Source organism: Microcaecilia unicolor, chromosome 3 (genome assembly GCF_901765095.1).
Source record: "Microcaecilia unicolor chromosome 3, aMicUni1.1, whole genome shotgun sequence".
Taxonomy (NCBI): domain Eukaryota; kingdom Metazoa; phylum Chordata; class Amphibia; order Gymnophiona; family Siphonopidae; genus Microcaecilia; species Microcaecilia unicolor.
Window position 1 is genome coordinate 100,151,968 of NC_044033.1, and position 268,804 is coordinate 100,420,771.

The 268,804-nt window shown below is 42.0% G+C and overlaps 1 protein-coding gene across 3 annotated transcripts; it reads left to right on the forward strand.

Moving 5' to 3' along the window:
- The first annotated feature begins 114,200 nt into the window (after positions 1–114,200).
- On the forward strand, positions 114,201–241,997 carry EFEMP1 (EGF containing fibulin extracellular matrix protein 1). 3 transcript variants are annotated; one of them, XM_030196207.1, is made up of 11 exons: positions 114,201–114,307; positions 115,226–115,310; positions 139,079–139,127; positions 139,273–139,542; positions 201,110–201,232; positions 223,175–223,294; positions 227,551–227,667; positions 235,078–235,197; positions 238,114–238,237; positions 238,608–238,803; positions 241,760–241,997. In XM_030196207.1, the coding sequence occupies exons 2-11, from the start codon at positions 115,233–115,235 to the stop codon at positions 241,919–241,921; spliced, it is 1,359 nt and encodes a 452-aa protein (XP_030052067.1). In that variant the 5' UTR covers positions 114,201–114,307; positions 115,226–115,232; the 3' UTR covers positions 241,922–241,997. The 3 variants fall into 3 exon arrangements, with proteins under 3 accessions (XP_030052067.1, XP_030052068.1, XP_030052069.1); XM_030196208.1 differs by having other exon boundaries at positions 115,232–115,310; XM_030196209.1 differs by lacking the exons at positions 201,110–201,232; positions 223,175–223,294.
- The last annotated feature ends 26,807 nt before the right edge of the window (positions 241,998–268,804 follow it).

The window sequence follows — 268,804 nt, forward strand, 5'->3', positions numbered from 1 at the left end:
GGGAACGGATAGGTGCTTCAATCATAGCAAATACTCTTCTTTGCATCCTGTTCATCCCATTGACCAGGGATTGATTTCAGCGGGTTGGCTGCAACAGAGAAATTTGCATTGGAAGTTTCATAACATTTTCTGAAGTCTTTTCCTCCTATTTTCAATATAATGAATGGATATGTGGTCTAAGAAGTCTATATGACTTCCACTATTTTGAAGTAATTTATTTATTTATTTATTTATTTGTTGCATTTGTATCCCACATTTTCCCACCTATTTGCAGGCTCAATGTGGCTTACAATGTTCCGTCATGGCATTCGCCATTCCAGATTAAAGAAACAATTGGTATTACATAAAGAACATGCATAACATAATAGAATTAAGCAATCTGGTATCGAAAGAAAACATTCAGAATATCAGGTAAGTGGTGATGCGTTACAGTTACTATTATTGATCATTGTGGTATGCCTTGTTGAAGAGATAAGTCTTCAGTGATTTACAAAAGTTGATTAGATCGTAAATTGTTTTCAGGTTACGTGGCAGTGCATTCCACAGCTGCTGTGCTCATGTAGGAAAAGCTGGATGCATGTGTTATATTAATACAAGTGATTATAGTGGATTAATCCTAAGGGGCCCTTTTACTAAAGGGTTGGTGCGCGGCAACAGGCTGCTGTGCACCAATCTGGAACTACTTCAGGAGTCTGACGGTAGTTCCCAGCCCCAGCACTACAAAAATATTTTCTATTTTTGTAGCATTGGTACCCAGTGGTAATCGGGCAGTGCTGTGTGCTGCCCATTTACCACTGCATTAATGCAGGAGCCCCTACCGCTACCTCAATGGGTGGCTAAGTGCACCCCCCCCCCCCCCACCAAATGCCTGCTAGGCAAGAGGTTCACATACCACATGGCCATTTCTTTTCCCACAAAATGGCCAGCCTTTTTCTGCTGCAGTAAAAGGAGGCCTCAGCGCTCATCAAAAACACACCGTGATGCTAGTGCAGGCCCCCCTTTTACCGCAGCTTAGTAAAAGGACTCCTAAGTTTGGATATAAGGTCCACCCATAATCTACCCAGACTGTGTACATGTAGGCCTCAGTTTATAGAACAGAGTGTGTACATACCTGTACATATACCCCTGGGTGGGGAGAGGGAGTGTTTAGTTGAGTTTCTCATGGGTAAATTTGTTATTATTGTTTATTACAAGTTTTAGTTTGGTTAGTTTGTACCTCTGGTTTGAGTGTGCCTTCCTATGACCTTTGGCATTCCTTTATTATGATGATAATTTTAGTTTGTACACCACTTTGTTCATATTTGATATTAAGTGGTATAACAAATTGAATAAACTAACTGTAAGTATTCTGGCAATTTACATGCATTCTTGATGCCTAAGAATAGGCATACTGTTAGAGAATTACCCTCTACTGCCTCTAACACGGCAGTTAATATGCACTAACTGTTAATTTGGTGCATTAACTGTTTTTTAGTCCTCCGTATTAATCTCCTTAAAAGTCACCAAAAATTGCATGTGCAAATTTGGACATGTGCAAATTTGCACATGCAATTTAATTAAATAATGAGATAATTAGCGCCAAAAATTTAATTTTTAACAAGCAATTATTGGCACTAATTACTTTTAATTGGAATATATGTGCCTAAATTTTATACACGAGTAAAAAATGAGGCACGAAAATGGGAAGGTCATTGGTGGAATGGGGGCGTTCTTAGCATTTACACGTGTTGTTATAGAATAAGGGGGGATACACACCTAATTTAGGGATTCTTTTACTAAGGTGAGCTAGCATTTTTAGCTCACAATAAAAATCAGCTGGTGCTAAACACTGAGATGCCCATTATATTCCTATGGATGTCTCAGTGTTTAGCGCCAGCTGATTTTTAACACATCTAAAAATGCTACCGCAACTTAGTAAAAGACCCCCTAAGGTGCATACAATGTTTCAGTTGGTGCAAATGGCCACGCCTAAAGTTAGGCATGATTCCTGGGCATAAGCATTATTTTATAAACTGCATGGCTTATAGAATAGCGCTTTTTTGGCGCCATATATGGAATTTACCTCTAACTGTTAAGGCACAAAGGATCAGATTCAGCAAATGGCGCTCAAAATTCAATGCCAGAAAAAATCAGCATTAAGTGCTGTTCTATAAAAGATGTTCCTGGCTGAGTGCTTTATGGAATAGCACATAGCACCAATTTCCGTGGCCAAATTTGGGGGCTGGCATTTATGCCAGCAGAAACCTGGTGTATATGCTGGCACCCAACTCATGGCATTTGGGTGCATAAATGGTACTATTCTATATCACTGCATGCAAACTTTCAGAGTACCTCTGACCCATGCCCCTCCCATGGCCTTGCCCCCTTTTGATTTGTGCTCTATGAGATTTAAGCATCCAGTGTTATAGAATAGCGCACAGTCAGATGCCAGTGCAAATTCAAATTAGTGCCAATTAACTTCAATAATTGATTGTTAACATCAATTAATTTATAGTTAATGGCTTGTTATCCAACTTGTTTGCATGTGCATCTTGGATCTGTGCCCAAATATGTTAGAAAATGACCCAGCACGGTTCAGTAAATGTGCTTTTGTAAGATTTCAATACACTATCACATAATCACAATACTGGATTTACTTAATCATATAGATCAAATTAAGTCATAATTGGAAAGGGTTTCATTCTACCATACATTTTGGGTCATTCAAGTTCAGTAAATTGGAATCAAAACAATATGCTCTGTTTCAGGAAGTATATTATTAAATGAAGTGTATGGGGTTCTATTGTATTTCACTTTATTTTCTCCTGATTTTATTTACTTGAAAGACATATAAGTCACAGTTAAAAGTGTAAGTTTTAGAGCTTTTGACTTTTGTTGTTGTTGTGTTCAGTCTTGTAATGATGGTGTCTGGTTCATGTTACCCAATCCAATTTTTTTTTAAACAGTAGCAATAACAGGAAACCATTAGAACTTCTGACTGATGTCAGACACCTGAAGTCTAGTTACAGATTGGGAAATCTCTGCAGGCAACTGTGATGCCATCATAGGAATCTCATAATTACCCGTAGAGATTCTTTAATCTGGCATCTACATGCACCAAAATGTATGACAAACTTTCTCCATTGGGAAAATGTTTTCCCTTATAAATGAAATGTGAGGGGAAGAAACAGCACATCTGCTGATAAACTGGAATTTTTTTCCAAATTTGCCTTAGGAAGTACTAGCTAAATTTCATCTAAGTGAAAATCTGTGCAACCTGTTTGTAACATGATATCTAGAGTTACTCTGCTCTCACTTTTCCATCTATATTGTGCCACCATTAGTTTCAGGATGAGGGGAAAAAGTCATTAAGCAGGGGGCAGAAAGATAATGGGGCCAATATTCAAACCACAGGAGTTAGACCGGCTAACTCCCGCAGTTAGAACTGAGCCCAGTTATTCAATGCAGGGCCATTTCTGGTGACCAGCATTGAATATCCGGTTTATTTTTGGCCAGTTTAAAGATAACCGGCTATGTCAATATTCATACTTAGCTAGTTATCTTTAAACCAGCCAAAGATATTCCACCTTTTCACACGGCCAAATATGGCCATTAAACTGACTTTAAGTATCAGCAGATAGCTACTAACCAGGGATATTCAGCGGGGAATAGCCGGTTATCCCCCACTGAATATCGTTGAATAGCCAATTAAGTGCTATTTATCTTGTCAGCAGCCATTCTGGCTGGTTAAATAGCACTCAATATTGGGGGGATTGTGTATACTGTATTAATAAAAACTTTAAAATCCTTATTTTGTAAAATCTATCTGGGCAATATTCAGCTTGCGACAAGCAGCATTGCTTTAAACACTGACTCCTTTGGACTGAATTACAGCCGGATATTCAGTTCCAGGCCATATCCAGTCATCAGCACTGAATATCTGGGTCATTGCTGGTCACCAGAAGCCAACTGGGTACTGCAGATTTTCAATACCTGTACCTGGGTAATTAACTAGGAATATGGGGACCGATATTCAGACTGTGGGAGTTAACCGGGCTGCCTCCCATGGTCGGCGGCGAACCCAGAGATTCAATTCTGGCCCGTATCTGGAGACCAGCATTGAATTTCTGCTCTTCTTTTGGCTGCTATGCACATAGTTAAGCCAATATTCATCAGTCAACCGGATAAGTTATAGCGGCCAAAGATAGACCTGCTATTTATGCAGGTCTATCTGGCTGCTAAACTTAGCCAGTTAGCCAATGAATATTGGAACACTGTGTTATCAGGGTACAAATTTTATCACAATGATAGAGTGGAGGGGGGTTGGGCTATATGTTAAAGAGGGATTTGAATCAAACAAAATAAACATTCTAGATGAAATAGCAGCGTGGAATACTTGTGGATAAAAGTTCCATGTGTGAAGGGAAGGAGTATAATAGTAGGGCTGTACTACCGTCTGCCAGGACAAAATGAACAGGCAGATAAAGATATGTTTACAGAAATTAGGAAAGCTGGCAAATTGGGCAACATTATAATAATGGGTGATTTCAGTTACTTAAGTAATCCCTTTTATGTAAAGAATCAGTAGAACTGAATATCAAAATTTATAAACTTAGTTTTCTACTCTTATATTCTGTATCTTTAGGGATGTCATTTAGAGCCCTTATAAACAACAATATCTAGTCAGTGAAGAAAAAAAAGACTTCAGTGAATATCAGAGTCACTCCTATTTGCAAGGACCAAGCCTTCAGGATTGTAGGAGGCTCAGTTCAATCATGAGTCATAAAACAACTTCACTCAGATTTTCATAGAAAAATGACAAACACCTTCTATAGATACAGAATGCATTCCGTGAAGCAAAATACTGATGCCCACCATGTGGTACTTATCTTGGATATATTCACTATTGTAGCATTTAAACCATCAGTTGCCACCAGTGTCCAGTGTTCTTTGCGAACTGCAACTCTGTAAATCTCAACAGGGGATACCCTGTTTCACCTTTCTAGGCTACGTCATGGGAAAATCAAGGTGAATAACACAATCTCCAAGAGTCCAACAATACTCCACTCGAGCCAAACTTCCACCGCTTCACTACTTCAGCACTTCTCAAAAATGGTGGAGGGCTTGAAAGAGACGCCCAGGGAACATATATTAGCTTTAAGGAATGAAGACCCTAAAGATGAAAATGTCTTAACATTTGTAACGCGTTACAATGCCCACACCAACAAAATAATTAAAGCAGCTAAGAAACATATTGTTGTTTATATGGGCTCTAAATGGCATCCCTAAGGATACAGAATATAAGACTAGAAAACTAAGTATATAGATTTTTATTTCAGTTACCCCAATATTGACTGGATAAATGTTACATCAAGGACTACTGGGAGATAACGTTCCTAGATATAATAAATGACTACTTCTTGGACCAACTGGTCCAAGAACTGACAAGAGGGGGAGCTATTTTAGATCTAGCTCTTAGTGGAATGTAGGGCATGGTGCAATGGGAAACAGTAATTATAACATGAAAAAGGATCTGAAAAAGCTAGAAGAATGGTCTAAGGTTTGGCAATTAAAATTCAATGTGAAGAAATGCAAAGTGATGCACTTAGGGAGTAGAAATCCAAGAGAGGCATATGTGTTAGGCGGTGAGAGTCTGCTAGGTACGGATGGGGAGAGGGATCTTGGGGTGATAGTATCTGAGGATCTGAAGGCGATGAAACAGTGTGACAAGGCGGTGGCCGTAGCTAGAAGGTTACTAGGCTGTATAGAGAGAGGTGTGACCAGCAGAAGAAAAGAGGTGTTGATGCCCCTGTACAAGTCATTGGTGAGGCCCCACCTGGAGTATTGTGTTCAGTTTTGGAGGCCATATCTTGCTAAGGATGTAAAAAGAATTGAAGCGGTGCAAAGAAAAGCTACAAGGATGGTATGGGATTTGTGTTACATGATGTATGAGGAGAGACTTGCGGACCTGAACATGTATACCCTGGAGGAAAGGAGGAACAGGGGTGATATGATACAGACGTTCAAATATTTGAAAGGTATTAATCCGCAAACAAACCTTTTCCGGAGATGGGAAGGTGGTAGAATGAGAGGGCATGAATTGAGATTGAAGGGGGGCAGACTCAAGAAGAATGTCACGAAGTATTTTTTCACGGAGAGGGTGGTGGATGCTTGGAATGCCCCCCCCCCCCCCCCCCCCCCCCCCGCGGGAGGTGGTGGAGATGAAAACAGTAACGGAATTCAAACATGCGTGGGATAAACATAAAGGAATCCTGTGCAGAAGGAAGGGATCCTCAGGAGCTTAGCCTAGAATGGGTGGCAGAGCTGATGGTTGGGAGGCGGGACTAGTGCTGGGCAGACTTATATGGTCTGTGCCAGAGCTGGTGGTGGGAGGCGGGACTGGTAGTTGGGAAGCGAGGATAGTGCAGGGCAGACTTATACAGTCTGTGCCAGAGCTGGTGGTGGGAGGCAGGGTTGGGGGTTGGGAGGCGGGGATAGGGCTGGCCAGACTTATACGGTCTGTGCCCTGAAGAGGACAGTACAAATAAAAAAGTAGCACATATGAATTTATCTTCTTGGGCAGACTGGATGGACCGTGCAGGTCTTTTTCTGCCGTCATCATCATCTAATATAACATGATCAAATTTGAGCTGACATCTGGAGTGAAGTCACTAAGGAAATCTATTGTAGCAGCATTTAATTTTTGGAAGGGCAACTACAACAAAATGAGGCAAATGGTTAAAAGAAGGCCACAAAGATAGGACTTTAAAACAGGCATGGACGTTGATTAAAAATGTCATTGTGGAAGCCCAGACCAGATGCATTCCATGTATTAACAAAGGTGGAAAGAAGAGCAAACGACAGTCAGCTTGGTTAAAAGGTGAAGTGAAAGAGGCTATTAGTGCCAAAAGAACATCCTTAAAGAATGGGAAAAGTATCCAAATGAAGAAAATAAGAAGCAACATAAGAACTGTCAAACTAGATGCAAAGCATTGATAAAGAAGGCTAAAAGAGAACATGAAGAGAAACTTGCCACAGAAGCAAAAACTCACAGTAACAACTTTTTCAGGTACATCAGAAGCAGAATGCCTGAAGGGAATCCATGAAACCATTAAATGAAGGAGCAAAAGGGGCACTCAGGGAGGACAAACCCATAGCGGAGAGATTGAATGAATTCTTTGCTTCAGTCTTTATGGAAGAAGATGTAAGAGATCTACCTGTACAGGAAATGGTTTTCAAAAGTGATGATGCAGAGGAACTGAAAGAAATCTCAGTGAACCTGGAAGACGTGGAGGGGCATAATCGAATGGGGCGTCCAAGTTTTCCTGAGGGCGTCCTCGCAGGACGTCCCTGCGAAGGGGCGAGGAAACCCATATTATCAAAACAAGATGGGAGGCCATCTTTCGTTTCGATAATACGGTCGGGGACGCCCAAATCTCAACATTTAGGTCGACCTTAGAGATGGTTGACCTAAATGTTGAGATGGTCGACCTTAGAGATGTTCGTCCCCGGTTTTTGGCGATAATGGAAACCAAGGACGTCCATCTCAAAAATGACCAAATCCAATTAATTTGGTCATGGGAGGAGCCAGCATTCGTAGTGCACTGGTCCCCCTGACATGCCAGGACACCAACCGGACACTTTAGGGGGCACTGCAGTGAACTAACTGATGCACTAACTGAACAGAAAAAGTCCTTCCCTTACCGATCCCTTAGCAATTTGGAAAGGAACGGGCATTCATGAAGGAAATCACAAGCAAATGAGCTGCTCACTGTTAGCTCATTTCCACATGATTTCCTTCCTAAGGAGGGGAAGCCAGTGCAGTGCTGAAATCCTCTGTCCAGTGTGCAGTGGCAGACAAAAAGCAAACAGGATGCTAGGAATTATTAGGAAAGGGATGCAAAATAAGACAAAGAATATTATAAGCCTTTGTATTGCTCCATGGTGTGACCTTAGGGCTCTTCAGCTTGAAAAAGAGATGGCTGAGGGGGGATATGATTGAGATCTATAGAATACTGAGTAGTGTAGAATGGGTAAACATAAATCAATTTTCACTCTTTCAAAAGTACAAAACCAGGGGACACTCAATGAAATTGCATGGAAATACTTTTAAAACAAACAGGAGGAAATATTTTGTAACTCAAAGAATAGTTCTGGAATGCGCTGACGGAGGATATGGTAACAGGGGTTAGTGTATCTGGGTTTAAAAAAGGTTTGGACAAGTTCCTGGAGGAAATAGTCTGCTATTGAGATAGTCATGGGGAAGGCGCTGCTTGCCTTGGGATTGTCCTGTACTGGGCGCTTCTGGATTCGGGGTCCAACCAAGCTGGAGCCTCCTGAAGGCAGCCTCCGTCAATTCTTTACTTGCTTGGCGCTCATTGCCTCCACCTAGGGAAAGGAAGTGTTAGCAGATGGGATTACCTTCTTCTCCCCCCAAGAAACCAAAGAAATACAAATCCAAAGGGAAATTGCTGTGAACAAAGCTGGCCACTGAATCCCACAGATCGGGCTGGGTGGGTGTTCCAGTTTCGGGATGGTGATCTGCAGGTTCAGGAGACACTTACACTCGTTCAGGTCCAAAGATCATGCTCAACTTAATTAAAACGAGTGTGCACAGCAGCTGAAAACAGAACAGGGTGCCAGGCAATGTGAGACCAGAGCAGGACAAATGCTTTAGCTAGCGGGGGTTGGGGACCCCTGCAAGCCAAGGTACCTTTGCAGTGGCGGTGGGGGGGAAGCACTGGCAGGAGGGTAGCGACAGGGAGGTGGTAGCAGCTGCGGAGCTGCAGAAGTGGCGGTGGGAGGATGGCAGTGGGGAGAAGGGCCAAAATGTGCCCCCCCACCTTGGGTTCTGGCCCCCCTCCCATCAAGGTCTGGCTACGCCCCTGCTTCGGGCCCAGGGCATTATCTCTCTGCATTTTATTTCAAACTTCCTCCCACCCAGGGAACTTCCAGACACTCTCCTCAATGATTTTCTTCAGGGAACTAACTCTTCTAGTAATCCCCAACCTAGGGGATTATAGTAACATAGAATGTTGCTACTAATTGGGTTTCTGCCAGGTACTTGTGATCTAGATTGACCACTATTAGAAGGAGGATACTGGGCTAGATGGACCATTGGTCTGACCCAGTATAGCTATTCTTATGTCGTGCGACATAGCCGGTGACCAGACTAGCCACTAAGCACTAATATTCAGCTGAGATAGCTGGCTATCTCGCACTGAATATCAGTACTTAGCCGGCTTAAAGTTGTTTAACCGGATAACTTCCAGATCTGTCCTGATTCTGCCCCTAGACCACCACTAACTGGATAGTGATATGGCAGTTTCCAATTAAGTGCTGCTGATTATTATGTCCCAACTTGGTCAGCTCTCTTTAATCAGGTGGGAATCTCTTCTGCCTATTCAATAGCATTGAATATCTACTCCTATATTTTCTAATACTGCCTGAAACTCTTCAATACAGTCACATATTTAGCCAGTTATGCTGCAATGCTATTTTCAGAATGATAAGGTGTAAATGTACAACGTGTTTGTGGTATTTATAATGTGGAATTCTCTGCATGCCTTCTACATAACTGAAACTGTATCACAAAAATAAAAACTATGCACAGGAGTTTCTCTTAATAGTCCTGAGGGGAAAAAAACAGCTAATGAAGTGAGGCAAACTATTTCCAAAGACTAGCATGTTTTCAGCAGATGCTTATGATACCTTGCAAAGGAATTACACTCTGGTATGTGCCAAAATACCTCAAAGATTAATACACTGTCACATTTCAAAAACTCTTTCTTAGTAAAAATAGATAACACAGCTTGGTCTAAAATCCTACTTTGAACAAATGTGGAAGACTTATTAGATCTGTGATAGATCTACATATTTTGAATTCCTCAAGCAGCATCTTTCTTTTTTTTTTTTCTTGATCTATTAAAGATATTCATGAGAGGAACACAAATCAATCTCAAGCACGAGAAAGTCCTTGAAGGGAAACCTCTAAAGGTTCTGAATGTGATTCAGTTTTATAAATAAACATCTAAAATACTTTCAGCCTAATATTCAGCAGCACTGCATATCAATTACTTTAATCTAGATGCAGAGTATAATATTAATTAACCTGGAGGAAAAAAGCCTCAGAAACACCCTACCTTCACCGTTTTAACAACTTTTTCTGGTAGTAGGATTTTACTGGGGTCCAATCTTTCATCATCTGCATTAAAATCCTCTGGTCATGCATCATAAAAACTTTGCATTATTATGCATCCTTCTGATAAACCTGGGTAAATAACTTTCAGTCAATAGAATATGTGCAAAAACACTTAGCTGTTCAGATTGAATCCCGATAATCCAAACACTGACTTGTGATCAAAGATTTGCCTACTGGCTGTGTCAAGGTGCAAATACTATCATAAATTGATGGAAACTTTGGAATCTACCAATAGTAGCAGGGCTTTTTTGAGGGGGTACTTGGGGGGTACTGAGTACCGGCATCTTTTCCATTGTCTGCTAAAATTGACCCATGGACTCCAAGTTTTAATGGAAGAGCTTAGGCTCTACACACCAGTTCTGCCTTGTCGTAGATTATGTGAATGGTTGTAGAGAGCCTGGCTATTGTGGGGTGGGTCATTCAGTGATCACCCCACCCATGAAGGGTGGCCTAGCACTGGAGCACTGGCACCTTTTTGCTAGAAAAAGCGCACTGAATAGTAGTAATACAAAAAAATAACAGATTCCTATGTAGATATCTGTTTAAGCTTCCATAAGCTTTAACTTATACTATATAAGGGGAAAGACTTCAGTGGCTCTCATGGCTCCTAATAAGGAGCCCATGGAAGAACTTCACAACTATACCACCATCATCGGTCAAAAACCCTTAGGTCCCTGTTTACTAAGCCGCACTGTAGGAATGCTAATGCTAGAGACACCCAAAGGAATATATGGGTGTCTCTAGCATTAATGCATGCTAAAAACACTAGCATGTCTTAGTACACAGGGCCTTTAAATTGTTTTACTGTGTATACTAAACACAGGTCAAATCTCAATGTAAATATACATATCTAAAATAATATTCTCCACTGCATATAATTCTTACATGAGTTTACTAATGGTAATATAGCACTTAACTTATAAAGCTAATTGAATGCTCTCAAGCGCAACGGAGCAGTCCATTTTACCGACTTCATCTTCGTCATGAGCAGAACAGTCCAGGCTTTAACACTGGACTGAAGAGCTGATTTGGCATGATTTTTGTGCTTTTACAAAATCACCTGAAACAAAGAACTTAATGAGCTTAAAACAGAAAATGAACAACAAACGATCTTTCAACGATACTTACTTACATGAGGTCGGACACTAACGCCTCATCCCTATATACGAAGATGGCATCTCTGCTTATAGAGAATGCTAACCTGCTGACCCCAAAGTCCTTAATATAGGACTCTAACTGGAATTTAAAAAAAAATGCCTACCTTTCAACGATGGCATTTAAACCCTGTGGTTCAATCGTGTCAAGGTGCATACATATGATATCTAAAATTGAAAAATCGTACATGTGAAACAAACCAAAATATAGGTGAAAACAAAAAAATCAGTAAAACAATGCATTAATCTAAATCCTTCATCTAAGTATTGCATTCACTAGAAATCAAAATTTAAAAGAACTGTTAAGTCCTTCAGATATACAGAAATTTGGACGACATTCCAATAAATTACAGGGACAATATATAAGGTGTCAAAATTATAAAGTTTGTGACATCATTTTAGAAGTAAAAACTTGTTTTATGGATCCAGTAACAAAAAGAGAATATTCTTTGATGGATCAAACCACTTATAACACAGATTATGTGGCATATATGATTACTTGCCCATGCCCAAAAGTTTACATTGGACTAACACTGCAACCTTTGAAGACTTGCTTTACAGAACATAAAAGTTATCTTACAAGGAGGAGAGAAGAGGCATCGAGAGTCCTCCATTATATTGAAAAGGAACATGTAATTGAACTGCTGTGATGCTGTGCTACTGAGCAGGTTGGTGAAGGGATTCCAAATTGCTCAAAATATTTACTACGAAGACAGCAATATTGGATTTTTTAATTGAAAACAAAGGAAACGGGGTTTGAATACGAAATCTGAATGGAACAATTTGTTGTGAAAATACATATTATATTATAAAGTTGTGATCATATGAATAAAGTTAATTGTCAGTACCAGAAATGATGTCAGATGCCAACAAGGATTAGTAAAAGAAACCTTCAGCCATGGTCTGGGACCTGTTTGAAGCAAAGAAATATACAGCTAAGAAAAAGACAGCAAGTAATTGAATTTCAACCCAAATTTAGATGGATGCATTGTTTTACTGGTTTTAAAGAAGGTTTTTCACCTATGTTTTAGGTTTGTTTCTCACATAAGTTTTTTTCAATTTTAGATATCATATGTATGCATCTTGACACGGCCAGTAGGATGAAACTTTGGTCACAAGTCGGCATTTGGATTATTGAAATTTGATTTCAAAAGCTAAGTGGGCCTTTTACAAAGCCACACTAGCGATTTTAGCTTGCACTAAAAATCAGCTGGTCCTAAATGTGTTAATCAGTAGCACCACTTTGTAAAAGGAACCCTATATCAGGCAACAAGATATATTGGTCTATTATACAGATATAGAACAAATGGACACACATACCTAGTCTTCAGCAGGATTCTAACTGGGTATAATTATTTGGAAAAGGTATCAGGAAAACTTTAACTGAGTAAATCCCACTGCTGAACATAACCAATCCAGGTTATCTGCATAACCTTAACCACCTATTTGTACAACCTGACTTACATGGGAATGGAGGAGTAGCCTAATGGTTAGTGCAGTGGGCTTTGATCCTGGCAACCTGGGTTCAATTCCCACTGCAACTCCTTGTGACCTTGGGCAAGTCACTTAACCCTCCATTGCCCCAGGAACAAAAAACTTAGATTGTGAGCCCCCTAGGGATAAAGAAAGTACCTGTATGTAATGTGTATGGCTCTGCATACATATAGTAACAGTATAAAAATGATTAGTAGTACATGTTAAATGTAACTAGCCAGCATTGATATTTGATGCTCTCCAGGTAAACTCAAACCACATCTCTGTATGCCTCTCATTCTGCCCTTAGATAACCAAATAATGTTTGTCCTGCACAAATGGTTGGCCAAACAAAATGTAGGGAGAGGGAAATAACTAAAATGACAACAAAGTTTTTGTCTGGGTGACAATGGGTGAGATCTACCCCTGCTTGAATTTTCATAGGTTCTTGCAACAAATACCTAAGCGCTATAAAATTTTATTACAAAGCAAGTAATGTTTTATGTGAATCTTTTTCATGCTACAATACAATATGGGGTCAATTTATTCCTAGAGAAGCAAGAAACAGGAAGTTCCTCTACAACCATCCACAGAAAACACCAGAGAAGTACAGGATGACACACAATCTTCAGGCAGGAAGTATAGATCAAAAACCTTTATTGTGGCAACAATAATAGAGACCCAACACGGGTCTGTATTTCAGCAGATGTACTGCCTGCTTCAGGGGTCATGTACACAAACTGTATATAAAACAATAAAATATAAATTAAAAATAAAATCTTTAAAAATATTAAATGATAAAAGACTGTATATATAAAAAGAGGGGCATAATCGAACGCGAATGCCTATCTCCATGGGCGTCTATGTCCGAAAATGGGTACATGAAGAGGCAGGACAGACCGTATTTTCGAAAAAAATGGATGTTTTTCAGCTGGGCGTTTGTTTTTTTTAGCCAAGGGCACCTGGCAAGCTTCCCAAACGTACAAACATTCTATACATGTTATTCCTGAAATTGTGGATTTTTCCCAAGTCCATTTAGTAGTGGTTTATGGACTTGTCCTTTAGGAAACCGTCTAACCCCTTTTTAAACTCTGCCAAGCTAACTGCCTTCACCATGTTCTCCTGCAACGAATTCCAGAATTTTATTATGTGTTGGGTGAAGAAACATTTTCTCAGATTTGTTTTAAATTTACTACACTGTAGTTTCATCGCATGCCCCCTAATCCTAGTATTTTTGGAAAGCGTGAACAGATGCTTCACATCCACCTGTTCCACTCCACTCATTATTTTATATAGCTCTATCATGTCTCCCCTCAGCCATCTCTTCTCCAAGCTGAAAAGCCCTAGCCTCCTTAGTCTTTCTTCATAGGAATAGAATGAGTGGACATGAATCGCTTGTTCACTCTTTCCAGAAATACAAGGTCTAGGAGGTACATAATGAAGCTATTAAGTAGTAAATTTAAATAAATCAGAGAAAATATTTCTTCACTCAAAGTGTAATATAAACTCTGGAATTTGTTGCCAGAGAATATGATGAAAGCTGCTTAACAAGGTTTAAAAATGGTTTGGACAATTTCCTGAAAGAAAATTAGGATGGACTTGGGAAAATCCACTATTTATTTCTAGGATGAGCACCATGAAATCCGTTTTACTGTTTGGGATCTTACCAGGTACTTGGACCTGGATAGGCTACTATTGAAAATAGGATGCTGAGTCTGATTAGCTTTGTTCTGTCCCAGTATGGTAATGCTTATGGGTTTATGTGCTTATGCTGCATGTCACTGGCACATGAATGCCCATTTCAGCATGCACTTTAGAGCAGGCTCTATGTTGGCAGATCCTGTTCAAAGATACTAGCAGAATTTCAAATGTCCTGACTTGGATGTCTAAATTCCAATGTGTACGTGTTTTCTAAAATGCTACTCCATATGATATGGCTTATGATTCCAGGAGATTCTCAATCCTGATCTAGAAAACCAGACAACCATAGAAATGATAGTGTACCAGATTTCATATGTCTCAATTGTCACTGAAAGAACTTTGATGAAAAGATGAGACAGTAAAATAGTTTTCATTGCTAATGTCTGAGATTTTAGAAAGAGAAAACACCCTTACCCAGAAATTCTGATTTAAAAAATAATGTTAGGAATGTGTACAATGAAAAAATGTTGGTTCTTTTTTTGTATTTTGGCTTCTTTTCCCAATATTATACTTTTTTTGTTTCTTTTGCACATTCATGGTAATAATAATTCTTCTGTGCATGTAAGAACTTTTTAATACATGTAAATCAACTTTCAGAGATGGGTAGTAACTAAGTATTTGTACTTTGTTACAGTATTTAAGTACAGTTGGCAGTACATTTACTTATGAGTTTTATTTTTGGGAGGGGGGGTTGCAATACTTTTTACTTGTAATGAGTTACATTTAAGCTATATTTTTGTACTTAGTGACAAAGTACAAGTTTGGGACCCTGTTTACTAAGGCACGTTAGCATTTTTAACGCACCTATAATTAGTGCGTTTAGGGATATTGTAGGCGTGTACACAGTTAATGCACATATATTGCTGCTTAGTAAACAGGGCCCTTGGAAAGTAGTTTAAAAAAAAGTATTTTCCATTCCTCTACAGGCTTTCCAAATGATGTCAGATGCGGCTTGCAGCAAATTGTGCCTGAACTTCTGATCCCAAAAAAACAGCTGAACTGGGACTGGAAATTTGGACTCAATCAGATGCAAGCCAGGGTCTGACATCACCTGAAAATCCTAATCCCCGCCCTCTACACCTACCCAGCACAGCTGTTGATTGGGTATTACTTTGTTGTTGTCAGGCTCATCTGCCTCCCCAGCCTGAACTGCACCTTCACTGCATACAGGGCCTGCTCCCTTTCCCTTCCCAGCCACCATGGTCCTGCAGCACAGTTTGCTCCCTCCCTCCCATTGCACCTCTGCTGGACTCGCTTTAATAAAGTGCCATGGGAGATGCATGGGATCTGGCTCTCTGCAGCACTGCTAGTGCTTCCTGCGCCAGGCCCACCTCCTCTGATGTAAACTTCCATGACTGGCACAGGAAGCACTAGCGGAACTGCAGATATCCGGGCCCCGCATATCTCCCATGGTAGTTTATTAGCGGGGGCCCGGCGGAGGTGCATGGGAGGGAGGGAGACTGCTGCAGGGCCACAGTGGATGAGAGGGGGGAGAGAGAAGTTATGCAATACTGGATGGATGGGGATGGAGAGAGAGTGACAGAGAGAGATGGGGTAATACTGGATAAAAGGGAGGAGAGATAGAGGCTATGGGCTGGGGAGAGAGAAATTGGGATGACCGGATAGGTGAGGAGCAATACAGTAACAAGGCAAGACTGGGAGGGGAGGGAAATGAGAGAGAGATGGATCAATACTGGATAAAGGGGGGGAAGAGAGAGAGGATATGGGCTGGGGAGAGTGAGAGAAATTGGGCAAGGCTGGATAGGAGGGGAGTGAGAAAGAAATGAGGCAAGACTGGATGGGAGGTGGGAGAGTGACAGAGAGAGATGGGGCAATACTGGATAAAAGGGGGGGACAGACAGAGGCTATGGGCTGGGGAGAGAGAGAGAGAGAAACTGGGCATATCTAATGGGGGCATTGGGGTCAACTTTCCAAAATGATTGGGGATGCTAAACCCAATAGAAATTAGCCATCCCTGGATACGGTCAAAGTATTGGGGGTGCTAAAGCACCCACCGAGCTGGAACAGATCAGTGTTGAAGTTGGTTATAGTGGAAGAAGTGAAGAAGAATGGAAAAAAAATGACGCATGGACAGGAAACCCGTAGATAGAGAGTTGGAGGTGATCAAGTAACTACCAAGCTGGAACAGATCAGTGTTGAAGTTGGTTATAGTGGAAGAGGTGAAGAAGAATAGAACAAAATGACAAATGGACAGGAAACCCTTAGATAGAGAGTTAAAAGAAGACAGTAAAGCAGTAGTAACCAGAGACTTGGACCAACACAATTAGAAGGATTAAGAGCCCTGTTTACTAAGCCATACTGTAAGCGCTCTAGTGTTTTTAGCACACACTAAAAATTAGTATGTGCTAACGCTAATGCACCTTAGCAAACAAGGCCCTAAATGGCCAGACTGCAAAGGTAGAAAAAAAATTTTGGGGGGGAAGTGGTAGCCGTGTTAGTCTACTTTAAAAGTTAATAAATATAAAGAAAAATACAAATAAATAAATAATAAGGTGACACCTTTATATTGGACTATATACACTTTTTACTAGCCAAGCCCTAGTTCTTCAGATCAGGACAGTATACTGCTATAATAGTATGTTTGTCCTGACTTAAGGAAGGAAGTTTTGGCCACCAAAAACTAGTCAAAAAATGTAATGTTAGTCCAATAAAAAGGCATCACTTTACTTTCTGCTTTTGTTTTATTTGTTAATTTTTAATGCAGCAATCGAATATGTAAGTTTTTGAAATTAACATCTGCTCTCTTTATATTTTGCATGGTACAAAGGGAGTGTCACTGTTTCTATTTCTTTGGTTTAGCACTGTATGCAGAGTATGGCTTCTTGGGAGTTCAGTTTAATTTTTGTCTACATATTTCTATTTTTAGTTTGTGGTTACTTATTCTACTTTTCATGAGGGACTATCTCTGTTCACGTGTGAAAAAGGCAGGTTATTCTTTTAGCATCAAGTGTCTATGTAGGATTAATCTGTACCAATCCAGGTGTAGTAATGTTTTTCTGCCCATTGCAACATTCAGGGAGTTTTTTTTTTCTAGGAAGGACCTTGTGTGACACCCTGGAAGTTTGGCTGTAAACATACGGATTCTGTGATCCAGCTTGTTAAGAATACTTTTTACTTTGCAGTAAAAAGAAGTCATTTTAAGAGCTATACTTTATTACTTTTACTTGAGTACATTTTTTGGATAGGACTTTCTACTTTTACTTCACTACTTTTGAAGCCAGTACTTCTACTTTTTACTTAAATACTTTTAAAAAGTAACGAACCTATCACTGTCAACTTTTTATTAGTTAACGTGCATTAATTTGATTTCACTTACACTAAAGTTTAAGACATACTATCAGAACAAAGGCACACTAACAAATGCACAAAAAATATAAGTAAATTTTCAACAGAAACTGATCTATAAATGTAGGGCTGGAATGTCAGCCTGCATGGTAAAGACCATGTTCAGGGGGTGGAACACAAAGACACCACCCCTCGATGACTAAAATCATTCACGTAAGATTTCACCAGATGTAGAGGAGAGGGGCTGGTGCTGAAAAAAAAATTTAAAAATTGCAAAATGTAAATATTCTTTGGGATGATGAGAAGTAGGCAATAACCAGAAATAATTGATAATAAAATAAAATTTTATTGGGGTAGGATGGATAAAGAAAAAGCTGGGTTAAGTAACAGAACAGATACAATAGGTGTTGAGCTCAATTTCTACAATAATCAGCCTCACAACTGTTACAACACTGTATGTATATGTATTTTACTATTAATGTAAGTCTTCCCTTTCACAGTTCAAAAAAGATCCTTCTTCACTAATAGGAGATGATTTTAACAGCAACCAAATGTAAACTATAGCCGGGGAGAGAGCCTGGGGGGGGGGGGGGGTGGCAATGCATTACTCCAGGAAAAAAATATTAAATGATCCCAGGTTCCAATCTAATTCATGTTTAATGTGCGATAAAATGCCATAAATAAGTAAATAAATATAAACTTTTAATGTTGAGCACCTGATTCTGAAAGTGAACATATTCCAAACACTATAATGAAAATAAAATGATTTTTTTTTCTACCTTTGTTGTCTGGTGACTGTTTTTCTGATCATGCTGGCCCAGAAGTCTCGCGAGGCCGCCTCTGGAAGTCTCGGCAACCATTTTTAAAGTGCAAACCGGCAGCGGGGGAGAGTCAGCGCTTGCAGCGGGCAGGCAAGACTGCCTGCCCCAAAGAATTCGAAGCACAAGGAGTCGGTGAGGGACCGGATCCGGAGGGAGGGAGGAGGGAGGGAGGAGAGCCAGAGCCGGCTCGCACTTTTTAACAACCGGCTTGCAAGTCAGAAGAAAATTTAACAACTGGTTCTTGTGAGCCGGTGCGAGCCGGCTCCAGCACACCACTGGTTCCAAGCCTTCTACAAAGTGTGGGTACTTCTATAAAGTTGCGTGCCAATTTTGGTGCCCCATTGGCACATACTGACTGTCAATTCAATAACGGGACCTTGGCCCAAAAATTCCATTATAGAAAACTAGTGCCACACCAAAGATTTAACATGCCATCACATAGATATGGTGCAACTGTTGGTGCAGCAAGGACACACATAACCAACTACTACTAATCATTTCTATAGCACTACTAGCTGTCCACATTATATGCAGGCACTTTCTTTGTCCCTAGAGGGCTCACAATCTAAGGGGCCCTTTTACTAAGCCGCGTAAGTGAATACGTGCACCCACTGTACGCCAAAAAGTGTCACGAAAGGAGTTACTGCATGGCTATCACGTGGCTCTTGCAGTAATTTCATTTTTGCCACACGGCCAAAAATAATTTGTATTTTCTGCCGCAAGTATCAGACATGCGCCAAGGGCTTGTGTAGGTCATTACCACTCTGTTACCACATGAGACTTTACCACTAGGTCAACGGCTGGTAGTAAGGTCTCAGACCCAAAATGGACACGTGGCAATTTCCATTTTGCCGCAGGTCCGTTTTCGGCAAAAATTTTTAAAAGGTCTTTTTTACAGATGCGCTGAAAAATTATTCTGCATGCACCCAAAACCTGCACCTACACTACTGCAGGCCATTTTTCAAACACATGTGCATGCCTAACTGCCAATTTTCTCAGCAGTGACACGAATAAGTGGTATGTAACTGTAGATGCCAATTTATAGAAGTGCCTCCAGTATGCCTTCACTGGATGTGTGTGCCTGCTCTGAAACTGGCTAAACTGGAAATAAAAATGAAACACAATTTTTCTATCCAGTTACTGTTACTTACTGCCCTAGCCATTCACTGGTCCTCAGGAGCAGATGCTTTTTGCTCTCTATGGGTTGAGATACTTTCTGCCACAGGTTGCTTTCTTGCATGTGCCTTCAACGCAGCTTTTTTGCACAGGCGGTCTGCTTTTTCTTGCTGCTGGTTAACTGCAGTTTGCAGCACAACTTTCAGCCCCACAGACCTTGGAAGCTTGGCAGCTCAGAACATTCCTCCAGCTGGCCTTTTTACTTCTACAGCTCTTCACTAACCAGGCTGTCTTTCCAGGGATTCCCTATAGCAGTGATGGCAAACCTATGGCACGTGTGCCAGAGAGGGCACGCAGAGCCCTCTCTGTTGGCACGTGCGCCATCGTCAGGGGCATAGCCTCAGGCCCAGCCACTTTCCCTCCAGGCCCACCCACCCAACATCCCCTCGCATGTCCTCCCCGCCGGCACTGATTACCTCCATCGAAGTGGCTGCGTCTTTGAAAGCCCTGCCCGCCTCTAGCCTTCCCTTCGTGAGTTCGTTCCCTCAGAGTCAGTCCCACCTTCTGACATCATTTCCGCAAGGTCGGGACTGACTCTAAGGGAACAAACTCACAAAGGGAAGGCTAGAGATGGGCAGGGCTTTCAAAGACGTGGCCGCTTCGACGGAGGTAATAAAAAAGATTTACATGCAGGGCATGGATGGTAGCGGGAGGGGAGGACAGGGGAGAGAAGAGAATCGCTGGGTATGGATGGATGGATGGAGGGCAGGGGAGAGGAAAGTTGCTGGACATAGGTGGATGGAGGGGAGGGGAGAGGAGGGTTGCTGGACATGAGTGGATGGAGGGGAGGGCAGGAGAGAGGAGGGTTGCTGGACATGGCTGGATGGAGGGGAGGGCAATTGTTGGACAGATGGAGAGGAGGGGAGGAAAGGGAAGACAGGAAGGAGATGCACATGGATGGAGGGGAAGGGAGTTATCAGCATGCATGCAACAGCAAAAATCATATTAATTATTCAAAAGCATGCCAAATGCTTTTAAAGTTCTGTTATTCAGGTTAAATTGCCCTGTTGGCACTTTGTGATAAATAATTAGATTTTGGGTTGCTGTTTCGGCACTCGGTCTCTGAAAGGTTCGCCATGCCATCACTGCCCTATAGTCAAAGCTCCGTCACTGCTTTACTCCAACTGTCTTTAGCTCAGACTTAACTACTTCTTCCAGGCTGGGCAACATAGCTTCCTACTGCAGCTTCCATTCAGAGCTCTCTTCTTCTGGCTTCTGCTCTCCTGTGTTTTCTGTCTGCTAATTCTTCTGCTGCCTTACCTGTTCTTTATGCTGAATTCTGCTGCTTCAGTTCTTCACTCAGATGGTGGTGGGAGAGGGATATTCTTATCCTTTCCACTCAAGCCCTTTTTTTCTCCTCCTGCTTCTTCTGTCTTCATATGGGTTTCCATTGATCTGCTACACACGCTTTTTCTCCTTTGCACGTGCTTCCACCTGCCTTCTATCTTTCCAGGCAACAGGCACTGTGCTCCAGGTGCTTTCTTGTCTTCTCCTTTGTTTTATGTCCCCTTCATCTTCTTCTTAGTGGGGGTGGAGGGGGGAGGTGGCAGTGCTCCTCTACAGTCACTTCCTGCCCAAGCTGGGCATGGGAGAGGGGGAAGTAAGCTCTTTTCTTGAACTTTGGTTCCATGGCCACTTTAAGGTTGCTGGTAGGGACATGCCTTCACTCCAGCTATGTAGCAGGCAAGTCAGAGGGAATAACAACACAAAATATCGTCAGGAAAAAGAGTGTATCAGGCCACAGATGTAACAACCAGGCAGATTCAAAGGTCAAAGAACACAATGTTTTATTCACAGCTCAACATGGCCCGTGTTTCGGCTATTGCCTGCATCAGGGGTCAGTTAAAAGTAAAACATCTGTCTGAAGAATCCTTTTCAGCCACAACAATACAAAAGAATACACTAGATGATCTCTATACAGCATACTCAAGAACAATGGTGGTTGCCAGCATCAAAAGTCATTGTTCTCCAGTATGCTGCTTAGAGAACTTCTACTGTGTTCTTTTCTTTGTTGTGGCTGAAAAGAATTGTTCAGACTGATATTTTACCTTTGACCCCTGATGCAGGCGATAGCCAAAACACAGACTGCGTCGGGTTGTGAATAAAACATTGCTTTCTCTGACCTCTGAATCTGCCTGGTTGTTCCATCTGTGGCCTGAAACACTCTTTTCCTGACTTCACTCCAGCTGTGGCCTTACTTCTTAGCCTCTCTCTCTCTCCAGCCATGGCAGCAGCTTTCGAAGCCATCACTGCCATGGCTGACTTAGCTCTTATATATGCCATGGTCCTCCTACACTCCTCTTCTCTCCTGCAGCAGCTAGCCAGCCCACTTCTGGGTTCAGGCCTGGAATGCTGTAGCAGAAATACTGCTTGAGTGCCTGATGAAGAGGCAACATTGGGACAACCCTCTTCTCCTCCACAAAAGTTACAACTTTTAAAAAAATATTATTTACATATATATAGATTGGCCAGTGACTGTGGAACTGTAATGTTCGTGAGTCCTTGTACCCGGGTGGAGCACAGAGATGAAGACTCGAACCTGCGCTCTGCTGGGCAACCGATCAACCCTGAAGCTTCACCTGTGATGACTGCTGTTCCCCGAGGGTTGAGCCCCCAGGTGCGGGCGGCCGCCAGGACTTCTGGAGGCAGGCAGGGGTCAGAAGGCAGCAGGCAGAGAGTATACTAAGTTCAGGCAGGAGTCAGAGACAGGCAGCAAGCAGAGCGTATCCGGGTTCAGGTAGTAGTCAGAGACAGGCAGCAGGCAGAGAGTAATCCGGGTTTAAGCAGTAGTCAGAGGCAGGCAGCGAGTAATCCAAGTTCAAGCAGTAGTCAGAGGCAGGCAGAGAGTAATCTGGGTTTAAGCAGTAGTCAGAGGCAGGCAGCAGGCAGAGAGTAATCCGGGTTCAGGCAGTAGTCAGCAATGAGAATGTAACAGACAGAAATTGGATGCATGCAAGCAATCACCTACCGGAGTAGAAGACGAAGCAAAGACGTGGAGTGAAGCTGCTCCTAAAATAGTCCCCACCACCAGGGAAAACAGAATCAGCTGGCAAGGAGAGCCTAGCTGCAAGGCTCCAATCCTGTAGAGCAGAAGGCGGGGCCAAGAACTTGGCGTTCCAAAGGGCTAGGGCTAGGCACGCCGCAAACCTGCCCCCCCCCCCCCCTGGACAGAGCAGGCAGAGGAGACTCCTGGAGCTCCGGCCTGCCAAGATGGAGATTTGAGAGGGTTCCCGGAGTGCCAGGCCCGCAAGACTGATTTGAGGGGGTTCCCGGAGCGTGACAGGAACTACTAATCTTTTAGTTTAGGCCTGCTATTCAGCAGGTCTAGCACACAAAAAAGAAGTCCGTTGGCGAGTTTATGCACGCCACCGCTGGTTATTTTCATTTTAAAGGGCGGGTGTTAGCTATTTATATTAAACGGCTTGTGGTATCGTATTTCATATGTTTGGGTCGTGCACACTACTGTTGGTTACGTCTATTGTTCTTGGTTCTTTTTTATAAAATCATATAGACGATGTATATATAATTAATCACTTTTGGTTCTCCTTGTTAGTTACTTTTATGTGTCATTTTTCTAGAGTTTTCCTCGTTATTTTCTTGATGCTTATATTTAAATGGTTAGGAAACTTTGCCTATATTTTTAAGCCATGATATTCTTTTACTATTTTAGGCATATGTGAGTACATTTTTATATTAATTGTTCTGCAGAACAATATAAGTTTAACCATCTATATTGTGTTCCTTTTTGTTCTGCAGTATTTTGGTTTGGTTTCATGAATACCTTGGAGGTGTACCTGTAAACGTCAGATTCAGGGTAGGTCATAATGTTACATCTCTCATTTTTTATATATCTTTTTTTATATCCCTGTTTTTGGTGGCTCAAGTGGTGTTGTCTTTATTGTTAATATTAATATTTTTATTAATATTGTTAATATTAATATTTTTTATCCATATTTCTATTTATATTATTAAATAACGGTTAGGATTTTTATCTCCTCTTTCACATCAGCTCTACACATTTTGTTTCCTCTTTCAGATCAATTCTGTATATGTTACCAACTGTCTGTGTTTGCTGGTTATGTTATTTTGTAATATTCTAAATGATGTTACATAATTACATTGTAGATTTTTGTTAACACATATTAGTACCGCTGTTACTTTCTTCAGTATATAATCTATATTTTATGTGGTATAATTTTCCTATTATAAGGTCCTGATATTTTAACGTTGTCTGTGACGTGTGTCTATGCGCTTTGGTATTTCCTTGACATCTTTGGACTCATTGTTAAATTGTTTTTAACCTTCACTTTTTATGTTTTTAATTTTGGAACAATTGTACTTTATATTTAAGTTGTACATATGTTAATTTATTTGTTTTGTTTTATTTTAGACCCCTGAGGAAGGCCTGTTGGCCGAAACACGGACCGTGTAGGGTCCTATTAAACTTTTCTGGCGCTCTTATTCGCTTGTTTTTGGTCTGTTTTGGTTTATCTTCCGCCTTTTTTGTGTTTTATTCAGCAGGTCTAACTGAACAAACAAATTATCCATTTTTTTTTTTTTTGGGGGGGGGGGGGGGGGATTCATCAAGCGGAGTTAGGGCTTCAAGTCGCATTAATTGACCCTTAACTTGACTTATGCTGCTTTTCTAAAACTACTGCGGTGATATTTAAGTTGCCACGGGTTAGTTAGTACTGAGGAGCATAATATGCAAATGCATGTATTGCATCTCATTACTATGCAACTTGCAGTAATACAAGTAATGTTAGGGCCCAAAAACCACAGTAAATAACCCCAGCTTTTTGCTGGGATTATTTTACCATCCGGGAGCATCGGGCCATAAAAGCAGTGACCTGATGCTCCTGGGCCACTAGTTCAGGGTTCCCCCAGACTTCTGGCTCCCCCCTCCTCACACTGAAGCACCACCCACTGGAGGAAGGCCCCACTCCACCTCCCTCACCTGAATGGTTGTATTGGTGGTCCAGAGTGAGGGTCTTCTGGGGGGTCTTTCGGGTGGTCTCACAGAGACCAGGGGGCTCTTTGGGAAGGAGCAATGCCCAGTCGCTCCTACCCTGTCCAGCGCCACCTTAAGGTTTATATTAATGGAATATGACCGCGGCACCCCTGAGAGTTTGCTTCAGCGCACCAGGTTGCCACGGTGCACAGTTTGGGAACCACTGCATTAAAGTGTTTAGCAATATTTTCCCTGTTTCTGTGCATTAAATCCTACATTAATGGTTTTTTTTTAAATTATTTCTGATGGGGTGTGGCCTCAGCGAGGAATGGGAGTTCCTGCGTTATCCAGGTGTTGCGTTCTGATTAGTGCACAGTAACTGGATAATGCAGAGTTAATGCAGGAGCGTTTAGCACCTCCTAAATAGTAAGCGGTAAGTACTCCCGAATTAATTTATTGCAGATTCCATGCACTAATGAGAACATTAACACACATCCTGCAAAAACAAACAAACGCGTACTGAAAAGTGCAGTGTTAAATCTGGGCTTGCAATAAACCTAGATTTTAGTGCACTTTAGTAAAAAGGCTCCTTAAAAGGTCCAAACTATCCATATAGGGGTCCTTTTACTAAGGTGTGCTGAAAAATGGCCTGTGGTAGTGTAGACATGTGTTTTGGGTGCTCGCAGAATCATTTTTCAGCACACCTGCAAAAAATGCCTTTTTTATATTTTTTACAGAAAATGGACATGCGGCAAAATGAAAATTGTTGCACGTCCATTTTGGGTCTGAGACCTTACCACCAGCCATTGACCTAGCGGTAAAGTCTCACACAGTAACGGGACGGTAATGACCTACGCATGTCAAATGCCACTTGGCGTGCGTCCGATAAACGCATCCAAAAATAAAAATTATTTTTCATCTGCACGTATCAGACGCATACCAAAAATGAAAGATTCAAAGGTCAAAGAGCCACATGGTAGCTGGGTGGTAATTCCATTTTGGCGCGTGTAGACGCTTACAAGGCTTAGTAAAAGGGCCTCATAATTTGTGAAAATCTATGGGTAGACGAGCTCTATTTTGGCCATCTGGTGGTCAGTGCATAGTTCCCTTAGATTAGAATATTGGTCTTTAATGGGGTCTTTTACAAAGCCATGTTAGCATTTTTAGATTGTGCTAAAAATGAGCTTGCACTAAACGCTGAGACACCCATTATAGTACTATGGCCATTTCAGCGTTTAGCACATGCTGATTTTTAGCATAAACTAAAAACGCTAGTGTGGCTTTTTAAAAGACCCCCTATGAGATACCGATGAATTTATCAGACCTTTGGGTTTTCTGTTCTTTTTTAAAAAATTTTCCTCTCAAAAATATGAGAACAAAAATAGTTTTAAAAATCTCTCATTGTTCTGGAATCCTGAAGGCAATTCATGTTTAACAAAATACTTCAATATTTTGAAAGCAGCGTCTCTAGCATCCTACTCTTAACTCTCAACAGTATGCAGAGATGGTATCAGCTTCCCTTGAAACTAGTAAATGTAGGAATGTAAATGAAAGGCATTTTCCCTGCTCTTAATTCACTGGAAATTCTACAGTAAAAATTGATTAAAATGTTTTTCAACTAAATCAGCTAGGTTGCTATGCAGCAATGTGCAATTTTCTCTCTTCTCGTGCATTTTTCTGTGTCTGACTGCTAAGAGAGTATATCTTGCTGATGGACTCAGCAGAAAGTTAAAATATTCTCAGAAAGAACATGAACTCTCTTGGCAATTTCCAAGCCTCTAACCGTGGATAAAATAGCTTATATTTTTCCATTAGCAGATATATAACAATATATTTTACCACATGGAGATTTGGGGTAGCATTTCACTTGAGCTATAATATTATTCTTCATACACATTGTTCACTGCCTGAGTATTTCTTTGGAAATGGGATATACAAATCAAAATGATTAAATATAGAAATAAATCATAATCCACTAGTCTCATTCGTAAAGTCTAAGACAATTAAAACATATTTCCTTGCTAAACCAGATACACCTAACATATCTGTATATTCATTTATTTGACTCATTATTCATGTACATGCTATTACTTTTTTATTTCAGAAAACCACAACTGTCACAATACAGAGAGGCCCTTTTACAAAGGCAAGGTAGGCTCTATGCACGTGCACATGTGCCAAAATGAGACTTCTGCCAGGCTAGCGCACCCCCCTGGTGGTCATTTTGGATTTGGAATACACCCATACTGCAGGGACAAATTATTTTTTTATTTCCTACCACACGCGGTGTTTCCGGCGTTAATCGGCAATTGGCACACACCAACTGGTCACCACTTGTGTAGCGTGTGAGCCATTACCGCTAGATCAATGGGTGGCATTAAGGGCTCAGGCCATAAATAGGTGTACGCTGGTTTCAATTTTACCGCAGGCCCTTTTCCCAACCCATTGAAAAAAAGCCCTTCAGACGTGGCAAAAACTGGCCAGCACATGCCAAAAAACACTTGCCCACACTACCGTAGACTACTTTTGTGCCGTGGCTTAGTAAAAGGACCCTAGAATGCGTATTTTCTCAATTTGCCTAAGGGGCCCTATTGCTAACCTGCGGTTAGCACTAATGCAGGTTAAAAAGCGCTATCACAGGATGCACTCAGGCATCCCATGGTAGGTTTGGAATTGCCACCCAAATTTATTTTTTAGTGCTGGAGACATGTTTGGGGGCAGAAGAGTGGGTGTGGCTATGCTAAGCACGTGAGTATTGCCACATGCTAACTGATCAGCACAGGATTGAGCCCTTACTGCCTACAAAATAAGTGGCAGTATGGGCTCGTGTGCAAATGGCCATGTGCTAATGAGGAAATTAGCACATGAACAACCATAAATATGAGAGCAAAAAATGTCAAAAATTCAATCTACAAAACTAATTTTTACTATAACAGTGTCTAAGCTATTGTATCAACAAGAACAATGGTGGATTTATCAGCTCCAAACGATGGAGGCTCATGGTTTAAATGGCCCCCTTGAATGGGAAGCTTTTTTTTTAATCATTCTGATTGGATTTGTACTAGGGCTGTTCATTTAACACGATTAATTGCGATTAATCACGTTAAGATTTCTTACTTACACAAATAATTTTAACTTGATTAATCGCATCACGCTTCTCTCTCCTATAAGGAGGAAGAAAAATGGCAGAAAGTTGAATGTGAAAGATGTTATAGAGGAAGAAGTGAAAAAGAGAGGAGGAGAGAAAAGAAATAGTGAGGATAGAGGAGGTCCTGAAAATAGAGTTCAGAACACAGACAGAGGAACAGAACTAGAGACAGGGAATAAGATGATTAGAAAAATAAAATCATCGGACAACAAAGGTAAGCAAAATGATTTAATTTTCCATTTAGTAGCTGAAGTACAATATCAGTTTTGAGAATTGAATTGTGTTCAATTCTGGTCGCCGCATCTCAAGAAAGATATAGTAGAATTGGAAAAGGTGCAGCGAAGGGCGACTAAAATGATAGCGGGGATGGGACGACTTCCCTATGAAGAAAGACTAAGGAGGCTAGGGCTATACAGCTTGGAGAAGAGACGGCTGAGGGGAGACATGATAGAGGTATATAAAATAATGAGTGGAGTGGAACAGGTGGATGTGAAGCGTCTGTTCACGCTTTCCAAAAATACTAGGACTAGGGGGCATGCGATGAAACTACAGTGTAGTAAATTTAAAACAAATCTGAGAAAAGTTTTCTTCACTCAACGTGTAATTAAACTCTGGAATTCATTGCCGGAGAAAGTGGTGAAGGCGGTTAGCTTAGCAGAGTTTAAAAAGGGGTTGGACGGTTTCCTAAAGGACAAGTCCATAAACCGCTACTAAATGGACTTGGAAAAATCCAAAATTCCAGGAATAACATGTATAGAATGTTTGTACGTTTGGGAAGCTTGCCAGGTGCCCTTGGCCTGGATTGGCCGCTGTCGTGGACAAGATGCTGGGCTCGATGGACCCTTGGTCTTTTCCCAGTATGGCATTACTTATGTACTTATGTAAACTATACAGTTGAAAATGCTCTCACAATATTCTAATGGGTAGAGGGCTTTCCAAGTGTTGTATTCAATGTAAATAAATGAAAACTCAAGAGTCCAGGGTGCCTTCTATGAGGCAACTGTGATGGGTGGCCAACCTTTTGGGTTGTAAGATTCTAGTCAATGCTCTCCCGGATTCAATTTCAGTTGATTCTGGTCCATCCCTAAGTGACATTTTGTTCTACATTTTTGTGGTGCACCCATATTATTAAGACTTTAGTCATGTAGTTTTTCCAGTTCTTTGGAATCTCTATGGATAGTGGACTTTTCCATTGAATAATATCCTGGTTTTTTGCCATAGTGTTTTTTCTCCATTAGGGAGTTTTTTACACTATGGTTGGTTTCGGAGGTTGGTAAGAAACCTATGATGATGAGTCCGTTAAAGGGTAGGCATCCTGGACTCTTGAGGTTTCATTTATTTACATTGAATACAACACTTGGAAAGCCCTCTACCCATTAGAATATTGTGAGAGCATTTTCAACTGTATAGTTTCTATTATTGTGGCTCTCTATCTCTACAGGTTTAAGCTTTGAGAATTGACACTTCATGCGATTAATCATGTGGGTAAAATGTTTTGCTGTGATTAATCGCGCGATTACAAATTTTGATCTGTCAACAGCCCTAATTTGCACTGATTTGCTGGTTTACTGTGTCTTTAAATTTTAGACAAGTGCTGATTAGTTGTTGAAAGTTGTGTCTTTTTGGCCCGGAAGCCATCTTGTACCTGGTACGAACAGTGTAGAAGTGGAGTTCCTACCTCCTGTTGCAGCATTCTGCAAAACAAGTGGCCCTTGTAGGGGTTTTGGATTACTGTGTAGAATTACTTTGTAGTTTGGACTGTTGGATTCATGTCTATCTGGACCAAAGATAAGTTAAAGTTTTTTTTCTGTGCACAGGTTTTGTTAGGAACATACTTTATGATATTGTACTGTGGGACATTATGGCTGGTCCAATTTATTTCTGAATATAGCACATTGCACTGATTTACTTACTTACTTATTTATTTATTTATTTATTTTGAGCAGTAGGTCTTTCTCTGATTAGAGTTTTTTCTTCTGCTCTTTCATCCATGTGCTGACTATGGAGGAAAAGTCCATAGTCTGCTATTGAGACAGACATCGGGAAGGCACTGTTTGCCATGAGATTAGTAGCATGGAATGCTGCTACCATTTGGGTTTTTGCCAGGTACTTGTGACCTGAATTGGTCATGTTGGAAACAGGATACTGGGCTAAATGGACCATTGGTCTGACCCAGTATGGTTATTATTATGTTCTTATGAGACTAGTGATAAGAATGGATTCCTGACTGGGGCTTTGAAATGTGCCGATAGGCACCCTTTGAAGAGTTGAGGTCTTGTTTGTTTAATTTATAATCTTTTTGTGGGCTGACCATAATTTCCTCAGTGTGTTATAACAAAAATTAGTATTTTAAAATTAGTATTAGTATTTTAAAATTAGCACATAGCCATTATCAGAAAATAGAAAAATCTGCCTTTTACCACAAGCACTAAAAATGGCCGCAGCACGTGGAAAAGACCTACGCTATGGCTACGGCACACCACTTTTTAGTGGTACATGGTGAAAGGGCCTCTAAGACTTTCATGCTGAGTATCATATAACTGTAAATGAGGATTTTATTTGTTTAACTTTCCCAATCATTTATCATTTATTTATTTTGCTATACCGTCACTTATTGCCAAGCAAATCAGAATGGTTTACAAAGCAAATCATACAATAAAATCATAAAACAAATTAAATTAAATTGGGAATGCCTTTAAAAGATAGGAAAGAACAAACAAATCATCTACTCCTGAGAACAACAAAAACAGTCAACTCACAAGCCAACCATAGATAATATAATGCACAAACCTCTTTGCAATAATCTAGGAACCAGTGCAGCCTACCCACTAAGATACAGTAACTTTAGATGATGAAAGCCAGTTGATAATATGTTTTCAGTGCTGTATGAAAAGGGGCATATGATTTTTTTTCTAATCTGATCGACTATGGTAAGGAATTACACAATGCAGGAGATAGAAAATAAAAAGCAGACATGCGGGTTGATTCCCATCTAGCTCTGGATGGCGTGAGTTAAAACCAATCTATTGTCTGTTAACAAGTGAAGAGTAAGAGCAGATGTACAAAGGATAGTCAAAGCTGCAAGATAAGATGGAATAGCATTGTGAAGTGCCTTATGTGTCAGATCCAGTGGAGATGTTGTAGGAGAGGAGTGGCCCTATCATACCTTGAAGCCCAACAGATGACACAGGCCAAAATATTCTGAATAGTTTGAAGTTGTTTCAAATTAACTTTTGTAATACCAGCATAGATAATATTGCAGTAGTCATAGCATGTTGTAATTTAGGCATGTAACATAATCTGCAAGGATTCTTGATCTATTGAGTTTCTGATTGAACGTAGCTATCGAAGATAATAAGCTGATTTTTTCAAAACATCCGAAATGTGACAACTGAAAGAAAGAGTATCTGAAAGAGATTACTGGGGTGATCTGTCTATCAAATCATGTTGGAATGTCTTCTGTAGAGTTTCTTGATCAACAGGAACTAAATAAAATCATTATCTTGTATAACAAATCAAATTGAAATGCACATCAACAGTGTTATCAAAACATTCAATACAAGTATTGAGATTTATTTATTTAGTTAGTTGGTTGCTTGTTTGAACAATTTATATACACATCAGATATTACAAAATATCTCTCCCTCCCCAAGTATCAATCCCTTAAACCCTCTCTTCGATTGCAACACTCCAATCTCAAATCAACTGGCATAATGTTCAAAGACTGGTGGCTAGTGGCTACCAATGAAAAAACTCAGGGACTGCTTTATGAATTACTGTGATAAAAATCCAAGGTGGACTCAAGTTGAGGTGCAAGGTCTGTGTATTTGTGGATGTTTTATCGTTTTAATTTTAATATAAAATCGATCCAAAAACAAAAATAAGTCGCTTGAGGACTGAGGGGAATTGATCCATTTTTTAAATGTAATGTATTGATTAAGGAGACTAATCAAAGAGAAGGAGCACATCTGAACATGCTTACATTTCTCTTATATTTTAACCTTCACTATGGGGCCCTTTTACTAAGATGCAGTAGGCCTAATGCGTGGTAGTGCGGTAAAAGGGCACTACCATGGGATATGTGGAGGCATGTCTGAGGGCAGAGAGTAATTATGCCTGTGCCAATTGGGTAGTGCGGGCACATTACTTATGCTACCCTTAGAATGGGAGCCCTTACCGCCTCCTAAATAAGTGGCAGTAAGGGCTCCTGGCGGTAATGGCGACTTGCTAATGGGGAAATTAGCACATGGTTATTTTAAAAAATGCGGCCATTTTACTGTCATGCTAAAAATGGCCGCAGCGCAAAGGCCAGCCATTTTTTAGCATAACTTAGTAAACGGACCCCTATATGAGAAATATTGGTTCTTTTATCCATGCATAGTGCAGTTCTACTAACTATTGGTTCTGGAGAAAATTTGATTCTTGATAGGGTGTAATAATTTTTACTAGACCAACAAAAATAGATGCTACTGTATATGAGCTTTAAAAAACATACAGGGACCCAGGTATCTGAGGTGGTGGCCTGTGTAGTCCTGCAATTTCATGTGCTTCAACATACAATTTGTTGACCCTTTGAAAGATATCAGAACTTCCTGTTTCTACATTGAATACTGTGTTAAATTTTTACTTTAAGCAATGGATTTATTTTTTTATTTATTTTTCAACTTATCTATTTTTTTTATTATTAAATGTGTATGCCACCTTTCTCCATAAGGTGAATCACAACTGTGAAAATAACTATATAGTAACACAATAAAATCTGTCAAAATAACACATCCTTAATAAAAAAAAATCACCATGAGCAGCCAAGATTTACAATATTTACAAAATAGAGCAGAATCCTCTAGCAAATGCTGCCCAAAGGGAGCAAATTCCAGAGAGAGATGTGCCTTTATAAGAAAAGGCCCTGCGAGACACAGTTTCTAATTGAATTCTTCCTGGTAATTGTCGCAAAGTCTGATCTACACAGTGTAGTCCTTGGATTGGAATGTAGTACTCAATACATGCGCAAATTTGTAATGGAGCTTTACTATGAAAGGGTCATGGACTTGATATACCATACAACCAAAGCGGTTTGCATATTCTACGCAGGTACTTTATGTTATGTTTTTAATCTGCTATGGTTTCTGCAGTTCATATTTAGGAAGTCCAACACATGATGCAAAGGTCATCACATTACTAGATGTTCGCCATGGAAAGCTGCAATTCTTTCTAATTATGGGGCCGTTTTACTAAATCTTGTTAAGCACTAATTCAGGCTTAAAGTGGGAAAAAGGCTTACAGCAAAACATTTGGTGGTAATTTTCCCTTTTGTACACCCTAACCTAACCTTTTTTTTTTTTTTTTATTTCTTTTGTAAGGGGGCATGTCAGAGGTGGAGAACGGGCATGGAAGCACTATTCAGATAGTGTGCTCACTTTAGTGCAAGTTAACTGAAAAATGCAAAGTTATCACAGGAGCCCTTAGTTACCTCCCAAATAGGAGCCAATGCTAATGACAACGTTAGAGCACAAGCTGCAAATAGCAAAATTGAAAATACGCTATTTTATGGCTGCGCAAGAAATTTATTTACTTGGATTTTGCTCACACCTTTTTCAGTAGTAGAACAAGGTGAGTTACATTCAGGTACACTAGTAGTTCCCTGTCCCAGGAAGGCTCACAATCAAAGGGCCCCTTTTACTAAGCTGCGTAGGCGCCTACACGCACCCAACGTGCGCCTAAATGAACTTACCGCCTGACTATCGCGTGGCTCTTGCGGTAATTTCATTTTTGGTGCATGTCCGCTACGTGCGCCTGAAAAATGTTTTTTATTTTCGGGCGCATGTAATGGATGCGCACCAAGTGGCATTTTTTGACGCATATAGACCATTACCGCCCGGTTACCGCATGAGTCTTTACCACTAGGTCAGACCTTTCTCAGAGCCAAAATGGATGTGTGGCAATTTTCATTTTGCCACGTCCATTTTTGGCAAAAAAGGCCTTTTTTACAGGTGCGCTAAATGGATCGGTGCATGCCCAAAACCTGCACCTACACTACCGCAAGCCATTTTTCAGCACACCTTTGTAAAAGGACCCCTAAGTTTGTATCTGAGACAATGGAGGGTTTGTACCTGAGACAATGGGGGGGGGGGGGGGGGTTAAGTGACTTACCCAAGATCATAAGGAGCAGTAGTACGATTTGAACTGCTCACCTCTGGATGTCAAGATAGGTGCCGTAACCACTAGGCCACTCATCCCATTTTAGGAGGTGCTAAATTCATTTCATAGTGCATCTTAGTGAAAGGGCTGCTAAGAGATTTAAGGAAGAAACAGAAGTGACATTAACGCAGTTGAAGACTTAATCTGAATCGCTGTGAAATGACTTAATCTCAGCTGGCAACTGTGAGCAGTAAATAAATTCTCCCACAGTGGTCCCTGGGATTATGTTAAACATAGCAATTTCCTTACTCTAATGGATCAATAGACCTGGACTTCCAGTTAAATTAGGGTATCCAACCTTTCCAATACCATCACAGGAAAACAAAACTTACATTGATTGCAGTTATTGCTCAAGGTTATCTATCCATTCTGTTGACAGAAAAACAGCTTCTTTTAAGAAAGGCTCACAATTTTTGTTTACGTTTCAGATGAAATTCATTTGTGGCTATTTTTTTAGGGCATCCATTAACTATAAATGAGGCAAGCAGAATAAAGAATTTGAAACTATTTATCATTAAAATAAGAGTTTTTGATGTCGCAGATACTGCATCAGGAACTGATTGGATAATAATGAATCACCATCAGTTCCTAATGCATTGCCTTCAGCATCTAAACAAACATCAATCACTCTTGGGAGCTAAAACTAAGGAAGTGAGATGCTTATTGCAAATTGATTTCTTAGGGGTCCTTTTACAAAGGTGCACTAACGTTTTTAGCACGTGCTAAAAATAAAGACATGCTAAATGCTAGAGGTACTCATAGGAATATATGGGTCTCTCTAGCGTTTAGTGTGCGTTAAACTTAACACACACTAAAAACGCTAGCACGTCTTTGTAAAAGACCCCCTTAGTTTCTGGTAGTCAAAACTATAGACGCAGTTTGCTAAGGGCCCTGCTTACTCAGGTGCACTAGAATTTTTAGTGCACACTGCTAATGCTAGAGACAGCCATAGGAATATATGGGTATCTCTAGCATTAGTGCGTGCTACGTTTTAGCACACGCTAAAAACGCTAGCACACCTACAGCACAGCTTAGTAAACGGGGCCCTAAATTTGGCTAGCCATATTTTCAAACTGGAAAGCAAGAGACTTCAAAGGCAAGCCAACAGCACAGTTTGCTGTTAGAGGTATGGTTAATAATGACTGAGGAAACCAATACCTGGAAAGGGATTTTGGATTTAGCTCATGCCTTTAGTAGCTCAAAGTGAGTTACATTCAGGCACAATGTGTATTTGCCTATCCCTGGAGGTTTTATCATCTAAACTTGTACAATTTTCAAAGCAACCCATGCAGGTAAACTGTATCGTAGATACATTAAAATTGTCATCTAAACATTAGCTACTCTGAGTCCTAATTCTAGAAAGCTGCATTTCCAAATAGAAAGAACCCAGCCACCTCCTAAAGGGAGGCTGGGCACAACCGGGCCGATGACCTGCCACGTTAGGGAGGGTGGGGGGAGGGGAGAGGAGAGGAGGGCACAGGGAAGAGGGAGGGGAACCAGGCAGACAAAGGGTTAAGGCAGGGAAAGGGGGGGAGGAAAGAGAATAAAAGGAGAGGAAGAAAGGGGAATCGCTCTTGAAAATCCAGACGGCCAGGTAGGTATCACTGTGGGTTTATTCGGTATGCACCTTTATTTGCTGGTAGAAGTGATTGGGCTAACATCTCATTTTCCACTGTGCGTTGCAGGTCACCAGGGAAAGCCACGGCGGATTTGGATTTGCGGTCATTCTTATGTGCACTGGGCGCAGATAAGGGCGGCAGTAAGGCCCGCTGGACAGAATTTGGGTTTTGACACCGATAAGATAGCAATAACTTGGCTGGGAAAACAGGGAATGTGCTAGGCCCAGCTCGTGCCAACTGTGCTGTGAGCATTACAGTCCATCGGGCAGCCCGACGTGCTCATTGTGCATTTGGGAGGCAACGATTTGACTAGAGTGAATAGCGTGTTGTTATGGAAAAATATGCAGTACGACCTAGCAAGCTTGGCCCATTGGTTTCCACGGTTGCGACTAGTTTGGTCCAGCATCATTCCCCGGAGGGTATGGAGGGACGAAAGGTCCCACAAGGCAGTGGACAGGGTGCGGAAGAAAATTAACACGGGGTTGGCAAAGTTCATGATATCACTTAGGGGGCATACGATAACGCATGAACTGCTCAAGGAATCATGTGCGGGATTGTACAGGGCGGATGGAGTGCACCTATCAAACATAGGGCTCGATATATTTAATACTGACTTGCAGAATTATATCGAGGCCCTTATGTTATGAACGGGTCGCAGTCAGGAACAATGGGGGAACCATGGCGAACGAGGTGTCATTGCCATGGTCAGTGGCGTTAAGAGGGGAGGTTTACGCAATAACGACGGGGGGTACACAGCAACATAGCAGTAACAGTACTAAATGAGATGCTGAGAACGGGGGCAGAAAGACCTCCTCCAAAGTGATAAGCATAAGCAACAGTAAGGCTGCAGAGTGGCAGCAGGAAAATGTGAACAGCGTGTCTCCTGGCTTAGGCGGCCAGGGGCCAGAACGCCGTTTTTTGATATTAGGGCGGGGCATCCTTAAGCGGGATGCACCAGGATTCTACGGGTGCTGGTAATGGGCACAGGGAACCCACAGGCTGCTTGGGCGGCAACCTGGGGGGCCTAAGCATTTGTGAGGTCCAAAACTGTGTACCCCAAGTTATTAATAGATGATAATGTGTAGTTATGTGTGTGTAACGATAATTATGTTATGACGTATGATGTTGTTTTGAATTGTAATCTAAACGTTCCTGGCTGCGGCCAAAATAAATCCAACTTTCTTTAAGATGCTTTCAGTGTGGTGTTTCCGGGAAGGGGAGCAAGTGCCAAGTGCACGAGTTGTGCAAATTTACATATGCAACTTACAGAATAAGATCCATTGTGTGTGTAACTTAGGGGTCTTTTTACAGAGTTGTGGCAAAAGGGGACCTGCGCTGGCGTTGGCATGTGTTTTTGACACGCCGAGGCCCCCTTTTACCACAGTGTGTAAGAGGCAGATCTTTGTTTTTTTATCAAGAAATGGCTGTGCAGCACCCACTGAGGTGATGGTAAAGGCTCCCACGCTAACCCAGTGGTACAAGGGCACTGCCTGATTACTGCCAGATACAAACATTGAAATATTTTTGCAGCACTGGAAATGGCAGGCGCTGGAGGAGGGAACTACTGCCGGGCTGCTACGGTAGCCCAGCGGTTCTTCTTTTTTTAGCGAGCGGTAAGCCCACATTGGGCTTACTGCCGCTTCATAAAAGGGTCCCTTAATGACTTAATTAGCTGCTAATTGGCCTTAACAATTGGCTATAACTGATGTTAATTGGTGCAAATAGGCACTAATTGGCAGTTATGTGCGTAACTACCCTTAGTTGGTATTCTATAAGTTGTGTGCTCAAATTCCAGAATGTGCAACTCCAAGAGGAGCGTGAACCTAGGAGGAGCATATCAGGCAGTTACAAGCATGGGTTATAGAATACTAGCATTTACGCACCTAACTGCCTACAGTTAGGTGCAAGCATTTATGCCAGCCATTAAACTAGTGTAAATGCTCACAGCTAAAGTTAGGTATGTAAATGCGGCTTATGTTAGCATTCTATTTTAATGAAATTACCTGGAGGCCTGATTTTGAGTGTCTCTGGTGGAGTTCCATGGTGAATCATAGATTTTTGCCACTGCCATGGTAGGTTCTTCTGGACCACCTAAAAATCCAGGGGAAGCCTGAAGATGATATGGGGGACCAAGTAAGAGGTCTCATGACCTAGAGGTTTAATTATTTTAATTTTAAAAGGTATTTTTTAGGTCCGTGGTGCTGCCCGTGCCTCGGAGGGGGGGGGGGGCGTCCAGGGGTCTGCCTGAAGTGGGTTAAGGTGGTGAGAATTTTTTAAAAATGTTATTTTAATTGGTTTTGTGGCTGTGTTACATGCGGGCAGGTTTTGTGGCTTTTGGGTGTGCATTTCAGGCTCCCGTAGCTTGTGCTTTTGGCTGAGGTCATGTTTTAATTTTTAAGAGTAACATTGGGGAATTTTTGATGGATTGGAACTTTTTCTTTTTTTGTATTGTCTTGTACAGCGTGCTATTTTAAATTTGGAAACGTTAAATGGAATGTTGGTATAGTTTTTATTAAGATATGTATCTCACTTAAAAAGTTTATTCCCCTTTCATTTCAATGGGATTTTACACTTTCAAAATGGAGATTGAAGTTGCAGAATGAAACTGCTAGCATGAAAATGTTTTAGAACATGTTTGAGTGCATGTTTCTGATTGATGCTCGGACTCATATGTGGACACTCTAATGTCATCAGAGTCACTGTTACCCTGGCAATGGCTTGGGTGGCAGTTGCTCAGAAGAGATGTGATCCTGAGAGAGCGCAGATGTGTGGCTCTGTGAGGTGACAGAGAATTTCCTCAAAAAGTATAATCTTGTGATAGCCATTGTGTTACTGCTGTGAGAGAGTAACTGGCTTAACGGGTTCAGAGCAAAGTTTGGAAAAAATATCTGATTTTCCTTTCAGATTATGACAAAGCTAGACATGCCATGATTGAATCTGCTTGTGAAGTTTGTTTTGGGTCATGAGATGTAAAATAACAACTTACTATGAATCTGACATTTTAGAGAGTAACTGGCTTAACGGGTTCAGAGCAAAGTTTGGAAAAAATATCTGATTTTCCTTTCAGATTATGACAATGCTAGACATGCCATGATTGAATCTGCTTGTGAAGTTTGTTTTGGGTCATGAGATGTAAAATAACAACTTACTATGAATCTGACATTTTAGAGTGAACTGAGAGAAAATTTTTCTTAAAATCTTGTGTTAAGATTTTACCTGGTTTCAGGCCTGTGGTGATTGGGTCTGTATTATTTAACCCAGAGCATGACTAGATGAGCTGAAGCTTGGAAACATTGGTAGCTGTGGTAAATGTAACAGCTTGGTAAGTGAAAAACTAGTTCCAGCTTAAGTAATCAGGGAAGCCTGCATGCCTGTTGTGCTAAGAGGGTTGTTGAGCCTGCTCTAAATTATACATCTCTCTAGTGTAGGACCAGTAATCAGAATATGCTCCAATAGCTAGGGTATTTAATTAACCTTTTCTTTCATGTAGCTAGAAAAGCCATAAAGTTTATTAAATTAAGTCCCTGCTTAAAAAGCTAAACCTGAGACTTGAGGTAATTAGGGTTTTATGTTTTTGAGTTTTAAAGTTAGGGAGGCAGCATCTTCCTGAGACCACTGCTGATGCTGCAGGCCCCACTGTTCAAGCAAGGCTAAAGTCCAGCCAAGAAAGAAGAAGCCAACGCTGCAGAGCTATGTGAAAGAGTAGCTTAAAGGTTAGTGTAGCAAGCTTTGATCCTGGCAACCTGGGTTCAATTTCCACTGCAGCTCCTTGTGACCTTGTGCAAGTCCCTTAACCCTCCATTGCCCCAGGTACAAAAAAACTTAGATTGTGAGCCCCTGAGTGGAGGAGTAGCCTAGTGGTTAGTGCAGTGGACTTTGATCCTAGGGAACCGAGTTCAATTCCCACTGCAGCTCCTTGTGACTCTGGGCAAGTCACTTAACCCTCTTGCCCCTGGTACAAAATAATTACCTGAATATATGTAAACCACTTTGAATGTTCTTGCAAAAACCTCAGAAAGGTGGTTTATCAAGTCCCATTTCCCTTTCCCTAGGGTCAGAGAAGTACCTGCATATAATGTGTACAACATTCCGTACATCTAGTAGCACTATAGAAATGATCAGTAGTAGTACCATAGGCAGGGCCGCCGAGAGACTGGGCCGGGCCCGGGACAAGGCCGCCCCTGGGCCCCCCCACTGCCGGGCCCTTGCACTATATGTAGATCCTTCAAGAGGTAGTGTGTCATGATTTAGGCTCTACACCTTTTCTGATGTTTTGGTGCCACCTCAGTAAAGCCAAAACACAATCTCTCCACTGCAAAACACTATACACAAACTTGTGCAAAAACCCACTCATAACCTTACCAAACCATAACAGCATAACAGCACTAATTCCAAGGACAGGACGAACTACAACCTTATGCGTAGAAAGGCAGCACTATAATTACACCGGGCTCTAAAACACCAGTACACAACCTAATGAAAAACAAAACAAAAAGGGCTGCAAATACTACACACTAGCAGAATACTGTACCTTGATCACACATGAAAAACACATGGCAACAGATATGACACAAGGAACTAGAAATAAAAAAATATGAAGGCAAAATACTGAACTAGAAAGTTATCTCAAGAAGTCAGACTCAGCATGCAGCAATACTAGAAAAATTGAAACTTGCATGAAAAATATCACATACACATTTCCAAAAGCTGACATATTCCAATTAATAAATTCTGAATAAAATACTTTTTTCTACCTTTGTTGTCTGATCATAGTTTTTCTATTCGCTTTGGTCCCATCTTCTGTTTTATGCAGTGTCTTCTTTCCATTTGATATTTTTTCTCTCACCATCCTCCTGTGTCCTTATGCATCCTGTCTACCATCTGTAGCCCTGTCCCTATCCTTCCTCAAGTTTCGGCATCTGTCCTGAAAGTGTTCCGATCCAGCCCTTAAATTGAGCATTTCTCCTCACTCTCCATCCATGTACATATATTTCCTGTCTTCCCTCCCCTCCATCCATATCCAGCATTTCTCCTCTCTTCCTTTTCCCTCCATCCGTGTGCATCTCCTTCCTTTGTCTTTCCTTCCCTTCATCCTTGTCCATCATTTCTTCTCTCTTCCCTGCCCTCCACTCCATCCATCCATGTTTAGCATTTCTCCTCTCTTCCCTTCCCTCCATCCATGTGCATCTCCTTCCTGACTTCCCTCCCCTCCATCTATCCATGTCCAGCAACTCCTCATTCTCTCCTGGCCTCTCCTCCATCCAACCATATCCAGTAAATTTCCTCTCTCCCCTGCCCCCTCCAATCATCCATCCATGTTCAGCAGTTCTCCTCTCCCCTCTGCCCTGTCCAGCAATCTCTTCTCTCTCCCCCCCTGCCCTCTTGTCCAGCGATCTCTTCTCTCTCCCCAATGCCCTCTTGTCCAGCAATCTCTTCTCTCTCTCCCTGCCCTCTTGTCCAGCAATCTCTTCTCTCTCCCCCATGCTCTCTTGTCCAGCAATCTCTTTTCTCTTTTCTCTCCCCCTGCCCTCTTGTCCAGCAATCTCTTCTCTCTCCCCCCTGCCCTGCCCTCTTGTCCAGCAATCTCTTCTTTCTCCCCCCCCCCTCTGAGATCCAAGGCCTGCCCCCCTCTGAGATCCAAGGCCTCCCCCCTCCCTCCAAGATCCAAGGCCCTTCTACTACTGCTTATCATTTCTATAGCGCTACTAAACTCCCTCCCTCCCTCCCAGATCCAAGGCCCCCCTCTCCTTCCGTCCATCCGACTGAATTCCAAGGCCCCCCTCCGTCCCTCCCTCCAAATTGCAAAAGCGATCTTGTTCTTACTTCGTTGCGGGTTGGCGAGAGCAGCATGCAGAAGAGAACGCAGTAAAAAGCGTGCAGGCTCCCGCTTCAGCCTTCCCTCGTTGTCTGTGGTCCCGCCCTCAAAGGCGGGACCAGAGCTGAGAGACAGACAACGAGGGAAGGCTGAAGCGGGAGCCTGCACGCTTTTTACTGCGTCTGCGTGCTGCTCTCGCCGTAACCCCCGCCGAAGAAGTAAGAAGATCGCTTTTGCAATTCGGAGGGAGGGAGGGACGGAGGCGGGCCCTGGGAGTCGGATGGAGGGAGGGAGGGACCTAGGAGTCGGACGGAGGGGCGAGCACCCACGGACTCGGCGCCGGGCCCCCCTGGAGGCCCGGACCCGGGGACTTTTGTCCCCCCTGTCCCCCCCTCTCGGCAGCCCTGACCATAGGGACTTTTGCTAGGGCCCTAACAGGGGAAAAACAAGTACACTAGATTTAAGGTTAAACATTTACCTCAGTATCTTGAAGTTTTCCAGAATCAGGGGTTCCTATAAAACAAGAAAAAACACAAAGAATCAATTCTTTGGGAAGGGAGGTTTAAGAAGGAAACGCAGTTGTTAAAAAGGTGGGAAAGCAAAGGAACTGATTTTGTTGATAGAACATATTTCTGTAGCTTTGTTGTATTATTGGCACTATTAGCCTAAAAGATAAATACAAACATTGGTCAACATTTGGAGTAATTCAGCTGAATTATAATTAACATTTGGTATAAAGTTGGGAAACTTTTGCTGTTTAGAACTGAAATGTGTACAAGTACATCTGAATTTCTAAATAAAAAACTGTTATCCCTACATATGACTGGTCCTTAAAAGACAGTGGAAATCTGCCTAGGTGGAATAACTCTGAAATCACACGTAAGGTACATAGCAAAGAAAGACAGTGGAAAGTTGACCAGAGTGGCGTTCCTAGAGGGGCTGACACCCAGGGCGGATCGCCGATGCGCCCCGCCTCATGGGTGCAGCCCCCCCCCCCCCCGGTGAAGCGCGACCCCCCCCCCGGCAAAAGGACACCCCCCACCCCAGCGAAAGAACCCCCCGGGTGCACGCCGCTGGGGGGGGGGGGTGCAGCGCGCTGGTCAGCGTCGTTCGTTTCCATGCTCCCTCTGCCCCAGAACAGATTACTTCCTGTTCCGGGGCAGAGGGAGCATGGAAACAAATGACGCTGACCGGTGCGCGGCACCCTCCCAGCGGCGTGCACCCAGGGCAGACCGCCCCCACCTTGGTACGCCACTGGTTGACCATGCACTCACAAGAGCCAGGACAAAATGGTTGAATCTTAAGTAGGTTTTATTGATCAGAGTCTTGACACAGTTCTGTGTTTTGGCCACAGGCCTGCTTCAATAGTCTTTTATACTGATCTGAAAGACTTCCAATGTCAAGTGTATCTCGTGTAATGATACTTTGTGAATTGGTCTTGCTGCCGATAGCACTGTATTTTCGTACGTCACACAAGAAGGTGGCTGGGTACTATGTCGAGTCTCTGATCAATAAAACCTACTTAAAACTCAACCGTTTCATCCTGGCTCCTTTGAGTGCATGGATGGTCGACTTCCCCCAGTCTTTTTTTTTTTTGCTGGCCCTTAAAAGAAAAATCCTGAAGTTTAGTTTAATTTCCTGCACTTAATCCAAAATTCTGTGGAAGGGGCTAGTGATCTGTATTGCTCTGCTCAGGGTCAGGGTTAAAATCCTAGGTTGGCCACAACTATAAACATTCTTTCCAAAAGGGTCTAACTCTGCTTGAAGACAGAGCAGTTAAACTATAATGGCAGTTGCACACACAACTGCCGTTACAGAATTCATCCTGGTTCCTAACATTAAGTGATCTTTAGAGAATTACCCCAATACATTTACAAATCCATGCATTCTTCCACACTGTTGGGACAATTCTATAAGTGAGTGCTTCCTTTTTAGGTGCCCCAATGTTGCATGGTGAGAGCCTATTTTATTCTATTCTATCTAGGCACCCAATTCCATTATAGAATACTAGCATAACCTGGCATCAGTGTGTCTTACATTTAGGTGCATGCAGTTAAACTAGCCATAGACTTGGTATAACTGGGCACACCTAAATGTGACAAGGGCGCACATAAATTATAGTATTCTATAAGTGATGTGCATTATCTGGTGTAATTCATCAGTGTATGCCTATCCGGATGCTTAGATCTTCTAATCAAGACTACTGGAAAACCAGCCTTTAGAGCTTTGCCACAGCATGAAATGGAGGAATAAAGCTTTTAGGGCCCCTTTTACCAAGCTGCGGCAAAAGGGGGCCTTGTCCTGACATCAGTGTGTGTTTTTGATGCTCGCTGAGACCCCCCTCTTACCACAGCAGGTAAAAGGTAGGTCTTTCTTTTCTTCTAGAAATGGCCGCATGGCAAGTGAAGCACTTGCCGGGCAGCCATTTCGGGGGGGAGCACTTACTGCCACCCATTCAGGTGGCGATAAGGACCCCCGCGCTATCACAGCAGTAACCAGGCAGTGCATGGCACTGCCCAATTACCGCCAGGTACACACTGGCACTACAAAAATGAATATATTTTTCTAGCGCTGGATATGACAGTGCGCTGGAAGTGGGAAGTACCACTGGGCTGCTTTAGTAGCCCGGGGGTACTTCCTTTTTAGTGAGCGGTAAGCCCATAGGGGCCCTTAGTGTACTCGGACCTCACTTTTGGAACAAACTACCTCAATTTGAGGGATCTGCCAACTCTAATTTCATTTAGGAAAAGTTTTAGAACATATTTTATGCTAAATATGTAGTATTATCTGTAAATTTGGCACTATAATCTCTGGCTGATTTTCTTTTTTCTGTCTTAATTATTTTATTTTGAATGTAAACCACTTTCAATGGATTTATCCATAGAAGTAGTATAAAGCCCAATGATGATAATTATGATGATGATAACTGGAAGACACACCAATGCTCCACTCATGTGTACGCTCCTTTGCATTTGTGAGCTGTGCCACTTACATGTGCCCTTACAGATTAGTGCTTACACATGTAATTGCTAACTTTTATGCATTTACAAGCACCTTTACAGAAAAGCGATTAGACGCCTTGCCAGCACTTTCACAGGTAAGTAAAGTATTCTATACATTTATGCATGTGAGGGGCATGTTAATGTGGAAACCTTGGGCTTTAATCCTCAAGAACTCCTCCAAAGATACTCCTTGGAACTTCAAGTGGACTCTCTCTCCTATAAAATTCTGGGACCATACCATTAGTGGTCACTCTAGGAGGGGAGCACCCAGCTAGTTCTTTAATACAGAACATACTCTCTATTACTCTCTTTATGGCCTTTGCACTACCCTGTGGAGAAGAACAGGTCCTCTTCTTTCCTTATTCTAACCAATAGGGAAACATAGGACACTGGAGTAATTGAAATCTCCTATTATTAAAGTGTTTCCAGCTATAGTAAATGGATTAATTAATATCTGACAGCATTTAACAGTCTGTTGTGCCATCCTGATCAAGTTGTCAGTAGTACACCCCTACTGCTATATTCTTTCCAATCATATATGGAACTTGTTAACTATGGAGCTTACAGGGTGCACTTTGTTTCCTGCAGAACTACTATTCTACTTGACTATCTCCTCAATGTCTAACAGATTAAGTACATTTAAGCTCTATGGGCTACATTCTATATAGCACGCCTAAAAAATTGTCACCCGAAAAAATATGCCTAGGTGTATTCCATAAAGTACGCATAAATTTAAGCGTACTTTATAGAATACACCTAAATTTCTGCCCGGTTTATAGAATATGCTGAGTGCCCATCCATGTGACTAAATGTAGTTGTGGGCACTTACGCCAAGTGAATTCTTTAACAACATGTATAGATTTTAGAAACACCCACAACCTGCCCATTCCACACCCATGGCCATGCCCCAGTAGCGTAGCCAGCGATTAATTTTTGGGTGGGCCTGGAGGTGGACTTGTGTCGAAAGATGGGCGTCCTTCGCTTTCGAAAATAAGCCTGATAGTAACCTATGGAACTTTGTAAGTCTAAGTGCTTTGAAAATGAGTCCCACAGGCACCTCTGTTGGCTGCTTTTTGGCAGACCTAAACTAAACAGAGACACTGGCACAGTAATCACACCACATTCAGCACTACCTTGTTGGTTTTTCTTTTAAATGTAAAGAAGTATAGCAAATCTCAAATAAACTAATACATTAAGGGATCCTTTTACCAAAGGCTGGTAGGGCTACCGCCGGCTTGGCACTTGGCAAATAGACCCTATTACTGGGCTCGCCAAGGAGCCTGGTGCTAGTTCCAGTTTTTCTGTGCGCCATTTCCAGCACTAGAAAATACCTCTGCATTTTCTAGTGCCAAAGGGTGTGCCTGGCGGCAATTGGGCAGTGTGATACCACTGTAGCCCTCACCATCTCCTAATTAGGAGGAGGTAAGGGCTCCAGCAGTAAATGCGGCAATTTTTTAACTACCATAAGGCCATTTACTGGCCCTTTTTTTAAAAAAAGGCCTTTTGGCCTCGGTGTGTGGCAAACCCATGTGCTGATGCCACCGCAGGCCACCTTTTACCTCCATTTGGTAAAAGGGTCCTTAAGTTACACACCAGAGCCAGCGTTTAACTTAGTATGGTCACCGTGCCAACTCAGAATCCAGCCTCATAGTATTTTTCTATGCTGTTTCCCATGCAAAACAAAATCCGTGCTGTATTCTTAATTTGCCTCAAGAGGGCAGGAATAATAGTTTGTTCTTTATGAGCTTGTAGTTAAACGGAACTCTTTATGACTGAAGCTTTCAAAATAATCTGCAAAGGCAATGAAACTCTTCCAGCAGATGTCCCTAAACCACAATACTTAAGCCTTTCATATGGTAACACAAAGAGCTGGGCTTCAAGTGAGGTTGAAGGCCATACCAACTTTAGAAAATATACTTGCTGGCCCAGACATTTATTTTAATGTTCACGGTTTTTTAATTAAATTGTTAATATAGCATAGCAAGACAATTAAGTCATCTGTTACAAGAGAGTATAAAAACTGACTTGAATTTTGAAGAATTATTTTTTATGAGTGTAGAAGTATCATGTGTCAAATTAGATTGTCTCCTGTAACTTCTTTTTGTACATCTACTAGGTGAAAGAACACATCAAAAATGACAGGTGAATGTAGTCTAGGCAGTTGTACACTGAGGCCTGCACTCTGCCTATGTCTCTGCCTATACCTGTTCTGGAGAATGCATGCCCCTGGTGATGTTCCTCACGAAGTTGATGTGCCTGCTTCCTTTTAGGAACCAGGGTTGCCTGCCTCACTGCTGTACTGGCCTACTTTTTCCCTAGCAGACCACAAAGCTTCCTACCTTTCTGATAACACTGTGTGCTGGGACCCTGGCTATCTGCTTTCCTGATAAACTGTCCCATTACAGTAAGTGTCTGTTGGGGCTCAGGGTACCCACTAGCCATATCGCCATCTCATACACTGCTCTTTCTTTCACTGGCAGACCACATGTGGAGAGTAATACATAGTGCTACGTGCAGACTATATGACCAACAGTGAAACAGACATTGGCAGTCATTTTAGAAGGGCACATTTGAGACATGCCTAAACTGGTATTAAAAGTTTAACTTACATATAAGAGTAAGTTCCCATTTTACAAAGCCAGGATATACATATCAAAATCCCAAGTGCATACAAATGGCAAGGGGACGTGGTCTGGGCATGTTTTGGGTGGGATTAGGATGTGCCTACAACATACATGCTTAATTCCTTATTTCAGAAGGGGAAGATCAATGTCCTAACAATTCAACATTAGGATTTACACCAAGCTTGTTTAGGTTTTGGCAAAGCATCAGGAAAATGCATATTTATATTTCTAAACTGGCTAAGATAAATATGTATGTGCCGACACATACACGTTTATGTGTTGGTTTTCAACCTGTTGAGATTTTCAAAGTTTTCTTTCCTAAAATGGATGTTTATGTTTTACACACTTGGTGCATAAACCAGTGGCGTAGCCACAGGTGGGCCTGGGTGGGCTGGGGCCCACCCACTTAGGGCTCAGGCCCACCCAACAGCAGCACACATTTAGTGGTAGCTGGTGGGGATCCCAAGCTCCGCCAGCTGAAGACCTCCTCCTGATGGTGCTGAAAACATTGCTCTCCAGAAGTCTGAGCTTCCTAAGCTGCCGATACTGGCAACTGCGCATGCTCAGTTTTCAGCACATGCCTGCTGCAGGCTGCCAAGGTAGTGAACAGTGTTTTCCTGCCAGCTGAGATATTTTTTTAAGTTGGTGGGGGAGGGGGGAAGAACACGTGCCCACCCACTTCTTGTCTAGGCCCACCCAAAATCTGCTGTCTGGCTACGCCCCTGGCATAAACATCCATTTCTCCTGTATTTTAGAACAGCCTTTACAACAGATTCTGTTCTAAAATACTTGTGAAACTTGAGGCATCCTGACTTGGAAGTCTCATTTCTGACTTCTACGTCCTTTCTAAAATGGGACAAAACAACTGCCTTTTGTAAGTAAAAGAAATCTTTATTTCTTTCTTTCTTTTTCATTCCAGTTAATTCCTCCTTTCTTCTATAAGTAAAAGCTCTCATTTTATCACTCATTACTGTTTTGGCTATTTCCCAAAACAGCAGAAGATTAGCAATCGTGGACCCATTAAATTCTACAAATTCTTTCCATTTAAATATTCCTTAAAAATAAGATCTGAATTTTAAAATATGGGAAATCAACTATTTTCAGTTGTTTCCAAAAATCCCTTCTCAATATATTGAAGCAAATGGACTGATCTCAGCCTTATCAATTCTTGGGAACTGGATTGCAGAAACAAAAGAAAACTTATTTTAGATTACCATCTATACTCGACTATAAGTCAATCTTGTGTATAAGTCGAGGGCAGTTTTAGGACTAAAAATGGCCAAAATTGGTATAACCCATGTATAAGTTAAGGTCACACACACACTTCTTCGTGACTCACTCACACCCCACCACACAAATCCAGCATGCTTTCTCTGCTGCCCCCTCCACACACACGCATAGATCCAGCATGATCTCTCTGCTGCCCCTCCCCACACATACATAGAATACATAGACCCAGCATGATCTCTCTGCTGCCCCCCCCACACATACATAGACTACATAGACCCAGCATGATCTCTCTGCTGCCCCCCTCCACACATACATAGAATACATAGATCCAGCATGATCTCTCTGCTGCCCCCCTCCACACATACATAGAATACATAGATCCAGCATGATCTTTCTGCTGCCCCCCCCCACCGCACACACACATAGACCCAGCATGCCATCTCTGCTGTACCCCTCAAGCATGTCTCTTTTTTAGGGGGTTGGATTCCCCCCTCCCCCATCTACCTCCAAAGCTCACATTTTTCTTCCTTACAGCACCGGCACTGCAGCAGTACACCTAGGCCACCTGAGGTCTGCTCCAGAGCACTCCTTCTGACTCCACTTCCTGTTCCTGCAAGGGCAGGGCAGGTCAGAGGGAACGCTCTGGAACAGACCTCAAGTGGCCATGGGGCTGCCGAGAGGAGGGATGGGAGGCAAAATTCTCCAGGCCTGTTCTCCAAGGGAGGGCCTGGGCTCAGACCTGGTGCCGGCAAGTTTCTTCCTGCCTGCTTCTGTGTCTGTCCTCTCCTGCTCCTGCATACCGCCTAGGACCCAGATGGTTACAGTAACATAATATTGCATTAATGCAATCATCCAGGTTCCGTCTCCCGGCACACAGGAGCACTGGAGCAGGAGGACAAAGCAAGGTAGCAGCACAGCAGTGAGACAGAGAGGTGTGGGGGCAGGCTGTGGTGGCCCAGGGGGAGCACGTGGGGCGTCCAGTCCTGCCCTGGGCTCGGCTGTGTCTCTTGGCACCTACTGCAGTCTTGCTAACCTGTAGGTTATACTTTAGATTTTGTTATACTATATTGGTATTACTATTTTTAGGGGTATACCCTGTCCCTGGCTCTAGTACAGTGCTGATGTATAAATTTATATTCTTCTTATTCTCCCTGTTATCTTCTTCGTATTGTGCATACGAAGCTGAAGCAAGTGTGGTTCCTTACTGTCTTAAATAGCATTAACATGCCTTCTCTTAATGTGAAAGTGTTTCACAATCTGGTCGAAAGCAACAACAAAAAAAATTAACTTATGCCTCTAGATTTAAACCTGACACTGTTTCTGCAAAGCTAGCTACAAACTCATCACTCCAAGTGTTTTAATCCCCAGCTGATGGGGAAAAATGATGTGGCAATACTTATAAAAAATAGACCTGATATTAAAGTTATTTCACATGACACACATGGTCGCTGGATCAAACTACTGATTACTGTCAATGATCAAAATATTGCTGTTTTTAATTTGTATGGTCCTAATGTGGATTTTCCACTATTTTTGAGGATATTGTCAATGTACTATCTTCTAAAGGCTTACTCCCAGGTATAATAGAAAGTGATTTTAACATTATACTCAACCCTGATCTGGACGCTATGGTACCTTATAGAACATCTAAAACTTGGCATCGGTTGCAGGAAATTATTGGTCAATTAAAACTGATAGACCCATGGAGACTGTTACATCAACAGGACAAGGATTATATCTTTTACTCTCCCCCACATTCTTCCTATTCAAGATTGGATTTTTTCCTTATAAGTCATTCTCTGATTAAATTTGTTGACTCAGCGGAGATCTATGGCATAATCACTATCTGTCCCCTGATCAAAAGAAATTGTACGATGTGATACCCACCAGCGAGCCTTCTCAGGAGTAGCCCCCACGCTCTGGAATTTACTACCAGAGGGGTTACATATAACTCGAGAATACCTCTACTTCAGGATGCAGGTAAAAGTCTTGCTCTTCTCCCAAGTCTTTACTACATAGGGTGACTGACTATACACCCATTCTGCACCTGGACTAGCTTGCTTCACACTGTAACTTAGACAAGTTCCTTTTTTCTTGATTAACTGTACAAAGAACTTGCCTTTAGTTTAGCCACCCATTTATTTATCACAACTGACTCTGTACCACACATCTTGTTCCCATCTATATATCTGCATTTGACCCCTCAGCTATGTGATAATCTGTATTATAGAAAAGCATTAGTATCATAGCAATGTTATTTGAATGTTCTAATTTTGTGCTTATTAGATATTCCATCACTATTATGCTTGCATCATATTTTGTCTCTATTATTTGAATTTCAGTGCTGTTAAATGTGTATATTTTTATCCTGTTTCAGGGTAGTCTTATTATTAGGTTTCAATTTGCTGTTTTCAAGTTTTCCTCTTTCATTGATGTTAAACTGTACCTACTGTACACCGCCTTGGGTGAAATCCCAATAAATAAAAAAATATACTTCAGAGTTATCTGGCTTAAATCTTGACTTTACTTTCATGGATAGTTTACCTCATCCAGTCCTTTCAGATTTGGACAATTCTTTAATACAACCTATAGGACTATAGGAACTCGAAGCTGCAGTACTTGATATGGCAAATAAATAAATAAATAAATAAATAAATAAATAAATAAATAGATAAAAAGGTTCCTGGACCCTCCAGTTGAATTCTACTCCAACTTTAAGGAAAGTTTATTACCTCAGTTGTTTACATTTTATGAATACATGTTGGAAGCCAGTAATGTTGAAGGCACCTTTACAGAAGCTACCACTATTATCCTGCTCAAACCTAATAATGATCCTTTGAATGTACAGATCATTGTTTGACTACTGCAATATGCTCAGACCCCATTTGTTATACATTATTTGATAATATTATTAAGAACAAAAAAGAGGCATCAAACTGATATAAGCTACTACAACTGGAAAAGTTTCTAAACCATCTTTTAAATAGCATTTCAAATCAGTACTGGGGGACAAACAATAGCATGAGATATGGTTTTATACTTTCAAATCATTAAGATCAGCATCTGTATCTCAATCTGTGTATTTCTTACTGCATCAAACTTACGAGACTCCTTTCAAGCTTTCAAAGGTTAACAATACAAATAGTAGCATATGTAGGTCATGCAGTACTGCAATTGGTATACTTGACCACATGGTGTATTCCTGCCTGTTTACATATTTTGGGATGAGGTATGGGCTTTGATATGTAAAATCCTGCTGTTTAAAGACTCTTATTTTCCATTATAATATTCGCTGTTACTAGATTACAGAACAGGTTAAATCATCACAGAACTAAGGGGTCCTTTTACAAAGGTGCACTGAAAAATAGCTTGCGGTAGTATAGGTGCGGGTTTTCGGTGCGTGCTGATCCATTTGTTTAGCATGCCTGTAAAAAAGACTTTTTTAAAATTTTTGCCAAAAATGGAAGCGCAGCAAAATGAAAATTGCCACACGTCCATTTTGGGTCTTAGACCTTACCACCAGTCATTGACCTAGTGGTAAAGACTCACGCGGTAACTGGGCAGTAATGACCTACACGTGCCAAATGCCACTTAGCGTGCATCCATTACTTGCGCCCAAATATAAAAATTATTTTTTGGATGCGCGTATCGGACACGTGCCAAAAATGAAATTACCGCAAGAGCCATGCGGTATTTGGGTGGTAACTCCATTTTGGCGTGCGTTAGGCGCGTGTACTCACTTATGTGGCTTAGTAAAAGGGCCCCTAAATTATTGAAAAGTCTACTATTAATAGCACTAAAATTCATACTAGCTATAATTCATGGTGGAATACTTTGTCACTATGCTAAATTTGAAAAAGTCGCTACTGAGAAGTCAGGTTCTCTAGCCTCTTGTAATAAACATTGGTCACCCTTAATTAACTATTGCAAGGTTATGCATATTACATAATTGTATAAAATTTCTATTGGAGCGCAATTTATCACTGTTTCATTATCATTATCAAAGTTGTGTATAACACTCCCATTGCAAGTCATGTACTACTATTCGTGACATAACATTAACTCGAGCCACAGATATAGCTTTTGTTTTGTTTGATGTATGTTATATTGAAATGTAACTGTACCTCTTTTTGGAAATTCAATAAAACTTATTGAAATAATATAGTGGAAATTGGGCATCTAGATGCTATTATAGAACTCTCGCTCAGCGTGCTACATTTTGGCACCTAACTTTTGGCGTCCTTTATAGAATTCCTACCCCCATGTGTCTAGTTTTAAAAATTGCTACATTAAAAGCTATGCTTTGGTAATTATCCAGTGTTCCATCTCAGCTTCTATTGCCTGTTGAATCCTACCACAAAATTAAATTCTCCCTCATCAATCTGGCATATATACTGCTTGTTCTGGTGATATAATAAAAAATATTTTGTTAGCCAAACTGGGTAAGGGCCGGTTATATGCTTCAAACCTGTGATCAAATGTTTGGAGCATAAATACTGCAAAAATCAAAATTTCCCTGAAAATCCTCATAGTTATGAAAATATATACAGTGTCTCCTTAATAGGCATGTGATGTCATTTGTTTCACTTCATTTCATTTAGTGCCTGCTGATGATGTGCACTAACTGATTAGTATAGAAACACCCACTCCCTGCCCAAGATGCATCCCTCAGTCATAAAAATAAAAAATATTTTTTAGCCCACGGGCAGCACATGTCTTATGACCTCAACTCAGTGTTAAATATCGAGTCTATTCAGAGACTTAAACCTGGGGCTGCTTGTTACCAATCCTTAATCCCATTCTTTACTTAATACAGTTGATGACATGATAAAACAAATCAAATCACTTACAGCTACATTGAGGATTAGGGATTCTGTACATAAAGAGTGAGTCTGTGTCTGTGATTAGCCCCTCCCCCAGAGAGCAACTGTCAGTACCTGGTAGTTTGAATACTGAAACACAGAACTAAACAGTTAGTGTAACCGCAGCTGTAACAGTAACCAAAGTAGCAGCCACAACAGGTTAAAAAAAATCACTATGAATTGCCATTCTAAGAGCATGGGCGTAGTTTGACTGTTTCATTTGGGGGGGGGGCAAATGATGGGGCGGGGCATATTAGCATATACATATTCATTATGTATGAGATATCTCATACATATGGGAAAGAAAGCCAGCAGATCAATGTCACAACAAAAAGATTTTATTGAAGATACCGTGTATGAACAAATCGCCCGATACAGGCCATGTTTCGCCCACCTAGGGCTGCGTCAGGGGCTAATTTGAAACCTTCGTAAAAGGGCAAATATGGTGCATAAAAGTCAAGAAAAAACCAGCTAAAACGGGAATCCTGTGGTGTGTCCATTTGTGTATGCTAGAGACCACAGGATTCCCGTTTTAGCTGGTTTTTTCTTGGCTTTTATGCACCATATTTGCCCTTTTACGAAGGTTTCAAATTAGCCCCTGACGCAGCCCTAGGTGGGCGAAACATGGCCTGTGTCGGGCGATTTGTTCATACACGGTATCTTCAATAAAATCTTTTTGTTGTGACATTGATCTGCTGGCTTTCTTTACCATATTGGATTTTGCAGATCGTTTGCCTTGTTGTTTTTTCAGATATCTCATACATTTACATTATATACTCTCATATACTAATTATTGATTCTCAGCAACCTACACCATTACTCTACACCATTACATAGATTTCTCACAATTATATAACTAACATCAATCCATGAAGCGGTAATCACTCCGCATCAACTTAATTTCTTAGTTGTCTACAGTCCCTTGGTGATCACCTTACCAAGGCTTCACACTCCAGTAAATGGTTTATACATCAAAGTTATTATCTCGAGCAAGGAGACTGTCCAATGAAATCCTCTCCACAAACCCACATTACAGGGTCAAATCCCCAGAGGTAAGCAATCAACCCGCTGTTATTTCCATCCTTCGGCGGGTGTTACTTAATTCCAGCTTTTCGTTCATACAGAAACAGCATGTGATCAAACATCACTCGTTCATCCCGGGACCAGGTGCACGCCGCTGGGGGGGTGCCGCGCGTGCCTGTCCTTCGTTTGTTCCATGCTCCCTCTGCCCCGGAACAGGTTACTTCCTGTTCCGGGGCAGAAGGAGCATGCAATGAACAAAGGACAGGTGCGCACGCACCCCCCCAGCGGCGTGCACCCGGGCAGACCGCCCCCACCGTCCCCCCTTGATATGCCACTGCTTAGGGGGAATATTTGAGTCTGGTTTTGGAAATCTATTTTATAAAGATCCATAGATGCTTAAGTTGCCTTTAAAAAATAGATGGGAATTTTTATTGGCTCTTTCCATGAGGGCTGGGTCAAGTTGAGGGTGGCACTCAGTCAATGTTTGCGTTAGAAAAGGATTTATTGCAGGGCTGTCCCAAGGTCTGTGTAAGCAGTACAGCTGCACAGACTGCAAGGGGGCAAGGGAACAAAAATCGCTCCCCCTCCTTTTATTTATTTATTTATTCATTAGGATTTATTTACTGCCTTTTGAAGGAGTTCAGTCAAGGCAGTGTACAGCAAGAATAAGTCAAGCATAAGCAATAGACCATTATAGCAGCAAAATTATTCAAACAACAAACAAAGTATGGGATAATATGCTACATTACAATGTCAACACAATACACAATTAAACATTTTATTTTCATCAATTTTTATTGTTGACTCAAACATAACCAATACAAATACAATTGTTTCATCACAAAGAGTATTTGACCATTCAAATATAGCACAGAAACAGGAAATTGTTAAAACAGGCCACCAACAATTATTTCTCGTTTAACTCCCTTCACCCATGTCCCACCCTGGGCTATATAACTTCAAATCAACAATAATCATAGTAACAAACCCCACCTCCCTTAACACCCCCTAACCCTCCTAACCTTCTCTTTCCCACCTATCCCCAAATACTAGAACAACACAAATCCCCCCTCTAGGTCCCGAAAGATCTGGTTCCTTATGACCCCTCAAGACACCAGAACAGTGAAAGTCATAACTTCATATTCCCTTACCCTCCACACCCCCCCCCCCCCCCCCAGATACCTATGATTAAGGATCCCATATGGAGTCGGAACTCATGTAGCAAGCCACCATCCAGCCAATCCTCTCCACATCTCATTAATCACTAAACTTCTCCCTTTGGGAGACAGCGAAGACAGACAGGATCCCCAAAGCTTCAGAAAGTGAATTTTACACTTATGTGAACCTTTTGTCTCCCTCGCCTCCCATGATACCAATTGATGCAGCTGATTTCGCCAGTGTCAATACTCAGGGGGTGCATCCGAAATCCAAGTCTGTAGAATACATTTACGTGCCAGCAAGTAGGCTTTCCGAAGCATTATCCCTGAGCCCTCAACTGCTGCCCCTCCCAACCCAGGTCGGTCCAGCAGCAAAAAAGACTGAGACCGCACAACCTGGCGTTGCCTAATTGACGATAGGTACACAATAATCCGATCCCAAAAGCGGCTGACTGTTTCACAAGTCCAAAAGGCATGGTAAAAGGTATTATCTGACATTGCATTTGGGACACACTGAAGATGACAGACCCCCCCCCCCCCCCCCCCACATGAACCACTTGGACCCTAGTAAAATAGGCCCTCAGAAGGACTTAAAACTAGCACTCTCTATATGAAGCACCGGTTAGCCTAGGAATATTCCATATAGCGGAGAGCATATCCCATGATCTGATGTTCAATCCTGTGTCAGATTCCCAGCGATTTCTGATATCCTCCAGATCCCTATAAGTGCCCAAATTCCACAAGGCCTTATGGATTCCCGAAATTGAAGTGGAAGACTGAGAGATCTTGTCAAAGAAATTATGCACTTGAGCTCCAGTACCCTTGCTCAAAAACTCCCCCCACAATGCTTGAATGTAATGCTTTAGTTGACTGTGCATAGACATCCCCCCATTGTATATTCCCATGTCCTTTCAATAGCTCTAATGACTTAAGCCCACACGCAATGTCCCAGACATGCTCCAGTCTACTAATTCCCCCCCCGTTTCCAACTTTTAAAGTTTTATTATCCGAAACTGGGGGTAAATGATGGATTACCCATATAGAGAGGAGCTCAGTAGTCCGCGGATCCCCACCAATACATTTTACCAATAACTCCAAGCCTCCCCCAAAAAGGTTTAAAAGCACCGAACCCTTCAAACGCCCAGGTAGCAAATGGCGATCTGCATGTAGCAGAGAGATTAAGTCATGAGGAGCAAAGTAACCTTGTTTCAAAGTAAGTGGCGTTGGTAAAACAGCTTTCTACTACTACTACTAATACTATTTAGCATTTCTATAGCGCTACAAGGCCTATGCAGCGCTGCACAAACATAGAAGGAAAGACAGTCCCTGCTCAAAAAGCTTACAATCTAATAGACAAAAAAAAAAAAAGTAAGCAATCAAATCAATTAGATGTGAACGAGAAGGAAAGAGAGGAGGGTAGGTGGAGGCGAGTGGTTACAAGTCAAAGCAATGTTAAAGAGGTGGGCTTTCAGTCTAGATTTAAGGTGGCCAAGGATGGGGCAAGACGTAGGGGCTCAGGAAGTTTATTCCAGGCGTAGGGTGCAGCGAGACAGAAGGCGCGAAGTCTGGAGTTGGCAGTAGTGGATTTATCCATGGAGTGGAGTGCACGGGAAGGGGTGTAGGGAAGGACGAGTATGGAGAGATACTGGGGAGCAGCAGAGTGAGTACATTTATAGGTTAGTAGAAGAAGTTTGAACAGGATGCGAAAACGAATAGGGAGCCAGTGAAGGGTCTTGAGGAGAGGGGTAGTATGAGTAAAGCGACCCTGGCGGAAGACTGAGACGGGCAGCAGAGTTTTGAACCGACTGGAGAGGTGACTAAGTGGGAGGCCAGCAAGAAGCAGATTGCAGTAGTCTAAATGAAGAGGTGACAAAGGTGTGGATGAGGGTTTTGGTAGAGTGCTCGGAAAGAAAGGGGCGGATTTTACAGGATGTTGTAAAGAAAGAAACGACAGGTCTTGGCAGGTCTGCTGGATATGAGCAGAGAAGGAGAGAGAAGAGTCAAAGATGACCCCAAGGTTTCGAGCTGAGGAGACAGGGAGAATGAGAGAGCCATCAACAGAAATAGAAAACGGGGGGAGCGGGGAGGTGGGTTTGGGGGGGAAAATGAGAAGCTCGGTTTTGGTCATATTTAATTTCAGGTGGCGTTGAGACATCCAGACAGCAATGTCAGACAAGCACGCTGAAACTTTGGTTTGGATGCAAGGTGAGATATCAGGGGTAGAAAGGTAGATTTGGAAGTCATCAGCATAGAGATGGTAGGAAAAGCCATGGGATGAGATTAATGAACCAAGGGAAGAAGTGTAGATAGAAAAGAGGAGGGGACCAAGAACAGAACCCTGAGGTACGCCGACAGGCAGAGGGATAGAAGTAGAAGAGGATCCACCAGAGTGAACACTAAAGGTGTGGAGGGAGAGGTAGTAAGAGAACAGGAAAGGACAGAGCCCTGGAATCCAAGTGAGGACAGGGTATCGAGAAGTATGCTGTGATCGACAGTGTCAAAAGCAGCAGAAAGATCAAGAAGAATGAGGATGGAATATTGACCTCTGGATTTAGCCAGTAATAGGTCATTGGAGACTTTAGTAAGCGCAGTTTCGGTTGAGTGGAGAGAGCGATAACCAGATTGTAGTGGGTCAAGAATAGCATATGAGGAGAGAAAATCAAGGCAGCGGCGGTGAACAGCACGCTCAAGTAATTTGGAGAGAAAAGGAAGGAGGGAGATGGGTCAGTAATTAGAGGGACAAGTAGGGTTGAGTGAAGGCTTCTTAAGGAGAGGTGTGACCACAGCATGTTTAGAGGCAGCAGGGACAGTCGCAATGAAAAGTGAGAGGTTGAGAATGTGACAGATAAAAGGAATAAGAGCAGGAGAGATGGCATTAAGAAGGTGGGTGGGAATGGGATCAGAGGAACAGGTGGTAAATTTTGAGGAAGAAAGGAGAAGTGTAGTTTCCTCAATAGTAACTTCAGGAAAGGAGGAAAGGGAATGAGGGGAAGGAGAGAGAGGAGAACGGACTAGTGGAGGGAGAGGTGGTGAGGTAGAGAAAGCAAGATTTATCTTTTGAACCTTGTTGTGAAAGAATTCAGCAAGGGTCTGAGGAGATAATGAAGGGGGAGTTGGGGGAGGGGCACCTTGAGGAGAGAGTTCAATGTGGTGAAGAGAAGTCGAGGGTTAGAGCCAAGAGAGTTGGTCAGTTGGATATAATAATCCTGTTTGGCACGTAAAAGAGCAGATTGGAAGGAGGTCAGCATGAACTTAAAGTGTAAGAAATCAGCAAGGGCCCAAGATTTCCGCCAGAGGCGTTCGGCGGAGCGGGTACAGGAACGTAGGTAGCGGATATTAGAAGTCAGCCAAGGTTGGGGTTTTGTACGCCTTATAGGGCGGGTCATCAAAGGTGCAAGAGTGTCTAAGGCAGAGGATAGAGTATTGTTGTAAGAAGAAACAGCCTCGTTGACAGACGTGGATGGTGCCACAGTAGAGAGGAGGTTTGAAACATGGGAGGATAGAGATGAAGGGTCAATATCGTGAAGATTCCTAGATAAATTAGATAAGATAGGACAGGACTGGGAGGGAGGAGATTTAAGTGTGAAAGTTATAAGATGGTGATCAGAGAAGGGAAGATCAGAGGCAAGGAAACTAGAGGGTGAACAGTTGGAGGAGAAGATGAGATCAAGACAGTGACCATTTTGATGAGTGGGGGAGGTGGAGCATAGTTGGAGATTAAAGGAGGATGTTAAAGCGAGTAACTTGGAAATATAACAGTTGGAAGGATCATTAGCAGGAATATTAAAGTCACCAAGGATGATAGAGGGGGAGGAAGGATCATGGAAGAAGGCAAGCCAGGCATCAAAGTCACTGAGAAAGGATGAAAGGGACTTATCAGGGGGACGATAAATGACCGCTATTCGAAGAGGCAGAGGAGAGAAAAGGCGGATAGAGTGGACTTCAAAAGAGGAAAAACAGTGAGATTGAGGTGGAAGAAGGGGTTGAAATCTGGAGGAGGGAGAGAGTAGTCCAACACCGCCCCCACGACCAGTATAGCCAATCCCTTACAATGCGCAATAGGCAAGCATAGTTATATAATTGTAAATTAGGCAACCCCATCCCTCCTTGCACCCAATTACCCAGTAACAACTGGTATCGCACCTTGGGCTTCCGCCTGGCCCAGCAAAATCTACTGACTAGCCGATTAAAATGTTGTACATCTTTTAACATCCGGAGGGACAAGGTTTGCAGAAGATACAGCCACCTGGACAATATCACCATGCGAATAAGGCTAACCCGCCCTGCAAGGGAGAGAGGCAAATCTTGCCACTTATCCAACTGCTCTTCCAACCTGTGAAACATCCAGTGCTTATTGAGATTATAAAGCTCATTTACCTGAGGCGCAAGACGGATTCCCAAATTCTTAAAGGAACTCTGAGCCCATCTCAGCGGGAAGTTACCCTTCCATAACAGTGGAATATCTGCCGAGGTCGCCAAGGCCACCAACTTATCAAAATTAAGACAAAAGCCTGCAAAATCTCTATATTCCGAGGACTCCAATAATGCATTCAATGAAACTTGAGGACCTGTCAAGAGTACCAAAAGATCATCTGCAAAGGCTGCTAATTTGAATTGTTCATCTCCAATTACCACTACCCTTATATCAGGATTAGAATGGATCTCTCAAATTAGTGGATCTAATGATAACGCAAATAAAAGGGGTGACAATGGGCAACCCTGCCGGGTCCCCTGACAAATCTCAAATTCAGTAGATATCATCCCATTCACCATGACCCTTGCCCTTGGGTGGGTATAGAGTGCTCTAATCGCAGCCACAAACCAGCCATCAAACCCATAGGCAGCCAAGGTTGAAAAAAGAAAATTCCAAGACACCCGATCGAACGCTTTTTCAGCGTCAAAGCTAATCAGTATTGTTGGCAGTGCCCGCTCAGCCACAACCTCCAAGGATGTCAAAATTTGTCTAATATTTTTAGTTACCGAACGACCTTGCACAAACCCCACCTGCGACTCATGGATGAGCGAGGGTAGTATCCTTCCCAGTCGATTGGCTAAAATTTTGGCAAACATCTTCACCTTATTGTTAATAAGAGAAATGGGTCTATAGGATTAAGGCAACATCGGGTCCCGGCCCAGTTTCAGCTAAGTAGTAGTAGTAGGACAACAATTTGTGCCACATTTAAATGTTCAGATATTCTACCTGCCTCTACCCATGAATTAAATACGGCCGTTAGCGGGTCAACAATGGCCTCCCCTAACAATTTGTAGAACTCGGCCCTTAGACCATCCGGGCCGGGAGTCTTTCCTAACACACTCTTACTAATCGCCCACGTAACTTCATCTGTTTGAATGGGAGCATTGAGGAATGCACAGTCATACTGCGACAGGCATGGGAGGTCCAAGCCTTCCAAATAGAGATGACCTGGCAAATCAATCGACTCTGGGGGGGTATATAAAGTTTGATAAAAGTTTGAAAAACTTAACAAATATCTTTATCAGTATAGGCTGTCTTTCCTTGAGCATTTTTGACAGTGATAATAGACTTTGAGGCCTGCTTTTGAGCGACTAGCTTCGCTAACAGCTTTCCACACTTATTCCCATGTCTGTACAATTGAAATTTATAGTAAAGTTGTGACTTAACTGAGCATTCATGACGGAGCGAATTAATCGCCGTTTGCACCGACAATAGCTCTTGTTTCAAAGTGGCAGTGGGCGATGCGCCATATTTACAGCGCAGGACTAGCAGCCTCTGCTCCAGATGGAGAAGCTCCCTGTCCTTCACTTTTCTAAAATGGCTTACATAACTGATGGTTTCACCCCTCAAGACAGCTTTTACAGCCTCCCAAAATGTGGTCATATTGTGAACACTATCCCTATTAAACTACGTGTATTCAGCCCACCCGTGCAATAAACGCTCCCTAAATTCCGCATTATGATACAAGTAAGCTGGGAAGGTCCAAGATCGGGCCGGCTGTTCAGCCCCTACCGTCGACCACTCCAACCAGACAGTATCATGATCTGAAATAACACATGGCCCTATCTGGGAGTCCTTCACTGAATTCAAAAGGGAACGGGAGATCAGCAAATAATCGATCCGTGATTGTGTACCATGCGCCCGAGATAGGTGTGTGTAATCTTTATCGAGCGGCTGCAGAACCCGCCAAATATCTAAAAGATCCAGCAGCTTACACAACCCAGGTAACCCCTCGTTGACCAAGCTTTTAGATTTGGAGACGGGCGAGATTTGTCCAATTCAGGGTCCCAGGCCATATTAAAGTTGCCCCCCAATATCATGGTGCACAGAGGAAATTTCAAGAAGTGTGTTTGTAAGGCGTTTGTAAAAAGCACGTTCCCATTGGTTGGGGGCACAAATACTGCCCAGCACCACTGGTTGTCGGGCTATCAGATCCTGGCAAAAAATGAAGCGCCCCCCCCCCCCCCCCCGGTATCTTTAACAACCTTATGGACCTGAGTGCCCAATCCTGCTCTAAAGAGAATGGCCACTCCCCCTTTCTTCCCATCAGCAGGTGATAACACACAATCACTCACCCACCAGCGAGCCAATTTTGCATGCTCCTTTTCAGACAAATGTGTTTCCTGAAGAAAAACCACATCAGCTTTGATACGTTTCAGATATTGCAGTATTTTGGAACGCTTAATATGAGAATAAATGCCCCCAACATTCCAAGTTACTACTTTAACCATAGGAGCAAACAATGCAAGGATAAATTCATAGATAAACTTTTTAGTATGAAGTAGAGACTGTCCCAGCACACGGCCTCCCTCCACACACAATGCACCATATACATTAAAAAGTATTACAGTATTATAGTTGGTCAGGATACACTTTAGAGCTTCCCCAGTTCCAACTCCACTACAAGACAAAAATGGTACCTGTTCCCCCCCTCCCCAACCCTTATACTCCACCCCCTTCTATACTGTCCCCTTAGGAACTGGTCACTGATAAACACCTCCCTCTCCATCCAACCCCTTCGCCCGATAATCCCAACCCCAACCATATAACTGACAGTCATACTGATCCATTATATTCTTACACTGCATCAACATGTTGTACATAAAAAAAAAAAAGTGGGAATTCTGAGTCCAGTTACACCACCATCCTTATTGGAAATGTTCAAAGCATTCTGAGGCCTAGCGCAAGGTCCATAGCACCATGAAAGATGGTAACCAGGCCCAAATCAGCAGCGTGATAGTCGGCAACAACAGTCCTCAGCTCCAATGTCAGACAAATTACTTGCCAAAAACCGGAGGATAGCTATAAACCATAGCTACAGCAACACGAGCATTAAGATTCCAAAAATCTGCAGGTTTTCCCAACAAAGCCCCAACCAGCACATCCACAGTTGATATATCACCGTTTAGGACTTCCATCATTCTGCTCCGGGGAGCCCAGCAGTTGGAGAAAACTCTGGGCTTCTGCCACTGAAAGACAAAGTTTTGTTTCGCCTTAATATGAGATGCGTAGTTTGGCAGGATATAAGAGAGGAAATTTGATCTTCTGATTATATAGCTGCAAGCAGATTGGTGAAAACTTCCTTCTTAGTGTAGCCACAGCCAAGGAATAGTCTTGAAAACACAGTATTTTTTGGCTTTCATAGCGTAACTCTTTACCACTTCGTATCGCTTGTAAAATTGCAGTTTTATGAGCGAAATTAAGGAGACGAATATCACTAGTCTGGGCCTGGAGGACCCCTCTTGCCTGAGGCCTATCCGATGGGCCCACTTCACCACCAGAGGCCCCGTCAAATCTGATAGAGATAATTGCTGCGGCAATCAGCGTTCCAAAAAGCCCCAAAGATCTCTCTCGTCCACTGATTGTACCAGTCCCACAAACCGCAGGTTGTTTCTGCGAGATCTGTTTTCCAAGTCTTCCAACTTGTCTTTGTAAGTATCCAACACTTTTTGCATACGAGCCTGAACTTCTTCCACCTTCGCCATGTTGTCTTCCAGCTCTCCAGTGCAGCAGCAGTAGTTTGCTAATTCTGGCAGCAATATGATCTAGATTACTCTGAAGTTGTTCTAACTTTGAATCTATGGGGCTCAGCCGAGTGTCCAAAACATGCTCCATTGCTCCAATTACTTCCGTTGTTACTTCCGCTACCCACACGGAGCTGACAGTAGAGTTGGGTGGACTAGCAGGCGCAGCCATCTTGTCCCCCTGTAATTTCTGTTTGTCTTTCTCTTTCCGGATATTTTAGTCGCCATTAGTTGTTAATAATTCCAATTCCTTAATTCTTGCCCCTCAGAGACTCCTATAAATCAGGATCAGTCTAAAATCCGAGGTTTGCCTATGTAAAATTAGAGTAACAGGAAAACAAAAATAAGGACTAGTTTAAAGAAGGTTGCAAATGAAGTCAGAAAGGTGCTTGAACATTATTTACTAGGGTAGGAGTGGATAAACATGACTGCTATAGTACATGTAGCTGGTGTCATTTATTTCTTCTGTTAACAGCCTGGTTGAAGAGCCAAGTTTTCACCTGCTTCCTGAAGTAGAGATAGTCTTGTGTTAAATGAAGCCTTTCAGGGAGTCCATTCCAGAGTGTGGGGGCTACTCTGGAGAAGGCTCGCTTGCGGGTATCACATCATGTGATGTCCTTTGGAGAGGGTGTGGTTAGGGATATTTCTTGGGAGGACCTTAGTGACCTCGAGGGAGATCCTGTTCTTCAAGTACTCTGGGTCATTTCCTTTAAGGGTCTTGAAAGTCAGAGTTTTAAATTTGGCTTTGTATTATACTGGTAGCCAGTGAAGTTTATGTAAAAATGGTGTGAACTGGTCAAGTCACTTACAAACTTCTTTCAGTCTTAACTGAGTTAAGGAGACACTTTGTCTTTAGGAGTCTGAACTGGTTGTTTCATTGTCTCCCCTGCTTGACCCACGGTGCAGTAGGAGGGGCAGGCTCCAGGGGACATATTGCACAGGGTGCAATTCTAGTTTGGGATACTCCTACTTTATGGATAGATGGGGTGCAGGTTTTGTGAGGCATTTTTTGTTTGATTTATTGATTCCACACTGCTTTGGATTGCAGGAGATTTTTAAATAAATAAATTGCTACTATAGGGAGTAATTTTTATGAATGCATATATGATCGTATACATATATAAAATGCCTCTTATAAAATTACCACGTGCATAAAAGAATGTGTGATGGCCCAGAACATTGCATTCTTTTATGTGACCCAGGTGCAGGCATGTTTAGGGATGGGTTTTTGGCAGAGCACAGGAGGAATTAATGTATTTGCATCCTTTAGAAAATATGCATGAACATTTACATTTGCTCCCAAGCAGTTTAGCTGTGGTTTCTGTAGTTTTGCTGAGGCACTTTTATAAAAACACATGGGTGCCTATGGGTCTGTATAAAATAGACTTCAACTAGACACCTTTTTTTTATTTTCTCTACTTAGAAAAACTGGTTATAAAATTATCCTCTTGTATGGTAATTTTAAGATCCACTTAGTTGTATGCTTTAGGAATGTATGCCAGTATTTAGTCATTTACACATATAAATTACCTCATAAAATACCGACTAGTAATGGCTATGGTTTTAATCTTTTCTGACAAATAGGGCTAGATTCTATGTATGGTGCCTGAAAATTTCACATGGAAAAAAACACCCCTAGGTGTATTCTTTAAAGCACGCCTATATTTTATAGACTAGGCTTATATTTCCATGTGGTATACAGAATACACCGATCGTCTCTCCAGGCAAACAAATTTAGTCATGGCCAGAGTGAGTGTATTCTATAACAATGCGCATAGATTTTAGAAATGCCCATATCTTGCCCATGGCCATGCCCCTTTTCAACTATGTGACTTAGAATTTAAGTGCACCATGTTACAGAATACACTTAGCAAGTTGTGTGCTTAAACCTTAATTAATGCCAATTAGTGCTGATAATTTCTTGTTAACATCCAATTGACAGCACTGATTATCTAGTTAACCAATTAAGCTATAAAATTTCCTTCAATTTCCAAGCAGAAATTAAGGCGCGATATATACAATCCCAGAGAAAGAGGTTAATAAAAAAGATTGATTGTCTAACAATCTTCTTGGATGTCTATTTGTACTGGAAGTTCGCAAGGTTCAATGTTATCAGCTATTCTATTTTATTTCTATATCTATATATACAACCAATTGATAATGTTTTGAGTTTTGGGGGGGTTTTTCAGAAATTGTATATACATTATGGGCTAGATTCTATTTACGATGTCTAAAAAATTGGTGCTCAAAAAATACACCTATGTATTCTATAAAGTATGCCTAAATTTAGGTATACTTTATAGAATGCACCTAAATTTCCACTTGGTTTATAAAATACACCGAACACCCATCTACATGACTAAATTTAATCACGTCAATCATACAAACCAGGGTATAATATCCTGGAAATGCTCTCAGTGGAGGAGTTGACCCAGTAGTACACCCACTTAGCAACTTGCCTTTATGATTGAATATAAGGAGAGACCTCAGAGTAAAAAACTCACCCAAATGAGACCACACAAAGTGTTAAATGTCTCTAAGGGTGGACAAGCATCTATTTAACACTTTGTGTAGTCTCATTTGGGTGAGTTGTTTACTCTGAGGTCTCTCCTTATATTCAATCATAAAGGCAAGTTGCTAAGTGGGTGTACTACTGGGTCAATTCCTCCACTGAGAGCATTTCCAGGATATTATACCCTGGTTTGTATGATTGAGGTTTTGGAATTTTTACCAGAGATAATTTGGGGACATTTCACATTTTTAAAATTTAATCACGAGCAGTTACGCCAATTCAAACTTGGTGTGAATAGAGCCTATCGGGCTACTCTTCGGGCAACAGACACTTGAAGTGTGGGAGGGACAGTGCCGATTTAGGGCACATGTTTTGGCATTGCCCCAGTATTAAATCTTTCTGGAAACTGTTGAGCTCCCATGTGCGCGGATGTGGTCCTGCAGATGGAGTCTTTCCCCGGAACAATTATTTGATATTTTTAGGGTGCAGAGCCCGGTTCCACCAGGATACAAATCATTCCTAAACCTAACTACACTGGTGGCAAAAAGAACAATTCTCCATTAGTGGTTAGCCATTGAGGGTCCCAGCATGTCTCACTGGAGGATGGCCATGATTCAATGTTGCTCGTTGGAGACGAGGGGAATCAGAGACTTAGCTTCCAAGAGAGGCGACATGTTTTGTAAATCTTGGTCTCCGTTCTGGGACACTCTCACTTCAATAGCCAGAAGTAAAATTTTGAATTGTTAATTATGGGATGGGAGGGATGGTAGGGGGGTAAGGAAGGGGTGGGAATGGGGGAGGAGGAGGGGGGGTAACTGAAGATAGGTATATTATATTCAATCCGCTGGTCTAAATTTGTATGATGTCACTTGTTCTGGTTTCAATAAACAGAGTTATTTAAAAAAAAAAAAAACTTGGTGTGAATGCTGATACATAAATTAGGCGTGGACCAAGTGTATTCTTTAAGAATGTGCATAGATTTTAGAAATGCCCATGACCCACTCATTCTACACCTATGGCCATGTCCCCTTTTCAACTATCTGACTTAAAATTTATGTGCATCATGTTACAGAATACGCTTCGAGAGTTGTGCACATACATTCTAATTAATACCAATTAGTGTCAATAATTGCTTGTTAATTGGCAATTATTGGTGCTGATTGGCTTGTTAATTAAGTTAAGAATGCAAATCCAGAAGAAGACCAGATTTACATGTGCAACTTAAATCATGCTATATAGAAGCTGGGGGTATATGCTAATGATATACAACCCATGATTCCTATTGTAGATCCAAGTAGAATAATTTATAGTGCATCTCTGATGTGTTGGCACAAGTTCATGATTCTATTTTACATACATTGCGACTGGTGCAAAATGTGGCAGGAGTGCGGGGTAGTGAACACCTTACCCCCAACACTGATCTCATTAAATCGGTTATCAATAATATGGAGAATCAAGTTTAAAGATACCGATAATGATATACAAAGCTGTGAATGCTGATCTGCTAAATGTAGGACTGATCTGTGAAATCAGTTTGATTGTCAGGAATGCGTGAACACATGTTTTCAGTTGCTGGGCCAAGTTTCTGGAATGCTTGCCAACAAAGCTTTGCAATTTAAGTAATAATATGTCATTTAAAAAAAATTGAAAGTGCATTTATTTCATCAAGCCTTTGCAATACCATGAATATCCCCAGAGACTGAAGTTCAGTGCAGGGACAGTAATTAAATATATTAAATGGGAATATGTATCGTAATGATGTCATATATTTATATCTAAAGTCATGAAGTGCTGTGATTAATGATGGTTTGTTTATATTGTATGGATTTTAATTATGTATGGTTTTTGGAATCTGCATAGATTTTTAGACATGAGGACTATGCATATTTTAAATAAATAAATACCGTATTTTTCGGACTATAAGACGCACTTTTTTCCCCCAAAATTTGAGAGGAAAATGGGGGGTGCGTCTTATAGTCCGAAGGTAGAGTTTAGCAGGCCACCCTCCCTCCGAACTCAGGATCGCCCTCCCTAAGGTTACCTCCCCTCCCCCCGGCCCTGTCACGACCTCTTCCCTTACTCACGCGATCATCCCTGGTGGTCTAGTGACGTCGGGGCAGGAAAGAGCCCCCTCTTTCCTGCCCAGCGCGCTGCTCTCCATCCTCCTGTATGCTGCCTGTGATGACTGTCTCGGCGAGATTCAAAATGGCCGCTGAGACTTCAATTCTCGGCGGCCATTTTGAATCTTGCCGAGACAGTCACAGGCAGCATACAGGAGGATGGAGAGCAGCGCGCTGGGCAGGAAAGAGGGGGCTCTTTCCTGCCCCGACGTCACTAGACCACCAGGGAAGATCGCGTGAGTAAGGGGAGAGGTTGTGACAGGGCCGGGGGGAGGGGAGGTAACCCTAGGGAGGGCGATCCCCAACTCGGAGGGAGGGATTCGGACAAGACGCACCGGAGCACCTAGGTTTTAGAGGAGGGAAAAAGTGCGTCTTATAGTCCGAATTTTTTTTTTCCTATTTCCCTCCTCTAAAACCTAGGTGCGTCTTATGGTCCGGTGTGTCATAGTCCGAAAAATACGGTAGTGTTAAAGTTCATACAGAAGTTTCATGGCACATATTTTCACTGTGAGTGTGCACAGGGCAGAGTTTGGTTGGAGTGTGGGCAGAGTCTATACTTAACATGCTTAGATTATAAAATTCCTTAGTTTACATGCATATGGGTGTAAAGTATGTGCTAGCATAGGGTAAAATGACGCTCAAAAATCAGCACTGAAAAAAATTGGCCCTCAGTGCTATTTAATAATATGCAGTCAAAGATGAGCACCCATTATAGAATAGCATTTTTTGCCGATTTCATTACCAAAATTTAAGTGCCAAGATTTACGCCTGCTGAAACCAGGTGTAATTTCCGGCAACTAATTTGGATGTATATCCTCGGTATTCTATAATACTGTGTCCTGACCTGCCCATGCACCTCCCATGGCCACGTCCCTTTTTGGTTGCACCTCCCATGGCCACATCCCTTTTTGGTTGCACACTATGGGATTTTGGCGCACATTTTTATAGCATAGCACATAGCAAAATGTGTACCCAATTCCAAATCGGTGCCAATTAGTGCACAATTATTGGTATTAATTGGTGCCTTAGTCATTTAATTGGGTGCCTAAAAAAATCCCACACGGTAAACAATCCCGCCTAAGTAAATTTTATAAGTGGTGCCTAGATTTAGGCGCGGTATGTAGAATATGCTTAGTTGATATCCCAGTGCCTAAAACTATGCACCTCCATTTACAACCAGTGAAAATATGGCATAAATCCCTGGGTGTAGGTTTATGCACACTGGATCATATTCTATAACTACGAGTGTAAATTTGGAAACGCCCAAGGAACACCAATTCCCTGCCCACAGCCACGCCCCTTTTGACTGCACGTTTAGAATTTAGGCACAGTTCATTACAGAATATGCTTAGTGAATTGTGCACATAAATTCTAACTATTGCCAATTAGTGCTCATTATTGCTTCTTAAGTGCTATTATCAATGCCGATTAGCTTGTTAAGCCAATTAAGTTACACGTTGTCATGACTGTGATTTTATTCCATGCCTACACTCACCTTGCCTCCGGGTGACCGGGTCCTGTGGTTTCTGTGGACTGTTTTTTCCTGTTTCCCAGATGTCTTCCAAGTTCTATTCCGGTCCTGATGTTCCAGCTTTCCAGACTTGCCCAGGTGGTTCTGCTGTCAAGCCTCACCGGTGACATCATCTGTAATTGCCTTATTAAGCACCTGGAAACTTTCAGGCTTTGCCTTTGCAACAGAGGTCTTCAGATGTGCTTTTGTCTGAGAGTGTTTGTTGCTGCTCTAGTTCTGCTAGTATCTGTTTTGTGTGTCCTTAGCTTTAGTTTCTTCTGTTTGTTTTTGCCTTGTGTGTCTTTAACTTTAGTTCCTTGCTGCTGTATCTGCTCTGCCTAGCTTCAGTTCCTGTTTGTTGCTGTTTTGCTCATTGTCAGTTCTAGTTTCCCTCCTGCTGTTTCAGCCCTGTGTGTCTTTAACTTTAGTTCCCTGCTGCTGTATCTGCTCTGCCTAGCTCCAGTTCCTTATTGTGTCCCTGATCTGTCTGTCTTCTGCTATAGTTCCCTGCCTGCTTGTTCCACCCTGGTTGTCCTTAGCTTTAGCCCTTCCCCGTTCGTGTCTGCCTTGCCTGAGTACTTCAATCTGGTTCCAGTCCAGCCAAGCCAAGTCCGCTCCAGCGTGTGGTTCCAGTCAAGCCAAGTTCGCTCCAGCTTTTGGTTCCAGACCAGCCTAGCCAAGTCTGTTCCAGTGTATGGTTCCTATCCAGTCTGTCGGGGTAGTCCAGCCAAGCCAAGTCTGCTCCACCTTTTGGTTCCAGTCCAGCCAAGCCAAGTCCGTTCCAGCTTTTGGTTCCAGTCCAGCCTGTTGGTGTTTGTCCGTGCTTCCCTGTTGGGTGGTCTTCCTGCTGTTGCCTGTCTCTGGCAGCAGCCCAAGGGCTCACTACTCCAGATCGCTTGCAGCGACGTGACACACATGTTGTTATAGAATATGCCTGGGTTTCGGCATGGATCTCTAGGTGCGCTATATAGAATCCAGCAGCATATATTGAATCTCGGGGATAGTGTCTACATGTGCACATGTTCTTTCACACCTACTCTAGGTGTACTTGACTTCATAAAATAGGCATGTGAAAACTCATGTTAACTAGGCATAACTTTATAAATTTACCTTCTTAGTGGATAACATGCTTGATCACCTAGGCACTTTCTTATAAATGTATCCCCAATGTGCACATTTGAAAATCCAGATGTATATGTGGTGTTTGCCTCACTAACCTCAATATATCCCTGGGAAATGTCTCTTTTTAATGCAGCTACAAGTACCCAATGCAGAGAAAGCTTGAGAATATACTTAACCACTCTAAAGTGGCTTATTTTCAGCACGGGCAATCCACCTGAATAATTACAAATTTACTCAGTAAAACCCTTGGGAAATTGTCATCTGTGTGAATACAGTTCTAATATTCTACAATTAAACAGGACTTTGTAAGCTCATTTGAAAGTTAATTCACCAGTTGAAATGGCTATTTCTCCTCATTTTCTTTTTTTAGATTCTGTTTGTTCCCTCTTCATACTACAAGCACATGCCTCAACATGTTTTACATAGATACAGTGTTATTTGAGATTGCAACATGAAACTTCAAAATCGTATCTACCATCCTTACACAATAGCCCTTTTTTTTTTTACCCAGCACTTTCCTCATTGAGCCTCCAGATTTGGCAACATGAGCTTTCATTCACAACTATCTGGAGATTTCGCCCCTGTTTTATCAACCCTCTTGAAAATACTAATTAGGTAATTACAGCAGCAGCCTGGGCCCGAAACCATGTACTTAACCTCCTTCTAGAACCCACTAATGATAAGTTTTGATTCCTGCTATTGTCACTTTAAGGAATGACATAATTCCCTGGAAGGGTAGCTTGTAGCGGTCATACCATGAGACTACCACAAGGGGTCAGTGCTACCAGTTTGAATCTGGAGCTAGATAGGGCAGGAGTGGAAGGGGACCGCTGCTGTCCCATCCCACTAGACTACCAGAAATCACCTCCTGTTAAGTCATGAGGGTGGTGAAGCATTTGGGGGTGGGTGGATATGGATGGCAGCGGACAACCAGGAGGGTTATGGGGCATATCAGAAACAGGATGGATATGGGGGGAAAACAGGACCTGGAAGGGGTATGAGGAGAAATGGGGGGGTTGGAACAGGAGGGTTGGGGGACCTTTCAGATTCCCTTAAGTGGGTCCCAACTGATATTCAGCCAGGACCCTCTTAAGTGTCTTATCTGGGTCCTGGCTGAATATTAGTTGGGACCTGCAAAGTGCCAGCAGCTAACTTCAGGCCAGCTACGCCCAGGACATTCAATGTTGGTTCCTCGACACAGTCCAGCATTGAATATCTGGATCTACTTTAGCCAATGACAATCAGCACTTAAAGAAACGCTGACCACCATCACCAGCTGAATATCAGGCAGCTAAGTTTTCAGTTTAAAATTCAGGTACAAATCTTACATTGTGAGCCCTCTAGGGACAGAAAGTACCTGCATATAATGTATACAGTGCTGCGTACATCTAGTAGTGCTATAGAAGTGACTAGTAGTAGCAATTTAGGAGCCTAAGATGTTCATTTTCAATACAAAAAAGTAAAAAAAAAATCATAAGATGGAAGAAAGATGCTTTTCTCTTAAAAAACATTCAAGATGAAATTTTTGACACCCCAATTTTAGACAGTTTGCTCCACAGTTTGTCCAAATTTCAAGGGGGTGTGTTTTGGGCAGCACCAAAAAATCGACATTTTTCTGTAATAATGAAACAAAATAAAAATGTCTAGGGCCAAATTAAGATGTTTTGGCTAGACCTGTTTCAATCACGACCCAATGGCTGGTTTTGGGGCTTTTTTCGCTTGGACATTTTATTTTACAAAATGGTTCCAAAGAAAAAACACACTGAGCACAAAACTTTATGGAAAAGGCCATTTTTCAGCCAAAAGACGTTTTCAGGTTCAAAAATGACTATATTCTCCACTCAATTTTTGGACATTTCTAGCAAAACGTCCAAAATTGGACTTAGACGTTTTATTGAAAATGCCCCGCCACATGTTATGCTTATAAATTTAAGCTTGTCCATTCATTTGCCTAGAGTTATGAGCCTAAGTAATAAACCTAGTGCTGAAAATCAGTGCTAACCTCATAATCTTTTTTCTCCCTCCCTAAATCCACCCCTATTGCCACCTACTTTTCATGCTCCTAAATTTTGGAGTTTAGTGATATTTGAGAATAATTTGATCATCAGCCATAGTAAATTTTCAAACTTGTTAAGAGGGTTAGGAGTAATCTAAGAGGTATTATTTCACAGAGAGGGTGGTGGAGGCATGGAATGGCCTCCCGGTGGAGGTTGTGGAGTCGAGGACTGTGTCAGAATTTAAAAGGCATGGGATAAGCATGTAGGATCGCTTAGGAAAAGGAAGAGTTAGGGGTACAGAGGATGGGCAGACTGGATGGGCCATATGGCCTTTATCTGCCATCATGTTTCTATGTTTCTAAAGAGGGCCAATTTTGAAGCATAACTCCCAAAGTTAGAAGCATAAATCCTTTAAATATCAGGCCCTGATTCTTGCAGACTGAGGTTCCTTCACTGAACCCATATACAAATTAGGCAAAGACGATGAACCTAAAAAAATATGTATAGAATATCTACTGAGAATTTTTATAATTAGCCAATAACAATGAACAGAACCTGCAATAATCCAATTGACCCCTTGGGTATCTTTGTACTAAATGTTTTTCATATAGGCACAGAATTGAAACAGGAGCCATGTGATGTAGTTCAAACTATTACCATATTAAAATTATGGACTAATTCTTATGTATTCAACCTCTCAGGTAATGGAGCTGAGAAACACCACAGAGGCTGGTGCTCAGTTTATTTAATGTCTGTAACGAAAATGCACTGCAATTCTTCCAATACTTCTCTTTCTAGGGACACTAATTAATATGGAGGGTAACCAAAATCGCTATACAAGTTAACTCCTTTGTTTAGCTACATGCTTTGCTGCATATTGACTAGCTACTTGAAATAGCCGTCTAGATCAGTATTTTACCTAATTTACTAGGGTACAAAATTGAATTACTCAATATTTTCTAGCCCAGTATTTCTCTTTTCTAACTTATGTAGATTACAATTTCCCATCAATCTGCACCGCTTATTGTCTAAGCTGCACTATCTATACTATACTGCGCATACTGTACTGCTCACTGATTACGTTGCATTAATAACACTGCACTGCGTATACTGAACTGCTTATATTGCACTGCATTTACTGACTGCACTATGTATTGCTTACTGTTTAAGTTGTACTGCTTATAATGCACTGCTGATACTGTACTGATTACACTATACCGCATACGGCACACAAATCACAACCACTGTATTGCTTAAATTGTATCACTTATACTATAACTGTCTACTGTTTTAAGCTACTTTGTTCATACTGCACTGTTTGGACCATATCGCTCATACCGCACTGCGCACACTGTATTGTTTACTGTCAAAACTGCACACAAATCACAACCAACATGAATACCAAAAAAACTATTCATGATAATCGATTTCCTCCCCCTAATCTACCATGCTTGGACCACCCCCAACTTAAATAACAACCTACCCACAATACACAAACCATATAGACAACCCACTTACAACTCACCAGAACAAAAGAATAACAACCAACTAAAAGGAAAAACAAATAGATACAGAAATAATCAACAGAAAGGGAAGAAAGGAAACAACAAAACCAAAAACCAAGAAAACAGGCAATTAATAAAAATCAACACATCTACGACCCAGACCGAACCATACCATCCAATCCAACTGGGATACTTTAACGCCTGGTCAGTAGTAAACAAAACAGATATTATAACAGACTGGATCACCACAGACAAACTTGACTTCCTATTCATCACTGAAACCTGGATCCACGACCTTAAGGATCCCATAATCCTAGACTTATGCCCACCAGGATACAAAATTACCCACAGGACAAGAAACGGGAAAAGAGGAGGTGGTATAGCCATTATATACAAATCTGAATTCACTATTACCACCACAGCTGAATCCATCCTACCTCAACTCGAAATTGCATCGGTAAGAATCAATCACCCAAACATGCAGGAATACCTTAACGCAATCCTACTCTACAGGCCGCCAGGTAGCTGGCAAGACACTCAAACACACCTTATGGTCTTCATCTCGAACACATGCATCTCTACCTCAAACCTTATCATAATAGGCGATATCAACCTGCACTTGGAAGATCTTACCTTAACAAGCACCCAAGAATGCAAGGAATTCCTACAATTATGAGATCTTCACGTACCAAATGCACAACCGACACACATCAAAGGACACACACTAGATGTTATCGCATACAAATTCGATCCAGACCTAAACCTTATACTAGCAGATACAAAATGGATACCCACACTATGGTCAGACCACTACAAAGCATACATCTCCCTCCAATGGAGGACGAAAACCACAATCAAAAAACAAGAATGAAAACCTACACCACCAGAGGAAAAATAGATCCGGTAATATTCTGGCAACAGATCTACGATAACGAATGGACAACAAAGACAGACACAATCAAATTCCTCCAAGAGTGGGACAAAAGATGCAGAACAATATTAGACAGCATTGCCCCAATTCAAATCAGAACCTCGCACAGAAAGAACTCAATACCATGGTTCAACGAAGAATTAAAAAAACTCAAAACACAAGTTAGGAAATTAGAACGCACATGGAATAAAAAGAAAGACGATCTCACACTCAATGCCTGGAAACAAATCCGAAGAAAATACAAATACACCATAAGACAAACCAAAAGATTATACTACAAAACCGAAATTGGACCAAATTACAAGGACACACACAAACTCTTCCAACTTGTGAACAAACTAATAGACACCACATCAGTCACGAACAGCAGCAAAGACATACCAGGAGCCGATGACCTCACGAAGTACTTCAAAGAGAAAATAGTACAACTGCGACTAAAAATACCTTCCAGCCCCATCGAATACACTGCACTCCTAGACTGTATGGACCCAGACCCTGGAGTATACCCAGCAGACAGGATCTGGACCAAATTCGATCCACTATCGGAAGATCTCATCTCCCAAACGCTTAAAAGATTCGCCAAATCTCACTGCAAACTAGACATCTGCCCAAATAACCTTATGAAATCGGTCCCCCAACACTTTATAACAGATCTAACGAAACATGTGAATTTCATGCTACAAAATGGACTCTTCCCAAAGGAGAAAGGAAACATCCTACTCACCCCCATACCCAAAGATGCAAAGAAAAATAGGAGTGGAGGAGTGGCCTAGTGGTTAGGGTGGTGGACTTTGGTCTGAGGAACTGAGTTCGATTCCCACTTCAGGCACAGGCAGCTCCTTGTGACTCTGGGCAAGTCACTTAACCCTCCATTGCCCCATGTAAGCCGCAATTGAGCCTGCCATGAGTGGGAAAGCGCGGGGTACAAATGTAACAAAACAAAAAAACTATAGACCAGTAGCATTCATTCCCCTAATAACCAAAATAACAGAAGGGATAGTCACCAAACAACTCACAGACTATCTAAACAAGTTCTCAATACAACAAGAGTCCCAGTCAGGATTTCGGTCTAATCACAGTACTGAAACAATACTAATTACGCTCATGAATAAATTCAAACAAAACGATTGCAACCGGCAAGAATATATTACTCTACAATTCGACATGTCAAGTGCCTTCGACATGGTTGATCATAGAATCCTACTACACATCCTTGAATACTTCGGTATCGAAGGCAACGTTCTTAATTGGTTTAAAGGATTCCTAACTACACGCTCATATCAAGTGACATCAAATTCAACTACATTAGCCACATGGACACCTGAATGTGGAGTTCCACAGGGATCTCCCCTCTCACCGGCTATATTCAACCTAATGATGTCACCCTTGGCCAAACTACTATCAAAGCAAAACCTCACCCATACATTTACGCTGATGTTGTAACGATTTACATCCCATTCAAACAAGACCTAAAAGAATTTCCAATGAAATCAACCAAAGTCTACATATCATGCACTCCTGGGCAGATACCTTTCAGTTAAAACTCAATGCAGAAAATACCCAATGCCTAATACTCACCTACCAACACAACACGAGCAAATTTACCACCATCAACACCCCAAAACTAAATCTACCAATTTCAGAAACCCTGAAAATTCTTGGAGTCACCATTGACCGGCACCTAACACTTGAGAATCACGCGAAAATCACAACCAAAAAGATGTTCCATTCAATGTGGAAATTAAAAGAGTAAAACCATTCTTCCCAAGAACCGTTTTCCGGAATCTGGTACAATCATTAGTACGCAGTCCCCTAGACTACTGCAACTCACTCTACGCTGCCTGCAAAGAGCAAATACTCAAAAAACTCCAGACAGCCCAGAACACAGCAGCCAGACTCATATTTGGAAAACCAAAATACGAAAGTGCAAAGCCCCTACGAGAGAAGCTACACTGGTTACCACTCAAAGAACGCATCACGTTCAAAGTATGTACCCTAGTACATAAAATCATCTACGGCGAGGCCCCAGTTTACATGTCTGACCTGATTGACCTACCACCCAGGAATGCCAAAAGATCATCTCGCACATTCCTTAATCTTCATTTCCCCAACTGCAAAGGCCTAAAATATAAACTAATGCACGCATCAACCTTTTCCTATAAGAGCACGCAACTCTGGAACGCATTGCCACACAACCTAAAAGCGACCTATGAACTGACCAACTTCCGCAAACTGCTGAAGACCCATCTCTTCGACAAGACATACCACAAAAATCAAAACACGTGAAATCCCCACATATATCTAATAATGTTAAGAATGCCTTACATTATATCATTATCATGTTTCCATTACCATGCAACCCAAAATACTTCTGTAACACTAAATGTCAATTCTCCCTTCATTTCCACTATCCATGATACATTATAAGCCACATTGCAAAGAGGTGGGATAATGTAGACTGCCCCAACTTGACATGTCGTTCTTTAGATTGTAAGCTCCTTTGAGCAGGGACTGTCCTTCTTTATTAACTTATACAGTGCTGCGTAACCCTAGGAGCGCTCTAGAAATGTTAAATAGTAGTAGTAGCAAAGAGGTGGGATAATGTGGGATACAAATGCAATAAATAAATAAATAAAATAATGGTAGGTTTAAAGTTAATAACAGGCTCAAAAGCTTCAAAACAAAAAGGTAATTGGGGAGACTTTATTTATTTTTCTGTTTTATTAAAAAAATTATATTCTGCACTATCCAAGGTTCTAGGTGGATTACAATCTTACTTACACAATAAATCATTTTATACAATTTTTGCAATATTACAGATAAACTCCAGACACATGAGGAGGGGCATAATTGAACGGCACCAGCCATCTCCGTGGCCGGCTCCGTAAATGGGCGGAGCCAACCGTATTTTCAAAAACGATGGCCTGCCATCTTTTCTTCTTCCGATATACGGTTGGGGGCGCCCAAATCTCAACATTTAGGTCAACATTAAAGATGGTCAACCTAAATGCTGAGATCGCCGGATTTAGAGATAGGCGCCCTTGGTTTTTGCCAATAATGGAAACTGATGGTGACCATCTCAAAAATGAACATATCCAAGGCATTTGGTCATGGGAGGGGCCAGGATTCGTAGTGCACTGGTCCCCCTCACATGCCAGGTCATCAACCGGGCTCCCTAGGGGGCACTACAGTGGACTTCGCAAATTGGTCCCAGGTGCATAGCTCCCTTACCTTGTGTGCTGAGCCCCCCCAAAAAAACCAAAACCCACTCCCCACAACTGTACACCACTACTTAACATTTCTAGAGCGCTACTAGGGTTACGCAGCGCTGTACAGTTTAACAAAGAAGGGCAGTCCCTGCTCAAAGGAGCTTACAATCTAAAGGACAAAATGTCAAGTTGGGGCAGTCTAGATTTCCTGAATAGAGGTATGGTGGTTAGGTGCTGAAGGCGACATTGAAGAGGTGGGCTTTGAGCAAGGATTTGAAGATGGGCAGGGAGGGGCCTGGCGAATGGGCTCAGGGAGTTTATTCCAAGCATGGGGTGAGGCGAGGCAGAAAGGGCGGAGCCTGGAGTTGGCGGTGGTGGAGAAGGGTACTGAAAGGAGGTATTTGTCTTGAGAGCGGAGGTTACGGGTAGGAACTTAGGGGGAGATGAGGGTAGAGAGGTAGGGAGGGGGCTGCAGATCGAGTGCATTTGTAGGTTAGTAGGAGAAGCTTGAACTGTATGCGGTACCTAATCGTAAGCCAGTGCAGTGACTTGAGGAGAGGGGTGATATGAGTATATCGGTCCAGGCAGAAGATAAGACATGCAGCAGAGTCTGATGGACTGAAGGGGGGATAGATGCTAAGTGGGAGGCCAGTGAGGAGTAGGTTGCCACGTAGTCCAGGCGAGAGTATGAGAGAGGTGGATGAGACTTCGGGTGGTGTGCTCAGAGAGGAAAGGGCGAATTTTGGCTAATGTTATAGAGGAAGAAGCGACAGGTCTTGGCTATCTGCTGGATATGCGCAGAGAAGGAGAGGTAGGAGTCGAAGATGACTCCGAGTTGCGGGCAAGATAAGACGGGAGGATGAGGATGATTATCAACTGAGATAGAGAGTGCAGGGAGAGGATAAGTGGGTTTGGGTGGGAAGACAATAACTCAGTCTTGGCCATGTTCAGTTTCAGGGGCGGTTGGACATCCAGGCAGCAATGTTCGGATGTAAGCAGGGCCGATACCTTGGCCTGGGTTTCCACAGTGATGTCTTGGTGTGGAGAGATAAAGCTGGTGTCATCGCATAAAGATGATTGGAAACCGTGAGATGAGATCAGGGAGCCCAGGAAGAGGTGTAGATTGAAAAAGAAGGGACCAAGGACAGATCCTAAGGAACTCCAACAGAGAGCGGGATGGGGGTGGAGTAAGAACCATGAGATGTACTCTGAAGGTACAGTGGGAGAGATAAGAGGAGAACCAGTAGAGGACAGAGCCCTGGAACCCAAATGAAGGACAGTGTGGCAAGAAGTAATTGTGATTGACAGTGTCAAAAGCGGCGGATAGGTCGAGGAGGATGAGGAGTGGAGTAGTGGCCTTTGGATTTGGCAAGGACAGGTCATTGCAGACTGTCGAGTGTAGGGGGCGAAAGCCGTATTGAAGCGGATCGAGGATGACATAGAGGAGAGAAAATCAGGCAGCGGCTATGAACGGTGCGTTCAAGTATCTTGGGAGAGGAAGGGTAGAGGGAAATTGGACAGTAGTTGGAGCACAGGTAGGGTCAGGTGATGTTTTTTGAGGAGTTGGTGTGACTACCGCATGCTTGAGGTGTCAGGGACAGTTTCAGTGGAGAGAGAGAGGTTGAGGATATGACGAATAGGGGGGGGGTGACAGGAGGAGAGATGGTGTTGAGTAAGTTGGTGGGGAGTGGTCAGAGGAGACAGGTGGTGCATTTCGAGGAGAGAGAAGATGGGTGGTTTCCTCTTCAGTGATTATCAGGAAAAGAGGAGAAGGAGGCCTGGGTTGGTTGGTTGAGGAGTGGGTTAAAGGGTGAAGAGGAGGAGATGGTTTGGTGGTGAATTCGAGGTTGATCTTCTGCACCTTGTCACGGAAGTAATCAGCCAGTGATTGAGGAGAGAGTGGGGGGGGGGGAGCGGAGGGCACTTTGAGGAGGGAGTTAAGGGTGGCGAAGAGACGACGAGGGTTAGAGCTGAGGGAATTAGTCAACTGGGTGTAATAGTTCTGTTTGGCGAGGGATAGGGAGGACTGGAAGGAGGATAGCATGAATTGTAATGAATGAAATCAGTATGGGTGCAAGATTTCCTCCAGAGGCGTTCAGCCGATCGGGCACAGGAGCGAAGGTATCGGGTGCCCTAAGGGTGAAGGGGGCACCCAGATGTGGGTACAGTGGGTTTGTGGTGGGTTTTGAAGGGCTCACATTACCCACCACAAGTGTAACAGGTAGGGGGGGGATGGGCCTGGGTCTGCCTGCTGAAGTGCACTGCAGTACCCACTAAAACTGCTCCAGGGACCTGCATACTACTGTGATGGAGCTAGGTATGACGTTTGAGGCTGGCATAGAGGCTGGCAAAAAATATTTTTAAAGGTTTTTTAGGGTGGGAGGGGGTTAGTGACCACTGGGGAAGTAAGGGGAGGTCATCCCCGATTCCTTCCAGTGGTCATCTGGTCAGTTCAGGCACCTTTTTGAGGCTTGGTCACAAGAAAAAAGCACTACAAATGCTGGCTCCTCCCATGACCAAATGCCTTGGATTTCATCGGCTTTGAGATGGCCGGCAATTTTTTTCCATTATCTCTGAAAAACAAAACCGGCGATCTCAAACCCAGCGAACTCTGGCATTTGGCCGAGCTAAACCGTATTATCGGAAAAAAAGATGGCCGGCCATCTTTTTCAATAATACGGTTCCCGGCCAGCTGTTGCGCCACCGCCAAAATAGACCGCCGGCAAACTATTTCGCCGGCGACGTTCGATTATGCTCTCAAAGTTATTCAAAGTCATTAAATCATGAGAGGATTGTGAAAAAATTACAAGAGGACCTTACGAGACTGGGAGGACTGGGCGTCTAAATGGCAGATGACATTTAATGTGAGCAAGTGCAAAGTGATGCATGTGGGAAAGAGGAACCTGAATTATAGCTACGTCATGCAAGGTTCCACGTTAGGAGTCACAGACCAAGGAAAAGGATCTAGGTGTCATCGTTGATGATACATTGAAACCGTCTGCTCAGTGTGCTGCTGCGGCTAGAAAGCAAATAGAATGTTAGGCATTATTAGGAAAAAAATGGAAAACAAAATGAGGGATATTATAATGCCTTTGTATCGCTCCATGGTGCGACCGCACCTCGAATATTGTGTTCAATTCTGGTCGCCGCATCTCAAAAAAAGATATAGTGAATTAGAAAAGGTGCAGAGAAGGGCGACAAAATGATAAAGGGGATGGGACGACTTCCCTATGAGAAAAGGCTAAAGCGGCTGGGCACTTCAGCTTGGAGAAAAGGCAGCTGATGGGAGATATGATAGAGGTCTATAAAATAATGAGTGGAGTTGAATGGGTAGATGTGAAGCGTCTGTTCACGCTTTCCAAAAATACTAGGACTAGGGGGCGTGCGATGAAGCTACAATGTAGTAAATTTAAAACAAATCGGAGAAAGTTTTTCTTCACTCAACATGTAATTAAACTCTGGAATTCGTTGCCAGAGAATGTGGTAAAGGCGATTAGCTTAGCGGAGTTTAAAAAAGGTTTGGATGGCTTCCTAAACAAAAAGTCCATAGACCATTATTAAATGGACTTAGGGAAAATCCACTATTTCTGGGATAAGCAGTATAAAATGTTTTGTACTTTTTTGGGATCTTGCCAGGTATTTGTGACCTGGATTGGCCACTGTTGGAAACAGGATGCTGGGCTTGATGGACCTTTGGTCTTTCCCAAAATGGCAATACGTATGTACTTATGTTACTATCAAAACAGAGAGCTCTAACAATAGCAACAGTTTACTTTTCACAAGAAAATTCATTTACAGATTCATGGCTAGTTCAACCAACAAATAAATAATCAAGACAGTGCATTACTCCTGACCGCATTGCTGGCACATATTCTCTTCTCTGGTATCAGATATTTCATTAATGTTTAACAGGCCAAAGAATTCAGATTGTTAACTATTTCCTGGACAAATTGGTAAATATTTCTGGGTTGGAAACATTCAAGGGAAGAGATAAAGCTTGCTAAAAAATGTTTGGCAGCTAAAATTTAATTCGTGCTCCACTGGGGTATACACAATGATCTGGTTTGTTGTATTATTAGTTAAACACACTTGCAAACCCCCAAACATATATGTAAACATCCATTAAAACAAATTGTGCAAAAAATGTGCAACACAGATTTTTTTCTTTTTTCCTTTTGCTAATTGTGCTCAGTGTCAGGGTTTCCCATATAGCATCAGCTGGTCATTCATATCTTGGGAATTAACCCTCATAAAACATCATAGCACCCTACCATCTCCCCTGGTTTCTCTGAATGCTCTCTCACATATTACACAGTCTTTCAGCTGTTATTTATACTGCCAGGTAAGTGGAGTACTTATCTTGGTGCCAGAGGGAATGGCTCAGCTCCTGCAGGGTATGCCCCGATGTAATCTTATATTATTCATAGAGGTGTTCATAGTCCTTGATGTTTTTATTGTATTATATCGGTTGTTCCCGACATGAAGCAGTTTGGAAGTAGAACGTCAAAGGAGTTGTACATTCCAGGGACGAGAAGCTGATATTCACATACCTATAGATGAACCTTGGGATGATTGTTTCTCCACTTTGAGATCCTCAGACACTATCTGACAAGGCAGTGGCCAAAAATGGAAGGAAACTTTTCTGCTTAAGTATCCCTGTCGATGTCTTGTGGTTTTTAATTCCCAAAATTATGTGTTCTTTGAACCTGAGAAACTTCTTGAATTTGTTACTAGTAAGGAAAAGTGAATTAGTCCATGTATATTGTACTATGCATTGGCTGCGCTCTAAGAAGAAGCCTTCAGCCTCTGATATTTCTTAATTTCCATCCTTTTTTTTATTTCATTTAATTTCCTTGATCTTGGACAAAATTGTTGTGGACTTAGAAATGTATAATTATTTCTTTATCAATATTGTAATCATATGATTGCTTTCTTATTTTCCAAATTTATGTATATGCATGAATGAAAAATGAAAATTCATAAATAAAAAAATAAAAAAAAAACAAAAATGGAAGGATACTAGGCTGCATAGAGAGAGGCATAACCAACAGAAGAAATGAGATATTAATGCCTCTGTACAAGTCATATACAGTGGGGGAAATAAGTATTTGATCCCTTGCTGATTTTGTAAGTTTGCCCACTGACAAAGACATGAGCAGCCCATAATTGAAGGGTAGGTTATTGGTAACAGTGAGAGATAGCACATCACAAATTAAATCCGGAAAATCACATTGTGGAAAGTATATGAATTTATTTGCATTCTGCAGAGGGAAATAAGTATTTAATCCCTCTGGCAAACAAGACCTAATACTTGGTGGCAAAACCCTTGTTGGCAAGCACAGCGGTCAGACGTCTTCTGTAGTTGATGATGAGGTTTGCACACGTCAGGAGGAATTTTGGTCCACTCCTCTTTGCAGATCATCTCTAAATCATTAAGAGTTCTGGGCTGGTCGCTTGGCAACTCGCAGCTTCAGCTCCCTCCATAAGTTTTCAATGGGATTAAGGTCTGGTGACTGGCTAGGCCACTCCATGACCCTAATGTGCTTCTTCCTGAGCCACTCCTTTGTTGCCTTGGCTGTATGTTTTGGGTCATTGTCGTGCTGGAAGACCCAGCCACGACCCATTTTTAAGGCCCTGGCGGAGGGAAGGAGGTTGTCACTCAGAATTGTACGGTACATGGCCCCATCCATTCTCCCATTGATGCGGTGAAGTAGTCCTGTGCCCTTAGCAGAGAAACACCCCCAAAACATAACATTTCCACCTCCATGCTTGACAGTGGGGACGGTGGTTCTTTGGGTCATAGGCAGCATTTCTCTTCCTCCAAACACGGCGAGTTGAGTTCATGCCAAAGAGCTCAATTTTTGTCTCATCTGACCACAGCACCTTCTCCCAATCACTCTCGGCATCATCCAGGTGTTCACTGGCAAACTTCAGACGGGCCGTCACATGTGCCTTCCGGAGCAGGGGGACCTTGCGGGCACTGCAGGATTGCAATCCGTTATGTCGTAATGTGTTACCAATGGTTTTCGTGGTGACAGTGGTCCCAGCTGCCTTGAGATCATTGACAAGTTCCCCCCTTGTAGTTGTAGGCTGATTTCTAACCTTCCTCATGATCAAGGATACCTCACGAGGTGAGATTTTGCGTGGAGCCCCAGATCTTTGTCGATTGACAGTCCATTTTGTACTTCTTTCCATTTTCTTACTATGGCACCAACAGTTGTCTCCTTCTCGCCCATCGTCTTACTGATGGTTTTGTAGCCCATTCCAGCCTTGTGCAGGTGTATGATCTTGTCCCTGACATCCTTAGACAGCTCCTTGCTCTTGGCCATTTTGTAGAGGTTAGAGTCTGACTGATTCACTGAGTCTGTGGACAGGTGTCTTTCATACAGGTGACCATTGCCGACAGCTGTCTGTCATGCAGGTAACGAGTTGATTTGGAGCATCTACCTGGTCTGTAGTGGCCAGATCTCTTACTGGTTGGTGGGGGATCAAATACTTATTTCCCTCTGCAGAATGCAAATAAATTCATATACTTTCCACAATGTGATTTTCCGGATTTAATTTGTGATGTGCTATCTCTCACTGTTACCAATACCTACCCTTCAATTATGGGCTGCTCATGTCTTTGGTCAGTGGGCAAACTTACAAAATCAGCAAGGGATCAAATACTTATTTCCCCCACTGTATGAGGCTCCATTTGGAGTATTGTGTTCAGTTTTGCAGGCCGTATTTCACTAATAAAAAGACTTGAAACGGTTCAGAGAAAGACGACAACAAAAATGGTAAGGGTTGCATCAAAAGATGTTATGAGAAGAGACTTGCTTTCTATTTTATAATGGAGTTCTCTATTTTAATTTCTTTTATATTTGGTATTGTACACTGCTGAGTTATTTTTTGTAAAGTTAAGCGGTATAGCAAATTTTAAATAAGCTATAAACCTAAATATGTATAACCTGAGGAAAGAAGGAAATATAATAGATGTTTAAATACTTGAAAGGTATTAATCTACAAATAAATCTTTTCCAGTGACAGGAAAGTGGTAGAACTAGAGGACATCAATTGAGGCTGCAGGGTGGTAGACTTAGGAGTGATATCAGGAGATACTTTTTCATGGAGATGATGGTGGATACCTGGAATAGCCTCTCAGTGGAGATGGTAGAGACAAAGATAGTGACGACATTTAAAAATGTATGGGATAGACAGAGAAGATCCCTATATGGAAAGAAGATGAAATCAAAATAAAACTTAATTGACCTCAAGGCTGTTAATGTGTTATGATGGACAGGAGTGTTGCTTAGACAGCTACTCCAAAAGTTGGAAAGTAAGACCAGTGCTGGGCAGATATCTACAGTTTGTGTCCCATAAATGGTAAAGACAGGTCAGGATGAGCTAGAGTGGGCTTTGATGACAACTCCAGTAGTTGGAAAGTAGGCCAGTGCCAGGCAGACTTCTACAGTCTATTCTGAAAATGGCAAAGACAGGTCAGGATCAAGTATGCATATATTATATCACATTTATATCATATGCTATCTCTGGAGAGGAGAACACATTGTAAGACTGAAATTAGAGAATAAAATGTTGCTAATTGGCAATATGGTTGGATTGTTGGTGTCATCGGTATCATAATGCTGAGACCATATAAACCACTCTTCAGATATTTGGCATGGTGATGTGATATTGTGGCATGGTACAAATTGCCAGCTGCTCTGGTTGTGATGCCAGTGTTCAATCGTGAAGTTTAACCTGCATAGAGTGTTGGGTGTGGCTTCTGGCCGCCTCACAGGATGACTGGATGACCATGCAGGTCTTTATCTGTCATCATTTACTGTGTTTCAAAAAATATTTACAATTTGCAGTTTAGTCACTAAGGGGTCCTTTTGCAAGACTTAGCACGCACTAACAGAATTAGCTTGTGCTTAATGCTAGAAGCCCATAGTGAAGGAGTGGCCTAGTGGTTAGGGTGGTGGATTTTGGTCCTGGGGAACTGAGGAACTGAATTCGAATTCCCGGCACAGGCAGCTCCTTGTGACTCTGGGCAAGTCACCTTAACTCTCCATTGCCCCATGTAAGCCGCATTGAGCCTGCCATGAGTAGGAAAGTGCGGGGTACAAATGTAACAACAACAAAAAATTAGGCATCTTAGCATTGGGCGTGTGCTAATTCTGCTACCATGCACTAAGCTTTAGTAAAGGGCCTCTAAGCTATAAAATGCAGATCATGTACACAGTGAAAGGTGCATACTAAAGGGAGTATCGGTCCTTTAGTGTGTGCACACACTCTGCATGTCCAAATCCCCAGCACTAAAGGGATAATTCTATAATGTAGATGGCTAATATTTACAGTTATACATGTAAATGTTGAGAATCCTAGCATATACAGGTATGTGTGCACATGAACATGTACAAACCAAATATGCACTTATGTGTTATTCTGTAAATGTGCACATATCTTACATAGCACAAATTGTACAGGTGGGTGTGTACATGCTGGACATTTGTGGGAGCATGCGGTGCACAAATTTATGTAAAGAGTACTATAAGCAGTGCACTTTTCTAGTGAAAAAGGTGCCGGTACTCAAATGCTAGGCCACTCTTCAGGGATGGGGGTAATCACTGAGGGGCCCTCCCCACAATAGCCAGGCCCCCTGCAAGCAGACACAGAACCTATGACAAGGCAGAATTGGCGTGTGGAGCCTGAGCTCTTTCATTAAAACTTGGGGACCATGGGTCAATTTTAGTAGACAATGGAAAAGGTGCCGGTACTCAGTACCCCCAAGCAGTGGTGTGCTGGTAAATGTTTAACAGGCTCTCTCCCCGGTCCCCCTCTGCGCCCCCCCTTCCCCCTCTGTGCCCCCTCCCAAATTGCAGAGCTGGCTATAGCCGGGGAGAGAGCCTGGGGAGGGGGGGGGTGGCAATGCATTACTCCAGGAAAAAAAAATTAAATGATCCCAGGTTCCAATCTAATTCATGTTTAATGTGCAATAAAATGCCATAAGTAAGTAAATAAATATAAACTTTTAATGTTGAGCACCTGATTCTCAAAGTGAACATATTCCAATCACTATAATGAAAATAAAATGATTTTTTTTCTACCTTTGTTGTCTGGTGACTGTTTTTCTGATCATGTTGGCCCAGTATCCGATTCTGCTGCTATCTGTCCTCTTAACTCCGTTTCCAGGGCTTCCTTTCCATTTATTTCGTTCCTTTCCTCCTTTCTTTTTCATTTCTAGTCCTCAGCTTCTGCCTATTTTCTTCATCCATGTGCAGTTTTTCTCTTCCTTTTCCCTCATCTCATCTCCTTCATCACTATTCCCTCCCCTCCATCCATGTCCAGCATTTCTTCTCTCTCCCCTCCTCTCCCCTGCCCTCCATCCACCCATGTCCAGCGACCCTTCTCTCCCCCTGCCTTCCATCCACCCATGTCCAGTGACCCTTCTCTCCCCCTGCCCTGCATGCACCCAGCGACCCTCCTCTCCCCTGTCCTCCATGCACCCATACCCAGTGACCCTCCTCTCCCCTGCCCTCCATCCACCCATACCCAGTGACCCTCCTCTCCCCTGCCCTGCATGCACCCATATCCAGCGACCCTTCTCTCCCCTGCCCTGCATGCACCCATACCCAGTGACCCTCCTTTCCCTTGCCCTCCATCCACCCATGTCCAGCAGTGACCCTCCTCTCCCCTGCTGCCCTGCATGTACCCATACCCAGCGACCCTTCTCTCCCCTGCCCTGCATGCACCCATACCCAGTGACCCTCCTTTCCCCTGGCCTCCATCCACCTATGTCCAGCAGTGACCCTCCTCTCCCCTGCCCTGCAAGCACCCATACCCAGCGACCCTTCTCTCCCCTGCCCTCCATCCACCCATACCCAGTGACCCTCCTCTCCCCTGCCCTGCATGCACCCATATCCAGCGACCCTTCTCTCCCCTGCCCTGCATGCACCCATACCCAGTGACCCTCCTTTCCCTTGCCCTCCATCCACCCATGTCCAGCAGTGACCCTCCTCTCCCCTGCTGCCCTGCATGTACCCATACCCAGCGACCCTTCTCTCCCCTGCCCTGCATGCACCCATACCCAGTGACCCTCCTTTCCCCTGCCCTCCATCCACCCATGTCCAGCAGTGACCCTCCTCTCCCCTGCCCTGCATGCACCTATACCCAGTGACCCTTCTCTCCCCTCTATCCACAAATGCCCAGCGACTCCCTTCTCTCCCCTGCCACCCCCTCCTGAGTTGTTTGGCGAATTCTCCTCCCTCCCTCCGGATCCAGTCCCTCACGTCACCGATATGACTCTGAATTCTTCAGGGCAGGCAGTCTTGCATGCCCGCTGCCAGCGCTGACTCTCCCCCGCTGGTGCTGCCGGTTCGCGCTTCAAAATGGCTGCCGAGACTTACAAGGGCGGCCTCCAAGACTTCAGCAGAAGTCTCACAAGGCCGCCTCTGGAAGTCTCGGCGACCATTTTTAAAGCGCGAACCGGCAGCGCCAGCGGGGAGAGTCAGCGCTGGCAGCGGGCAGGCAAGACTCCCTGCCCCGAAGAATTCGAAGAGTCAGGTCGGTGATGTGAGGGACCGGATCCGGAGGGAGGAGATCCGGCTCGCACATTTCAACAACCGGCTCACAAGAGCCGAGCAAAGTTAACAACCAGCTCTTGTGAGTCAGTGCGAGCCGGTTCCAGCACACTACTGCCCCCAAATACCCCCTCAAAAAAGCCCTCATTATAAGTTATCCCTGGAACATAGGTGCACACACTTAGACCAGTTCTATGTGCCCAAGCGAATATGTATACAGCTATTTATTTATTAGGATTTATTTACTGTCTTTTTGAAGGAATTCACTCAAGGCTTTGTACAGCAAGAATAAGTCAAACATAAGCAATAGACAATTACAGCCATAAAAATGTTCAAACAATACAAAGTATGGTAAAGTATTCTACATTATCATGTCAACACAATATGCAATGAAACATTTTAATAACCAGCATAGGGTGTAAGCAAAGCCAGACCTCAATTTTTGGGTGGGCTGAGTGGGTATGACCCACTTATTTCCTCTCTGTCCATCCCCCTCCCATAAAGATAAATACCTGGGCTGGCAAAGTTTGTTGTTTTTAGCCCATTCTTGAATTGTTGTTAGACAGGTAGTCAGTTTATTCAGGGCTGTGGGTAAGTCAGATTCAATAGGTATGAGTAGCTGCATGCCAGCCGCATAGATGTAGAACTGAGGTCTTGCCATGAGGAGGGTGAGCCCTTAGGCTGCAGCTGGATTGACACTCTAGGCTGGAAACTACGCCGTCAGAATGAGGCAAGATCCGACAACATAGTAACATAGTAACATAGTAGATGACGGCAGAAAAAGACCTGCACGGTCCATCCAGTCTGCCCAACAAGATAACTCATATTTGCTGCTTTTGTGTATACCCTACTTTGATTTGTACCTGTGCTTTTCAGGGCACAGACCGTATAAGTCTGCCCAGCACTATCCCCGCCTCCCAACCACCTGCCCCTCCTCCCAACCACCGGCTCTGATACAGACCATACAAGTCTGTTCAGCATTATCCCCGCCTCCCAACCACCAGTCCCGCTGCCCACCACCGGCTCTGGCACAGACCGTACAAGTCTGTCCAGCACTATCCCTGCCTCCCAACCACCAGCCTCACCTCCCGATCCTGACTAAGCTCCTGAGGATCCATTCCTTCGGCACAGGATTCCTTTATGCTTATCCCACGCATGTTTGAATTCCGTTACCGTTTTCATTTCCACCACCTCCCGCGGGAGGGCATTCCAAGCATCCACTACTCTCTCCGTGAAAAAATACTTCCTGACATTTTTCTTGAGTCTGCCCCCCTTCAATCTCATTTCATGTCCTCTCGTTCTACCACCTTCCCATCTCCGGAAAAGGTTTGTTTGCGGATTAATACCTTTCAAATATTTGAACGTCTGTATCATACCACCCCTGTTTCTCCTTTCCTCCAGAGTATACATGTTTAGTTCAGCAAGTCTCTCCTCATACGTCTTGTAACGCAAATCCCATACCATTCTCGTAGCTTTTCTTTGCACCGCTTCAATTCTTTTACATCCTTAACAAGATACGGCCTCCAAAACTGAACACAATACTCCAGGTGGGGCCTCACCAACGACTTATACAGGGGCATCAACACCCCCTTTCTTCTGCTGGTCACACCTCTCTCTAGACAGCCTAACAACCTTCTAGCTACGGCCACCGCCTTGTCACACTGTTTCTTCGCCTTCAAATCCTCAGATACTATCACCCCAAGATCACTTTCTCTGCCCGTACCTATCAGACTCTCCCCGCCTAACACATACGTCTCCCGTGGATTTCTATTCCCTAAGTGTATCACTTTGCATTTCTTCACATTGAATTTTAATTGCCAAACCTTAGACCATTCTTCTAGCTTCCTCAGATCTTTTTTCATGTTTTCCACTCCCTCCGTGGTGTCCACTCTGTTACAGATCTTAGTATCATCCGCAAATAGGCAAACTTTACCTTCTAACCCTTCGGCAATGTCACTCACAAATATATTGAACAGAATCGGCCCCAGCACCGATCCCTGAGGCACTCCACTACTCACCTTTCCTTCCTCCGAGCGAATTCCATTCACCACCACCCTCTGGCGTCTGTCTGTCAACCAGTTCCTAATCCAGTTCACCACTTCGGGTCCTATCTTCAGCCCCTCCAGTTTATTTAAGAGCCTCCTGTGGGGAACCGTGTCAAAAGCTTTGCTGAAATCTAAGTAGATTACGTCCATAGCTCGTCCCTGATTCAATTCTCCTGTCACCCAATCAAAGAACTCAATGAGATTCGTTGGCACGATTTCCCTTTGGTAAAACCATGTTGTCTCGGATCTTGCAACTTATTGGCTTCCAGAAAATTCACTATCCTTTCCTTCAGCATTGCTTCCATTACTTTTCCAATAACTGAAGTGAGGCTTACCGGCCTGTAGTTTCCAGCTTCTTCCCTATCATCACTTTTGTGAAGAGGGACCACCTCCGCCAATCTCCAATCCCTCGGAACCTTTCCCGTCTGCAAGGATATATTAAATCTTTAAGAGGACCCGCCAAAACCTCTCTGAGCTCCCTCAATATCCTGGGGTGGATCCCGTCCGGTCCCATGGCTTTGTCCACCTTTAGCTTTTCAAGTTGTTGATACACACTTTCTTCCGTGAACGGTGCTGTATCCACTTCATTCTCAATTGTATTATTTCCAGTCCATCGCGGTCCTTCTCCAGGATTTTCCTCTGTGAAAACAGAACAAAAGTATCTATTTAGCAAATTTGCTTTTTCTTCATCATTTTCCACATAGCGGTTCGCAGTATCTTTTAGTCTCACAATTCCCTTTTTAGTCATTCTCCTTTCACTAATATACCTGAAGAAATTTTTGTCACCCCTCCTTACATTTCTAGCCATTTGTTCTTCCGCTTGCACTTTTGCCAGACGTATCTCTCTCTTGGCTTCTTTCATTTTCATCCGGTAATCCTCCATGTGTTCCTTTTCTTCAGTTTTTCTGTATTTCTGGAACGCCAACTCTTTAGCCTTTATTTTCTCAACCACTTGCTTGGAGAACCATATCGGTTTCCTTTTTCTCTTGCTTTTATTTACTTTCCTTACATAAAGGTTTGTGGCCCTATTTATAGCTTCTTTCAGCCTGGACCACTGTCCTTCCACTTCTCGTATTTCCTCCCAGCCCATCATCTCCTTCCTCAGGTATTCCCCCATTTTACTAAAGTCAGCACGCTTGAAATCCAGGACTTTGAGTTTTGAGTGGCCGCTCTCCACTTTAGCTGTCATATCAAACCAAACCGTTTGATGGTCACTGTTGCCCAGGTGGGCACCCACTCGGATATTTGACACGCTATCCCCATTTGTGAGCACTAGATCCAGTGTCGCTCCCTCCCTCGTGGGTTCCATCACCATTTGTCTGAGCAAAACACTTTGGAAAGCATCCACGATCCCTCTACTTCTTTCCGATTCCGCAGAGGGAACCTTCCAATCTACATCCGGCAGATTGACAAGTTCTTGGCAAGGCTGGATAGGCGACAAGCCAGAGACAGGGTTGGACTGGAGACAAGCTGAAGACAAGGCCGGACTGGAGACAAGCTAGAGACAGGACTGGACTAAGGACAAGCTGAAAACGAGGCCAGGCTGGAGACAAGTTGGAGACAGGGCTGGACTGAAGACAAAGCTGGAAATGCAGGAGCCACTACCAGGTCATGCATGAAGAAACCTGTTGCAAAGGCACTGGAGAGGAGCTGGAACCCGCCATAAATGGAATCCCTCTCTGGCTTCCTGGACCAGGCACCTGGACCTTTTATGGAAAACTTCTACGTGCACGCATGCGCTTAGATAGACCAGTCATGGACAGTTGCAGCAGATATGATCCTCCTCCCTGACTGGCAGCCTCAACATCAAAACTGTACAGCAGCTCGGACCCTGGGGGATGCCACGTAGAATGACCCCAATGCCTCAGTGAGGAAGGAAGGTGAGTCGGGGCATAGGAAATGGCCCAGGCAGCTGTGACAAGAGTCCATCGACCAAATCAGCTTGGCTAGTGGCTTGAGGTAGATATTGAACAGAATAGATGATAGTTTTGATCCTTGTGGTACCACTGATCAGTCGTGCTAGCATGATATTATGATCCAAAGTATCAAAAGCTGCTGAGAAATCTAGCAGTACTAACAGAGAGGCAAATCCTCTGTCTCGGTTTCTGTGGAGATCATCTAGTAGGGATACAAGGACTGTTTCTGTTCCATAACCAGGTCTGAATCCAGACTGACATGGATCTAGCCAGTTTCTCTCTTCCAGCCAATCACTGAGTTGATCACATACTGTTTGTTCTATAAGTTTTCCCAGAAATGGGATGTTAGATACTGGACAGTAACTTTCAAGTTTGTCCTGGTCAAGGTTGCTCTTCTTTAGCAAAAGATGCACCACTACCCTTTTTATGTTGTTGGTAGTTGCCCATTAGAAAGAGAGGAGTTCACAATTTTTGTGGCACTTTCTATGAGGCCTCTGCTTGCTTGCTGCACTATCTTTGATGGGCAGGGGTCGAGGGAGCAAGTAGTTGGTCGAAGGTCTCTTAGGATTTTGTCAAGGCCCTCCTCTGTTATTGGGTTAAAAGAGCCCCATATGTCTGTGTCAGGAGGCGGCAAGTTTGTGCACTCCTGGTTAGCTGATTGGAAACCAGGTGAGACTGTCTGTAAATCCTGGTGGATACTTTTAATTTTGTTGCAAGGTATGCAGCAAAATCACTGCAGTTCAGTTATGACTGGGGAGGCTGGTTCTGTTGTGGGGGTTGCAGTAGGCTGTTTCTATGCTGAACAGGTGCATGGTTGACTTGGCAGCCTGATCAATGCATTGAGAGAAATATTGGTTTTTGGCTGTCAGTTATACATGTAAATGTTGAGAATACTAGCATGTATAGGTGTATATGTGCACATGAACATGTACATGCCAGATGCACACATGCATAGGAGCCAACTTTTCAAAATTATTGGGGGTGCTAAGCCCAGTGGAAATAACCCCTTCCTGGACACATAAAAGGAATTTTCTCAATATTGGGGGTGCTCAAGCACCCACAGAGTCGGCTCCTATGCACACATGTGCTATTCTGTAAATACATACATATCAAACATACCACATATTATACAGGTGGGTATGCACATGGTGGACATTGGTGACGCATGCAGGGCACATATTTATCCTTCGAATATAGGTACACACATACTTAGGCCATTCTGGCCTAAGTACTTGTGCCCAAGTGAATACACATATATCGACCTATTACATTAGTATTCTATAAAGAAAAGTAGGTCCACAGTTATAGAACTAACCCCTGTTTCAAACTGCAAGGGATCCTTTTGCACTTTTTTGAGGAACTCCACAGGCAGCATATTCTTACACATTTGAATATGCAATCAGTCAATTACATAACACAGTGCTACAATATCCACATATATGGGTCTCCCTAAGAAGTCTTCAGGGTCTTCATTAAACAATGTCAATAATATTAGTCACAACAAAGCCAGAAAGTCCCAAAATATCTCCTGAGAATTGGAAGAATTAGGACAATGGTTTTCAACCCTGTCCCAGTTCCACATTAAACCAATCTGATTTTTGGAATATTTGTAATGAAATGGGGTATATTTGCTTACCCTAGAGACCCCATATTTTTCAGAGCTATCTCATCCATATTCATTATGGTTACCCTGAAAACCAGACGGAGTGTAATTACTGGACTGGGTTACCAAAGAATAGAATAGGGTATCATAGCAGCAGCAAGGACCTGACAAGTTCCTGATCCATGTGGAAATTAAAAGAAAATAAGAGTAATGTTAAAGAAAAAAAATTTGATTTTGTCAAAGGAAATACCCTTCAAAACATCAGCATCTATGTAACAGATGATAGGTATGTTGGATTTATGCCTGTTGATCTCAATTTAGTCAGTATTCTACTATAGTAATTTTGCAATCTTGGCAGCACTTACAGGCTCAGGTCATACTGAAATAGCAAGTCAAGATTGAAGTGCAGTGGGAGAGCGAGGTGAAAATGTTTTCAGTGCTTGCTTATACTGCAGCATACCTGACTTTGTCAAGTGTTACAGTGTCTACCATGTACTTTCAAAGGCACTAAACACTCCAATAACTTATAGCTCACATAAATCACATACAGGAGAAAAGGTGTTGAGTAAGACTAATCCTGTGGCTTCTTCGATAAATGCATATTTTCCTTATCTCAGGAATTCTGATACTTATTGCCCTTTGGCTGGCTATAATAGTGCTTCTTTTGACAAAAAAAATCTGCTATACAAGATACAATCTGCTGCTCAAACATGATGCTAGTTAAATGGCAAATTATTTGTCATTATTAGTGTACCAGCAACCTAACAGAGATTATTTCTTGAGTCAAATGTTTTACATTCCATGTGGAAATACCAGAAAATTACTCAAACTTTTCCATCAAATTTACAATATTTTTAAAAATGGTTTACCCTAGAATAAGATTATGGACTGGATCCACAGTTTTACTTCACTGCATTTATGGACATATAAGCTTGCTTTTCTTAGAAAAATTGGTACTAAACATTCATTGATACAGCAGGAATAATCCAGAACTAGCTCAGGCTACCCAGATGACAGAAGTGATCTAGTGGTTAAAGAGACATGCAAAGAAACCAAGGAAGCCAGGCTTCACATCCCACACACATTTTCTGGGCATAAGCACCCGTTTTCAAAAGTATGTGCATAAGTGAAAACCTCCCCCCCCCCCCCCCCCCCCCCCCCCCGGAATGTTTTCTTTTAGTTCAGGTAAAGTTACAAGCACATTGGATTTGCCATTTTATAAATCCCGATTTTTGTGTGTGGGCAGAAATGGCTTTTAAAATTGTCCTTTTTATCTCTCATTGTCTCAGGTACCCATTTAAATTGTAAGTTTTGTAGGGCAGGGTCTTACCAAGTACAGCAGTACACATTTCCAGTAGTTCTATAGGAATGCTATTATTATGATATGGAGCTTGTTACCCAAGATCCTTAAGCAACACTAAATGTACATTTTCTTTAGATTACCTATTCCTATTATCATGTTACCCAAGATCCTCAAGCAATACTAAATGTATATTTTCTTATAGATTTCCACTATTCATAATGTAATGTAAGCCGCATTGAGCCTGCAAAGAGGTGGGAAAATGTGGGGTACAAATGCAATAAATAAATAAAATTTAATAGAGACTTCTCTGTTTTGTCATTTTAATAGATCTTCTAACTGCAGTAAAATATTTGCAATTCCTTATGTATTTTCTGACTTTTAAAGACAACGTATTCTCTGTACCAGATATTCTATAGGATCAGAAGGATTTGTTGCATCGCAAAATGCAAACAGACGCTATAAACCACTTTCTTTAAGATAGTAATTGTATTGTATTGTATTGTAACATTTATAACCCGCGCTTTCCCACTTGTAGCAGGCTCAATGCAGCTTTCATACTATAATAAATTTACAACATAACACAAAATGGATAAAACATCTAAATATAGTATATAAGAGGTGGACAATAAAAAGGATAAGGGGGAAGGTACCTAACATTGTGGGTGTGCAGATCAATCCCATAAAGGCCCTGTGATCTACATATGATGAATGGAGACCATCAGAAAATGGAAATATGGTTATTGTCATAAAAGTATTGTAAAATAATTAGAATACTTTAAAATTTCTTGAATATGTATTTGACACCCTTTTCTGAAAGAAACCTGTTTTCATTTTCAGTAGTGTTTTCAAGAACTGCTGAGGAAGGCTCTACAGCCAATACATAGCCCGTGGTGGGTCCACAGCTTTACTTTTGCCTATATCTTCAATAAAGGACTTGCTGTTGTCATCATGGTCCATCTGTGTGACCATTCCCATCCTTCTGGTCCTGTCCAGTTCTTCGTGTGGGAGTGTTTTGGTCCATTTTGGTTTTGGATGTCTGCCCTCCAAATCCAACCAAAAACATACTGTACCTACATATAGGCCACACCTGCAGGCATAAGGGCTATTGTACTGAGTACAGTTGGGCATAGTAGGTTTTTGGTGGATTTTGGAGGACTCCCCATACAATATAAGGCAGTAACAATGAGATATGTACCTGGGACATTTTATGTGAAGTCACTGCAGTGTCCCCTAGGATGTCTCACTGCTCTGCTGGGATGTCTGTGTGGTCTGTCTATTAAGAATGCTGCCCCCCCCCCCCCCCCCCTTTAAGCAAGATATACTATTTGCCTACCAAGAGAGATAAAGAGGATTTACAGAGTTTACCACAAGTTCAAGGAGAACTGAATATTTCAGATATTTTGGAAACATCTTTAACATCAGTAACAGAGAGACAAACTTTACTTGTTTCATTTATTTTTGAACAAGACCAAGAAGCTACAGTATGAGAAGATTGACTTTAAAAAACCTACAAACATTATTTTACGGAGGAAAAATATGGGTTTTCCCTGATGTCACTAAGCAAACCCAGGAGAGAAGGAAAGCTTTCCTGGTGTTAAGAACTGAGATAATAGCCTTAGGAGCATCATTTAATTTAAATTACCCCTGTAAATGTAATATTAAATACCTGGGAACAAAATATGTTTTTTTTTCTTCCAGAACACGTAAGACAGTTTATTGATAAAAAAAAAAAAAAAACTATGAGACTAGTGGGACTCACATGATCACGATCTATGGATTAGAGGAATATTACGAATACAATGGTGGATAAATGTGTTAGGCTTTTTCTTAATGATTATAAATATTTTCATTTAAATCTCATCTCCTGAGTTTATAACGGGATCCTCCCCCCCCTCCCATTATTTGTGGTCTAATAAAAGATGTAAGATTATTATTTTTACTTTTTTAATTATGACTTCTTAAAAATTTGCTTGTCTGATTTTTCCTGTTCAAGTTGTAATGCTTGTAAAGATATAATTTCATAAATAACAATTTTTAAAAAAATGCAGGCCCCTGATACATCCTAATAGCTTGTTTCTGTGCATTTTTCCCTTGAACTTTTTTTTTAATGGTCCTAAAAGATAGATGCACTGAGCTTAAAAACATCTAGCAAATGGTAATTTTTTTGAAACAAAAAGTTGGACAAATTTTTGGTTTGAAAATGGCCATGTTCGCTACTGGATTTTTGGATGTTTTTTCTAAAACGCCCAAAGTCGGATTTAGACGTCATATTGAAAATGCCTGTCTAAACCACCTTTCACTTATCTGCAATAAAAGAATTCGCAAAATGAATAGACTGCACATATAGGCATATATGAATTAGCTAAAGGTGAGGTCTCTTATGTGATACAAAGCTGCCTGTCCAAGTTAAGGGGGGAATTCATCGAGCAGCATTAGGGCTTTAAGGGGCCCTCTTACCAAGCTATAGGAAAAACAGCCCTGCGCTAGCGGTGGGGGTGTTTTTCCCGTGCGTCAGGGCCTTTTTTGCCGCAGTGGATAAGAAAGCCCCCAGCACACGTGACCATGCGGTAAGAAAACTCTTACCGCATGACCATACGACGGGGAGCCCTTACCGCCACCCTTGGCGATGGCCAATTACCACCGGGTTACCACCACACAAACCATTTCTGGGGGTTTCCTTTTCCCCCCAGAAATGGCACACGCTTGGGGCGGGACTACTGCCGGCGGCCACATTCAGCCGGCAGCAATCCCGATAGAGCAAGCGGTAAGCCTGCGTTCGGCTTACTGCCGCTCTGTAAAAGGGTCCCTCATTTGTGTTATTTGGGCCTTAATGCAACTTAAACAGCCCTAACGCTGCTTGACCGCAAACACCACGGTGATAGTTAGGTAGTAATAAGGTTCAAAATAAGCAAATCCATGTTTTGCATCTCATTACTATGCAACTATCCTAACATGATCTTGCGGTGATATACCGCAAATCATGTTAGGGCTCAGAAATCAAGGTAAAATAACTTGGGGGGTATTTTACCATCCGGGAGCATCGGACCACAAGCAGCATTTTTCTCTTTTCCTGGGATTCAGCAATCTGCGTTACCGAGATCCCACTGGTTGCTGAATCCCGCAAGGGTTCAAGGTGCAGTAAAAGATGAAATGTTTATCACACTTTGATGACCCTCCCCTAAATATTTCAGGAAGATCTAGTAAATAAAGTAGCAATTTATAACAGATAACTAAGACATATTTTTGCTCACTTTCTAAGTGCAGTTACAGTAAAATCAGGCTTTGTTTTCTTTTTCAGTAAATGTACTCGGTTGGCACTTTACAAACTTTAACCATAGTCCAGAAACATAGCATTAACTTTGCTATCATATTTGTATTGTTAGAAAGAATGTACAATCCCTAATGATTTGGAATGCCTATCCCATCCTTCCCTTACCTCAATGCTTTATTGAACTTGGAAACTCTGTGAAGGGTATTTTGTAGGAATTTATTGTTCCAGAAGTTATCATTGTACTTACTAAGCATGCTGCTATTGGAAAAGTAGTCCAGAGGTCAGAGCAGTAGGCTGTGAACCCTGAAAAGCTGAGTTCAAGTTCCATGTCTCACAATAATGCTTCTTATTACCTTGGGCAAGTCATTTCCTTCTCTGTTTTCTCAAACAATATTGGGCCCCTACTTATTAGTTTGCAGTAAAATAGCGCATTTGTGTATTTTTCTACTTACTTGCATATTGCAACAGGCACCATGCATTCCTAAGCACAGGAACACAAAGATAACATCTTCTAAAGGACCAGGCCAGAAAAGTAAAAGTACTCCTACCCTCGATCCCTAAAAAACAGTGGGGCCCTCAGGATAGATCAACCACCCCAAGCCTTAAAAAAAAACATATTTGCCCCCTCAGACTCATCTCCTACCCTGATCTCTTTACAAATTGAAGGACCCCCCAGATCCCTGATGTCTGATCCTTTCAAGTAACTCAGGGGCCCTTTTACTAAGCCATGTAGCCACCTACACGCCCGTATGTCAATTCAAAGTTACCGCCAGCTACTGCGTGACCCATGCGGTAATTTTATTTTTAATGCGCGTCCACTACGCATGCTGGAAAATCATTTTTATTTTCTGGCGTGCGACACAAACTGGGCAGTAATCGCCATTCTACACGCGTAGACGATTACCACACAGTTAACTCGTGAAACCTTACTGCTAAATCAATGGGTAAGGTCTCAGAACCAAAATGGACGCGCACCAATTTTTATTTTGCCACACGTCCGTTTTCAGCAAAAGCCCTTTTTTACAGGCGCACTGAAAAATGGATTTGCACGCGCCCAAAACACGCACCTACACTAGCACAGCCCATTTTTCAGCGCACCTTAGTAAAAGGACCCCTCAGAGTCCTAAACCATCCCCACTCTTATCCACTGATCCCCAATTCAAAGTCCTGCTTCCACATTCAGCCCCAAACCCCCAATCTGTTCAAGAAGCTAGCTACCTATTATACCTGATCATAACTCACCTTGGGCTCAGATTTGGAAAGGTGAGAAATGATCTAAAAAAAATCCAAATTCATTATTCAAGCACTGTTCAAACAAGCATTGTAGATGGGCCAGATGCCTCACCATTTGCATTAATTCTCTGACAGAACATCATCAAGAGCCAAAAATAAGGTGTAACTGATAGAAGCAAGCTGTGTTCTTTGCCACAGCTTTCTTCGATAATTTGTCAGCCGGGTCTTAAGTTAGTTTTTAATTGTCAGCTAGGAAGATTTAAAGAACTGTAAAACAGTTTCATATAGGAATCCCTAATGTAAATGTTTCTGACTGTATAATAGGATTACTCTAAGTAACAACAGATTCTCAGCCCTAATGTTGGTATTTTGAGTGCTATTAAAGAAAATCCTTTTTTTTTTTTTTAAAGCTGTCTCAGAATGACATAACTCCATTCACACAAACTATTTTTGGCTTGAAGAGTACATAAGTGGTAGATATTTTTAAGTTGTCAAATCATAATAATTGTAAATTCAGTTTCATGCAGAACAAGAAAAAAAGAATACCCCACTTGAAAATTAAAATTTCATGCCGTATAGGAGCAGGAGAGGTTATTCCACTCCTCCAAATGACTTGCATTTCTTGGAGCTGATTACCCAAATACATATGCAACATTTGCACTACTTAGAGATTTTTACAGTCTTTTACTCCTGTCTTGGACAGGACTGTATCAGCTTAGACAGTTACTGGCTCCACACAGGTCAATTTTATTACTATGGATGCATTTTTATGCTTGCCAACAAATGGAATGTTGGAAAGAATTACGTAAATGGAATTGATGTTTATCTGCCTGTAGGCACAGTAATCCCTTATTTGTCCTGTATGTCTATGGAGGAGTAGGTTAATGGTTAGAGCTGTGGGCTGATAACCAGGGGAACTGGATTTAATTCCCTCTGTAGTTCCTTGTGAATCTGAACAAGTCACTTAGGGGCCCTTTTATGAAGTGGCGGTAGGCCCAATATGGGCTTACCGCTCGCTAAAAAGCAAGTACCTCCAGGCTACCGCAACAGCCCGGAGATACTTCCCTCCTCCTGCATGCACCATTTCTGGCACTGCAAAAATATTTCAATTTTTGTAGCGCCGGTGTGTACCCAGCGGTAATTGGGCAGTGCTACTCGCTGCCCGACTACCGTCGGGTTAGTGCTTCACTCGCCATACGGCCATTTCTTGAAAAAAAAAGAAAGGCTTGCCTTTTATCCACTGCAGTAAAAGGGGACCTTGGTGTGCATCAAAAATGTGCGCCAACACCAGCACAGGCCCACTTTTGCTGCAGTTTCGTAAAAGGACCCCTTAACCTTTCATTGCCCTAGATACAAAACTTAGGGGCCCTTTTACTAAGCTGTGGTAAAAAGGGCCCTGCGCTAGCAGCAGTGGCCGTCTTTGCCGCATGCCAGGGCCCCTTTTACTGCAGCGGGTGAAACTAACCAAAAATAAAATGGTTGTGCGGTTAATTCACACTTACCGCACAGACATTTCTGGAGGGGGCAACACTTACTGCCACCCATTGAGGTAATTGGGCATCGTGCAACGCTGCCTGATTACCATTGGGTACCCCCTGCGGAATTATTTTTTCAATATTTTCGCTAGCACTGGAAATGATACATGCTGGGGGTGGAACTACTGCAGCACCCTCGTTGGGCCAGCGGTAGTTCTGGGTTGCTGCATGGCAAGCCCGTTGCAACAGAGCACCCTTTGGTAAAAGGGTTCCTTAGATTGTGAGCCCACTAGTGACAGAGAAAATACCTATATAAAACATATTGTCAGGCTCAGTCACCAGATTCGCACCACTCTTTCTCAGTCTCTTCCTTTCTTCACCAAGCACGCCCTTCACTCCCGAGTCGACAGTCTGCAATCAGGGTCTCCTGACAACAGGCAAATCACCAGAAGTGCTTTATTATCTCATGAGTACATTTAATCTGCTTTAAGTCTTCACAGGCCCTCCCCTCTCCTCAGTGTAGCTCCACTTTTAAACACAGTTCATTGGAGCCCTGCTTGCAATATAGTTCAGCTTGGGCCTGCTTTCCACACAGTTCACTTTGGCCCTGCTTTCAATATGGTTTTCTCCAGCACTGCTTCTAATCCAGTACTTAGTGGTACTGCTCTTTCACACAGCTAATGAGCACTGCTCACAATTCAGTTCAGTTAGCAATGTTTTCCTCATCAATTCAGTTTAGCACTGCTTTCAAACACAGTTTAGTTTAGCATTGCCTTCAAACACAGTTCATCTTAGAAATGAAATTAAACAGTTCAATTCAATGGCAATATGGTCTAAGTCACTTTCTCACTCTTAGACCTAATGACCCACCTCCCTTTTTGTCAGCACAAAACCACCTGACATCCACCCACCGGGTCAATTCACCAAGGCTTCATTCACTCTCTCCAGTTCAGTTCATAACTCACTTTAAGAGCCCTCCACCAGCACTTCCATTTCCTCCTCATTCTCCCCTCCTTCCACCTCCTCCAGTTCCATTCTCTCCTCCCCTTCCTCCCGGTCTAGGGGCTCCTCCCTTCCCCCATCTGATTTCATCTCCCAATCACACCCCGGCTCCTCCCTCTCTTGCATAGAATCTTCTCCCTTCACCTGATCCCTCTGCTGTTGCTGCACTGCCTTCTGGACCTTGTAGTTTCTTAGTTCCTGGTTTCTCTGACATTGCTCTGCCTTCTGGGCTTTGTAGTTCCTTGGTCCTGAATCTCTCTGGTGCTGCACTGCCTTCTGGGGCTTGTAGTTTCTTTGCTCTTCACAATGTAAACCGTTGTGGTATATCACAGAAAGGCAGCATATCAAATACATGACCCTTACTCTTACCTTTGAATAGACTGGGTCTCTGTCTCTTATATATTTGTGCACAGCACTGCATATGTCTAGGAGCATTATAGAAATAAGGAGCAATTGTCATTACTTTCCAAGACAGGGACAGAACTTCACCAACTTTGGCATGCAGGTTGTTATTCGGAGGAAAGGGGTCACCGGCGAAGGAGCCTTCTCCTGTTTGATCCGGATCAAACAGGAGAAGGCTCCTTCGCCAGAGCCCCCTTTTTTTCGCGCTATAGCGAAATTAATGCAAGTTACCCAGGCTGTCTCTAAGGCATTTACAACTTGAACTCTGTATGATTGCTATATCTACAATTTGACCCCTGAGGCAGGCGCCTTGTTGGCGCCGAAACACGGCCCGTGTCGGGTCTTTGGCTAATAAAGTACTCCTGTTGTCCTAGTCTTGAAGGCCCAGTGTTGCTTTTTTCTTTTGGTTTAATATTTGTTGTACTCATTTTTTGGCACCATTAGAGATTTTTAAAATTTACATAAAGGAAATATTGTAATTGCCTGATGATACCATGATTGCTAATAACCTATATAATTTGCCTAGGTCCTCTAAGCTACTAAGGGGTCCTTTTACTAAGCTGCGGGAAAATGGGCCCTGCGCTAGTGGTGGAGGTCATTTTTCCCGTGCGCCAGGGCTCTTTTTACCGTAGCAGGTAAAAAAGCCCCCAGCACACAGCAGGGAGCCCTTACCGCCACCCATTGAAATGGCGATAAGGGCTCCAGCGCTAACCCGGCGGTAACCAGGCAACAAGCAGCAATGCCCAATTACCACTGGGTTATCGCCGCACAAGCCATTTCTGAGGGGTTTCTTTTTCCCTTGGAAATGATGCACACTTGGGGTGGGACTACCACTGGCGGCCACATTGGGCCAGCAGTAGTCGCAGAAGAGCGAGCAGTAAGCCCACACTGGGCTTACCGCCACTCTGTAAAAGGGTCCCTAAGTAAGGAGGAAGGAGCTTGTGATATTTTGAACTCACCAGATAGCTTAGATATGTCTAAATCCCTTGAGTCATCACAGGAACCTATTACTAAGAGAGCCACATTGTTGGTCTCTTTTCAATTAGAAGAACATAAGAAGCTAATTTTGAAAGCATATTTTGCTAAGAAAATGGTTTCTTTCTTTGGATAGAAGATTATGATCTTCCCAGATGTTGCCAGACTTAGGGGTCCTTTTAGAAAGACGCACTAGCATTTCCTATGGGCTTCCCTGGTGTTTACTGTGCGCTAATCATTAGCATGCACTAAAAACGCTAGTGTGCCTTTGTAAAAGGACCCCTAAATCAATTAAGGCATAAGGCCTTCCTACAGTTAAGACCAAGGGCCCTGTTTACTAAGCTGCGCTAAAGGCATGCTAGCCTTTATTGTAAGTGCTAAGCATTAGCGTGAACTAATTGTGTAGATAGATACCCATAATATTCCTATGGGCGTCTACATGGTTAGCACATGCTAATTTTTAGCACGCACTAAAAAAGCTATCTCACCTTAGTAAACAGGGTCCTTAGAGTCTTGACTTTGGAGGTCTCTTTTTTCTTGAAATTGACTTGCATCTAGTCACACTTGGGAATAGTTCTTAAATCTTCATATTTATTTATTTATTTTGTACAATTTAATATACCACCTTCACATAAAAATTATGCAACAAATTGGTTTACATTAAAATCAGCTAAAAACAAAACAGTCCAAGACAACACAAAACATAAGAGGAAAGGATTCAAAATAGCACAGCAATCTTAACCAAATAACAATGAAAAAAATAATAAGCAGAGATACACTAGGAAAAACACATAAGATCTCACCTTCCGACAAATGCTCGTTCCCCAATAACCACAGAAGACATTAACAGTCAAAATATTGCCTAAACAACCATGCCTTCATCAAATCTCAGAGTTGATCTTTCCAACCGCAGATGAAGTGGCAAAGAAAACACTGCAGGGGACTTTTAATAAGGCACACTAGCGTTTTTAGTGTGCTCTAATGATTAGGATGCGCTAAACGCTAGAGACACCCATAGGAATATATGGGCATCTCAAGCATTTAGCACACCCTAATTATTAGCATGCGCTAAGAACGCTAGCACGATTTAGTAAAAGACCCCCTGCGTTACTAGAAAAATGATGCCAACATCTTAAGCATGAAGGAACAGCTAAAACAAAATTCACCTGCAAGGATCACAGCTGTCTTGCAAGAGTATAAGGAGCTAGCAATGAAAAATGTAGAGTGGTCAACCAGCGATCAGTACCCGATGAATCACCAGTAAAATCAGCCATAACTGGCAGCCAATGCTGTTCTCTCAGCAACGGCATTACATTATCTCTTACTGAAGCATTATATGATAACCTTACAGCTGTCGCAAAATTCGCCCTTTCCTCTCTGAACACACCACCCGAACTCTCGTCCACGCTCTCATTACCTCTCGCCTGGACTACTGCAACTTACTCCTCACCGGCCTCCCACTTAGCCATCTATCCCCCCTTCAGTCTGTTCAGAACTCTGCTGCACGTCTCATATTCCGCCAGAACCGATATACTCATATCACCCCTCTCCTCAGGTCACTTCACTGGCTTCCGATCAGATACCGCATTCAATTCAAGCTTCTCCTTCTTACCTACAAATGCACTCAGTCTGCTGCCCCTCACTACCTCTCTACCCTCATCTCCCCTTACGTTCCCGCCCGTAACCTCCGTTCACAGGATAAATCCCTCCTCTCAGTACCCTTCTCCACCACCGCCAACTCCAGGCTCCGCTCATTCTGCCTCGCCTCACCCTATGCTTGGAACAACCTTCCTGAACCCTTACGCCAAGCCCCCTCCCTGCCCATCTTCAAGTCTTTGCTTAAAGCCCACCTCTTCAATGCTGCGTTCGGCACCTAACCCTTACCGTTCAGTGAATCCAGACTGCCCCAATTTGACTGCCCTGATCGGACCGACCGTTCACTTGTCTATTAGATTGTAAGCTCTTTGAGCAGGGACTGTCTCTCTTTGTTAAATTGTACAGCGCTGCGTAACCCTAGTAGCGCTCTAGAAATGTTAAGTAGTAGTAGTAGTAGTAGTAGTATTTCCCACCCATTGCAGGCAATTCAGTTGTACCTGTGGACATCCCCCCAACAAAGAATTGCAATAATCTAGCCATTATGACCAACCTGAATATCTTGATAAAATATAAAAAAAACAAAAAAACAGAAACATCAGATCTACATTTTGAAGAAACTGGCCTTAAAAATAAATCTCCATTACTTTCTATAGGAAACGTTTAGAAGCTATTAGAATTAGACCATAGATCATTTCCATTCCCAGCAGCACATGCAGATAGAAACAGGGAAGAAAAGTCTGAAGCCAAAAAAGCAAAGGATGGTGCTCAAAAAGGAATCATTTTATTTTTGTTTGTTTCCTTTATGCCCAAAAATGTTTTAAGGACTGTTTAATAGGGGAGGGATAGTGACAGGGACACAGAGGGGGAAATGCAGGATAGGGCAAGACACACACAAAGGGGAAATGCTGAATATAAGGGCTGGATCGGGACACTGAGAGGGCACATGCTAAAAACGGAGAAAGGTAAAGGACAGGGACACAGCGGAGAGATGTTAGGACTGATAAGGATGCAGGACGATTATGGTAGACATGGAGCGAGAAGAAATGTCAAATGGACTGACCATAACAAAGTCAAGAAAACAAACAGATGCATAAAAAGGTCACTGGGAGCAAAGAGAACAGAAAAATAAAATGCTCGTAGAATTCAAAAAATTATAAATGGAAAACAACTGATGAAGTATAGAAAACCCAGATTTAAGAACTGTCAAAATCTGCTGCGTGAAAATTAAATGTGAGTCGAGAAGTACCCCCAGAGAGCAAAATGATTTGACTGGATGAAACTGCTTGCCAAAAAGAGTTGGAATCAGGTTAAGTGGAGGGTTGCAATCTGTAATCCAGCATACCATAGTTTTCTCTTCATCAAAAATCAAACAATTTTCTTTTAGCTAAGAGGCAATAGTGTCTAGGCAATGTTGCAATTGAACAAGGTCAATATGACTTGCATCAGTGTAGTAGGCTAAAAAGGATGCCATCTATATAGAAATACATGGAGATGTCATGAGATTGAATCAGGATTGGAAGGAGACTCATGGAAATGTTAAATAGCAAAGGTGACAGAATAGATCCTTGAGGGACACCACAGTGCAGTGGAAAGGTAGAAGAAATTTAACCACACCTTGTGATTGAGAAACAGCAGTCACCCACTTTGGGCTCAGGCCCACCCAGTAGCAGCACACCTATGAAGTGTCTGGCAGGGATCCCCAAGCCCCACCAGCCGAAAATTCCCAACAACTGTCCTTCCTGCATACCAGCCTTCCCTCTAATGTATTCCCGCCTATGCGGAAACAGGAAGTTGCATCAGAGGGAAGGCTGTGGGGCCAACACGAGCAGTGTGTATTAGTTGCTGCTCGCTGCCAGTGAAAATCTGCTATTTAAAAGGTATGGGGGGAGGGGGATGTTTGAGAGACCATGAGGCATATTTTCAAAGCACTTAGCCTCCCAAAGTTCCATAGAAACCTATGGAACTTAGCCTCCCAAAGTGCTTTGAAAATATGCCTCCTCATGACATGCAGGCAAGAGAGGGAGAGACCAAATCACTTATGGGACAGGGCGGAGTTCTTCTGCCCACCCATCTTGGGCCCAGGCCCACCCAAAATTGGGTGTCTGGCTACACCCCTGGCACACAAAGGAAGGAGGAAAATCAGTCAAAGACCTAACCATTAATACCTATTGATACTAGTCTGTGAAGTAAAAGAGAATGATTAATGAAACCAAAAGTTGCAGAAAGGTCTAACGGATATGGAGAGCAAAATAACAGTTATCCAATTTAGCTTGAAGTTCACTAACCAAAGAAGTTGCAACTGTTTCTGTGATGTGACTGTCTTGGACGAAGGATGTGAGTGTGTTCAATATGTGAAAGAAAGAGTTCATAAACTACCTTTTCAGAAAGTTTTCAGAGGAACGGTAAAGTGGAAACCAGATGGTAATTCGCTGGAGAAGAGGGGTCAAGTTATAGTGGATGGACAGCAGCAATTTTCCAAAGTTTAGGAGGGGAGCCGGAGGTTAGACTAGCCAGCTCATTTTCAAAAGAGAAGGGCGCCTATCTTTCGACACAAATCGGGAGATGGGCGCCCTTCTCTCAGGGGCACCAGAATCTGCATAATCGAAAGCCGATTTTGGGCGTCCCCAACTGTATTCCGTCGATGGGACAGATGAAGTTCCCGGGGCTGTGTCAGAAGGGTAGTGAAGGCGGGACAGGGGCATGCCGGGGCGTGGTTAAGAGATGGGCGCCCTCGGCCGATAATAGAAAATAGAAGGGCGTCCGTGGCAAGAATTTGGTCCACTTTATTTGGTCCCTTTTTTCCAGGTCAAAGTCCCCAAAAAGTGCCCGAACTGACCAGATGATCACCGAAGGGAATCGTGGATCACCTCCCCTGACTCCCCCAGTGGCCACTAACCCCCTTCCACCCTCAAAAAAACAACTTTTAAACCTTTTTTTGCCAGCCTCAACTGTCATACTCAGGTCCATGACAACAGTATATAGGTCCCTGGAGCACTTTTAGTGAGTGCAATGGACTTCAGGCAGACGGACCCAGGCCCATCCCCCCCCATCTGTTCCACTTATGGTGGAAAATGGGAGCCCTCCAAAACCCACCTGAAACCCACTGTACCCACATGTAGGTGCCCCCTTCACCCCTTAGGGCTATGATAGTGGTGTATAGTTGTGGGGAGTGGGGTTCGGGGGGGATTCGGGGGGCTCAGCACCCAAGGTAAGGGAGCTATGTACCTGGGAGCAATTTGTGAAGTTCACTGTAGTACCCCCTAGGGTGACCGGTTGGTGTCCTGGCATGTGAGGGGGACCAGTGCACTACGAATCCTGGCCCCTCCCACGACCAAATGACTTGGATTTATTTGTTTTTGAGATGGGCGCCATCGGTTTCCATTATGGGGGAAAACCAAGGGCGCTCATCTCTAAATCCGGCGATCTCAGCATTTACGTCGAGATTTAGGTGCCCCCAAACGTATTATCGAAATGAAAGATGGACGCCCATCTCGTTTCGAAAATACGGTTGGCCCCACCCCTTCACGGCACCATCCTCGAAGATGGGTGCCCTTAGAGATGGACGTCCCCAACAAAAATGCCCCTCTATGTGTGACCAGCAGGTCAAATGAAAGAAGTTCCAAATCTGGAGCTTTTAGCTAGTCTGAAGGAAGGGGGTCCAGTGAGAAGGGAACCATATTCATTGAAGATAGCAATTTTTTAAAACAATTGAACAAGGGAAGTTTAAAATTACACCAGGCATGAGATCCTGCTAAGGTAGGCGAAAGGGGAAACTTCAGAGAATGATCAATATGAGACCTGAAAGAGGACTCTAATTTTGAGATTTTGGAGCAGAGATATAATCCTGGAGTATCTGCAGTAGGGCTGGGATCTGGCCCTGGCCTTCAAATATATACTAAACAAGTGTTTAGAAGGATTTGGAGCAGTACTAGTTAAATTTGAAAAATAATCATTTTTGGCTTTGTACAATTGTGACATAAAAATTTTCTGTTGAGTTTCATAAGCCTGTAAGGAGGCCATACTCTTAGATTTACACTAAAAGTGTTCTGCCCTGCATACCTGTCTTTTTAGTAATCTGATACCCTGATGGTAACAAAGATTATTTTTTGAGGGAGAAGGTTTAACAATATAATGGAGCTATCTGATCCAATGAAGATAATAAAATGGAATTCTAGCATCCTGCCTGATCATCAGAAAATTCAGAGAAATTCTCAGAAAAGGAAGCACCCAAAGAAGGAAGAGTAAGGGGATGCAAATAATGTAATTGCCTTGTCCAATGGCCTAAGAAAAAGAGGAACCCGAACTATAGCTACTTAATACAAGGTTCCAAATTAGGAGAAACCGATCAGGAATGGGATTTAGGCTTCATCGTTGATGATACATTGAAACCCTCTGCTCAGTGTGCAGCGGCAGCTAAGAAAGCAAATAGAATGTTAGGAATTATTAAGAAAGGAATGGAAAACAAAACTGAGACTATTATAATGCCTTTGTATTGCTCTATGGTGCAACTGCACCTTGAATATTGAGTGCAATTTTGGTCACCCATCTCAAAAAAGATATAGCAGAATTAGAAAAGGCACAGAGGAGAGTGACAAAAATGATAAAGGAGATGGGATGAATTTCCTATGAAGAAAGGTTAGAGTCTAGTGCTCTTCAACTTGGAGAACAGAGAGCTGAGGAGTGGAGTAGAATGGGTAGACATGAATCGCTTGTTTGTTCTTTCCAAAAATACAAGGACCAGGGGGCACTAAGTACTACTAAACTACTAAGTAATAAATTTAAAACAAATCAGAGAAAATATTTCTTCACTCAACGTGTAATTAAATTCTGGAAGTTGTTGCCAGAGAATGTGGTAAAAGGTTTGGACACGTTCCTAAAAGAAAAGTCCATATGCCAGTTTTAAGGTGGACTTGGGAAAATCCACTGCTTATTCCTGGAATAAGTGGCATAAAATCTGCTTTAACTCTTTTTGGATCTTGCCAGGTACTTGTGACCTTTGATTGTCCACTGTTGGAAACAGGATACTGGTCAGAGGCGTACCAAGGGGGGGGGCGGTCCGCCCTGGGTGCACGCCTCTGGGGGGGATGCCGCGCCCCTGTCAGCTCTTCGTTTTCATGCTCGCTTTGCCCCGAAACAGGTTACTTCCTGTTCCGGGGCAGAGGGAGCATGAAAATGAAGAGCCGGCAGGCGCGCAGCACCCCCCCCCCCCAGCGGTGTGCACCCAGGGGGGGTTCTTTCGCCGGGGGATCAGGGGTTCTTTCGCCAGGGAGGGCGTTGCGCTGTTCCAGGGGGGCGCTGCACCTGGGGGGGCGGGGCGCATCAGCGATCCGCCCCAGGTGTCAGCCCCCCCTAGGAATGCCACTGATACTGGTATCTGGGCTTCAGGATTGAATATCCAAGGGGATGGGGTGTTTGAGCTACCAAACACATAGCTGCTTATTTCAATATTCAGCCCCTCACCAGATAAGCCCAAACCACTTAAAGATAGGACTGCTATTTATGAAGCCCGATTTATGCGGTTTACTTATGTGGTGAGGGGTTGAATATTGGCACTTTAACCCGACTTTGCCACTGGAACGCCTATGAGTTAGCCGCTTTTGAATATGGGTCTAACTAGTCATTTTCAATGGCAATAACCACTTACGGCTGGTTAAAACCTTTTGAATATTGGACAGTTTGTTTTTGTAACAATGAGTCCTCCAGGAACAGAAAAATACCTACTGTACTTGAATGTACACCACTTCCATAGCCTTCAGGCTTACAGGTGTCTTATATGTTTAAGTACAGTAGGTATTGTTCTATTTCTGGAGGGCTCACAATTTTAAGAAAATAAAAAAAGATTTGAACCTGAGTCCCTTGGTTTACAGTTCAATACATGAACAACTAAGCTACTCCTCAGTCCTGCTTTCCACTTTGTTAATGTAGCACTTCTATGCCTGAGTGCTTCTGGGTCTGGGGTCTGAATGGGCTGGAGCCCCCGCGAAGGGCAGACTCCGTTGGACCCTCATTCACTTGGCACATGATGCCTCCATCTGGGGAAAGAAGTGTTAGCGGGTGGGATGACCCTCTTCTCCCCCAGGAACTTCATCACAAGTCTAAATGCTGCTGTGGGTGAAAAGGCTGGCTGTTTACTTAGTCAGGTTTAAAAGACACTTATATTCTCTAAAAGTCCAAAATGATCACTCTGTAGTCAGCAGATTAGAACTCAGTTTATTCTTCAACGTGAAACCATAGGAACATTCCAACTGCATAAACTCTCCATCACTTGGTGCAATGTTTAATTAAGTTGATCTTCCAACATTCCCTGAAGGCACACCTGTATTCTCCTCCCTTAGGGTATATTTTACGAGGTACTCCAAAACAGAGATATTTACACTTTTTACAGACTCCATGCCTATCCCAGAGACTAGTGTCCCCAAGGTTGTGCGCCTCACTTTTACAGGTCCAGACACTCCTGGCCTGACCTCCTTGCAAGGAGACCTTTGCGTTGGCTCACCCTGGTCCTGGGATGGGCACTCCCTGGCTCCGATCCCATGCTCCCAGGCTGGGTCTCTCAACTGCCCACCCGTAGCTCTCCTCTGTGGCTTTGCTAGTCAAAACTCCTCTTTACAGCCAAGGGTTTACTTCTCTTAAATGAGTTCCCCCTTCTCCTTCTTCAGGTCACTTGGCAGTGGCTTGCAGGCAAACATAGACCCCTCTAAAGGGCATACACTTAGGGGCCCTTTTACTAAGCCGTGTAGGCACCTATGCACACCAAACGCATGTCAAATTGGAGCTACCGCCTGATTACTGCGTGGCCCTTGCGGTAATTTCAATTTTGGCGCTTGTCCACTACGCACATCTGAAAAATATTTTTTATTTTCTGGGACGCATAATGGATGCGTGCCAAGTGGAATTTGATGCACATAGGTCATTACCGCCCAGATTCTTTACCACTAGGTCAATGGCTGGTGGTAAGATCTCAGACCCAAAATGGACGCGCAGCAATTTTGATTTTGCCGCATGTCCATTTTCGGAAAAAAAGAGGCCTTTTTTACAGGTGCGCTAAAAAATAGATCGGCGTGTGCCCAAAACCCATGCCTACAATAACGCAAGCCATTTTTCGGTGCACCTTTGTAAAAGGACCCCTTAACTTTATCTTCTCCTAAAACCTCCTCCTTTGTCACTCTTCAGTTTCCTAGCACTATTTCTCTGCATTTTATTTCCAAACTACTCCCCTTGGGCTGGGCTTCCTCCCACCCAGAGACCTCCCAGTCACCCCTCTCCCCCAGTGGCTGTTTACAGGGACTCTTCTCAGTAATCCCAACCTAATAGGGGATTCCATTAAGAATGCCCATAATACCTGAAGCTGTCAGGGAGCCTGGTATCCCTTTCTGGTTTCACTTTCAGGGGAGAGGGAGAGGGACAGCAACCATTGAAGGATTAAGAAGGTGTCATGCCGTAATCCCTCCAGTGGACAACTGTTGTTGTCAGACCATCTTTCTGTAACCAAACAGGTCTAAATAAGGACGTCCTTCCTTTTAGACATGGACATTTCTTCCTCTTCAGTAATTGTTGTTAGACATCCAGATTTCAGGCCCTCCCTAGTCCCACCCAAAATATGTGCAGAACACGCCCCCTTGCTGTTTGGATGTCCTGTAGTGTTGGACTATTCTGCCTTTGCAAAATCAGGATTCTGGATGTTTCAAGCACACGGACGTGCATTTCAGCCTTTTGAGACATCCATATTCTTCGAAAATAAGTGCCAGAGCGTTACAAGAAGACTCCCCCCCCCCCTTTTTTTTTTATTGTATCACCAGTTTTGAAAATGTTTAATCCTACTCAAACTTTACAATCTGAGAGCCTTCTGTTTTAACTGTCTTCTTTATTAAAAATTCATTTTGCAAAAACCAGAGCATCTGCTTTTTCTTTGGCTGGACCGAAGGCATAAAATAATATACCTCAGGACATAAAGATGTTGGTAAATATAGCTGAGGTTAAGAAGCAGTTAAAAGCTTATTTCTTTGTTGAAACCTTTGGGGGTGGGTAATCATTGGGTTGGGGTGAAACTGGCAAGTTTATCTGCCGTCATGTTTCTATGTTTATTTATTTATTACATTTGTACCCCGCGCTTTCCCACTCAAAGCAGGTTCAATGCGGCTTATGTGGTAATTTCTATCTAAGTTTAAGGCTGGTAGGTTTTCTATTTTGATAGTAAATGTCTGCCTGTTGTGGTCACAAGGTGGTTATGAGTTTTGTATATTCATGTTTTTAATATTTTATAAATAAGTATGTATGTTATTTTACTTTGTCATGATAATTATATATGTCTTCATTTGAATCCACCTAGGGATAAGCAGAATATAAATGCTTTAAAAAAAATTAAACTGATTTCTATTACATATAGTTAGATCAACCTTTTGTAGTCCCTCCCTCTAAGGGGTGTGACTATTGTTTCTGGTGGAGTCTTTCTTAGAAAGGTGGACTCCAGCATCACTAGTCTTAATAGTCTATTACCCTGTTCTCACCGTGGACTGCAGCTGCATCATAATTTAAAGGAAGTTGAAAAGGAAAAACTATCTTACTTCCAGAAGTCAGGTAAAGAGCTCGCAGAAATATGTGCTTCTTTGAATTCTTTTAACGTTGTTCCTTGCTGAGCTTAGCCCAGGAAATGTTGTGTGTATGTCTGTGAATGTTTGTAAGTGAAATTATGACCACACTGTGTGAGGAAGAAAGGTACATTTCAGGCTATAATTTTAATGACAGTAAGGATTGTGCAAAACCTCTTGCTGAATAAAACACAGATCAGAAAGAACATGATGGACTGCTTTGAATCATAGCTTTCAGATTTTCAGTCTTAAACTGTTATACTGTTGATAATCTGCAAGTTAAATAAAACTGAACAGGGAAAGAAACCTTATTGTACAGAAAAGAAACATCTCTAAGTATTATTCTGTGCAAGGAAAAACCTTTTCTTAGCATGTGCCGTGAACAGCTCCATGTACAGACAGAAGAAAATTGTGAAATAAAACTCAAATACCAACTTCCATGGGGAGGTTGCTTTTAGACATCAAACAATACAGCAAAGCTATTCAGCTTTCAGACGTATGTAGGATACAAATATGATTTGTTTTGAGTTTCAGTAAACTTTAACAATCTGGTTATCTCTCACCTGGATGAGAAATATATGTGAAGTGTGGTTATTTTAAAATGCAAAATATAGAAGGTAAAGCAGAGTGCACTGCATTTGATCAAAAAAGCTAGCAGCTGGCATGATGCCCATCTAAAACCAGTGAATTTGCAGTGAACTTCTTTTTCCGAGCATAGAGTCTGATAATAAACAAATTGAAATCCTGCGTTTACTCAGTGAAAGAGCAGACCTGATGCCCTGCCAAATCTCCTTGACAGCCCAATGTTGTCTCTAGAAACTCACATTGGCAAATTCCCTGCTATCTAGAGTTGAAAACAACAGCTTCGAAATACTAAAATGCATTTCTATTTTGGTTTCTTTTTGAGATTCAGGATGTTGAAGGTTTTGTTTTGGGCTACCCTGATTCATGCTGCAAGTTCACAGGAAGTCGAAGAAACCATAACTTACACAGTAAGGATTAAACAGTTTGACATAATTATTACATTACAGGGGATTAGTAGTCCATGACTACAGTTAAATTATAGTTCTTTATCCAGATGTTAGGATACAGCACATGAAAAATTGGACTTATTGTAAGTCGATACTAACATACCTTGTCAGTGATATTGTATTGCAGACTTTAGGGGTACTTTTACCAAGCTGTGGTAAAAGGGGCCACACTCTAGTGGCAGCTCATATTTTTGCCACATGCTGAGGCCCCTTTTACCACAGAGAGCACAAAGGCCGAAAAAAAGAAACGGCTTTGTGGTAAGTTCACACTTGCAGCGCGACCATTTTGGGGTAAAAACTTACCACCACCCATTGAGGAGGCGATAAGGGTTCCCACTGTATCCAGGCAGTGCGCGGTACTGCCCGATTACTGCCAGGGTTAATACAGAAATAAATTTCCATAGCTCTGGAAATGGAGCATGCTGGGGGAGCAGAATTACGACTGGGCTGCTGCAGTAGCCCGGCGATAATTCCAGATTGGTACGCGGCAAGCCTAATGCCACATGCCAACCCTTTAGTAAAAGGGCCTCTTAGTATTTGCTGTAGATATAGCCAGTGTTTGCTCCAAAACTTCTTCCCAACATTTCATGTGCTGTAAGAGAATTGTATGTATGATACCTTTTTTTCTGCCATGTTAAAATCCATACGGTGATTTTATAAAGCCTTTCACGTGTTTTCTTAAGAGAAGATATGCAGCAGATAATGTGGAGAATTTAGAGGGGCATTTTCGATATGCAGTCCAAAAGGCAAAAAAAAAAGTTTATTGGAAAACATTTAAAAAAACAAGTCCATAATGGAAGAAATAAATAAACGTTTTCTGATATTCAAAAATACACACAAAAAATGTTTAACAAAAAGAAGTACCACAAACATCATAGATGTTGTGATAAAAACGTCTCTGTCAACTAGAAATACATTATTCAAAACATGCAAAAGTGGTTCTGGTCCCTGCGTCGAGAAAACATTCATGGCAACGGCAGGATGTTCTCTCCACGTGCAAAATGTGCATATATACCTATGCACATGAAGGAACGTTCCTCGGTGTACATAACAATGTCTCTTCTCAGGGAGCTAAACTTTTCAGTGCAGGAGTCTGAGCTCCTGGTCCTCCTGTGCCTGAGAAAAATTCAAGCACCAACACCACCTGCCACCCCACAAGGTTTCCATGAGGGCATGGAGATCCATAAGGAGCCACGTGGCAAGGTGAGTGTGAAGCTGATTATTAAGGAAGCCCACAAAGTGAGAGAGATTTTTGTTTTATGTTAAGTATTTATAACCCGCCTTCTCCCAATAAGGTCCAAAGCAAAGTCACATATTAAGAATCTAGTGAATAGCACTAGGAGTATTACAAAAAAAAAAAGATATGATAATATTACAAATTTTGGGTTAAGTATTTATGAAAAAGATATGTCTTTAATTATCTTTGAAAAGATCATAAAAAGCTATTAACTGGATAGTAGAAGGAAGCAAGTTCCAAATTTTAACAAACTGATGGCCCAGTGAACAAAGGGGCTAAACACCATATCAAAAGAATTCACCGGCCAGGGGCTGGAAGTGGCAGGGCCCAAGGGAGGAGGTGTTGCTCCTGCCCTCATGCATCTAACTTTTTTAAAGTATGTAGGGGGGAGGGGCCACTAGACCACCGGGTCATCTTCTGGGGTTCAGGAGAAATGTGGGTCCACTGGACCACCAATGAATTGTTTCAGGGGGGCATGAGGGAGTCCAGGGTCCACTGTTCCACCAGAGATTTGTGTTGTGCGGTGCAGGTGGTGTGTGGGAGGGGGGGCCGGGGTCCACCAGACCACTAGGGAATTGTCAGGAGATGCGGGAGGGAGGTCAGGAGGTGGGGGGGTTCAGGGTCCTCTGGTCCACCAGGGAGGGTCAGCAGGGGAGTCGAGGAGGAGTCAGCAGGGGGAGTCACTGGGAGAGAGAGGTAGGGAGTAGAGAATGACATGGGGATAAAGTTTGTCCCTGTCCGTTCCCCGGCCCCCATGGGTTCTGTCCACTCCTGCCCCATCCCTGTGGGTTCTGTCCACCCCTGCCCCATCCCCGTGGGTTCTATCTCCATCTCTGTCCCATCCATCTAAAATGGTGGCCACCCCTGCCCCATCCCTGTGGGTTCTGTCCACCCCTGCCCCATCCCCGTGGGTTCTATCTCCATCTCTGTCCCATCCATCTAAAATGGTGGCATAAAGATCATATGTCTATCAAATCTGTTCATCCAGGGTAACTACAACACTCTACAATCCCTTCCTCTCCCTTAGAGATTCTCTGTTCTTATCCCATTCTTCCTTAAAGCAGAATACAGTCCTTGTCTTAACAATCTCTGCTGGGAGGTCATTCCACGCATCTATCACCCTTTCCATTAAAAAAAATACTTCCTTAGATTATTCTTAGTCTAGCTCTTTCACCTTGATTGTATGCCCCCCTCGTTCTATTTCTTTCTTTCAGTTGAAAGAATCCTGCTGTGCATTTATGCCATGAAAGTATTGAATGTTTCTATCATAACTCCCCTCTCCCTCCTGTCTTCCAAAGTATACATATAGAGATCTTTAAGCGTATCCCGCAGTCCCTGTCTTCGTCCCTGCCCATTCCTGTGGGTCCTGGTTCCATCCCCACCCCACCCCGCTGGTTCTGTTTCTGTTCCCACCCCATCCCCATGGGCTCTGTCCTCATCTGCAGAAGCCTCGAACACTTTATATTTAAATCTTTTTATTAAAGTATAAAAGGGAACAATATGCCGTGCAACTGTTGTTAATAAATCACAAATAGAAAACAATAATAACAATGAGCAACTAAAATAACCCCCTCTCACCACCACCCTCTAACCTTCCAACCCCAAATGACTTCCAAGGAATCCTAATCCACCATGTTAAAATGTCCAGGGGTACAAAATACAACCCACTCTGTGAGTTTGAAGGGGGGCAGACTCAAGAAAAATGTCAGGAAGTACTTTTTCACGGAGAGAGTGGTGGATACTTGGAATGCCCTCCCGAGGGAGGTGATGGAGATGAAAACGATAATGGAATTCAAAAAAGTGTGGGATAAACATAAAGGAATCCTGTTTAGAAGAAATGGATCCTCAGAAGCTTAGCAGAGATTGGGTGGCAGCACCAGTGGCTAAGAGGCGGGGCTAGTGTTGGGCAGACTTCTACGGTCTGTGCCCTGAAAATGGCAGATACAAATCAAGGTCAGGTATACATATAAAGTAGCAGATATGAGCTTATCTTGTTGGGCAGACTGGATGGACCGTACAGGTCTTTTTCTGCCGTCACTTACTATGTTACTATGTTATATCACCATTCATGTGCAAGCACTATATATAGGCAGGGTCACATACAGTGAGCTCCTTTTGCTCTTGCAAAACAGTTTCTACAGTTGTCATTATATGGAGTATTTATTTTTATTTGTTACATTTGTATCCCACATTTTCCCACCTATTTGCTGGCTCAATGTGGCTTACATAGTACCGTAAAGGCGTTCGCCAATTCCGGAATGAACAAATACAGTAATGTGGTAGAATAAGGTTCGAGTGTACAGACACATTATGGAATCGTAGAGAGGAAGAGTTATTATATGTCCGTTGCGAGTAACAAAACATTGCTGAAATAAGAAAGTCCAGAGCAGAGGTTTTTAACCCAGTTCTCAGGGCACACTGAGCCAGTCAGGGTTTTCAGGATATACCCATTGAATTCAATGCTGAAATGAAGGGCTGCATGTATGTGGACCTCTTCTTCCCATGGACTGAAAAGATAAATGTGCAGAGCACAAAAACATCTAGCCATTTTCGGGAAAAAAAAGACATTTTGCTGTTTCAAAAATGGCTATATTTGATGTTTCGATTCTGGACGTTTTGAGCAAAATGTCCAAAATCGGACTAAGACATCATATCGAAAATGCCCTCCACGTCTATTATATTATCAATGTTAGGTTCCCTAAGCTTGCCTTTCTACCAACACATTTGCACATTAAAGTATTAAGAATCTAGTATATAATTATTTAAGTTGCATGCATTTTATGAGATGTCAAATGCAAGAAAAAGTGTTCTATTTTTACAAAATCTTTCCATAGTATTACCATCAGAATGCAGCATTGTTTAAGAATTTTATGAGGATATCCTTGAATTTTACTGACATCTACAGGTTCTGAAGCTGCCTAATAGCCATAAGTAGAAGTTAAAATAATGCGTGAGGATCAACTATGCACAAGGGAAATGGAGGTGGGCTTACAGGCAGGGTTTGGTCAGGAAAGGCAACAACATGTACAATTTAGCATTTTGAAAACTATGCACAAGCTTTTCGGGGAACCTGCAGACCCCAGTGGTCACTGACCCCCCTCCCACTCCCACTCCCAAAAAATAGTACTTACCAGCCTCTATGACAGCCTTAGATGTTATAGCCAGGTCTATTAGAGCAGCATGCAGGTCCCTGGAGTAGTCTAGTGGTAGGTGCAGTGCACTGTGGACAGGTGAACCTGGGCCCATACCTCTCACTACCTGTTACACTTGTGGTGGAAACTGTGAGCCCTCAAAAACTCACCAGAAACCAACTGTACCCACATATAGGTGCCCCCTTCACCTGACTATTTATCCCATCTCACCATTCCATACTTTCTGGCTAGGCTTCTGCCCAGTGGCGTAGCTAAGGGAGGCGCCAGGGGATCAAACAGACTTCCGATGGCAACAGTGCATATTTTCTATGTGATCCGTCACATTTAAAACATGCGCTGGTGCAGTCGGAATTCTGCTCTCTGCTCCCCCGGTACCTTTAATCTGGCTACGCTCCTGCGATCTTTGAATGACAACCACTTGGTTCTCCCTGGTCCCAGATTCATTCAACTTGAATCCACTAGATGGTCTGCTTTCTTTTTTCTTGCACCTTTTATTTGCAATGGGCTACTTTTATCTCTTCGTAGTAATCTTTCTTTTAAAAAGTTTAAAAGTGAACTAAACAACTTGGCTTTTTTCCCAGGCCTATGAGGATGGTTTTCTGAGGTTGTAACTACAGTCCAGCTCTCCCCCCTCTGACCCTTCCCCCCTCTCTTCTTGTGTGTTTGGTGTTCTATCCTATTGTTATTGTAGTTCTTTTCCTTTTATGTTTATGTAGTTTGATATTTTTTAATTTGTAAGCTGCTCTGCTCACCAACTAGAGCGGTATAGTAAATGCAATAAACTATAACTGTAAGGGCTATTGTAGTGGTGTACAGTTAGGGGTAGTGGGTTTTGGAGGGCTCAGCAGCAAAGATAAGGTAGTAACAATGAGATGTGTACCTGGGAGCATTTATATGAAGTCCACAGTAGTGCCCCGTAGGGTTCCCCATTGCTCTCCTGGGATGTTTGGTGGACCAGTCTATTAAAAATGCTGGCTCCTCCTACATCCCAATGGCTTGATTTTCTATGTTTTGTACTTGTGCGGGTTTTTTTCTGAAAATAGCCTGAAAAGATAAACACACAGAGCACAAAAACTTGTTACAAATGGTATTTTTGAAAAAAAAATGTTTTGCGGTTTCGAAAATAGTCATGTTTCCTATTCAGATTTAGGAAGTTTAGTACAAAACGTCCGAAGTCTGACTTGAACATCATATCGAAAATGCCCCTCCACATAAATAACTCTCAAACAAAAGGGATATATTTTGATTAGTTATTCAACAGAAAGATTAAACAATACATATGCTTGATTGAAAAAGCATGTGAACCCTTCATTCAGTAACTAGTGATGCCTCATTGAGCAGCAATAGCTTGAACTAAACCTTTCTTTTAGCTATTGATCAGTCACTTATATCACCATTGGAGAGTTTTGGCCCATTCTTCCATACACAACTGTTTCGGCTCTGTGATATTTGAGGGTTTCCTTCAATATGCATCAGGTCTTGCCAGCTCACTTCAGGTCAGAGCCTATGAAATATCTGTCTGGACAGGGTTAGAATATTTCTAAACATTTGGGACTCCATCTATCCACTATCAAACAAATAGTCTGTACGCAGACAAAAGTTGAAAACTACAGTGACTCTACCTGGAAGTGGTCATCCTGCTGAGAACAAATCAGAAAATCATCCCTGCAGTTACAAAAAAACCCAGTCTAACATCTAAAAATATGTAGGCCTCTCTCACTACAGCTGATGTGAAGGGCAAGGTGTCAGCAATCAGAAAAAGGTGAACAGGAATGGTGTTCATTGCTTCCCATCTCAAGTTCACCAAAGAGCACCTGGAAGAACCACAAGACTTCTGAAACTGATTTTTTGGTTACAATAATAAATGTTTTGTTCAGTGAAAAACAAACATAGCCTTCCAAAGTAAGAAGCTCAAATTCACTATTATGCATGGTGGTGGAGCTATCATGATAATGGGCTCATTTGCTGTATCAGAAAATTTTATCAGAAAATGTTTATCAGAAAATTCTAGAGGAACATGTCAGATCATCTGTCTGAGCTAGAACTGAACCAAACACAGTCTTGCAGCAAGATAATGATTCTAAACATTCAGGTAGATCTACTATAGAAATCCTACAGAAAAGAACATTTTCTGGACAATATTCAACCAGTAGCGGTCAGAATTCTGTTAAACACTGACTACCATGGACTGAATTAGGCCCTGATGTTCAGCGCCAGAACCTATGCAGGTACCAGCAATGAATATCCAGGCTCTGTGGGGGCTCTGGCCATGTTCAGAATACAGCTGGCCTGGTGCGATTTATTCATCCTGCTGTCTGGTTATCTAACTGGGTAGTTGGCTCATTGTAAGGTTGTTTCCTTCCAGTCCTTCTTCCCAATCCCCCTCCCCCATATGATCTTATCCTTCCTCCCTACCTCTCCCCCATGAGCCGCCCTTATCCCCCCCCCCAACCAGGCCTACCTTAGGGTCCTTGGTTGTCTAGCGGGTAAGTGGAGCAGGTTCAATCCCCACTCTCTCCTCCCCATGCTGGCTCTGAGTTCAGAATAGTTGGTGTGATCTCTAAAAGCAGTATCATGGTACTACCTTGAAACTGCCACTAAAGGTCTTGGAATCATTTTGAACTCAGAGCTGGCATAAACAGGAACAAGTGAGGCTCACTCCTGCCCCAACTACCCATTATACCACCAAAGAACCTAATGTAGTCTCGGGTGGGGGGGGAGCCTACAAGAGGGTGAGACCATCCGGGTTAGGAGCTGCTCATGGGGGAGGGGGGGGAGGATATAAGGGAGAGTAAGAGGGAGGGTAAGATCATGTGCTGGGTGGTTCTGGAGGGGGAGGCACTTTTATGGGGGATGTAGGAGGGGGTTTGGGAGCATGATTGGCCAAATATTTAAGCTGATATTCAGCCTACTACCCTGTTAGTAAACCAGGTGAAGTTAAGACAGGCTGAATATCACCACTGCCCAGTTACCTACTGGTTCCACTCTGACTCTGTTGCTGAGCAGCCCTGGTACTAACCAGATTGTGCCAAGGCAGTCACAGACAATGTTCAGTGGCACTATCCACTTAAGTGTCATTGAATATTGGCAGGCAGCCAACTGAACGGAGTTTAATAGTTTATAAAATTTGATATACCACCTTTCTAAAAATCAAAGTGGTTTACAATAAAATTCTAAAGAAAACATAAAGAAAAAGAATACCATAAAATGATAGGAAAGCTCATACATCACAAGACCAGACACTGTACCTTACATACTCTAGAATCTACCTCAGTATCGAAAAACAGAGGAACCTGTACCCCATCCCCTAACTCTACCCAGTTAAAACCTTTTGAATATTGAGCCCTTTATGTTTTGAATTTGCCAAGAAAAAGTCTACTGAAATGAACTGAAGCAAGCTGTTCATGCAAAGAAGCCCTCGAATGTCCCAAAGTTGAAACAGTTCTAAATGGAAGAACAGATCACAATTCCATAACGGACATATGAGAGACTGATCAACATTTACAGGAAACATTTTGTTGAGGTTATTGCTCTGCTCACAGAAGCATTACCAGTTACGGAAAGAAAAATTCAGGATACTTTTTTCACACAAGGATACTTTTCAATCTTTTGGTTAATAAATATAGTAATCAAAAGATGTTATTTATCTAAATGTGGTATCTTTCTCTCTTTTCAAGTTTAGATTAGAATTGAGTATAAATTGAACTATACCAATCTTTTTCTCTGAACTGTATTTCATATTCAAATCAAAATCTTAGCAGCCAAAAAAAAAAAATCAAAGATCTGTAATGTAGGATTTCTTTGCTTAATACTTTTCCTCATTCCACAGAAGTCAGCAAGATTTATAAGGAGGATGACCATATAGATCCTTGTCTCGGGGGAGGGGGCAGTTAAACCAGGCCAGGCTTTACCTCATTCATGGATACAGATGTAGCTCTGATCTCACTGCTGAGCTCTTTAAGAAAAGCAGGACTGTATCTCCGGAGTGGTTGAACTTTTCTCCCAGGACATGAAAATATAGGGTCATCCTGAGGTCAATATTCTAAAGCATTTATGCATGTGAAAGGCAGTTCTATAACGAGCCATTTACACATGTAAGTGTCCACAATATCACGTGTAAGTAGCAGCAACTGACTAAATGGTATTCTGTAAGGGCACGTATAAGTGGTATAGAGCGCATCCTATAATGGTGTGCCTCCAGTTAGATGCCTTGATAAGGCGCAATAGGTCACCAGGTGTTCTTATGGAATACTATCTTAAGAAAATATTGGTGCTCCTAACCTCTATGCACTTGCAGTTACACCAGACATAGACCTGGCATAACTGAGGTCATGTTAATGCAGCTGGAACACACGTACAGTATTCTGTCAGTTTTGTGTGTAACTGGGAGTCACACCCATGTCCTTCTCCATGATCTGCACACATGTATGCTCTCCTTGTAATTAGCACTATAGCTCTTACGTATAGAATAGTGCAGCACGTAAGTGCTAATTTTCTTAGCATTGATGCATGCAAGGGGCGTGTAACTGTGGGTGCCCACTTAGAGAACTGCCCTTATAGGGCTGGATTCAATAAATGGCACTCAAAAATCAGTGCCCCCCAAAAATCAGCACCAAGTGTGATTCTATAAAGGGTGCACGAGCTTCATAGAATCGCGCCTAGTGCCGATTCTGCACTGAACTTTTAGACGCCAGACTTATACCTGCCAAAACCAGGTGTAAATGGCAGCATCCAACTTAGGTACACATAGGCCAAATTCTATTATTCCGCGTGCAACTTCTGAGAATGCCTCCAACATGTCCCTGGCCGTGCCCCCTTTTCAGTTGCATGCTATACAAGTTGGGCGCAGATTTATATAGAATTGCACATGGCAAGATGCGCTTGCAACTTCCAATCAAAGATAATAATACTCTGTAACATTGGTTATTAGCACTAACTTAATGCTAGTTAAGGGTTTGTTAATTAAGTTGCATGCGTAAATTGGAGCCATGCTCAAATTTTGGCATGCAACTTTAGGCAAGATACATAGAATCCGAGGGATAGAATGAGCCCTCCTGGGACAGAGAAATATCCAGTGTACCTGAATGTAACTCACCTTGAGCTACTACTGAAAAAGGTGTGAGCAAAATCTAAATAAATAAAGGCAAGGGGGCATGCATATGGATGGAACACGAGGTAGGCATGGTTGATGCTGCCACACAGGGGTGGACTGACTATATGGGTAACCGGGCAGTGACCGAGGGCCCACCAGTCCCACCTTAAAGAACCCTGGTGGTCTAGTGGCTTTTGGGGGGCCAGGAAATATCCCCAGTCTTTCCTGCCCGCTGCCACTAGTCTGCCCAGTGCCGCTACATTTTGAAAATGGCTGCTGGGATTTTCATAAGTACATAAGTACTACCGGCAAAGTGAATGCTTGGCCAGCATTGCCACGCCAGGAATCGCTAGAGCAGTTTACTAAAGAGGCCCTAAAAAGACCAAGTAGGTACCTTCTTGGGGCTATTTTATAAAGACACATAAGCTTCAAAACCCTTCAGAAACACCTGGTAAAATACATCAGCTTACATTTATACCTCTTCAGAAGCAGGTGAAAGTGTACATGTGTATTTTGTAAACTACATGTATACTTCATGACTCCATCTGTACTTTGTTTAAACTACATCTGCCTAAACACACGTCACATAAAAGTATGTACATTCTTGTCACTGCATGTATTCAACATACATAAACTCTGGGGAAGTGTTCTAGGACACCTTTTACACGCATAAAACAGGATCTACCCATGGGAAAATATTTAATAAAATTGTACCCTATGGATAACTTCTGTATTATAGTCTGAATGCAGAAATAGAAAGAATAAACGGATAAATTCTCCATTTAAAATTGTGCATTCACAAGCACATAGTTCTGCTGAAAATGCACATAATTTAAAACAAATAACCATTTTAAGGCATGCATTCACTGCTTGGCTAAATGTCAACCTATTTATAAACATGTCCAGGGGGTGCAATCCAATTATCTTGTGCAAACAAAGGTGAATGCACATAAATAAAATCAGAGAATGCAAATATTTTGATTGAATGATAGCCTGCTATTTTATGAGGCCCTAGCTATTTATTAACATTCAGTTGAGTAAATGTTCCATAGCAGTGCTTGGATTGCAGTACTTAGTTCTTCAAAGTATCTTGTAACTAAATCTTTCCTTTCACAATCCCTAGTGTTCAACGCAGTAACATGCTGCAGCTGGCAAGGAGAATATACCAATCCCCACTGCCTTACCCACAAAGATACACTCATAAATATATTTATATAATAGGTGTTTTTAAAATTCCTCCTTGCTAGTATCCTTGTGGGGTGGTCCCACATCTGCTCTTTTCCAGTCTTTTAGAACTGCCACTTTAAAGGATAGATTGAATAAAGCTATGAAAGGGACAAATCAGCACTTCCATAAATTCCATCTGTATCCTTGCATGAAGCTTATTAGGCCTCATGACCTTCCTTTCATTTAATTGCACCAGCATGTTAAAATACTGCCTCCTCAGTACATGGCAATATTTATTTATTTATTTATTTATTTTTTATTTATTTATATCCTGCTCATTCTTATAATTCTCCTCATAGCCTTTTGCCTTTGGCCCATCACCCTCATCTTCTAGTACAAATATCAAACAAAAGTCATTACTCAAGGGAGCTGCTGTCTTGTGATCTTCCTCATCACTAATCACATCCTCCCATTTGATATTTACTGTTTTGCTTTTGGGCTTCCTCTTTTTTATATTTCATAGATGGTTTTATTCCATGCCCTTACAGATTGTACAGTTTAGTTCTCTGTTTGCTGTTTTGCCTGCGATATTGCCCTACCTACCTCCCTTTGTTTCTTATAGTAGTTTTACCTATCCACCTTCTTTTGGGTATGTTTGTATTTCTCGAGTGCTATTCCATTAGCTTTCACTTTCTCTTCTGCTTCGTTACTGAATCATACTAGTCTCTTTCTTCTTTTTACCATGCTAAAAATCATAACAAACTGATTTGTTGCCATTTCAATGCCTTCTTTTATTGCTGCCCATAATTCCTCTGTCAACCATCTGAGAAACCTTCTCCAAATGCTAGTTGGAAAAGAAACGTTTCAACATTTTTTTAAAACAGACATTGATCTGACTACACAAATCTGGAGTGGAAGTTCGTTCCATAGCTTCGGTCCTGAAACATAAAAAATCATCAATTTGTATATGAGCAGATGAATGCAACACTCATGAGGGCTGATGAGATAATTGGTGAGATAGCATTTATTAATATCTTAAATACAAGTAACAGTATTTTATACCAAAATCCTATATTCAACCGGTAAACAATGCAGATGCATAAGAATCGGTGAGATATAGTCAAAGCTAGAAACACCAAAAGTGATGCATGTTGCCATGTTTTGAAAAATTTGAAGAGATTTTAATACCTTCTTTGGTAAACCTAAAAAGAACCATTACAGTAATCAAAGCATGGTATTACCGTACTTTGAATTACCATTCTAAAGTTCTCAGGAATTAAATAATCTTTCAGATGTCTCATCTATCTCAGTCTTGCAAAAACTTTGAAGTTTCCTATTCATGTTAAGTTTATGATATCATTTTATTGAAGTCGGCCATGTTGAAATCAGACACTTGTTCTAGTATAGTTTGGTTTATATTGAACTACACAGTGTCATGAGCACTTGAACAGAGACTGTTCACTACTCGAACTCCAATGATACTATCACTATTCTAGTGTCACCGCACCACTAGCTGGTTTCCCAACTTGTTGCCCCTAAATCGTGATGCCTTCTTTATAGAATTATTCCCTTAGAGGGCAGGTCCATAAAGGAGTGCCTATCTTTAGACACCTACCCTTGGATTCTATAAATGGCGTGCAAATTTCCACACGCAAAATTGTGCTATTCTAAGAATGCGCATGCAACTAAATTGGTTAATGAGCCACTTAGTGCCAATGGGTGCTAACAATCAATTATTGTTGTTAATTGACAATTTGGATTTGCACTTGCACACGCTTCTTGCTAAGCGCTATTCTATAAAGACCCGCACACAAATCACTATACTGTAAGTAAATGCAATATTCAATGGCACATAATTTACAGGTATGGGCATTCACATAGGCGGAATTTAGGTGGAGCATGGGTAGAGCACACATTTGCATGCATACATTATAAAATACTGTAATATATGTGCATTCTTTAACAATCTGGGCATGAGTATTTACACCAGCTCTATGTCTGGTGTTCACTTTTCCTTATTTAATAGGCTCTTAGCAATGATTTCCAGTGCTGGGCGTACAAGAACTTTACATGATGGTGGGCAGAGCTGGCTGGAGGAGAGGGCATTGATTGACTGAGCACATAGACAGCTGCATAGCATCAGATACAAATTGTGTGTGTGTGTGTGTGCGCATGCATTCCTGTGTCTGAAGAATGAGAATACATGCACGTACATACGTGTATGTGTGACTGAAGAGCGAGACTGTGCCTACATGTGTTTGTGCATATGTCTTTGAGTGTGTGTTTGTCTGTGTTTCTGTGTCTCTGGTTTCAAACATTTGGCTCATTGTCAGACGTTTTTCAATTTGTTTCATAAATTAATTCATGTAATATTTGATTAATAAGCATAAACATGCTTTTAACATGCTTAAATCAACTTTATGAACATCCACTCAGATTTGTTTATATAAAGTTGATTTATTGCATAGTGTTTAAGCACATACAATTTTTTAAACCAAATACACATCCCTAATTACTTCATGTTCATCATTTATAACTTTGAAGTTCCCTCTCTCTTCTCCTCTGATGATACTTAGGCATAATCTGTACTATTTTAGTACTCCTTTTCTGGATTGCCTCTGTCTCTATCCTTTTGTAGGTATGGGCCCTGATATTCAGACCGTGGGAGATAACCAGGCTGTCTCCCGTGGTCTGCACTGAACCTGGATATTCAATTCCAGGCCGTTTCCAGTGACCGACATTGAATATCCAGTTTAAATTTGGCCGGTTCCAACTTAACCAGCCAAGCCAATTTTTACCACTAGCCAGTCAAGTTGGAGCCGGCCAAAGTTATTCCACCTATTATGGCAGCCAAATATGGCCTCCAAACTTAGCCGGCTCAACAGTGAAAATTGCTGGATAACCAGTTATGTCACACATTATAACTGGCTATCTTTAAGCCGCTATTCCAGCAATATTTAGCAACAGATAGCAAGCTATCCAGTGCTGAATATCGCCAGATAGCTGATTAAGTTCCATTTCGGCAGTCAAATTATTTTAAATAGTGGGCGGATGGCTTCCAGAATTCGACACATGACCAGGTAAAGCTCACCAATGACCTGTACAGAAGCATTACCACTTCCTTTTTTTCTAATAGTAATACTTTTCCCTCTGCACCACAACATTCCTGTAATTCTCCAAATTATCATCTCTTACCATTTTGTTATCTTTTATTTTTAGTTCAAACATTGTTTCGTACTTTTCATACATTGAAAATACACAACCATGAACTAAACAGAAAGGAGCACACTGGAAGTCACATTCAAAATAAAAAGGTCAGTCTCAGTATGTCCTACTGAGCATTTGACCTCCTCTCCACAGTCAAATACATGTAGAGTGTCATGATATCAATTTTCAAATAATAATAAATAAGATTATAGATAGATACCATCAGAAGATAACACTGGGCATTTTGGATTATCAGTCCTGGGTAGCTCAATCATTGAACTTCCTCATAGATCCATTTTTAATTTTAACGAACTAATCATGAAATCAATCAATGTTCATAGTATCCATTCTATTCAACCAAAATTTCATTCCAAGTTTTATATCTAGCTTAATCTTCACATCTCAATAAAAGTCCAAATCAACAGGGGCAAAACTGTTCAAACATCTGCCGCCTACAGTCCTACAAATTGGTGCAGTTATGTTGAAGCCCTATTCTGTATCCAATAAACATTAAAACCCCAATTTTAAAACACCAGGATTTACACATGTAAATTGGCAATACATGCATACGGCAAGAGCACAAGGTTTGGGTAGGGTTTAGATGAGATTAGGGCGGAAGTAAAAAATACATACATATTCTCCATTTCAGAAGGGGAGTGCACCTTTATCATCACCAAGATCAATGCTGGGATTTACAGCTGTTTCAGAGAATGTACAGTGCTTGTTTTGGGCAGAACTGTACAGGAGGGATTAGGGGAGATTGCTACCTTGACAACCCCCCCCCCCCCCCCCCCCAGTTTAGAGTGCTGAATGATTACGGCCTCTGCACTTAATTGAGAGCATTTAAACATGTAGATTTCACAAATGGCACAAATACATGGTAATGTTTTGGCACTTATACATCTAGATTCTGAAATACCAACTTACAAATGCTAAAACAGACATGTATGTTGCCAGGATACCTCCGTTGATGTTTTAGGTATTGATAGTTGTAAACTGGCTGCTCCCCGTGCATTCCTACATGCATTTTAGAACAGGCCCTACATCAGCATTCTACAGAATTTGATATATCACAACCTGGATGTCTCAATTCCTATTTCTGTTATATCTAAAACGGGACTGTATGTTTTCATGGAATCTTCACGGTTATCTATATTTCTCTGTGACAAAGATCCACAGCCAAATTCTTTGACATTATCATCAGTCCCATCTGGTTCCCCAGCATAAGAGTGCAGTTTATCCAAATCTTGGCTTCACTGCTGTATTTACAAGAGCACTGTGTCACAATTTTATTTGTGAACTTGACCGTGGCAAATGTCTGGTACATCTAGTCTGAACTTTTCTTTTTTTCTCTCTTTTTTTTGTTTTATATGTATGACTTGTTAGCTTGGATTTTTTGTAAATATTGCATGAATACAGTATAATATTTTTAAACAATATAATCACCCCAAGATCTCTCTCCCCTATTTGGGCACATCAATACATCACCCACCAAGGGTGGGATTTAAATGCATGACTCTACATCTTAATTGCCAAATGTTTGACCTCTGCAAGATTTTTTTTATGATTGCCCCTCAATTTTCTACTCCATCTAACACCCAAACTGTAGAAGATCTGTGTATCATCTGCAAATGCACAAACCTTTCCTACCAGTCCATCTGCAAAATATTTGGCTCCGTGACTTATGCAGTAATTTAAATGGTTTCCAAACCTATTGATCCTGTTGCTCAAACAGCTATCTGTCTAGGTCCCATGACATTGCTAGATAGAATCTCATCATTACTCATGTCAACCAGATTGATTTCTAGGGAGTTGTAGCCTGTTGAATGCAACTCAGACACCTTGAGGCAAGCAATGTCTCTGTGTAACTTGACTTTTTTCTTCTCACCTTGTTGTATGGTATTCAACCAGCTAATCTGTTTATACCATCCTTGCTACCCTATGGCTTGCAGTATCACTAAGTTATGTTTCCTTTATCTCTGCCTTGTTTTCATATTTCATCTTGCCTTGACTCTACACTCAAGAAAGTGACGACAGGGTTGTTTGAAACTCTACCACCACCCAACATTGGTCTTTAATATCAACTCTAACACTACCCAATATTGGTATTTAACATAAAACAACTCTAATACCACCCAACATTGGTCTTTAATATCAAAGAGAGAAGATCAGGCTGCAATGCAATATCAGACAAAAGCAAGCCCAAATGCCCAGTAGCATGCTTAGAGGGCGCCACCAATTCCCCCACACTCAAAGCTGCAAGGAACACAACAGAAGAGGCAAGCTGAAAAAGCACCACCTCAAAATCAGAAATGCACACACTTTTCAAATGCAGAATGGACAAGCACACAAGAGAACCAGATCCCCTCCACCCCCCCCCCCCCCCATGCATACTCACACAATAATTTTCACACAAAAAATGATGCAATTGGGCCAAGAAAACTATTCACTTTAGATCTCAGACTAGCCAGCGACTGTACCACCATCCCATAGGACCAACCCAGATACTTTGCAAACATTAGGAAGTCCACCACACCATGCTCAGAAATAGAGAAAATATTCCTGCCAGATGTCAGCCACAGGAATTGAAGAAAACAAATCCATCCAGCTAGATACGCCTTCCAGGTGTTCTCCACTAATGCCCCTTTCAGCATGGTCTTGAAGATTCCTGGAAACTGAGCCATAGGTCCACTGCAATCTCCGTAAGGATGCTGTTTGACAAGGGAGCCAACACTCGAAAACGGGTCCACTGGAAATGAGAGACAATATCAGCCACCTCATTATGCACTCCAGGGACACGTTGTGCAGTTAAAGTGAGATTCAGGTGCAAGCAACACAGCAGTATGAGACAATGCAGCTCCACCCCATGTTATCAAAGCCACCCACCCCAGGAATAGTTCCAACAAAGCAATGTTAGCACACAACTTTGACTCCCTCCACCAATCAGGCCAAGATTATGCACACCATGCGCCATGAAAACCGAGACCCCCCCCCCCCCCCCCCCCGCTGTGTCTGTAAATGGCTCTAAGTCCTATGCCACCACCGGAGACAGTTGCCACATATGCACCCCATTAAACTGCGATAAAAACCCACACCAGAGGCGTAAATCCTCTTGCACGGACTGGAGAAGCTGCACCAGAAATTGCTTTCTCCACAAGCCCCGGGACAACAAAGACAACCCATGAGAAAAAACCCACCCCATGGGAATCACTCAGACCACAAAATTAAACCACCCCACCAAGGATTGAATTTCCTACAGGCTAATTGTATGCTTACACAAAACCCCCTCCATGGTCTCCAACAGTTCAGACACCTTTTTCTTAGGCAGGCAGGACTCCATCCTAGCAGAGTCCAGCTCAATATCCAAAAATACCAAAGTTGTACATGGTCCTTGAGATTTATCAGCTGTCAAAGGGATCCACAGCTCCTGCGCCACAAGCTGAAAAGCCAAAAACAGTTGCTGACACACTGTGAGGTGGATTCAGGACCACCAAATAAAAGTCATCTAAATAATTCACGATGGAATCAGCCCCTGCCACCTGCACAGGACACTGAGCAGCCCATAGGCATAAAACGGTCATAGTAAAAGAGGTCCTCAAACTGAAATCCCAACAAATGAAAGGATTCGGGGTGGACCAGCAGCAGTAGAATGGACAACTTGATATCTGCCTTCACCTTAACAGCACCAGGACCCAATACCCACACCATCTCAGTAGCCTGATCAAAGAAGGCATAATGTACTATACACAGACTGGGGTCAAGATAAGCATTCATACCACCACTGCAGGGATAAGACAAATTGTAAATTAAATGGAACTTCCCAGGCTCCTTCTTGGGCACCACCACAAGAGTGGAAACCATGAACTCCTCAAAAGGAAGTGCCTGGACAGGTCGCACAATCTGGCCAAGCTGCAATTCTTTCTGAACCTTATCCCAGACTACAGAGGCATGCAAAGCAATGGAGGATGTGTTGCGGGAGTACAGCTGCAAAGAGGGGCCTGCAAAAGAAATGATAACGCCCAGAGAATAACCTTCCCAAAGCAACTGAATAGCAGCCCTATTTGGATACTGCTGCAACCACTAGGCAAAGTTGGCAGCTTAATGGGGAAGACACCTTGACCAATAGGTCCAGAGGCTCCCACCTGATCCTAATCCCAACAGCAAGAGCCCCCACACAGAAAGGTAGGGTGAGGTCCCTGACATTGACTGCAGTGGTGCAGAAACTGACAAGTAGGCCTGTTGCACCAACCAGCTTTGAATTGAAAATGCCCCTCACATCTACCCCTCCCCCACCCCACACACACATAATCCAAATGAGAACACAGAAGACCCAAATTCCCCTAAAATTCCCGCTGCACAGGGACACCACCTGGAAAAGTCCTTAGGAGGGTACTGTCCAAAAGGGCCACACATGAGAAGGTGTCATAACAGTAAGCGAAACATCCACATCCACATCCTGAAACCTCCAGGCCTTGGACTTATCCTTTGCAAGACCCTTACAAAATAGTTCATCATAGTTCAGGCATGACCAGCCACTAAAGATCCAATAAGCCTGCAAAATAAGATCTGACTAGCTCAACAAGCCAGGGTAAAGAGCTGGCTTTGCTCCACCCAACATACTAGCATAGATATTAAAACCAAGTACCCAATTGAATGTGTTCTGTGAAACCTTTCCCTTTTTCATCAAAGCTCCTCCTTCTGCTTAACACCACCCACCAGTTCCATCTCCAAAAGTGTGAAAATGTCCACATACTTCCCCCTAAGAGTCTTCAACTGCAACTTCTGCTAAATTTGAGAATCCATAGGGGCAATCTTGCAAAGGTTATGACCCTAAGGAAGGCCATGAGGGCCCAGCTCCCCAACCCCTCAACTTCAGACCCCTAACACCCCCCCCCATCCCAGACTCCCCAACCTCCAGCTCAGAAGCACCCAACAAGTCGCCCATATCCCATAAAAACTCACCCGCCTCATCAGCTGAAGTCCACCGGCCACCAGAACCACTGGAAGATGCTGTAACCTTAGCCTGGTCTGAATGAGCAGCCTCAGAAAGGACCTGAGATCAAGGCCCTCGAACTACCTGCTGCCCAGCCCCCAAATTGCCATCCACAGCCCCTGCCCATGACTCCACCCTTTACCATGTCTCCAAACCCCCGTAGTACCAGCAGCAGCAGCAGCAAGACCCACTTGACCCCCCTCATACCACCTTGGCTCCACAATGGGCCACCTAACCCCCCACAAACCACTGTTCCACCCCAGGCTTTCCATGGAGCCATCTACCTAGCCACAAACAAATGAAATCCCACAACACTCCTTCACAAGGAACACCACTATCCAGGCCACCTCCTCTACCACCCACCCCGACAGCACAGACCCAAGGACTCACCAACCTCCAACTGGGCAGCAGACAGCAGCAGTCACAGGAATGAGCACCGAAGCTGTGCACCAGCCTCCTGTGCACACTCGATTTACTACAGGCCCCATTGAGATGTACAGCAGGACACGAGACCACATATGGACCAGGCCAACAACATGAACAGGCACCAAAACCAAACACCAGCCCACCTCACCGGGACAGCTCAGCCCAACTCCACACAGCTGCAACATACAACATGGCCCAGCTGATATATCACTTTGGAAAAGTGCCTAACTCACTGCAACCACCACTAAAGAAACTCAACAAACGTCAGATTTCCAAAACAAAATGGAAGGCCTCTAAAATTTTACACACACACCCCACTCCCTTCTAATTCCCCTCCACAGAAAAACTAATTCCCACCCAAACTACCAACTGCATATCCCAAAACACCATTCCACGCACTGTTCCACTCCAACCAATCCCAGAGCCCCCGCAACATCTACCACAGCAACAAACCATCTCATCCACCCACCAACTCGCAACCCAATCCCAATTTTCTCCATTCATCCCATCTTTCACCCAATCCCTCCCACCCCTTCCCTGGTTCCTACGTGGGCTTGGCCGATGTTATCCACCCCCAACTAAATACTAAGGGTGCCCTTATTATCCACTGATCCAGAACTATAGCCTTCAAAAGAGCGCAGCATATTATCTAAAGAAATAGCATAAATCACAATATAACCTTTAGATGCCGAAAATTCTGGTCTTCCATCTTAAAAACAAAACAAAACAAAACCCAAAGCATCCATATTTGAGATTTCCTCTAATAAAATCAAGTCAGCTTCTTAGTTTATTAAAAGCAGGTTGTTACATCAGCACTTCAGTCCCAGAAATTGCACTCAAATGGGTTTACAAGTTCATTGCGGGTTAAGTTGTACAATTACTCAAAACTATCTGAGTTGCCAACTAATTTTAAATCAAGTGACAGTTGCAGTTCTGGCTTTCAACCTGCCTTCTGTAATCACTTATATTGACAAAATAAAACAGGAGAAATCCTCAAATGAATAGAGAAAGACTTATAGAAAACAAGTTCAGCTCAGTGTCACTCATGACTTACATAGCAGCTGTACTTTGTTGCTGTTTGCCATTCGTCGTCCTGTATCGAGCCTGAGCTTTCCTTTTAGTTCTAACTTGTATGTATGATCTCAAGCTAATCAATGATGAAAGAAAACTGTGGCACACAAGGAATGAGTAACTGTGTTTCTTTTCCAAATAATACAAAACATTTAGGGGTCCTTTTCACTAAGCTGCAGAAAAAAGTGGTACAAATTTATGCGGGTCTTTTCTGCACACCAAGGCCACTTTTTAACCGCAGCTGAAAAATGACTGATTTTCCATTTTCCTGTTTAATGGCCATACACTAATGTTGCCACTAGCATATGGCTATTAAAAAAATTATCGCTTGAGCCCTTTTGTAGTAGATAAGGACTCACACACTAATCCCACAGTAATCAGCATGGGGTAATGTAGCTGTGCAACCTGATTAGTGCAAACAACCCGCTCAGCACAAAAATACATTTTATTTTTTAGTGTGCACTGTCAAAACTACTGTGGGATGTTTCAGTGTGCCCTGTGCTACACATAGGAGCCAACTTTTCAAAATGATTGGGGGTACTGAATTTTTTTTTTTTACAGGTGGTACATTCCCCCTCCCCCTCATCCCACTCCCTCTCCCCCTCATCCCCTCCCTATCCCCCTGTCCCCTCCCCCTTGACCCCCTCCCCCTCACCCCCTCCCTCTCCCCATCCTCCCTCCCCTCCCCCTCCCTCCCTGTCCCCCTCCCTCTCCCCCTCTCCTGTCCCCCTCCCTCGTCCCCCCTCCACCTCCGTCTGAGTTCCAGGCCCCCTCCCTCCCTCCCAGTTCCAGTCCCTCCCAGTTCCAGGCCCCCCTCCCTCCCTCACACCCTCCCTTCGAGTTCCAGGCCCCCCTCCCTCCCCTCTCTCTCTCCTTTCCCTCCTCCCTCCCTCCCTCCGAATTCCATGGTCCCCCCTCCTTCCCTCCCAGTTCCAGGGTTGTCATCCCTCCCTTCCTCCCTCCCTCCCTCCCTTCGAGTTCCAGGCCCCCTCCCTCCAAATTTTAAAAGTCATCTATCTTACCTCGTTGGGGTTAGGGTGGCAGCAGCGGTAAAAAGCATGCAGGCTCGGCTCGGTGCTTAGTTCAGTTTTCCCTTCTCTCTCTCTCAGGCGGGACCACAGCTGAGCGAGAGAGAAGGGAAAACTGAACTAAGCACCGAGCCGAGCCTGCATGCTTTTTACCGCTGCTGCCACCCTAACCCCGACAAGATAAGATAGATGACTTATAAAATTTGGAGGGAGGGGGCCTGGAACTTGAAGGGAGGTGGGAGGGAGGGAACAAACTTCCGGTGGGTGAAATATTAGGGGTGCTCATGCACCCATAGCACCCACAGAGTCGGCACCTATGGTGCTACACCATTTTAATCTGTGGTAAGCATGCATTAGTGCTTACCAGAGCTTGGTAATAGGGCCCCTTAATAAACGGTACCACAGAAAGGCTGTAAATGAAATACATGATCCATACCCATAATATACATTTGGGGCTAGATTTATTTTTAATTTATAGTACATAAGTGTTGCCATACTGGGACAGACCGAAGGTCCATCAAGCCCTGAATCCTGTTTCCAACAGTGGCCAATCCAGGTTACAAGTACCTGGCAAGATCCCAAAATAGTACAATACATTTTATGCTGCTTATCCTAGAAATAAGCAATGGACTTTCCCCAAGCCAATCTTAATAATGGTTTATGGATTTTTCTTTAGGAAGCTATCCAAACCTTTTTAAAATCCCGCTAAGCTAACTGCTTTTACTACATTCTCTGGCAACAAATTCCAGAGTTTAATTACACATTGAGTGAAGAAATATTTTCTCCGATTTGTTTTAAATTTACTACTTTGTAGCTTCATTGTGTGCCCCTTAGGCCTAGTATTTTTGGAAAGAGTAAAGAAGCGATTCACATCTACCCGTTCCACTCCACTCATTTTACAGACCTCTATCATATCTCCCTTCAGCCATCTTTTCTCCAGGCTGAAGAGCCCTAGCCACTTCAGCCTTTCTTCATAGGGAAGTCATCCCATCCCCTGAATCATTTGTGTCGCCCTTCTCTGTACCTTTTCTAATTCCACTATATCTTTCTTGAGATGTGGTGACCAGAATCGCACACAGTATTCGAGGTGCAGTCGCACCATGGAGTGATACAAAGGCATTATAACATCCTCATTTTTGTTTTCCATTCCTTTCCTAATAATACCAAACATTCTATTTGCTTTCTTAGCTGCCACCCTTTTTCTGAAGAGATGGATTTAAATTAGAACAAAGTTCATGTATCTTTTAAAAGTGCACTTTCATCATTCTGGTTAAATTATGCAGCTCTAATAAATAAGCAAGTTGGATTTGCAATGATAGGTAGCAATTTGTCTGATAGATATTAGTACTAAAGTTTGTTTATAAATAGGAAGAAAATAAAAATGTTATTCTAAAAGTTTTAGGGACACAGATGGATCCAAGTTCTGTCACCAGAGAGGGCATTCAGGACATTCTTTAAAATCGTTAATTGCGATGCTGATTTCTGATTCCTCTGATAGTATTTTTAAAAAACCATCAAAAGACCAAGAAATGTATAGCAATCTGCCCCTTTGCATTCCAGGGCCATCCCCCCCTTCCTTTTTAAGATACTACAGAGAACATTGTTGCAAGTTGAGACAAATAAGATTATGCCATACATACATTAGAGTAGTTCAGTTGGATTGTAAACAAATAGTATTTTCAATACAATTTAACATTTAAAAAAAATGTCAAATCACTTGTTGCATCAAAAAGGTGGTGGATGCACAGCCTCCCAGGGTTCTTGTGGAGGTAGAAACAACAGCCTTGTGGTGATAGAAACAAGGACTGATCTGAATTCAACCACAGAAGCTATCTAAGGGAGAAGAAGGGATTGTAGAGCTTAGTAGTACTTATGGATAGGCAGACTGGATAGTCCATATGGTCTTTATTTACTGTCATTTTGTATGGGCCCCTTCTACTAAACTACGCTAGTGATTCCCGTGCAGCAAATGAGATGCAGCCCATTCAAATTGAATAGACTGCATCGCATTTGTCACGCTGGGAATCACTAGTGCAGTTTAATAAACGGGTCCCTATATTGTTATCTTTACCTTTCTTTATAACCCTTATTAAAGGGAAGGAGAGAGATGCCTGAAAAATCATACATTTTTACATCCCCAGTCATGTTTTTTGTCCTTTTTTTTTAATCAACATAACAAAGCATTATTGTAATAAGAACATGCATAATAAAGTTTGGAAAACATTTTTATTGGAATCTTTCTGGTTAACTTACATTCAAGACAGAAGACACAATACTCTGTTTTTTTTAAAAAGAATGAGTGCATGAGTTCACACATCCATATGCTTAACGATTTTCTCATGATTTATATTCACAGCAATGCACAGATGGCTATGAATGGGACCCTTTAAGACAGCAATGCAAAGGTAAACTGATACTGTGAAAGACACATTTACTTTTTATGTTGGCTTCAAGCAATTTACACATCTATGTGTGGCTTTTTTTTTTTTCTAATATTATGTGTTTCAAAATCCATTGGTAAAACTGTAACATGTTTCATTTCAACTACAGATATTGATGAATGTGAGATTGTGCCAGATGCATGTAAAGGTGGAATGAAATGCGTTAACCACTTTGGAGGATACCTCTGTCTACCAAGGACCGCTCAGATTATTGTAAATAATAGGCAAGAAGAAACGCCTGTTTCAGAACCCACTAGTGGTCGAAACGGTGTTGTCAGTCGGCGTAACCCAGCTGATTCAGATCGTGTGCAATCAATTCCAGTTCAACGAATGCAGTGTGCAGCTGGGTATGAAGCGAGTGATCAAAATGTGTGTACAGGTAAGCACAAATTATTTTATAATACCCAGTGGCAAAGTGGTGCCTGTTATTTTAATATTCTTCAATATGGTGAAATAAAGATCAGCAACCTTCGCAAATATACTGAGGCAATTTTCAAAACAATTTCTTTTGAAAAAAACATCCCCCTCCCATGGGGGTTTAAGGGGATGGGGTTAAGGCTGACTTGGTATTGTACACACTGGGATTTTGCCTTCATTATGAATAGCTATATTCTTTTCCTTGAATCTATGCAAAATGTCTAAAGACAATATTGCCTGAACATACAAGTAAAGAATGAGTTGGACTGCAATATCTTTTTGTCAAATGTTATGAACAAACTTAAAATTTGGAAGAGAGAGACATTAATAATCTTGCTTGGGAACACTTCCAGCCATTAAGGGCTTCCTTCCATTTTACTACTACTACTACTACTACTTTTACTACTATTTAGCATTTATATAGCGCTACAAGGCGTACGCAGCGCTGCACAAACATAGAAGACAGTCCCTGCTCAAAGAGCTTACAATCTAGTAGACAAAAAATAAGGCAAACAAATCAATTAATGTGTAGAGGAAACAGGAGAGGAGGGTAGGTAGAAGCGAGAGGTATAAGTGGTTACAAGTCAAAAGCAATGTTGAAGAGGTGGGCTTTCAATCTAGATTTAAAGATGGCTAAGGATGGGGCAAGACGTAGGGGCTCAGGAAGTTTATTCCAGGCGTAGGGTGCAGCGAGACAGAAGGAGCGAAGTCTGGAGTTGGCAGTAGTGGAGAAGGGAACAGATAAGAAGGATTTATCCATGGATCGGAGCGCACGGGAAGGGGAGTAGGGAAGGATGAGTGTGAAGAGATACTGGGGAGCAGCAGAGTGAATATATTTATAGGTTAGTAGAAGAAGTTTAAACAGGATGCAAAAACGCTCTGAGTAAAACTTTTAATAGGTTGTCTAATTGCATACATACAGACTTACCCTCTTTCTATAACAGGCCACCTAAACTTAAGTGCCTTTTACACACTTAAACTTATTGAATTCTACCACCCACGCAGTTAAGTGTACATTTTTTTCTGTGTAAGCACGTAAGCACCTTTTATAATTACATGCTAAAATGGCTTAGCACTTAAATACAAGAGAATGTTCACGGTGGAGAGTCATGGGTATGTCATAGGTATGACTACTACTTTCACCCTCTTGTAGATTTCAACCTCTTCTTCCTCCTCAGTCTCATTGTTTTTCTTCCTTCGAAGTCCACTCCATCCGTCTATTTGCTCCTCTGCCTCTCCAAGTAGCAGTCATTTATCGACCCCCTGATAAGTCCCTTTCTTCCTTTCTCACTGACTTTGATTGCTGGCTTTCCTTCTTTCTTGAACCTTCATATCCTTCCCTCATTCTTGGGGATTTTAACATTCATGCTAATGATCCCTCTGACTCTTATGCTTCTCAGTTTCTCACTTTAACATCCTCTTTCAATCTTCAACTGTGCTCCACTGCCCCCACTCACCAGAATGGCCACTGTTTTGATCTTATCCTTCTCTCACACAGCTCACTCTCCAGTTTCTGTGCCTCAACTCTTCCCCTCTCTGACCATCATCTGATAACTTTCACACTTAAACACCCTCCTCCCCAGTCCCGTCCAATCTTAACCAATACATTTAAGAATCTTCAGGCTATTGACCCTTCTACTCTGTCCTCCAGTGTTTCAAATCTCTTCTCTACCACTATGTTATCCAAGCCTGTAAATGAGGATGTCTCTTCCTATAATACTATTCTCTCCTCTGCTCTGGATGCTCTCGCTCCTCCCATTCCCCATTCTGTAAAATGTACCAAACCCCAGCCTTGGCTGACCTCTAGAATCCACTACCTACGTTCCTGTGCCCGCTCTGCCGAACGCCTTTGGCTGAAATCCCGTGCCCATGCTGACTTCATACATTTCAAATTCTTGCTGACCTCCTTCCAGTCTGCTCTTTTACTTGCCAAACAGGACTATTACATCCAGTTCACAAATTCTCTTGGCTGAAACCCTCGACGTCTCTTTGCCACACTGAACTCTCTCCTCAAAGTGCCTTCACCTCCAACCCCCCCTTCCCTTCCCCCCCCCCCCCCCCCCCCAGACTCTGGCTGAGTTCTTTCATGATAAGGTTCACAAGATTAAACTTGAATTCTCAACCAGGTCACCTCCACCTCTCCTTCCCTTAGTCCATTCTCTCAACCCTCCAACCCCTGCCTCCTTTTCTTCCTTTTCTGAAATAACTGAAGAGGAAACTACACATCTTATTTCCTCCTCGAAACTAACTACCTGTTCCTCTGATCCTATTCCCACCCATCTACTTAACACTATCTGTCATCCCTTTTATCTGTCATATCCTCAATCTTTCTCTGTCCACTGTGACTGTTCCTGATGCCTTCCAACATGCCGTAGTCACACCACTCCTTAAAAAACCTTCATTGGACCCTACCTGTCCTTCCAACTAGCACCCCAACTCCCTCCTCCCTTTCCTATCCAAGTTACTTGAACGTGCTGTTCACTGCTGTTGCCTTGACTTTCTTTCATCTCAAGCTATTCTTGATCCACTTCAATCTGGCTTTCACCCCCTTCATTCAACTTGCTAAAGTCTCCAATGATCTGTTCCTGGCCAGATCCAAAGGTCTCTATTCTATCCTCATCCTTCTCGATCTATCTGCTGCTTTTGACACTGTTGATCACAGCCTACTCCTTGATATGCTGTCCTCACTTGGATTTCAGGGCTCTGTTCTTTCCCGGTTTTCTTCTTATCTCTCCCAGAGTACCTTTAGTGTATACTCTAGTGGATCCTCCTCTACTTCTATCCCACTGTCAGTTGGTATACCTCAGGTATCTGTCCTGGGACCTATTCTTTTCTCCATCTATACTTCTTCCCTTGGTACTCTGATCTCATCCCATGGTTTTCAGTATCATCTTTACGCTGATGACTCCCAGATCTACCTCTCCACACCAGAAATCTCAGCTGAAATCCAGGCCAAAGTATCAGTCTGCCTGTCTGACATTGCTGCTTGGATGTCTCAGCGCCATCTGAAACTAAACATGACCAAGTCTGAGCTTCTTATCTTTCCCCCTAAACCAACCTCTCCTCCTCCCCCATTCTCTATTTCTGTGGATAGCACTCTCATCTTTCCTGTCTCATCAGCTCATAACCTTGGGGTCATCTTCGACTCCTCCCTCTCCTTCTCTGCACATATTCAGCAGACTGCTAAAACCTGTTGTTTCTTTCTGTATAATATCACCAAAATTTGCCCTTTCCCTTCTGGGCACACTACCAAAACTCTCATCCACACTCTTATCACCTCTCGCTTAGACTATTGCAACTTGCTTCTCACAGGTCTCCCACTTAGCCATCTCTCTCCTCTTCAATCTGTTCAAAATTCTGCTGCATGACTAATATTCCACCAGTGTCGTTATGCTCATATTAGCCCTCTCCTCAAGTCACTTCACTGGCTTCCTATCCGTTTTCGCATACAGTTCAAACTCCTCTTATTGACCTATAAGTGCATTCACTCTGCAGCTCCTCAGTACCAGTACCTCTCCACTCTCATCTCTCCATACATTCCTCCCCGGGAACTCCGTTCACTGGGTAAATCTCTCTTATCTGCACCCTTCTCCTCCACTGCTAACTCCAGACTCCCTGTTTGTTGACATAGGCCATTGCAACCTGATTGTTTGGATGAGGATAATTTGGTACATCAGCCAAACCCTGAAGCATTTAGAGCATTCCAATTGGCTGAAGCTCAAGGAGACTGATGTGAAACTGCATCTCCTGGGCAGATCACCAATCCTGAGTGTAAAGCCCATCTACATGTGCTCCCCAGTCCAGGTTGGATGTATCTGTTGCCCGATGTCTTGTAGGATGGAGGAATTTGGAATGGTATACCTATTGTCAAATTTTGGCAAACTGTCCACCACAAGAGCAACTCCATGAGTTCCAGAGTGACACTGATGACATCCACTAGACTCCCTCACAGTCTGAGACCATGATGTATCTGACTATGGGTATAAGCATCCTTTAAGTCCAGAGAGCATAGCCAATCATTTTCCTGAATCATGGAGATTTAGGTGCCCAGGGAAAGCATCCTTAGGTCCAGATTGAGATGAAATCCTCATGTTTTCTTTGGGATCAGGAAATATGTGGAATAAAATCCCTTCCCTTTTTCCCCTGGTGGAATGGATTTGGCCACATTGGCCTGTAAAAGGGAAGAGAGTTCCTTTGTAAATAGCTCCTGGTACTGGAAGCTTAATCTTGAAGTTCTCAGAAGTCAATTTAGAGGTAATTTTTGCCAATAAAGGGTGTAACCTGCCTAGACTATTTTGATGACCCAACAGTCGGAGGTTACAAGTGGCCACTTTTGTAGGAAAATATTCAGCCTCCCTCCTACCATGAGGGTGTCTGGTGGAGTTACTTGTATTGCAACTATGATCCCTTGGAGCCAATCAAAAGCTCATCTCCTGCTTTCACTGGGGAGCTGGCTGGGACTTTTGTACTCATTGCTGCCACAGAGCCCTGGGACTGTTATAAGGGGTAGTAAAGTAGTAGGACCTCCTATGACTTCCACCCGAAAACCTCTGCACTGTGGAGACCGCATAAGGAGTGAATTGAAACAGTGACTTGATGGTAGCAGTTCTTTTCTTAATGAGGTCAATGATCTCTGTCACCAGAAAGATTGTCTCCTTGGCACGAGACATCCAACAGCTTCTCCTGAACTACCAGTTCTAGGTCTGAGACATGCAGTCAGTGCATACCAATACTTATAGCAGGGGCTCCTGAGGCATATCAAAAGTATCATAGGTTACCCTGACTATATGCTTTCTGTACTCCTTATGCTTGGCTACTAGCTGGAGAAGCTCAGCAGCGTGCTCTGGGGACAGAGTATCTGTGAACTCTGCCACACTGTATTCTATGTTCCACAAGTACTTGCTCATGTAGAGCTGGTAAGAATGTATGCACAGCATGAGCATAGCATTCTGGAAAACCTTTCTCCCAGAAGGCACTATGGTGTTAGACTGGGAGTTCTTGACTCTTTTGAGAGTAGATTCAACCATCATGGAATGGTGAGGAAGCTGTTGCTTCTCAAATCTGTGAGTCTTCTGGACTCTGTACATAGAGTCAGCCTTCTTATGAATGAGCCTTATAGAGAGGAGATTCTCCCAATGCTTCATCTGCTCAGCCTGAATGATGCCCCCTTATGAGGTGCCTTATAATCTTGACCCTGGGTTCATCCTCAACTTCTAGTTTAAATGGGATGGATTGAGCCATCTCCTACAAAAAAAGTGGTGAAGTAGAGTTCTTCATGTGGAGACTTTCTCCTTTCATGTGGAGGAGTAGGATCTGAAGGGAGACCAAGAGACCCTTCCTCTGAGAAGTCCTCTGTCTCCATCTCAAACTCCTAGGAGTGGTCTGAATCAGACTCAGGATAGCACTCCTTCCGAGACGTCTGAGTCTGTGTCTGCCTTGGACCACTAGAATCAAGTCTAGACTCTGGGTGGGGTCCAGAGGCATAGCTAGGGGGTGCAAAGGGAGCAGCCGGTCCCCCAAACATATTTTGAATGAAACAGTGCCTATGTAGATCGGTCCTTCAGCCTTGAACTTTCACTTATTTTACAAAAGGTCTGCTCCCCCAACATCAAAACCTGTCTACGCTTCTGGTGGGGTTCCAAGGAAGCTTCCCCACAAGGGACTGGAAAAAAGCACTGTCTCGACCTGTGCCAATTCCAAAGCCTTTTGAGGAAACTGTGTTAAGACTTGGCCAACAAGCAAGGCATGAGTCTCCAGTATGGGCTGAAGTGACTCCAAAGTCAATTCCCATACCCTCAAAATCTTGGCATTGTGTCAAGCCAGGATACGCTCCAGCTCTTCCTGTAACATGACCTGGAGCCACTCATTGAGGGCAGGCATCAATAATGGCTGGGCCAGTGCTGGTGTGGGGACAGCCTGAGAAGATGTTGAAGCTGAATTGGAGGCCTGGTCCCATCTCAGAGGAGACTGGTGCATCAATACCAATTCCAAGGAGGGGGAGTGGCTCTCTTGGCATTGACACTTCTTGGGTATAAGTGATGCCAGTGTCCTGGACCTCTTGGCACCATGCTTTGAAGAGGATCGATGCAGATGCTTCTTTGCCTCCACTCAACACTTGACATCAGTGTCCCTCAGTGCCAATGAGGATGATGGCAAATCCTTACCTGTCCTCGGCATGGGATCTGAGGAAGCTCAGTCCTGATATACACTACTGACACATGACATCTCGGCAGGGGGAGACCTCCTTGATGCCATTGCATCCCCAGTGTCGGATGCAGCTTTATGATCAGGTCCGAGACACGACAAGCACCAGATATGCAGGTCTACAAGAGACATTACCCTGCCGCATCTGGAACACTTTTTAAAATTGTCTGTGACATGGTCGAAAAAACAGCTGCAGTGAAATCAAACAGCTCAATGATTGCAGAAAAAGGGGGGGAGGGAGAATCTACCCAATTGGAGTGCTCAGGCCTGAGGGGGCTAAATAAGCCACAGAAAAATGTTATGGGGTTCATTTTCAAAATAAGAAAAATGTCCAAAAAACGTCATAAGGTGGCAGAAGTTATGATTTTCAGCATGCCAATTTTAGATGTTTTGCTGCACAGTTTGTCCAAATTTCAAGGTGGGACATAGGTAGCCCCAAAGATAAATGTTTTTCTGCAATAATGGAACAAAATTAAAATGTCTACGGTCAAAATTAAGACTTTTTGGCAAAGCTCCAGCTTCAATCATGACTGAATGACTAAAAGGTGCCCTAAATGACCACTGGAGGGATTGAGGTGTAAGCCCCCCCCCCCTTTTACGCCCCCTTACAACCCCACTAGGGTTGCCAACTAGATCCAGATTTGCCCAGTCCTGGGCTTATCCCAATGCATGCAGGGACTTGAAGCCTTGCTTTTCTTAGGGAAGTCAATAGGGAAATCAGAACCACAAGTCCCTGAATGCAATGGGGTAAGCTCAAGACTGGATCAACCCTGTTGGGTGAATCTGGATTTAGTTTGCAACCATACTGACACCTCCCAGCCCCCTAAAATGTGACAGTGACAGTACATTTCATGATCTATGACAGCTTCATATATGATGGCTATTCTTGTTAAAGCAGTAGGCAAGTCCCAGGAATAGCCTAGTGGTCGGTATACTAGACTGTAAAGAAGGGGACCCAGGCCATATCCCACTCTAACTGGTACACTTATGGTGGAACGTGTGAGCCCTCCAAAATACCCTAAATACCTACTGTACCTTCATATAGATGACACCTGCAAGCTTGAGAGTTATTGTAGTGGGGTACAGTAGGTACTTTTCTGCTCCTGGTGTGCTCACCATACAATATAAGGGGGTTATGGTGACAAGTGTTCCTGGGGACTTTTATATGAAGTCCACTGCAGTGCCTTCTAGGCTCCCCACTGCTCTGCTGGGATGTCTATACGACCAGTGTGCTAAGAATGATGGTCCTCAGATATCCCACTGGCTGATTTATTGGGCGTTTTTCTCTCTTCTAGGAAAATGGCATTTTTTAACCAAAAAGATCCAAAATGGCTATGCTCACCACTCAAATTTTAGATATTTCTAGCAAGTCTACTAACATAGGGGAAAGATTACTTTATGAAATGCCTTTGTGTTCTGTCCATGTTCTACGTGTGCTACTGAGGTGAAAGATTCTGCTAGCAGGTAGTGTCTGTGTCGGAATTAACAATCCAGCTTGTTTCAGTTTCCTATTAGTAGGGTATATTGGTGCTCTAGGACCCAGTATAATATTCATAGCACTATCTTGCATATGTTTTAGGGCTGTTATAGTGTGTTAAGTTTTCTATATAGGTTTTGAGCAGTGGTGTGCTGGTAAATTTTTAACAACAGGCTCTCTCCCCGGTCCACCTCAGCGCCCCCCCCCCTCCCCCCGTCCACCACTGCGCCCCCCCCCCCATCCACCTCTGTGCCCCCCCTAAAATTGCAGAGCTGGCTATAGCTGGGGGGGGGGGGGGGGGCAATGCATTACTCTCTCCAGGAAAAAAAAAATTAAATGATCCCAGGTTCCAATCTAATTCATGTTTAATATGGGATAAAATGCCATAAATAAGTAAATAAATATAAACTTTTAACGTTCAGCACCTGATTCTCAAAGTGGACATATTCCAAACACTATAATGAAAATAAAATTATTTTTTTCTACCTTTGTTGTCTGGTGACTTTGTTTCTCTGATCATGCTGGCCCAGTATCTGATTCTGCTGCTATCTGTCCTCTTAACTCCGTTTCCAGGGCTTCCTTTCCATTTATTTTATTTCTTTTCTTTTCTCCTTTCTTCTTCATTTCTGGTCCTCCGCAGACTTGACTATACAGTGGACCCAGCTTCTGCCTATTTTCTCCATCCATGTGCAGTTTCTCTCCTCACTTCTTTTCCCTCATCTAATCTCCTTCCTCTATCTTCCCTCCATGTCCAGCATTTCTTCTCTCTCCCTTCCCTCCATCCATGTCCAGAATTTCTCTTGCCCTTCCTTCCATCCATGTCCTGAAACTCTCCTCTCTCCCCTGCCCCTCTCTACCCATCCATGCCCAGCATTTCTTTCCCCTGCCCCCCTCTGCCCATCCATGCCCATCCATTCTCTCCCCTGCCCCCTCTGCCCTTCCATGCCCAGCATTTCTCTCCCCTGCCCCCCTCTGCCCATCCATGCTCAGCAATTCTCTCCCCTGCCCCCCAATTCTGTCCCCTGCCCATCCATGCCCAGCATTTATCTCCCCTGCCCCCCTCTACTCATCCATGCCCAGCATTTCTTTCCCCTGCCCCCCTCTGCCCATCCATGCCCATCCATTCTCTCCCCTGCCCCCCTCTGCCCATCCATGCCCAGCAATTCTCTTCCCTCCCCTGCCCTCCCACTCCCAAACACGTCCAACGATGTCCTTCACCCCCACCCTCCCCTCTCGCTCCTATCCGTCAGTTTCTCTTACCGCCCTCAAAGCGCCGCTTATTTAAAGCGCTGTTGCCCGTCTTCAGCCTTCCCTGCTTGTTTCGGATGAGTTCTTCCCTCAGTCCCGCCTTCGCGGAAAAAGGAAATGACATCAGAATGACGTCAGAAGGCGGGACTGAGGGAAGAACTCATCTGAAACAAGCAGGGAAGGCTGAAGACAGGCAGCAGCACTTTAAATAAGCGGCGCTTTGAGGGCGGTAAGAGAAACTGACGGATAGGAGCGAGAGGGGAGGGTGGGGCGAAGGACATCGTTGGACGTGTTTGGGAGCGGGAGGGGAGGTAAGCATGGCCTGTGATGGCGCCCTCCTGCCATGCTTACCTCCCCTAATGGAGCCGGCTCGCCCCCAACAGCAATCGGCTCGCAAGAGCTGTCAAAATTTAACAAGCGGCTCTTGCGAGCCGGAGCGAGCCGGCTCCAGCACACCACTGGTTTTGAGTGTCTTTGGGTTTGGGTTTGGGTTTGGCGGCCTTAGTTGTCACCCAAAATAAAGATGCTCAACACCAGTGGTCTTCACATCTTGTAAATAGAGTTATGATGGAAATCAAAACCTGTCTGCTTTAAACAACTGTCTGGCAGTGGAAGGAATGTATGCTGTTCCTGAGGTGATGATCACAATTTGCATATTTTTGTATGGTAAATTGTAAGGGGGATAAAACACTTAACTGGCTAGGATAACCGCATAAATAAGACTGAATAAATCATAATCATCTTTATGTGCTTCATCCTAGCTGGTTAAATGCTGAATATCACACTTAAACCAGCTATGTTTTATCCAGTTGCATATGCTTGGATATTCAATTCAGGTGCCTGGATATGGCCTGGCATTGAATATCTGGGAATAAAGCTGGTAGCAGTCTGCATAACACTGAGTGATGCCGGCTGAATATTGGAAATAATATGTCTACTGAAGAGGGGTTATGTTGCTGATACTGAGAATCAGATTTTATTTTGCATGGTAAATTCTATGGGGACATAATCTAGTTCAGCTCTGCACACATTGTTGCATAAGGAAGGCTCCTGTGGATGCAGAATATATGCGTGCATTTAATACTGTGACAATGCAGTCAGGAGACAGTATTTTTTTATATTACAGTTCCAGGCAACATAATTTAACTCACATAATTTTGTTGAGTATAACCATTGTTGGCAGGGTTTTTTTGTTTTGTTTTCTATAGCTGGGGAACCTAAATTGCATTCTTTTTACCTTGAGGCAACTGCCTGAATAGTGTTTAGAAAAAGGGGACCTCTTCACCCTCCTTCCTGATCAGAGTTTTCAGGGTACCCTCTCTTTTGGGTGCCTGGAGGGATGCCACCTCATCCCTCGCCTCAGGCACCAGATTGTTGTGAGCTACCCCTTGGGGTAAGTGCTGTCAGTGGAGGGGGCCAAGAGGAAAAAAGATATACCTGAGGGGTAAGTGTTACCTCTGGGGAAGGAGGATAGAAAAAAAAAAGTGCTCTCTGTGCGGTGGTGGGTTGGGAGTAAGTGCTGCTGTAGATGGCCCCAGTAAAATGTGCTGCCTAGTTTTTTTTTTTTGGGGGGGGGGGGATATTTTTTTCTAGCCATGTGGCATGGTATGGTAAACTGCTAGTAAAGTGATAAGAGAGGGAAAGCTTAAGGGTACACCTGCAGATGCAAAAGGTTGCCCTGAAATATGAAGCAGAGGTGCATAGTAAGGAAGGTTTGTTAAAGTGGTCACTGATTTCAAATCACGAAATATATGAATTCTTTATCTGACTGGAATTAGAGCAACTGACTGTTAAACAATAGAAGCTATGGTTAATTCTTGGCATACTGTTACCTGCTAGATATCAAGCTTATCCTGGTAATAAAGCTATTCATAAAACAATATGGCAACTAAGGGGTCAATATTCAGGGGTCCTTTTACTAAGTTGCGCCCCCTTTTACCGCAGCAGGTAAAAGGCTGTCTTTTTTTGCTGGAAAAGAAATGGCCGTGTGGTAAGTGAATCATTTGCCACACAGCCATTTCGGGGGATGCACTTACTGCTACCCATTGAGGTAGTGGTAAAGGCTCCCACATTAACCTGGCCGGTAACCACGCGCTACCTGATTACTGCCGGGTAAGCACTGGCGCTTCAAAACCAGAAAATATTTTTATAGCTCCGGAAATGGCTTGCGCGGGGGAATGGGAACTACTGCCAGTCTCCTGCTGTAGCCCAGCGGTAGTTCCAGATTGGAACATGGCAAGCCTGTTGCTGCACGCCAACCCTTTAGTAAAAGGGCCCCTCAATGTGATTTAACTGGCCAGAAAAGGCACCTGGCCAGTTAAATCACCTGTTCAGCACTAACTGCTAATTTTCAGCAGCACTTAACCAGTTAGTTTCACTGAACATAACCAGTTCGCACTAAAATGAAAACCGGCTATTTTGGGGGTATTCTGGGGCAGAGTTGAGTGCCAATATTCAGCACTTAACCAGCCAGGTTAACCACACAAGTCACTAGTATCTTTATGTGGTGACCTGTAGCCGGTTAAGTGCTGTATATCGCACTCAGCTGGCTATGTGTTAGCCAGCTCTGGACACCCAGAAATTCAACTCCAGTGCCCAGGCAGGGCTGCCGAGAGACACAGCCGGGCCTGGAGCATAACTGGACAGCCTTGCCCCTGCCTCCCCCCACCCCACTCACGCCGCTATCCCTGCTCGCTGCACAAGCTGGCATGTTTGAAAATATATGTGGGATCAAATAAAAATGCTACCGAGCAATAAAGAACCACAACATGAATGCAGCTGCTCATAAGTTTCTTTGCTTTGTTGTGGAATGACAAGGCGTAAGAGAGACTAGCCTAATTGGCTTCAATTTTTTGACGTCATCACATCTCCTGTTTTCATCCAACCTCCTTGGTCTGTCCTCTCCTGCTCATGCTGGGAGTCAGGACCCGGATGATTGCATTAACGTGATATCGCATTAATCCAATCATCCGGGTCCTGGGCAGCATGCAGGAGCAGGAGAGGACAGACCCGGAAGAAGCAGGCAGGCAGGAAGAAGCTTGCTGGCACCAGGCCCAGGGAATTTTGCCACCCTACCCCCACCCCCGCACCCTCCTCTTGTTGGCCCTGGCCCAGACACGGCCTGGCATTGAATTTCTAGGTTGAAGTCTGGCAACAATTAGCAAACACCAATCGCTGCTGGCTGCATATTGGGCCATAAATGTTATAACTGATGTTAAATGGTTGCAATCTAGAAGTATGCTGGAATAGCAAAGTTTATTTTTATAAAATAAGGACAGGTGCTTAACTAGACCATCTGGCAAGTTGAAAACATATGAACTATACAGCAGGTCTTGGAGAATAATAGCTTGATCTTTCTCAGTATTGTAAAGGAAGTTTGGCCTATCTGAATGTCTGAAGTATCAGTGGGTACAGCTTAGACTTAGCATTGGAGAGTGGCCTTGAACAGCAATCTCTTCCTAAGAAGCTTGATTACATTTCTATCTGTATTAGAATTTTATCCTCTGTCAAATCCTGCTTCTAATTTTTATAGCTTCAATTCCATCAAAATAGGGGTGCGCAGCCAGACATTTTTCATGTTGTGTTGATTCTGGGAATGTTTGTTTTGTTCACTTATTTTCCTTATGCTGTCATGGGAGCAATGTCATTAAGAGTTGCACTCCAGAGAAAGTATACACTCTTTCAAAAGAATGTGCACCATTCACAAGGAATGCACACTCTTTCAGAAGAGTGCACACTTTCCCAGTAGTGTACACATGTGCGATGGTTCACATATGTTCACACTGTTGGGAAAGGGTGTGTAATCTTCCAAAAGAGCATGAAGACTGTGAACAGTGCCTGTTTTGTGGGGTTTTATCTGCTTGATTTGTTTGCGAGGACAGGAAATGATTGAAAATGTCATTAGCATATCCTATAGAAATCTCATAATAATACCAAAGCACGGGGAAGTGCCCAGCAATCCAAGATCAATAAAAAAACAACCCCCAAAATTATAATTAAAATAGCAGCAAATAAATAAAAAGGGTTTTTTTGTTGATTAAATTTAGAGTACCATCATAGAGTAATAAACCATAGATAATTCATCTTTCATAAAGGGCTCACTAATGTTCTAATCATAGATCCAGTTCATTTTTATAAAACATATCAGTGTTCATGTGCAAAACATTCTCATCCATAGATTAAAGTATTAAAGGTACTTAAAGACAAACAAAATGGAGAAAAAAGTCAATATCCTGTGCTTGCTGACATGATCATGTTTTGAGCAAAAACTCTCTGCCTCAGGGAAAGCTGATAGAAATCGGTCACCATTATATATTCAATGAATGATAGTCCTAAAAAAGGAGCTGCCAAGGTGTGCCAAGACAGAAGCTATGGCATGAAACTTAGGGCTGCTCTTTTGGGTACCTTTGTTATGTTTAGATTTAGTCCTCAAGCCTCTTTGGCAAACAGGCCCCTGAAACAAAGAGTCCAGACCTCTCCTTTTATTCCCCGGACTTTGCCTTCTGTGATTAAAAAACTAGCTCAGACACACAGAATGCCAGAGAATGCTCCTCTCCTCTCCCTCTCTTTTCTTTAATGGTTGGTACCCCTCCCTCATCTGCTTTTTCCAAACTTCCTCTTTGATTTGAGTAATTTATTTGCTCCCCCTTCTTTTTCTTTATCCACCCCCTGTTGCACATTCAATTATGGGTGCCATGCAGGAGGAGGATGCAGAACCCCCACTCCAAGTGACCAGGAAGCCCCATCTTTTATAGACCATGGAAGAAGAAACTGACAGGTCAGTATTCAAAAGCACGTTTCTGAACACCACCTGCTATCCAGGATAAGTGCTACTGCCTGAGATATTCAGAGACACTATCCAGATAGTGTCTCTGAATATCCTTACAGGCTGCTTCTGCATTATGCTGGGGTGGAGAATGAGCAGACTCAGGGTGGTCCCAAAACATATCTGGAAAGGGCAATATACAGTCAGCTACTATTGCTGCTATTTGATTAAGTTCCAATGCTGACCATCTTGTCCAAATAGTGGCACTGCATTGCTGGATATTTTTTGACTACGAGAGCTTGCATTTTAATGGAATACTGAACATGGCAGCTTAGTATTGAAACATGGGATGCCTGCCCTGAGCACACAACACTACCCTAGCCTCTGCTGTAAGGACTACCTCCCCCAACAGCTGGGACTTGGCGGGAGTAATGAGCACAGCATAAAACTAAACACTTGGTTACCTCTTCTCAAGCCAAGCCCCCCCTCAGTACCTAGTGTGGAACCTCCTCCATCCTTTGGTTGAAGTGCTCAAGCAGGTACAGGCCCACTCTTATGAAGCAGTCTCCCCCTCCTCTGCTGTTAGTAGTGAAGTGCCCTTGGCTGCCAGAGGGGTCATAGAGGTTGGACTTAAACATGGCATATGTTGTCCCCTTCTACCTGGTCAGGATGTACACCCATACCTTCTAGCCCTGCAATTGTAGTAGGGTCCAACAAATTCATTTCTGCCATGAAGATGTACAGAACAGCTGCCATCTTTTATGGTACTCTCATGACTGTTCACAAAGCCCTGAAGAAGGGCATAGTGGTAGAAAGAGTATTCTATTGTGGATTCAACTGTCCCTTCAAACTACTGCCCAGTTTCTAATCTGCCCTTTACGTCTAACATCATGAAGATTATAGTGGTTACTGCACAACTCTTAAACTATATGGACATGCGATGAAGCTACAAAGTAGTAATTTAATACGAACCTGAGAAAAAGTTTCTTCACTTGTGTAACTAAACTCTGGAATTTGTTGTCTGAGCATGTGGTAAAGGTGGTTAGCTTAGCGGGGTTTAAAAAAGGTCTGGACGGCTTCCTAAAGGAAAAGTCCATAGATCATTATTAAATTGACTTGGGGGAAAATCCACTGCTATTCTGGGATAAGCAGCATAAAATGTATTGAACTTTTTGGGACCTTGGCAGGTATTGTGACCTGGATTGGCCATGGTTGGAAACAGGATACTGGTCTTGATGGACCTCTGGTCTGTCCCAGTGTGGCAATACTTATGTACTTATAAATATTTTACATCCTAAGGAGGCCTGCCTTAGGCCTCATCTCAGCACTGAACTTGCTCTGGTGGGCTTAACTGATTCAATTCAAACATTCTCCATGAAGGGAAAGAAATGTTGCTGATCTCTATGGACATGAGAGTTGCATTCATATTGGGAGACCTTGCCCTGTTCATCAAAAGACTTCAACATATTGGTCTTAGTGGAACAGTCTTAGAATGGTTCTGCTCCTTTTTGGCTAACAGATCCTCCCATGTTCTGTAGTTTGGCAGGAAAATTAATCTGCTATTTATCCTTTTTTCATGTGGAGTCCCCAGTTTGGCTCCAATCCTATTCAATATCTTCTTGGCACCACTCACAATGCTTATTCAGTCTCTTGGTCTTACTTTTTTATGTATGCTGACCACATCAGCACATTACAGCTTTCAGACCCAATGATTCTCAGGTATTCATGGAAGTAAATAGAGGTCTGGTATGACTGCCAAATGGTTATTCAGCCATAAACTTGAATTAAACACTGATAAAATTGAGGCCATTCTCTTCTCAATGAGAGCCCCCTGGTGATCTCTATCAAGGTTTCTATTAGAGTCCTTGCTTGTATCTCGCATGATAAACTAACTTTTGGCCCACAGATCTTTTGTCAAGTAAATAGATCTTTGCATTTTGGTTAATATGATCAAACCATACAGTATAGGTCATAAATGACCTATGCCCTCTTATTCACGCTGCAGTATTAAATTGACTACACTTAACTCTTATATCAAGCTCAACTGTCACTTCTATTAAGTGCATTTAATAATTCAGAACACACCAGTCAGCTACTTTTACAATGCAAAAAAAAAAAAAAAAAAAACGTTTCACACCATTTCTGAAAGAGCAGCACTGGCTCCCTATTTCCCAGCTCATATTTTAAATCCTTTTCATCATTGCTAGAGGATGTGGTAAAAAGTATAGTTCAGTTTTAAAAAAGGTTTGGATAAGCTCCTGGAGATAGTCCATAAAATGTTACTAAGGTAGATCCATGGAAAGCCACTACTTATCCCTGGGGGTCAATATTATAAAATCTTGCTACTTCTTGGGATTCTTCCACAGACTTGTGACCTGGCTTGGCCACTGTTGAAAGAAGGATATTGGGCTACATGGACCTTTGGTCTAACCCAGTATGGCAGTTCTTATATTCTAATGTTCACATTGCCACCCACCTTCTGCAATTTGATGCTAATTGGGGGAAGATTAATCTGCCTTACTGGCAAGGGCATAGAAATCACTTTTCTTCTTTATTATTTGTTTCTTGTATTATTTATTCTTATGTGAATTTTGGGAGATTTTATGATATAACAGTATATAAAATGCATTAATAAATACAAATAAATATTGTATTCTCTCTAATAATCATGTTCTGCCCTCATGTTCATGGAGGCAGGGTACATAGTCATATATATTTAGTTATTTGTATTAAATTGAATTGCCTATGTATAGATAGGACTATGTATTAGGGCTGCTGTTCACTATGGTGATTGACTCCTTGTGAGCTTTCCCTATTGGCTATTAGCTCTCAGCAAAGGCCAGCCCCTTCCCCTCTGCCTCTGAGGCTATGTGAGAGAGTCCCAGTCTTCCTAGCATACCTTTGTGATCAACAGCTGTTCTAGGGGCTGATCCCTCCTTAATCTACTGTGATGCCATCAAAATTCTTCACCATTTATTTATTTTATTTATTTATGGCATTTATATCCCACATTATTCCCACCCACGGGCAGGCTCAATGTGGCATACAATAGTCTATTAAATAACAATATTACAAAATACAGTAATTAGAGTCATATTAGGGAAAGAGGAACAGCAGGAGGGAGCAGGAGAGAGGGGAAGGTGAGAATTTGTCACTGTGGCAGCCATGGTTCAGAAGGATGAGGCACCAGGAGGCTCACTGTATATGCTCTACCGAAAGGAAGGTCTTGAGCCACTTCTTAAAGGTCGGGTAATCAGTGGTGAATTTAACCACTTGGGGCAGCCCATTCCAAAACTGAGTGCTAAGATAAGAAAAGAGGAAGCATACACAGTCCTTATACTTTAGGCCACTGAAAGCTGGATAGTGGAGATTGAGATACGAGCAAGCTGACTTGCAGGAGTTTCCTGGGTGGCAAGTTAATGAGAGCATACATGTAAGCAGGAGCATCTCCTTAGATGATTTTGTGCACCAATGCGCAGATCTTGAAAACGATACGGTCCTTCACAGGAAGCCAGTGCAGCCTCTCACGTAGTGGGCTTGAACTTTCAAATCTCGATTTACCGAAGATGAGTCGAGCTGCCGTGTTCTGAGCAGTTTTTTTTAGTAACATGGATGTGCGTCCCCCGTAGATACTGTTGCAGTAATTGAGACGACTTATAACTAGGGACTGAACTAGGCTGCAGAAAACCTCTCTAGGGAAATAAGGCTGGATATGCTTAAGCTTTCAAAGGGAGAAGAACATTTGCTTGACCACAGAGTTCACATGCTGCTCCAGTGTCAAAGATCTATCAATTATGACTCCCAAGATTTTTAGGGACTCCGAAATTGGCAGGACGAGCTCAGGAGTGATTAGTGTAGGAGGCCTAAGTTTGTTAAAGCGAGAGGAGAGGATCAAGCAATGTATTTTCTCGGCGTTGATTTTGAATCGAAACTAGTTGGCCCAGTCAAGCATGGTGCTAAAGCCTTATCGGATCTTACTAGTTATTTCATTTGGGTCTTTCTCAAAAGGGATGAAGATAGTGATGTCATCTGCATAGATAAATGAGTTTAGTCCCAGTTTGGAAAGAGCCGCTGTCAAGGGAATCAATATCATGTTGAAGAGGGTTGGTGATAGTGGGGAACCCTGTGGCACTCCACAGTCTGCTTTCCAATGAGGTGATGAGGTAGAGTTGGCATATACTTGGTAAGTTCTTGATGTAAGAAAGCTACTCAGCCAGGCCAGTACGTTTCCACAGGCACGAAATAATCTAGGAGCTGCAGCAGGATGCCATGGTGCACCATGTCGAAGGCACTAGACATGTCAAACTGTAAGAGCAAAATACTTTTCCCTACTGATATTTCCTTCTTGAAGTTGGACAGGAAGTGATGAGGACAGTCTCAGTACTGTGGAGCGGGCCGGAAACCCGATTGCGAGGAATGCAGAATATTGAACTTGTCCAGGTGCTCACTTAGTTGTTATTCACTAAGCTCTCCATGAGTTTCACAAAAAGGGGAATGGAAGCTATTGGCCGGTAGTTGGACAGATCACTACTCTTTTTCTTGGCATCTTTGGGCACTGGGGTTAGTAAGATGTTACCATAATTTACAGGGAACTTTCCATTGCTTAGCATATAGTTGAGATGCTGCGTCAGGCCATCCAGGAAAACAGGTAAGGGGCGCATTGGAGTAAATAATTGGGGCAACACGTCCAGCCTGCAATACTTCCTGACAAATCTACGGAGCTCAAGCTTGACAGAATCTATAGATAGAGGTGAAAAGCTGGAGAACAGACGGTCTACTGGTTGCTCGGCAGGCCCCGGATCCAAGCCACTAATAAAATCACTGATGCTGGGAATGCTCAATGGAAGGGAGCTCTGCAGCTTGATGATTTTGTCTTGGAAAATTTTGGCTAAATCTGCGGCTGGAGGAGTGCCTTCACCTGCTGTGGTAAGCACAGTGGTATCCATTAATTTGTGTACAAAAAAGAAGAGCTTTTGGCCTCTTTGTAATCCGTGCCAATCTTGGTTTTGAATTAATTTTTTTCACCTGCCTAATTGCATAATTATACTGTCTGTGAGACTGTTTCCATGCAGTAAGATATTGAGTATCCTGGTGCGTTCTCCATGCCCTTTGAGACTTCTGGTTTTGGTTTTGAGAGTTCTAGAGGTCATCATTAAACCACAGGGGAGTGAGTTCCTTTTGTTGAGCACACTTTGAGTGGAGCTATAGCGTCTAAAGTATTTCTACAACGGTTGTCCCAATTAAGGAAGAAGCTATCTGAGTCGACCGGGTCTGGCCAGGCAGACTACTACTTACTTACTACTTAACATTTCTAGAGCACTACTAGGGTTACGCAGCACTGTACAAATTAACAAAAAAGGATGCTCATAAACAGACTCATAAACAGACTGCCAGAATGCCACTGGGTCGATATGCCCCGCTTGTTGTGTATGATATAAGGGGAATGCGCGCGCTGTGGTCCTTTATTTGCCACAAAATTGAACAATTGAGCTTGAAGTGATCAGACCAAGGACAGCTGACCACAGGGCTTTGGTGATGCACAATCTAGCGTGATTACCGATTGAGGGAGAGGAGGTCTAAGGTGTGGTCCTTTTGAATGGGTAGCCTGAGTATTCCAGTAGGTAAAGTCCCAAGAGCTGAGGAAGTCTACAGTCACGCGTGTCTGCTGAGGAATAGTGTTCAAGGTGCAGATTGATGTCTTCCCAGGACAAGTACGTTGGGACTGGACAGGCATGCATTTGAAATAAAATTTGCAAAAATAGGCTGTGCTCTGCCACATAGGTAGTGGGTTTTAGGGGGGGGTTGGGGGGCTCAGCAGACCAGGTAAGGGAGCTGTGTTCCTGAAAGCATTTTATAAGTCCACCACAGTGCCCCTAGGGTGCCTGGTTGGTGTCCTGGCATGTCAAGGGGACCAGTGCATTACAAATGCTGGCTCCTCCCGCTACCAAAGGGCTTGCATTTGGTTGTTTCTGAGATGTGCATGCTTGCTTTCCATTATCGCCGAAAATCAGAAATGACCAAGTCTAGTGGTGACCATCTCTAAGGACAACCAAAATGAAAGATGGATGTCCATCTTGTTTCGATAATATGGGTTTCCCCGCCCCTCCATCAGGACATTTTGCGAGGACGTCCTCAACAAAACTTGGGCGTCCCTTTTGATTATGCCCCTCCAAATGATAGCCGGCATGGTTAAAAGTGAGGTGAAGGAAGCTATTAGAGCTAAAAGAAAATCCTTCAGTAAATGGAAGAAGGATCCGACTGAAAATAATAAGAAACATCATAAGGAAGTCAAATACAAAGCGCTGATAAGGAAGGCAAAGAGGGACTTTGAAAAAAGAAGACTGTGTTGGAGGCAAAACACATAGTAAAAAATGTTTTAGGTTTATTAAAAGCAAGAAGTCGGCAATAGAATCAGTTGGACCACTAGATGACCGATGGGTAAAACCGGCACTCAGTTTGACAAATTGGAGAATAGCATATCTCCTGGACCGGATGGTATTCATCCCAGAGTATTGATAGACTTGAAAAATGAACTTGCGGAACTATTTTTAGTAATTATGTATTTATCTTAAAATCAGCATGGTACCAGGAGACTGGAGTGTGCCAATGTAAAGCCAATTTTTAAAAAGGTTCCAGAGGAGATCCATCGATGCCGGGCAAAAATGGTAGAGACTATTATAAAGAACAAAACTACTGAGCATATTCAAAGCCATGGATTAATGAGACCAATCTATTACATTTCTTTGAAGGAGTGAACAAACATTGGATAAAGGTGAGCCGGTTGATATTGGTGTATCTGGATTTTCAAAACGCATTTGACAAGTACCTCATCAAAGACTCCAGAGGAAATTGGAGAGTCATGGATAGCAGGTAGTGTCCTGTGGGTTAAAAACAGAGAGTAGGATTAATGCTCAGTATTCTCAATGGAGAAGGGTAGGTAGTGAGGTAGGTAGAGAGGTAGTGTTTGGTGGCAGGAAGACCACCTTGACGTTAGACAGCCTGACATCATCACTGTCTGCAGCCAATTATCACAAAACAACAAAATCTGACGCTTTTGTGCCCACATTCTAGTGTCTAACTTCTTGAGCCACTGCTTCCAAATTTCCCCAGTCATACATGAATTTGCGTTAGCCTCGTATGACACAGGAAGTCACTTAACATTCTTGAAGCAACGGGGCTGTTGCTCTTTCCCAATGACAAGGGGTTCCAACTTCTCATTCCCATCCATATTGCAGCAAGGGAGGATCTTCAGTCGGTCCTTCAACGTTTTACTTCCTGTAGTTTTGGCTTGTTTGAATGCAAGTGTTCCATCAGGAATCGCTCACCAGTAGAGAGGACCATTTTTCATCAGCATTGAAAAATGTCACGAGGTACAAACTCAATCAAGATGATAGGAAGAACTGATACAACCCAATTTTCAGCACCAAAGTCAACAGCGTCTTGTTTTTCACCATGCTGTTTCTTGAATTTTATGTTGTTCCTCTCCTTCATCTTTCCAACCATCCAACAGTGGCTTTGAATTCAGTTAGTCCAAGACTTTCAGCTAGGTGATTAGCTTTCTCCATAAGCAGTGGACCACTGACAGGAAACTGTCTGCTTCCTGAATGAGAAAACCACCAAAAAGCATCTTCTTACATCTCCAGCTTTCCTGCCGCTTACGTTTCCTGTGTGGATTGTATTGTTTGCCAGTCTTCCAGAAGCTGGTCTTTCTGCTTCAAGATAAGTGAAATTTGACTGGGATTGACACCATATCTTTAGCAATAGATGCTTGACTTTGTGTTGTTTTCTAATTTTTTAAGAACTTCTATTCGTTCAGCCAGTGTTAAAGTCTTACAGTTGCGCGACGACGATGACTCCAGTGTACACTCTAACAATATTATTTTGCTTCTTCTGCCCCTTTGTCACGCACCAATTGGCTTCCATATTCCGTGCGTGCACTTATGCGGAGTCTTTCCTGCAGAGGAGTGGTCTTAAACCATGCATATAAGCAAATATTGCACTTATCAGTGGTGCGCTAAACCGAAGTTTGTCCCCATAGAAATTGATGGCGCCAAAAACGGGACCGAAGTACGGCATGCAGTTAACAAAGCATGAACTTATCTGACGTGCATTTAATTGGAGTGCACCTGTACTTGTACTTGTTACAGTACTTAAGTACAATTAGCAGTACTTTTACTAGTAACGAGTTAAATTTTATTTTTGGAAATACTTTTTACTTGTAACGAGTTACAAGTAAGCTGTATTTTTGTACTTAGTAACAAAGTACAAAGTTAGAAAGTATTTTTTAAAAAAGTATTTTCCATTTCTCTGCTTCACTTCCTCTACAGGTAATATCAGAGCTGACTTATAGCTGATTGGGCCTGAACGTCCAGTCCCAGAAACAACTGAACTGGGACTGGAAGTCTGGGCCCAATCAGATGCAAGCCAGGGTCTGACATCACTTGGAAACCCTAGTCCCGCCCTCCTCCAGTATGATTGGACGAGGAAGGGTACCATTAGCCTGTTACCTACTCAGAGTCCTCCGAGGTGGCTCCTGCCTCCTCTGAATTAACAACAGACTAGTATGGCTACGCTTGATTTGAAGCGAGGAGGACTCAGAGGAGGCAATCCTTATGCACTGAAGTTGTCACATGTGCACGTGTTCAGCGAAGTCCTACTCCTGCAACCTGACCAAGTTGCTGATAATCCCTCCATTAGGTTTGCTCACATATCTCTAGCTGCCAGGACTACAGGATCTGGTGCAGCTCCTGCAGAGATGTTCTGGCACTGCTCTGCAATCTGCAGGGAAAGCCTGCCTGGAACTAAGCCTCTCTGCCTGGACTGATTAGGCTCACACTGTCTGGCACACACATGGGACAGCAGCATCAGAGGTCACCTGACTACTGGCTTGTGCGAGTGGGGACCTCCATGTGCAGCTGAGCAAATTTTCAAACACTTCCACATACAGCCAGGAAGTAGTAGTGTTGCTCGCCTGCTGCCTGCGATGGTAGCATTAGTCACTGCTACTAACTAGTAGTCAGCTACATCCCAGTCTCAGAGTCTTCACTGTGTCTGCTCTGCACTCTGCAGCAATACCGGGTTGGGTGTATTATTTTTGCTACAGCAAGCTAAGCAATCAGCCAAGAAAAAGTTGACCGAATATTCGCAGGTACTATTCCCTGGCATGTATGACCTCTTCATAGCCGCCGAGAGAGGGGGGTAGGGGGGACAAAATTCCCCGGGCCCAGGCCTCCAAGGGGGGGTCCGGTGCCACAGTCCCACCCACCCTCCGTCGTCGACCGCCTGCCACCGGGTCGGGCCCCCTGCATTGAAATCACAGCGCCTCTCACCTCCGTGTGAAAGCGCTGCAGGCAGCAGATCGCCTCCCTTCGGACCTCCTTCCCTCCCTGTGTCCCACCCTCATCTTACGTAACTTCCGCGAGGGCGGGACACAAGGAAGGAAGGAGGGCCGAAGGGAGGCAATCTGCTGCCCTGCTGCCTGCAGCGCTTTCACACGGAGGTGAGAGGCGCTGTGATTTCAATGCAGGGGGCCCGGCCCGGTGGCAGACAGAGGGGGCGGGTGGAGGGGGAGCGACGGTGGCGACCTCGGGAGGGGCGACGGGGGGCGGGGCCCTAGTGGCAGCCTTGCCCCGGGCCCGGCCCAGTCTCCTCAGTAGCCTGGACCTCTTTAAGGTTTGCAGAAAAGGTTTGGGGGAGGGGAAGGGGATGCAGTGGCACCGGTGGCCTGTTGCCTTGTTCTCTCCGATAGGGTTTCCCTTTCCCATTCCCAGTTGCACCCTTTTTGCTGGTTTCCCACACAGAAGTCTATCATGAAAATGATTAAAAGGACAAACCAATTTACAAATGTAAAATTTATAGTGGCATCATTTATCAAGTTCTGTTTCATTGTACCCATAGGGATCTAGACACATTACAAATTCATAGGTGTATATTCATAACACAGTATTGCTTGTAAACTTACTAGATTCTGTGGGCCAACTTGTTAAAATACTTTTTTTACTTTGTATTTAAAAAAGTAGTTTTAAGAGCTATACTTTTTTACTTTACATGAGGGTTTTTTTTGGGGGGTGGGGGGGAGATAAGACTTTCTACTTTTAGTTCACTACTTTTGAAGCCAGTACTTTACTTTGTAGTTTAAGTACTTAAAAAGTAACAACTCCATCTCTGCCAGTTACATCTTGGATCATTATAAGGTGCTGTTGATGATCCATCGTGCTGTGCATCATGTAAGCCCAATAACATTTGATTGATAGAAACATAGAAAAATGTAGGTAGATAAAGACCATATGACCCATCAAGTCTGCCCATCTATGACATCTACTTTTTCCTTTCACTTCCTTAGAGATGCTGTGTTTTTGTTCCAAGCTCTCTTGAATTCAGATATTATTTTCGTCTCCACCACTTCCACCGGGAGGCCGTTCCATGAACTCACCACCCATTCTGTGAAGAAGTATTGAAGAAGTATTTCCTCAGGTTACTTCTGAGTCTATCCCCTTTCACCTTCATCCTATGCCACCTCATTCTAGAGCTTCTTTTCAATTGAAAGTGACTCACCTCCTGTGGAAATACTACTTCACGGAAAGGGTGGTAAATTCGAGGAATGGCCTCCCGGTGGAAATGGTAGAGATAAAAACAGTATCTGAATTCAAGACAGCATGGGACAAGTACATAGGATCTCTAAGGGAGTGATAGGGAAAGTAGACGGCATGGATGGAAAGACTGGATAGGCCGTATGGTCTTTACCTGCCTTCATTTTTATTTGTTTCTATATATACCCTGACCCCCCCCCCCCCCCAAAAAAAAAAAAGAAACACTTAAGGGAGATTAGGTAATATGTCAGACTGGTGCAAGGACACAGATCCTTTCCTTTCTAGCTTAGCTTTTCATATCTGGCATTTGGCTCCAGACCGTGGTTGAAAATATTGGCAGGGTTAGTTCAGGGACCTTTGCACTGCTATACCTGTTCTATAGCTAAGTCTGGCACCTTTCAAAAAAAAACTATAAAGGACAATTTCCAGACTGGTACTCCACCAAACAAATAATGCCCAGAAAAAAAAAACTTTACCCTAACAATATGGGCAGCTGACAGTTCAGGTCAATGCCTGAAGTGGTATCATATTGATATACATGAACAAAGGAGCCAGTTCTGTGGGTGCTTAACCACCACCAATATTTTATTATTTCTGCATTTGTATCCCACATTTTCCAATCAAGTTGTCAGTTCAATGTGGCTTACAGTTGCTTCAGACTGACATGTTACATTGTAGTTTCGATTGACAGATTTCCAGGGAGGGGCAATTTCCATTGGGTTTAGCACCCCAATCATTTTGAAAAGTTAGTTCCTATGTGCATGTATCTGGGCTGGAAAAGGGGATTAACAGTTTATACAAATTATGTTGCTGTAGTCCATGGCTGCTATAGAAATAATAAGTAGTAGTAGTAACATAGTAACATAGTAGATGACGGCAGAAAAAGACCTGCACGGTCCATCCAGTCTGCCCAACAAGATAAACTCATATGTGCTACTTTTTGTGTATACCTTACCTTGATTTGTATCTGCCATTGTCAGGGTACAGACCGTATAAGTCTGCCCAGCACTAGCCCCGCCTCCCAACCACCAGCCCCGCCTTCCCCCACCGGCTCTACTACTACTACTCAACATTTCCAAAGCGCTACCAGACCCACGCAGTGCTATACTGCCACCCAATCTCGGCTAAGCTTCTGAGGATCCCTTCCTTCTGAACAGGATTCCTTTATGTTTATCCCACGCATCTTTGGATTCCATTACCGTTTTCATCTCCACCACCTCCCGCGGGAGGGCATTCCAAGTATCCACCACTCTCTCCGTGAAAACATATCGCCTGCTCCAGACCATTCCCAACGAATGGGAAGTACCAAGCAGTATTCACCAGGGGCAGGAAAGTTCTAGTCAACACTGGAGCCCCAAAATCAGAGTCCTGCCTCGCCTGAATGTCCAGTAGTAGTAGTAGTATTGAATTTTATTAGGTTAATAAAGCTGTGACTGTGTTTTGCCACATGTTTATGTGTCTGTAATTTATTAAGAGAAGGAATGATTATGAATCCCCACATTATACACTTTGTCACATTTTGTCCTGGATACTTATTCAGAAGAAAATTGTATGTTTTTGAAAAGAAAACAAAGGGCAACTTTTTAATGCAAGCCTACGTTTCTAAGTGAGAAATTTTTATAAATTGTAATGTTTTATTATGTTATGAATTCTATCTTAACATTTGTTTAAAAATTATTCCCTGTGTTGTATAATTTTCTGTGAACTTTTGGGATTAGCAGAATGTCAGTGTCTTAAATAGATAAGGAAAATATGAGCCTAAATTTAGGCATTCAGTCCAAAGCAGCTTTCAAACAGGCCACATTAGGTGCCTGTCTCTTAAAGTTAGGAGCATAATATTTTGAAAACTGGCCCTTTAGTAAATATTTCTGGCATAAACAAATGTTAAGAGAATCATTACAACTTAACTCTCATCTTCACTTAGAATACCAGGGGGAATTTGGTGCAATAGAAACAGAGGAAGAATATGAACATATGTGTCTTAAGATAGCATATAATTAAGAACTAGAAAAACTATGAAAGAATCGCCCAAGGTTATATACTGTATGCAAGCAAAAACAAGTACTTTCTAATTTTATTTTCACATCAATATAAAAAAAGAAATCTTTACATGGATTTTGACTCTCAATATTCTGAGAAATATGACAAATATTGCAATTAAGATTACTTAAACTCTTGAACTTTAAACACAAAAGATGGTATTGTCTCTGAATGAAATATGAAAGTCAGAGCAAATTTTATGAGGAATCACAATGATGTTGTCTAACATTTCAAGAGAGAATGTATAGGCTTGTAAATGTTATTACATGTATTTCAGTTGAGGGCCTTGGTAGCTGAAACTGCATGACTATTTAAAACTAAGAGACCTTTTTACCAAAGTGCATTAAGCAATTAGGGGGCAATTCTATAACTGAGGTACACAAAGGGATCCTGGTAGAAGCCTATTCTATATAGGAACCTAGATATCTACTTTACCTTATAGAATAGCATAACCACAAATATATGTGCCTATAAGTTAGGTGCTGACACTTTCATCTGCCATAAAGCTGATGTAAACGTCATCCCCATGTTAGAAAAGCATGGGCATAGTTTGGGGGGCGAGGGGGCAGTGCCCCCCCAAACGAGCTGTCACCCCATCCTCCAATCCCCGAGCCACCAGTAGCCTCAGCGAAAAAGCAGCACGCACGCTGCTTTAGACCTGCCCCCAGAAGCCTTTCTTTCTCCTTCAACTTCCTGTTCCTGTGCAGGCGGGAAGCTGTAGGAGAGAGAAGGGCCTCCGGGGCAGGTCTAAAGCAGCGAGCGTGCTTCTTTTGCTGAGGCTGCTGGTGGATCAGAGGATTGGAAGACGGGGGAGGGTGATACCAGGCGCCACTGGAAGACTCCAGGGGGGGCGATGGCAGAGGGGGGAGCGGCAGTGGGAGAGAGAGACACGCCTCAGCCTTTGCCCCCTCCCCGAAATGAAACTGTCTACGCCCATGTAGAAAAGTCATTGAAGTAGGGACTGAGATGTGCAGGTCAGTGTGTCTCAAGTTTCACCAGTAGTTTAGAACACAATCTGCCAACGTACAGCCTGTTCTGAAATAAAGGAAAAATGGACATCTATGTACCAGGTGTGTGCAGCATAAACATCCATTATGGAAAAATAAATGTTTTTTAATGTTGACGGGTTCAAAGTTAGCACAGAACTAGTTGTAACCCAGACCTGGGCCACAAAAGAAGTTCACTATCTCTCTCACTTCAAACCTCACAGTCTTCGCTGCCATGCGGGCCACTCTCACCACACACTTCAATTCCAGTTCACTTGCAGTCGAGCTAGGAGTGGGTCAGCAGGACCCACGTTACCACATATGGGTGACATCATCTCACAGATCCCAGCACAGATGCTACCCAGCATTCTGGATCTTTCTTGAAGCATTTGGTAGTGCCATACCATGAATGCACAGATGAGCCAGCAGCATACTAAATAAAGCTTTAGGAATACAATTCCTATGGGAGGTGGGAGGGTATTTGGTAATGTGTATCCTGCTGTCCTTGGAGAACACTTGCTACAAGGAAAGCAAGATAGCATTTACAACATATGAGAATCCACACGGTGATTGCACTGAGTTGCACCATTGCACTGAGGTTGAACCCTTACAGAGTTAGTTTTGAGACCAGACTCAGGTGTGGAAGGTATTCAAGCAGTGTGTGTAGGGTAGGGAAAGAGATAAAGCCTTCCCCTCAAGGAGGACCTGGGAGACACCTTCATGCAGTTGGGGGGATGCTAGCTCTACTCTCTCAACATGTAATATGTAACCTGTCATTAAAATTGTCCTTAGTACCTGAAGATTGGAGGGTGGCCAATGTGACACCGATTTTTAAAAAGGGGTCTAGGGGTGATCTGGGAAATTATAGACCAGTAAGCCTAATGTTGTTGTCGGGCAAAATAATGGAAACTATTATAAAGAATAATATTACGGAACACATAGACAAACATGATTTAATGGGACAGTCAGCATGGGTTCAGCCGAGGAAAGTCTTGCCTAGTCTTGCCTCACCAAGTTGCTTCATTTCCTTGAAGGCGTGAATAAGCATGTGGATAAAGGTGAGCCGGTTGATGTAATGTATCTAGATTTTCAGAAAGCTTTTGATAAAGATCCTTATTTATTTATTTATTTATTTATTTATGTATTTGTTTGTTTGTTGCATTTGTATCCCACATTTTCTCACCTATTTGCAGGCTCAATGTGGCTTACATCTTACCAGTCAAGGCGATCGCCTAGACCGGTATGGAAGCAAATACAATTTGATGTTGGGTAAAACTAGTATATTCAGGTGCCTAGGGATCAAGGATAGGAAGCAATATGTAGTGTCTAGTACAGCTTGTGGTTTGCTGTGTTGCAGATTGGAGGCATCTAGGCTAGATTGGTGGGAAATGCTTTTCTGAATAGGTAGGTCTTTAATGATCTCCTGAAGTCTAGATGGTCGTAGATTGATTTCACAGTCTTTGGGAGTATATTCCATAATTGTGTGCTTATGTAGGAGAAGTTTGATGCATAGGTTAATTTGTATCTGAGACCTTTGCAGCTCGGGTAGTGGAGATTTAGGTAGGTGTGTGATGTTCTAGTTCTGTTTCTGTCCGGAATGTCAATCAGGTCGGCCATGTATCCTGGGGCTTCACCATGGATAATCTTGTGGACCAAGGTGCAGATTTTGAAGGTAATACATTCTTTGATAGGGAGCCAGTGCAGTTTTTCTCGGAGGGGTTTGGCAGATTCGAAACATGATTTACCGAATATCAACCTGGCTGCTGTGTTTTGGGCTGTCTGGAGTTTCTTTATGAATTGTTCTTTGCATCCCACATATATTCCGTTGCAGTAATCTGCATGGCTCATTACCATTGATTGTATTAGGTTATGGAAAACTTCTCTCGGGAAGAAAGGTTTTATACGGTTAAGCTTCCACATTGAATGAAACATTTTCTTTATAGTGGAGTTTACTTGGCTCTCAAGAGTGAGATTGCGGTCAATTGTAACGCCTAGTATTTTGAGGCTGTCTGAAATAGGGAGGGTGTGATCTGGGGTGTTTACGGTTGTGGGTTTATATTTATTATGTTGGGATGAGAGGATGAGGCAGTGTGTTTTTTTCATTCTTGATTTCATCAGTGATTTCTGTTAGGTCGTGTTTGAAAGGGATATAAATTGTGACATCATCTGCATATATGAACGGATGAAGGTTTTGGTTGGATAGGGACTTGGCCAGTGGGGTCATCATTATGTTGAATAGTATTGGTGAGAGTGGAGATCCTTGAGGTACTCCGCAGTCTGCTTTCCAAGGTGGTGATATGTCTGTTTTTGATTTAACTTGGTATGTTCTAGTGCTTAGGAAGCCCTTGATCCAGTTAAGTGTGTTTCCTCCAATCCCGAAATGGTCTAGGAGGCATAGAAGTATGTTGTGGTTTATCATGTGGAATGCGCTTGACATGTTGAATTGGAGGAGGAGTATGCTTTTACCTGTGGCAATTTCGTGTTTGAATTTGGCCAGTAGAGTGACTAGTACAGTTTCTGTGCTGTAGGAAGGGGAAAATCCTGATTGTGAATCATGCAATAATGAGAACTTGTCCATGTAATCCATAAGCTGTTTTGTCACCATACTCTCCATCAGTTTGACTACTAGTGGGATGGATGCAACTGGGCGATAATTGGTAAGGTTGTTCATTTTTTTTCTTTGTGTCTTTTGGTAGTGGGGTTAGTAGTATGTTGCCATGTTCCTTGGGGAAGAGACCTTCCTGCTTATTTTCGAAAGAGAAGAGCGGACATCTTCCAACACAAATCGGGAGATGGCTGCCCTTCTCCCAATGCCAGCCAAATCGGCATAATTGAAAGCCGATTTTGGCCGGCTTCAACTGCTTTCCGTCATGGGGATGGTGAAAGTTCAAGGGGGCGTGGTGGCAGGGTAGCGAAGGCGGGACAGGGGCGTGGTTAAGAGATAGCCGTCCTCGGCCGATAATGGAAAAAAAGAAGGCGGCCCTGACGAGCATTTGGCCGACTTTACTTGGTCCATTTTGTTTCACGACCAAGCATCAAACAGTTGCCTGAACTGACCAGATAACCACTGGAGGGAATTGGGGATGACCTCCCCTGACTTCTCCAGTGATCACTAACCACCTCCCACCCCAAAAAAAACTTCAAAATTTTTGTCTTTTTTTTTTTTAGGAATATGTCCTTTGCTATGCCTCCGTCGGCAGTTGGGGATGTCCTTCTCTGTGAGGGCAGTTGAGGACATCCAAAATGTTTCTGTGAGAAAGACAGCCATGAAATCACAAGTAGCAGCAGTGGGATTTAAACTCGCCACCTGTAGATTGCAAGACCAGTGCTCTAAACACTAGGCCACTCTACCACTCCTCCACGTTATGCCACTCCATTGAAATTTGGCCATCCCTGTGGGGGGGGGGGGCAGTATGCAGGTCCCTGGCTGGGGGAGGTATGTGTGGGTCAGCGGAGGCATAACGAAGCCGTGGACGTCCTTCTTTCAAATATTTTGGACGGCCTCAACTGCCCCCCCCCCCCCCCAGGGATGGCCAAATTTCAAGGGAGTGGCTAAGAGTGGCCTAGTGGCTAGAGCACTGGTCTTGTAATCTTCAGGTGGCCGGTTCAAATCCCACTGCTGCTACTTGTGATCCAAAATCCAAATAAATAAAAAGGATGTCAGCAGCATAGCAAGGGCATGGCTGTCCTTCTCACAAAAACATTTTGGACATCCTCAACTGTGTCATTTCTGTTCCATTTCTGTTCTAATAGCGAGCAGCTCATTTGCATGCAATTTCCTTCATGCATGCCCATTCCTTTCCAGATCGGTAAGGGAAGGGCTTTTTACATTCAGTTAGTGGGACCAGTGCACCACAAATGCTGGCTCCTCCCACGACCAAATGCCTTGGGTTTGGCCGGTTTTGAGATGGCCGGCCTTGGTTTCCATTATCAGCGAAAATCGATGTCGGCTATCTCAAACCCAGCGATCTCAACATTTATGTCGAGATTTGGCCGGCCCCAACCGTATTATTGAAAAAAAAAAGATGGCCACCATCTTTTTCGAAAATACGGTTGGCTCCGCCCATTTGCGGAGCTGGCCCCAGAGATGGCCGGCCCTGGAGATGGCCAGCACCATTGAATTATGCCCCTCTTTAGTAATCACTCTTCTACAGAAAAACTTTCCCACACGTCCAAAGCAAATTCCAGCATTAAACATGATGTTGCCGCTGCAGCGTCTGATGCGGAGGATGCCGAAATCATGGACCGCGAGCTAAACACTCAAGTCACGCTCACACAATTCCAGCACTCGAACCCACACCCCCCTCCACAATTCTGTGTACACAAAAAACATAGTATATAAAAGTGTACTGTAAACATCAAATAAAATTTCTTTTACATCTTTCTAAAAAAAACTCGCCCGTTTTAACGGGCTTAACGGCTAGTATCATACATAAAGTAGGTTCTGTATTTTCCTAACACCTATTTTTATACATATTGTCACTGGTCAATTTTATAAGCACCTATTTGAGCATCTAAATCGCTGTTGAACATACCCAAGTCAGTGATAAAATTATCCCTTAACTGTTCAAGAAAGGTCTAATGAATTAATCAATACGTAGCTCTGCTTAACATATAATAAGTAACTCAAGAGTGCATTAGGCACAGATCCAATTGGATACAGCTATTTTTCTCTAAAGTAGAAGTTGGCACCGTCCCCAAGCAGGGAGAAGTAGGATTGAGCTTCACATTCATTTCTACAAATGGTAAATCATCTTTGTCTATTTGCTTTATTCTTTTTATACCCATTGTTTCTAAACCACTTAGCTGCTGTTATGGGTCTAAAGCACTTTATAGTTGGATGTAAAGCAAAAGCAGTTCATAGGCCAGATTTAGGTGGATTTTGTGCTCAGCTTGCCAAAGTGAATTAAAGCTTGATAATTCTGTTAACCATTAGTTCTTTCTTTTACACTTTTGCAAATAAGTCATAAACAGAAACTCCCTAGCAGGAACACAAAGGACAGTAAGAAATGAAAATTATCCTTTGAAATAAAACTTAAAAAGGAGGAGGAAAAAATATCTTGCTTTTCCTATCTCCCTTTTCCTTCTGAATGAAAGCTGATTTCATGATGGCATGACAACCAGTGGCACAGCTAAGACTGAATGGACCCCGGGTGGAAAAATTGAAATCTCCCCCCCCCCCCAAGAGGAGGGAAGGGAGGGGGGATAGGTGTATGCACATTTCCCAAAACTGACATATTACAATTAATATATTCAGGAAATTATACTTTTTTCTACCTTTGTTGTTGGTCCTAGTGCCTCTTTCTGCTTTTATGGGGTTTTTTTCTTAACTCTCTCCAGGCCCTGGGTCTCCTGTACTTTTGACATTTCTTCTCTAACACCATTCATCTTTCTTCTGTATCTCTATCCATACTGTCCACTGTCTCCCCTCTGTCACTCTCTTCATGCTCCCTCAAGAGCCAGAATCTCTTTAGTGTCCCTGTCCCTCCTCATTTCCATCTTCTCTCTTCTCTCTTCCCTTCCTTCTGCACCCCCTGACCCCCACCCATAATCTGTAGTCTGGCATCTCTCCCTCCCTCCATTAGTCCAGTCTCCCGCTCTCTGCTCCCCTTCTCCCATCCAGCATCTGCCCCCTCTTCCACTTTTCCTTTGCTCCAGGTCTCTCTCTTTTCCCTCAGCTCCCCCACCCCCAGGTCCAGCATTTCTTTCCATCTCTTCCCCTTCTTTGCTCCAAGTATCTCTCTATTCCCTCTGCTCTTCCCTCCTGTCCACCCCACTTAGGTCCATCATCTTTCCACCCACCCCTCCCATGTACCAGCGTGGGTCCAGCAACTCTCTACCCCTCCATCCCCCATTCTTGCAAACACTGTAGCAGGTAGTGGCAGAGGCAACACTGAAAGCTATTCTCTGTCTGGTTGGGCATGTTAGCACCTAACACAGCTTAGCAAAATGACCTCATAGTGCGTATTGGTAGGGGGCATATACATGGGTGAAATTGATCGATGCATGTAACTTACACAATGCAATAAGTAATGAGTGTATGTCCGGCACTTACACACCTATTTAAGCAGTTATGTTAGTATTCTATAAAAGAAAGTAGGCACCTACCAGGTGCCCAGTTATAAAATTGCCCTCTTTACAGCTATTAAACATAGAAGTCCCTTTGAAAATTGGGCTGTATAGAAACCTACTGCTTATTCTATAACTTGCCTTAATCATACATGAAATTCAGGTTCTTCTAATTGCATGCAGCTGTATCCGTTTTATCTCACTGCCTAGCAGTGTTAATATTTAATAGCATAATGTGAAAGTGTCAGAGTTATGTTTAAAATAATTATTTACTCTGGGGGACTATGATATTGACATCATGCTGGATACTAAGGGGCCTTTTGTTTTGATGCAGATGTCCACTCCCTTTTGAGTGTTACAATCGTGCCATGATGATCCAAAACACATTTACTGTGATCGAGTACCTTGGCAAAAAAAGGGGCCCAAAGATGAGTCACAGTATATTTTTTTCAGGGAGTACAAACACTTTCTGCAGAAGTTGTTCACTTTAGGGCCTGACTCATCAATGTCTTTTCCCACAGATATAGAATATAAATTCTAGTGAAACATAATGAGCTGCCTTCCCCTCCCCCCCAGAATAATTTAAAGATAAACTCAGCATTCAAAGCACTTTTAACATAGACATTTAACTGGGGATGCCTAACAATCTGTTTATTTCCTGAAGAGAACTCCAAAAAGTTCATATATAGAATAATAAGATACATTAACATATATCAAAATAATTTCTAGCTCTCATATCTCAAACAGGATATAGTGAAGCAAGAAAAGACTCAAGAAGGGCAACAAAAATGATAAAAGTGATGGGACAACTTCTCAAATAGGGACGAACTATAGAGTAGACCAGTAGCCTAGTGATTAGAGCAGTGCGCTTAGTACTTCAGTTGATGCTCCTTATGATGCACTTCACCATCCATTGCCTTAGGTGCAACTTAGATTATAAACCCACATAGGCAGGGATATAACTTGTGTAGCTGAATTTGTAATTTCCCATGAGCCTGGATTGGGAAAAGGTCTTCTACAGTCAGCTTCTGACTACATTTTCAAGCTGCTTAAGCCACACTTCTCTCCTTGTCTGTCCCTTGCGTTCATCCCAGCAGTCCCTTCTTCACCTGCCCCCTCCCTCCATTATACGTCTTAATAGTACTCGAGCCACAGCCTTCTCATATGTGGGCCCAAAGCTTTGGAATACCCTGCCCCCCATATTAAATCCATATCTTGATATCCTACTTCATATCCTACTCATCAAATCCTGGCTTTTTAATCAAGCTTTTCCCTCTGAACCTGCGGACCATGCTATTTAACTGTCTCCTTCTTTTTCTCTCTCTTCCTTTGCTCCTCTGAGTTTTCTTTTTTATTGTTAACCACCTAGCTGCCAATTGGTGATTTGTGGTATATCAAATGTAATAAAATTAATAAATAAAATCCAAGTCTGATCAGCTTAGAAAAGTGATAGTTGAGAAAGGATATGATAGTTTATAAAATTCTAAATGGTGGGGGGGGGGGGAACACTTGTTCAACCTTTCAAACAACACTAAAACAAGAGAACATTTCATGAAATCAATAACCAGCAGACTGAAAAAAAATGGAAAGTAATTATTCTCTCAGTGCACAGTTAAGCTCTGCAATGTGCAAACAGAGGGCATGGTCTAAGCAACTAAAATAGCAGGGTTCAACAGAGGTTTGGACAAGTTCCTCGGATTTGACAATACTGGAACAAGTCCATGTATAGTCTTGCTTCACCTCATTAAAAATTTTGAATACATCAGAAAAATCACCCATGGTATGAAGTTATGAAATAAATGAATGACTTACATAAACTTTTTTGCACCGTCCAATTTATGTCGCGTATACCCCGGGATTCTATATATCATTCTGAGATTTCCATGTGGAAATCAAAGCATATTCCATAACAATGTGCCTAACTTAATTAGTTAACAAGCTAATTAGCACTAATTGGCATTAATTAGAATTTACACACACAATTTGCTAAGCGTATTCTGTAACGGGTGCATAAATTCTAAGTCGCATAGTTGAAAAGTGGGCATGGAATGGACAGGTCATGGGTATTCTAAACTCTATGCACATTGTTATAGAATACACCTGCTCTGTGCCTAATTTAGGCATCAAGATTTACACCAGGTTTTAGTTGGTGTAATTGACCGTGACTACATTTAGTTGCGTAGACCAACGCTCAGTGTATTCATTTGGAAATTTAAGCCTATTATATAAAATCTAGGCATACTTTAGAGAATACGCCTAGGCATATATTTTTTTCAGTGCAGAATTTTCAGGTGCCATATATAGAATCTAGGTCATAATCTTTAGACCCTCTATATTTTACACTAAACACTCATGGGGAAAAAAAATACCATGTCCAGACTGACTCCAGGAAGGTCTCAAAATAACAATACAAAGATAAATCTGAGGTCACTAGAATATTTAACTAAACTTCAAAATATTGTTTGCCAGTTTTGTACAAAACAGGAAAAAGAAGTGCTTATATGAAAATAAGGGGCCTTCTTACAAATCGGTTTTACCTGTACTGCCGAGTTGCCATGCGCCAAATCGAGCCTACTGCCTGGCTCGCTTAGGAGTCTGGTGGTAGTTCTGACTTCTGACACACGGCAACTAGGGCACTAGAAAATACTTTTGTGTTTTCTAGCGTTAGGGGCATGCCCAGTGGTAATCGGGCAGTGCCGTGCACTGCCCGGTTACCGCCTCCTAAATAAGAGGTGGTAAGGGATCCACCAGGAAATGACCATGCAGCAAGTGTTTCACTTACCACACAACCAAATTCCATCCCCCACCTGGAATTTCCTTTTTTGGGCAGTGGTAAATGGGCAGCGGTAAACCTGTGTGCCAAGCGACGGTAAAAGGGGCCCTCAATGGGTGCTGAAGTATAATGCATTTAGTTTTAAAGCTGACCACAATTGTAATTTTTGCACTTCAAAAAAATCTCTTGAATCCAATGTAAATCACAGATGCAGTCAACAAATCAAAAAATTGTACTTCATACTTACAATTTCCCACTACGATTTCTAATGGGGTTTGATGCTATACTGCATCATGAAAAGTCTAAGAAACAGTGACATAATCCAATCTACAATCACATAAACCAATTTTCTACATTTTGTTTTACATAATAAACTCTACATCAATAACACAGTTCAGTACATAACACTGACTCTGTTACTTTCTTGACAGCTGTGCTGATGATTATTTTATTTCTTTGAATACAAGGGGATGCCAGAACATAGGGAATGCCTTTCAAAATCAAAGAGAACAAAAGGTACATTCTATAGTGGACATAGGGGTGTTAGCTGATAAGTGGGGATCATTGTTGAATGAAATTTCACATGAAGGCATAACTATGACAGTCTCATATTGGAATAATTTTTTACATTCTGTACTTGATATGATTGCACCTGTTAATAAATTTACTGTTAAAATTGGTAAGAATCAACATCCATGATGTACTTGTGCTCTGAGACAACTAAGGAAAGAGTTGAGAAGAGAAGAACATAGATAGTTGAAGTTGGAGGACCTGGATAGTAAGGAGTTTTATTAGGGCTAAATTTGTAGATAAAAAGGAAGTGGAACTGTGGAGCAAGGAGAGGCTTGAGTGGGCCAGGAGCAACAGAATAAGGGCTGGATTAGAGAGTAATGACTGTTCTCTGCTGTGCTCTAGGCTCACCACCTCCCTTCCTCTCCCCTGCAGGCTGCTTGGAAGGGAGGGGATAGAGCAGAATGCCCTTGTTGAAATGGAGTCTGAAAATAAGTAGTGGAACTGCGTTCCAGGCTGTTCCCCCCACAAATTAAGCCCTGAGTCTTATTATTTGAAATTGAAAAAATATAAGGGCATAGTTCACCAATTTAGGAGATCATTTCTCAGTTGAAAGTTTGAGAATCTCTGAATAAGCTGAGATTGTTATTTCAGACAGAGTATATGAGCATAGTAGGGTGCCTTTTGAAAATTAATGGAATTTGTTTGAATGTGTAGGAGAAGAGGAGTAATGGACCATTTTTAAGTCTCCTAGGGCCACTCAGTCTTCACATGAATCATGTTCCCTTTACATTTTGAGAGGTTTGGAGGTTCATGTGTAAACATGCTCTTAATAGGATTGCTAATTCTTTGCTGAGACAAGGGATATTACCAGATATTTTGTTATCACACAATGATTTAGGACGGAAACTAGAATAATGCAATAAATTATTTTGATTAGTCTTCTTCCTATGTATAGTTGTATAAAATCTGGAGGAAGATGATCTGATGGTAATATCTAAAAATGTCAATACTTCAAAACTAAGGAGGGAAGTTATCAACTTGGGCTGCCATTAAGATGGGTTCTTTTACAACAGCTCATGCTATTTTAGCACAAGGTCTCATTGCATAAAATGGGAACCTGTTCTAAAATAGCACAACGTATGGTAAAATAGCCTGTCTTAATACACTGGGCTCCTGCAGTAGCCCGGCAATAGTGGCGAATTGACATGCAGCATGCTTAAAAAACCTCCCCTTTAAAATAGTGAGAATATATATAGATATATAGATATATATATAGATATATATAAGTTATCTGAAATACTGAAATAACACAGCCCATTTTTGATATTGGCCAGCATTTTGGACTGCTGTGTCAGGGAAAATTATATGGATGCCATAACTTCCAGTAGCAAAAAATTCCTTTTACGCTTTCAAGCACCTATATATCTTTTCTAAGCAAACACCCACTGCACGTGTGGAGAGCTATACATAAACTGATCCTCAAAAGCCACCACATGCAGACATACATTAGAGTAGGCCATTGTTGTCCCCATGGCCATACCCTTAATTTATGAATAAAAACAATCTTGAAACAAACAATAATTCTATGTTAATGCTAAGTATATAAGAAATATTAGCAACTTCATCTGCTGTTCAGAAATCTGATATGACCTAAGAGCATCATCTACAATCCGCACAGCAGTTTTCTATGGAATACTGATACATAACATTGCTATGTCCAATGTGGCTAACAAATAGCCTTGACTCATTTCTCAAGTTCAAAAAAAGTAATTAAATCCAATAAATCCCTTATATAGGATTTAATCTTAGGAACAAGACTCTCAAATATTTATTAACAAAAATCAAAAGTGGCTAAACAAGGAGCCTATTCCAGATACAATTGGATGCCCTGGTAGATTCAATAATGATTTATAAATCTTAGGATTAATGTATATGATGGGAACCACAGGATGTGTTTCATATAAAACTTAAACTGTTTTCAAGTAAAGCTACAGTACTTTCAAGCAACACTTGAGATAAAACATAAAGAACCTCCAACAGTAATGCAGCTCTGGTGTCACTATCTAAAAGTTAATAATAGAAATCCCTTAATTTGATGATTGGCTTCTCACGTATACTTATTTTTATCCAAAACAACTATACCTCCTCTCTTGCCTACAGGTTTTATAACGCTAGCACCATCATTCATCAAAGTTTCTATAGCTAACCTTTCTGCCTGAGACAGATTACTAGTTGCATGGATGGAAGCCAATTCCAACTTGGCAAGATCTGCCAATACCAAATGTTGAAATACCAAAATGTTAGGATTAATAGGACCTGGCGGGGGGCACCATGTTCACTGTTGTGCTACAGTAAAGGCATTTGTGGATTCAGAAACAGAATGTTGAAACATATTTAAACCTACACTATCCGGATTGTTTTGGCCTCAAATACAAATCTACATAAGCCTCCAACTTCCATTTCTTGGGTACTCGACTGTGGAATGCCTTACCTAAATTAGATAAATCAACCCAGAACTATCTAAAGTTTAGAAAATTATTAAAGTCCATCCTATTCAAAAAGGTCTACTCTCCAGATGCAACATAATCAGTTCAATTTCTTTGGTCTCAAATAATCCAGAAACACTTGACTCTATTTTCTTTACTATTCTACTGTTTAATATAATACCAAATTTTAATTTACTGTTTGTACTGTTTTAATATGCCATTAGTACTGTATTCCTGATTTAGCCTTTGTAAGCCACATTGAGCCTACAACCAGTGGGAAAATGTGGGATATAAATGCTTTAAATAAAAAAAAAATAATAATCATATAAATTGAAATTAAATGCCTTGATAACCACAAAGGGATCATGACCCACATTGGGAACAAAAGAAAGACCTTTCTATAACACCTGCAATTCAACACGTTAACTGGCACTTAGATTAAACATTAGAATCTACCAAATTTCTGATCAGATGACCCATTTGTTTCTTTGGCTGGTAGGTGAGATATGTACATTCTATTGGTGCACTGATCCAAATGAGTATGTAGTGATGATAATCTTTCACCTGAATCATGCAATCCTTGTTGGTCACCCCAGACATCGCCTGAAGATTCACTAGAAGAAGTAACAAACACAGGCAGCTGAGGTTTTTTAACCCTACCACTGTCCATCCACGGATACATGTAACTCTTGTTATAGTAGATCTCATCCAGAAGGAATGTATTAATCATAGATTTTTAACCTTCTGTCAAAATGCTTCCATCTGTTTATAAAACACAGCATGCTCGGTTGATGACTTTCCATCACAGTATTGGTAATACTTATAATTTATAACATAAGATCCAACAAATTGTGGTATCTAGATATAATCGAAGTTCCTTTAATAGCCATAAACCACACAGAATGCACTTTGCTCTACAATATTTTATCAAAGTTGCAGCATGGATTGACTCTTTATTGTTAATATTAAATACATTTGTGGAAAGATGAGGTATCCAATTTTTTTTATTTCATGACTGCATCAATGATTTACAGTGACATCTATGGAGCTCATTTTAAAAACAAAAAAACAACCAAAAAAGTCACAAGGTGGCAAAAGGACCTTTTTCTCTCAAAAATGTCCAAGTTGCAATTTATGACACTCTGATTTCAGATGCTTTGCTCCACAGTTCATCCAAATTTCAAGGGGGCATGTTGGGTGCATGTTTTGGGTGGAACATGGGCAGCACCAAAAGATAGACCTTTTTCTGCAGTAATAGAAGAAAATGAAAACGTCTAGAACCAAAATTAAGGCATTTTTGGCTAGACGTGAGTCAATCATGACTAACCCTCTTGCTTACTAAGACACGATAGTGACTGGTGGTGCGGTAATGCCGACACAGGCCATTCACTTGAATGGGCTGTGTCGGCATTGCCGCGCAGCTTAGTAAACAGGGGGGTAAGTGACCAAAAGGTACCCAAATGACCACTAGAGGAATTTACAGCATAAACTCCTTACTTCTCCAATGGTCAATGACTCCATCCCACCTACCAAAGTAGTGAAAAAAACACTACATACCAACCTCTATGACAGCTTCAGATGTTATGGCCAGTCCTATTAGAGCAGCAAGCAGAGCCCTAGAGTAGCCTAGTGGTCGGTGCAGTGGCCTGTGGAGAAGGGGACCCAAGCCCATAACCCACTGTAATTGGTACACTTGTGATTGAAAGTATGAGCCCACCAAAAACCTACAGTACCTACATAGAGTTGAAACCTGCAGGCATAAGGGCTATTGTAGTGGTGTACAGTTGGGTATAGTTGGTTTTTTGTGGATGTTGGAGTGCTCAACCTTCAATACAAGGGGGCAATGGTGAGATGTATACCTTGGATCTTTTATGTGAAGTCTACTGCAGTGTCCCCTAGGGTGCCTCACTGCTCTCCTGGGATGTTTGTGTGGCCAATCTACTAAGAATGCTGCCCCTCCCCCCACCCCGATACATCCCAATGGCTTCTTTTTATGTGTTTTTCCTTTGGACCTTTTTTCTTCAAAAATGGTCCTAAAAGATAGATGCACTGAACACAAAAACATCTAGCAAATGGCCATTTTTGAAACAAAAAGTTCTACATTTTCTTGTTTTGAAAATGGCCACGTTCACTACTGGATGTTTTTCGTAAAACGTTCAAAATTGGATGTAGACCTCATATTGACAATGCCCTGCCACATGAATTAGATTTGACAGGATTTTTTGAAGTGCAATGATTACAGCCACTTTTTTTTATGACACCCATTTCATTTTTTCTTCTTTCTTACAAAATTGGTAAACAGTACTTGAAGTTTGGTTAAACCTCAGGTTTATTTTTCTGTTGTTATTTTGGGAACTTCTGTATTTTCCAGATTGAAGGCTTTTAGTTAGGTTAGTGGAAACTGTATACAGACACCAATTAGGCTCCTAACGTTTGGCACTCAAACAGAAATTGGTGTCTATCTTTGGTGCACTATATAGAATTACTCCTCTTATGACCATCTAGATTTACCATAGCTCCTGTAATGACAGTGGATTACACAACTTACTCAACAGATCAACTGTAGTTGGTTAGTGTACTTCCCAGGAAATCCAAAGAAAAGCTTGGCCATCCTTATTTAGTTTAATTCAACTGTAGCAAGTTGTCAGCTAAGAATGAAATACCAGCAGAACTCTGTAAAAGGAGCATCCTAAAGACTATCAAGGGGCTCAATGATATCCTGTGCAGATTTGGAGAGAAAAAAAAGAAATGTCACAAAAATGTAAGGATGTCACTATTCCTTCACAAAACCAGGGCAATAAAGCTAACTGTAGAAATTACAGAAGAATTTAGTTCTGTATATAGATATGAATAACTTGCTTGTCATTTTTTTTGTAGGTGATGTAACAGAAAGGCAGTTAACAATAAATAAGTGCCAAAATGGGGGAGGGGAAAGTGCAGTTAGGCACCTAAGTGCACTTAGGTGCTATTCTATAACTGGACACCTAAGGGGTCCTTTTAACAAGCTGCAGTAAAAAGGGCCATGCGCCAGCTGCGGGAGCCATTTTTGCTGCTCACTGAGGCCCTTTTTACTGCAGCAGGTAAAAAGGCCAAAAAACAGACATAGCCATGTGGTAAGATTTCACTTACTGCATGGCTACGTGGGGGGGGGGAGCACTTAATGCCACCCATTGAGGTGGCAGTAAGAGTTCCTGTGCTAACCCAGTGGTAACCAGGTAACACGCAGCACTGCTCGATTACCGACAGGTAACAGCCATGCTAAAAAATAGGTTCCTATTTTCCCTAGCACAGGAAATGGAGCATGCTGGGGCTGGAACTATCACCAGTGCAAGCGATGGGTTTACCCCTGCTTTGTAAAAGGGCCTCTCTGTATGTAAGTGCAAAGGGGATATTCTAAAGGGGAGGGGTAAGGATGCATCATGGGCATTCCAACTATTTCACTGCATGCTTTATTGAATACAATCAGTTAGGTGCCTAACTGCTGCATTTAGGTGCTCACATTTAAACTGCCATAGAGCAGGCATAAATGGTGGCACCTAAATTTAGGGACCTAATTGTTATTATGCTAGTGTTCTATAACACATTAGGCACACAAATTTGCTGTTCTAGAATACTAGCTTACCAACAAATTCTATAAATTTGCCAAAATTTGCGCACACAAATTTAGGTATGTGCCCAATTTGCACATGCAATTCAATTGAATAATGAGCTAAGTGGTGCCAATAATTGGCTTTTTAATAAGCAATTAATGGCACTAATTAGATTTAATTGGCATTTATGCGTGGTCTGAAAAGGGGGGCATGGAAATGGGAAATTCATGGGTGTAACGGGTGCATTCCAAAAATTAACACGCATTGTTATAGAATAACAGGGATACACGCCTAATGTAGGCGCATATATTTACACCACGTTTCAGTTGGTACAAATGACTGCACCTCAATATAGGCGCTATTCTATAAACTGTGCCTAACTTTAAGTGTAGGTACCGTGTTTAGAATCTAGTCCTTAGTGCCTAGATTTGGGGCCTCTTTTAGTGCCCTTTATAGAATTGTCCCCAAATTCCTTTAAATGAATCAAGAAACATCTTTGTCTCATTCATATCAGTAAGGCGCTAGACTTTATCATTTTTTTTTTCTCCATTTACCCAGGGGCCCTTCTACTAAAGCTTAGCATGCATTAAGTGCTAAGGAGCGCATTTTATATCTATTGGCTTCTTAGCATTTGGCATGTGCTAATTCTTTTAGTGCACACTAAGCGTTAATAAATGGGACCTTCAGCATTTTCTTCACTCAGACTAGGCCTTACTCATGACTCCAGTCATTGCTACTTCTACCAGTCTGTCAGTAGGATGCATTTGTCAGTTGCACAGGCTGTTCAGATAATGGATTCCAGGTCAGGAAAGAACTGATCCTTGTTTTCCTCTGTGCTAGTCAGCATAGGAGCATAAGCACTAATGAGTGATATTCCAAGAGAAATTAAGGGGAGACCAATGTTTTACTGGTCATTCATTCATGCTGGCTGAGGTTAGGAAGTGCTACTGTACAGCTGATCCGATTTCAGTTCTGACTTCATTGATCCTGTATTCCTCCCTTGCTTTTGGTTTCCAAAAGAAAGCTTGATTGCTTCTTAACTTGTTGATTGAACCTTATCCACCCAGTCTAGTTTTATTCAGTGATGTTATATTTGAGTAAGTTTGTTCTCTAGCCACAAGTTCTCTCACTACATCATTTCCTTCCAAAAGGGCATGCATGTTTCTCTAAAATAGCTGCTATCCGTGCATATGCCATCAAATACACATATATATCCTGTAGCCTTATAGGTATTTTACAAAAGGCTCCTGTGAGGGAGGGAATGAGTAATGTAGAGGCAGGAAACACTTCCTCGCTGGTGTGGTTCAGCCCCTTGTTGGCAGATGGCACTGGTCTGCTGAGGTGGAGACTAAGGCTGACTCGGTTCAGCCACATGGCAGCAGGTGGCGCTAGGCTGCAGAGGCTGAGCCCAAGTCAGAGAAGTGGGGCTCAGGCCAGGGGAGAGCTAAAAGCCCTCAGGCAGTTCAGAGAGGGGAGACCCCAATACAAAGGTCCTGAGGATAAAGCGAGAGCAGGAGGCCCTAATAGAGAGGGTCCAGGTCCAAGGAGAGAGATCGAGCAACAGGCCCCAATGCAGAGGCCCAGAGAAGAGATAAAGGAGGAAAGAGCCCCTCAAGAGAATCATAGCATGTCCAAGACACCTGTTTAGAGAGAACCCAGGAGAATGTGTTAATGGACCCTGGGTTGGGCTAGGCTGGGAGCCCTGGAAGAGAGTATTCATGAAAGGGTACAGAAAGAAGCACAAAGACTGTATTTGTACTGGACTAAGATTGACAGACTTTACTAAGAGAAAGGAGCCTGTGAGGAAACAGGCATGTTTATTTTCCCTGTAGCATAGAATAAAGCCTTTTGACCTTTTCACTGCCCTCTATGTGTTTTCTGGGGACCCTACACCTTGCTGGGCACACATTATCTCAGGTCCATGTTCAGCAAGCTTTTTTCAATTACTCTGCAATTTGTGAAAGTCCTGACTTGGGCATCTCTTTTCCTACAGAGAGAGCCTATGCAAATTTCAGCTGTATAAGTTATAAAGATGACAATAAGGCATGCAAAAACAATCTGCCTGGGAAATATCTTAACTGAGAGCCATGGGGCAGCCCCATTCTCCTGACTACAGAAGTCTGATTCCAGCAGCATGATGAATTGTTATTTATAACGCACTATGAGCGAGTAAATGCAATAATCATTTGTTTTTTCATGTAACTCAGGCTGAAATTGAATGGTACCTTACTCCCAAATGCAAAATGAAAATGTGTCCATTTCATGTATTTTAAATTTGTGTTGACGCTTCATTTCAAGGATCTTATTTGCCTACATTTCCATCAAGCATAACAAATCAAACAGAATGCAATGGAAATATATTTTGCTATAAAGAAACAGCTGCAATTTCATATTGCCTGTTCAGTGAAAAATCGCAGGTCGTGACTTGAAGTTAATAATTGTGAAATGCATAGCTCTATATATACAGTAACACCTTTATTGTAGAAAAAAGTGATATATTTAAGTATTTTTATATCAATATATATGTTTGTGTATGGATGAATACATATGTATATATATTCATACACACACACACACACACAGTGTGAGTGCAAAATCATTCTCACACTGTTTATTCCTCCTCTTTTAGTTCAAGGATCTAGACAAGTCCTAAATTTAAATAATAATTTTTTGGCTCATGTCTTTACATGCTTACATCTCATGACATGTTGAGCTTTCTATTTTCTTTAGATCACAAAATGACCCATTTTACATAGAATATTGAGATGAGAATTTACATATCCAGCTCGGGATGTGCTCAGTTCTGGCAGTATTTTTAAAAAGGCTCTTTTCCAAAGGTGGAGTCTTTTGTGCAGTACCTATAAGAACATCCAGGAGTGCATGTGTATTTGCCAGCACATATAGCGGGAATAGGCATTTTACAAGTACACACATGGAAAAAAAATAAACAGCAGAAACCCTTCCACATGTGGTGATACTGTTTTCAATTGTAGCAGCCCTATTTTGCAATTCCAGAAGTGTACGTGTTGCCAGTTAAGTAGTGAGGCCATAATTTTATTTTCTTCATTTTAGAGGAAGAAATAAACAACAGAAGATTAAAGAGAATGACTCCCATAATCCTTTGTGTAAAGTCCTGGCTAAAACGAGCATTTTTTAAAAACTACGTGTGTGCCTTTGACCTGGTGTAAAAACCGATGTGGAAATTTTTACCTAAAAATCTTGTAAAGCGGGGAATACAAATGCAGATTTTTGCCCCACCCAAACTACTTCCCATCCAAGCACTCATGAAATCTCTATGGGGTCCTTTTACCAAGCTGCGGTAAAAAGGGCCCTGCGCTAGCGGTGGGGGCTGTTTTTGCCGCAAGCTGCCACCCTTTATACCGCAGCAGGTAAAAAAGGCTGAAAATAGCCATGGCCATACGGTAAGATTGCTCTTACCACATAGCCATGTGGAGGGAGAGCACTTACCACCACCCATTGAAGTAGCAGTAAGGGCTCCTGCACTAACCCAGCGGTAACTGGGTGGTGTGAGGTGCTGCCTGATTACCTCCAGGTTAGCGCCATGCTAAAAACTACAGAGCAATTTTCCCTAGCATGGGAAATGCTGCATGCTGGGGCTGGAACTACCACCGGTGCCTGTGTTGGGCCGGCAGTAGCTCCAGATTAGCTTGTGGTAAGCCCACGATGAGCTTACTGCCACTTTGTAAAAGGGTCCATGTGTGATGTGGACCACCACGTGCAAATAGTGGCTCTCTTAAATTGTCATTTATATGTGTATGCAATCTACACATGTGAATGTCACTATTTACCAAAAAAGGGGAAGGTAATCTCCTTAGTTATTTGCACAATAATCTAGAATAGTAAGGAGAAAATAGAAAGAGCATCAAAAGTGTCTGTCAAACTATTCACTGAAACAGTGAACACCGCTTACGGAGGAAAGGCCTCGAGAAGCCCCCAGCGTTACTTAGAGCTTCGGGGGCCGGACTTCATCATCATCGGCCATAAAACCTCCTTAAACATGTTCAGTCCTTATTTTTTCATTTTTTATATTGTTTTTATATTTTTTATTTATTCTTTACTGAATTTTAGTAAAGAATAAATAAAAAATATTAAAACAATATTTAAAAAATGAAAAAATAAGGACTGAACAAGTTTAAGGAGGTTTTATGGCCGATGATGATGAAGTCCGGCCCCCGAAGCTCTAAGTAACGCTGGGGGCTTCTCGAGGCCTTTCCTCCGTAAGCGGTGTTCACTGTTTCAGTGAATAGTTTGACAGACACTTTTGATGCTCTTTCTATTTTCTCCTTACTATTCTAGATTAATGTCACTATTTACACATGGAAATGCTTCTAAAATAACTGCAAAGTCATTTTTAGAAAAAGTTCTGCTAAAGGTTTATTATATAAGAATATAAGAGTAGCCATTCTGGGTCAGACCAATGGTCCTTCTAGCCCAGCATCCGGTTTCCAATAGCGGCCAAGCAGAAACCCAAATCGTGGCAACATTCCATGCTACAAATCCCAGGGCAAGCAGTTGCTTCCCCATGTCTGTCTCAATAGCAGACTATGGACTTTTCTTCCAGGAATTTGTCCAAACCTTTTTTAAACCCAGATACCTTAACTGCTGTTAGCACATCCTCCGGCAAAGAGTTCCAGAGCTTAACTATTCACTGAGTGAAAAAATTGTTTTAAAAGCATTTCTATATAACTTCCTTGAGTGTCCCCTAGTCTTTGTACTTTTGGAATGAGTAAAAAATCGATTTACTTCTTTCTACTTGTTCTACAGCACTTAGGATTTTGTAGACTTCAATTATATCCTGGGGAACTGAGGAACTGAGTTTGATTCCCACTTCAGGCACAGGCAGCTCCTTGTGACTCTGGGCAAGTCACTTAACCCTCCATTGCCCCATGTAAGCCGCATTGAGCCTGCCATGAGTGGAAAAGCGCGGGGTACAAATGTAACAATAAATAAATAAATAAATCTCCCCTCATCCATCTCTTTCCAAGCTGAAGAGCCCTAACCTCTTTAGCCTTTCCTCATATGAGAAGGGTTTTGGTCACTGTTCTTTGAACATTTTCTAATTCCGCTATATCTTTTTTGAGATACGGCAACATGAACTGAATGCAATACTCAAGGTGTGGTCGCACCATGGAGCAATACAGAGGCATTATAGTATTTTCAGTCTTATTCACCATCCTTTTCCTAATAATTCCTAGCATCCTGTTTGCTTTTTTGGTCGCCGCCATACACAGAGCAGAAGATTTCAGCGTATTATCTACAACGTCACCTAGATCTTGTTCTTGAGTTCTGACCCCCAAGTTGGACCCTAGCAACAGGAAACTATGATTTGGATTATTCTTCCCAATGTGCATCACCTTGAATTTGTCCACATTAAATTTCATCTGTCATTTGGATGCCCAGTCTTCCAATTTCCTAAGGTCTTCCTGCAATATTTCACAATTTAACAACCTTGAATAGTTTTGTATCATCTGCAAATTTAATCACCTCACTCATCATTCTGATTTCCATATCATTTATAAATATGTTAAATAGCACCGGTCCCAGTACTAATCCCTGTGGCATTCCACTGTTCACCCTCCTCCATTGAGAGAAATGATCATTTAACCCTACCCTCTGTTTTCTGTCCAATTACCAATTCCTAATCCACACCAGAACCTTGCCTCCTATCCCATGACTCTTTAATTTTCTCAGGAGTCTCTCATGAGTCTCTCACAAGGAACTTTATCAAAAGCTTTCTGAAAATCTAGATACACTACATCAACCAGCTCACCTTTATCTACATGTTGATTCATACCTTCAAAGAAATGAAGCAAATTGGTGAGGCAAGACTTCCCTTGGTTGAACCAGTGCTGACTCTGTCCCATTAAACCATGTTTGTCTATGTGTTCCGTAACTTTGTTCTTTATAATAGTTTCCACTATTTTGCCGGGCACTGACTTCACGCTTACTGGTCTGTAATTTCTCAGATCACTCCTGGAACCCTTTTTAAAAATCAGCATCACGTTGGCCACCCTCCAATCTTCAGGTACTACAGACAATTTTAAAGACTTATTTTCTACACTTCCAATCCTGACTAATCCTACTTATATACATATAAAGATATCCAGATACTGTTAAGTGGCTAGATTCATCACTACCTTTTCAAAATATATGTCTAAACTTTATCTGGCTACCTGGATACCTTATCATTAATGAGATTCATTTATTTGAATATTGGCCCCAATTATCAAGGTAGTCACATTTGGAAGGTACTTCTGATCTTCTAATGTGTGCTTGTTAGATGTTTCATTAGTATTCTGCTGACATCATATCTCTGTTATTTGAATTTCAGTGCTGCTAAATATGTATATTTTTGATCCTGTTTCATGGTTATCCTATTATTAAGTTTGAATTTGCTGTTTTCAAGTTTACCTCATTTATTGTATTTATGTTTTGGACATTTTACTATTGTTATGCTGTTAACAAAATTGTAAGGTTTATGTTAAACTGTACCTACTGTACACTGCCTTGGGTGAATCTTTGAAAAAAGACTGTTTATTTAAAATGGCAAAGCAATGTTTGGGAAGTTTTAAATCAAAACCAGAGTACAGACAATTTATGAGTTATGATAACAGTGTTATCATTAATTTTCCAAACCAATGTTTCTGGGTTCATGGAAATGAGACAATTTTCTGTAGGAACAAGGATAGTGCAGTAAGATAGAAGGGCACGAATTAATGATGTTAACTGGTGCACCTCTATTCACACTTGAAAAGTTACGAAAACTGTATGTAGGAAATAAGTATATCTGCAGAGGCCTGAGTTTAACCCACTGCTTTTGAAAATGAAAAGCAGCCTGATGAAAACTGGCCATTACATTTTTTTTTTAATGACAGGAAAATTAAGAAGCTATTAACATTGATTAGAGCTGTCATATTCTACATTCTTGCTATGCATACATTTGTACAGGTGAGTGAGGAAGGGGATTTAAAAAGAGGGAGAGGAATGACTGAGAAAAAAGGAGTTAGCAGTAGCCACTATGTTGACATTCTTAGACAGTTACTTGAAGGAATCAGAAGGAAGTAGACAGAAATAGATACTACTACTACTATACCCGAAAAGGAAGAAATGGTAGATAAGGACCAGCTGACCCACACAGTCTCCCCAGTTGACTTTTTCTCTGGTGATTTACCTCTGTAGGTAGATACGCATAGAAATTCTCATACTTTAAACCAACATCAGCTCCCATCCCTTGCCTTCTACTCAACTTCTCAACCACATATGTCATAATGCCCTCTCTGGAAGTCATTTTAGTAGGATTGTGCAGCATTTGCATATGTAAGTAGCCCTACATGTATTAACAGTATAACATAATTGTAGAAAAGCAGCTCCCTACACGTGTGTATCTGTGGCATTCATAGTTTTCAAGAGGGCATGGTTTGGGTGAGCATGGAAAGTGTGGGCATATTTCCTATTTTGCATTGACATACGTACTTTTTAAAAACTGCCTGTTGCATGTACACCTGTTCTGTGTAGCATATTCCTGTCTGCTAACTGCTTGTTTGGACTTGGGGTTTACAGGAGCAATTGAGGGGGTAATTGTGCTTACCTCTCAGGTATTTAAAACTACCTTAGAAAGTCAAAAAATTTGAAGTTTGTGGCAGAGGTCCCTAAGTGGTTCCCTTTGGATCTCCAGTTTTGTGAAATCTGGCACTTAAATTTGTAAATGGCAACACCTATATGTGTAGGTTACAAAATCAGCTGCCAACACGTGTCTTGTTACTTATACATTGAAAACCCCAAATGAAAACCCTCTTTTTTTTTTTTTTTTTCAAACATGCTTCTTTATAAAATGACTGTTCTGGCTGTATGTGCTGTCAGCTGAATATGCATTTTCCTTTAATACATGAAACTTCCTCATTATCTGCCTTGAATAGATTGGAAGCTCTGTGGAACAGGGGCTTTCTTTATGTGTATGTTTACAGTGCTGCCTACATCTAGGAATATTATAGAAATGATAAGCAGCAATAGCTTTAATTCCCTGTGAGCATGAAAGTGCTGTATTGCCACTTCCTTGAAGTCAACTTGTCAAAGAGTAGGCTGGTGGTTAGAGCAAGAAGCTACGAATAAAGGAAGCAGATTCAAAAGCCACTGTTGTTCCTTGTGATCCCGGCCAAGTCAGTTAAGCTTCCATTGCCTCAGATACAAACTAGATGGTTAGCCCTCTGGGGAAAGGAAAATAACTACTGTACCTGAATGTAATTCATCTTGAATTACAGAGAAAGGCCTAAGCTAATTCCAGATCCCTTTCCCTTTTTCCAAATTTTCCTTGTTTCTCCCTCTAGCATTGTGGATACTTGGCCAAATGATTTTACATACATTAACCAGAACCAGATCCTCTCTATGTCCTACACTATCTCTTTCACCCCCTCCACCTGTGCCTTTACCACAGACCCAAACTTCTTGAGTTCTGTCCCAGTTTCCACAACCTCTGCATGCAAGGTACACATCTGCCTACAGCTGTTTAATGCTTACAACCCCCTACAACTTTTCTTTTCAACAATCAGTAGTAAAGTGTAGGTCTTACTTGGGATGACCTGTGTTCCCAGCTCACTGAGTCATTGGAATTGGAGCCAAGAAGAAGTTGGCTAGGATTTCTCTAAGTCACGGCAAGAAATCTAAGAATTAATCCAAGTCACATGAGAGCAGAGTCAGAAGGCAGCTTGGAAGGGTTATACATCTAATCCCTAATAAATATAGAACTGTCAGAAACTAACAGAAAACATCTAATATTTCAATAAGCAAAGTGCAGCTTTAACTTGTATATAGAGAAAATACCTTGTACCATAGTATCATACCACTAACCATTTTTGTTTAAAATACAGCAATGAATTCGTATCCTAGACTAGTTTTTTTTTTAATTGGAAATGATTTGTGCTATGAAAAGAATAGGGAATAAGCAAAATGGCAGGTATAGAAAAGCAGGAAGACTTAAAGTTTTAAAAAGTGGATCTCAAATAGAGTTATGTTGCCAACAGCAGCACTGAGGGGGTTAGAACATCACTCTCACATATGTACTGTAGGACCAGTGTTACAGGGGTGCAACCAGGATAATTAGCCTGGCTCCCATGCCACAGAGAGCTCCAAAACTGCCCAAAGCTGAAGAAGACATAGCTTGCCAACATACTTTGGGGCCTCCTCCCAAATTTCTGCCCTAGGCCCCAGCGTGTCTCTCACCAGGCCCTCTGACCCTCACACCTGTGTTTATCCAATGGGAGTACACATTTTAAACTCATTTAAGGACAAAATTCATGTCTGATTCTCTGCACAATTTGCAAGATACGTTTGTGGACCTGAGCTGATGTACAAGTTAGAAAAACTTGCTCAACTTTTCCACAATGAAACTAAGCCATTATGACTTCCATGGCATCAATATAGCAAACACAGCAAAGGTGACACCAAAAAAAAGAATATTTAAAACATCCAAAGACTCAACACAAATCGTGTTTCGGCCACAACAGCCTGCCTCAGGAGTCTAAAAACTGTATATATATATATATATATATATATATATATATAACCTAAAAAATAATAATAATCAAAATGAATATATCATGACAGTGTAAGGATACATAAAGCATAAAAACAAAACTACAAAATATGTATAAGTGAATCAAAACGGTATTTTAAGTTAAAATAAATCATAAAGAGAATGTTTATGTCATCATTTAAAACATAGAAAAAAGGGGGGTTATACCATCATTCAGACCTATTTATTTATTTGTGGCATTTATATCCCATATTATCCCAGTAGAATACAAAGAGGCTCATTTTCAAAGCACTTAGACTTACAAAGTTCCATAGGTTACTATGGATATAAATCTAGCAGAAGAGGTAAATACACCTAAAGGAGAAGAGCCAATATGAACACAAAGTACTACTCATTAAGTGCATCACTCTGCACTTTCTTACATTGAATTTTAATTGCCAAATATTAGACCATTCTAACTTTTGCAGATCCTTTTTCATGTTTTCCACTCTCTCTGGGTTGTCCACATTGTTACAAATCTTGGTATCATGTACTTACTTCCTGTCTGTCTTTTTTTTAAGTTGCAGATAGTTGTTCTGGCTACAGGAAAAAAAGAAAAACAAGGCATGTAAATCACAAAAAAAGGGGCAAGAAATCCTCTCAACCAGTCTTTCTACAGTGCCCTGGACCTATGTGCATGTCAGAAGTCACTGTTTCCTTTTGTGCGTTGCAGAGGAATACTTAATGGCCTTATTACCATTCATTTTGATGCATTATGTGGCCATCCTGCTTATTTTCGAATGAGAAGGCCGGCCATCTTCCGACACAAATCGGGAGATGGCCGGCCATCTCCTAAACCCAGCCAAATCGGTATAATCGAAAGCAGATTTTGGCCGACTTCAACTGCTTTCCATCGCAGAGCCATCCAAACTTCAAGGGGGCGTGTTGGTAGGGTACAGAAGGGGGACAGGGGCATGGTTACAAGATGGCCGGCTTTGCCCGATAATGGGAAAAAGAAAGTCGACCCTGACGAGCATTTGGCTGACTTCACTTGGTCCCTTTTTGTTCACGACCAAGCCTCAAAAAGGTGCCCAAACTGACCAGATGACCACCGGAGGGAATCAGGGATGACCTCCTCTTACTCCCCCAGTGGTCACCAACCCCCTCCCACCCTAAAAAAAAATCATTTAAAAAACATTTTTTTGCCAGCCTCTATGCCAGCCTCAAATGTCATACCCAGCTCCCTGACAGCAGTATGCAGGTCCCTGGAGCAGTTTTTAGTGGGTGCAGTGCACTTCAGGCAGGTGGACCCAGGCCCATTCCCCCCCCCCCCCCACCTGTTACACTTGTGGTGGTAAATGGGAGCCCTCCAAAACCGCCAAAACCCACTGTACCCACATGTAGGTACCCCCCTTCATCCCTAAGGGCTATGGTAGTGGTGTACAATTGTGGGGAGTGGGTTTTGGGGGGATTTCAGGGGCTCAGCACACAAGGTAAGGGAGGTATGTACCTGGGAGCAATTTTTGAAGTCCACTGCAGTGCCCCCTAGGGTGCCCGGTTGGTGTCCTGGCATGTCAGGGGGACCAGTGCACTACAAATGCTGGCTCCTCCCATGACCAAATGCCTTGGATTTGGCCGGGTTTGAGATCGCCACCATTAGTTTCCATTATCGCTGAAAACCAATGCCGGCCATCTCTAAAGCCGGCCCAAATGTTGAGATTTGGCCCGCTCCAACTGTATTATCGAAACGAAAGATGGCCGGCCATCTTGTTTCGATAATATGGTCAGGACGCCGCTTTATGGGGCCGGCCTTGAAGATGGCCGCCCTTATAGATGGCCAGCCCCGTTCGACTATGGCCCTCCATGTGTACTACACAAGCGTACTGCCACACTCAACCCCTCTCTGCATTGTGTGGCTGTTAACCTGCAAATACCTCACTTAAGGCCCTGTTTACTAAGCAGCGTTATAGGCGCATTAATGTTTTTAACATGCATTAACCATGTATGCGCATTAACCATGTATGTGCCTGCAATATTCCTATAGGCGCCTACATGGTTAGCGCGTGTGCTAAGTGTAGGCACGCTAAAAACACTATCACACCTTAGTAAACAGGGCCCTTAGGGGGTCTTTTACTAAAGCTTAGGTCAAGTTATCTGCAGCAGGGCCCATTTTATTCCTATGGGCTCTGCTACAGATAACTCAAGCTAAGCTTTAGTAAAAGATCCCCTTAGTAACCATGTGCTTAGGCTCACATTAGGTTTCTACATTGACTCCAGAGTGATTATCTCTTAATAACAGAAGTTAAGGTAGAGCAAGTCCTCTCTGCTTTATGTCTGAGCTATCTGTTTGACTGCCTGATAAGAAACCTCAAATATCTGACCCAGAGATTTTTATCTGATAGCTGAATTGGACAACAACCATCCAGAAACAGTAACCCTGTCAAGCAAGTCAGCCTCAGGCCTAATAACGTTCAAAGATACATGTATGGAGGAGGACAGCATAAGACATAAATCACTGTTTAAGCTGTCAAAATAAGAAATATTAAAAAAATATTTGGACATTTGGGAAAAAAAGCAGGCAATGAGGACTAATTCAAACTGATGAGGGTTTATTTTTGATGAAACATTGAAGTCAAATTGTTTTCATTTGGCATGCAGAGGAATCCATCACTTTTTCCAATGCACCACCCAGAATCTGCCACTGGTAGTGTGTGAACATCCCCTGTGCTTTTCCAAACTGCAAGTTCAGATCAGATTTATAAACTAGAAATCACAAGTGTAAAGGAATTTGTTTATCCAGCCTGTAGCCCCAACCATGGGCAGATTGCCAAAATTACAGAATCCTTTCATGGCATGAACTGCTTCCAAGTTAAAATGAGTTATATTCTAGGAAACAAAATCAAAATCATTAAGTGAAAAAACAAATTGTCATTTACTTTGCTCCCATGCAGCATTCTGGTTAGCAATCTTCAGCAAAGCCAGATTCTTAACCAAACTGCACAAAATAAAGTGAAAAAGTTTTAGATGTTGCATAAGTGCTTTTTGAATATCAGTCTCTGACATTTTACATGTTTAATCTACGGATTATAGCAGTAGGAAAAAGGTTTAAAGGTCTTTAATCCCGAAAGGATCAACATATTTTAATAATGCAGTCAGAATTATAGATATCGTATTGGACACATCTGAATTCTTCATTTTATAGTTATGTAAAAGAAGAGCCTCATACTGAGGGATTACTATTAAGAGAAAGTAAATCCTACAAAGTTTACTTCTTTTGTTCTGAAAATAATTCCATAAGATCCTCTTAATATCTTAAAGCTGCCCATCTAGTTTTCTCCAAATAGATTTTACTTATCAATGGTTTCATACTCCTTTTGACTGCAGATGTTATTATGGCTATTTCCCTTCTGTTTGTTTTCCCTGAGATCAATTTGCAATTCTTTTATATGTGTTTTAAACACATTAGGATGGCATTCTCGTTGGGTAGTTTATGATGTTTATTAATACAGAAGCATTCCAAATTGACTGATATCTATCTTTCTGGGACTGGCTAATGTGGAAGAACTTTCAAAAACAAGATTGCATTTTCAAACAATCTAGCCACTCGGGAAAGTAAGTGGCTAGATCTTCATAAAGGAAAATATTCCACATCTCTGCAGCTAATTTTAGAGGCCTATTTACTAAAGTGCTGTAAACAGATGGTAACTGTATACAGTATTTCTATAACAAAAGTATACTGTAAACTCAAAAAGATACCTTCACCTTTCCAGGAATTATTTTGTGTGGGAGGAAAAGACTTCAGACACTCATGTCACTTAGGGAGCTTCAGTTCTCAAAAAAAAAGTGTACACAGAGCATAACTCAAGGCCATCACAAGTCTGAAAAAAATATAGAGCAGGCAGTAACATTTATACACCTGGTACATATGGAACTGTTCAGAATACTGAATAATTATGGCAAACGTAGCCCTGGATTTAACCGACACAAATCAAACAGGTGCCATGTAATCTTACACTAACCTTGAATGTCGAGATCTAAACTCTCGCTTTTAGATACATTAATTTGTGAACCTCCATAGTATAACATTGCATTATTCTACACAGTGATTTACATACTCATATCTGTATGGGTTCAAAACCTATCTCCTTCCTAAACTTTTTAATTTGTTTTTAAATTAAGCCCTTTAACAAAATAACTAAAGTAATTGACTACTCAATACTCGTCTTTTTAGACTGAGTTTCAAATCATAGTCAGCTCAGGGGCACGTTTTACTCCGACGTGGCACATATCTTGGCTGTAATAATCGTATGTCGGCAGGACGAGCAGCGGCTGTTATTAGGAGACATCCTTGAAAAAAAACGTTTTAAGCGAAACATGTGCAATGTTGGAGTAAAAAGTGTCCCTGAGCCGACTATGGTGGGCGGCCAGCAACATTTAATACTTAGGGGTACACCTTCCCATAGACTTGTCACAATTATATTCTCTCAATGTTAACCCTTTATTGGAGGATACCAGTTCCAGGTTGCATAGCTGGAGGGAATACCCTCTCTCCCTTTATTGTGGAGAATTTGTCTAATATGTTCTTGGCCCTGTGATGGTTATGTGTAGTTCAAATGCTACCAGTGTACTTGAGAGTAAAAGAGGAAAAATTTAACAAAATTACTGAAAATCTGTTTGTGGAGGGGGGTGTTGCCCTCAGCTCTCCCTCCAGACGGCTATATTGCCACGGAAGAGGGGGGGCCTGGGACTACTAAGCTTACATTATTTAACTATCAGTTCTGGTATGCGACATATAAATAATTGGTTTTGAAAAACAAAATATTTTACTTGCACGGCCTTAGAGTCTTGTGCAACTGACTGCCTTGCCAGAGGTGCCTAACCTTTACATGCATTATAGACCTCTGAGGGCTGTATAGCAATGGCTTTGTCGTTTCCATCACATAGATCTTACTACAACCTCATTATTGCCTTTGCGATATAACAAGGCCTTTCTGCAGGCACAGACTCCATGTTTTTTGATATCTGGGCCAACAAAGGCATGGGGCCCTTTTACTGAAGCCGCATGGGCACCTTTGTGTGCACATGCGTCAATTCAGTGTTACCGCCTGGCTGTGCGTCCGCTACGCACATTGGAAAATATATTTTATTTTCCGGCATGCAACAAAAACCAGGCAGTAATCGGCATTGTACGTGCGTTAATGATTACTGCCCGGTTAATGCGTGAGACCTTACCACTAAGTGAATTGGTGGTGGTAAAGTCTCAGACCCAAAATGGACACGCGCCAATTTTGATTTTGCCGCACGTCCATTTTCGGCAAAAAAAGGCCTTTTTTACAGGCGTGCTGAAAAATGGATCTGCACGTGTCCAAAACATGTGCCTACACTGGCGCAGCCCATTTTTCAGCGCACTTTAGTAAAAAGACACCATATTTCTTGCATCAGGTTCTGCAAGATGATGTCAAGCTTAAGGAGTTTGACTTTCTACGTGAGAGTTTCACCTGCCACGCCATGCAACTTTCTCTTATCTACAACTTCAACATTACTTGACTAGTCTGAATAAAGCTTCTCTCTTGGGGGTCACATATGAGACTTTGGATGAGGCATTAACCCTGGAATCCCAGTGCAAGGTGCGTTTGGTATTCCATCATCATCATTTAAAGGACTCTGCTTCGCCATCTCTCTTTCCTCAGTTGGAGAGGGCCTGGGCTGAAGACCTGGGCTAGTCCATTTTAGAGAGTTAAGGACCATGTTCCTTATTGGGAATTACAATATAAAATCAACTTTATTTTATTTTTGTTACATTTGTACCCCGCGCTTTCCCACTCATGGCAGGCTCAATGTGGCTTACATATTGTATACAAGTACTTATTTGTACCTGGGGCAATGGAGGGTTAAGTGACTTGCCCAGAGTCACAAGAGATGCCTGTGCCTGAAGTGGGAATCAAACTCAGTTCCTCAGGACCAAAGTCCACCACCCTAACCACTAGGACACTCCTCCACTTTAGACCTTACTATTCTCCTAAATGTGCTTGCTTAATGGAAATCTGTTCCTCCTCAGTCTGCCTTAAATGTGGTCAGTTGAATGTCTCATCGGGTCATGTGCTGTGGCAGTGCCCTTCTGTACAATCCCTTTGGCAATGAGTTATGGCTTTTATCTCCAGAATGTGGTCCCTTTCAATCCCGGTGAAGCCAAGTCTTCAATTTGTGTTGTTCCTGCTGCGGATCCATGCCGGCAAGGTGCTCGCAGTTTTCTCTGCTGGGCAACCCTGATGGTATTGAAGGTACTCCTTTCTTCCTGGCTTTTGGAGACCACCCCCTTGGAGCAATCATGGCGAGCAGCTATGATACATGTTGTTACTATGGAGCGGCCTGGACTGACCAGTGGGATTTCAGTTTCAGGCTACTCGGGAAACATTTTGGTCTACTTTGACTTCTCCTGCAAAAAGCAGGACTCTGAACTATTATTGGAGTTTGATTGCTTTTTTTTTCCCTCAGGGGAGCGAGAATGGGGGTGGGAGATGTGACGGGGTGGGATTAGTATTCTTGGAATGGAATAACAACAAAAACGTTAACACCCCTGTTTACAACGCCGCACAGCAATGCCGACATAGCCCATTTAAAGTGAATGGGTTGTGTCGGCATTACCGCACTGGCAGCCCCTAGTGCGGCTTTGTAAACAGGGGCCTAAGTGGTGTTATTTGCATTACTTCTCCCTTGCTGTGCATTTCTTGAAAGCACTTTGCTTGTTTTACCATTGTTTTGTTTGTTTCTTCTGTTCACACACTTAATAAAAGAAATGATTTACACACAAACCATAATAGCACTAAATTTCTATATTCAAAAATTATTAAACAAAAAAAGTAGTACAAAAAGATTTAAAACCACAGAATACATAAATAATAAAATCACAATTCTACAGGTATAATAAAAATAAATCTGGATTTCTGAGGATCCTACCTACCAGCTACTTTTGACCTTGATTGACCACTGTTGAAAACAGGGTGCTGTGCTTGATGAATCTTTGATCTGATATATTATGACAGCTCTTGTGTTCTTAGCTCTTAGATTTAGCCAGGCCAAATGTGCCTGGCTAGGTTTGCAGTTACATACAGTAGATTCTGGTTAATTGGGACACCGATTAATTTGGGCCGTCGTTTATTTGGTCCAAACCCAGGAGAACAAAAACAAAATCACAATTAAAAGGGGGAATATTTTTCCTTATTTGGGACACCGTGCCTTTTAATTGGACCAATCGCATCCACAGAATGTCACTGATGCATCACTTTCCCATTAAGTATAAAGGGGCAGCTGCATTTGTGTACACATGCTACTGTGTCCCACCTGTGGCATGTGCATTTAAAATGCCTAGGAAAGATTTAATACTCACAAAATTGGTTTGCTTGAACAATTGAAAAAACAACCCCCAAACAACAATCAATGCCAACTGGCAGAGATTACTGGAGTGGCAAATTAATACTGTTTTCAATGAGTACATGTTTTTATCTGTACTTTGCAGCAGGGGCGTATCTGGAATCCGGCGGTAGGGGGGGCCAGAGCCAGAGAGGGGGGGCACATTTTTGCCTCCCTCCCTCCCCCGCCCCCCCCGCCGCCGCCGCCGCCGCCGCCTCCTCTCTCCACCCCCTCCCCGCCGTCAACCCTCCCCCGCTGCTTACTTTTGCTGGCGCCGAGGTCCGACCCGCAATCGCCGTTTTTCGTCTTCCTCCGTGGCCATGCTTCCAGGAAGTAACGCTGCAGTGCTGATTCGTTGAATCCAGTTCGACGTCTGACGTCAGACGCCGAACTGGATTCAACGAATCAGCACTGCAGCGTTACTTCCTGGAAGCATGGCCACGGAGGAAGACGAAAAACGGCGATTGCGGGTCGGACCTCGGCGCCAGCAAAAGTAAGCAGCGGGGGAGGGTTGACGGCGGGGAGGGGGCCAGGGCGACATCTGCGGGGGCCCAGGCCCCTGTGGCCCCACGCAGATACGCCCCTGCTTTGCAGCTTTTGGTTTTTAATTATCTGGGTTGTGTTCAACTTTTGTGTTTGCTAGGTTGTGTTTCAGAATAAATGAAAAATTTTCTTTTACCTCGTGCTTGCATTTTTCATGATAACCTGACCACTTCATTTATTTGGGGCAGCTGCTTAACTAGGTCAAAGTATAGGAGTCCCAATGTGTCCCAATTAACCGGAATCTACTTTATAGGCTGTTAGCACTGAAAATCCATACTAACTCACCATGAGAACATCTCTGGTCCATCTTTTTCCCATCTCACCATGGGAACACATCTGACCCCATTCTTTTTCTGACTAGCTAAAGGGCCCTTTTACAGAGCTGTGGTAAGCCCAACATAGGCTTACAGCTCGCTCTTCCGGGACTACCACTGGCCCCACGCAGCCACCGGCAGAAGTCCTGCCCCGAGTGCGTGCTACTTCTGGATAAAAAAAAAGCCCCAGAAATGGCTTGCACGGCAGTAACATGGCATCATTAGCCATCGCCATGTGCTGCCCGGTTACTGTCGGGTTAGCACGGGAGTCCTTATCACCACTTCAGTGGGTGGTGCTGTGCTCCTTGCCACATGACCATGCAGTAAGGGTTCTCTTACTGCATAGAGATGTGTGTCTGGGGGCTTTTTACCCACTGCGGTAAAACAGGCCCTAGCACATGGGGAAAAATGGCCCCTGCCGCCAGCGCAGGGCCCTTTTTCCTGCAGCTTGGTAAAAGGACCTCTAAATTTGTGTGTCTTGCAGCTTTATGTGCATAAAATAAGCTTGGGGAGGGGGGTAGTTAAAAGGCTAGTTTATCCTATTTGGTCTCAAAGTTTAAAAACAGAATAAGATGGTTCAAAAATTGTGGTGTTATTTCATACAGAAAAAAAGAAAAGGGTTTGTTCCAGCTACATTTCCTTGTTTTCTAGAAGCATAAAAATGTTAATAGTCCCAAAATTGCTCTAATAGGGATTTATGAGGTTTGCATCAGAACAATGCTTTCCTCTAATGTGTTCAGGTCTTATCTTCTGGCAAATGGGGTGGAAAAAAAGAAGCTAACATTTCTGTTTACGGTACTAAAAATTCTTCCCATAGCAGGAAAACATCATTCATGGGATTTAGGTTATTTTAAGAAAATCTATGACTTCTGATTTCTTTCCATTGAAGTATAGCTTATATATGAATAATGTGCTGGAATTAGAAAACAATGCAGAGAAAATGTAAATACTTCAATTGAATCTGATATTTTCCCCTTGTGTTTTTTTGTAAAGATATAGATGAATGTGCAACTGGAAACAATGATTGTAGGTCTGATCAAGTATGCATCAATTTAAGAGGATCTTACAGATGCCAATGTCTTCAGGGCTATCAGAAACGAGGAGAACATTGTATTGGTAAGTATTTCAATTAGTTAATCTACAGAGGATACTATAGGGGTTATTATAGAAGCCCTATTTTCAATTTCTGTGTGGAAAAAACAACATTTACATGTGTATATTGCATGTATTTCAGCCACTATTTACATATGGCAAAACCCATACAACACAGATTTTCTAGGGGGTGTGGTTTGGGCAGGGCCTGGACAGGACTAAAATCTATACTTGTATTCCCCATTTCACAAAGGAAATGCACGTATTGGGGAAAGAGTTCCACGTTGGTCTTTACACCCGCTTAATGGTAAGAATAGATTGGAAAAAAGTGCTGGTTTTTGGTCAAGGCTTTAGATTGGATTAATGGAGTCATTCTGCTCATGTAGTTTTTCTTCACCTCCAACATGAAACCACATTAAAGTTGTGGTCTCTTTATTTAATTGGTGACAGTTACATGTGTAGGTTTGTAAAATGGGACATCTACATCTAGAAATTGTGAGACCACCTCTTCGACATCTAAGTGCTGACATATCTATATGTCAGCACTGAGAGAGAGAGAGAGAGAGTTCTTCTTTGAAAACTGGCCAATGGTACATGAGTACAAAAGTACCTACTTAGCTGCTTAATGCTATTGATTGCATAGGGTTGAAATATTAAAGTGTTTGTGCTCCATTGTGAATGCTCAAAATGCCTCAGAAATCAGAGTGTAAGGGGTCCTTTTACTAAACTACGGTAAAAGGGGGCTTGCACTAACTTCACTGCGTGTTTTTTATGCCAAGTGTATGTGTAGTTTATGGAACAGCTAGCACTTATGCATGTCAACAATTAGCATTTACGTGTGTAAATGTGTAAGTGCTAGATGTTATTCTATAAAGAACATAGCACCAAAGTAGCTTAGGCGTGAATTCTATATATGGAGCTGAAAAAGCGCTATTCTATAAGTCGCACTTAAAGTTTGGTGCGGTTTATAGAATAGCGCTTACGCCCGGAAATTGTGGCTAACTTTAGGCACTGCTGTTTGCACCAACTGAAATGTGATGTGAATGTATGCACCTAAATTAGGCACATATCCCTGTTATGCTATAAGAATACACATAAATGCTAGGACCACCCCAATTCTGCCCTTGACCTTTCCATTTCTATGCCCCTTTTTCCTACTTGTGCATAAAATGTAGGCACATTGATTCCAATTAAATCTAATTAGTACCAATAATTGCTTGTTAAAAAGCCAATTGACACTAATTGGCTCATTATTCAATTAAATTGCATGCACAAATTGGGTACACACCCAAATTTGCATGCTTAAGTTTTGGCGACTTTTAAAGAATTAGGGGTTAGTGCATAACTGCGAGGGAGTGTACACATGGGTAGAATATAGAATACTATCAGTTGTGTACATTCCATGGCACTCTTAGGCATGCCAACACACCAGCTATTGACCTGTCATAAGTGGACACACATAAGTGACATTATAGAATTGGTGCTAATCATGTCCCATTGTGGCACCTACATCTTGGTGCCGGGTTATAGTCTTGCCCCTTCTACCCTTATGTTTAATGGGATAAGTGGCATGGTATTTATTGTACAGAGACTATTGAATCAAGTATAAAAGTCCATACCTTCCAGAATGAAGTTCTTTAACTAACATGGAACCTATGATTATATACTTGCTGCAGTAGCAGAAGCAAAGGAATTAAAGAGGACAGGGAGGGAGAGAGAGAGAGAGAGAAAGAAAGAAGAGAAGGAGACAGGAGGAGACGCTTTAGCAATCACTACTTCAGAGAAAGCCTTACAAGTAATGCAGAGTCAGGATTTCTAGGCAATCTCTCTGCTGGTGTTTTCTGTGATAGAAATCTTCAACAGGTATAGACCAAGCACCCTGGTTAATATGAGCTTTGTAAAGTTCTTGAGATCATTACATTTCCTGGTCTTTGTGTCTTTTCCATCCAGTTGGCTGTAGCAGTCAGAATGGAGAAAATTATAGCACTTAACCAAAACCATCAAATACATTAAACACTGACTCCAGTACTGTAAGTACACTACTTGAGAGAAGGCAATGACAGACCAAGAGAAGAGCAGAAGAAAAGTTCATGGCATCATGGAAACAGAATCCATCTTGGCACTCAGATGAGCTAGATACCATGGAACAGTTGCATGACAAGGTAGCAAATCAGTAGTTTACTATGCCAAAACAAAATCCAGAATTCACAAAGCCCCTATCCTGAAACAAGGAGGTTATCCTTGGATGCTCATTCTGCTTGTTAGAAGTTGGGTGTGGACCTATTGGACAGGGAAAGGGCAGGTGACCTTGGGCCCATTCTCCTGTTGAAGGGCAGATAAGGGTGGAATATATATCACAAGTCAGTCCCTCTAGGTCAGCAGTCTGGGTCAGAAATTCAGCAGAATATACACTGGTGTACTATTTTCAATTTGCAAATTACATGAATGATTCACCATGGGCTTCTAATCAGTAACTTTACTGAAAGGTTCTAGTTTAGACCATTCTTGTCATTCTAATTAACATCCTATTGCAAATTTGCCTTCTTTTTACTAAGATCAGATCACTGAAACAGTTGTAGATGTACAACTTCAATATTATCTCTGGCAACTTCAGGTACTTGATCCAATGCAATGTGGGTTTGACCCAGATACAGTACTGAATCAGTTTTGTTAGCATTTCTAACTGACTTATGAAATAACTTGGATAAAGGAAGACATGGGTTGGTCATGCAGCTGGATTTATTTGCAGCATTTGACCTGGTCAACCATGATATCTTACTCTATAGATTGTCTGAACTTGGGGTTACTGATAAGGCTGTAGCTTGTTCTGAAGGTTTCCTGAAGCACAGACCTCCACAGGTTTCCTGGGATAGAAAACTTTCAAAATCTTGGATTATGTCTCAGAGAGTCCCACAGGATTCCCCTCTCTTGCCTATATTATTCAAAAACTTTTTTAGTACATTGCGCAGCATGTTACACCCTTTTGTGATCTCCTGTTACTCATATGCGGATGATATTTCAGTTCTTTTTCCTGTAGAGTATTCCTTAGAAAATATTTTTGACTTTATAAATTCAGTTTTTGAACAAATTCATGAATGGATGCTAGCAAATAGATTGCAAATTAATCCAGAGAAAATCAATGTTCTAAAGGTAAGAGAAAAAGAAGGAGATAGAACAAAAATAACTCTTAAGATTAGCTAATTTTGAAGTCTCGATTCGTTCAAATTTTAAAATCCTGGGAGTTATTGTGGACTGCAGTTTAACTATGGAAAAACAGATAAAAGGAGTCATCAAGAAACCTTTTGCAAACTTGAAATTGATATACATGATTAAAACCATTTCTTGATCCACCACATTTGCAATTAATTTTACAGGCTATCATCTTAGCCCAACTGGACTATTGTAACATCACTTTGTTAGGTTTACTTGCTTCCTTTATAATATCGGCACTTCCTTGACTATAACAAACTATAATTATAAATTCTCAAGGGTACTAATTTGAACCTTAAATTTACTTAAAGGGGAAAAAGATCTCAGGACTTAAATTTCGCTGTTGCCAGCTTGTAGCCTATCTGCTGCTTTTATCAGTTGATTTCTTTGTCACAGATCTTTAAAAACCCTTTGATATATATTCTAAATGTATCCATTTTTTACATTATATTTTCTTTTACTAAAAAGTTCGTATAAGCAACTGGAGGAAAACTTGATTTGCTTTGTTCCCTACAGTTTTTATAGACCACCAAACCTGACAGAGCTAGCCCTTGAAAAAGCAGAGACAAAACAGATGCGCTCTTTCAGGCTTGGTGGTCAATAAAAACTGTTCTGACATTATCTCAAAGCTCATTTGTTTTGCTAGTACTTGATAGGCAAGTAGGCTGGTTTTCTTATTTTTAAATAGTTATCTGTTATCAATGAAATATGTATTTTGTGGGACTTTCTGCCCAATTTTTTTAATTATCAAATGCCTTGAGTTCTAATTATGGTTATGTGGAACACAAATGGCCAGATTAGATTAGAACTTTTACAACTAATATACACCCCTTTTGTACAACTTAATCCAAAGTGCAGTTCTAAACCAGGAATAATGTTGCCCAATCTCAACTTTTCTGATCCCCCCCCCCCCCCCCCCCTGCCACTGTACAGACTGGGTTTTGATATGATATCTATCTTTACCAGTTCCTGACTGTAGCTCCTGATTTGTCTGTGTCTACGTAGCAGAGATACCTTATCCTGGCTCCTGGTCAGTAAAATTCCCAACCAAAATTCAGCGCTCTTGCACAACTTTAATCCGGGATGTATTTCTAATGGCCATAAGATAACCTCTTCCAGCTTGTCTGTCTTTCTCCTAGCACAGACTTCCTGCCCAGGCATTTTAATCTGCTCGGTGGATGTTTCACTATAGCTTCTAATCAGGTCCTTTCACAGCAAACATACTGCACTGCAGTGAGCCTCCCAAAACACTGACAACTCCTTAATATCTTAATAAAATCTGTATTAACATTCTTTCCATCAAGCTCCGTCCTACTCCACTTCAAGTCTGACAACTAAGCCCCCAGCATCCACCTTTATGTGTTCCTCCTGTCTGTCCAGCTGCTGCTTCTACAAATGTTGGCTTTTGTCTGATTCTAGCAGCTCTTCAAATTGGTTATAGGTGCTTAATTGCCTTCATCTGAGTTCTATATTCCAGCTACTTCCTCACTGCATTTCCCTATCTGCCCTTCCCCAATATGAGCTCACTTCCTGCCAGTTTTAGACTCTCCCGGACTACATTTTCCAGCCTTACCATGAGCTCGCTTCCTTTCTGAATTTTCATATGCTCTCTTAAGCTCCTTCTACCTGTAAATTGCTGTATAATTAGTGACAAGCTGTAAGGCACATCACAATGTGTATAGTTCTACTTGTATGTGCATACTTTATTGTACTCTGTCTTGATCTTTGGAAACATGAGCTATAAATTAACCCCCTGATATCCAGTCTGTGGTGGTCAGCAGTTTTAAAGCCACTGACCATCACGGTCTGAACCTAACCTAGATTTACCAGGGTTATGTCTGGGCACTACTGGCGTTAAATATTCAGGTCTGCCACTGACCCATAGGTTATGTGGGTGTCAGTCATTATTCAGTGTTGGCACCTGCATAAATAAGTGGGCAAAGATAGGACTGCTTGTTATGTCCAGTTAGCTATGAGGCACTTGCACTGAATATGGCTTGTGCTCCCAAATGTAACTATCAAAGTAGTTAGATAATCCGGATCATGTGATCAAGTAGATCTAAATGCATCCAAAAGGGTCTGTGAAACATCCAGTTCTCCTGATTGATCAGCTTCCAGAGTTCAAGAAACAGATGTAGGAGTATAAAAAGCTCTAGTCACTCTGGGGATCTTTTACTAAAGATTACCTCAAATTATCTGCAGCAGGGCCCATAGGAAAAAAAATTGAACCTGCTGCAGATAACTTGAGCTAAGCTTTAGTAAAAGACCCCTTCTATGTAGAGAATTCAATGCAATACCCAGTATCTTTACCATATATTCTCTTAACATTGCATTACAAGATAAGCACACAATCCTAGGAAAATTAAGAAACTGTAAGTTTTTACTCCTGGACAAATTTTCCATTCCCTCTAAATTTTTCTGTATAGACAAATTATCTTTTACAACAGGAGATTAAAAAGATTCCAATTTAGAGATTTTAAGATTAAAAGCATCCAACTACTTTTTTTTTGTTTAATTATCTTGGCAGTGTGCTCCAATGAAACTACAGATAGCTTGGCAACTTGCTCAGTAGAAGTTTTACAATATTGGGTCAAAATTTTGCTCAAATTATCAATAGCAAGCCACAGGAACTCCAGGTTTCTCAATCATATACACAGACATAGGCTTAGTTGATGGTTCTACAATCTGCCCACCAAACTGACCAAAGATCCCCAACTTTAATGATGTCAGTTTACCAGAACCAATAGGACCCAAAATCAGGGTTGGCCCATCCGTACCAAGACTTCTAAACAGGCTCTAGTCTGTAACCCATTTTTCTCCTCTCCACACTCTATGAACACCAAAGCAGTAGGGCACAGGGATTTTCTGTGCTCCTCAGGGAATAGAGATATTACTGAGACCTGGGAAGATTCTGCCTCACCTCCTATTGGCTCTTCTTCCTGCAGCCACCCATCTGGAGCCTCTATTGAGCCTGGGTCATGGCAAACAAATCAGTTCATTGGACCAGTCACTGGTTCAATAGAAGGAGGACCCACTACTGCCCAGGATTGTCCCTTCCTCTTACCCAAAACAAGGCAAAAATAAGGTAAGAATTCTGAGGCTCAAACAGCCATCAGGTCCGTGGCCATCTTGCTGGGGGACCATAGACAATTATTAAATTGACTTGAGGAAAATCCACTGCTTATTTCTGGGATAAGCAGCATAAAATGTATTGAAATTTTTCAGGTTCTTGCCAAATATTTGTGACCTGGATTAGCCACTGTTGGAAACAGGATGCTGGGTTTGATAGACCTTTGGCCTGTCCCAGTGTGGCAATACTTATGTGCTTACACTGCACCCTAGAAAAAGTATATTTTTGTATTATTTATTCAACAGTAACTCTTTGAATGAAAACAATATGTAAAGTCTTTATTTACTGTCTTTGAACAGCAATAAGTTCAACTAAACATTTCCTATCACCATTGAGAAATTTTGCCCATTCTTCCATACAGAACTGTTTCAATTCTGTGGCAGTTGAAAAGTCATATTTGAAAAGTCTAAAAGGGGCCCTCCTTTATGCCTGTTTTATAAAGACTTTCTGAAAAAATAAAGACCTCTTCCAGAGTGTGAGATATCTACTATATAAACAAAGGAATGCTCTTCCAAAAATATGCATCAGATTGCATAAACTGTAATTGCAAACTTGGCACAACTTCAAAGCACAAGATCTATTTGAGACCTCAGAAACAGGAAGAATTTTCTGAAGTATACTTGCTGAGCTGAGTTCAACTCTCAAACTACTTATTGTACCCTCCCAATATCAATTATACCAATCAGTAAGCTTATCATAAATTTATTTACATGTATTTTTAATGCAATTATAATAGCCTCTTAGATATCTAATGTACTTATCTCATAGTCTCAGTGCCATCCTTGTAAGTTGCACCAAAATTGAGTTTGTCATGCATTTCATGACTGCTTCAGATGATAATCAATTGCATATGCAAGGAAAGACAATGCCACCAGCACATGTTCACTGCCACTAGCATATATTCCAGCATTGCCTACTTCAAAGTCACCACCATCAACCTCTTCATTTATAAGTCAAACTGATTAAAACTTTTAACCTGCCAGCACCGGGTTAAAATTGAACCAGTGATCCCTGGCTGTAGTCTCACAGTACTATCACCAAGGGGTCAAGCGGTCGTAAATGGCCAAAATAACCGCAAGGCCTACCACTAGTGGTCACTGGTGTTTTTTTTAGCCCAGTACCAACAAGAACATGAGCTGCTGAAGATTGCTTCTGTCTCAGAACCCCCCTAGACACCAATGATTCCAAGAGGTAGGCCCAGAAGGGTCTATGGGAGGATGAAAGTCTTGCGGAGGGGCTCAATGGAGAGGGGGGTCTCTACAGGAGGGGATGTTTAGGTTGAGCTCTTTGGGGAAGGGGAGGAGGAAGCAAGAGTGCTCCAGCTCTTTTAAGAATGCTCCCCACGAGCATCAGGCTGTGAGCTCGCAGTCTGATGTTCATAGGCAGCTTTGAGTTGGAATAACACAACTTGCAGAGTTCACCACAAGCTGCATTATTTGATTTACATAATAATGAGGTGTTTTGTATGCATTTACATGCTTTGCATCTCATTATTATGTTTCCCATGGTAACCTAAACTAACACACATTATAGTAATATAACTTGCATTATGGTAATAAAATAAATATTGCCTTTAATGCAAGTTAAGGGGCAAATAATATGCATTATAGCATTAATTCACCTTTGTAAGTACCCCCCCTTAATTTGCTACTAACCTCCCCCCAGCAAAAGCATTTGTATTTCAGTCAAACTTTCAAGGACTCTTGGAGTAGTCCACAAAGCAAACAATCCAGTCATAGCATTTTTAGCGCATGCTAAAAATTAGTGTGCGGTAAATGCTAAGATGCCCATTATATTCCTACGGGTGTCTTAGTGTTTAGCGCATACAAATTTTTAGCATGTGCTAAAAATGTTAGCACACCTTTGTAAAAGACCCCCTAAGGAGCTGATGACTGTAGGATACTATTCATCTTTCTTACAACACCCCACCCTCCTTTAGAAGACCCCCTTGGGGTTGTCAGGAAAAGACCTGACTTGTAAAGCTGCCACACAAACCAAGCACTAAGTTCTATGATGAGTTTTAAAGGTGCAGCTACCCAGTGTTTTCACTTTTTCTAATATACTGTTCTGTCAGGTACCCAATTCCATCACAACATATAATTTTGACATCCTTATATTCCACAAAATACGTTTCAAGTGCCCTTTGCAGATTACAGCATTACTATACAAATGCTGTTTAACCCATAGCCAACTTATACAATTACCCGCTATGGGGGTAATTATATAAAAGGGCACCAACATTTAGCTGCCAAGAATGCACATAAATGACCAGCATACGGAATTTATGTGCATTATGTGTTCATATATTCACATAAGTGACAATATTCCAGTTACACACTATTCAATAAAATGGCACGTAAGTGTGATGGTACATACTTTGGTGGTACATGTGAAGGTGTTCACATTTCTTTATTTTAAAAATGTATAATCCACACTATCTTTCAATTCTAGGCAGTTAACAATTAAAACATACACAATAAAACACAGCAACACACAGGAAAACAATAAACTAAGATGGTAACACATTAGACTAAAACATTCCACAATTCAAATACATGTAAATTAGTTTAACAGCAGTATATATACAGCAGTATGGTAAAGCTTCAATAATTACTTAATTGGAGGAAAAGGTTACATAAATAAATGTGCCTTCAATTGTTTTATAAATTGAATTGCTGAAACACTTTTACATAGCTCTATTGTTAGTACATTCCATAACACAGCGCCTTCAACATAAAATGTGGAGTGTGATATTCATTTAGTCTAATGTGGTGGAAGGAAGGTACATTGAGCAAATGTCTATCTGCAGAGTGCAGGGAGCATACAGGCCAATAAATCCTTAGTGAATTAGCAGTAGCTAAAGGTGCCTTATTCAATGCCTTATGAATTAAGGACAACATGCTCGGAGTCCGCTAGGGGTTGTGGCATCCATTATGAGGCCGAACCAGTGACAGGCAGGAGGAGAATATTTTCACCAAACTGGCTATGTTGTGCGATATAGCTGCTTAGCAGCTAGCCGCTAACTGTGGACATTTAGCGGCAATGAATATCCAGGGGTTTTTTAACCACTGAAAAGTTAACCGGTTAAGCCAATACTCAGTGCTAACCAATTACTCTTTTAGTGGTTAAAAATAGGCCTACCTTAATCCTTCCAGTGGACAACCAGAGCACTGGTGGTAACCATTGACATTTTGAACCTGATGACAGCAGGGGCAAGAGCAACTGGAGATCACTAGTCACCAAGGATTTGAAAAGGTAGGCCCAGAGAAGTCTGTGGAGGGTGGGGGGCATTTGTGGAAAGGGAGCCATCAGTACAGGGTTGAGGGGACATGAGGGAGGGAGGGAGGAATGTGATGGGGGATCTTCAGAGCAGGGGGTATTGATGAGGGGCTTGGAGGAAGGAGTAATTCAGCCATTACTGTCTGCCCCCACTAAGATTTGGCCCAGAAGATCAAGCCAAAGGTTAGCGACCCGATACACCCAAGCAGTGTGACTGACACTGCTTGTGAAATTGATCACAAGCAACTTTAATCATGTACCACAGAATAACTAGCCTGAGGTAATGAGCACAGGTTAGTCACTCCAATGAGAAATTAAGGTGCAGTAAAGGCCCATGTTTTAATGCACCTTAATGACCTTGACAAAGTACCTCATGATAGATTCATGAGGCAATTAGAAAGCCATGGGATAGGAGGTAATGTCCTATTGTAGATTTAAAACTGGTTAAAAGTGAGAAAACAGAGAGTAGGATTAAATGGTTACCCAGGGTTCTGTGCTGGGACCTCTGCTTTTCAACATTTATAAATAATCTAGAGATGGGAATAGGTAGTGAGGTAATTACATTTGCTGATGATACAAAGTTATTCAAAGTTATTAAATCGCAAGAGGATTGTGAAAAATTGTAAGAGAATATTACGAGACTGGGAAACTGGGCATCAAAATGGCAGATGACTTTTAATGTGAGCAAGTGCAAAGTTATGCGTGCAGGAAAGAGGAACCCAAACCATAGTTATGTGATGCAAGGTTCCACATTAGGAGTCACCACCCAGGAAAAGGATCTAGGTGTCATCGATGATGATACGTTGAAACCCTCTGCTCAGTGTGCAGTGGTGGCTAAGAAAGAAAATAGAATGTTGGGAATTATTAGAAAGGAATGGAAAACAAAAATGAGAATGTTATAATGCCTTTGTATCGCTCCATGGTGTGACCACACCTCAAATACTGTGTGCAGTTCTGGTCACCACATCTCAAAAAAAGATATAGCAGAATTAGAACAGGTACAGAGAAGGGCAACGAAACTGCTAAAGGGGACGGGATGACTTCCCTATGAGGAAAAACTAAAGCAGCTACTGCTCTTCAGCTTGGAGAAGAGACGGCTAAAGGGAGATTGATTCATTGATTTGTATTTATTTATTTTAGAAATGTATACACTGCCTATCACTTAAGCAGTTTACAAGGAGGGCAAATGAAAGCCTAGAACAAAAATAATAGTTATGTAGGTCCCAGCCAGTATTCAGTGTCGGTGCCTGTACAGCTAAGCAGCCAAATTTAGGACAGCTTTTGAGCCAACACTGAATATAGCCAGCACCCAAATAACTGCGGGCTCCTCCCCAACACTACCCCTGTACTGCCCCTGACCTGCCCATTTTAAATGTGGCCAGTCAGAGCCGATATTCAGCGGCACTTCCTGGCTAAGTGCAACTGAATATTGACGGTTGTCAACACCAAGCAATTTAATCAGGCAGGAGCTTCTCTTGCCCACTTAAATTGCTTTGAATATCGGAATCTATGAGTATAAATCACAACTCTGCCCACCCTCATCCAAACTTTGCCTCTGAACACACCCACACATAGGTCATATAAACATACACACCTTCCTGTTACCATGGATACTTTTACACCTTTATAAAATTACCTCCATCATGCATAGTTCGAATGTTTAATTTATGCCTGCTGAACTAAATCAATAGGGCTGTCATGGTCATTAAACTATATGGATAGCAACGCTGAAGATATGGATTAAGTTATATGCCAACGAGAGTACCAGCTCAGTATCAGTTCCCATTTCATTTCCGATTCTTGTATCCCGCTAAATCCAAAACTGAAAGCAAAGTGGGTTACCGAAACACTTAGCTCAGAACTAATAAACAGATTTACAAATATTTCAGAAACAAGTGAGCCTTAAGAGAACGTGTAAAAAGATAAGAACTCATGCGCCTAAGATATATTGGAATATTATTCCATAATTTTGCAGCAGAGTAGCTAAATATACTGTCATGATATTGTTTAATCCTACTGGCAGAAGGAAATCCCAGATCCAAAAGATAATTTGATTGACTCAATGATCGAATATTCAGAAAATGAATTAAAGCTATGTGATCTAGTGGGCAATATCTGTAGATAATCTTATATATAAGACATGCCATTTTAAATTCTACTTTGGCCTTTGCAGGCAACCAATGTAATTCCTTCAAACATGGAGACACATGGTCAAATTTTTTACAACAATAGATCAGCCTTGCAGCACAATTTTGCAGGAGCTATAGACGTGACCAGGACATTTGAGAAATACTCGAATATAATGAACTACGGTAGTCCAGTTGTGCAGAATTATCGCCTGAACCAGCTTTCTAAATTAATAAGGAAAATATTTTCTAATAGCTCTAAGTTGCCATAGCTTACAAAATGTCCTTCTGCTCAATACTTTTACTTGTGTTTCCATTGTAAGTTTATAATCTAGAATAAATCCTAAAACTGTAGATTACATTTCAAATTTTATGTAGCATTCAGTTTCAAAAGATTCTGAGAAGCCCACTGCTGTGTTTGACTAATACAATCAAGAATTAAAAAGTCTCTGTCCTGTTCAGAAAATGATAATGGTACCAAAATAAATATATCGTCAGCATACGAACAAACATAAAATAAGGATGACTGTAAAACAAATCCTAAAGAACTCATACAAATATTAAACAAAATAGGTGTTTTTGTATTCCTCCCAGACTCCATCCATGTGTGCATCCACCTTCAAACTGCATGCCATCACATTGAGGTGCCATTTTATAGAATAGTGTATAGCCGGAATATTGGTATTTAGGCATGCATGTGGACACACATGCATTCATATGGTGGTATTCTGGTCATTGTTTTTCTATGTTGAGCTAGTAGCATCTAGCAGCTATCGTTTCTACCATATCACAAAGGTCTTTCTCAAGACCAGAACGCTAATCACAAGAGACTCTATCCTGGACGCTTGGTCCATGAATCTTTTGAGACATATATTCAGACTCCTGATGAAGGCACTACTAGTGCCGAAACAGGGTACCTTGTAGAGTCTTCCATCAATAAACTTAACCTGAAATATTGGACATCTTTGGTCTGTTTTACAAAGTGCCTGGTTCTGTTCCCACTCCTTTTCTGCACCTGGTATTCTGGTCATTTACATGCATTCTTGGTGCTTAAATGTTAGCACCCTCTTTATAGAATTACCACCGTTGTATCTCTCTTTTCAGAAAGAGTTGTTTTTCAACAGTACATGTGGCAGTAGTATTTTGAGTGAGCATGATCCACTTCTAACTACAGAATTCATGCACAACTCACAAATATAAAAAAGAAACAGAACATTAAATAGTGTGGAAACTGTCAGCTTCAACAAGCTTGCCTAAGGTAGAACTGGGAGGGACCCTTTCGCAAGCACCTTAAACAAATTAAAACTACACTTATAATTTCTTTATTTGCCTTATGCTTAAATATACTGAATATCTTATGTAATTGCCATTATAGATGAGAAACTGTTATCCAAATTGAAGATTATACTAGTAACTCACCCTAGCTCATTTTACAATCCAGTGAAAACATGTTTTATTAAATCAACATGTCAAACTTGTACTATGTATGCATTCCAACCACTCATCCAAAAGTACACCTACACAAAAATGTAAGGAAGATTAGAAGGCAATTGCTTTTTGACCGTGGGCTAAAAAGCTGCAGCTTTCCACCTTGAGACACCTTGAATGGTTTTTGTCTAAGGAATAGCAGAACTAGTACTGCAGATTTTGTTTAACTCTGAATCAAGAGCCAGTCAGCCCCCCTCCCCCCCAAAAAAGAATTGGTTTAACAGACACTTTTCCTCTGTTTTCTGTGTATGGGGGGAAAAAGAAAGCTTAGTGAATCAGGACCTTAGTGCATTTGAGTTTAATCTACAAACTGAGGGGCCCTTTTTTTTAATGTATATAAAAAATTTGCAGGTGTGGTAACTGCAAAGCTTCTATGGTAAAAATGTTGGGGGCATACCCTGCATCTTTTTGTACAGTTACTGTAGAGAAAAATATTTACCCTTTGATTCTATATATGGCACTCAAAAATGTGCTCCGATCCAAGACATGTGCACTACTAAATTGGCTAATGAGCCAATTAGAGCCAATAATTGGGTGCTAATTGGCACCAATATTGGCACACATATCTTGCTACGCGCTATTCTATAACAATGTGGGCCTAAATCCCATAGTGTGTCACTATCCAGCTTATTTTCGAAGGAGAAGGGCGGCCATCTTCTGACACAAATCAAGAGATGGCCGGCCTTCTCCTAAGGCCGGCCAAATCGGTATAATTGAAAGCCGATTTTGGCTGGCTTCAACTGCTTTCCGTCGCAGGGCCAGCCAAAGTTCAAGGGGGCGTGTCGGCAGTGTACTGAAGGCGGGATGGGGGCGTGGTTAAGAAATGGCTGTCCTCGGCCAATAATGGAAAAAAGAAGGGCGGCCCTGACGAGCAATTGGCCGACTTTACTTGGTCCCTTTTTGTTCACGACCAAGCCTTGAAAAGGTGCCCAAACTGACCAGATGACCACCGGAGGGAATCGGGGATCACCTCCTCTTACTCCCCCAGTGGTCACCAACCCCCTCCCACCCAAAAAAAAATAAAAAACATTTTTTTTGTCAGCCTCTATGCCAGCCTCAAATGTCATACCCAGCTCCATCACAGCAGTATGCAGGTCCCTGGAGCAGTTTTTAGTGGGTACTGCAGTGCACTTCAGGCAGGCGGACCCAGGCCCATCCCCTTCTACCTGTTACACTTGTGGTGGTAAATGGGAGCTCTCGAAACCCACCCGAAACCCACTGTACCCACATCTAGGTGCCCCCCATTACACTTTAAGGGCTATGGTAGTGGTGTACAGTTGTGGGGAGTGGGTTTTGGGGGGGGGTTGGGGGGCTCAGCACCCAAGGTAAGGGAGCTATGCACCTGGGAGCAATTTGTGAAGTCCACTGCAGTGCCCCCTAGGGAGCCCGGTTGGTGTCCTGGCATGTGAGGGGGACCAGTGCACTACAAATGCTGGCTCCTCCCATGACCAAATGGCTTGGATTTGGCCGGTTTTGAGATGGCTGCCATTAGTTTCCATTATCGGCGAAAACCAATGTCAGCCATCTCTAAGGGCAGCCCAAATGTTGAGATTTGGCCGGCCCCGACCGTATTATCGAAACGAAAGATGGCCGCCCATCTTGTTTTGATAATACGGTCAGGTACGCCGCTTTACGTGGCCATCATTAGAGATGGCTGCCCTTATAGATGGGCGCCCCCATTCGATTATGCCCCTCCACGGGATTTAGGGGGCATGGCCATGGGAGAGCATGGATAGGTCAGGGGCATTCCTAAAATGTGTGCGCAGTGTTATAGAATACTGGGAGTGTTTACCCAAATTGGGCGCAAGAAATTACACCTGGTTTCAGTAGGCTTGGATGCTGAAATCAGGACTCAATGCTATTCTATAATGGTCGCTCATCTTTGAGTGCTCATTATAGAATAGCATTAAGCGCTGCTTTTTGAGCACCATTTACTGAATCTATCCCTTACTGCGCACTGACAGCATTGCAGATACTGCAGATGCCCTCACCACCTTTATTTTAGCACAAAAATTTGCTACATTACCAATTCTCCCTGTGCTGTGAAATTTGAACTGAGCAATTTGAATTTGCTTCTTCCTTGCACATTCTAGAGCTTTAAAATTGCTGCAGTTTTGCTGACTGAACTCACAGCTGTTTCCTGTCACTCCTTCCATAGCGGGAGCAGTTGCTGATATCAGCAGGAGGTGGCCATAGTAACCAGCCCACCTCTGAAGCGTCGTTGACTGAACTCACACCTGTTTTCCGTCACTCCTTCTTCCTTAGTGGGAGCAGTTGCTGATGTGAGCAGTAGGTGGCCATAGTAACCAGCCCAGCTTTGAGGCATCGCCCACCTTAGTGTATCCCTTTGTATGGCACTTTGTTGGCATTTGGAGGCCTCTTGTCATTGTTATTTCTCTATATTCTCACCCTTTAGGTCTGTTATCATTATTCTAGCTGAAAAATAAAATCACAACTGCTTTTTTATTTTGTTTTAATTATGCTTAACACACATTTGCTTTCACACAGATGTTGAGTGCTTGTTTAAAAGTATTCCTTAAAGAATGCTATATTGTTTAATTTCTTTTCTCATTCTATCTAGACACTTACTTTGTTCTACTAATGGGTTTGATTCCTATTTTGATATCCTAGAGATATATTCTACAAGATATTATTATCCTTATTGGTTACCAACTTATCACCAAAGGAATCCCTCTGGTTTTGCTCCTTGCTATTTGAATCACAATGATCCAAATATTGTGCCTTCTACTAAACATTATTCTAAAAAAGGCTCCAAAACCTTTTGTTATAAACGTCACTTGATTAAAGTCCCACTGTCGAGCAACTTTACTTGTTGTTCTTATTTTGCTGTCTGTAGGTTACGTCAGTGCTCGATTGGTTGTTTAACAAAGCTGTAATTATTAATGATTGGATAATTTATGCTCAATTTGATTTTGTTATAATCTCTGAAACTTGGCTACATGCAAAATATGGTCCAATAATTCTCGGTGTATGCCCACCCAATTATTCTGTTCTTCATTTCCCTAGATCTAATAAAGGGGAGGTGGTTTAGCTATCATCTATAAATCTTTATTTGAGGTAAAAATGATCTCTGAATTTCTAATCTAGAAACTGCTACTTGTTCTGCATCTTGGGGTTGTTTATTTAAACCTGCCTTCAAATGTTATATTGTCCTCCTAATTGTTGAAACTTAGTTGAGGCTGATCTTACCAAATTCATCTCTAATGCATGTATTAATAATGATAGTATAATTATGGTTGGAGATGTTAATTTACATCTTGAAAACATTACCACCAATACACCAAGAATTTCATAAGAATTCCTTAATGTTTGGCAATTCTCCCTTTTCAACAGAATGTCCTCTCATGTTAAAAGTCATCGATTTGATATATTAGCAATGACATTTATAGACCCAACTATTTTTTTCATCTCAGATTTTCATTGGACCCCAATACCTTGGTCAGATCACAGTAGCCTCTTTAAATTGCACTGGAAGGAAATTAATTTTCATTCCAAATCCCGAAATTTGTTACATTCCTTTAAAACTAGAGGTAAAATTGTCCTTTTAAAGTTCTGGTTCAATGAGTCATTCAGTGCATTACTTACCTCAAACCCTTCCCTGAATTTCATTCAGCAATGGAATGATACCTGTAAAGCTTGATGTTGATACTTGATGTTATTGCACCTGTAACTGTCAAATCTCATCCGAAAAGGTTACCTCTTTGATTCAATGATGATCTTTTACAAATGAAATATAAATGCAGGAGAGAATTTGGGCTAAGGACAAATCCACTGCTAATTTCTCCTATCAAGGCACCAGAATGTGGAATTCTATTCCTAAATCAATCAAGTTTAGAGATGATTACCTAACTTTTAGTCTTCTAAAAACACATTTTTTCAGTCTGGCCTTGCTGACTACAAAGAATTTGAATTTTACCCACACCCTTTTCTTAATCTTGTTTCCCATCTAGTCCTGCCTAATTATGTTCTCACCTATCCACCCTTAATTATTTGTTTGTCCTTGAGATAGTCTAAATCCCTGGTTACTTACTGCACATGTATTAATTTGCTTCTTGAAGATACTGTAATTTATGTTATATTCTGTTTATTATTATGCTTTATTCACTTTATTGTTTGTAAGCCACATTGAACTTGAGTCTATTTTGAGCTAATATGGGGTATAAGTGTCATGAATAAATAAATAAATAAAACTATAAGCCCTCGTATTGAAGTGGCATTGAGGGCTGGATTCAGTAAATGGTACTCAAAATTTGGCGTTGAACAGTATTCTATAAAGCGCATTCTGGGATGGATGCCCTTTATAGAATAGTCATAGCACTGGGATCCACGCTCAACTTTGGGCACAAGGATTTACACCAACTGAAACCAGGTAAAAATCTCGGCATGCAAGATGGGTATGGATCCACACTATTCTATAACATTGCATACATCTTAAGGGAACACCCTGACCCACCTGTGTCCCTCCCATTGTTACACCCCCTTTGCAGATTCACGTGGAAACACTTAGACCAGTGGTTCCCAAACCTAGTCCTGGAGGCACCCCAGCCAGTCAGGTTATCAGGATATCCACAATGAATATTCATGAGAGAGATTTGTATGTAGTAGAGGCAGTGCATCTGTTAGAACAGTGTTTCCCAAGTCAGTTTTTCAGGATATCCACAATGAATATGCATGAACTCAATTTGTATACAGTGCCTCCGTTAGAACACTTTTCTGCATTGAAAATTTGGTATGGAAGTAGCACCTAACATTCAGCGCCATATATAAAATTCCCCTATAAGCTATCTGCACTATGTGCTATGGCGACAGTTACTGCACGCTAACTGCAAGGTGCAGTTCACTCTTATTTTACACCCCATTCTAATTTAATCTGGTATTTGTTAACCGCTAAATCCCAGGCAGGTTCAAAGCAGTGTGCAGAAATAAAGTTAATACATCAAATATCAGCAACCTATTACATTAAGCACACTAATTATTTAAACCATCATTTAACAAAATAACTCATTAAGCACAGCAATTAACTTCAATCTAATCAAAGTGAGCAATTAGATATTCATTATACAAAAATGTTTTCAGATTTTTACAAACTAAAATATGATTTCTCAGTTCTTAAATCCTGTGGCAAAGAATTCAAATAGAAATAAGATTGATCATAGTTTCTTTTAGGTAATAAGTGTTGTACTAATCTCTTTAAAAGTGGCTTCGCCAAACCTTGACTACTGCATAAGCACTTCAAAATAGTAATCATATATCCTCCCTCCCCAAATCTCCTATCCCTCTTTCATACTGCCTCCTTTCAATCACTTTCTGAATTTTATGTTATCAAGACCAAGGCTGCTGAGAGACAAAGCTGGGCCCGGGCAAACACACCCCCCTCCCGGGTCCTTGGTGTTGTCTTCTCTCCTGCTAGCTCCACTCTGCTACACAGGTCATTCTTCCTGCTACATCCAAACAGGAAGTACAATTAACCTGATAACTCTGCTCTGCTGGCACAGAAGAGCCATGCTAAGGCCAGGCCCTGGGGAACTCCCCCCCCCCCCCCCCCCCCCCCTTGGCGGCTCTGATCAAGACCAGCTCTGTACACATAGAGATTGGAATTGAGAAGCCCTGGTCAGGATGTGCTTTATTGTGATATTTTAGAAAAGGATCTGCCAACATACAGCCTTTTCTAAAATACCTGTAGTCAGGAGTGCTTATGTATTTGCCGGTGTGTGCCTTAGGGGCAGCCAGTTTACAAAGATGCATGTTGATAAAATGAACAGCTTACACCCAGCAGCTTCTACATGGAGGTGGCATCCCTGAGATGTGGAAGCGGCTATTTCACAAATTCTTTGTGTAGGTGGTGCCACTTTTATGTGCAGTTGCCTATTTGATAAACCTCCATGTGTAAGTGCTGCCCATTAAGTAGTGAGGCTGCAATTTTAACTTGCTTTCATTTTGGAGGTGAATATTTTAACTACATGAGATTAGGAATCCTTCCTGTAAAATCCTTGCTGAAGTGAGCACGTTTTTAAAATCCGTACATGCCTTTGAGAAGGTATAAATCCCAGTGTGACAATTTTCCCCCATTCTTGTATATTTCCTTTGTAGAATGGGGAATACACATGCAGACTTTAGTCCATCCCAAGCCACACCCAAACCACACCCTTTTGAAATCTCTCTGTGGTGTGGGTATCTACATGTAAATTGCAGCTTTCTAAGATCTGTATTTACAGAGGTATGTGATATACACACATATATAGTATATACCGCTATTTATACATGGATATGTTTCTAAAACAAGGTTTCTGAACCCAGTCTTCGGACACACCTAGCCAGTCAGGTTTTCAGGATAAACACAATGAATATGCATGAGACAGTGAACTATCTCATGCATATTTAATGTGGATAACCTGAAAACCTGACTGGCTAGGTGTGTCCTGAGGATCGGGTTGAGAATCCCTGTTCTAAAATAATGGCCAACGCCGTAATCATATGCACATATCAGTAAACCTAAGGAAAAAAGCAAAATAAAAATGCTATGGGGTAGATATTGGACATGGTTTAAAAGGGCAAGAGAAGCTGGCCATCCACCAATACCCAGCGGCAATTAATCGGGTAATATTGCTGAATATTGGCTATGAACACCACAGGCACTATCTGAGCAGTGCAGGGGCAGTCCAGGGGTAGTGTCAGTCCCAGAAAACAAGTAGGCAGCCAGTCTGCAAAATCCAGATCGGCAGAAAGGTGAGCAGACTGAAGAACAGACCAAGTAGTCCAAATTAAACCAAATGACCATTTATTAGCAGCAACACTGGAGGGGTTAGCACATGGTGATTTGAATTACTTTGGACTACCAGGGGTAGAGTCGGGACAGTTCTGGAAGTTATGCAGTCACTGACAGTATTCAGTATCAGTGTCTGCATGCATGCCTAATCAGGCAAATAGGACCCATAAATAACAGTCTTAACCTTGCCTTCTTAGGGTATGCATGTAAGACACTGAACACCAGCTGTACCTGCATAATGTCTGGGTATCACAAACATGGCCCAACATTGAATATCTGGGTTTATTTTAGCTGACAATACTCAGTATTTATAAAAACGGTCACTGGTGCCAGCTGAATATTTGGGGGGGAGGATAATATTTTGCTTCCTTCCTTACAAAGGGGAGGGTAGCAGGACCTCAGAGCCTCTCAGAGTTTAGATTTTTAGCTCTCCTATCTTTTCTTTGTACTTGGTATACCTTGGGCAAATATGCTAGCTCACACACACATTAGGGGGAACTCTATAAATGGCCCTCAAAAATCGGCACTGGAAAAAATTCAGCGCTAAGCAGTATTCTATAAAGGGTACTCCGAGATCAGCGTTTTTCATAGAATAGCACTTAGAGCCAAGTCTCATGCCTAAAGTTGAGCGCCGGTATTTATGCCTGGCCATGCTCCCTTATGAGTTGTGCGCTATGGGATTTAGGCGCTCGGGGTTACAGAAAAGCAAATAGAATGTTAAGTATTATTAGGAAAGGAATGGGAAACATAAATGAGGATGTTATAATGCCTATGTATCGCACCATGGTGCGACCGCACCTCGAATATTGTGTTCACTTCTGGTCGCCATCTCAAAAAAGATATAGTGGAATTAGAAAAGGTACAGAGAAGGGCGACAAAAATGATAAAGGGGATGGGACGACTTCCCTATGAGGAAAGGCTAAAGTGGCTAGGGCTCTTCAGCTTGGAGAAAAGGTGGCTGAGGGGAGATAGAGGTCTATAAAATAATGAGTGGAGTGGAACGGGTAGATGTGAAGCATCTGTTTACGCTTTCCAAAAATACTAGGACTAGGGGGCATGCAATAAAGCTACAATGTAGTAAATTTAAAACAAATCGGAGAACATTTTTCTAAACTCAACGAGTAATTAAACTCTGGAATTCGTTGCCAGAGAATGTGGTAAAGGCGGTTAGCTTAGCGGAGTTTATAAAAGGTTTGGAGGGCTTCCTAAAGAAAAAGACCATAGACCATTATTAAATGGACTTGGGGAAAATCCACTATTTCTGGGATAAGCAGTATAGAATGTTTTGTACTTTTTTGGGATCTTGCCAGGTATTTCTGACCTGGATTGGCCACTGTTGGAAACAGGATGCTGGGCTTGATGGACCTTGGGTCTTTCCCAGTATGGCAATACTTATGTACTTATGAGTATACAGGATGATCACTGCCATGGAATTTATATTCTACAGTTGTTAAATACATCTGAAAATGTCTTGTTTATTTACATTTGAATGACATAGACATTAGATAGTAAAATTAAACTGACCAAATAACTCTCAAGTTACCCAGTTCCAGGATCAAGACTTTAGGCCACTCCTGGATTTCTGATAATCCTATCCCTGTACATTATTGGACCTGCAACACGAATCCAATAAGTGGAATCAGGGGCTACAAATGCCACACTACTTTGGGATTTAAGTTCAAAACCAGGATTGGCTAAAATGTTTCCCTTCTGGAACTAGATAACTTGGCAGCTCTGTGGCTGTCAGATAGAAGTTAGTAAAATGAACGTCAGTTCAAATAAGGACCGCACTCATTTGAGAAGAAAAAAAGCATTTTAAAATTTTTATTTTGTTAACCATGGGCCCACTAGTGTTTTATGAAGTTATTCAAATTCTGTGGGATTAAACTGTTATCTTAGCTATAAACAGCACCATTAATAATTATTTTATTCTTGTGGTAACTTAGACATAGATGAATGCACCCTATCTCGATATTGCCACCATAGATGTGTGAACACACTTGGATCTTATCACTGCCAGTGCAACACTGGGTTTCAGCTAGCCGCCGACAACTACACATGTTTAGGTAAGTACTTTTCTTTGTAAATGCTGCCACACATCATTTAGAAGGGAAATATAAGCAACAACTTGAAACAGACCTCTTTCTGTCTCATTCTTTGTTTTAAACATACATTGGGCAATATTCAGTCGGTGGCAGTTACTATTTTTAAGTCCACCGCCGGCTGAATTCTCGGATATTCAGTGCCAGGCTATGTCCAGGTATCAGCATTGAATATCAAGTTATTGCTTGGCTGCTAAAGCTTATGTGGTTAACTGCAGTATTCAGCCCTTGACCACATAAGCTGAACCACTTCAAGATACGACTGCTATTTAAGCAGCCCGATTAAGTGGTTATATTATGCGGTCGAGGGCTGAAACCTGCATAAGTGCTAACTCCGCCCTTGGAATGCCCGTTGGTTAGCCAGTTTCGGTGCAGCCACTAACCACGGCAACGCTAACTGGTTAAAGGCTGGTGAATATCGGCTGTTGGCCACAGACAAGTGATTTAAGTCGCCAGGATCCTGGAGGAGTGGCCTAGTGATTAGTGCAGTGGACTCTGATTCTGGGGAACTGAGTTTAATTCCCACTGCAGCTCCATGTGACTCTGGGCAAGTCACTTAACCCTCCATTGCCCCTGGTACAAAATAAGTACCTGAATATATGTAAACCACTTTGAATGTAGTTGCAAAAACCTCAGAAAGGCAGTATATCAAGTCCCATCCCCCTTTCCCTTAATCATTCTGAATATTGCCCAGACAGATTTTTATCAATAGAGATCATCTGTTCCTTCTGACAACTCATGTCAGGTTATGAGCTGAAGGGTTTCATTCAGATATTTATTCCTCTTTGTGTAACTCTTCCCCACCCCCCACCCCCAATCCTGCTTCACCACTGCCAATGAGAGGAGACAGTGAGCTGGGAGCAATTTTTGCACCCCTCCCATATTTGCACCCTGTGTGGCCACAATGCTAAAACACCCTTTTGTACAGCACTGACTAAAACTACAAATAACAGAATGACATAGATGTATGTGTCCCACAACATGTGAAACAAAAGAGCCTGATGTACTAAGCATTTCCCCCATAAACATAGAATGGGAGAAGAGATTTAGTGAACCGGGAAGTATTAAAGGCCGCGTGATTAGATGATACAGGTAAATTCAGATTCATACCTGTATCTTTGACATTTTTACTGCTACTTTGTTTTAATATCAGGCACAGAAAGGCCTTGCATATGAAACTATTCCCTGGCAATGCTTTCTCTGTATTGTAGGCCTCACACAGGTCTTAACTGGTCTCCTAGATTCAAGTTTCAATCATAGTGGATCACCCATGTTAAAGTAATAAATGGTCTACTGTAGATAAATCCTAATCATTCTTTGTTGAGAGGTCTTATCAGTACTGTATGTGTATCTCCTATTAATAATTTATGGGGTTGGCATTTCAGGTCATGAAACAAGATGCAGGAATTTGCACTTTAATAGCTATACTCACAGTTTTAGGGAAGTTTATCACACATTGAAATAACTTGCATCTGGAGAAGAATGTTCCAGCCGTTCTTCAAGGAATGCAGAGCAAATGGAACAAAGAGTGGAATTTGTGCAGTAACTCTAGCTTCCATAATGGAGTGTTCATCTAAGCTACAGCACTATAGGAAGAAAGTACAAGTGTTATGTCTATGCTGTACTGCGTATTGCTCATTGTTATACTTTAATAAAAAGATTTAAATATGAAATCATAACTGTTCAAAGCTTGTGCGGATGAGGTCAGAGCTCATGACAGAGCTCACTGGGACAGGGCACAGATGAGGACAAACTTTGTCCCCATATCATTCTCTAGTCTGCAGTGTATTTAGAATGCTTCAGCTTGCTTGTCACTAAATGCAAATTTTCAACAGATCATGCCTGTCCTAAAATTTATACATCTGGTCCCAATACCGTACCATGCCAAATTCAAAATTCTGATGTGAGCCTGTAAGCAGGTAGAAGAGAGTTTTTATAACGATACCTGGGGTTTGCTAGGATTTGAGGATTACCTATTACTTTTATGATATATTTTAAAGATTAATAGTTTTACATTCTGCATTCTCCTTTTGATTTTGATTATAAAGGTAAATTATAACCATTTAAATTATCCATTATGATCTCTACCTCAAGCTCAATTACCTGTCCCATCACCAAAGAAGCTGTACCTCACAAGTACTAAACGAAAAGCCATATTGGGCTCAGCAGCAACCCTGTGGAATTCCATGCCACTTAACACCAGTCTTAGTGAAAGGAAGCATCCTGACTTTCAGAAAAGTACTAAAAACCTGGCCTTTTGAGGCAGCCTACAGACCAGAAGCAGAAATATGGTCTGTCTCTGGAGACGCACACCCCTATCATCAAAGAGAATTGGTGGTTCAAATCAGAAACTGCCACAGTAGATCTGACTGTTATACACCTTGCCTCAGACCCATTGTCCCTATTCAGATGATGCTTAAAATCAATCTCATACCTTTTACTCATTGTCACCTAAAAGATTACTTGACAAAATTACCTCACACTTTCCCTGTTGCCACCTAAAATAAGAAACTACCAGATGCTCTCAGCAGCCTAGAAATATAGCTTGCACTTTACAACTTATTACAACGAAGAAATGGAAATATTCATTCTCCACACAACCCTGCAGCACTCATACAACATACACACCACCAGTACACAGTGTAGTCCATAAATAATGTACTCGGGTCCTCTTGTTCTTGGATCCGTCACATCTCAAAGCTGCTCTGCTTAACCTTGATCTCTATAGAGCATGGCACTATTCTTACTACTCCACTATTGCAGATTAGGTGAAAAACATACAGTTGCTATAATAAACTTAAACTTCAGCTTCCAGTCAAGAAAGTTCCAAGAAAGTGTGCTATAAACATGGAATATTCACCAAACAATAACACCTCAGTCCACGAGAGGTGCTTCTCTCTACTAGACATATGCTGAGCAGACACCATATTTGGCTATTAAAGTCTCACAAGTCATCATGTTCCTCTGCAACAACTCCTCTGGATTATCTGAGTTTTGCAGCAGTAAGTATCTCTGACACTTCCGGATAGCAAAGTAACTTTGCTACTATTGACCTTGGGTGCCTCGAATTGCAGAACAACAGCCTGAAAGGAACTTTAGACCTTTGTTCATTCTATCACAAGTGGTTTATCAAATGTAATATTAAAACAGTTATGGAAGCATTTTCTCAAAGTTGTTCATCATCGATTGGCCTTCCGCGCCTTCGGAGACTTCTAATATTTCAATATTGCTTCTACGAGTGTGATTTCCCTAGTCTTCCACCTTGTGTCTCAAGCTGTTTAACTCTCCCAGCCTCACCTCCATTCTGTCTGCCATTGTTTCTAGAGCTGCCACTCACTGCCTCACTCACTCTGTTTTCTTGTGATGTCCCATCAGTTTGGCCACCAGATTCTCCACTTTTTATTTAATTTGCTTAGTTGTGTTATGGTGCTCCACAATTAGCTACTTCAAACTGCAAAGCTCTGCTAATATTGACTCTGGCATTGATGCTTTGTCCTTGGAAGATGCCATCTGCCCTGTGATGAGTAGGTTATGCATTGGCCTTTTAGCTCAGATAACACAGTGAATAGAGCCTCCAATTTTGCATTTTTGTTGCCTGCCATCATCTCTATTGCCAGCTCCCAAATAAAATCCACACCAATAATTATGTTTATCTTGGACTTGTGTAAAGTTCTGCTCTTTTGCAACCATTCTCTTCCAGGTTCAAGAGTGCCCATCCTCCCCTAGTTGTGAGCTAGTTATCATTTTTGCAAAAAGTCACTCACAAAGATATTTTTGTGTGCTAGCTTTCACTGGCTTTGGAACTAATGAACTGCTTTGTATAATATTGCATCACAGCATCTCATTAATACTGAACTATGGTATAATTTTGTGTGTATTGGATTATGTGTGAAATGTTATTACTTGCAAGAGGTGAACTTTACAAATTTTTCACAGTCTACTGAAAAAAAGTACAAAACCCTGAAATATCAGAATTTTGGGGCTTTTTGCATGGTTTTTCTTGCATAGGCCCTGTTTGAGAAACCATTTTACACTTTAGTACATAAGGTTCTCTTTTTTCTCATGTAACAAAATAGCAGTATCGTGTGAAATGCATAGGAAATATGGTGTCGTGTAAAGACTAATTTTAATTCACTCCTTAGTAAAAGAATCCTATGTGTAATATGTGAAAATAGATATTTAGTATTGATGCAAAGTAACACTGTAATTTTTCATTTCAGATATAGATGAGTGTGCAACCAGTCCTTGTGCACACCAGTGCTACAATGTGATTGGTTCATTTCTCTGTCAGTGCAATCAGGGATATGAGCTAAGCAGAGACAGAGTCAACTGTGAAGGTAAAATGATTTTTGGCAATGACCCAAAGGGATGGGCCTATAAACTTACAACTGAATTCTCAATCATTGAGGAATCCTGATTCTTCTGAGAGTGTGTTTTGTGGTGAATTTAATCTCGTGGTCTTTATTTATGAAGATCCTTCTCCTTAAATTCAGAGTGGGACAAAATCTTTCATAAATCAAAGCCCACATTTCATTGGTCTCTGCCTAACAAAAGCTCATTGTTACGGAATAGCAGTAATTAGGACTTAATGTGTAGATCTGCCCTATGCCCTAGTCTATAACATAGCACACAACTCAAAAGGGGGTGTAGCCATGAGAGGGGAATGGGTGGGTCGAAGGCATTTCCAGAAATTAAGCACCAAGTTTTAGAATACCCGCATTTGTGTGTCTAACTGCCATCACTTGGGTGCAAGCATTTACACCAGCTTTTGGCAGGCAGAAGAGCTTGCACCCAAAGAGCCCCTTTTACCGCTTGCTAAAATGGAATTACCGCCGGGCTACCGCAGCAGGCCAGCAGTACTTCCCACCCCCAGTGCACCATCATATCCAGCACTACAAAAATAAATATACTTTTGTAGCGCTGGTGTGTACCCGGCGGTAATTGGACAATGCCACACACTGCCTGGTTAGCACAGGAGCCCTTAAGCACCACCTCAATGGGTGGCGGTAAGCGCTCCTCCCAAAATGGCCACACAGCAAGTGATTTACTTGCCACGTGGCCATTTCCTGCAGAAAAGCAAGACCTACCCTTTTACCCACTGCGGTAATAGGGGGCTGCGGCGCATGTCAAAAACACGTGCCAACGCCAGCCCAGGCCCCCTTTTGCCGCAGCTTGGTAAAAGCGGCTCACGCTAAACTATGCAGAGTGCGCAGATCTTAATGGAGCTAACTTTGGGCACCATTTACTAAATCTGGCCCTGAGCATTTAGCACGAGGTATATGCCACACCTGCTCTTTGCTTTCCACTCCCATTGTCTGCACATGCCCTGCCTAGTTACCACCTCTGAACACAAAATATTGTTAGCGCATGAATTTGCATGCACTAACTGATAAACTAATGATTTAACAGTTGTCATGCTTGTGTGGTAGCAGTTACCACGGACTAATTTGTGTGTTAAGGTGGAGATTCTATATCTGGCACCTAGATTTGCGCGCCAAAATCCTTCTGCAGTCTAAAACTATGCACGTAACTTAATTGGCTCAACAAGCCAATCAGCATTTTTAACAACACTTAACAAGTACTTTTAATAATAATAATAAGCACTAATTGACAATAATTGCAAGTTACGCGCACAACTCAGTAAGCACATTCTATAACGAACTGTGCCTAAATGGTGACGCGCGCAGTTCAAAATAAATGCACGCGGTTCAAAGGGGATGTGTTTATGGCCATTTTGTGGACATTCCAAAATTTACACACGTAGTTATAGAATACGGCGCAGTCCACCTAAATCTATGTGCTGGGATTTATGCCAGGCTTTTGCCAGGCGCGATGATATAGACTAAGCATATTCTATATACTGTGCATAAATCTTATAGAATACGCTTAGGCGAAACTGAGTTCTGCGTGGATTTTTTAGGCACCATATGTAGAATCTGGCCCTAACTGCCTAATGCACTTTTAGTAGAGCCCATATATGCAGTTTGTCACCACAGATAATGCATTTCTTACATTCCCATCTTACTACTACTACTACTTATCATTTCTAAAGCGCTACTAGACGTACGCAGCGCTGTACACTTGAACATGAAGAGATAGTCCCTGCTCGACAGAGCTTACAATCTAATTAGGACAGACAAACAGGACAAACAAGAGATAAGGGAATATTAAAGTGAGGATAATAAAATAAGGATTCTGAACAAGTGAATAAGGGTTAGCAGTTAAAAGCAGCATCAAAAAGGTGGGCTTTTAGCTTAGATTTGAAGACGACCAGAGATGGAACTTGACGTACCGGCTCAGGAATTCTATTCCAGGCATATGGTGCAGCAAGATAAAAGGAACGGAGTCTGGAGTTAGCAGTGTAGGAGAAGGGTGCAGATAAGAGAGATTTACCCAGTGAACGGAGTTCCCGAGGAGGAATGTATAGAGAGATGAGAGTGGAGAGTTACTGAGGAGCTGCAGAGTGAATGCACTTATAGGTCAATAAGAGGTGTTTGAACTGTATGTGGAAACGAATAGAAAGCCAGTGAAGTGACTTGAGGAGAGGGCTAATATGAGCATAATGACACTGGTGGAATATTAGTCGTGCATCAGAATTTTGAACAGATTGAAGAGGAGAGAGAGATGGCTAAGTGGGAGACCTGTGAGAAGCAAGTTGCAATAGTCTAAGCGAGAGGTGATAAGAGTGTGGATGAGGGTTTTGGTAATGTGCTCAGAAGGGAAAGGGCGAATTTTGGTGATATTATAGAGATAAAAGATCTTGACTTTTTATCACCCAATTTGGGACACGTAAATGACGAACATGGAGAGAGGTTCCATAAAGACATTTCTACAATGGGGAACAGATATCAAAGCTGCTGGAATCCCAACATGATGGGGGACTACTGCTGGTTTTTGCAACGGGAAAATATGGCCGGTCACAAATGCAAAAGCAGATGCCTGAAGCACTTTTAACAGTACTGGGCCTTGCTGAAGTAAGACTTTTAAACTGGAATACGAGACTTTTTTGAAATTTTGTCATTCCATTACATTTTCATATACTGTTTACTACGAAAACTTTGATGTAGATCAGGTAATTGTTGAGTAAAACTCGTTATGTAAAAAATTATTCAATGCTTTCCAAGTGCTTAATTCATTTGGGCAAACTTATGCATAACAAAATTTCCTGACGTGCTACAAGAATTCTGACTTTGGATTTGGAATACACACACTGAATTTAGTATAGGACAAATGGTTTTTGCCAAGTAGCACACAAAAAAAATTTTTTTGTTGTGCTGTGAAAAGTTGCAGCAAGTTTCCATTCATATGGATGATGCCTTGGCATTTAAAAATGCACAATAAAATACAAGAAGCATTTCACATGGCATATTGGTATTAATAAAGAGGTTGAGGTTCAGCCAGCGGCACTTAGCATTTTGCTGACCACTACTGGTATTATTCCCAGATATTCAGTGCCAGGCCCTGTCCAGATTTCAGTATTGAATGTCCAGTTTTGTGAACCTGGCTAATGCATAGCCGGTTGAGTCCGATATCCAACACTTAACTAGCTTTGGGTTACTGTGACTAACCTGGCTGGTTAAGTGCTAGATATCAATTCGCCACCCACAGTATGCCTCCAAAATAGCCGGTTTGCAGTTTGGTGCTAACTGGTTATTTTCAGCGGCACTAACCAGTTAAGTGCCACTGAAAATTAGCAGTTAGCCCCAAACAGGCGATGTAACCAGCTAGGAGCCATTTCTGGCTGGTTAAATCGCTTTGAATATCGACCCAAAAGTTATTTTTTAAGAATGTTTAAAGTAAGCTCACATGTGGGACTGTCTCCTTAAAAAAAGATTAACCTTACTGAACCAGTGCCAGTGATTTTGACCTATCTGTGCTGCTTGTGATAAGCACTGGTGAAAGACTCCGCTGTTTAGCCTTGTTTTTCCATTGCTTTACCACTCATAACTGGCAGTAACATTCCACAGGTATGATTGATAGCTTTCAAGAAATGCTTAATTTCTGCATTGATTCTGTTGAGCCCTGTGGGCAAGGCAAACAGATATTCAAGTCCAGATGTATTTCTTTCATGCAGTTGAACTGGCAGTGTATCCTTTTGTCTCTTTTGGGGCTGTGTGGTTTTCCACTCATTTGTTCAGTTGTCAGTTTACTTAAAACCAGACTAATAACATGAATGAGCCATTATTCCCATACATTTTTTCCAATTAAAGACAGAGAGGTTGATATTCAAAAGCAATTATGTGGCCAATGCCAGGGCCAACTGCATAAGTGCTTTTTTTTTTAAAGCCAGGCCACTTAAACAGATCATTTTGGACATATGAAATTATTATACAGCCAAACATAGCTATCCAAAAAGAGGATGAAATTTGGGGTGTTCTGGGGGCAGCAACACTGAGCTGTATAACTCCCATGTCGAAGTGGTGATATTTGTTGCTGAACATTTAAGCTACACATAAATAATCCCAGCACATGTACTGATTTCACAAATGCATGCTATAGAACATAAGTTTAACTTTCATTCCATAGTGGATTTTCTTTAGGACCATCAGAGTGGGTTATTTCACATGAGCTGTGTTATTTGAACGCTCAGGGCTCACCATAATTCGTGATAAGTCCACTTGTTTTAAACATTTTACTTGCACTTAAACACTGGGGTAGATATTCAGTTGGCAGCGCTCAGCATTTTGCTGACCAGATAATTTTAATGTTAAGCACATTAGCATTTCCATACTAGGACAGACCGAAGGTCCATCAAGTCCAGTATCCTGTCTCCAACAGTGGCCAATCCAGGACAGAAGTTTACGGCAAGATCCTAAAACAGATTTTATGCTGCTTATCCTAGAAATAAGCAATGGATTTTCCCAAGTCCAACTTACTATAACGGCTTATGGACTTTTCTTTTAGGAAATTATCCAAACCTTTTTTAAACCCTGCTAAGCTAACTGCTTTTACTGCTTTTACTGCATTCTCTGGCAACGAATTCCAGAGTTTAATTTAATATTGAGTGAAGAAATATTTTCTCTGATTCATTTTAAATTTACTACTTAGTAGCTTCTTTGCATGCTCCCTAGTCCTAGTATTTTAGGAAAGAGTAAACAAGAGATTCACATTTACCTATTCCATGCCACTCAGTATTTTATAAACCTCTATCATATCTCCCCTTAGCCATCTCTTCTCCATGCTGAAGAGCCCTAGCCGCTTTAGCCTTTCCTTATAGGGAAGTCGTCCCATCCCCTTTATCATTTTCGTTGATATAGGCCCTGCTGTACCTTCTTTTAATGCTGTGTGGCAGAAAGCTCAAGTTCTAAAACTATGAGGAAAAGGGTATGGAGACTAGTTAATAAAGTTTGCTCTTTTATTTTTTATTCTGTCTTTATCAATAACCTACAATTCCTGTTTTAAACCCCAATCTTTAAGTTACCAAAGCACACAGCAAAATAATGTTCACTTACCAGAGAAATGTCCTCTTCTCTCAGAACATCTCAGGAACACAACTTAAGTATCCAGGGTCCAACTGCCACATTTTCCATGTTTCACCAGCTACATCACAGAAGTTGGTCTGCTTAATGTTCTGGAAGCAATCAGCATTATTCCAGAGGCCTGAAAGCACTGGATCTCAAAGCCTTATGCTCCCAGGCCTGAGATTAAAGGGGCTGTGGTGCCGTTTTCCTCCCCCCCCCCCCCCCCCCCGATGAACCCCATCAGCACCGTCACTTGCCTGATCACACGCCATCCTCTTGATCAACACCTTCGTCCCCAATTACACTCCCCCCACCCCCAATTGACATGCCCCCACCCCCCGAGAGGATTCCCCTCCAACCTCGGGGCCTATTAACCCTGTATTTGAAGGTCCAGTACTCCTAGGGCAGGATAGATCCACAGTCTTCAAAATGGCATCCCTAGTGATAGCCTCACTCTAATACTACTAGGGGTCATGTTTCCTTATACATCATCCTATTGACTGCTTGCTATGGCAAGGACAAGAAAGTGATGGAGAATGGACAATGTTTGCAGTTAGCACTAACTGTAATGGTTGCAGATAGTGTGCACTGATTATTTGGCAGCTTCTAGGGGTCATTGCTGCCATTTTAAATCAAGGCTGCTGAAAGGGCAAGAGAGTCTTGTAATCTTGATGGGAGGGGGGAGTTTGCAGTAGACTTCCAAGGGGGGGCAGAGGGTCTGAGGTGTTGGAGGATGTTTAATTGATGCCGAGGAGCCTGCTGATGCATTCCGGGGATGGGGGAGAGGGGGTTCTTCAATTGATATAGAGGGTGCTATGGCAGAGCCCCTTATTATACTCCCCTTAGCACAGATGCAATTATACTATCAGTGATACACTTTTAACATGCAGTAACAGTCTGTATGGTGACTTGGGTAGATGCTGGCCATGCCCCCAATGGTTACTGCACAGTTATTACAGTTAACCTTTTTTTAGTTTTTGCATAGCTTTACTGGATTTTAATATCCTCCTCATTATTCATATTAGTGAGATAGTATTATAATATGATTACTTGACCTGCTTGCAATGAATTATATTCTTTTGTTGAGGCAAAATTTCTAAAAGATAAGAAATTACATGAACTTGTTGGACACGTGTAAACTCATAAAGATGTTGAATTATAAATTCAGAAATTGTGAGCAATAACACTAATCTCCAAGTAGGGATCATTTGTGTATTGCCCATAATGGACCAGATTCCATATAAGGCCCCTAAAAAATCTGTGCGATAAACATTTCCCCCTAAGCATATTCTATAAGTGGTGCCTAGATTTAGGTGCGGAATATATAGGATACACTAAGTTGATATCCCAGTGCCTAAAACTACTCACCTCTATTTACACTAACAAAAACATGGCGTAAATCCCTGCGCATAGATTTACATGCACCTAGGTATATTCTATAACTACACGCGTGAATTTTGGAACACCCATGAAACGCACACAGCCACACCCCTTTTGAACTGCACACATTAGAATTTAGGTGCAGCTCATTACAGAATATGCTTAGCAAGTTGTGCACGTAAATTCTAATTATTGCCAATTTGTGCTCATTTTTGCTTGTTAAGTGCTGTTATCAACGTTGATTATCTTTCTAAGCCAATTAAGTTACACACGTTGTTATAGAATACGCCTGGATTTCAGCACAGATCTCTAGGTATACTATATGGAATCCAGCAGAATATTCACAGGTCAATTACTTTTTAAGAAAGTATAAGGAAAAATATCAACACAGTAAATCTTTCAAAGCCTCACCTCATGCGTGGATTGTTGAGTAGTAGAAATGTGCATTCAATTAGCACACATTCAGTTTGTTAATACATCTTAAAAAGTTTAGTGCACCCAAAATTGATTTAACATGTGTTAACCTATGAACTGATATGCATAAAGTCGATTTGTGGGTGTTAAAAACTTCTAATGCATACTAAAAAGTTTCTTAAAATGAACATGTAAAACAAACTTCAACAAATGTGTGTATGTGGGGGGGGGGGGGGGGAACGGGGATTTTTTTTCCAAAAATGAACCAAATGTTTTTGCCTATGCACATCCCTCATGATTATGTATCTCTGACTCTTGAATTTTAAGGGCTTAGGTTTGCAGGGGAATAAGAAAGAGGAAATGGTATTTTGTGGAAATGTACATTTTTTCACAGTAGCAAGAAAGCTAGTGAAGTTATGCTAAAAAAAGCACAATATGAGGAGAATCATACATCGATAGGTAATTCGGTATGTTTTGTTACTCAATTTGCAGATATTGATGAATGTAGAACTTCTAGTTATATGTGCCAGTACCAATGTCAGAATGAACCAGGAAGATTCTCATGCATATGTCCTGATGGATACCAGTTGGTAGGCACCAGATCGTGTCAAGGTAAGAGTGTTGGTGATGAGACTAATTTTCAAAGCCATCCCTGCAGGTAAAGCAGTATTTTATCTACAGACATAAGTTTTGAGAAAACTAGTCACCATCTATACAGATGATTGTTCCCATGAGAATTACTTGCTTCTGTGCACAACAATCTGGATTTCTATCTATAAAATCAACAATGAAAGACACACAAAGGTCTATTTACTAAGCTTTGGTATATCTGCATGGTGCATTATTACCTTTATAGGCTTTGTTTGAAAACACATTTATTTTATCAATACTTATTGAAAAAATAGGTAGGTATATTCTAGAACTTTCTCAATAGTAATTATTATTTTTATTTTGCTGTGAATTATGTTTTCCTGGGATTCTGGCCCAATAATCATGCTTTGTTATTTGTCTTGAGTCATATTTGGTTAAGCGGACTACAAATACTTAGATTAGATTAGATTATTTACCAGTAACCCAAATTAGGGGCATAGTTATCAACATGGATTACCATTAAGGGGGGAAGTTATCAACATGGGCTACTGTTAAGTGGAGTTATATTACCACAAGATGGGTTATATTAGCACAGGATCTCTTTGCATAAAATGGGACCCTGTGCAAAAATAATCCAATTTATTAGTAACGGGGGGGGGGGGGGGGGGGGAGAGTTATCAACATGGGCTAATGTTAAGTTGGGTTATTTTACATGTTTGGTTATTTTAGCACAAGGTCCCATTTTATGCAATGAGATCCTGTATTAAAATAACCCAACTTAACAGTAGCCCATGTTGATATCTTCCCTGTTTAAGATGGGTTATTTTACCATTAACTTGTACAATGAGACCTGGGGGCATGTTCCCGCCTCCTATATCAGCATTTGGTGCTAGCAATCTATGGTGGCTTGATACTGTTTGGCATGCTTCTATTGTATGATACTCAGAAAGTCATCAAACATGCAGAGACCCATTCAGTGGTGTGCTGGAGCAGGCTCTGAAGGGCTCCCAAAAGCCATTTGTTAAATTTTTAAGAATTCTGAGAGCCGGTTGTTAAATTGCCCCCACCCCCGCCCCATGGCTACTTTACAAACTGGCTCCCAAAATGTGAGCTTGGGGTCTCCCCTGAATTCTCTTTTACTTTGCTGGTGGGGATGCTGAGCCATGGGGAGCAGGTTACATAATCAGCATGCAGCTGTTAACGCATCCTTTTATAGAATTGTTCTGCTAAGTTTCAATGATGGATGTAAAGGCAGATGGGAACTGCTTATTGTAATATTTATTATTCACAGTGGCGTACCAAGGGGGGGGCGGTGGGGCGGTCCGCCCCTGGTGCACGCTGCTGGGGGGTGCCGCGGCGCGCGTCTGCTCTGAGTTCGCTGACTTTGCGCGTTCGCTGCAGCTCCCTCTGCTCTGCCCTGGAACAGGTTACTTCCTGTTCCAGGTCAGAGGGAGCTCAGCTGCAGCGAACGCGCGAAGTCAGGGAACTCTGAGCAGGCGCGCACTGCGGCACCCCCCCAGCGGCGTGCACCCGGGGGGGGTCCGCGCTGCATCGGGGGGGCGCAGCCCCGGGTGTCCGCCCCCCTAGGAACACCACTGATTATTCATCTATTCTTTCTGTAAGATGTAATAACTACAGCAGGTGTGTGCATTGCCATAAATGTTCAGTCCATGCTCCTTTTTAAATGAATTGTTCCCAGTTTTCAGACATTATTTCCTGTTCGTTTCCCCTATTTGTTTTTGTGCATGTATTATATACAAACATTAATTCATAGATGTAAACAAGTATAAGTAATTTGTGCGTACAAGTATTAGGCAATCAAATGAACTGAATACTTGCTCAATAAATGCACATCTCTAGCAATGCACCTTGGGTAAAATGGTTAAAAATGTCAATATTAATTTAAATTAAATCTGTGTGTGAAACAGTCTTTTATAAATAGAAATGGGATCTTTGATTATTGCCCACCTTGTCCATAGGTAAAAGTATGCAATGTTTCTCAACAGCACAAGAGGAGATCCCATGGGCAGTGCTAGGGTGAGACGCTGAACTAGATGCATCGTTTTGTGATGAAAGACTGCATGAAGAGAAAGCAGGCACAAATCTCTGTGCATAATTTTTGCTTGGCAATAATCAACATAAAACTGCTTTGTTATGGATGAAAACCTTACATGTCAAAGTAGTGCACAGTTTGCTCTGAGGATCCATTTTATTATACACCCTTAAGGGGAGCGCTTTTATAAACTTCTTTTTCTGTAGGTAAAACCTGTGTTGTCTAACAAGGACTTTTATCAAATTACCCTAGGGGTTACATCAGTGCTGCCCAGACTTTTATCTAATATAATAAAAATTCACATGACCCCAGATGATTGAAAACAAAATAACAGATCCACCCCTCCTCTCTCTTCCTGCTACTTATCCAAAGCATAAAGGCAACGGGCAGCAGCAGTAGCAGTTAGCACAGGCCCTGTGTGTCAATGTACTTTCACTGACCCCAGTACTATGCAGGAAGCGCACAATGGTGGAGAGGGCGGAGCCTGTGAACATTCACTGACTCATAGTCTTCATGCTGATTGTCACTACTGGTTATAGATCACAGTGGAGGTCCAGAGGAAGGGAGAACCACAACCCTGTTTCTATGACCCCCCATCTATCAATCATGTGACCCTATTTGGGGTCTCGACCTATAATTTGGGATCTGCTGGGTTACATGTTATAAAGTAGGCATTTGTTATAAAATAACCTTCCATGTTTCCTTCCCTGTCGTTTTCCTTTTCTTCCACAATTTTGGAAAGTATAATCAAAGAATATTTTTGTTAAATCAGTCCTTGGGAATTTACTGCCAAAAATCACCACATACTGATAAGAAAATTGTACTTGGTATACAGCTATCACTTTATTGTAAGGCTAATAAGATTCTTTCCATGTTGTTCACAGATATAAATGAATGTGAAACACAGCATGACTGTAGAGAAGATGAAATGTGCTGGAATTATCTCGGTGGATTCCGTTGTTACCCCAGAAATCCTTGTCAAGAGCCTTATGTCCGCATGTCTGAAAAGTAAGACAGAACATGTTAAGACTAAAATGCAACCAAAATGTTTTGTCTTCCAAGGAAGGGACCTTTGTAGTCCTCAGAACTTGCATTTTTAAACATTTGTTATCCTTTATAAATGGCATTATTGGGCACCAATGTTTCAAACCATGCATTAGAGCAGTGGTTCCCAAACCTGGTCCTGGAGGCACCCCAGCCAGTCAGGATTTTAGGATATCTACAATGAATATTCATGAGAGAGATTTACATACATTTACTTTGCTGGTTTTCATTTAATTCATGTTATTTTTTGTGGAACAACATGGTACTCTCATTCTCTACATTCTGAAATGTTTTTTATGAGATTGCCCACTGCATTAAACATTTTTTTTTCCAGTCGCTGTGTTTGCCAAGTCACCAATACAGTTTGTCGAGAGCTGCCATACTCAATTACATACAAATATATGAGCATCCGTTCTGAAAGATCAGTACCATCTGATATCTTTCAGATTCAGGCTACTACTATCTATTCGAACACTATTAACACTTTCCGGATTAAGTCTGGAAATGAAAATGGAGAGTTTTACCTGAGGGTGAGTACTTGGGAATATTTTCTTAAAACAGTTCTTTCATGGGAATGTCTGAATGTATAATGTCTAGTGGTCATGGTAGCAAAATCAATTAACATATGTGGAACCATAGGCCACCATCATGATATCAAGATTGTGTCAAAAGATGTGTGAGAAGAAACTTGAAGACCTGAATATGTGTACCCTAGAGGAAAGAAAGGATAGAGGAGATATGTCTAAATACTTGAACAGTATTAATCTACAAACAAATCTTTTCTAGAGACAGAGAAGTAGTAAAACTAGAGGACATAAATTGAGGTGGTAGACTTAGGATTAATGTCAAGAAATACTTCTTCATAGAGAGAATGATGGATGCCTGGAATGCCCTCCCAGTGGAGGTGGTGGAGACAAAAAACAGTGACGGAATTCAAAAATAAGTGGGATAGATACAAAGAATCCCTAAATAGAAAGAGGGTAGTATCATACCAAGACTTAACTCATCAACAGTTATAAGTTCATTAATGATGGGCATGAGTGGTGCTTAGAAGGCAATTCCAGCAGTGGAAAAGTGAGGCCAGTGCCGGTCAGACTTCTATAGTCTGTTTTCCGTATACGGCAAGATGGGCTGGAGTGGGTTTCAACAGCAACTCTAGTACTTGGGATGTAGGGCCAGAGCCAGGCAGCCTTTTACAGTATGAGCCAAGAATGAAAATGGCAAGGACAGATCAGCTTCAACAAGTGAAGAGTCCAGTTTAAATATTTAAATAATCAACACGATGTATTAAAATTCCAAATATTCCTTTATTCTCAAATATTATCTTCTTTTATATATAAAAAGTAGTTGAGCATTTAGCTATGGCTCAACGGTGGCCAAACCCGTTTCACTTTACATGATTCAACAGGAGCCGTGCATCAACTTTCTTATAATATCAAACAAGATAAGAACGCTGCATGAAAGAATTGGGGTTTGATAAGATGAAATGTGATCACAAAAATATGTGATACCATCTTGTTTGATGGTATCACATACCCTCATCTCCCCTTACGTTCCTACCCGTAACCTCCGCTCTCAAGACAAATCCCTCCTTTCAGTACCCTTCTCCACCACTGCCAACTCCAGGCTCTGCCCTTTCTGCCTCGCCTCACCCCATGCGTGGAATAATCTCCCTGAGCCCATACGCCAGGCCCCTTCCCTGCCCATCTTCAAATCCCTGCTAAAAGCCCATCTCTTCAATGTCGCCTTTGGCACCTAACCACTACTCAAGAAATCTAGACTACCCCAACTTGTCATTTCGTCCTTTAGATTGTAAGCTCCTTTGAACAGGGACTGCCCCTTTTTTGTTAAATTGTACAGCGCTGCGTAACCCTAGTAGCGCTATAGAAATGTCAAGTAGTAGTAGTAGTAGTAGTAGTAGTAGTAGCCTTCCTCTTTTTGAGGTTACTAAGGACAGATCAGGCCACCAAAGAGGGAGAGAGTCCAAAGCAGGGGTGTGGCCAGACCTCGAGGTGGGAGGGGGCCAGAGCCCAAGGTGGGAGGGCACATTTTGGTCTGCCGCCCCCCACCCCCTGCTGCCACTGTACATATCTTGGCTGGTGGGGGTCCCCAACCCTGCCAGCTGAAGCACTGCCACCACTCATACCTTGGCTGGTGGGGGTCCCCAACCCCCGCCAGCTGAAGCCTTTTCCCAGCGCTGGTCTCTGGCGCTGCCACATTGCCTGCCCTGCTCTCTCTTCCCCTCATATCCAGCACACTCGTATTTAATGAAATTGAGCATGTGGGCCCCTAAAGTTTCCTTTTCCTTCTGGTTTTGTCATCCTTTTTGCTAGGGAGTTCCCCTATTGATGGACTTGGTATCACAATGTTGTTTAACGTTTTCTACTACTACTACTACTATTTAGCATTTCTACAGCGCTACAAGGCGTAATAGTAGTAGTAGTATTTCTTCCCTTCTGTATTGATTTCTTTTTAAAATTTGTGATGATGTCCTAAGCATGAGTTTGTCTAAACTTATGATAAAAATAAAATTAGAAAACAAATTACTGTCAAGTAACCTCATAGGGGTACCTCTCAGCCCTGCTTCATTATTGATTGAAAAGCTGGATGGGAGGACTAGGGGGATCTTTTGATCCTGCTACTTTTTTGATCAGGAGAAAAAGTGGTGTGGTGGGGGGGGACAACTCGGGGCAGGTGACAGGAGGGAATCAGGGAATCCTTCAGTCCCATGACTTTCTCACCAGGAAGAAGAAAGAATAAAAAGCCTATATTTGAGGGCACAGGAAGTAACTGTCTTGGGGGTCTATTTATTAACCTGAGGTGTACATTAATATATGTTAATGTGCTTTATAGGAGCTTTTTAAATAAGGGTGTCAAGCCCATAAGGAATGGCTACTGCACGACCGCATTGAGGTTTTTCTTCCCTCAGGGGGCGTGGCAAGGGCAGAGAGTGGGCATGGAAGCATTAGTCAGCTAGCACATTACACCTCCTAAATAGAAGGCAGTAAGTGGTGCCATGTTAACTCTCATGTTAACCCATGACCTGCAGTAAATATAGTGTGAACGCCCCCAAATGATGCCACATAAAATTTGCAGCTTCTGTATGGTAAAATCTCCCTTAAGCCACAGCAACTGCTAACTTTAGTGGATTTTAGTAAAAGGGCCCCATCATTTACAGAGGTTTCTATTAATTGGCAGTAGGGTCAATCACTAATAACATTTGAAAATGTGCATCAACACGCATTATCACTTGTTAGTAAATAGACCCTTTAGTTTTGAAATCAAAACATGAATATAACAGTGTTCTTTTAGCAGTTGTCTTGTTTAACTGCAATATTCATTATACATTTATATTAGCATTGTACATATTGTAAAGCTGGTAGTGAGATATCTAACATCAACAAAGTAGTTCTATATTTGATCATGTATTAATATTTTTTTTTGTTTAAAAATTAATATATATATATTTTGTCTTTTGTTTTACAGCATACTAGTGGGGTCAGTGCAATGCTTGTATTGATGAAACCACTTTCTGGACCAAGAGAACATATTGTAGATTTGGAAATGGTGACAATCAACAGTTTAATGAACTATCGTACAAGCTCTGTGCTAAGATTAACAATAGTAGTGGGGCCTTACCCATTTTAACAGTTTCTCGGTTCCCATAAGCACTTAACACAGCCAAAGAATATTATCAAAAATAAAGCACTTAACATTTTATTTATAGATTTTTCTTTTATTTTAGAAATATCCAATAAATCTGTTTGTAATCATTTACACTTGTTAAGCATCAAAATTAATGCATCGGTACCTTGATATTAAGTAAGCATTCTAGCATTCTTTCTGTAAATTGTATCATGTATGGATTTCACATTTATCCATAATTTGAGCTCTAAGAATCTTGACTGATTATTTTGTAAAATGTCATTCATTATCTAACTAGACTAAGCTGTCAAAAGAACCAGTTGTGTATAGTTTTATGATAGTATTAACAAACTTTTACAGCTTGTACACTGATATTCACATCGGGGACAAGGTAACAAATTATGGGCTCTGTTTACTAAGCCGCGCTGTAGGTGCGCTATTATTTTTAGCGTGTGCTAAAAATTAGCGTGCACTAATGCTAGACACCCATAGGAATATATGGGTGTCTCTAGCATTGGTGCGCGCTAAAAACGATAGCACGCCTTAGTAAACTACAGTATAATTTGTAGTTACAATGGCTTAATGCAAGATTTGTTATGTAGTAATTGCATATTTTACATGGCACCTTTTCGGGGTATTTCCACAGTTTTGGGGTTTGTTTTGCTTTATTTTTGCAGGTTATGCATTAATGATCTCATTAGCACACAATACTTGCTGAGAGTTAATGTAGGATCATTTACTGCCTCCTATTTAGGAGGTGGTAAGTGGTCCTGCATGAACAGTATGTTAGCCAGATAGCGTGCAGTAAGTGCAATGTGCAGTAGCCTGTTTCCCCATGTTAACTGTGCTTTAAGTGCTTAACGCACTGTAGTGAAAGGGCCTTTAAGATGTTTGAACTTAGAAGTCATTTTTTATAAATAAGTTATTACTGTATAACTGAATGCCCCACAATGATAACTTTTAAAATCATCTGAAAATTAGGTTTCACAAAGGTTTATGCAGTCAGTTCGATCACATGCAATGGAGACCTTGAACTGTCATGTAATGTATTGATTTACTATTTCTAAGAATGTGAAAAGTACAAGGTCAGTATTCAAAAGATTTATCTGGGGAATTAATACACATTCAAATTTGAATTTCCCAGACTACTGACTAGTTGACTTTGGCCAAACCCAGCCAAAAGTTAACTGGTTAAAATAAGGAAGACTCAGAAGCATAATGGGGGCAAGTTAAAACTTAAACCAGATAGCATTGATACAACAGACCACATTAATAGCATGTCTAAATTACTGGATATGCTGAATTGGCTCAACTAGAAATCTCCTAGAAACTAATGAGTATTGGCCTCTACAATTTTCATTTCATGAGAAATTTTGCAAATATTCTAAATCAATCCATATTTGTGGAAATATTTGTTATATGCATCAGTGTAATGGAATAACTTGTACACATAGGAGAGAAAATGAGAAAAAAAAAATTGCCATTAAAAAAATGTCTCCCTTATTAAAATAAAAGAGCGGGTTGCAAAATTCATTGGGTTTTTTTTAAGCCTGATTCATCAGAAATTCCCATTAAAATTTAGGTGAAGTGGAAGCCTGCTTGGAGCTATTTAAAAAGCAAGTCCGATTTGTGTTGCTATACCCGGCCCGGCTGAGGGTCCATCATGAAGGCAAAACCCATGTCTTCACTTCACCAGCAGAAGCATTGCAGATGGCCAAGAGGATCGATAGCGGAGTGGAGAAGAGGGCAGAGGAGCTGGCGAGTGCAAGTTAGCGGAGATCACATGAACTATGATGTAGAAGACAGATCTGCATAAGATGAGGAGCAGGTGCCCTAGACTAAGACTTGTGTGAATAATATTCTAGGAGAGTCCTGATTACGATGCGGAGGAGTTCTTACTGGAGAGGGGATTACTGATGGGATTATCATTAAGTGGGATTATGTAATATAGTGCTGGGACTTGAGGTTGTTTTGCACTGTAATGTTTAAATTCCAGTATTGGATTTGTGGGAAATGTTTAAGTAGGAATATAAGATGTAGTGGGTAAAATCTTTAAGAGTTGTGGATGCAGGGGGAAGGGGCAGAGCGGACACATGACTAGTTCTCATGTCAGAACAATGCTCAGTTGTTTGTGGGGTGGAGGGGAGGGGGGAGGGGCGGAGGGGGAGAGGGGTAGGGGAGAGGGGGAATATTTTGTTCTCTTGGTTATCTTTATTTTCATGTGTGCTGGATGGCGGAGACAGAGAATAGGGAGGTTAATGGGGGGGCACCTTAGGGCTGGGAGGTGCGCCCTCAACACTGTATCAGTATATATGAGGGCTTACCGAGTTCTAGGTATGATTAATGGTTCCAGTTAACTTGATTTCTTGGAACATAGGGGGGGGGTCTCCGCCCGTAAAACGTAAAAAAATCCTGCAGGCGTTGCAGAGACATGCAGCAGTCATAGCGTTCCTTCAGAAGACACATCTGACGTCACTAGAACACACTAAATTTCAACAGGGCTGGGTGGGAAATGTAGTGGGATCCCCGGCTTGCAATAAGAGAGCAGGGGTGCTAATCATGTTCCGTAAGGGGCTACAGGTACATATAAAATCGGTTAAGAGGAGCACTGAGGGTAGATACGTCTTAGTAGAAGTGGAATTGGGGGGGGGACCCTATATGTTCTCTGTAACATCTATGCGCCCAATGTGTATGAGAAGAAATTTTATAGTGAGATCATTGCATTGTTGAGTCCTTACCAGGGGAATAATGTTGTTCTGGGGGGAGATTTTAATCTGGTGTTTGATCCCTTAGTAGATAAAACAGGACAGGGGGGCCCTGGGAAGTGGCATTATTTGAGGGGACTCCCTTTTTTATGCTCCACTCTGAATTTGATAGATGTGTGGAGAATTTTACATCCAACGTGCAGGGACTACACCCATCTATCGCGGGCCCACTCATCAATGTCACGCGTAGATTACTTGTTCATCTCAAGCCGCCTGTTCTCCAAAACTCTGGAAGCAGAGATAGGAGCGTGTGAGATCTCGGATCACTCTTTTATATGGATAAAGTTAGCAATGGCAGGGGGGAGGAAGGAACAGGGAGATTGGAAATTTCCGTTTGAGCTGTGTAGGGACACAAAGTTCCGGGAATTTCTGCAGGGAAAGTGGCGGGACTTTGAGTTTAATAACAGAGAACATAAGGAGCAGCCCGGGCTATATTGGGAAACAGCTAAAGTAGTCCTGAGAGGAGAGATCATTGCTTATAGGGCTTGGACGAGGAAAATGAGGGACAAGGAGATATTGTGATTGGAGAGAGAGGTGAGGCTCCACAGAATTAAGTATGGGGTATCTCCGACAGGAGAACAGAAATGGTCTTATTTGGCCTCCCAGAGAGAATTAAATGAGCTCCTGCACGAGCGGGCACAAAAATCAATATTGTACTACAAATACCAGTTGTTCTGATATGGGAACAAGGCAGGGGCCCTATTAAGTCGTTTGGCTTGGGGGAAAGGGGGCCCTTCTAGAATCCTGCAAGTGCGGGGCCTCAGTGGAGGAATGCTGAGGAGGTCGCAGGATATTGTAGAGGGTTTTCAGCAGTACTTTATGACATTGTATAAGGAGCCTACAGAGATAATGTCTGATAGTACAATGTTTCTGGATAATATTACTCTCCCGAAGATATCGGTGGGGCAAGAGAAACTTCTTAATGCTCCTATTGCGGAGGGAGAGTTGATGTTGGCAGTGCAGCAGAGTGATATTCATAAGGCGCTGGGCTCGGATGGGTTTAGTATGACATTCTATAAACTATTACAAGAATAAGTGACAACCCCTCTGGTAAGTCTATTTAACTCGGTGGCAAATCAGGGGCCGGGGCCGGAGACCTTTCGCATTGCTAAAATGATTGTTTTGCTGAAGCCGGGCAAGAACTCAGAGGAACTGGGGTCATATAGGCCAATATCTCTATTGAACTGCGATGTCAAGTTATATGCAAAAATTTTGGCCAATCGGCTGGCCCGGGTGCTTCCGGATCTGGTGGCACCTCCGCAGGTGGGGTTCGTGAAGGGTAGGTCAATGGCGAGCAGTGTGAGGGCTCTCATAGCATCTTCGGAGAGGGTGGAAGAGCAGAAATGGCCTTCTCTGCTTGTCAGTTTCGATGCAGAGAAGGTGTTCGACCGAGTGGTTTTCTGTTTGCGGTGTTGCATAAAGTAGGTATCGAGGGCTTTTTTAGTGAGGCTGTAAGGGCCCTATATTCGAACCCCCAGGCGTTTATGTGGATCAATGGCGAAAGATCAGCGGCATTTCCGATCAGAAGGGAGCTGAGATAGGGGTGTCCTCTCTCACCTTTGCTGTTTGTTCTCGCGTTAGATCCGCTGATCAGAGAGATTGAGTCACATCCAGAGGTGGCAGGAGTAACCTGGGGGTCATCTGAATTTAAGGTGTCAGCCTTTGCGGATGAAATCCTGGTGCACCTTACACTACTACTACTTAACATTTCTTAAGCGCTACTAGGGTTACACAGCGCTGTACAATTAAACATAGAAGGACAGTCCAAGCTCAAAGAGCTTACAATCTCAAGGACAAGTGAACAGGCCTACAGATCCTAAGAAATCCCTAGAAGCTTTATTGGAATTGTTCCAGGAATACGGAGATTTTGCAGGGTTCCAAATTAATTTTTCTAAATCTTTGGCTCTGACGGCTCTGGATAGTGTGAAGGCAGAGTGGGGGGAGAGGTTTCCCTTAAAATGGGCTGCGCAATGTTTCACATACCTGGGTGTGCAAGTAGCCATGAAAACTTCGGCCTTTTACTCCTTAAATTTTACCAGGTTAGTAGACCATATGAGAGAGAGGCTGCGTAAATGGGCGGTTTTGCCACTTATGGTGCATGGGCGGGTTCAGTTGTTCAATATGCTAGAATTCCCCAGATGGCTCTATGTGCTCCAGGTTCTCCCGTTGCATCTGCGTACTAAAGACATAACACAATTTTATAAACATCTGCGGCTCTTCATCTGGCTGGGGAAAAAGCCTAAGATGCCGATGAGGTTGATGTTGGTTCCATGGAGGGTGGGGGGTATGGGAGTCCCAGATATTAAACGGTATAATCAGGCATGTCTCCTACGGCATTTAGGTGATTGGTTGCTGGACAGATGGGATTTCACACCTCAGAAGATGGAACAGGACTTTTTCACACCGTTTCATTTATATTTTTTGCTTCATGGGCCGAGCAAATTTAAGTGCAGCTTGTTATTAGGGCCTATGCGGGAGGTTTGGAGGGATCTGAACAGATACTGGGGTTTGGAGGAGGATGTTTCTGACTTACTGCCGTTGCAAGGTAACCCCTCATTTCTGCCTGGCTCTGACAATAAAGTGTTCCGTAGTTGGGCTTCTTTGGGGATCACGAGAGTGGAGCATGTTTTGGGGTCGGGAGGAAGCCTGTTAAATTTGGGGGCTCTGGGAGTGGGCATAGATCTTAGACATGAGTTTGCATATCAGCAACTGAAGCATTATGTCCAGACCTTGAGCTTGGGAAAGCTGGATAGTGGGCACGGGCGGAAAATCAGGGAATTTTTCAAGGCTGTGCCGGGAGAAAGATTCTCGGTATCAGGAATCCACAATGGGGCCCAATAAAGATACGACAGCCATTACAGCCCGTTGGGCGTTAGATTTGCAGAGACCCAATCTGGAGATAGATTATATAAAATTAGTGTCTCGGATCCTTGGGCTTTCGGTCAATGCTCATCTTAGAGAATGTCAATATAGAATTTTGTATAGAGCTTAAATGACCAAATCATAGGTGTTTAAGATGGGAGGGGTGCCAGATCTGCTCTGTTCTAAATGTCAGCGGATGGAAGGTACATTCTTTCATTGTCTCTGGGAGTGCCCCTACATAAAAGCATACTGGGAGGAGATACTTACCTATTTGGAAGGTCTTGTGCAGTCCCGGATTAGTCTTACCCCGATGGGGATCCTCCTAGATAAATATGAACTTTTTGCCCTCCAACAAAGGGGACAAAAACAACTCATGCGTAAGGCCTGCGTATTGGGGAAGAAATTGATTATGAATAGGTGGCTGGATGTGGCTCCGCCGGATTATTGGCATTAGAGGAACAAGCTGCATGATCTTTTGTGGCACGAACGTAGGGCGATGGAACCCTCCCCCAAAGGGAGAGCTCAGTTCCTGGAAATCTGGAGACCTTATATACAATCTCTGTCATCGAAAGCACGAAGCTTGGTACTAAATGGTTTTTGAAAGGTTTTTATTTTCTTTATCATTTTTATTTGGTTTGGAGGGGAGGGATCAGGTAGCTGGGGAGGAGGGAGGTTTGGGGAGGGAAGCGGTGGACGGGGCGGTTTCTGTGGAGAAGGAGAGTTTTGAGGAAGGGTCTTCTTTTGGGGATCACTATAGTTGTATATTCCCAATGAGCATGCCGTTCACCTTCTGGGGACATATGCCATGTATTACGGTACATAAGCAGGGTCTGGCCGATACACGGGAGGCTATAAGAGTAAAGGCTTCCTGTTGGGCAGTACATTTATTTAGACGCCAGATCATAACTTGTGCTAGACAGAGGTGGGCGAGTGGACTACGTCTCCGGTGAATAAGTCTCGAGGCCGTAGACTTAGTCGACTATACGGACAATGCGGCCCCAAGTACATCACCATTGGATGTTTAGAGGGTGGGTAGGAGGGAAGGTATAGGATACGAAGGGGGAAGAAATTGGAAAATGTTGATGATGCGTTCTCTGGTTGTATTGATCTAGTACATTTAAGAGTATATTATGTTACTCCAGTTTATGAGAAAGTATTGATGTATCTTTTGATGTGTCATCAATAAAAATGTTGAAACATAAAATTTAGGTGAAAAAAAAATTTTGCCAGTAGACATTCTTTGCTAATTTGTCTGTTCAATCAAGTCTATTTTTATGGCTTCTTTTAATTTGCATTTTTATTCCAATCTTTCTTCCAGACAGTCCTATCAGAAAGAAGTCATAGACCCCCAGATTCTATACATGGTGCCCAGATTTGCATGTCCAAATTAGTATGCACTCCTGAGATGCACACACAAATTAATTGAATAACAAGCTCTGAGCCATTACTAATTGGGTGCTAACAACCAATTACTGAGGTTAATTGCCACCCATTAGAATTTGCATGTGCATCTTGCTGAATGCTATTCTATAAGCCAGGGTGCCAAAGTCCCATACTCCCTAATTCCATAAAAGTTGCCACAAATTGCATGTGCAAATTTTAGTGTGGGCCCAGTACACATCATTTAATTGAATAATGAGCCAATTAGTGCCAATAATTGGCTTTTTAACAAGAGATTATTGGCACTAATTAGATTTAATTGGCATTTATGCGAGTAAATTTATACACAATCGGTAAAAGGGGCACGGAAATGAGAGGGTCATGGGTGTAATGGGGGCGTTGCTAAAATTAACACGCATTATTATAGAATAATTGGGATACACACCTAATGTAGGCGTGTAAATTTGCACCACATTTCAGTTGGTGTAAATGGCCATGCCTAAAGTTAGGTGCGATTCCCGGGCGTAAGCAGCACTATTCTATAAACCATACCTACTACTACTACTACTTAACATTTCTAAAGCGCTACAAGGGTTACGCAGAGCTGTACAATTTAACATAGAAGGACAGTCCCTGCTCAAAGAGCTTACAATCTAAAGGACACGTGAACATGGCTTATAGAATAGCGTTTTTTCAGCACCAATTTTGTTGTGCCATATATAGAACGTAGCCCATGGTGTAAATCTGAAACGGGGGAATGGGACGGGCATGGGCATGTCAGGGGCATTCCAAAAATTTGTGTATGTACTTATAAAATACAGGGTCAGCGCACCCAACTTGGTTGCTAGTATTTACACCAGGTTTCAGTAGGCATAAGTCTGATGCCCCAAGCTTGGGTGTGGGAACTGGCACCAAGCATGATTCTATAAAGGGTGCATACTTTTTATAGAGTTATGCATAGCGCCAATCTTTTCTGGTGCCCATTTATGAGCATAATTTATAGAATTTCCCCCAGAATGCTTTAAGTTGTGGCTAGTAGAGCTATAGTCAATACCTCACTTGGGGGTCCTTTTACAAAGGTATGCTAGTGTTTTTATCACAAACTAAAAATAAACATGCACTAAACGCTAGAGACACCCAAATATTTCTATGGGCATCTCTAATGTTTAGCGCGCACTAAAAACCCTACTGCGCCTTTGAAAAGACCCCTTTAACCCCACATAGTATTTTGTTGTCATGCACTAGCTTTTTTAAAATAACATTTTCAGCTGTTCTTTTAAGGCATTATTTAGCAATACATGGTTGCACAGTAATAACTTTTGAAGACTTTAAACTGCTGAATACATTAAAAAGATGCTTCAACAAGAAGTGCCACTTTATCTATTTTCTCATATTTTATTCTAAAACTAAAATATACTTAGGACTTAGTTTGAGTTGTAATTTAAAATATGCACATTCATCCATAAATTGAGTAGGCTGTATATAGAAACTAGTTCTTTCATCTTCATCACAGCACTCTACTATAAACTTTGCACATAACTCCTCTACATTCTCCTAACTCAATTCCAGAGCTTAAATTACACTTTCCTTGACAAACTGACAGAGTATGTTTATATTTTTGGTATACTTAGAGCCTTATTCCATAATTGTTTTCCCCATAGATATGGACCAGGAGAAAAGTCTTAGTGAAACAAGCACCTAACTCCTATGACCATTGATCCTTAGAAGCCACACAAGATGAGCCAGTCCAGTTGATTAACAAAAGCACTGTGTGTTGACTAGGGCCCAGTTGCACTAAACCTAATGAGCCAGCAATGTGGTTTTTACACTGGTTCTGGCCAGTTTAGCAAGTGAGGAGTACAACCAGACATGCACAAAAGGGTTCTCCGAGCTCATTTCCTATCACGGTAGCAGCTAACGAAAACGGAATGCAAAGCTATTATAATGAGCTAATTACTATACAAATGTGCATGCAAAGCGATGCACAGACGTTTTCTGACCCAATGTACAGAAACAGTTCCTACCTTTACCGTGGAAAAGTTCACAGAGGGTCAGGAGCTGCCGGTATTTCCTGGTGGCTGGCTGAGGAGAGCTGTCAGAGCTGCGGACTGGCCAGTCCTGCCAGGGAAACGTTCTGTCCTTGATCTCCAACTGCTGCCCCTGCTCCTGCCAGTACTATCCCCCCAAAAGGATGCCAGTAGTGTTCTTGAGGCTGGTGAAGTGTGCTCATAAGATCTTTGATTTGTTACTACACAGCTACAAATAACCCCCCCCCCCCCCCCCCCCGGGACTCCCTGCTTGAGCCATTCTAGCCTGATCAATGAGAAGTGGGGTTCAAACCCTGCTCAGTGTGCAGCACTGGCTAAGAATTCAAATAGAATGTTAGGAATTATTAGGAAAGGAATACAGAACAAAACTGAAAATATTACAATGCCTTGGTATTGTTCCATGGTGCGCCCACAGCTCAAATATTGTGTGCAACTCTGCCCAACAAGATAAATTCATTGCATAAGGTATGATATGATAATACATATCCATACTTTAACCTTGATTTGCCCTTGCGATTACCGGGCACAGAACATAGAAGTCTGCCCAGCACTGGCCTTGTTCTTCAACTACTGAAGTTGTCATCAAAACCCCACTCCAGCCTATCCAAATCGGTCCAGCCACAATCAGGGCATGGACCCTAGAAGTCTGCCCATCATTAGCCTCATTCTCTGGCTACTGAAGCTGAATCTGTCCAGCCACAATCAGGGCACAGACCGTTTAAGTCTGCCCAGTACTAGCTTTGCTTCTCAATTGCTGGTGTTGCCATTTAATCACAGCTAAGCTTGTTTGGTTCCATGCCTTCCATATAGGATTCCTTTGTGTTTATTCCATGCATTTATGCATTCCGTTACTGTTTTCATCTCCACAACCTCCCACAGGAGGGCATTCCAGGTATCTACTATCCTATCTATGAAAAAGTACTTCCTGACATTATTTCTGAGTCGGCCCCACTGCAAATTCAGTGCATGCCCTCTAGTTCTACCACCTTCCCGTCTCTGGAAAAGGTTTGTTTATATATGAACATCCTTTCAAATATTTGAATGTCTGTATCATATCACCCCTGTCTCTCCATTTCACCAGGGTATACATGTTCAGGTGAGCAAGTCTCTCTTCATACATCTTGTGGTGCAAACCCCATACCATTTTTGTCGCTTCAAGTTTTTTAATGTTCTTAGCAATATATGGCCTCCAAAACTGAACACAGTACTCCAAATGGAGCCTCACCAACAACTTGTACAGGGGCATCAATACCTCCTTTCTTCAGATGGTTATACCCCTCTCTATGCACCCTAGAATCCTTCTGGCTGAGACCACCATCTTGTCGCATTGTTTCATCACCTTCAGATCCTCAGACACCATCACCCCAAGGTCCCTCTCTTGAGCTATGTTTATCAATCTTTCTCCTGTCTGGTACATCTCCTTTGGATTTCTGCACTTCAAGTACATCACTCTGCACTTCTTCGCAATAAATTATAACTGCCAGACCTTTGACCATTCTTCTAATTTTTGGAGATCTCTTTTCATGGTTTCTATTCCCTCTGGGGTATTCACTCTATTGGCTATCTTTGTGTCATCTTCAAGAAGGCAAACTTTTCCTTCTAGCCCTTCAGCAATATCTTTCACAAAGATACTAAACAGAATCAGCCCCAGTATCAACCATTGAGGCACTCCACTACTCACCTTCCTTTCCTGCGAGCAAATTCCATTTACCAGCACCCTATGTTGCTGGACAGTCAACCAGTTTCCAATCCAGTTCACCACTTTTGGTCCTAAGTTCAGCCCTCTTAGCTTATTCCCGAGTCTTCTATGAAGAACTATATCAAAGGCTTTGCTCAAATCCAAGTAGATTACATCTAGCGCATGTCCTTTATCCAGTTCTTTGGTAACCCAAAGAAATAAATCAGATTTGTTTGTCAGGATTTTATTTTGGTAAATCCCTGTTGCCTCTGATCCCCCAACCCATTGAATTCTAGAAAATTAACCATCCTTTCCTTCAGCAGCAAATCCATTATTTTTCCTACCACCAACAAAAGGATTACAAGCCTGTAGTTTCCCATTTCTTCCCTGTCCCTACTTTTGTGAAGAGGGACCACATCAGCTCATCTCCAATCCCACGGAACCTCTCATGTCTCTAAAGATCTATCAAATAAATTCTTAAGAGGTCTCGTCAGCATTTCTCTTAGCTCCTTCAGTATTCTGATATTTATCCCATCCAGCCCCATAGCAGCTAAACACGGTCCTTTGCCAGGATTTTCTTCTGTGAACACCGAACGGAAGAATTTGTTTAGCACGTTCACCTTATCCTCATCATTCTCCACATAGCTGTTCTCAGCATCTTTCAGTCTTACAATTTCATTCCTACATTTTCTACTTTCCTCAATATATCTGAAAAAGGCCTTGTCACTTCTTTACGACTTTAGCCAATTTTTACGACTTTAGCCAATTTTTCTTCCACCCTTGCGTTCACTAGATGGTTGAGGGGAGATATGATACAACTGAGTGGAGTAGAAATGATTGACGTAAATAGCTTGTTTACTCTTCCAAAACACTAGGGGGCACATAATGAAGCTACTAAGTAGTAAATTTAGAAAAAATCAAGAGAAAATATTTCTTCATACAGTGTAATTAAACTCTGGAATTCATTGCCAGAGAATGTGTAAAAGCAGTTAGAACATAAGAATAGCCATATTGGGTCAGACCAATAGTCCATCTAGCCCAGTATCCTGTTTCTAACAGTGGTCTATCCAGGACACAAGTACTTGGCAGAAATCCAAATAATAGCAATATTCCATGCTACCAATCTCATGGTATGCATGGCATCCCAATGTCTATCTCAATAGCAGACTATAGACTAACTTCTCCAAACCTTTTTTAAACCCAGATATGCTAACCATTGTTACCACATCCTCCAACAATGAGTTCCAGAGCTTAACAATTCATTGAGTGAAAACATATTTTCTTCTATTTGTTTTAAAAGTATTTCCTTGTAATTTCATTGAGTGCCCCCTAGTCTTTGTACTTTTTGAAAGAGTAAAAAAAATCAATTCACTTCTACTTGTTCTACACCACTCAGGATTTTGTAGATCTCAATCATATCTCTGCTCAGCTGAAAAGTCCTAACTACTTTAGCCTTTCCTAAAATAGGAGGAGTTCCATCCTCTTTATCATATTGGTTGCTCTACTTTGAACCTTTTCTAAATCCTCCTTTTTTGAGATACAGCAACCAGAAATGAACGCAGTACTCAAGGTGAAGTTGCACCATGGAACAATAAAGAGTGTCAGCAGGCACCTCTCCGTGCTGTCCGCTCTTGACCCGACACCTCTCAGTGCTGTCCGCTCTCCTCTCGACACCTCTCCGTGCTGTCCGCTCTTCTCTCGACACCTCTCCGTGCTGTCCTTTTTCACCCACACAATTGGGGCTAATCCATCACCTTAGGAGAACTGCTTCCACTCACTGGTAACAAGTAATTATTCACAGTACTATTTTTACTTGCAAAGTACTTTATTCCCCAATGGTATCAGTGGAAAAACAGTCTGCCCACTGTACTACAGCTGCTAGTCTCTGTGCACCTTGTTTCACTTCTCACACACACAAAAATCCATAACAGTTCAGTTTTAGAATTAGCTAATGACTTGGGATAAACCTGTGGTTCAGTCGATTCCTCTTTTCCTTTCTTCTACTGCCTAGGAGGTAGAGGCATTTTCACCACCCTCGCTTGCCAGACACCAGCACTCTGACAACCTCCCACAAAATGTTCAGACTGACCTCCTTCAGGTACTTAATCCCCACAGTTCCATGAAGTCCGACTGCCACTAGGCACTGTCACTCAGCAGCCCCCAAAGCTCTGGCTTCCCTAGCTGCCATTTCTTTCTTTCACACCTTCCTTTGTCCTGAGCAAAAGAACTCCATTTGCTCCTCACCACCTCCTTTCCTTTCACTTTCTTCCCCCAGTTCAATCTCCTCCCACTCCATGGAGTCTTCCCCCACCCTCTCTCCCGGGTGCTGCTCCTCCACCTGATTATCCTCCATCTCCCAATCACCTCCTGACTCTACTACCTGCTGGGAGTTGTGGTGCTGGTTCTCTTGTTCCCTCCTCCCTTGCAAGTGCTGCTGGGCTCTGTAGTTCTCTTCCCTTCTCATAAGTCTCCTACCCCCTTTTCCCATCAGAGGGTGCTTCTCCTTTCCTCGCTTACTGCCCCTGTCAGCTCTTCTCTGCCTTCCCTCTACCTCCTCCTTACAAGAGGTATTATAGTATTCTTGGTCTTATTTATCATCCTTTTCCTAATAATTCCTAGTATCCTGTTTGCTTTTTTGGCTGCCGCTTCACACTGGGCAGAAGATTTCAGCGTATTGTCTACAATGATACCTAGATCTTTTTCTTGGGTGCTGACTCCCAAGGTGGACCATAGCATCAGATAATTATGATTTGGATTATTCTTCCCAGTGTGCATCACTTGCATTTTCCCACATTAAATTTCATCTGCCATTTGGATGCCCAGTCCTCCAATTTCCTAAGATCTTCCTGAAATTTTTCACAGTCCACATGTGTTTTAACAATTTTGAATTTAGGGCTTCTTTTACAAAGTTCATTAAAATCCTATGGGCTTCCTCTTATTTGCTGTGGGGGAATCGCTAGCGCAGCTTTGCAAAAGAAGCTCATCACCTCGCTTGTTCCAACTTTCAGATCATTTATAAATATGTTATGTAGCACCAATCCCAGTACAAATCCCTGCGAGACTCCACTAGTCACCCTCCTACATTGAGAAAAATGGCCATTTAACCCTACCCCCTGTTTTTTTGTCTAATAATCAATTCCTAATCCAGAAAAGAACATTACCTCCTATCCCATGACTCTTTTTAATTGTGTCAGGAGTTTCTCATGGGGAACTCTGTCAAAAGTTTTCTGAAAATCTAGATACACTACATGAACCGGCTCACCTTTATTGACATGTTTATTCATGCCTTCAAATAAATGAAGCAAATTGGTGAGGCAAGACTTCCCTTGGCTGAATCTATGTTGATTCTGTCCTGTTAAACCATGTTTATCTCACGTGTTCTACAATTTTATTCTTTATAATAGTTTCTACTATTTTGCCTGGCACTGAAATCAGGCTTACCAGTCTGTAATTTGCCAGATCACACCTGGACACCTGGAACCCTTTTTTTTAAATTGGCATTACATTGGCCACCCTCCGGTCATCTAAGTTCTTTCAGTACCCTAGGGTGCATGCCATCTGGTCCAGGTGATTTACTACTATTTTATTTGTCGATTTGGTTCAGTACCTCTTCCAGGTTCACCAATATTTCTTTCAGTTCCTCTGCATCATCACCCTTGAAAACCATTTCTGGTACAGGTAGATCTCTTATATCATCTTCCATAAGGACTGAAGCAAAGAATTAATTCAGTCTCTTCACTATGGCCTTTTCCTCTCTGAGTGTCCCTTTTCCTCCTTTATGATCTAACAAGTCCCATGGATTTCCTCATAGACTTTCTGCTTCTGAAGTACCTGAAAAAGTTATTACTTTGAGTTTTTGTCTCTGTGGCAAGATTCTTTTCATATTCTCTTTTAGCCTTCATCATCAGTTCTTATGTTGCTTTTTTCTTTTTCATTCAGATCCTTTTTCCATTCTTTGAAGGTTGTTCTTTGGCTTTAATAGCCTCTTTCACCACCTTTTAATTATGCTGGCTATCATCTGCTCTTCTTTCCACGTTTGTTAATATGTGAAATAGATCTGGTCTGAGTTTCCAAGATGGTATTTTTAAAAAATGTCATGCCTGATTTAAAGTCCTAACCTTTTCAGCCAATCATGTTGCTTCTTTTTAACCATTTTGCTCATTTTATCTTAGTTGCATGCATCAACCTTTTCCTATACAAGCACACAGCTCTGGAACGCGTTGCCACGCAACCTGAAAATGGTCTATGAAATTACCAATTTCCGCAAACTACTGAAAACTTACCTCTTCAACAAAATATATCCCAAAGATCAACTCGTGTAACTGTACATTCTTTAAGATATCCAGAAATGTTCTTCAATGTCTTTTGCTTTAACACTATCATGTATTTCACCATCATGTACCCAAAACTTTCTGTAAAGCCAAATGTATATTCTTTTCTATTTCCAGTATCCACGATGAATTGTAAGCCAAAGAGGTGGGATAATGTGGGATACAAATGTAATAAATAAAAATAAAAATTAAATGCTATTACAGTAATTTCCTTTGTGACCATTCTAGATAATAGTTCACATTTGCTTATGATCACTGTTTCCCAGTGGACCCAAAATTTCTCATACTATCCTGCTTATAATCAAAATAGAAAAACGCCTATATTGTGACCCAAATCGGGAGATAGACGTTTATCTCACAAAAACGAATAGTCCACATTCCACTAAGGACTAGATCTAAAATAGCTCCCTCTTGTCAGTTCCTGGATGAGTTGCTCCAAGAAGTAGTCGTTCATTACATCTAGGAATTTTACCTCCCTAGCGCTCTCTGATGTAGCATTTATCCAGTCAATACTGGGGTAATTGAAATTGCCCATTATTATACTATTCAGCAGTGTTTTAATAAGGTTTGGATAATTTCCTAAAAGAAAAATCTACAAGCCATTATTAAGATGGACTTGGGAAAATCCATTACTTCTTTTTTCTAAGATAAGCAGCATAAAATCTGTTTTACTCTTTTGGTATCGTCAGGTACTTGTGACCTGGATTGGCCACCTACCATTCAAAAGAAGGTGGAGGGAGAAATTTCAGTAAATGTTAAATAAGTGTACATATTTCTCTCTAAAGTTAACATGTGCATAAGGCTCTGGGATTGTTATTTAGGGCATACTTGAAAATTGTCAGCCAATCCCTAACCAAAAAGACTATCATTTTGTCCTGCCCACCCTCCCCAAACCTCAGAACTGGAGCAAGAAATTGGATAAGTTGTGGTTTACCAGGAATGAGTTTGATAACAGGAGGTTGTTATAGAGAATCATGCTTTGAAGGTGTGATAATTGATTACTCATGTCTGGGTTATGGAATAATTGGAAACATTCAGTTAAAAAGAGAGATTATCATTCACAAAGGTACAACATATGAATTCAAGATGATCTAATATAAATTTAAAAAAAATTTCCTTGTTAAGTATTTTGTTCAACCAGATTAAATTGAATAAAACATTTTTTTCTATAAAACCTATGACCTGTCAAAAATCTTTTTGTTGCCTGGCCTTTCAAAGGGCTGCTGATGGACATCCCAAGAAGACTACGGAGATCATTTTAGAAGGGTTGCATGGCATCAACATGTGTAAATGGTGGTATTTATACAGGTAGAAAGCATCCATCTGTAAATGCTGATTTTATAATACACTATTTACACATGTAAATGCAGCAGGATACATGGATTTGTGGAAGCCAATACAAGTGTATGAGGCAAGATCGATGCTTACACATATACCCCTGGATTCTATATAGTGCGCTTAGATTTAGGTGCCAAAATCGGCATGGATTCTATAACACCACACGTAACTTAATTGGCTTAACAAACTAATGAGCACTGATATCAGCACTTAACAAGCAATAATGAGCACTAATTGGCAATGATTAGAATTTAGGCGCACAACTCACTAAGTGTATTCTAGATGTGTGCCAAACTTCTAATACGCACAGGCAAAAAGGGGCATGGTTATAGGCCGGGAAATGGGCATTTTGTGGGTGTTCCAAAATTTAGGTGCCTAGTTATAAAAATGGCCCAGTGCACCTAAATCTACATGCCAGGATTTAATTGGTGTAAATGGATGCGTGCAGATTTAGACATTAAAATATCAACTAAGCATATTCTATAATAGGCGCCTAAATCTAGGTGCCAATTATAGAATACACTCAGTCGGCATTGATTTCTTTTTTTTTTTTTTATTTTTTTATTTATGAATTTTTTAAATTACATTCATGTGATAACATAAACATATTGGAATTCGAAAAATCATTAATACTTTACATAGAGGAAATTTCGTTATTTTTGTCCACAAATAGATCCAAGCATTAAGTAAATTAAATTAAAATATATTGAGAGGAAAGAAAAAAAAAAAAAAAAAAAAAAAAAAAAAAAAGGGGAAAACGGAAGGGTTTCCTCAAAAAGTGCAGCCGATACATAGTACTTAATACAGAAATTATTATTTTACTCCTTGGACTGAATAAATTCTAATAGCTTGCTAGGTTCAAAAAACATATAATTAGAAGAATTTAAAGAAACGACACATCTACAAGGATACATGAGAAGAAAGGATCCACCTATATTTAAAAGTCTTAATTTCAGTTGTAAAAATTCCTTCCTTCTCTTTTGTGTATCTTTAGAGAGGTCGGGGAACATTTGGATTCTTGCTCCTAGGAAGTTATCCTTGATATGGCTGAAAAACAATTTAAGTATATTATTTCGGTCCAGCTCAAGTGCAAACGTCACTATCATAGTGGTCCTTTCAGTGACAGTTTCCAGTGATGTCTCGAGGAATTGCGTTAAATTTAAGTTTACTGGTGGTAAATTTCCTTCATTTCTTGTACCCGATATATACTGAATCCTAGTAATAGGTGGAATATTCTCAGGAGGAATAAGCAACACATCTTTAAGGTATCTTTTAAACATTTCTAAAGCGGGTATCAATGGTGATTTGGGGAAATTCAAAAATCTTAAATTGTTTCTCCTTATCTGATTCTCGAGGTATTCAATCTTTCGCATTTGAATCTTATTATCTTTAGAAACAGAGGAAGAGAAATTTTTGAAAGTCTGCATATCATTCTCAAGTACCTCTATTTTAGTTGTATGAGTCTCAAGCTGGGTGGAAAAAGAATCCTGATTCTGCTTGATTTCAGCCATTTCTCCTCGAGTGGTAATAGATGTCTGCAGAAGAGTAGCATTCAAACTCTGTATAGCGTCCCATAAAATATCTAGGGTAACTACAGCTGGTCTTTGTCCTCCGAGCACTCCAGAGAGGTTTCCCTGTACTTGAGAGGAAAGGGAATGTACATCCTGACCTCGCGCTGTTATCAAAGGTGAAGAAGTCGCTACGGGGCCTCCAGTTGCAACAGCATGTAGTTCCCCGTTCTCGGGTGTACCAAGGTGTTGCTCCGCCGAAGCAAACTCCTCTCTGGGTCTCGGGGAAGCTGTAATCGAGGGAGGACTCAAAGTGATACCCTCGGTACTATGTTCCCGTAGTTCTTCCTGGTTTACCGTGGCAGGATTTGAGGCCCCCGGCGTTCGAGTCACCATTTCATCTAGGGTTGCCTGTCTCATGGTAGAGGACATGGAACGGCTCGTGGAGGTAAGCACGTTGATTTTGGCTTTCCTTTTCCCCATTGCCAGCGCACAGGGCTCGTAGGGGAAACGCCACAATCCAGGAAACTCACTAGTGTTCAGGAGACAATTGAACGCACGTCCGTTTCAAAACGCCATCTTGGATCCGGCCCTAAGTCAGTCGGCATTGATTTCAGCACCGATTTGTTAGGTGTCATATATAGAATTTTCTCCATAAAGCCCCAAGTGATGCTGTTCTTCTAAGAACATTCTTTATTGTTAAAATGGTTGTTGCTACTGGATGTGCTGGCACATACACATGCATTTATTGGTGTCTATATACATATTTTACAAAAAGGTCTCATGTTCAGCAGAGCCTCTTGTAAAATATTCTGGGAAGTGGGAACATCCCAACTTGGATGCCTCAGTTTCTGCCTAGAAATACTATGCAAAATGAAGCTTTGCGTTTTATAATGGATGTACTATATATAGAGAGGGGCATTTTCAATATGACGTCTAAATCCAACTTTAGACATTTCAAACCAAAAAAGGTCTCTCTTTTTGTTTCGAAAATGACCATTTCCTAGAAGTTTTGTGCTCAGTGAGTTTTTCTTTTGTGACTATTATTAGGAAAAAAAAGTCCAAGCCATTGGGATGTTTGGGGGGGGGGCAGCATTCTTATTAGACTGCCACACAGACATCCCAGCAAAGCAGTGGGGCACTCTAGGGGGCACTGCAGTGGACTTCACATAAAAGGTCCCAGGTACTCACCTAACCATTACCCCCCTTATATTTTATGGTGTAACAGATGTGGAGGGGCATAATCGAATGAAAACGTCTATCTCCAAGGGCGTTTATCTCCGAGAACGGGTCCGTGAAGGGGCGGACCGAACCGTATTTTCGAAAAAAATAGACGTCCATGTTTTATTCAACAATGTGTGAGCTGGGCGTTTTTGTTTTTCAGCGATAATGGAAAATGAAAGCACCTAGCTCAAAAACGAATAAATCTAAGGCATTTGTTCGTGGGAGGGGCCAGGATTCGTAGTGCACTGGTCCCCCTCACATGCCAGGACACCAACCGGGCACCCTAGGGGGCACTTTTACAAAAACAAAAAAAAAGGTAAAAGAGCTCCCAGGTGCATAGCACCCTTCCCTTGTGTGTTGAGCCCCCCAAATCCCCCTCAAAACCCACTGCCCACAAGTCTACACCAGTACTATAGCCCTAAGGGGTGAAGGGGGGCACCTACATGTGGGTACAGTGGGTTTGGGGGGTTGGACGACTAAGCATTAAGAGCACAATTGTAACAGGTAAGGGGGGATGGGCCTGGGTCCACCTGCATGAAGTCCACTGCACCCCCTAACAACTGCTCCAGGGACCTGCATACTGCTGCCAGGGAGGTGGGTATGACATTTGAGGGTGAAAATAAAAAATTGTGAAACATCATTTTTTGTGGTGGGAGGGGGTTAGTGACCACTGGGGGAGTCAGGGGAGGTCATCCCCGATTCCTTCCGGTGGTCATCTGGAGGCATATTTTCAAAGCACTTTGGGAGGCTAAGTGCTTTGAAAATGAGCCTCCTGGTCATTTAGGGCACTTTTTGGGGCCTTATTCGTGAAAAAACAGGGTCCAGGAAAAGTGTCCTAAATTCTAGCTAAAAACGCATACTTTTTTTCCATTATCGGTGAAATGCGCCCATCTCTGTTCGGCCGATAACCACGCTCCAGTTCCACCTTCGCCACACCTCTGACAAGCCCCCATCAACTTTGTCCGCATCCGCGACGGACTGCAGTTGAAAACGTCCAAAATCGGCTTTCGCTTATACCGATTTATTCGTTTTTGGGAGATAAACGTCTATCTCCCGATTTGGGTCGCAATATAGGCGTTTTTCTCTTTCGATTATAAGCAGGATAGTGTAACAGAGTAGGATATGGGCCTGGGTTCCCATCTCTACAGTGCACTGCACCCACCACTAGGTTACTGCAGGGACCTACTTGCTGTTATAATAGGACTGGCCATAAAATCTGAAACTGTCATAGAGGCTGATATGTATTGGCTGGTTTTCACATCTTTAGAGGATGGGAGGTCGTCAGTGACCACTGGGGGAGGAAGGGGGTCATGCCTTAATCCCTCCAGTGGACATTTAGGGCACCTTTTTGTGACTTAGTCATAATTGAAACAGGTCTAGACCAAAATGTCTTAACTTTTAGCCCTGGATGTCTTTGCTTTGTTCCATTATGGCAGAAAAACATCCAAGAGACCATAGTAGACCAGGTATCTTTAAATAAAAAGCAGACAAAAGATTGCAAATTATACCTGTCAACTACTGAGCAAGATGTAAATAGGAACAACAAACATAGTTTGATATGTCTATATGCAAATGCCAGAAGCCTAAGAAATAAGATGGGTGTTAGAATATATGGAACTAAATGAAAAATTAGATATAATAGGCATCTCTGAGATCTGGTGGAAGGAGGATAACCAGTGGGACACTATCATACCAAGGTACAAATTATATCGTAGTGATAGGGTAGATTGAATTGGTGGAGGGGCAGCACTGTATGTAAAAGTGGGCCTTGAATCAAATAGATTGAAAATTCTGCAGGACACAAAACATATCTAGGAATCCCTATGGATTGAAATTCCATGTGTAAGGGGGGAAAGGATAATGATAGGAGTGTATTACCATCCACGTGGCCAGGATGAACAGACAAATGTACAAATGTTTTCAGAAATTAGGGAGCCTAACAAACTGGGGAACACAATAATAATGGGTGATTTCAATTACCCTGTTATTGACTGGGTAAATGTAACATCAGGGCATGTGTGGGAGGTAAAATTCTTTGACGAAATCAAGGACTGCTTTATGGAGCAGCTGGTACAGGAGTCAACAAGAGGAGGAAAAATTCTAGACCTAGTCCTTAGTGGAGCATATGATCTGGTGTGGGCGGTAATGGTGCTAGAGCCACTTGATAACAGTGATCATAATATAATCAGATTTCATATAAGCTCTAGAGTAAGTACACACAGGAAATCCAGTATGTTAGCATTTAACTTTCAAAAAAGGAGACTGTGATAAAATGAGAATGGTGAAAAAAAGAGGAGCAGCTGCAGAGGTCAAAAACTTACACCAGGCATGGATGCTGTTCAAAATGACCACCCTGGAAGCCCATGCCAGTTATATTCCATATATTAAAAGTTGAGGAAGGAAGGACAAGCCACAGCTGGCATAGTTAAAAGAGAGGTGAAGGAAGCTATTAGAGCTGAAAGAAAATCCTTCAGAAAATGGAAGAAAGATCAGATGGAAAATAATAAGAAACAGCATAAGGAATGGCAAGTCTACTACTACTACTATTTAGCATTTTTATAGCGCTACAAAGCGTACGCAGCGCTGCACAAACATAGAAGAAAGATAGTCCCTGCTCAAAGAGCTTACAATCTAATAGACAAAAATAAAGCAAGCAAATCAATTAATGTGTACAGGAAAGAGGAGAGGAGGGTAGGTGGAGGCGAGTGGTTACAAGTCAAAAGCAATGTTAAAGAGGTGGGCTTTCAATCTAGATTTAAAGATGGCCAAGGATGGGGCAAGACGTAGGGGCTCAGGAAGTCTATTCCAGGTGTAGGGTGCAGCGAGACAGAAGGAGCAAAGTCTGGAGTTGGCAGTAGTGGAGAAGGGAACAGATAAGAAGGATTATCCATGGAACGGAGTGCACGGGAAGGGGTGTAGGGAAGGACGAGTGTGGAGAGATACTGGGGAGCAGCAGAGTGAGTACATTTATAGGTTAGTAGAAGAAGTTTGAACAGGAAATTGAAAGCGCTAATAAGGAAGGCAAAGAGGGACTTTGAAAAAAGTTGGAGGCAAAAACACATAGTAAAAACTTTTTTAGGTATATTAAGATCAAGGAGCCAGCAAAAGAATCAGTTGGACCACTAGATGACTGAGAATTAAAAGGGGGCACTCAGAGAAGACAAAGCCATAGCGGAGAGATTAAATGAATTCTTTGCTTCGATCTTCACCGAGGAAGCTTTGGAAGAGATACTGCCAGAAATGGTATTCAAAGCTGACAAATCATAGAAACTGAATGAAATCTCTAAAAACCTGGACGATGTAATGGGGCAATTTGACAAAATGAAGAGTAGCAAATCTCCTGGACCAGATGGTATTTATCCCAGAGTACTGATAGAATTGAAAAATGAACTTGCAAAACTATTGTTAGTAATGTGTAATTTATCTTTAAAATCAAGCATGGTACCAGAATATTGGAGGGTGGCCAATATAACACTGAGTTTATAAAGGCTTCAGAGATGATCTGAGAAATTATAGACCAGTGAGCCTGACGGTTCCGGGCAAAATGGTAGAGACTATTATAAAGAAAAAAATTACAGAGCATATTCAAAAGCATGGATTAATGAGACGTGGAGGGGCATAATCGAACAGGGGCGCCCATCTCTAAGGACGGCCCCATAGAGCGCGGCGTCCCCGACCATATTATCGAAACAAGATGGGCGGCCATCTTTTGTTTTGATAATACAGTCGGGGACGGCTAAATCTCAACATTTGGGTCGACCTTAGAGATGGCCGCCCTTAGAAATGGCCGGCCTCGGTTTTCGCATATAATGGAAACTAAGGGCGCTCATCTCAAAACCGGCCAAATCCAAGCCATTTGGTCATGGGCGGAGCCAGCATTTGTAGTGCACTGGTCCCCCTCTCATGCCAGAACACCAACCGGGCACCCTAGGGGGCACTGCAGTGGACTTCACAAATTGCTCCCAGGTACATAGCTCCCGTACCTTGTGTGCTGAGCCCCCCCAAAGCCCCCCCAAAGCCCACGCCCCACAACTGTACAGCACTACCATAGCCCTTAAAGGGTAATGGGGGGCACCTAGTTGTGGGTACAATGCGTTTGTGGTGGGTATTTGAGGGCTCCCATTTACCACCACAAGTGTAACAGGTAGGGGGGGGGATGGGCCTGGGTCCGCCTGCCTGAAGTGCACTGCAGTACCCACTAAAAACTGCTCCAGGGACCTGCATAGTGCTGTGATGGAGCTGGGTATGACATTTGAGGCTGGCATAGAGGCTGGCAAAAAAATGTTTTTTAATTTTTTTTTTTTGGTGGGAGGGGGTTGGTGACCACTGGGGGAGTAAGGGGAGGTGATCCCCGATTCCCTCCGGTGGTCATCTGGTCAGTTCGAGCACCTTTTCAAGGCTTGGTCGTGAATAAAAAGGGACCAAGTAAAGTCGGCCAAATGCTCGTCAGGGCCGCCCTTCTTTTTTCCATTATCGGTCGAGGACGGCTTTCTCTTAACCATGCCCCCGTCCCACCTTCGGTACACTGCTGACATGCCCCCTTGAACTTTGGCCCTCCCTGCGATGGAAAGCAGTTGAAGCTGGCCAAAATCGGCTTTCGATTATACTGATTTGGCCGGCCTTGCAAGAATGGCACCAATCTCCCGATTTGTGTCGGAAGATGGCCGCCCTTCTCCTTCGAAAATAAGCTGGAAAGTCAACATGGATCTAGCGAAGGGAAATCTTGCCTCACCAATCTATTACATTTATTTGAAGGGGTGAACAAACATGTGGATAAAGGTGAGCTGGTGGATATTGTGTATCTGGATTTTCAAAAGGCATTTGACAAAGTTCCGCATGAAAGACTCCAGAGGAAATTGGAAGATCGTGGGATAGGAGGTAGTGTTCTATTGTGGATTAAAAACTGCCAATAAAGACAAAAAAACTGGTTAAAAGATTAAAAAAAACAGAGAGTAGGGTTAAATGGTCAGTATTCTCAATGGAGAAGGCTAGATTCTGGGGTTCTCCAGGAGTCTGTGCTGGGACTGCTGCTTTTTAAAATATATATAAATGATCTAGAGATGGGAGTAACTAGCAAGGTAATTAAATTTGCTGACAACACAAAGTTATTCAAAGTTGTTAAATCACAAGAGGATTGTGACAAATGACCTTACGAGACTGGGCATCCAAATGGCAGATGACGTTTAATAAGAGAAAGTGCAAAGTGATGCATATGGGAAATAGGAACTCGAACTATAGCTACAAGTTCCACATTAGGTGTCACTGACCAGGAAACGGATCTAGGCATCATCGTTGATGATACATTGAAACTCTCTGCTCAGTGTGTGGCGGCAGCTATGAAAGCAAATAAAATGTTAGGTATAATTAGGAAAGGAAATGAGAAGAAAACTGAAAATATTATAATGCCTTGGTATCGCTCCATGGTGTGACCACGCCTCAAATACTGTGTGCAATTCTGGTCACTGCATCTCAAAAAAGATATAGTGGAATTAGAAATGGTACAGAGAAGGGCAATGAAAATGATAAAGGGGATGAGATGATTTCCCTATGAGGAAAGGCTAAAGCAGTTAGGGCTCTTCAGCTTGGAGAAAAGATGGATGAGAAGAAATATGATAGAGGTTTATAAAATAATGAGTGGAGTGGAACGGGTAGGCGTGAATCGCTTGTTTACTCTTTCCAAAAATACTAGGGGGCATGCAATGAAGCCACAAAGTAGTACATTTAAAACAAATTGGAGAAAATATTTCTTCACTGAACATGTAATTAAACTCTGGAATTCGTTGCCTGAGAATGTGGTAAAAAAACAATTAGTTTAGCGGGGTTTTAAAAAGTTATTAAATTGGACTTGGGGAAGATCCATTGTTTATTTCTAGGATAAGCAGCATAAAATGTATTGTACTGTTTGGGGATCTTGCCAGGTACTTGTAATCTAGATTGGCCACTGGATGCTAGGCTTGATGGACCTTCGGTCTGTCCCAGTATGGCAACACTTATATACTTATGCAAGTTTTGGGAATGCCATAATCCTACCCCTGATATACCCCTTGTGATTTGGACGCACTGCATAGAAAAATGTCTTTTAAAATGGTTTTGAAAATAGCAATTTGGACATTTTTTTCTTACATTTGTACCCCATGCTTTCCTACTCAGGGCAGGCTCAATGCAACTTTACATGGGGCAATGGAGGGTTAAATGACTTGCCCAGAGTCACAAGGAGCTGCCTGTGCCTGAAGTGGGAATTGAGCTCAGTTCCTCAGTTACCCCAGGACCAAAGTCCACCAACCTAACCACTAGGCCACTCCTCCATCTGCCACTTCGTGCCACTTTTTGGACTTTTTTCTGTTTCAAAAATAAGCCCCATAGTATTTTCATAAACTATTTCATAATATGATGATTTTTTAAAGTCAAAACTCCTGTTCATATGTCCTTAGCATCTCTTCATAGGGGTTTCTCTGAGTATGTATTTGTTGCAAACCTCCTTTGAAAATAAGTCCCCTCATGTTCAGATGCACTGCTGTTCTTTTTTGTACAAAGATCTTTACATCAATTCTTGATTACACCAGAGTAAAATTATATGTCCCAAATAAATCTTTTTCAACAATAAAAAAAACTGTTATAAGAAGCCTCCTTTCTAGCAAATTCGTTTATTGGAATCCAGCATGTTTTTAGATATAGCAGGCTTACAGTTCTTCCATATGACTACTCTTTATTTATGAAAAGAGTTGTGTTTAGTTCATGCTTAAATTGCACAGTTAAGAGGTGTTGTGTGAAACATCCCTTATTTCATAAGAAAGTCATTCTGTCAAATTTGGATGAGAAAAGCATAACTGACTTTAGAAGAAACAAGAGCTCATATGATCTGTTAACTTAACAACAATTACATGAAATGCAATACAGTCCAAACAAAAGATAACATATGAATAAATAGCTTAATTCAGTTTTTAAAGGTTTGTTTTTCATTTACCAACCAAACAATGAACTGTTCAAGAAGCAGGAGGGCTAAACTTTGGTGGAAAGTTGCATTTATGACATAGCATTTCTTTAGAGAATAAACCATACTGGCATGCTTCCAAATGCTGCAGTGTGATTGACTGATCTCATACATATAATTCATACTGTTTTTCTAGCATTTGGTTTCTATGAAACAAGTCACAGAGTATTTTCTCATGGCTGAGTTCCATATCTACCCCAAGTAATTAATTTCATTCCTATTTCTCTAAATCACTTGTTTTATTTCCATGACACAGAAGTGATTAATGAACATATTCTAATTTAATGGCCTTTTTGGTACAAATTAAATTTTAGACTCCTGATTTGCATAAATGTAACACTTTATATTTTCATATATAAAGAGGCTCTATTACTAAATTAAAGATTTCCACGTACTGTCCAGTAATTGACCAACTTACTGCGTGCTAATTGAAAGCCAATGTGTTAACTGTTGACAGCATTTCCAGCATCTGCCCATGCAGTTAGGGGCCCTTTTACAAAGGTGCGGTAGGCTCTACGTGCATGCAGCATGCACCAAAATGAGACTACTGCCATGCTAGCACACACCCCCCCCCCCCCCAGCAGTAATTTTGGATTTGGCATGCGCCCATACTGCTGGGACAAATTATGTTTTTATTTTCTACCATGCGCGACATTTCTGGCATTAATCGGTAGTTGGTGTGCGCCGACCGGTCACCATGCATGTAGTGTGTGAGCCCTTACTGCTAGATCAGTGGGTGGCATTAACTGCTCTTAAATAGG

What these genes read in the sequence shown, in the direction of transcription:
- EFEMP1 (XM_030196207.1), top strand. Translation starts at nt 115,233, where the DNA reads ATGTTGAAGGTTTTGTTTTGGGCTACCCTGATTCATGCTGCAAGTTCA. An exon ending in TTTAAGACAGCAATGCAAAG is followed by an intron (nt 139,128 to 139,272) that starts GTAAACTGATAC and finishes TTTCAACTACAG; the next exon opens with ATATTGATGAATGTGAGATT. An exon ending in AGACAGAGTCAACTGTGAAG is followed by an intron (nt 227,668 to 235,077) that starts GTAAAATGATTT and finishes CTCAATTTGCAG; the next exon opens with ATATTGATGAATGTAGAACT.